A 279268-nucleotide genomic window follows, 5' to 3' on the forward strand; every position below is an offset into this window, starting at 1 on the left:
GACCCAACTAGGAAACTTCTTCACTGCAAGGAGGAGGAGGAGGAGGAGGAGGAGGAGGAGGAGGAGGAGACCATCCTTCATGCTCTGTGAGCTTGGTTCATGACCCAATTAGGGAACATCATCAGTGGTAGAATGGAATGGGGTCGAATCTTGTTTATATAAAGTTGCGTGGCTGTGGTTTCCCCTTCATCATTTCATGATGAGGATTGTTTGTCTGGTGTTAATCCCTGCTTCTCTGGTTGTGGGCAGGAAAGGATGTGTTCTGGTCTTTTTTGTTTCCTTCGTATGGTTGCTTTGAATGGTGTGTAAATGTGATTTATGAGACCATCCGTTAGCCCTGATGAGGTTCTCTAGTTGGGTCATGAAAGGTCTGCAAGAAAACCGCCCAGCTCAGAGAGCAACAAGGACCCCCCCCAGTCCTTCCTTCCTTCCTTCCTTCCTTCCTTCCTTCCTTCCTTCCTTCCTTCCTTCCTTCCTTCCTTCCTTCCTTCCTTCCTTCCTTCTTTCCTTCCTTCCTTCCTTCATTCCTTCCTTCCTTCCTCCCTTCCTTCCTTCCTCCTTCCTTCCTTCCTTCCTTCCTTCCTTCCTTCCTTCCCAGCCCTGATGATATTCCCTAGTTGGGTCATGAAACATCTGCAAGAAAACCACCCAGCTCAGAGCACCAAGGACTCCCACAGTCCCTCCCTCCTTCCTTCCTTCCTTCCTTCCTTCCTTCCTTCCTTCCTTCCTTCCTTCCTTCCTTCCTTCCTTCCTTCCTTCCTTCCAGCCCTGATGATATTCCCTAGTTGGGTCATGAAACATCTGCAAGAAATCCACCCAGCTCAGAGCACCAAGGACTCCCACAGTCCCTCCCTCCCTCCCTCCCTCCCTCCCTCCCTTCCTTCCTTCCTTCCTTCCTTCCTTCCCTGATGATGTTCCCTAGTTGGGTCATGAAAGGTCTGCAAGAAAACCGCCCAGCTCAGAGCACCAAGGACCCCACAGTCCGTCCTTCCTTCCTTCCTTCCTTCCTTCCTTCCTTCCTTCCTTCCTTCCTTCCTTCCTTCCAGCCCTGATGAGGTTCCCTAGTTGGGTCATGAAAGGTCTGCAAGAAAACCGCCCAGCTCAGAGAGCAACAAGGACCCCCCCAGTCCTTCCTTCCTCCTTCCTTCCTTCCTTCCTTCCTTCCTTCCTTCCTTCCTTCCTTCCTTCCTTCCTTCCTTCCAGCCCTGATGAGGTTCCCTAGTTGGGTCATGAAACATCTGCAAGAAAACCACCCAGCTCGGAGAGCCCCCGGGACCCCTCATTTCAACCCTGAGCTACAAAGATTCTCTTCTATTGCTCCAGTTTGGCCTCTGTAGGAAAAGGAACCCACGTCAAGCACGGGAAAATCAGGAAGTCCGGGCAGTTCAAATGAATATAAAGTTTTCTTGCAAGCAGAGGCTCTCTGCAAGAATCTCCGCTATTAACGGTCCAAATGAATTGGCGGGAGATGAGAGTCAGCAGAATTCAAAGTGGGCTGGACGTAGGTCTCTTGTGGGCAGGAAGGGACTTGAGTCTGATGACGTGTTTGACCCCTCCTCCCTCCGACTCAGCCTGGTCGCCTCCTCCAAGTCATGCCTGGGCCTTTGAGCAAGGAAGCCCTTTGCCCCCCCTGACCTCCTCCTACCCCCCCAACCTCCCCCTCCCCCTCTTCCCCCTTCCTGACTCTGTTTCCCCTCCTCCAGACACCCCCTCTTCTCCCTCGAGGTGCAGCTGTGACTTGTTTCCGTTCATCACAGGACTTGTTTGTTTTGAAACTTTGTACAATGGCATTGGGGTTTTTTTTTTTCCTCCCCAGCGGTTTGGCAAGGTCTTTCACGCAACATGGCTGGCAGGGCAATAGGCAAGGACGTGTCAATCATTAATATTTTTCCAGGTGTCTTTTGGGGGTCACCTTAGTGGAGATGTACAGGCTTGGTGATTTGGGGGGATGTCACAGGAGAAAGCCAGGGGTGTCCAAAATCTTGGCAAAACTTTGAGACCTCTGGACGTCCACTCCCAGCCGGCTGAGGAATTCTGGGAGTTGAAGTCCACAGGTCTCAAAGTTGCCCCCGTTGGACAGCCCTGCCTTTAAAAGGAAGCACAGGAGCAGCAGCCGGGCAGGGGGCGTCCCTGCAGATAGGAGTGGGGGGATTGGGGGGGGGGCTCTGGCCAGGGAGGCTGGCTCTGTCCTGCAGCCTTGGGGGGGGGGGTCCCCTGGCCAGAGATTCACTCAGAGCAGGAGGGGGGCCACCAGCTTCCATCTTCTGAGTCTCTGTTCTCTCCTGTAGGCGGCCCTTTCACTAGGCAGACCCACCAGCCACCCTCCCCCCCAGCATGCTTTCCACTGATTCCCAAAGTCATCAGGGGACAGGCTCTCCCGTCACTGAAACCTTTTGAGAATTTCAGGATCTATTTCTCAAATAAATCCCTTTGCAGCAGGAAACTCCTGGCTAGACTTTTTTCTGCCCAACCCAGAAGGTCAGTTTAAGCCAGTGGTTCTCCACCTGTGGGTCGGGACCCCATTTGGGGTCGAACGACCATTTCACAGGGGTCGCCAAACAACGCAGTCCGCCATTTTCCCCCCCTTTTCCTTAGCTGTGCTACTCCCTTTTATTCTATTGGCTTTTGAAAGCCAATAGAATAGACTCTCTTGAATAGAGTCTAATTCTATTGGCTTTCAAACGCCAATAGGAATTGTCCAGGCTGTCTCTGCCCTGCTGAGCCTGCCAAAAGTCCCAGTCTGCAAACGGTGCTGCACCCGTTGAGTAGTCCTCGACTTACGACCGGTTGAGTAGTCCTCAACTTACGACCGGTTGTGGGTCACGGCATTAAAAAGGTTGAGAACCACTGGTTTAAGCGATTCCAGCTGCCCGGGACCAGGCGCCGTGTCTAGGTGCTTGGGGAGACATAGGGAGGCCCTCTAAGAACCAGGACCAGACCCTCTATGCAGGTGTCAGGCTGACAAGGGTGCTGAGAGCTTCCTTAGATAAGGCGGAGGCGCTTGGCCAGCCTCCCTCCGCCCTTATCCTGGTTTGGCTTCCCTTCGCCAAGCGCCAGGATCTCCTGGAGGGCAGCCTGTTATGGGGGGGGGCATCTCCTGCTTGCAGCCAGCTGCTCCCGGCCCCTCCCGCCAGCAGGCTCCAAAAAACAGGCTGAGACCCTGGGAAGAGGGCAGAGAAGGGCAGCAGAGGAGAGTAGGGGGCTGGAGGCTGAAACACAAGAGGGAGGGCTGTGGGAATTGGGTAGGTCTAGTGAAAAGAAGGATCAGGGCCGACATGACAGCAACATTCCAATATCTGAGCGGTTTTAATTGTAATATAGATTTGGAATTGTAAGTCACCCGTTGACTGCGATGGGCAGCTGTAGAAATGATAGATAGATAGATAGATAGATAGATAGATAGATAGATAGATAGATAGATAGATAGATAGATAGATAGATAGATAGATACAGGGAGAGGGGGGGAGGGGGGAGGGATAGATAGGTAGGTAGGTAGGTAGGTAGATAGATAGATAAAGACAGGGAGAGGGGGGGAGGGGGGAGGGATAGATAGATAGATAGATAGATAGATAGATAGATAGATAGATAGATAGATAGATAGATAGATAGATAGATAGATAGAGACAGGGAGAGGGGGGAGGGAGGGATAGATAGATAGATAGATAGATAGATAGATAGATAGATAGATAGATAGATAGATAGATAGATAGGGAGGGAGGGATAGATAGATAGATAGATAGATAGATAGATAGATAGATAGATAGATAGATAGATAGATAGATAGATAGATAGATAGAGACAGGGAGAGGGGGGAGGGGGGAGGGATAGATAGATAGATAGATAGATAGATAGATAGATAGGGAGGGAGGGATAGATAGATAGATAGATAGATAGATAGATAGATAGATAGATAGATAGATAGATAGATAGATAGATAGATAGATGGATAGAGGGAGGGAGAGAGAGAGATAGATAGATAGATAGATAGATAGATAGATAGATAGATAGATAGATAGATAGATAGATAGATAGATATGTAGATGGTGGGTAGATGGACAGACAGACAGAGAGACAGACAGACAGACAAGAGGGTAGGTAAGTAGATAAACAAACTGATAAATAAATAGATGACAGACAGACAGACCTATTTTGTGGCCCCAGAAGCCCTGCCCCATGTGGTGGCTGGAGCTTCTGCTAGGTGATACAGACTTTGGTCCTGATCCAGCTGAGCAAATCCTTCCCTTTCCTTCCTGAAGCGGAATTCCATGTGTTTGTGTGGAAGGGGAAATTTCTCTGCTTCCCTGAGCCTGGAGAGCAAGGCCACGGGGGCTTTCCTCGGGAGCTCTGCCCAGGGGAAGGCCAGGCCCTCCAGCCTCCAGCGAGACTTTCCACCCTGAGCTGATCAGAAAGGCCAGCTGACAATCGGTGCAGCTTCTCCTAGTTGGATGAAACGCTGTGCGAGGAAGGTCGAGGGGGCGGGTCTCACAGTCAGTCCATCAGGACCCTCCCCAAGGCCGCCCCATCTTGCAAGCTGCGCTCTCCCATCCTCACTACTATTGTGAGAGGGATCTCTGAGTCCTAGTGGACAATCTCTTAAATATGAGCCAGCCGTGTGCTGCAGCTGCCAAAAAAGCCAACATAGGGCTGGGCTGCATTAAGAGAGGGAGAGAATCAGGATCATGTGAAGTGTTAATACCATTTGACAAGGCCTTGGTAAGGCCACACTTGGAATCCTGCACCCAGTTTTGGTCACCACGATGTAAAAAAGATGCTGAGACTCTAGAAAGAGTGCAGAGAAGAGCAACAAAGATGATCAGGGAACTGGAGGCTAAAGCATATAAGGAAAGGTTGCTGGAATTGGGGATGTCCAGTTTAACGAAGAGAAGGACGAGGGGGGGCAGGATAGCAGCGTTCCAATATCTCAGGGGCTGCCCCAAAGAAGAGGGAGTCAAGCTATTCTCCAAAGCGCCTGAAGGCAGGAGAAGAAGCAACGGATGGAAACTGATCAAGGAGAGAAGCAACCTAGAACCAAGGAGAAACTTCCCGACAGTCAGAACAATTAACCAGTGGAACTACCTGCCTCCAGAAGCTGTGAATGCTCCAACACTGGAGGTTTTTAAGAAGAGACTGGACAGCCATTTGTCCGAAATGGGATAGGGTCTCCTGCCTGAGCGGGGGGTTGGACTAGATGACCTCCAAGGTCCCTTCCAACTGTTTATTATTATTATTATATTATTATTATTTTATTATTATTATATATATATTATAAATAATAATAATAATAATAATAATAATAATAATAATAATAATAATAATAATAATAATAGTGCCTGGAGACAGCAGAATAGAAGAGAAAGAACTGGAGAAGATAACAAAATACAAAGACCTACAAATAGAAATAGAAAGACTGTGGCAAAAGCAAGCAAGGGTAGTACCAATAGTCATAGGCTCCTTGGGTGCAATCCCAAAACAACTGGAGCACCACTTGAACACCATTGGCATTGACAAATTCGCTATTAGTCAATTGCAAAAGGCGGCCTTATTAGGAACTGCTTCCATCCTGCGACGATATCTGTAATACCATCAAACATCCACATCTGCCTATCCCAGGTCCTGGGTAAGGACTCGATAGGTAGACAAAATGCCAAATCCAGTCTGAACATCTGGCTGACTGTGCGATGATCCATAATAATAATAATAATAATAGGATTGCCCAAAAAAGTTGGGCAATGAAATATCTGCAAGAAAACCCCACAGCTCAACGCTGAGCTCCGGATACGCTTTTCCCAGAGGAAGGTCAGTTGTCCAAGCAGAGGCCAGTGGAGGTCTCCCTGGGCCCTTCGGCCTTCCTGGCTCCCTCCTCCTGCTGACGCCCCAGAGCAGCCCAGCCCTGGCGGGAGGGCCACAATCCCTGCTGACGGGGCTCCCTGAGGACCCCTCGGCCAATCAGCCCCTGGGCCCAGGCCCTTTGCTGCTCAAGCTCCGGAACTCCTGGGGCCTCTTGGCTCCATCCTCCTTCAAAGGCAGCCGGGCCTTTGCTCAGACGCCCCCCTGGCCTCCCTCCAGCTGTGCCGGGGGGGGGGGCAGAACAGCTGGGGTGGCCCTCCTTCCTTCCTCCCAGACCTTCATCCTTCCGGCCTCCCTCGCAGGAAGGTTGGCAAAGAGACAGAGCAAGCCCTCTCTTCTCTCTCAAATCGGGCACTGTGTGTGTGTGTGTGTGTGTGTGTTTGTGTGTGTTGAGGATTACTAGTCCAAACGAGGACGAGCAGCCCTTGGAGCCAGGGACTTTTCCTTTCCAAATGAGCTGCACAATTAAAAAAGGTAAACAAAGGCCGTTGTGGCCCTTGAAATGGGCTGCTCCGTTTATTCTTAGGCTTGTTTCCATCCCCAAATTAACCACAAATGTTTGTTTATTTTATGACCAAGGTCAAAACGTAGCATTCGAGCTAGTTGGCCGGCCAGGATCTCCTGCTGTGCAGAAAAACATGCAAGGAGTCCTCGACTCACGGCCACAGTTGAGCCCCAAAATTCCTGTTGCTAAGCAAGGCAGTCGTTAAGTGAGTTTGGCCCCATTTAACGACCTTTCTTGCCTCGGTTGAATCCTGCCATTGTTAAGTTAGTCGCATGGTTGTTAAATGAATCTGGATTCCTCACTGACTTTTCTGTTGGAAGGTCGTAAAAGGGGATCACAGACCCTCCTGGTACACTGCGACCGTCATAAGTATGAGTCAGCTGCCAAGGTCTGAATTTTGATCACATGACCCTGGGGATACTGCAGGGGGTGAAAAACGGTTGCGTCCCTCTTTTCAGTGCTGTTGTGACTTTGAACACTAAATAATAGAATAGATCTGGAAGGGACCTTGGAGGTCTTCTAGTCCAGCCCCCCACTCAAGCAGGAGAACCTATATACCATCTCAGACAAGGGACTGTCCAGTCTCTTCTTAAAAGCCTCCAGTGATGGAGCACCCACGACTTCTGGTGGCAAGCTGTTCCACTGGTTGATTGTCCTCACTGTCAGGAAGTTTCTCCTTAATTCCAGGTTGCTTCTCTCCTTGATCAGTTTCCATCCATTGTTTCTCGTCCTGCCTTCTGGTGCTTTGGAGAATAACGTGACCCCCTTCTCTTTGGGGCAGCCCCTCAGATACTGGAAGACTGCTATCATGTCTCCCCTGTTTCTTCTTTTCTTTAGACTAGCCAAACCCAAGTCCTGCCGCCGTTCTTCGTATGTTTTAGTCTCCGGACCTTCAATCATCTTAGTTGCTCTTCTCTGAATTTTTTCTAAACCCCCAACACCTTTTTTTGTGATATGGTGACCAAAATTGGCTGCAGTATTCCAGGGGTGGCCTCATTAGGTTTTTATAAAGCACTACTAATACCTGGTGTGATCTTGATTCTATGCCTCTCTTTATACCACCAGGATTGTGTTAGCTTTTTTGGCTGCTGCTGCACACGGCTGGCTCACGGTCAAGCGGTCGTCCACTAGGACTCCAAGGTCCCTCTCATAGTGGCTGTTTTTGAGCCAGGTCTCACCTAATCTGTACTTGCGCCTTTGGGTTTTTCCTACCTAAATGTAAAACTTTGCTTTTCTCCACGTTGAAACTCATTTTGTTGGACAGGGCCCTTTGTTCGAGTTTGTCAAGACCTTTTTGGATCCTGAGTTCGTCTTCTGGGGTGTTGGCTATTCCTGCCAGTTTATGATGAACGGTTGCAGATTGAGGCCTATCTGTAGTTGAAAGGAGTCAGCTGGTGCTTCAGATCCCAGCTGGGGAGGGGTCCAGAAAGGGCAGCTCAGGTGGGCGAAGGGGTCGTATGGGCCGAAGAAAGTTCTTCTTTCCTGGTGCCAGAATCCGGCAGCAAGAAACACCCGGGTGTCGATTGGCTGGGCCCTTTCCCCATTCCTCTCCTTAGGATGAGGCGGCCCTGATTCGTGGGGTGCAACCTGCTTTTCCAGAATGTGGAATAATAGAGTTGGAAGGGGCCTTGGGGGTCTTCTAGTCCAGCCCCCTGCTCAAGCAGGAGAGCCTATGCCAGGGGTAGGCAACCTTGGCTCTTTTATGACTCGTGGACTTCAACTCCCAGAATTCCTGAGCCAGCATGGGGGAACTATGGCCCCTTCATGACTCGTGGACTTCAACTCCCAGAATTCCTCAGCCAGCATGGGGAAAACTTTGGCCCCTTCATGACTGGGGGACTTCAACTCCCAGAATTCCTCAGACAGCCTGGCTCAACTTGGAAACCTCTCTTTCCCCTCAGCATGGCTGGCTCAGGAATTCTGGGAGTTGAAGTCCACAAGTCGTAAAAGAGCCAAGCTGGCCTACCCCTGGTCTATGCCATTTCAGGCAAGTGACCGTCCAGTCTTTTCTTAAAAGCCTCCAGTGAAACAGCACCTACAATCTCTGGAGGCGGGCAGTTCCACTGGTTAATTGTTCTCAGTGTCAGGAATTTCCTCCTTAGTTCCAGGTTGCTTCTCTCCTTGATGAGTTTCCATCCGTTGCTTCTTGTCCTGCCTTCTTCAGGGGCTTTGGGGAATGGGGTGACCCCCTCAACCTGGGATCAGCCCAGCGCTCCAGCGCCCTTGTGCTTCCTCCGCTGGTAGGGAAAGCGACCAGACTGGGAGGGTCTCCGCCACCTCCAGTCTTCTCCCCCCCCCAGACCTTTCTTCCTCCTCCCTGTTTATTGTAACCACAGCTGAATGAATAAACAATAATACGTATGTATTATGACGTACTTTCACAGCCAGCCCTTACGGAGCAGAGCTGAGCAAGGGAGTGATCCAAATGAATGCTAACTGGAATGGGAGACCCCCCCCCCCACAAGCCCCTCCCCAGACTCTTGAAAAAAGATTTCCAAAGGTGGGAGTGGCATTCCGCACCTTCCCTCCTTCCTTCCTTTCTCCCCCTTCTCTTTCCTCCTTCTTTCCTTCCTTCCCTCCCTCTCCTCCTTCCTTTCTCCCTCCCTCTCCTTCCTCCCTGCATTCCTCCTTCCTTCCTCCCTTTCCTCCTTCCTCCCTCCTTCCTCTTCCTCTCTTCTTCCCTTCCCTCTCTCCCTTCCCCCCTTCCCTCTCCTTCCTTTCTCCCTCCCTCCCTTCCCTCCCTTCCTTCCTTCCTTCCTTCCTTCCTTCCTTCCCTCTCCTCCTTCCTTCCTTCCCTCTCCTCCTTCCTTCCTTCCCTCTCCTCCTTCCTTTCTCCCTTCCTTCCTTCCTTCCTTCCTTCCTTCCTTCCTTCCTTCCTTCCTTCCTTCCCTCTCCTCCTTCCTTTCTCCCTCCCTCCCTTCCCCCCTTTCCTTCCTTCCTCCCCTTCCTTCCTTCCTTGGCTAGGGTGATGATGTTACCCAGTTTGTTAATGCAACATCTGCGAGAAAGCAACCAAGCTCGGAGAGCACCAAGGACCCATCATTAAAATTAAATATTGCCATCAGAGTTCACAAAGACAAGCAGGAGCCAGTGTACAGCAGGGTGAAGACGGAACGTTCTCTTAAACCACCAGCCGCCCTCAGCAAGACACACACACAGACACACACACCCTGTTGAGACCCCAGGCCAGTGGGTGGAAGCAGCTTTGCAGGCCCTTCCGGGGGGGGGCAAGCAGGGGGGGCTCTCTCTCCTGGTGGGGGGGCACAACGATCTTCTGGTAAGGCTCCCTCCTCCCTCCCTACTACATGGTGAATGTGCACAGACCTGAGAGGGCCCTGTGGGAATTGGGGGTTCGGAAGGGGTTCGGCAGGGGGGAAAAAAACCCGCCTGTCCCTGCTGCTTCTCCCCCTTCTGCAGTCTACAACTGGACGGTCGAGGAGGTGGTGCAGTGGCTGATCACCTACGTGGAGCTCCCCCAGTACGAAGAGACCTTCCGGAAGCTTCAGCTCACCGGCCACGCCATGCCCAGGTCAGCCTGCCGGTCCGTGGCCCGAGAGCCAGGCCATTGAGACCTGGGGAGGGGGTGACGGGGCGGGTGGCAGTGGCTTGGGGGGAGACGGTAGTCTTGGGAGGCCGCTGGTGCCCCTGAGAAGCCCCCCCCCCCCGTGTGCTTTGCTAAGAGATTTGCTTTCTCTTTTCAAACCGGTGCTGTTTTTATTTCATTTATTTTTTATCCCACCTTTATTATTTTACAATTGGCTCAAGGCGGCAAACATATCCAACATATCCTTCCTCCTCCTATTTTTCCACAATGACAACCCTGTGAGGTGGGCTGCACTGAGAGAGAGTGGACTGGCCCAAAATCCACGAGCTGGCTTTCCTGCCTAAGGCGGGACTAGAACTCCCCGTCTCCTGGTGATTGGCCCAAAGTCACCCAAATGGCTTTCATGGCTAAGGCGGGACTAGAACTCCCCGTCTCCTGGTGATTGGCTCAAAGTCACCCAGATGGCTTTCATGCCTGAGGCGGGACTAGAACTCCCTGTCTCGTGGTGATTGGTCCAAAAACACCCAGATGGCTTTCATGCCTGAGGCGGGACTAGAACTCCCTGTCTCCTGGTGATTGGTCCAAAGTCACCCAAATGGCTTTCATGGCTGAGGCGGGACTAGAACTCACTGCCTCCTGGTGATTGGCCCAAAGTCACCCAGCTGGTTTTTCTGCCCAAGACGGGACTAGAACTCCTAGACCAGCACCTTAACCATTAGACCCACTGGCTTTTCTTCTGCTGTTTTTTTGTCCGTGGTTGCCCATGTGCAGAGTTTGAACCCTTGGCCTTTCCTGTGTCTGGCCCAGGAGTTTCCCTTTCCCAAGAAATCTGCAGTTCCTTTTCCAAAGGAGGGCAGTTCCTTTAGTGTAGCAGTACTAAGTATATATAAATACCGAAAGCAAATATTAAATGAACATAAAAGTAAACAAGATTTTTTTTTCTGTCTGGCGTCACCCCCATAAAAGAAATCTTGATCCTTGGATGGATGCATTAGAAAAGAAAAATCTAAAACTTTTCAACACCCCAGAAGTTGTGCGATCTTTTCCTGTGTGATGTAGAATTCCTTTCCTTCTGCCACTCTCGGAGCCTCTCCTGAAATTCTACTTTTCCTTGACCTGAAAGAAGAAAATGCGGCTGGGGGGGGGGGGTTAAAGAAGCTTTTGGAGCACAGTGATCCCCAGTGAGATCAATTAAGCTTAAACCAGTGGTTCTCAACCTTTTTAATGCCGCGACCTCCAACCGGTCCTAAGTCGAGGACCACTCAACCGGTCGTAAGTCGAGGACTACTCAACTGGTCGTAAGTCGAGGACTACTCAACGGGTGCAGCACCGTTTGCAGACTGGGGCTTTTGGCGGGCTCAGCAGGGCAGAGACAGCCTGGACAATTCCTATTGGCTTTCAAAAGCCAATAGAATTAGACTCTATTCAAGAGAGTCTATTCTATTGGCTTTCGAAAGCCAATAGAATAAAAGGGAGTAGCACAGCTAAGGAAAAGGGGGAAAAAACGGCGGACTGCGTTGTTTGGCGACCCCCGTGAAATGGTCCTTCGACCCCAAATGGGGTCCCGACCCACAGGTTGAGAACCACTGGCTTAAAGGAACGTGAAATGCGCAAAATTTACTAGAGCGTCTCCCCTGGGATCTCTAGTTTTCAGGCTTCCTGGGGGAATTTGCACAAGCGGAGAAGGGAACAACTGAAAAAGTCGGGTGGGCAACTTTAAGACCTGTGGACTTCAGCTCCCAGAATTCCCCAGCCGGCCTTAAATGAGAGAGTTGGAAGGGACAAGAAGGGTCCCTTAGTCCAGGGGTCCCCAACCTTGGCCCCTTTAAGACCTGTGGACTTCAACTCCCAGCTGGCTGGGGAATTCTGGGAATTGAAGTCCACAGGTCTTAAAGGGGCCAAGATTGGGGACCCCTGCCCTAGTCCAGATTTTCTCAATCTGGGCAATTTTAAGCTGTGTGGACTTCAACTCCAAAATTGCCCCGCCAGCCATACTAGCTGAGGAATTCTGGGAGTTGAAGTCTACACGTCTTAAAGTTGCCAAGGTTTGACGCGCTGGTAGTACAGGAGAAGGGGCAGGCTGGCGTTTCTCCTGCTCTCGGTTCCCAAAAGTGTCACCCATTGGGAATGTGCCTTCAAGACCGGTTGAGGCAGGTACGGGCACCTGCAGGGGATCTGGCAGGATTGGGGTGCAGTCTGGAGACCCAAGTCCTCCTGGAAAATAATTGCCCTGCCTCGCATGGACCTTTCCTAGTGAGGGAGGTTATGCAGCGGGAAGTCACACCTACTTGGCTGGATCTGCTTCTTCTCCACCCTTGTGGAAGCTGGACAGGTGTTCCCACCTGTGTTCTCTCTTCCATGCAGTTGAGGTGCTAAGAGGGCTGGATCTGGGATTTGGCAACTCTGCTGAGATCCTCCAGCAGGGATCGTTCCTCTTTTAGGAAGTCCCGTTCAGACGTTGCCTTCAAAACTTTGAGAAAGACCAGGAAACGGCCTCTGATCTTGTTCCTGTGGCCAGCAGCGCACCTGAGTGGATCCTGTGGGGTCCTTGGTGCTCTCTGAGAGTAGCGGTTTTCTTGGTGATGTTTCATGACCGAACTAGGGAACAGCATCAGTGCTAGAAGGTTGCGTAGGACGTTCATCATTCAAGTGGTTCTATGGAACTTTCTGGCACTCATGCTGTTCCCTAGTTGGGTTATGAAACATCTGCAAGAAAACCAGATTCAGAGAGCACCAAGGAAGCCATCCTCCTCCTCCTCCTCCTCCCTTCTAGCACTGATGATGTCACCTACTTGGGTCATGAAACGTCTGCAAGAAAACCACCCAGCTCAGAGAGCACCAAGGACCCCATAGTCTTTCTTTCTTTTCTTTTCTTTCTTTCTTTCTTTCTTTCTTTCTTTCTTTCTTTCTTTCTTTCTTTCTTTCTTTCTTTCTTTCTTTCTTTCTTTCCTTCCTTCCTTCCTTCCTTCCTTCCTTCCTTCCTTCCTTCCTTCCTTCCTTCCTTCCTTCCTTCCTTCCTTCCTCCTCCTCTTCCCTTGTAGCACTGATGATGTTCCCTAGTTGGGTCATGAAACGTCTGCAAGAAAACCACCCAGCTCAGAGAGCACCAAGGACCCCATAGTCTGGGTTGGACTAGATGACCTCCAAGGTCCCTTCCAACTTTACTACTATTATTATTCTTTCTTTCTTTCCTTCCTTCCTTCCTTCCTTCCTTCCTTCCTTCCTTCCTTCCTTCCTTCCTTCCTTCCTTCCTTCTTTCCTTCCTTCCTTCCTTCCTCCCTCCCTCCCTCCCTCCCTCCTCCTCCTCCACCCTTCTAGCACTGACGATGTCACCTAGTTGGGTCATGAAACGTCTGCAAGAAAACCGCCCAGCTCAGAGAGCCTGTCGGACCCCAGAGTTGAAGCCTGAGCTGCAGAGATCCTTTTGAGCAGATTCTGTTGAGGGAAGTGGAGCTCTGACCTCTCTCTCAGCTGGCCACTCTGTGCTTCTTCCTTGCAGGCTGGCCATCACCAACGCCACCATGACCGGGACGCTCCTGAAGATGACCGACAGGAGCCACCGGCAGAAGCTGCAGCTGAAAGCCCTGGACACCGTGCTCTTCGGCCCGCCTCTCCGTGAGTGACCCTCCCGCGTGCCAGGATGCTGGAAGCCAGGTTTCGGGAGGTGGGGGGGGGCTCGGACTTCCACTCCCGTCGCCCTGAGCTAAGCTAAAGCCAAGGAATTGTGGGAATGTGAGTTCAAGCCCCTCGAAGGACCGAAGGCTGGGACGGATTTCCCAGCAGCCCTGAAGCGCTGTGACCTCCTCCCTTCTGGCTTGGCCCTCGCGTTTCTGAGGTTGTGAGCGTGATCACAACTCTTTGAGGTTTGCAGTGACGCCGTGAAGGCCAGCTGCGACTCTCCGGCGAGGGGGAAGTGGGGGAGAAAACGCTGGAAGGCTGCCCCTCCGTGGTGGGACCCCCGTGTCCTGGGGAGGGGCCCAGTTTTAAACGCAGCTGGAGGGCAAACGTGGTTTCTGTGGGGCCCCTCCTGCCTTCTGTGAAAAAAAGGTTGCAAGACGGCTTGCGACAGTGATGGGCAGGCTTCATTACAGTCGTATGTCGAGGAGCACCTGTGGCTCAGAGTTCTTATTTATTTATTTTGTTTATTAAATTTATACACTGCTTATCTTGCAGTTACACTATAATAATAATAATAATAATAATAATAATAATAATAATAATAATAATAATAATATAAAGTTGGAAGGGACCTTGGAGGTCATCTAGTCCAACCCTCTGCTCAGGCAGGAAACTCTATACCATTTCATTCCAGTCTCTTCTTAAAAACCTCCAGTGTTGGAGCATTCACAGCTTCTGGAGGCAGGTGGTTCCGCTGGTTAATTGTTCTAACTGTCAGGTTGCATGATCAAAATCCAGACGCCTGGCGACCGGTTCATATTTATGACGGTCGCAGAGTCCCGGGATATCTGTGTGTCACGTGATCCCCTTTTGCGACTTCCCGATAAGCAAAGTCAACGGGGGGAACCGGGTTCACTTAACAACTCTGTAGCTACGTAAACAACTGCAGTGATTCACTTAACAATGGCGCTAAGAAAGGTTGTAAAACGAGGCAAAACTCAATTGTCTTTCTTAGCAATGGGCATTTTGGACTCAGCTGTGATCGTAAGTCGAGGATTGCCTGTAAATGCAATGAGGGTTTTGCTTTGTTTTGTTTCCTAGTTGCATTACCTGGGTGTGTCTTTGTGTTTGTGTTGGAACTCACACGCTTTTACTGGGAGTGTTCCTATTTTATCACCAGGAAGCTCTCGGTACACTGAAGAAGTAAATAGGCCTGGCTGGGGTGGAGTCTCTTTATGGCCTTTGAGGAGAGGACGGGCAGTCTGATCCGTTCGAACTCATTTGCTGCATATTGGAGGCTTTCAAACTTAATTTGATGAATTCTGTGGCGGTTTTGTGTGTGTGTGTGTGTGTCTGTGTGTAGTTTAAAGGAATAGTTTAGAGAAAGGACAGAGAGAGACCTCAAGGGATTATGACTGCATCTGTATATTCTTCTAATGCTGAGAGATTTCCGAGTTGTGTATATAACGGCTTATGAGTCCTTAACCACTTTACGATTTGTTTAAAATTCGAGTGGATATATTGGCCCTATTTTTTTGTGTGTTTATTTGCTGTTGGACCTGGAGCACTTCATTTCAGCTCTTCACACCAGTGTTTCTCCACACAGGCCCCGTGAAGACCTGCGGACTTCAACTCCCAGAATTCCCCAGCCAACATGGGCTACCTGGGAGTCAAAGTTCACGCATCTTAAGGGGGCCTGTGTGGAGAAACACTGCTCCCTACATCAGGGGTAGGCAACCTTGGCTCTTTTATGACTCATGGACTTCAACTCCCAGAATTCCTGAGCCAGCCATGCTGAGGGGAAAGGGAGAGGTTTCCAATCTGAGTCAAGCTGGCTCAGGAATTCTGGGAGTTGAAGTCCACCAGTCATGAAGGGGCCATAGTTCCCTCATGCTGGCTCAGGAATTCTGGGAGTTAAAGTCCACGAGTTATGAAGGGGCCATAGTTCCCCCATGCTGGCTGAGGAATTCTGGGAGTTGAAGTCCACCAGTCATGAAGGGGCCATAGTTCCCCCATGCTGGCTGAGGAATTCTGGGAGTTGAAGTCCACAGGTCATGAAGGGGCCATAGTGTCCTCCAGGCTGGCTGAGGAATTCTGGGAGTTGAAGTCCACAAGTCATGAAGGGGCTAAACTTTCCCCCATGCTGGCTCAGGAATTCTGGGAGTTGAAGTCCACGAGTCATAAAAGAGCCAAGGTTGCCTACCCCTGCCCTACATCAACAATTTCTTGGGGAAAAAAAGAAACAAATAAAAAACTCAATAAAGGCTTTGTTGAGGGAAAAGGGTCTTTTCTCCTTCTTCAAAGTCTTGCGCTGTTACCTGGGCTTATTTATATCCCGGCATTTTCTCAAAAAGCACCAGGAAGCATCTTTGACTTAGTTTGTATCATCGTAACAATCCTGTGAGAAGGATGAGCTGGTAGGAAATGACTGCAAGAGCTTTACTTTCATAAGGTAGATAGAAAATATTTATTTCAGTGACCAGATAAAGCAGAACACACGTAAACTAAATGCAAAGGGGCAGAGGGGAATCCATCCACATAACTATGGAAAATGGGAGAGATGACTGTTTGAATGAATGAACAGTACTACCAAAGAATTCCATCACTGCAACGTCAAAAAGCATCCCTGAAGATGACAGTGCTAACACTATTACCAAAGAAAATGAAGCAGTCCTCAAGACTTAAGCTCTCCAGTGCTCTAAAGCAGCTGGGACATCAACTCCCAGAATTCCTCAGCCAGCATGGGGAAACTATGGCCCCTTCATGACTCGTGGACTTTAACTCCCGGAATTCCTCAGCCAGCATGAGGGAAACTTTGGCCCCTTCACGACTCGTGGACTTCAACTCCCAGAATTCCTCAGCCAGCATGGGGGAATTATGGCCCCCTCATGACTCATGTACTTCAACTCCCAGAATTCCTCAGCCAGCATGGGGGAACTATGTCCCTCTCATGACTCGTGGACTTCAACTCCCAGAATTCCTGAGCCAGCATGGGGGAAACTTTGGCCCCTTCATGACTCGTGGACTTCAACTCCCAGAATTCCTGAGCCAGCATGGGGGAATTATGGCTCCTTCATGACTCGCGGACTTCAACTCCCAGAATTCCTGAGCCAGGCTGGCTCAGCTGGGAAGCCTCTCCCTTTCCCCTCAGCATGGCTGGCTCAGGAATTCTGGGAGTTGAAGTCCACGAGTCATAAAAGAGCCAAGGTTGCCTACCCCTGCCCTACATCAACAATTTCTTGGGGAAAAAAGATCAAACTGGTGACGTGATCAGAATTTGGTTGCCTGGCAACTGGCATGCATTGACCATGATGGCAGCAACCCAGAGTCACGCCAGCATTGCCTTTTGCCACCATCTGACCAGCCGGGGAAACCAGATTCACTTAACAACTTCAGTGATTTGCTTAAACTCCGTGGCGAAACAGGCCGTAAAGTGAGGCAAAACTCACTTGCCAACAGTCTGTCTTAGCCAGGGAACCTTTGGGCTCACTTGAGGTCATGAGGACTGCCCGTCTAAAGCCGTGCTATGTTGGCACCCTGGTGAAAAGCAAGTTTACCTCAGCGAAGGCTCCCCTGCCACTCCGGCAGGGCAGAGCCAACGCTGTGAGCCTTGTCGGATGGAAGCTCAGCCCAGGGCAGCCCGGCTGCTCCAGGTGCTCCTTCCAGGAAGGCCAGCCTGGGCTGGTTGCTGCAGAGCAGAGCGGCCCTTCGTGGGGCTTCTTCTGCCAAGCCACAAGCCCAGGTGGAAGGTGTCCATCCCCACCCGCTGATCCTGCATGGGCCGCCGGTGACAGCTCCGTTGTAGGTTGCTCCATTGTGAGCAGGAGTTGGAACTGCTCCGAGCGAGCTGGCAGCCAGAGGGCTGCCGTGCTGCTCCTGGAGAACCTCTCCTCGTGTTGCGTGTTTCACAATACGTGAACAAGCAGCAACAGGTGGAAGACCGTCAGGAGGAGATCCTCCCTGGAACGGAGGAGAAATTTCCTGGCGGGGAGAAGGATTAATGAATAGAACAGCTTCCCTGCAGAGGTTGTGGGTGCCCCTCCATCATTAGAAAAGATTGGACAGCCATTTGCCTGGGATGCAGTAAAGTCTCCTGCCTTGGGCAAGGGTTGGACTAGAACAGTGTTTCCCAAACTTGACAATTTTAAGGCATGTGGACTTCAACTCCCAGAATTCCACAGCCAGCATTGCTGGCTGTGGAATTCTGGGAGTTGAAGTCCACATGCCTTAAAATTGTCAAGTTTGGGAAACACTGGACTAGAAGACCTCTCAAGGTCCCTTCCGGCTCTCTGGTTCCATGTTCTAGAAAAGCAGGTTGCACCCCAAAAATCAGGGCTTTCCAGCCCTGTGACGGGTGGGAACCGGATCTAGAAGGTCCCTGTCCCTCTGCTGATAGCCCACCCCCACGAGGGACCCTTCCCCTGCATGGTGGAAGAACCTGCACGATGGCCTGTCTTGGCTTCTGATCGGAAGGGAAGATGATGCCACTTGGTGGATTCCTGGCCCAGCCCTGAGCAAGCTTTGGAAACGGTCCTGGAGATGCAGGAGATCCTGAAGACATGCTCCAGCAGGTCCGCCCTCCTTCCTCAGCACTTGCTCCAACAACATTCCTGTCGTGCGTCGCTTGGTCTCCATATTCGGCCTAGCCTCTGTTTACCTCGTCAGAGTGCTGCAGATTTGGCCTGTGTTTGCACAGAGGTTGCTGTCTGAGAATCCCATTGTGGGTCACCAGCAGTGGATCCCCACCACTGGATCCTTTTTAAGGCCTGAAGACTCCCCGGGGGCTTTTGCTCCCCCTCCGTGAAAAAAAAAAATCCTGCTTATCCTTCTGCTGTTTTACTCAAGGAAGCTGCCAGCTCATGCCAGCGATAAGGCAATTATCCTGCTTGATTAAGAACAATAAGGCTGAATGAAGAACAAATAACTCCTTAATACTTGGTGCAAAGATTGAGTATTGCTACCTATTGCCAAAAAAGAACAGTCTTGGGGCCAGGGGTAGGCCACCTGGGCTCTTTTATGACTCGTGGACTTCAACTCCCAGAATTCCTGAGCCAGCTTGGCTGGCTCAGGAATTCTGGGAGTTGAAGTCCACGAGTCATAAAAGAGCCAAGATGGCGTACCCCTGGGACTCTTGGCTATGCTTTTTTCTTTTTTTTCATTTTGAGAAGACCAGCTCCTTCCTTTCTTTATGCATAGATTTTTATCTTGCTGCAAACTGAAAACATTCCTAATCTCTTTCTAAACCGCATTTTGGGCTACTTCCAGACCGATGGCTGTAAGTTTGTTTATTAAATTTATTTGCCACCCGTCTCTCTGCAAGAAGTCCAGGGAGATATTCCTTACTGGTTGACATCGGTGCGGCTTTCTAACTTCTTGAGAGCCTTGGCCAAAATTCATGGACAGTACGGCCTCTTGAGTTGCTGTTGCTGGTTTTAACTAAAAGCCAAAAGGACACCCTAAAAATCCGCTCTTGGAGCTGCATGTCTGAAGAGGGCTTGGAAATCACGGCCAGGACTCAGGGTGACGTCTCTGCCGGAGACACTTGGAACAATCAACCAGTGGAACCACCTGCCTCCAGAAGCGGTGAATGCTCCAACACTGGAAGTCTTTAAGAAGAGACTGGACAGCCATTTGTCCGAAATGGTATAGGGTTTCCTGCCTGAGCAGGGGGTTGGACTAGATGACCTCCAAGGTCCCTTCCAACTTTATTATTATTATTATTGTGGATCATCGCACAGTCAGCCAGATGTTCAGACTGGATTTGGCATTTTGTCTACCTATCGAGTCCTTACCCAGGACCTGGGATAGGCAGATGTGGATGTTTGATAGTATTACAGGTATCGTCGCAGGATGGAAGCAGTTCCTAGTAAGGCCGCCTTTTGCAATTGACTAAAGGCGAATTTGTCAATGCCAATGGTGTTCAAGTGGTGCTCCAGTTGTTTTGGGATTGCACCCAAGGCACCTATTACTATTGGTACTACCCTTGCTTGCTTTTGCCACAGTCTTTCTATTTCTCTTTGTAGGTCTTTGTATTTTGTTATCTTCTCCAGTTCTTTCTCTTCTATTTTGCTATCTCCAGGCACTGCCACATCCACTATCCAGACTTTTTTGTCTTCTTATCGACAATTGTTAAGTCTGGGGTGTTATGTTGCAGGTGCTTGTCTGTTTGAATTCTGAAGTCCCAGAGCAGTTTAATTTTATCACTTTCTATGACTTTCTCTATTTTATGATCCCACCAGTTTTTGCTTACAGGCAAATGATATTTTTTGCAGATCTTCCAATGCACCATTGTTCTATTTTGTCATGCCGCTGCTTGTAGTCAGTCTGTGCAATCTTCTTTCAACAGCATACCAAGTGGTCCACTGTTTCTTCAGCTTCTTTGCATAGGCGGCACTTACTGTCTGTTGCTGTCTTCTCAATTTTGACTTTATATGCATTTGTCCTTAAGGCTTGGTCTTGTGCAGCTAGAATTAGTCCCTCGGTCTCTTTCTTCAATTTTCCTGCTCTTAGCCATTGCCAGGTCTTGTTATTATCTGCTTTCCCAGCTATTTTTTTAATGTATTGGCCATGTAGTGCTTTGTCTTCCCATGCCTCTATTCTGTTCTTCATTTGGTCTTTCTTGTAGGCCAGTTTGGTCTCTCCAGTAGTCAGTAAGCCTTCCTGATATACTAATTTCAGTGCATCTTCATCATTGTTCTTCAGATATTCTTCCAAAGCCATTTTTTCTTCTTCAACCATCTGATGTACTTGTAGCATTCCACGCCCACCTATTTGCCTTGGTAGATAAAGTCTATCAATGTCACTGCGTGGATGAAGGGCATGATTCATTGTCATTATTTTTCTGGTCTTCCTATCCATTGCTTTTAGTTCTGCTTGAGTCCAGTCCACTATTCCAGCTGTGTACCTAATGACTGGATTGCCCAGGTGTTGATTGCCTTTATGGTATTTCCTCCATTGAGTTTGGACTTTAAGATCTTCTTCACTCTCTTGATGTATTCACCTCTAATCTTTTTCTTGACTTCAGTGTGCTTGATGTTGTCAGCTTGAATTATTATTATTATTATTATTATTATTATTATTATTATTATTATTGATCATCGCACAGTCAGCCAGATGTTCAGACTGGATTTGGCATTTCGTCTACCTATCAAGTCCTTACCCAGGACCTGGGATAGGCAGATGTGGATGTTTGATGGTATTACAGATATCGTCGCAGGATGGAAGCAGTTCCTAGTAAGGCCGCCTTTTGCAATTGACTAATAGCGAACTTGTCAATGCCAATTGTGTTCAAGTGGTGCTCCAGTTGTTTTGGGATTGCAACCAAGGCGCCTATGACTATTGGTACTACCCTTGCTTGCTTTTGCCACAGTCTTTCTATTTCTATTTGTAGGTCTTTGTATTTTGTTATCTTCTCCAGTTCTTTCTCTTCTATTATTATTATTATTATTATTATTATTATTATTATTATTATTATTATTATTATTATTATTGAGCAGGAGGGGGTTTGGCCACTTCCAAAAACTATGAAGGATTTTGACAGAAGGGTTTGGGGTAAAAGATACTTATTTATTTACACTTCATATTTCTCAACCGCCCATCTCCCTCGGAGAGAGACCCTGGGCAGCGTACAACACAATCAATAAATTAAACTTTAAAATCAGAATAATTTAGGGATTACAAAAAAATTAAAGCGTAAAATCACATTATGAAAGTTACAAAAGGTGAAAGAGTTCCTACACGGTGGATCATCAGTTGTTAATACAGGCAGTGTGGGGGGGAGCGGAGGGGGAGTCACGAGGCAAGCCAACCCCATGGCTGTGTGGGCCCATGTGCCCCGCCACGCAAGGCTACACAGCCAAGTGCTCCAACAATGGAAGTTGTCAAGAAGAGACTGGACAGACGTCGGTCTGAAATGGAATAGGGTTTCCTGCCTGAGTGGGGGGTTGGACTAGAAGACCTCCAAGGTCCCTTCCAGCTCTTGTAATGCAGTTAAGTTGGTTAGATCTTTGGTGCTGCAGAGAAAGGAGGGTGGTCTTCACCCCTACCAGGGTAGATGCTGATTCTGCCCACCCGTCCTGAGCCATTCGGACGTCTGCCTTGAGAGCGAGGGGGCTTCTGGGTGGGGGAGAACCCCTCCCCTTCCCTGGGGTCTGGAAGCCAGCAGGAGGTGGGCCTCCAGATCAGATCAAAGCGGGCCGAGCAGAGGCAGGAGAGAGCGGGGCCGGCCTCCTTGTTGAAGCTCTTCCACCTCTGCTTCCCCAGTGACCCGTCACAACCACTTGAAAGACTTCATGCTGGTGGTCTCCATCGTGATCGGAGTAGGAGGCTGCTGGTTTGCTTACATCCAGAACCGCTACTCCAAGGAGCACATGAAGAAGATGATGAAGGACCTGGAAGGTCTGCACAGGGCCGAGCAGAGTCTCCACGACCTCCAGGAAAGGTGGGTTGGCCGGCTCCTCCTTCCAGCTGGAACCTGGGTGAGGACAACGGCTGCCCAATCTGCTCCTTCCTTCCTTCCTTCCTTCCTTCCTTCCTTCCTTCCTTCCTTCCTCGCTCGGTGCGCTTGGGTGAAGCCTGCATGCGCTTCAGCTCCCTTGAGAAATGCTGGATGAATTCCCCGCAGGGTGAGTGTGGTGGGCCTCCACGGGGCTCCTCCTTGTATGTCAGGGAGTTGGTTGCCCCCGGCCCAGTTCTTGTTTCAGTTGGACGTGCTCTGGCATGTCCGGAGAGACAGGAGGATCTGGACAGACTTGAACACTGGGCGCTATCTAACAAAATGAAATTCAATGGTGAAAAAAGGAAGGTTCTACATTTAGGCAAGAAAAACCAAATGTACAGGTAGAGTATAGGGGGTACCTTGCTCAATAGTATCAACTGTGAGAGGGACCTCGGAGTCCTAGTGGACAATCCCTTAAATAGGAGCCAGCTGTGGGCTGCAGCTGCCAAAAAGGCCAACACAGTGCTGGGCTGCATTAACAGAGTGATAGAATCAAGATCACGTGAAGGGTTAATACCACTTTACAAGGCCTTGGTGAGGCCACACCTGGAATGCTGCATCCAGTTTTGGTCACCTCGATGTAAAAAAGATGTTGAGACTCTAGAAAAAGAGTACAGAGAAGAGCAACAAAGATGATTAGGGGACTGGAGGCTAAAACATATAAGGAAAAGCTGCTGGAATTGGGTATGTCTAGTTCAATGAAGAGAAGGACGAGGGGGGACAGGATAGCAGCCTTCCAGTATCTCAGGAGCTGCCCCAAAGAAGAGGGAGTCAAGCTGTTCTCCAAAGCCCCTGAAGGCAGGACAAGAAGCAACGGATGGAAACTCATCAAGGAGAGAAGCAATCTGGAACTAAGGAGAAACTTCCTGACAGTTAGAACAATTAACCAGGGGAACAGCTTGCCTCCAGAAGCAGTAAATGCTCCAACCCTGGAAGTTTTTAAGAAGAGACTGGACAGCCATTTGTCCGAAATGGTGTAGGGTTACCTGCCTGAGCAGGGGGTTGCACTAGATGACCTTCAAGGTCCCTTCCAACTTTACTACTATTATTATTATGTCCCCAAGAGGTGCTGCCGAAGGAGACGTGATCCAGTAACAGGAGAGAAAGCCTCTTTGGCAGAAAGGGAGGTGGCTGAAACGAGCTCCTTGCTCTCTTCTCCCTGTCATCCCCGCCTGCCCCAGATCCCCCCCCCCGTGAGGTTCTCCCCCCAGACCCTCCTGCGAGAGGAGGTGGGCCCTGAACCCAAACGAAGGAGGTTCCGGAAGATCTCCAGAGGAATCCCGGGACGCTCCCGCCCTGCCCTCCTTCCTGCTTTGCCCTTGCTCTCCTCTGGGTCTCCTCTCCAGCTCCTCTGCTGCGTTTCGGCCGCGGCTGCTGCTCCTCCGCAAGGCCTCCTGGGCTCCGTCCCTCCCGGCCGCGCTCGGCCCTGCTCTTGCTCGGCTGGGCCCTCCCCGCCCCAGGGCCCATCGTCCCCCGCCTCTTTCCCAGGCTGCAGAAGGCGCAGGAGGAGCACCGCACGGTGGAGGTGGAGAAGGTCTCCCTGGAGAAGAGGCTGCAGGACGAGATCAGCATCGCCAAGCAAGAGGCGCATCGGCTGCGGGAGCTGCGCGAAGGGACGGAGAACGAGCTCAGCCGGCAGAAATACGCCGAGCAGGAGCTGGAGCAGGTACGTCTGGTGGAGGGGGGCAGCCCCTACTAGGGACCTGGGGTCCTTGGCGCCTTCCGAGCTGGGTGCTTTTCTTGCAGAGGTTTCATGACCCCACGAGGGAATGTCATCAATGCTGCTGCTGCTAATCATAGCACTGATGATGTTCCCTAGTCGGGTCATGAAACGTCTGCAAGCAGCCAGGCTCAAAGGGCACCCAGGACCCCCCAGGTCAGCCCTCAGCACAGGAGACTCTCTTTTTAGGAGAAGGTCTGTCCAGTCGGATGGACTGACATCCTGATTGCACTCCTGTTCACTCCTCCTCCTTGCTAACCCTCCTCCCTTCCAGCACTGATGATGTTACGTAGTCAGGTCATGAAATGTCTGCAAGAAAACTGCCAAGCTCAGAGAGCATCAAAAGTTCTCCTTCTCTCCCAACCCCTCCTCTTTTTTTCCCTCCTCCTCCCCTTCCCCCCACCCCACTAACCCTCCTGCCTTCTAGCACTGATGTTGTTCCCTAGTTGGGTCATGAAACGTCTGCAGGAAAACCACCCAGCTCAGAGAGCGCCCAGGACTTCATAGTCTTTCCTTCCTTCCTTCCTTCCTTCCTTCCTTCCTTCCTTCCTTCCTTCCTTCCTTCCTTCCTTCCTTCCTTCCTTCCTTCCTTCCTTCCTCTTTCCTTCCTTCCTTCCTTCCTTCCTTCCTTCCAGCACTGATGATGTTTCCTAGTTGGGTCATGAAACGTCTGCAAGAAAACCACCAAGCTCAGAGAGCACCAAGGACCCCACAATCAATCTATCTATCTATCTATCTATCTATCTATCTATCTATCTATCTATCTATCTATCTATCTTCCCTCCCTCCCTCCCTCCCTCCCTTCCTTCCTTCCTTCCTTCCTTCCTTCCTTCCTTCCTTCCTTCCTTCCTTCCTTCCTTCCTTCCTTCCTTCCAGCACTGATAATGTTTCCTAGTTGGGTAATGAAACGTCTGCAGGAAAAGTGCCCAGCTCAGAGAGCACTAAGGACAGTTCAGACATTCTCTTCTCTTGGCACCTGACCTTCCTGCTTCTAGAAGGTTCTCCCTCTCTTGCCACCTGTAAGACTGGCCCCGGCCCTCAGCTTTCTTTAGGTCTGCGTGGCTCCTTTGACTCCCCCCCCATTGCAAGGGGGAAAGCCAGTATGATCTCCTGAGTGCTGCTATTGCCACCTCCCGGGGTTTTGCCCAGAGGAGACCCCCCCTCCACCCTCTGATGCCCCCCGGGGGCCCTTGTGCTGATCCTACCCTCTCCCCCCCCCCAGGTCCGCATGGCCCTCCGGAACGCCGAGAAGGAGCTGGAGTCGCACAGCAGCTGGGCGGCCCCCGGGGCCCTCCAGAAGTGGCTGCAGCTGACCCACGAGGTGGAGGTGCAGTACTACAACGTCAAGAAGCAGAACGCGGAGAGGCAGCTGCTCCTGGCCAAAGAGGGGGTGAGTGCCGGGGGGCGCTCTTGAGACTCCCCCCCCTCCACATCCCACCCCAAGCAGCCGTACCCAGCGGGGGTCCCCAGCCTCCGTGACGACTCGTGGATTTCAACTCCCAGGATTCCTCGGCCAGCCGTGCTAGTCGTCCACGGCTAGCCGAGAAATTCTGGGAGTTGAAGTCCACGAGTCATCAAGTGGCCACGGAGGCTGGGGACCCCCGATATATAGGCGGTCCTCAACGTACAACCACAACTGAGACGAGAATTACTGTGGTTCACTGAGGCAGTTGTTCAGCAACTGATTTTATACCTTTTCTGCTGTGGTGGTTAATTGAATCTGATCAGCTCAGGGGGTCGTTCAGGTTCCTGGCGCCTGAAATTTGTCTGGAATGGTCTAGTGTTTCTCAACCGTGACCATTTTAAGGCATGTGGACTTCAACTCCCAGCCAGCATCGCTGGCAGTGGAATTCTGGGAGTTGAAGTCCACATACCTTAAAATGGTCAAGGTTGAGAAACACTGGTCTAGGGTTTTCCTGCCTTAACGGGGTTGGACTAGATGACCCCCAAGGTCCGTTCCAACTTTATTATTGTTGTTGTTATTAAATGGACTCAGAACTGGGTGACCGGAGGCCGTGGGGCGCAGGGGTGCTGCCTCTTGGGTTATTACCATCAGCCTCCGGAAGTCGTGGGCCTCCATCCCTGGAGGCGTTTTCAGAAGAGATCAGACCGGCCCCCGTTTGGGGTGGTGGAGGGTCTTCTGCCCGAGCAAGGGGTTGGACTAGAGGACCTCCCGGGCCCCTTCCAGCTCCATTCTGACGGATTGACGGAAGGCAGACTTCCCAGCAGATCCCTCTGCAGCCGGTCATGGGGAGGGGGGCGGGGATGGGGGACGTTTGGCCCCACTGTTTGAGTTGTGACGTTGCCCGATGCGCTCTCCATCCTCTCCTCCAGGCTGAGAAGATCAAAAAGAAGCGCAACACACTCTTTGGCACCTTCCACGTGGCCCACAGCTCCTCCCTGGACGACGTGGATCACAAGATCTTGACGGCCAAGTGAGTTTGTGCTGCGGATCATTCCCCCCCCCCCAGGGAGCCATGGCGGTGGGGGCGTGGCCTGCTCGGTGGGGGAGCCCAGGGAGGGACCCCCACTCACCTGTCAGGCTGTGACCCCCAAGGCAGCGGCAGCGACGCTTGGAGGGGGGAAGGGGAGACGGGCTTTATGAAGTTTGCCATGTTACTAAGCGAATCATTGCGACTGTTAAGTGAATCATGTGGTTGTTAAGCGAATCATCGACTTTGCTTGTGGGGAGCAGCCGGCAAAGTTGCCAGGAGCGGCCACGGGACTCTGGGAGGCTGCCACCGTCTTAAATATCGGTAGTCCTCGGCTTACGACCACAATTGGGCCCCAAATTTTTTGTTGCTAAGTTGTTCCATGAGTTTTGCCCAATTTTATGACATCGGTACATGTCAGTTGCCAGTTGTGATCAATGTCCATGGGATGCTGCAACGGTCGTAAGTGTGGGGACTGGTCCTGAGTCACTTTTTTCAGTGCCCTAGTAACTTCAAACAGTCACTGAACAGATGCTTGTAAGTCGAGGACGACCTGTAGTGTTGCCTGGGGGGGGTGCAGGACCCCACGGCGGTTGTGCTGGCAGGCCTGGACTCTTCCCCCCCCCCCAGTCCAGCCCTTGTCTTGATCCCACTGAGCCCCCCCCCCAATACAAGATACCTGAGATGCAGATAACTTGGTTGTTAACATCTCACGATTGATGTTGATGGCTTTTATTTAGTATCCTGTGACGATCCCTGAATGCTGAATCTTTTGGTTTAGGATGATTCTGTTTTATGACGATTATGATCACGATTTATCACTTGCCCTTTATACGTACACTGAGAGCTTCTGCACCAGAGGGAAATTCCTTGTGTGTCCAACAAAGAAATTAATTTCTATATTCCATATTCTATTTCTACTTCTATTGTATATTCCATATTCTATATTATTCCACATTCCATAGTCTATATTCTATATTATTCTATATTTTATGTTCTATATTATTCTATAGTCTCTGAAATTTCATTTTAATGTATGCTGATAAGTGTATATTCACAGTAACAATAAAGTTATTATTCTAGTCTATTCTGTATTTCTATTCTATTCTATTCTATTCTATTCTATTCTATTTTATATTTCTTTTCTACGCTATTCTGTATTTCTGTTCTATTCTGTATTTTTATTCTATTCTGTTCTATATTCTATTCTATTCTATTCTATATTCTCTTCTATATTCTATTTTGTTCTATTCTATTTTCTGTTCTATTCTGTTCTGTATTTCTATTCTGTTCTATATTTCTGTTCTGTTCTTTTCTATATTTCTATTCTATTCTATTCTATTCTATTCTGTAATGTATTCTATTGTATTCTATTCTATTTTATTCTATTCTGTATTTCTATTCTATTCTCTATATTCTATTCTATTCTGTATTATGTATTCTATTCTTTTTTATTCTATTCTTAATTCTATTCTATTCTTATTTCTATTCTATTCTATTCTTATTTTAATTCTATTCCATATTTTCTATTCCTATTCTATTCTATTCTATTCTATTCTATTCTATTCTTATTTTAATTCTATTCCATATATTCTATTCTATCCTATCCTATCCTATCCTATCCTATCCTATCCTATTCTCTATTCCATATTGTCTATTCTATTCTATTCTATTCTATTCTTATTTTAATTCTATTCCATATTTTCTATTCTATTCTATTCTTATTTTAATTCTATTCCATATTTTCTATTCTATTCTATTCTATTCTATTCTATTCTTATTTTAATTCTATTCCATATATTCTATTCTATTCTATCCTATCCTATCCTATCCTATCCTATCCTATTCTCTATTCCATATTGTCTGTTCTATTCTATTCTATTCTATTCTTATTTTAATTCTATTCCATATTTTCTATTCTATTCTATTCTTATTTTAATTCTATTCCATATTTTCTATTCTATTCTATTCTATTCTATTCTATTCTATTCTATTCTATTCTATTCTGTATTTCTATTCTATTCTACTTTCTAGTCCCCTTACTCTCCTCTCCTCCCTTTCTCTCCAGGCAGGCGCTGAGCGAGGTGACGGCCGCCTTGAGGGAGCGGCTGCACCGCTGGCAGCAGATTGAGCTGCTCTGCGGCTTCCAGATCGTCAACAACCCCGGCATTCCCACGCTGCTGACAGCCCTCAACATCGACCCCAGCTGGATGGGGGGCCCACCCAGGGCCAACACCTCCCACTTCATCATGACTGACGACGTGGATGACCTGGACGAAGAGATGGTCTCCCCCATGTCCATGCAGTGTAGGTGGAGGCAGGGAGGGCCCAGCTGGGGACAGGCGGGCCTCGGTTTCCCCTTGGCAGGGATGCCCCCCCCCTTTGGGTCACTCTCCTGGACCCCCCCCCAGGAGCCAGTCACACACACACACACAGAGTCCATCCCCATCTTCAGTGGAGGAGGCTTCAGAAGGTTTATGGGTAGTCCTCAACTTACGACCACAGTTGAGCCCAACATTTCTGTGGCTATACGAGACAATTGCTCAGTGAATTTTGCCCCATTTCATGACCTTTCTTGCCCCGGTCGTTAAGCGAATCACTGTAATTGTGAAGTTAGTGACACAGTTGTTAAGTGAATCTTGGCTTCTCTGTTGACTTTGCCGGTCAGAAAGTCACAAAAGGGGATCGATCCTGTCAGCCTGCGACCGTCATAAGTATGAACCAGTGGCCAAGCTCCTGAATTTGGATCACGTGACCACGGAGGGCTGCCACGGTTGCTAAGTGTAAAAAAAAAGGCCATAAGTCAGTGATGTTGTAGCTTTGAACAATCACTGAGTGAACTGTTGCAAGCTGAGGACTGCCTGTCCTCTGTCTCAACTCTGAGAAAATCAGCGGATGAGCAGGCCTTCGCTCTCTTGTGCTTAACCCCAGCAGTGCCTCTGAGCATCCACAGAGTGCTTTTCTCAGTTCAGTTGGGCACCTGCGAGAGGACGCAGAGGGGAGGGAGCGGCAAGTTGGGAGGTCTCGGGGTACAGGCGAGGCTGGGTGCCCTAAGCCGAGCCCCCCCCCCGGCCCTTTGCGTCTGTCCTGGGGGGGGGTGGGAAGGCCCCCCCGGAAAGAAGCCAAGGGGGGGGGCGGAGGGGGAAGCCCTGACTGAGATCCTGAGCTGGGAAGGGCCCACATTCCCTCGAGGGTCTGGGCTTGGGGGGGGGCAGGAAGGACCAGGCAGAGACCCCCACGGAGGGGGATCTGGTCGCTGAGCGTCCTGGGGAGCCCCCACGGAGCCCCGAACGGCCGATGCCAATGACGCTTTCTCTCTCCCGGCCTGCCCTCCTCGCTAACGCCAGACGTCGCCTCGCTTCTGGGGCACCAGTACGGAGACCGCTCATCTCTCTGCCTGGAGGACCCGGCCTTCTGGAAGTGCCCCGGTTTGAGCCGCCTTCGTCTCTCGGATTCGCTTTCACCCGCCGAACTAAACTCTGCCGGCCGAGCCCCTCGGCCTGCCTGCCCCCCCCAGGGGCTCCCCCTGTCTCGCACAGCCGCTAATCCTCACACACACACGCCCCCCCTCTGCCCTCACCGCTTTTCTCTCTCTCTCTCTCTCTGCTAACCCCTTCCGGATCGGAAGGAAGGAAGAACCGCTGGCTGGCGGGCAGAAGCCCTGAGAGCGAGCCGGAGGGCCGGGCTGGGGCAGGACGGTGGGCGGGCAGGGGTCTTCCCAAGACAGGCGGCCCTATTCACTTGATTTCTTTTGCCAGGAGAAGGCAGGCAGAGAACGTGGACACACACACACACACACACACACACACACACACACACACACACACACACACATCCTCCCTTCCTGGCAGGAGAAGGCAGGCAGAGAACGTGGACACACACACACACACACACACACACACACACACACACATCCTCCCTTCCTGGTTTCCTTGCCTTTAGAGCAGGGGTCTCCATCCTTGGCAACTTGAAGACTTCTGGACTTCAACTCCCAGAATTCCCTAGTTCCAACCCGCTCCGGGGTGCCCAGGCCAATCCTATCTCTGCAGGGAGGATGTTTTAATAGAAAGGGAGCCCCCACAGGGAAGGCCCCTCTTGTTCCCATCGGGTGGACCTCCTTAAAGAGGAGGGGCCCCTAACATCTGCCTGCCTGCCTGCCCAGGTGGGTCAGGTGGAGGCAACTGGGAAAAGACGCTCCTTCAAGCGACAGGGAGGGAGCCACCACGGAGAAGGCCCTTCTTCCTGGTCCCGCCAGGTGGACCTCCTCCGTTCGTTGCCAGCACATTTTTCCACTCCAGAATATCCCCCTTTCCGGGAAAGAGGTGCAGGAGGGCCCCGAGACTTTGTCCACCCCAGAGACCAGCATTGGGGGAGGGGCGCTCCGAAGGGAAGAGGGCTGGGGTGGGTGGGGGGAGACGGGGCCGAAGGGCTCTCCCAGCCGGCTGCTTCCTGGTTCTTCGCTTCCCAGCAGGGCCCTGATTCTTCCTCGTCTCTTTGGTAACCCCTTTGCACCCCCCTTTGGGCACCACCCTGGGCACTTCCCTGGGCACCGTGGGGCTGGGGCCAGTCGTTGACGGGCAGCTGGGTGGCAGATTCACTGTCTTGCGTGCTTCGGCCAGGATTTGGGAACGCTCACCTCGCCCTCCTTTGGCTGCACCACAGGGACAAGAAACAGGGAGGGCTGGGGGGAGAGGAAAGCCAGACAGCCACTGCTCCCCCCTTCACCCCCATCCTCCCTCCTTCCCTCTACCCCCTCCCTCCCTCCCTCCCTCCGTAGCGCCCTCCCTCCCTCCCTAACTGGGCCTTCTTTCCTTCCAGCTCCCGCCTTGCCAAGCAGCGTCGTTCGCCAGCGCCTGGTGGACCCCCAGCATTCCTTGGGATCGCAGAGGTTGGTAGAGGGTCACCCGCAGGCCCCCAGCCAGGGGGAACCGGGACCGCTGGTGCATTACCTGCCTGGCAGGGTCACTCTGCGCCGAATGCCCAGCCTCTCCAGCGGCAGCAGCGTCGACGTCCCGGGAGCTCCTCCTCCGTACTCCTCCTCTTCCTCCTCCTCCTCAGCCGGCCACGGAGCGCCCCCCGCTCCCACCTGCCACGGGCTGCCCATCCTGTACCACCACACCACCTCCTCCTACATCCTGCAGATGGACACCCTGCCCGACCTGCCCCCTCCCGACGTCACCTCGGGCACGCACGGCCAGGCGGAGAGCTTGGGGTACCGTCCTGCCCGCTCGGCCTGGGCACCTGCCCCCTCCTCTAACCTCTGGCTTGCTGCTGGCAGCAGCTGCACGGGGTGTGGTGCCTGCTGTGACTTCCCGTGAAGCCCACTAACTGCATTGTGAGATCTCTCGGCCCTGGGTTGGAGTGTGGCTGCGTTTGCTGTGTGCTCGAAGCGCTGGGTGGCTGCCGTCCACCGGTCTGTGTGGCCCGGCTTCCGCTGAGGCAGCTCAGCCGTTCGCCTGGGCCGGCTGCCCGGGAGGACAGCAGCAGCTCTTAGACTTATATGCCTCCCCGCAGGCCTTGAGCGTACTCTTCTGTACGACGGCGTTATTTGCATACAGGTAGTCCTCGACTTACAACGGTTCATTTAGTAACTGTTCAAAGTTGCAGCAGTACTGAAAAAAAGGACTCGTGACCGTTTTTCATTTTACAACCGTTGCAGCATCCCTGTGGTCACGGGGTCAGAATTCAGACGCTCAGCAACCGACCCGTAATTCATGATGGTCACAGTGCCCCGCCTGGGGGGTCACGTTATCCCTTTTTGCGACAAGCAAACTTAATGGGGGAGCCAGATTCGATTAACGACCGTGTTACCAACTTAACAGCTGCAGTGATTCGCTTAACAACGGTGGCAAGAAAGGGGCATAACCCACTTAGCAACTGTCTTGCTTAGAAACAGGAATTTTAGGCTCAACTGTAGTCGTAAGTCGAGGACTACCTGCATTGCCCCCAACAACCTGGGTCTTCATTTTACTGACCTGGAAAGGACAGAAGGCTGAGTCAGTCTTGATCCCCATCAGGCTCGAATTCCTGGCTATGGGCAGAGCCAGCCTGCAATGCTGCACTCTAACCACTAGGAGGAGACCCTCTGGCCCCTGGAGGGCAGGACGAGGCCAGGAGCACTTCGATGTGCCCAGGGAGGACAAGGCCTGTTTCCGGGCACAACCCCCAGCCCGAGCCTTGGCTCCCCTCTGCTGGGGAGGTGCAAGAGGCCCTTCCGGAGCATCTCCAGTAGCGCCCCATCACGTTGGACCCCGAGGGGCCTGCAAATGGCTGCCGCGTTCCCTGCCCTCGATCTGCAGGCAGATGCACTGCAGCCTGGGCTGCACCCCACCCCCTCTGGAAGGGGGAAACACCCCTCCCGTCCAGAGACTCTTTTCCCCCCCAGGACTTTCATGGTGGGACTCGGAGTGGGATTTAAAGCCCTTCATGGCATAGGGCCAGGTTACTTACAGGACCGTATATTGCCGCACAGTTCCCAGAGACCGGTGAGGTCCCACAGATTGGGCCTCCTTCAGGTCCCGTTGGCCAGACAATGTCGGCTGGCGGGCCCCCGGGGAAGGGCCTTTTCTGTGGTGGCTCCGACGTGGTGGAATCCACTTCCCCCCCCGAGGTTCGAACTACTCCCACCCTGCCGGCCTTTAAGAAGGCCGTTAAAACTCTCCTGTTCCGGCAGGCCTGGGGCTGATGTCCCCGGGGGGGGGGGGGCGGGATACGATTGGACATGCTGTATGAATGTACTTATTTTACTGTTTTATTGTTATATTTATTGTTTTAATTTTGTGCACCGCCCTGAGTCCCTTGGGATTGGGCGGCATATAAATGTTAGAAATAAATAAATAAATTTTGCAGGGTCTGGAAGAATTGTGGGACCCCCCCCCGATGCCACCTGGGTGGAGGAAAGGGAGCCAGCCCTCCCCCTCCCCACCCACCTGCCTCTATGCATCTGCCTACGGGGGGGGTCTTTGAGGGTGGCATGGGGGAAGCTGCTTGCAGACCCAGAGGCACTAGGGTCTGCAAGGAAGGAACTGGGGATGTTGGGAGGCAGCCGCTTCCTGCATGCGAGGGCCTGGGTTGGGGGTCCTTCCAGGCCCACAGACTCACCTCTTCTCATCTGCCCCCCTCTCCAGGGACCTGGTCCACTCGGATTCGGACTCCTCCATCCCGTACCTGAGTGACCATCCGCGGGCGGCCATTTCCATGCCCAAGTTGCGGCCTGGCCTGCTGAACAAGCCAGCTGAGGAACAGCAGCACCAAACGGAGCCCGGCGAGTCGGAGAGCCCGCTGACGATGAAGAAGGTGCCGGTGCTGAACCACCACGGGGGGCTGGAGAAGGCGGCCAGCCTGGGGGAGCTGGGCCCGGTGGGAGCCCGTTCGAGGGACTCCTCTCGGTCACACAGCCCCACCTCCACCGAGCCCGACACCCCCTCGCCGCCCGCCAACGGCCGCACCGCGCTCTCCCTCCTGTCCGGCAAGGCGAACAGCCGCATCCCACACCTGGCGGCCAAGAAGACGGGCACGGCAGGCGAGGAGGACAGTGGCTCCACCGGCGAGGAGACCGACTCAGGCCCCGGGAAGAAGAAGTTCCCGCTGAAGATTTTCAAGAAGCCCCGGAAGTAGCTGGCGGACGGGGAAGGACCGGGCAAGGCGCCCTGTGCTGTCCTCCACCGGAGCAGATTCGCCCCCTGCTGACACAGAGACGCTCTTGGCTGGGGGGGCCTCCTGGGGCCAGAGTGCCCTGCTTGACTGCGCATGGCTTGCACCCGCTGCCCCCCTTCTGCTCGCCGCTCTCCTCCGGGCGGCTGGAGCAGGGTAACCTCGACAGGCGCCCCTGGACCGCAGCCGCCCCTCTGGAGCAGAACCAAAGCTTTGCGGCTCTCGTGGCTGGTCGGTGCAGCCGGGTAGAGGATGGCGGCGCATCGGGCTCCTGGCTGCCTCGTGGACCAGCCAGAGTGGCCGTGCGGAAGCCCCTCTCGCTGGGTCTCAGGGCAAGGAGGAAGGCGGCCGTCTGGCCAGCAAGGCGGCTGCAGGGGGGGGCAGCTCTTTGGGCCAGCCAGCTGCTTTTTGTAAAACTGTTTTGAATCTAATAAAGCATGTAGACTATTTTAATAAGTTCGACCGTGTGGTGTCCTTCTGGGATGGCTGCGGGGGCGGCCAGAAGCGCTGTTGGCCCAACCAGGCGATGGCCTTTCTTTCCTCTTAAGGGCCTGGGGGTGTTTTCCTAGGCAACAATCCTGCCTTCTTGGCCGGCGGAGCTCTCTGCCACTGGCCAGAAGGTCCCAGGCCAAAGAGCCCAGATTCCCCGGCAGGGAGGCCAGCCTGGGGACACGACATGCAGCACACGCAACGGCTCCTTGTCCTTTCCATGTAGGCACAACAGGTTTATTTGTCTGGTTTCCAGAAGGGTTTCTAAAAATGGTCTGACTTGGCTCGAGTTTGCGGTTCTCCCCACCACCCTTTACAGAGGGCCATTCTTTGGAAAGTCCCCTATGTGTGGGGAGGAGGGAGGACACACTTGGCAAGATTGTGTAGTATCTTTCTGTGCAGCCTGGGTGGGCGCCGGGAGCACCTGTAAGAAGACCCTCTAAATCAGCGGTTCTCAACCTGTGGGTGGGGACCCCATTTGGGGTCGAACGACCATTTCACGGGGGTCACCAAACAACGCAGTCCGCCATTTTTTTCCCCCTTTTCCTTAGCTGGGCTACTCCCTTTTATTCTATTGGCTTTTGAAAGCCAATAGAATAGACTCTCTTGAATAGAGTCTCATTCTATTGGCTTTCAAAAGCCAATAGGAATTGTCCAGGCTGTCTCTGCCCTGCTGAGCCCGCCAAAAGTCCCATTCTGCAAACGGTGCTGCACCAGTTGAGTAGTCCTCAACTTACGACTGGTTGGGGGTTGCGGCATTAAAAAGGTTGAGAACCACTGCTCTAGAAAAACGGTGTGTGTGTGTGTGTGTCTTTGTCCATCCAGGGGTTTCTGCCCAAAGGGTCTGTTGCCCACGTCCATTCCTGTCCCCGGTCTTTCTGTCACCCGGCTGGGGCCAGCAGGCAGATGTTGCCGCTTTGTCTGGGGCTGCGCCACAAGAGGCAGTGCGGGAGGCTGAGCCAGCCCAGGGCGGTGCTGGGAACCTCCTGCCGGGGTGGAAAGAAGGCTACCGTGAGCTGATTCCAAGGTAAGGCACCAAGCAGAGGGCGTACAGGGAGTCCTCAACTTACGATCATTTGTAAATAACCGAGCAGCACTGAAAAAAGTGACTCACGGCCGTTTTTCACACTTAGGACAGTTGCTGTGTCCCTATGGTCACGTGATGAAAATTCAGATACTTGGCAACTGGCATGTACTTAGGACGGTTGCCGTGTGATCCCCTTTTGCGACCTTCCGACCAGCAAAGTCCATGGGGGGAAGCCAGATCCACTTGTCAACCGTGTTCCTAACTTAACAACTGCAGTGATTCACTTAGCAACTGTGGCAAGAAAGGTTGTAAAATGGGGCAGGTCTCACTTTAACAACTGTCTTGCTTAGCAGCTGGCATTTTGGGCTCGATCGTGATCGTAAGTTGAGGACTTCCCATACTCTGGGCTGGGGAGGAGGACTGCCACAGGGCACAAAGCACCAGGGGCCTCTTTGGTTTCGGAGACGGGGCTAGCCCACCCTGGGAGGCTACCGCAGCCGGGAACAGCGCAGCAACCGCCCTGGCCCAGCCCCCAGGTTTCTCTTGTGGGGGGCGGACGTGGGAGCCCCAGCATCCTCAAGGCCAGCCCTCCCAGCCAGCAGCGGCAGCATCACTTCCGCAGCGTTGATCTGACTGCAGGCCCCTCCAAGGGATAGCAAAGGTGGCTGGTCAGGTCCAGGTCGTAAGTGGACGGGCACAGATGCCTCCTCCTGCGTTGGCCCCTGCAGAATCAGGCCTCGCTCCGATCTGGCAGTTGCCAACTGCCCGTGAAGTCGCTGTCTGTCAAGTTCACGGTGTAGGGAACGTCGATGACCTGGTGGGGCAGCTCACGGCCGCTTGCAGAACGCCAGGAGTTCAGAGGTCGGATGGCTTTCCTGAACCGCTGCAACGACAGGACAGGAGACTTGCTCGCTGGGCCAGATGCCCAACTGCCCACCTCCGCTATCAAGGGGATCGCCAGGAAAAGTCCCACGTGGATGTACACCAGGGGATTTCGGGAGAGGCGAGAGGGCGTGGGCTCTCCATACAGCCCGGACAGTGTGTCCGCTTCCCGGAAGCTGGCCCCATCCTGCGACCCACTGGGTGCTCTCCCCAACTCACAGCAACCAGTGTCCCGGATTCCTTGCAGAGGGCAATGCCAGCCCAAAGCGGAATCTGAATGCAGCTCAGCACCCCCATGCAGACACCCAGCGCCTGGCCCCAGCGCGGGAACCGGTATGCTCCGTAGTGCAGTGTGGTGCCTGACAGGTCCATGAAGATGTAGAGGAGAATGAACTGTGAAGGGAGCAGAGAGGACAAGGATGGCAAAGGGATGGGAGGACACCCCGTTGCTGCCCAGACTCTCCCCCTAAGAGCTGTGGGGGCAGGAAGACCGCAAAGCCCATGCCTGGCCTACCAGCAGCATGCCCGGCGTGAAGATCACCCAGCAGGCCTTGAAGTACGGCACCACCTGCCTACACCAGGGTGGGCACAGCCGGATCATGTCGACAATGTCTTGGCAAAACTGGTTCACGCCTGCCGGAAAGGAAATGGGGAGCACACAACTGTGGGGAAGCACCCTTGCCGGTCCGCCCCCCCCCCCTTTGCTTCGGGTTTCTCTTCCACGCATCCCACACCGCCCCTCGGCCGGACGACAGCATGTTGTGCACAGCCACTGCCTCTGATCCAGGGTGAAAGAAGAAGCAATTGCCAACTTTAGTTTTTTCCTGAACCCAAGCTGTCCCAGTCCAGATTAATTTAGGAAACAGCCCAGCACTTTAAGGCGCGTGGACTTCCACTCCCAGAATTCCCCAGCCAGCATGGGTGGCTGAGGAAGCATGGCTGGCTGAGGAATTTGATGATGTTCCCTAGTTGAGTCCTCTCACAGAGGGCAATAGACCCCATGATCCTCCTCCTCTTGCTTCTCCTCCTCCTCCTTCTCTCTGCAAACCTACCTCCCTTCTAGCATTGATGATGTTCCCTAGTCGGGTTGTGAAACGTCTGCAAGAGATTCACCCAGCTCAGAGAGCACCAAGGACCCCACATTTCAGCAGTGCTTGGTGGGGTGAATTCCAGTCTATTCACTACTTACTTCCACCTTTTACACTGAGGGAAGCCTGACCTGATAGAGACTGTTCTGGACTTAGCATAGACCTACATAACTCTAACTAGGGAGCATGTGTTAGTATGTTAGAATATCTGGCAGTTATTGGGTTAAATGCTGGGTATGTTGATGGGTCAGTGGGAGGAGTCAAAAAGGGTCATTGGGAGACTCCCTGGACACAAGCCAGATGGAAGCCTTTGTTCATCCAGGCAGGTGTGTTTTGCCAACATGTGACTCTCAGCAGAAGAAGAGGGGAAAATTCAATATTAAATTACCTATAGGAATGAACAAATATGGAAAACCAGATGCATCCACAGCATAGTAAGTCTCTGCTTAGAATTCCTGGACAATAAATGTTTGTTTTAATCATTTCTATCGAGTTATCTGACTGTTTAGATTGGATTCAGAGCCACGAGTTCCGTCTGGGCAGAACAGAGACCAAAGGCCTTGGCACATGAACAAACCACTTATGCTGGTTAGTGGTGAAGAGTGACGCAGTGCCCCACTCCCAGAGAGTCCCACAGGAGGAGACCCTCCCTGGGAAGCCATTGGCTGCCTGGCACACCTTGCTCACCCCACGCGGACTCACCGTAGAAGAAGGCCACTCCGAGGCACATGAAGAGCGCCACAATGATGAGGCCGAAGCTGGTGCTGTAGGCATCGATGAGGGTGAACCAGTAAATGCCGCCCTGAAGGAGGAAAGCCACAAACGCCTGGCACAACCTAGGCAGAATCCTGGAAAAGTGGGCAGAACGGACCTGGACCTCCCCAATCAGTCTGCTGCTCTCCTTCCGGGGGCTGCAGGGGGAGCTTCCCCCCAATTCAGAGTCTGGACTTCATCGGGGTGGGTTTGCAAGGATCCCCAACACCACCCCTGGGATCCCCGCAGTGGTTGCCCACAGAGCACAGGAGATGGCAATGCAAACGGTTCACCAAGGACCCTTTAGCGCAACGGTTCTCAGCCTGTGGGTCGGGACCCCATTTGGGGCCGAACGACCATTTCACGGGGGTCGCCAAACAACGCAGTCCGCCATTTTTTTTCCCTTTTTCCTTAGCTGTGCTCCTCCCTTTTATTCTATTGGCTTTTGAAAGCCAATAGAATAGACTCTCTTGAATAGAGTCTCATTCTATTGGCTTTCAAAAGCCAATAGGAATTGTCCAGGGTGTCTCTGCCCTGCTGAGCCCGCCAAAAGTCCCATTCTGCAAACGGGGCTGCACCAGCTGAGTAGTCCTCGACTTACGACCGGTAGAGTAGTCCTCGACTTACGACCGGTTGGGGGTCACGGCGTTAAAAAGGTTGAGAACCACTTCTTTAGCTGCTTTAAAAAAAGGGGGGGGTGAGGCCTGGCCAGAACTACATAATCCCTAATGCTGTGCTTGATCAGCACAACAAAGGTTACAACACGCAGAGGATCCCAATCTAGTATAATCATTCCTGCTGTGTTCATGTAACAAACCAGGTCCATTCAGACAGCTCCCGCGAATGGTGGCTTAACGTGCTTGCCCGGTTTAGACCACCCACTAAGGCAGAAAACTGGATTCCCACAACAGAGGCAACCCCCAACCCTGGTTCAAGGCCTCTTTTACGGCAGGTCCCACCAAGAGACAAGACGCTTTGGATTACGGTACAGGTAGTTCTCGGCTTAACGACCATAATCGAGTCCAAAATACTTGTTGCTGAGAAATTTGTGAAGTGAGCTTTGCCCCATTTTATGACCTCTCTTGCCAGTCATTAAGTGAATCACTGCAGTTGTTAATAACCCGGTTGTTAAGTGAATCCGGCTTCCCCCCCCCATTGACTTTGCTTGTCAGAAGGTCCCAAAAGGGGATCACGTGACCCCTGGGACACACTGCGACCGTCGTAAGTAGGAGTCGGCTACCAAGTGGCTGAATTTTGATCCTAAGACCCTGACGATGCTGCAACGGTCGTAAGTGTGAAAAGGGGTCCTAAGCCACTTTTTTCAATGCCGTCGTAACTTCGAATATTCGCTGAACACTGTACATCGAGGACTCCTGTAATAAGTCAGTGGATCTTGCCAACGCAAAATGAGAAGTATATTGTGATGAGGAGGATGGGGGAAAGATGGGGTGCTTAAACACACACACACACACACACACACACACACACACACACACACGTTCTTACCTCTGTAATCAAGAGCAGGCCCAGCAGGTAGAAGGCCAAGCAAAGCCCTCCCAGGAATAGGACTTTGCGCCTCCAACGGCGCAGCGACGGGAACTCGTCCATCACTGCCGTTGTGATGCCCTCCATGTTTCCGAACTGACGGACAGGCAGGTGAGCATTAGTGGCTTTGCCAAGGAAAATGGAGCACCCCCCCCTCCCTAAGGATCCTGAGCCGCCCTCTCCGAAGCTCAGCACCATCCGACAATGGACGGACCCGAAGACGGACCAAGAATGGAGCAGAAGGTGGAGCCAGGATGTCCCACAAGACTCGTCTTTCGTTCTCGGGGGCTGTGCGGGGGACAGAACAAGGCCGTGCGCATGCTTCAAAAGTGATGCAGAAAAGATGCTTCAGAGCAGTCGAGATGCAAGCGTTGCCCCTCTTTAGAGCATCTGCAACTTTAATGGGACTCATGAAAGCGGCAGAGTCTCTTCTCAAGGCCCTTTGGAAGCTGGGAAGAAGATGCAGCTGCCTTAAAGAGCACCACTCGGATAGCGAAAAAGCTTTCATTTGCCCGAGAATCGTTTTTTCAGGCCCATTGGAAGGCAAGAGAACAAGGAAGCAGCATTTTAGCGTTCAAACCGAAGTGGCGATCCCTTCGTGATTTAAGTTATGCTTTTTTTTTTTTTTACAGTCAGCAATTTTACTACTGCCAACACTGCAGAGAGTTCTTGATTTGAAGGAAGGAATGAAATATTAGAATAGGGGAAAGAAGGAAGGAAGGAAGGAAGGAAGGAAGGGAGGGAGGGAGGGAGGGAGGGAGGGAGGAGGAAAGGAGGAAGGAGGGGAGAAAGGAAGGAGGAAGAAGGGAGGGAGGGAAGGAGGAGGGAGGAGGGGAGGGGAAGGAAGAAAGAGAGAAAGAAAGAAGAAAGGGAGGAAGGAGGAAGGAAGGAAGGAAGAAAGAAGAAAGGGAGGGAGGAAGGAAGAAGGAAGGGAGGGAGGAAGGAAGGAAGGAAGGAAGGAAGAAAGGGAGGGGAGAAGGGAAGGAGGAAGAAAGAGGGAGGGAGGAAGAAAGAAAGAAAGGGAGGGAGGGAGGAAGGAGGAAGGAAGGAAGGGAGGGAAGGAGGGAGGGAGGGAGGAAGGAAGGAAGGAAGGAAGGAAGGAAGGAAGGAAGGAAGGAAGGAAGGCAACCAAGAAGCTTCCTTGCCTTAAAAGTCACCTCAGTGGCCCAGATGTTTGCTTCAGGACCCCTGGCAATCCTGTGGGAGACCCTCACCCAGATGTGCTCAGGGGGAATTGCAATAGACCTGAAGGGGCCAGGTGAGTCAGGTGGCCGCAGAAGCCGCTGCTGCTCTTGGTGGGGCTCTTACTCCACACACCCACCCACCCACTTTACACAGCTCCAGTTCTCGCCCCAGCCTGGCCGGCTGCCACTTACCAGCGTGTCCACCCCCAGGGTGAAGAGCATCAGGAAGAACAGGATGGACCAGAAGAAGGAGCCGGGCAGCAGAGCCAGGGCCTCGGGGTAGGCCACAAAGGCCAGTCCGGGTCCTGGGGAAAGAGCCAGGGGTCACTCAGAGCCCACCGCCTGCTTGCCTGCTTTGGTCAAATCTGGGCCCACCAGCAGGCAAGGCGGGGTTTGGAGATGGAGAGGAGCGGTGGGGCGGTGGGTGGGGCTCCTCTTCACCCAACCCTACGCTGCTCAGCCCCTCCTCTGCAAATGGCCTGCCCCTCCCCCCCAGGAAAACAGGGGTGCCAAAACGACCTTTGCCCTCAGGGCCCCCCTGGAGCCAGGCTGGAGGAGCACGGAAGGGTTCCAGGTCAGCCCTGGAGATCTCAAAGCCTCCGAGAGACGACCGGGGGCCCACCCAAGGGGGGCTCCCCAGCACCCTCCCTACCTGAATCGGCCACCCTTCCGACCGACACCTTCTTCCGCCAGGCCATGTGCCCCAGGATGGAGAAAATGGCGAAGCCGGCGAAGAGGCTGGTGCAGCAGTTGCCAACGCCGATCACCAGCGTGTCTCTGTGGGCGGACAGAGAGAAACGCGCGCGGCTGAACCAGGGGGTGGCCGGCTGTCCGCTGGGCTGTGGGCTCCTGCGCTGACACCCCCCCATTGCTGGATCCCGGGGCTTTGTCTTCCTTGCCCCCCAAAAGTTTCCCATAGCAAGAACAGGTTGTGACGCTAGGCCTGCTTGATGCCAGAGACCCCCCAAAGTTTTTTCCCAGCGTGGCAGATCTGCACACAGCTGGGATTGGGGCCAGGGCGCCCGTGGGCCTCTCCCGAGGTCTCACCTGATCACGTTATTGTCAAACTTGTTGTAGGAAGCCATGGAGAGCAGCCCCCCGAAGCCTATGCCCAGCGAGTAGAAGATCTGCGAGGCCGCGTCATTCCAGACCTTCTCCAGGGGAGGGAAAGAGACAGTGTGGGTTCCTCTCTCTGTTGACCCCGCCACTTGCATCCTCCCTTACTAACATGGGCTGAGCAGCCTGGTTACTAGAAGCATCAACACAGCATGTAAGCCACAGTTGGTGCCTGCAGAAACACGGAAGGCTGAATTCTGGCTCGCAGAACGCGTGAACTCAGTCATGGGTTACTCAGAAAACATTGTTAAGTCCTTAGTGCTCTCTGAGCTGGGTGGTTTTCTTGCAGACGTTTCATGACCCAACTAGGGAACACCATCAGTGCTAGAAGGGAGGAAGGAAGGAAGGAAGGAAGGAAGGAAGGAAGGAAGGAAGGAAGGAAGGAAGGAAGGAAGGAAGGAAGGAAGGAAGGAAGGAAGGAAGGACAGACAAACTGGGGTCCTGGGTGCTCCCTGAGCTGGGTGGTTTTCTTGCAGACGTTTCATGACCCAACTAGGGAACATCATCAGGGCTAATGGTGATGCTCCCTCTGTTGACGTTCCCTAGCTGGGTCAGGAAACATCTGCAAGAAAACCAGCAGACTCAAAGAGCGTCAAGGACTCCAATGCTGAGCTACAAATATTCTCTTCCAAACCATTCTTTGTCAAACCATGGCTTAATGTCACCTGCAAAGCAGGCCAGAGAGTGCAGTCACACCCTTAGGAGGCTCTGATTTGTAAGCACACATTGGTGGCTTGCTCTTGGATCGTGTGCGTTTGTCCCATCGGACGCGGCTAAGACACCATGGCTTAGCTGAGGTTGAAATCCAGCCAGTATAAAACGCCCCGGGTGGGGCTGGCTGTCAGGGGTTGGGCTTCCTTCTCATCTGGCCCACCTTCCCCATAAGCCCCCCCACGAGAGGGCAGGACAAGAAGTCCCATGCACACCTGACCCCCTCCCTCTGTTCCTGCCAAGCTGCCCCCATCCCGCCTCAGAGACCCCAGTCCATCCAGGACCGGCATCCTGATCGCCCACCCACCCCCCATTGGAGAAGGCCATTCTGCCCGTGGGCGCACCTGGGCGCTCTGCAGCCGGCTCCAGTCTGCGGAGAGGTAGAAGCGGATGCCCTCAACGGAGCCCTCCAGCGTGGCTCCCCGGATGATCAGCACCACGAGCACCACGTAGGGGAAGGTGGCAGTGAAGTACACCATCTGGGCAGGGAGGCAGCAGGGCGGCTGAGAGGGAGAAGCACCCCGGCCCCAGCCGGAGACCGGCAGCCCCCCCCCAGTGCATGACCAGGGAGGGGCTCCCCTTGTTTCCCCCTTGGCCGGGGCATGGTGGCCCCGAGCCCCCCACTCACTCGCTCACCTTGCCCGAGCTGCGGATGCCCTTCAGGCTGCAGAGGAAGACGACCGCCCAGGCCAGCAGCAGGCACAGTGCCAGGGACCCCCTCACGGGGCCCGGGTCGCCCAGGCCGGCGCTGTGCACCACGCCCAGCACCCGCTGGCTGGAAGCAGAAGAGGGGGACGGAGAAGGAGAGCGGGTGGCCAGGAGGGACCCCCCCTCCGCTCCCCGGGACCCTCCCCACCAGGTGGCCCATGAAAGGGCGAACAATACGGGAAGTCCTCGACTTAATGATTCGCTTAGGGACCGTTTGGTTACAGTGAAAAAAGTGACCTGCACATCCTCAGGGTCACGTGATCACAATTCAGGCGCTTGGCCACTGACTCGTACTTATGACGGTTGCAGTGTCCGGGGGGGGTCACGTGACTCCCCCCTTTGAGCCAAGGGGGGAAGCCAGATTAACTGAACACTTAACGTGTTAACAACGGCACTTAACTGTAAAACGGGACAAATTTCACTTTAACAACAGAGGTTTTGGACTCGGTGATGGTCGTGGGTCGAGGGCTGCCTGTAGTTCTCCAAGGCCAAACAAAATGAGCGCACACACACACACACACACACACACACACACTGCCACCTCCCCCTGGCAGCAGCGAGACAAGTGGGGGGAAGTGGAGAGTTGCCCCTCCCTCCATCCCTGGCTGGGTTCCTTTGCTGACAAAGCAGCAGCCAGCGGGCAACTTTGATTGTGATCAACCTCTTCTTTTTGCCGTTTTGGCCTGTGTGTGTGTGATTGTGTTGTGTGCCATGAGCTGTGCTTGGAGAAGCAGGGACTCCCAACAGAAGATTAGCAGAATGACAGAGCTGGGAGGGAGCTTGGAGGTCATCTAGTCTGGGGGTCCCCAACCGTGGCCACTTGAAGACCGGTGGACTTCAATTCCCAGAATTCCCCAGCCAGCATAGCTGGCTGGGGAATTCTGGGAGTTGAAGTCCACCGGTCTTCAAGTGGCCACGGTTGGGGACCCCTGCTCTAGTCCAGCCCCCTCTTCAAGCAGACCAATGGCTGTCCAGACTCTTTTCCAAAACTTCCACCTTCCGGAAATTTCTCCGGAAATTCTGGGCTGGGTCTCTCCTTGACGCTGGATCAGAAGAGGCTGGGCTAAGGCCAGGCCCTCCTTCCCAGTCTCAGGCTGAGCCCACCCCCCAAAGAGATGGAGGCGTGTCCCGGTCCCTCCCCGAAGTGCCCCCAACTCCCCCCCCCAGGAGACTCACTTCCAGAAGACCTCGCTGGGGCTGGCCGGGGGGCTGCTCGCCAAAGACCTGTTCTGAAAGGAAAGAGACTCTCCTGGTGGGGCAGGCAATGCGGGGGCGGGCTCCTTTCCTCGGCCAAAGAGGGGCTCCGGCCTGTAGAACCCCAAGAGTTGCCCCTGCTGCTCTTCTTCCCCACACAGGACCCCCCCAGTACCTGAGACCGGCAGAGGGGCCGGTTGTGTGGGGCGTCGCAGGACCAGGGCAGGGGGCTCTGGAAGGACTGGCTCAGGTAGTAGAAGGTCCAGGCAATGATCACGTTGTAGTAGAGGGAGACCAGCGAGGCGACCACCAGCATGCCGACCCCGATCCCTGCAGAGGGTGTGGGGCACGTCGACCAGCCGGGCCCCATGGCTTCCCTTCCCCAGTGAGGGAAGACCCCCCCAGCAGAGCGGAGGGCATTTCTTTGAGCCCCAGCAGCAGAGCACGGGTTGCTGATGGGCAGCGCCCGGGCCCCCCTCCCCAGAAGCCGCCCAGGGCCCCCGAAGCTCCCCCACAAGCAGGAAAGAGTACCTGGGGGCTGGTGAGCTGAGTCACAGCAAGAGGGTGTCCTCCACAGGGCAAAAGGAGGCCCTTGGGGTCCCTCTCCTTTCCAGCCCCCATCTGGGCCCCTCCCACTCCCTGGAAGCCCCACGTGGACGGCCATGTGGGTGGCCTCCTGGCCCGGCTGCTCCTCCGGGAGGCCAAAGGAGGCCGGGGAGCTCACCTTTCAAGAGGGGGCAGCACTTCCAGACGCTGAGGGGTCCGGTGGCCCCGTATTGGCCAAGGCTGAGCTCCATCAGGAAGAGAGGCAGACCCGTGAAGACCAGCATGATGGTGTAGGGAATCAGAAACACCCCTGAGGAGGGAAGGCAGCGCAGGTGTGGCTCTTCATATACACCACCAGCAATCCTCCTCCTCCTCCCTCTTCCAGCATGGATGATGCTACCTAGCTGGGTCATGAAATGTCTGCAAGAAAGCCACCAAGCTCAGAGAGCATCAAGGATCCCACAATTCAAGCTCAGAAAGAACCAAGGACTCTACAGTTCTCCTCCTCCTCCTCCTCCTCCTCCTTCCCCTCCTCTTCCAGCACGGATGATGCTACCTAGCTGGGTCATGAAATGTCTGCAAGAAAGCCACCAAGCTCAGAAAGAACCAAGGATCCTACAGTTCTCCTCCTCCTCCTCCTCCTCCTCCTCCTCCTCCTCCTCCTCCTCCTCCTCCTCCTTGCACAAATCCACTGGCGCTGGACTAACTCAACTCGGCACCCCCATGAGAATGGATTCCCACTCATGTGAGAAGGAGCCTGGGGGGAAATGGCTGAAACTTTGGTGCTTGTGGCAACGAGGCCTTGAGGAAAGCCGCCTGGAACCAGAGATCAAAAGGGAAGGGCCGGCCGGCCGGGAGCGAAGACCTCCTGACCCATCAGGACCAACATGGATCCTCTAGGCTAGGGTGGGTTCACCGTGACCCTCACCGCTTAATCTCGACAAGGATGGAATCGCTTCCGTGGTTTGCCATCATTTCATGAGCGGTTCCCACGATTCGGCTTAAGAGCCCCTCTCTAGGAGCAGAATAATGATAGACACCAAGGTGTGAAATGGCTGAGTGGGGAATTCTGGGAGCTGACGCCCACAAGTCTTCAAGTTGCCAACTTTGGAGGTCCCCGGTCTAAAAGGCTTTTGGCACGTTGGTCCCTGCCTGGAGCTTCTGCTTCTTCAAAGGGGATTTGGCTCCTGGCTGATTGCTCAGTGCCACAGCGCCCCCTGTTGGGATGTATAGGGAAAGCCCTGTTCTTGACCCCACGCTCAGGGCAAATGTGTAAACCAGGGATAGGCAACCTGGACTCTTTTATGACTGGTGGACTTCAACTCCCAGAATTCCTGAGCCAGCACGGGGGAAACTGTGGCCCCTTCATGACTGGTGGACTTCAACTCCCAGAATTCTTCAGCCAGCATGGGGGAAACTGTGGCCCCTTCATGACTCGTGGACTTTAATTCCCAGAATTCCTGAGCCAGCATGGGGGAAACTGTGGCCCCTTCATGACTCGTGGACTTCAACTCCCAGAATTCCTCAGCCAGCATGGGGGAAACTGTGGCTCCTTCATGACTCGTGGACTTTAACTCCCAGAATTCCTGAGCCAGCCTGGCTCAGCTTGGAAACCTCTCCCTTTCCCCTCAGCATGGCTGGCTCAGGAATTCTGGGAGTTGGAGTCTACGAGTCATAAAAGAGCCAAGGTTGCCTACCCCTGGTGTAAACGATAAAGGGGGGGTTGGGTGGGTGTCCCTAGAAAGGGAAGGATGGGTGTGTAGGCCTACGCAGAAAAAGGGAGATGCTACGGAATGGGCAAATCGTTGAACCATTGCTCTAATTGCTCACACACACAATTTCGACTTTGTTGTTGTTGTTAATTGCGAAGTCGTGTCCAACCCATCGCGACCCCATGGACAACGTTCCTCCAGGTCTTCCTGTCCTCTACCATCTTCTAGAGTCCATTTACGTTCACGCCTACTGCTTCAGTGACTCCATCCAGCCCCCTCCTTCTCCGTCATCCCCTCCTTTTCTTCCCCTCCATCTTTCCCAGCATCAGACTCTTCTCCAGTGAGTCCTTCCTTCTCATTAGGTGGCCAAAGTATTTGAGTTTCCACTTCAGGATCTGGCCTTCTCAAGAGCAGTTGGGGTTGATCTCCTCCAGGACTGACCGGTTGGATCGCCTTGCAGTCCAAGGGATTCGCAGGAGTCTTCTCCAGCACCATAGTTCAAAGGCCTCCATTCTTTGGCGCTTGGCCTTTCTTACGGTCCAACTTTCACATCCATACATTGCAACTGGGAAAACCATGGCCTGGACTGTATGTACTTTTGTTGGCAGGGTGATGGGGTCGCGGCATTAAAAAGGTTGAGAACCACTGATTTAAGCTCACTCCCACTGCTTCAGGGACTCCATCCAGCCATCTCATTCTCTGTCGTCCCCTTCTTCTCTTGCCCTCCATCTTTCCCACCATTAGCCCTTAATTTCGACTTAACAACCCACAAAGAACAATAGAGCCGCTCACAGGGAGAAAGGAGAGAAAGCAAGGAAAGGGCAGGAGATGGGATGATTAGGGTCAGGTAGCTCAAGGGGAGGGAGGGAGGGAGGGAGGGCATGCAAGGAGCAGTTTTACTCCAGCTTTACAACGCCAGCCATGCTTTGACCATGTGGATCTTGCCCCAATGTCAAATGCATTAAGGAGAAAGGTGCCCAAACATCCAATCTTCTGAAGAACAAGAAGCTTCTCTTACTGATGGTGCTTTCTGAGTTGGGTGGTTTTCTTGCAGACGTTTCATTACCCAAACGAGGTAACATCAACAGCACTAGTCGTAGAACTGATGACATTCCCTAGTTGGGTCATGAAACGTCTGCAAGGAAACCACCCAGCTCAGAGAGCATCAAGGACCCCACAGTTCTTCTCCTTCTCTCTCTCTCTCTCCTTCCTTCCTTCCTTCCTTCCTTCCTTCCTTCCTTCCTTCCTTCCTTCCTTCCTTCCTTCCTTCCTTCCTTCCTTCCTTCCTTCCTCTTCTCCTTTCCACTCCCTTCTAGCACTGATGCTGTTCCCTAGTTGGGTCGTGAAACGTCTGCAAGGAAACCACCCAGCTCAGAGAGCACCAAGGACCCCTCATTCCAAGCCCAAGCTACAAAACTAATGAATGAAACTAAATAATGAAACTCATCAAGGAGAGAAGCAGCCTAGAACTAAGGAGAAACTTCCTGACAGTGAGAACAATTAACCCATGGAACCACCTGCCTCCAGAAGCGGTGAATGCTCCAACACTGGAAGTTTTTAAGGAGAGACTGGACAGCTATTTGTCTGAAATGGTATTATAGGGTTTCTTGCCTGAGCAGGGGGTTGGACTAGATGACCTCCAAGATCGAGCGCTTAAGTTTGCAATAAACCTTTATGCTCATTTGAACTGCCTGACTCTTCCGATTTCTCCGGCACTTGACAGAATATATGTTGTTTAATGAAGAGGAGGACGAGGGATGACATGATAGCGTGTTCCAGTATCTCAGGGGCTGCCCCAAAGAAGAGGGAGTCAAGTTGTTCTCCAAAACCCCGAAAGGCAGGAGAAGAAGCAACGGATGGAAACTCATCAAGGAGAGAAACAATCTGGAACTAAGGAGGAATTTTCTGACAGTGAGGACAATTAACCAGTGGAACAGCCTGCCCCCAGAAGTGGTGAATGCTCCAACACTGGAGGTTTTTGAGAAGAGACTGGACAGCCATTTGTCTGAAATGGTACAATAGGGTTACCTGCCTGAGCAGTGGGTTGGACTAGATGACCTCCAAGGTCCCTTCCAACATTATTATTATTATTACTACTACTACTACTACTATTATTAATATTCTCCTTTATTAGCTTCCCTTCAGAACAGTTTGGAGAAACGCAGTTGTTGTGAAGAGGCACAATGAGACAAGGATGCTGGTGGCACCCACACCTGCCCAGGGCCTACAGGGATGATGAGAAAGGCAGGAGCAGAGCAATAAGCAGCACCATCAAAGTTCAAAGCAAAATACTAATAATTTGAGATGGAGTATGTCTCGCTGTAATGGAAAGCAAGAGAGGCTTTAAGCTCTGTGTGACCACAGGAAGGAAATGAAACAATCCACATTAATATTCACTAAGAAAGAAGAGTTAAGGTCAACGTGCTTGCAGGGCAAATTCAGAGCCGGTGGAAAAGAAATGAAAGTTTTGGATGTTTTTGTTTCCTTGCACCAGGTTGCCCACTGGGCCCCTACTAGGAGCACCAAGGCTGGAAGAAGATGGGACGTCTACTCACCGCCTCCATTGCGATAGCAGAGATACGGGAACCGCCAGACGTTCCCCAGCCCCACACAGTATCCCAGGCAGGAGAGCAGGAATTCGTACTTCCCTCCCCACGTCTCCCGGGGCTGGGGGGGCTCAGGGGCCAGGGTCGCACCCTGTGCCAGGAGAGATGGCTGCGTCTGGGGTAGGACGGTGGCTGTCAGGTGGAACCCCTCCAGGCCAGCCCCATTCAGCTGGGTGACTCCGACCTGCGACCAAAGGAGACAGGAGGAGAAAGCTGGTCAGGAACGCAACCGCCATTTGCCGGCTGTGGGTAATTCTGGGAGTCGAAAGCCACACATCTCTGCAAGGGGCTGAAGTTGGCCAACCCTGGTTTAGTGGGTCTTTGAGTTAGCGCTGAGCCCTGGAAATTGAGTAGACGAGTCCCTGCGGTTTTTGTCAATGGCGGTTGAGAAGGGGCTCGCCCTTGCCTTCTTCCCAGGGCTGAGAGGGAGGGGCCGGCCCAAGGTCACCTTGCTGGCTTGGGGCCCAAGGAGGAACTGGAACCAGGCTGGGAACCATTACGAGAAGCAATCCTGGTTTTCCGGCCAGGGCGCCTTCACCCCTGCACCAAGCTGGCTGAGGGCTTGGTGCCTCCAGAATCGGCAGGAGCCCGCCCGTTCCCAAAGTCAGCCAGCCACCAGCTCCTCTGGAGCACCTCAGGGCGAAGCTTCCTTCAGGGTCCGACTGCCCTGCGCGGCCCAGGTTGGCCCGCTCGTTTTTCTCCCCGCCTGGAGGGCTCAGAGGACCCCGCCTGACCGGCTGGGCCTGTCCATCTAGCAGGACACGCCTGGACGACGACCTTGGAAAGGTCATTGCCCAGAGCCCTCCCAAGCGGGAGACGCTGTCCTGGCCACCTCGCTGAAAAAGAGCACTTTCCGTCTTTTAAAAACTCCAGAATTACAGAGCAAGAGTCGGAAGGGACCCCCGGAGGTCTTCTAGTCCAACCCCGGCTTAAAAAAGGAGCCGATTTCTCCGGCCGGGCAGTCCAGAGATCGAGTCCTGTAGTTGGACACCCCAGTTTGAATTTGGGGGGCAATCCAGGTTGGGGGAGGAGGAGGGAAGCGGCGAACGTTCCCCCCTCCCTTCTCGCAGCGGGGCCCTTCGGAGCAACCGGCTCAGCCGCGGCTGCCTTCGCACAACCAGGCCGGGCGTCTCCTTGCAGCGCGGGATCCACCTGCCCGCCAACGCCGCGGCTCCCTTCCCTGCAGCGCCGCGCCCAGCCCGGCTCTCCTCGGCCAGCCGGCCGGCCCGGAATAGCCGCCCCGAGGGCCGCTGGGCGCCGGGCAGGGGGCTCCGGGCTCCCCGGGGACCGAGGTCGCAGGAGGAAGGACCGAGCCGCCGCCGGGCTGCCCCCACAACCTCCCTGCTGGGTAGGCCCAGGGCGGAACCCCCCCGCTCCTGCCCCCCCCCCAGCCTTCTCAGGCTTCCCTGACGGGCGGGCGGGACTCACCGGGCGGGCGGCCGGAGCAGCCGCAGGAGGAGGAGGAGGCGGCGGAGGCTCCATCGGGCACCGGCGCCTCGCTGGAGTTCCGGCCGCTCAGCCAGGCGGGCGAGGCGAGGCCAGGTAGGCCGGCCGGCAACGCACCTGGCCGCGCCCGCCGCTCACCTGGTCCGCCCCGCCCGGCTCTGCCCGCCCCGCGGGAGGCGCCCCCGAAGCCGCCCGCGCCCCTCGCCCCCCCCGCGGGAGGTTGCCAGGCACGAGCCGGATCTTCCAGACCGGGTTCCCACGTTGGGGCGGAGATGCGTGGACGGGCCAAGAGCGGGCGGGATCGGGCCCGAGGAGCGGCTCCTCCGGGGCCAGCAGGGGCCGAGCCCCGGCGGGGGACGAGGGGGAGATTCACCCCGGGGGGCTTTGGAGGGATCGCCGCCCGGCCTGAAGCGCCGCTCGGGCAGGAGAGCCGCTTCTGGGGTGCGTGGAAGGGGCTTCTGCAGCCCCCAGACCCAGGGAGGAGGGGGTTTTTGCTGCAGAAGACGGGACAGGAGCTTCAGACATGATTTACGTAACGTGTCCCCTCCTAACCCCAGAGCCTCATCCAGGAAGCACCAACGAGAAAACAAGCCTGACACCGACCGGGCAAGTCACTGGTGCATGAACAGAGAGCAGACCCTCCTCCCTTGTAGCCCTGATGATGCTACCCAGTTACCTAATGAAACGTCTGGGAGAAATGATGCTCAGAGAACACCAGGGACTCCCACAGTCTTCCTCCAGCCACTCCTCCCCCCCCACTCCTCCTCCTCCTCCCCCCCCACTCCTCCTCCTCTCCGCAAGCCCCCCTCCCTTCCAGCCCCGATAATGTAGAGCAGGGGTCCTCAACCTTGGAGGTCTTCTAGTCCGGGGGTCCCCCAACCGTGGTCACTTTAAGACCGGTGGACTTCAACTCCCAGAATTCCCCAGCCAGCAAAGCTGGCTGAGGAATTCTGGGAATTGAAGTCCACAAGTCTTCAAGTGGCCAAGGTTGAGGACCCCTGATGTAGAGAAACAGCCAAGCTCAGAGAGCATCAGGGACCCTTCGCGCCCCCCCCCCACGTCAGGCGTGATCCTCAACTTATGCCAGCCTCTGGTGAGTGTCCCCTTGGGGTCTCGTCACTCTCTTGGCCCAGCACCTTCAGAGGCCCCCCCCAAACGGTAGGGAAGGGCTGAAGCAGCCCCCCCTGGGCTTCTCTTGTTTGGGCTGGGGTGGGGCAGAGATGAGGGCAAGAAAAGGGTCCAGAGAACATGCAAGGCGAGAGAACAAAGCTTTATTCCCTCTCAGGCAGTGGGAAAGTTGGGGTGACCCCTTGAAAGGGCATGGCCCCTACTCAGATTTGGGGAGCAGTCTGGGGGCTCCCAGCGCCTGCAGAAGGAGCAGGGGCAGCTTGGCTCAGCTGCGTCTTGGGCATCAGTGCCCCCTCTTTCTGGCCAGGTGGGACTCTGCCCGGGGCGGCTCTGGCCTGCCTCTCAGCGGGTCCATGACCCTGCCCTGCCTGGGGGGCTGCCCCCGAGAGCCACGCAGAATGCAGCCACCCGGGCCGGGGTGGTGGGCACGGCTCAGTGGGGGCTGGACTAGGAGACCTCCGGGGCCCCTCGCTGCTCTAGCCTGATTGAGGCTGGAGCCCTTTCTCTGGAGGGACCCCCCACCCGACCACAGCCCCCCACTCTGTCTCAGCTGACGATAGCTTGTTCTGGGGGGGGGGGCTTCCTCCGTGGCTGCATTGCTGGCTGTTGCGCCGGAGACCTTGCACGGAACGCGTCGAGAGGTTAGGATGGTGGGCAGGGCAGGGACCGTAAAGAGCAGGGGTTCTCAACCTTGGCCACTTTAAGACTTGTGGACTTCAACTCCCAGAATTCCTCAGCCAGCTTTGCTGGCTGAGGAATTCTGGGAATTGAAGTCCACAAGTCTTAAAGTGGCCAAGGTTGAGAACCCCTGGTAAAGAGGCTCTGCCAGCAGCCCTTCGCATCCTGAAGGGGGGGGAGCCGCGTTCAGGCCTGCTCGAACCGCAACTGGGGTGCACCCTCCGCTCCCCCCGCGGGAGCCCAGCTGGGTTTTGGGGCTCCCCCCTCCGGCAGCGACTGGAGAAAGCAGCTCGGCGGAACTGGTCGGGGCATTGCCGAAGGCGGTCTGCAGGTGGCGCTGTCGCGGACTGTGCGCCGCGCTCTAGGAGCAGCGGCAGGGCGGGGGCGCCTCTTTCCCGCCTTCCCCGCCGGGCTTCGCAGCCCGGCTCTGCGCACGCGCGAGTCCGGAGGGTGGACCCTCTCTCCCGGCTGGCCGCCATCTTTGTGCGGGGCAAGCGCGGCTGTTGGGCGGCCGGGCCCGCGGCCAAGATGGCGGCGTCGGCGTCGCTCGGGGCGGGGCCGCGGCGCTGGCGGGAAAGCGGCTGGCGGGCGATCGGCAAAGGCGGCGGCAGCAGCGGCGGCGGAGCTCCTCGGCTAGCCGGGCACCATGCACGTCGTTAAGCGAGGTGGGCAGCCTCCCCCCCCCTTCCCCCGCGGACGCCGCCCCTCATTCGACGGTCCCGGGCATGGGGGGGGGCGGCCGCCTTCCTCCCTCACTGGTTGGAGGGCGATGGGCTTTGTAGTCCCCGAGCGGATCCCCTGAGTTGGGGGTCCCGGCCTCCCAATCCCAGACTTCGGGGGGGGGGGTAGCGGGGCTCCCTTATTGGTTCTCTTAAGGCGGGGGGAGGAAGGGGGCGCCCCCCATGCCTGGCAATATCTGGGGGGGGTCTTTCTTTCTCCCCCTCCCCCCAGCCTTCTCTCCCCCCCTTCCGCCCCCAAAGTCAGGCCTGCACCCCCACCACAGACCCTCTGCCCCTCCCCCCAGGCCTTGAACCCTCCCCTGAATTGGGGGGGCTGCCCCTCCCTCCCTCGTGCAACTCTCCCCCCCCCGAAGCTCCTGGGGGAGGGGAGGGCTGGCCCAGACGGACTTCGGCCTGCCCAGCAGGGTCGAGGTTCTTCAGGTGGAGGGGAGGGCTGGAGATGGGAGGGGGCCCATCCAGGCCTGCTGGTCTTGAGGGGGGGGGGCAGCAGCCTATCTCCAAAGAGCAGGAGGGGGGGTAGGAGTGTGCCCCCCCCCTCCCAGCCATTCTGAACCAGGGGCCGGAGTCGGGGGAGGGTCCTGTGCCCCCCCCCCGCTGCTTTTCTGCCTAACCTCTCTTTCTCATCTGTCTCCTTGCCCCCCCCTCCCCTCTCCCATCCTCCCCCCCCCAGATGGCCGCCACGAGCGGGTCATGTTCGACAAGATCACCTCCCGCATCCAGAAACTCTGCTACGGCCTCAACGTGGATTTTGTGGACCCCGTAAGTCTCCTTCGGCCTCCCCGTCCGAGAACTGCCCCCCCTTTTGGCCCTGGCCCTGCGAGGAAGAGGCTGGTGCCCAACGGGGGGGGGGCTGCTCGGCTGGGTAGGGAAGCAGCCCTGGACCTCTTTGACAGGGGCGTGGGTGGCATAAGAAATAGGAAAAGGATCCCCCCAAAAGATTTCCCTATTCTAGGTTTATCCTAGATAGATTCCTAAGGGGGTTAGTTTGCCACCAGGGTCTGTCTGATTATTTCTTATTTAGAGGGAAATCTGCTCTTGGGGATGGCTTCGATCTGTGTGTGTGTGTGTGTCTGTGAGAGAGAGAGAGAGAGAGAGGAGGGGGGGGAGGAAGGGTACACTTATGGGTATGAAATCATCCCATTCACACAGGATACACCTCATTAGCTCATGCCCTTAATCACTACTCAACCTTTTAAAAATTTTATTTTATATGGTTGCCCAGCTCAGATACAGGTAGTCTGGGCGGCTCACAACATTAAAATTCCACAACATAAAAACCTATATTTGGATGGATGGATAGATAGATAGATAGATAGATAGATAGATAGATAGATAGATAGATAGATAGGCAAATAAAGAAATAGAAATAGGTGGATAGAGAAATAGACAAACAATAGAAATATAGATAGAGAAATGGATGATAGAGAAGTAAGTAGGTAGATAGGAAGGTAGATAGATGAATATTGATCATGTGACTCTGGGGCTGTGGCAATGGTGGTAAATTCAATAGTCGGTCGTAAGTCACTTTTTAAAGTACATTTAGAACGGTCACTATATGAATAATTGTAAGTCGATCACTGGACCATGTTTCAGGATGGCCACAAGAGGAAGACTTTGTAGGCCCTAAAAAGGCCAAATGTTAAGAAATCAGTTTGCCACGATTCAGAGGTCTTTTCTTTCGGCCAGGCTCAAATCACCATGAAGGTGATCCAGGGCCTCTACAGCGGGGTGACCACGGTCGAACTGGACACGCTGGCGGCCGAGACAGCGGCCACTCTCACCACCAAGTACCCTGACTACGCCATCCTGGCTGCACGGATTGCTGTCTCCAATCTGCACAAAGAAACGAAGAAAGTCTTCAGCGGTGAGTGTCTGCAGGGACAGGGGGGGGACACACGGGAGAGGCAGAGGGCGGCCTGAATGTTAATATCACTCCTCTGTGTGCCTGGCTGAGGACGTCCACAAGTCCTAAAACAGGGGTTCTCAACCTGTGGGTCGAGACCCCATTTGGGGTCGAACGACCATTTCACAGGGGTCGCCAAACAACACAGCCCGCCATTTTTTTCCCCCTTTTCCTTAGCTGTGCTACTCCCTTTTATTCTCTTGGCTTTTGAAAGCCAATAGAATAGACTCTCTTGAATAGAGTCTAATTCTGTTGGCTTTCCAAAGTCAATAGGAATTGTCCAGGCTGTCTCTGCCCTGCTGAGCCCGCCAAAAGTCCCATTCTGCAAACGGGGCTGCACCAGTTGAGTAGTCCTCGACTTACGACTGGTGGAGTAGTCCTCAACTTACGACCGGTTGGGGGTCGCGGCATTAAAAAGGTTGAGAACCCCTGTCCTAAAAGGTCCAAGTTTGAAGACCCCTGGCTAAAAGTATAAGCGTACAATAAAATAATAACTGATGCAAAGATTAATAGGTCGTTTAAGACAGGGGTCTCCAACCTTGGTCATTTTAAGACGTGTGGGCTTCTGGGAGTTGAAGTCCGCAAGTCTTAAAGGGGCCAAGGTTGGAGAGCCCTGGTTGGTTTAAGATGTTCTTAAGAGGCATCAAGCTAATAAGAGGCAGGCTGCAATGAAACAGCCTGACCACTTGCCAGAACCTGGGATCAGGTGGGCTGTTGTAGCCTGATCGGTGCCACCACTTCCTTGTTGGATAAGGAAGCTGGCGGAAAATTCTCCTAGCTCCTTGATATGATTTTGAATGGTTGCTAAGGCACCAATCGTAACTTGAGGACTACCTGTATTCGGGAAGAAGTGAATTCGTCTGAACGCTGATTGGCTCTGAGCAGAAGGATGACTAAGTAGCCTCTGGAGTGCCCCGTTGCTGTGCATTACTTCTGCCATGTTGTGATCCATTGTGCCTTTGTTGCTTTCCAGATGTGATGGAAGACCTCTACAACTACGTGAACCCACACAACGGCAAGCATTCTCCCATGATCTCCAAAGAAACCCTGGACATTGTACAAGCCAACAAAGATGTATGTACTGATTGAATAGAGCATATTTTGGGCAGATGGAGAAAAAGGAGGGTCGTTGGTGGTCTTTGAGCTGGGTGGTTTTCCTGCAGACATTTCATGACCCAACAAGATAACGTCATCAGTGCTAAAATGGAGGAGGTTGTGGAGAGGAGGAGGAGGAAGACTGTGGAGTCCTTGCTGCTCTCTGAGCTGGGTGGTTTTCTTGCAGACGTTTCATGACCCATCTAGGGAACAGCATCAGTACTAGAAGGGAATGGAAAGGAGAAGAAGGAAGGAAGGAAGGAAGGAAGGAAGGAAGGAAGGAAGGAAGGAAGGAAGGAAGGAAGGAAGGAAGGAAGGAAGGAGAACAACTGTGGGGTCCTTGGTGCTCTCTGAGCTGGGTGGTTTTCTTGCAGATGTTTCATGACCCAACTAGGGAACAGCATCAGTGCTAGAAGGGAGTGGAAAGGAGAAAAGGAAGGAAGGAAGGGAAGGAAGGAAGGAGAGAAGGAGAAGAACTGTGGGGTCCTTGATGCTCTCTGAGCTGGGTGGTTTTCTTGCAGACGTTTCATGACTCAACTAGGGAACAGCATCAGTGCTAGAAGGGAGTGGAAAGGAGAGGTAGGAAGGAAGGAAGGAAGGAAGGAAGGAAGGAAGGAAGGAAGGAAGGAAGGAAGGAAGGAAGGAAGGAAGGAAGGAAGGAAGGAAGGAAGAACTGTGGGGTCCTTGACGCTCTCTGAGCTGGGTGGTTTTCTTGCAGACATTTCATGACCCAACTAGGGAACATCATCAGTGCCAGAAAGGAGGGGGCTTTGCCCTGTCTGTGGGTGGGAATGTTCTTGGTGGTTCCTTGATTAGGCTGTTGAGAGACCAACCTCCCCTCCTTCTAGCACTGATGATGTTCCCTAGTTGGGTCCTGAAAATATCTGTAAGAAAACAGCCAAGCTCAGAGAGCACCAAAGCCTGCCTTTGCGGAGAGGTGTGCACGAGTGCCAGTTGGAAGTGTGGCCATTACAAGCTGCCTCTGTTTTGTGATTCCCACATTATCCCCAGGGTCGGGAGCACAGCGTGGTGCTCTTCTCACCAGGACGTGTCCAGGCCTGACAGTGGACAGGCTCTGGGTTCCTTAAGGCAGTGGGTCTTCTTATTGGCTGGCATAACTCCTGCCTGGTGCTCAGTAACTCCTGCCTGGTGCTCAGAGCCAGGAGGCCTTCTGTCACTCAGAAATGATCAAAAGCTCTTGGCCACTCAGAACTCTCCCCGAAATCAGACTAGAGTCCCCCGACACGGCTGCTTGAATTTTAGCATTTTTATGAATAAGATGGCTGCATATTTGAGCTCAGGCTGGTTGAGGGACAAACAGCCTGGAGGCTGAATCTGATTCCTGGTTTTTTTTTCCTCCCCCCCCCCTCCGCAGCGACTGAACTCGGCAATAATCTACGATCGGGATTTTTCCTACAACTACTTTGGCTTTAAGGTAAAGCGGAGATTTATCTGTTTACTTATTTGTATCCTGCCTTCTGTTATGTTCGCAAATAACTCAAGGAGGCGAACAGTGCTGGGCTGCATTAACAGAGGGAGAGAATCAGGATCACGTGAAGGGTTAATACCACTTTACAAGGCCTTGGTAAGGCCACACTTGGAATCCTGCATCCAGTTTTGGTCACCAGGATGTAAAAAAGATGCTGAGACTCTAGAAAGAGTGCAGAGAAGAGCAGCAAAGATGATTAGGGGACTGGAGGCTGAAACATATAAGGAACGGCTGCTGGAATTGGGTATGTCCAGTTTAATGAAGAGAAGGACGAGGGGGGACATGATAGCAGAGTTCCAATATCTCAGGGGCTGCCCCAAAGAAGAAGGAGTCAAGCTATTCTCCAAAGCGCGCGAAGGCAGGACAAGAAGCAACGGATGGAAACTCATCAAGGAGAGAAGCAACCTGGAACTAAGGAGAAACTTCCTGACAGTGAGAACAATTAACCAGTGGAACTCCCTGCCTCCAGAAGCGGTGAATGCTCCAACACTGGAAGTTTTTAAGAAGAGACTGGACAGCCATTTGTCTGAAATGGTACAGGGTTTCTTGCCTGAGCAGGGGGTTGGACCAGATGACCTCCAAGGTCCCTTCCAACATTATTATTATTATTAACACACACAATACTCCTTCCTCCTCCACGTCTCACCCCCCAAACAGCAACCCTGTGAGGTAGATTTGCCTGAGAGAGAAGGACTAGCCTAAATTGAAGTAAAACCTGGTTTTACTTCTAGGATGGCTTTTTGGGGACAGTTGAGGAAATGCACCTGGAAAGGGCTTTTTCTAGGCTGAGGCCGGGAGCTGCAGGTGCCCAAGCAAAGCTTTGGAGCCGCGTCCTGTTGCGCCCTTCTGGTTCCAGACCACGTGGGGGGGGGGCTGGGGGGAAGGAGGATGTGGGGCAGTTATTGCAAGCACCTTTGGGGACTGATAATAGATTTAAAGTAAGTTGTTGGTGATCAAAGATGGTATTATTTTATTGTCCCTTGGCACTGATTTTTTTTTTTTTAAATCTTCCAGACTCTGGAGCGCTCCTATCTTCTGAAAATCAATTCTAAAGGTTTGTGCTGTGGGCTGAATTCTTTGTACAATGGTTCATTTTTTTTTGAATTGTTGATAAAACTTGGCCCAAAAAAACAGGAGGGGGGGGGCGCACCTTTGGAACTGCCTGAGATCAAAGTGGCTCTTCCAGAAAACCATCAGGCGAGGAATGGTTGATCTGGCATTCCTCAAAAGGTTTCTGGCTGTTCCAGGAGGTCTCAACAAACAGGATGGGCTTTCAACATACCAGGAATTGTTGTTTGATTAGGTCCTGGGGAGTGACCTCCAGTGGGACCCTCGTGGGCGACCCGCCTTCTTCCCTACTTACTGCCCCCAGTTTAAATCCTACACGAGTTAACCGCTTGACGCATCTGAACCGCAATTCACGAAACTTTCTGCCTTTTAATGACATTTGAAAGAGGGGCTCTCGAGTGCCTGAAATTTTCTGAAAAGGGGGAGTAACCCAGCTCTCTCCCCCCCCAACCTGGGGGAGGAATCCCTCATGAAGGTAGTCCTTGACTTAGGACAACTGGGGCCAGGATTTCTGTCGCTAAGCAAGGCCTTGTTAAGTGAGCCCCACACGAGTTCAGGACTTTTTTTTTTGCCCACAGTCGTTAGAATCAATCCGGCTGTTAAGTGAGTCACGTAGTTGTTAAGTGGATCTGGCTTCCCCCGTTGACTTTGCGTGTCAGAGGCCGGCTGGGAAGGTCACACATGGGGACCACGTGACACCCCTCCTCCCCCCCTGGGATGCTGCAATTGTTGGCCAAGCTCCCAAATTTCAATCACATAATGGGATGCTACAATGGTCGTAAGGGTGAGGACCGGTAGTAAGTCAGTTTTGTCAGTGCTGTTGTAAATTTGAGCTGTCAGTAAACAAATCAAGGACTACAAATATGGCTAATGCCAAAGGCAGGGGCCATTTAAGCCCCCTCCCCCACAAGCAGAGTTTTGTCCTTATTCCCTGGGGGAGTCTCAATGTCTTCCAAGGGGGCAGCCTCCCTGCACCTCCTGGGAGCCCAGCCTCTTCTGCAACTCCTCTGAGCAGCTCAAAAGTGCCCTTGAACTCCCGGCTGCACCAGAGGTTCAGGTGACCCCCCCAGCCCCTCCATCTTCCGGCCTGGTCTTTTCTGATTGGGTGGGGGGCAGTGTTGTGTCCTTGCAGCAGTTTCGCCATCGGTTTTTGTCTCTGGCTTCAAGGACACCCAAATCAGGAGAAATGCAGCTAGTCCTCACCTTCCTGCCATAACGGGGCCTGCCCATTTGGGTTGTAAAGCGGGTCGGCACATGACCAACCCAATTTCATGATCTTTTTGTGCGCAGCGGTTGTTGCACAAATCACCGCGGTCATTAAGCAAACGCCATGGTCATTAAGCGAACACTATCGTTCCCTACAGGCTATTTCTGCCCCAATCCAGAAGGGCGCTGAATGGCTGGCAACAAAAAGATCATAAATAGTGGTCGGGGGATTCTGCAAAGAGCTGCAAATCGGGTGTCGTTGCACAAGAGCCCCAAAGGTGGCCATGATTTGGGGGGGAGGGTTCTTCGGAATCAGATCCTAAGTACCTTTTGGGTGCTCCCCTGTAACTTTGGACAGTCACTAAGCAAGCAGTTGTAAGTCAAGGACTACCTGTAGGTGTGGGGAGGGTCTCTCTCCCACCTAGCCCAGTGCGCAACCGTCACCCAGCCGCAGCGACTCTCTGCTCCCCCCGCTAAGTGGCACCTTCCCCTGCCTTCTCTGCCTGCAGTGGCCGAGCGCCCCCAGCACATGCTGATGAGGGTCGCGGTGGGCATCCACAAGGGCGACATCGAGGCCGCCATAGAGACCTACAACCTCCTGTCCGAGAAGTGGTTCACCCACGCCTCCCCCACCCTCTTCAACGCCGGCACCAACCGCCCTCAGCTCTCCAGGTAAAAGGGTTAGGGGGCCTGGCTGGCCGGCCAGTTGGCTGAGCATTGGGGGAGGAACTGCTAGAGAAGCCGAGCAACTTGGAAGGTCTGAGACGGAGGCCCCCAGCCTTTGGGGCACCAGGGAACGGTTCCGTGGGGAGAGGTTATTACGTGGACCGGAGGGGGTGTGGTTGTGTGTGCTGCCTGCATCCCACGGATGGGGCTTTGCTTGTTGGTGCGGACTGGCTGCTCGCATGCTGCCACCCGACACTGGTCCACAGGCCGGGGTTGGGGACCCCTGGTATAAGAAAGTGGGGGCTGCTTCCGGGATAGAGTCTAACCCCAGTTGCTCTTCAGGTGGGTGCAGCAGTAATAATAATAGTAATAATAATAACAATAAATAATAATAATAAAAATAATCTGCAAAAAATATCATTTGCCTGTAAGCAAAAACTGGTGGGATCATAAAATAGAGAAAGTCATAGAAAATGATAAAATTAAACTGCTCTGGGACTTCAGAATTCAAACAGACAAGCACCTGCAACATAACACCCCAGACTTAACAATTGTCGATAAGAAAGACAAAAAAGTCTGGATAGTGGACGTGGCAGTGCCTGGAGACAGCAGAATAGACGAGAAAGAACTGGAGAAGATAACAAAATACAAAGACCTACAAATAGAAATAGAAAGACTGTGGCAAAAGCAAGCAAGGGTAGTACCAATAGTATAGGCTCCTTGGGTGCAATCCCAAAACAACTGGAGCACCACTTGAACACCATTGGCATTGACAAATTCGCTATTAGTCAATTGCAAAAGGCGGCCTTATTAGGAACTGCTTCCATCCTGCGACGATACCTGTAATACCATCAAACATCCACATCTGCCTATCCCAGGTCCTGGGTAAGGACTCGATAGGTAGACAAAATGCCAAATCCAGTCTGAACATCTGGCTGACTGTGCGATGATCCATAATAATAATAATAATAATAATAATAATAATAATAATAATAATAATAATAATATAAAGTTGGAAGGGACTTTGGAGGTCATCTAGTAGCGCCCTTCATTCTGCAGCTTGGGGCCGTAGCTGGGTTTGGGGATCCGTGTCCAATTCCGGCATCTTGAGGGCAGCAGCAAAAAAAGACTGAAGGACTTTTTCAGTGGTTGGGCCCTGCTGCAATCGCCCTTAGACTTATATCCCTCTTCACAGTGCTTTACAGCCCTCTAGGCGGTTTAAAGGGTCGGCCTCTTGCCCCCCCCAACAATCTGGGTCCTCGTTTTACTGACGGATGGAAGGCTGAGTCAACCTTGAGCCGGTCAGGATCGAACTGCTGGCCATGAGAACGCAGAGTTAAGCTTGCAATTCTGTATTTTAACCCGTGCGCCAGACCAGGGCTCTTGTAGTCTGCAATCCCTTGTAAAGGGCAAGATAACTTGTAATGGGGGCCTTGGGAAATTTATCCAAGTTAGTTTGACTAGGAAAGGCCTTAATTGCGAAAACAGACTTAGTGCTTTATTGGGCCAACTGTGGTTAGACATGCAAGGAATTTGTCTCTGGTAGAGAAGCTCTGGGTATACTTGAAAACAGCAGAATACGATGATAATAATAGTAAAGTGTACAGCCAATAAAGGGGGGAAGCAAAAAAATAATACAAGGGATAAAGATGCTGTCGCCATGCTCAATGGGTTAATGTACATACATATTAAAGCAAAAGCAGAAGTGCCTGTATTTTATCAGCTGGGAGATAAGGGGGTTCGGCAGAGTGATAGCCCGAGGGAAGACACTGTCCCTGTGCCTGCTGTATAAACAAGCCAAGATGACCTAAGCCAGGGGTAGGCAACCTTGGCTCTTTTATGACTCGTGGACTTCAACTCCCAGAATTCCTGAGCCAGCATGGGGGAAACTTTGGCCCCTTCATGACTCGGGGACTTCAACTCCCAGAATTCTTCAGCCAGCATGGGGGAACTCTGGCCCCTTCATGACTGGTGGACTTCAACTCCCAGAATTCCTTAGCCAGCATTGGGGGGGGGGGAAAACTTTGGCCCCTTCATGACTGGTGGACTTCAACTCCCAGAATTCCTGAGCCAGCCTGGCTCAGCTTGGAAACCTCCCCCTTTTCCCTCAGCATGGCTGGCTCAGGAATTCTGGGAGTTGAAGTCCACGAGTCATAAAAGAGCCAAGGTGGCCTACCCCTGACCTAAGCAGTTAGATTTGGGTTTGGCAGTCTAGCCATCTTGCTGGAAGGGGGAAAAAAAGAATTCCAGGCTTGGGGCTGACCTCCACAGGGGTCTGGAGGGGACCTCGCTGTACTGGAGGCTGCCATTCTCGTTTTTCTTCCCCTCCAGCTGCTTTCTCCTCTGCATGAAGGATGACAGCATTGAGGGCATCTACGACACGCTGAAGCACTGCGCCCTCATCTCCAAGTCTGCGGGGGGAATCGGGGTGGCCGTGAGCTGCATCCGGGCCACCGGCAGCTACATCGCCGGGGTGCGTCTGCGGCGGGCAGCCCACATGAATCCCTGCAGGCCCCACCAGTGGATTCTTGGAACTGCCGCTGGCCCTGCCCCCCTCGCTAAGCAGCAGCGAAGGTCTCTGCCTCCGTGGGTCCAGCTCACCGTCTCCAATCTTTTGATTTTTCAGACCAACGGCAACTCCAATGGGCTGGTCCCCATGTTGAGGGTCTACAACAACACGGCTCGCTACGTGGACCAAGGGGGGAATAAGGTAGGCGGTCGTCTCCCAAGGTTGCTGGTGGAGACTTGGGTGGTCAAGGACAAACCCAGGATTGATTCACCATCGCAGGCATAGTTTGTGTTTTTAATTTTTTTTATTAAGTAAACATTTAAAAACAGGTTGAACACAGTGTAACTTTTCTGGCTGTTATTTTGCCATACATACTATACCATATCCCAGTGGTTCTCAACTTTTTTAATGCCGCGACCCCCCCCCCCCAACCAGTCGTAAGTCGAGGACTACTCAACTGGTGCAGCACCGTTTGCAGAATGGGACTTTTGGCGGGCTCAGCAGGGCAGAGACAGCCTGGACAATTCCTGTTGGCTTTGGAAAGCCAATAGAATTAGATTCTATTCAAGAGAGTCTATTCTATTGGCTTTCAAAAGCCAACAGAATAAAAGGGAGTAGCACAGCTAAGGAAAAGGGGGGGGGGGAAATGGCAGAGTGCATTGTTTGGCGACCCCCATGAAATGGTCGTTCGACCCCAAATGGGGTCCCGACCCACAGGTTGAGAACCACTGCTATATACCATATATCTTCCTAGTCATTGATCTTTTATACCATTTACATATTGCATTTTATACTATTTACATACTTATATATTTACATACATATTTACATCTATTTATAACATAATTTACATTTCCATTCTTATTTCATATTCTTTCTGATCCCTATCTTATGCTCACTTTGAGGTTGGAAATCTATACTTTCTCTCTTCTAGACGAGCTTTTTTTCTGTTCCGACTTTTTTCTCCTTGAGTCTAACCAAGAGTATATCTTATCCCAAACTTCGTAATACTCTGTTTCATCTCAGGCATCGTTTAAAGCAGGACTCTCCAGTAAGACGGGTGGACTTCAACTCCCAGAATTCCTCAGCCGGCCATGCTCGTTATCCATGACGAGCTGAGGAATGCTGGGAGTTGAAGTCCACAGGTCTTGAAGTGGCCAAGGTTGGAGGCCCCTGCTGTAAAGGAAGGTGCTGTCTCTGGCCAGGTTGAAGGTATCTCCCAGCAAAGTGGAGAGAAGAGCAACTAAGATGATTAAAGGTCTGGAGGCTAAAACACATGAAGAACGGTTGCAAGATTTGGGTATGTCTAGTTAGAGAAAAGAAGGACTGGGGGGGACAGGATAGCAGTCTTCCAGCATTTGAGGGGCTGCCCCAAAGAGGAGGGGGCCAACTTATTCTCCAAAGCCCCCGAAGGCAGGACAAGAAGCAACGGATGGAAACTCATCAAGGAGAGAAGCAGTAAGGAGAAAGTTCCTGACAGGGAGGACAGTCAATCAGTGGAAGGGCTTACCTTTAGAAGTCGGTGCTCCATCCCTGGAGGTTTTTATAATGATAATAATAATAATAATAACAACAACAACAGCAGCAACAACAACAACAACAACAATAATAATAATAATAATAAAAAATTGGAAGGGACCTTGGAGGTCATCTAGTCCAACCCCCCACTCAGGCAGGAAACCCTACACCATTTCAGAAAAAGGGCTGTCCAGTCTCTTCTTAAAAACCTCCAGTGTTGGAGCTTTCACCGCTTCTGGAGGCAGGTGATTCCACTGGTTGATTGTTCTGACTGTCAGGAAGTTTCTCCTTAGTTCTAGGTTGCTTCTCTCCTTGATTAGTTTCCACCATTAGTTTCTTGTCCTGCCTTCAGGTGATTTGGAGAATAGCTTGACTCCCTCTTCTTTGGGGCAACCCCTGAGATACTGGAAGACTGCTATCTTGTCCCCCCTTGTCCTTCTTTTTATTAAACTGGACATACCCAATTCCAGCAGCCGTTCCTTATATGCTTTAGCCTCCAGTCTCCTAATCATCTTTGTTGCTCTTCTCTGCACTCTTTTTTTAAGAGGAGACTGGACAGCCATTTGTCTCGAAGGGTAGAGGGTCTCCTGCTTGAGCAGGGGGTTGGACTAGAAGACCTCCAAGGTCCCTTCCAGCTCTATGCTGAACTGAGGAGGGTCGGAAGGCTGCTGGACTGGAGGGTCTGGAAAGGGCCCCCAGAAGCGCAGCCAGGGCGGAGACGGGCTGAAGGGGGTTTTGGGGCTGGTCTCCACTGCGACGTTGTCTTTTCTTTCCGGCAGAGACCCGGGGCCTTTGCCATCTACCTGGAGCCCTGGCACTTGGACATCTTTGAGTTCCTCGACCTGAAGAAGAACACCGGGAAGGAAGAGCAGAGGGCCCGGGACCTCTTCTACGCGCTCTGGATCCCGGACCTCTTCATGAAGCGGGTGGAGAGCAACCAGGTACAGGGGTGGCGGCTGGGTCCTCCCATCCTTGGTGGGACCAGCTGGGGGGACGGGGTGGGTGGGCGAAGGGGAGCCCCTCCGTGGCCACAGAGCAAAACTGAATCGTGGTATTTGAGGCCTGGAACGGCTCACGCTTGTTCTTCTGGGCTCCTCTTGAATTGTTCAGACACTCTGCCCTTCCTGAACTTCTGTTTAAGGTTGTTATTAACACAGGAAAGTTAATTTGCAGAAGGAAAGCGTACGGGCAGTCCTTGACATACGACTGGTCAATTAGCAACCGTCCGAAGTCACTCCTGCCCCAAAGTGCTCCCAGTCCAGTTCTGAGGGGCTCCTCCCTCGTGGCCACATGACTGCGTGTCAGGTGCTGGGCAACTGCCCACATTTGCAGTGCCCTGCGGTTGCCAGGCTTCGTTTTTGCACCCTTACAGCAAAAACATCCCATAGTGAACAGTGGGTTCGCTTTATGACCTTGGTGCTAACAACTGCAGGAGAAAAGGTGGTCAGATCGGGTGAATGCAGTCCTGCTTGGGGCATGAAAGACAGCTGGGTGACCCTGGGCTGGTCTTTCGCTCTCAGCTCAAGCACAAGCACACACACACACAAACACACACACACACACACCAGGCAGGACCAGTGGGTGGAAGCTGGCCCAACCTGGAAATGAGGGATTTCCCAACAGGGAGACCAGTCAGTCAGTGGAACGGAAGTTGCCTCCTGGAGTTGTGACTCCTCCATCCTTGGAGATTTTCAAGAAGAGACTGGACAGCCATTGGTCTCAAATTGTAGAGGCTCTGCTGCTTGTGCAGGGGGATGGACTAGAAGACCTCCAAGGTCCCTTCCAGCTCTGTGATTCTGTACCTTTTACGGGGGGGGGAGGCAGGCCGAAGGCTCTGGCTGCTCCTCTGAGCTTTCCCTCCGGCGATGCTCCTGATGTGGGAGCCTCGGGGCTGCAGCGGGAAGCCCTCCCAGAGCGAGCCTCTTTCTCCTGGATGGGGGTCTCCTGACCCCCTCCCCTGGAGCCGACCTTTCCCCCCCCCTCCTTCAACAGGACTGGTCCCTGATGTGTCCGAACGAATGTCCGGGTCTCGATGAGGTCTGGGGAGAAGAGTTTGAGCGCCTCTACGAAAGGTAGGAATGACCGGCTGGGCCGGGAGGGGCAAAATGGAACCGGCAGAATTTCTGCAGGATGTTTCGGGATGCGTCTACCTCAGAAAAGGGACAGGTTCGTCAAGCACAGCACCGGATTTCCCGAGGGAGACGTGAGGGTGTTTTGGTGAAACTAAATGTAATGATAGAAGCTGCCCAGGGGCAGTTCAGCATTGCAACGAACACAGCAATAAAATGCTAAGCCAGGGGTTCTCAACCTTGGCCACTTTAAGACTTGTGGACTTCAATTCCCAGAATTCCTCAGCCAGCTTTGCTGGCTGAGGAATTCTGGGAGTTGAAGTCCACAAGTCTTAAAGTGGCCAAGGTTGAGAACCCCTGCTCTTTACGGTCCCTGCCTTGCCCTGCCCACCATCCTAACCTCTCGACGCGTTCCGTGCAAGGTCTCTGGCATAACACCCAGCAATGCAGCCACGGAGGAAGCCCCCCCCCCCAGAACAAGGACAAGCTATCGTCAGCCGAGACAGAGTGGGGGGCTGTGGTCGGCTGGGGGGTCCCTCCAGAGAAAGGGCTCCAGCCTCAATCAGGCTAGAGCAGCGAGGGGCTCTGGAGGTCTCCTAGTCCAGCCCCCACTGAGCCGTACCCACCACCCCGGCCCAGGTGGCTGCAATCTGCGTGGCTCTCGGGGGCAGCCCCCCAGGCAGGGCAGGGTCATGGACCCGCTGAGAGGCAGGCCGGAGCTTTGCTGGCTGAGGAATTCTGGGAGTTGAAGTCCACAAGTCTTAAAGTGGCCAAGGTTGAGAACCCCTGTAAGCTTAGTCACTTCACTCAAACTGGGAAGGAGAGGGCCAGAGGTCTGAAGAAGCCCGCCAGTTCTGGAGGACCCAACTAGTGCTTCCTCCCTTGGGCCTGGTGGATGAGGCCCTCTCTCCCAGGGGGTCTCCCAGGGGCTCCATCCAGCAGGTTGGGAGGGGGCACAGAGGGGACCTTGGGCTGCAGGACCACCAGTAGGGAGAAGGGCTGTTTCCTCTCTGTTGAGTTGGGAGGCCTGTCCCCATGCCCAAGGGGCTCGGGGGGGGCAGGTGGCTGCTCTGTGTTGGGAGCTGCTGCCCCCCCCCGGCTGGAGGAGGCTGGGGCAGGTGTAGCCCCAGTTTCGCTATCCTGTGTTGTGAATGAGCAGGTGAGAGTTGTGATGGATCAGAAGTTGGATAATAAGAACATAAATTAAAGCCAACTAAGTCCATCTGCAGCCAGAGCCCGGATCGGGCTGTCCCTGCTTGAGCAGGGGGTTGGACTAGAAGACCTCCAAGGTCCCTTCCAGCTGTGTTGTCCTGCATTTCTGCTTGGATTGAGCAGTGGAGGTGACTCCCCCGACTCACCCCGTCTGGCCTGGAGGGGGTCAGTGTGTTTTCTGGGCAGGGACACTCCCCCCCCACCGGTGACCCGTCGTGCGCCCGGTCTGTGGGCTGAGGGGGGGGGGAAGGTGGTCTGGAAGCCCCCTGCTTTCCCCCTCCAGCTACGAGAAGCAGGGCCGGGTGCGCAAAGTGGTGAAGGCCCAGCAGCTGTGGTACGCCGTGATTGAGTCTCAGACGGAGACGGGGACGCCCTACATGCTCTACAAGGACTCCTGCAACCGGAAGAGCAACCAGCAGAACCTGGGCACCATCAAGTGCAGCAACCTCTGCACCGAGATCGTGGAGTACTCCAGCCAGGACGAGGTGGGCCTCCTCCCTCCTCCTCCTCCTCCTCCTCCCACCTTCCCTCTCCTTCTCTCCTTCCCTGCTCTTCCTTCCCCTCACCTCCAATTCCATGCCCGTCTTCCTTTCCTTTCTTTTCCTTCTTTCCCTCCTTCCTTTTTTCTTTCCTTCCTTCCTTCCTTCCTTCCTTCCTTCCTTCCTTCCTTCCTTTCTTTCTTTCTTTCTTTTTCCTCCTCCTGCTCCTCTTCCTTCCCTCTTTCCTTCCCTCCTTCATTCCTTCCTTCTTTCTTTTCCTTTCCTTCCTTCTTTCTTTTCCACCTTCCTTCCTTCCTTTTTTCTTTCTTTCTTTCCAACCTCCCTTTCTCCTTCCTTCCTTTCTTCCTTCCTTTCTTTCTTTCTTTCTTTCTTTCTTTCTTTCTTTCTTTCTTTCTTTCTTTCTTTCTTTCTTTCTTTCTTTCTTTCTTTCTTTCTTTCTTCTTCCTCCTCCTCCTGCTCTTCCTCCCTTCCCTCCTTCCTTCCCTCCTTCCATCCTCCCTTCTTCATTCCTTCTTTCTTTCCTTCCTTTCTTTTCCTCCTTCCTTCTTTCTTTTCCTTTCTTTCCTCCCTCCCTTTCTTCTTCCTTCCTTCCTTCCTTCCTTCCTTCCTTCCTTCCTTCTCCTCCCTCCCTCCCTCCCTCCCTCCCTCCCTCCCTCCCTCCCTCCTTTCTTTCTTTCTTTCTTTCTTTCTTTCTTTCTTTCTTTCTTTCTTTCTTTCTTCCCGTCCCCTGTCCCTTTCAGCCAAACCCAGAAGGGTGTCCGAAAGGGATCTGAGGGCCCTCCAGCCCTTCCCTACTTCCTTACCTGATCCAGAACTTTCCTTTGGGGCCAGGGCCTGGGCAAGTCTGGCCATGATGGGGAGACAAGGTGGAGCCCCCCCTCCCTTCTCTCCCCACAGCCCTTTAAATTCCTGGCATTGCTGGGCGTTGACCAAGAGAGTTTGAAGGGAATTAGGGGTGGGAAAGGAACGGCGGGACCCCCTCGCCCGGGCCAGAGTTCGGAATCGGGACACCGGGCGGTCCAAGGGCTCAGCTTCCGTTGGGGCAGGGGTCTCCAGGGGAGGAGGAGGGGTGCCCTGGAGAGGAGGCCCACGGGAGCATCTCCCTCCGCTTGCACCCTCCAGGTGGCCGTCTGCAACCTGGCCTCCATAGCCCTGAACATGTACGTGACGCCGGAGCACACCTACGACTTCCAGAAGCTGGCCGAGGTCACCAAGGTCATCGTCCGGAACCTGAACAAGATCATCGACATCAACCATTACCCGGTGGTGGAGGTACCCGGGGGGGCGAGGAGGCGGGAGGGAAGGTGGCAGGGGGGCAGCTGGGGGGGAGGGCACGGAGGGAGGCTTGCACAGCAGCCCCCCCCCAGGGATGCCGCTCACGAGGTTACGACTGAGCAGGCGAAAAAGCTTTGAGACGTTCCTTTCTCTTCCTCCAAACTTCGTTGAGGACGTCACTTCAGTCTGGAGTAGCCCCCCCTCCCCTGATCCTCTCCCAGCGCTTAGGCCAGTGGTTCTCAACCTTTTTAATGCCGCGACCCCCAACCGGTCGTAAGTCGAGGACTACTCAACCGGCGCAGCCCCGTTTGCAGAATGGGACTTTTGGCGGGCTCAGCAGGGCAGAGACAGCCTGGACAATTCCTATTGGCTTTGGAAAGCCAATAGAATGAGACTCTGTTCAAGAGAGTCTATTCTATTGGCTTTCCAAAGCCAATAGAATAAAAGGGAGTAGCACAGCTAAGGAAAAGGGGGAAAAATGGCGGACAGCCTTGTTTGGCGACCCCTGTGAAATGGTCGTTCGACCCCAAATGGGGTCCCCACCCACAGGTGGAGAACTGCTGGCTTAGGGGACAACTGGCTTCAAGGCCTTACGGAAGGCCCCAGGATGGCCAGGCATCCGGGAGGGGCAGAGGGGGTCCCTGGGGTGGGGGCAGCCAGGAAGAGCACCGGCTTCCTAGCTCCCATCAGATGGCCCTATTTAGGGGAAGGGGCTGGGGGGGGGGCAGATCCACCCCAGTTCTCGGAGGCGAGGCCAGCTGAGCCCCCTTCCCTCCCTCCCCCTGTCTCCCCAGGCCGAGACCTCCAACCGGCGCCATCGCCCCATCGGCATCGGGGTGCAGGGCCTGGCCGACGCCTTCATCCTCATGCGCTTCCCTTTCGAGAGCCCCCAGGCCCAGCGGCTCAACCAGCAGATCTTCGAGACCATCTACTACTGGGCGCTGGAGGCCAGCTGCGAGCTGGCCAGGGAGCAGGGGCCCTACCAGACCTACCAGGGCAGCCCTGTCAGCAGAGGGGTGAGTGTGGGGGGGGGGGCTCGGGCTGGGGGGAGGGGGCCTGGGAGGGGGGAGGTCCGGATTGGCCCCGGGAGGCTGCTTGGGGCTGGCACGCTTCGCCCTGGAAAGAGCCGGTCTCTTGAGCCGTGAGCTTTGGACGCAGAATCCGAGCGGGGTTCTCGGTGCCGAGTTCAGGGGTTTCCTTGCAGACGTTTCGGGAACATTCTCAGGGCTGCTGCGGTTCCCGAAAATAAGCCCTAGCTTGATATTTACTTGTCCCACCTTCTGTGGCCGCTCACGGCTAGATGCCACGTGCTACATTGCTCCGGTGCTGCCGCTCGTGGCTGGATGCTGTGTGGCATCCTGTGCCATGGTGCACGCGAGCGGCGGCACGGGTGTGATGTGCCACGTGGCCCGTCGCAAGGGGCAGCACCAGAGCAACAACCTGTGTGGCTTGTCGCGAGGGGCAGTCCGGGTGCAATGTGCCATGCGGCTGCAAGCGGCCACGGAACAAGTCGGCCAGTGGCGTGACGGGCATCAGGGCATGGGAGGTCTGGCTGCAGCAGTCCTAAGGTGAGTGGGTAGGACATAGGACATCCCTCCAGAATAAAACCCGGTGCCAAAATATATTTAAGATGGGGTCTTGTTTTCTGGGAAACGCAGTATCGGCAGCGGCAGCACTGATGGTGTTCCCTAGCTGGGTCGTGAGATGTCTGCGTGGTGCCTGCCTGCCTTTTCAAACCCCAAGAATCTCTGCAGGGTCCAGCTGGACAGGCAGCCCCCTCCTCCCCCCTTGCCCCCCCTTGGCGAGAGCATTTCGCAGGCCCTGCTCTGTGGGGATGTTGGGGGGCCTCCCTTGTGGGGCGGATGGGTGAACTGCCTCCCCTCCCTCCCTCCCGCAGGTCCTGCAGTACGACATGTGGAACGTGACCCCCACCGACCTCTGGGACTGGGGCGCCCTGAAGGCAAAAATCGCTCAGTGAGTAGGAGACCCTACTCGCCCCCCTACTCCTTCACCCCCTGCTGTGGGGGGGGAACATGCCCCTGCCCTTTTCCCGGAGTGCTACTGGAGCCTCCTGGGCCCCTGCCAGCCCCCCCCCCCTTTTCTCCTTCCCACGTGTGTGTTGTGGTTCCGGCTAATGAAACATTCCAGAGAACTTCCAGGCATTTATTTTCCTAAAAAGTCTTTTATTGTTACAAAATGTCGGCACAGGCACAAGGGAGGGATGCTAGGATCTAAGTTCTCTTCCTCTGAGCAGTTCAATTATCAGCATGTTCCCTCCCTAACTTAGCCGTCATATCTCACATTATCCAATTAGTATGAAGGTCAAAGGTTTTCTTCCTCTTTCTTTCCCGGGCTTTACCCCCAACCCCCCTTCTGCTCTGTATTAACCCCATCATTACCAGACAATTCTCCATATTGTCAAAAGCAAGAATATACAATATTTGCAGTGTTGACAGTGTGTGTGTGTGTGTGTGTGTGTGTGTGTGTGTGTTCCAGGCACGGGGTCAGGAACAGCCTCCTGGTGGCCCCCATGCCCACGGCCTCCACGGCACAGATTCTGGGGAACAACGAATCGGTGGAGCCCTACACCAGCAACATCTACACCCGCCGGGTGCTCTCGGGGGAGTTCCAGGTGAGGGGGGCCATCCCTGGGGGCCCTGGGAGGAGGGGGCAGTGGGGGGGGGACGAAGGGCAGGGCCGCCCCCCCCCATGGTTTGTGCAGCAGGGGCCGTGAGCCTCAGGGCTCCAGGCTCCTTTCCATTGCTAAGCGGGGGAGGGTTTGATAAGTGGGCCGCACCTGATTTCCCAACCTTTTTTGCTGCGGTCGTTAAACGAGTCACTGCAGTCATTAAGTGAGTCAGATGGCTGTTAAGCAAATCCGGCTTCCCCGACTCTGACTTTCTTTGCCTGTCGGAAGCCGGTTCGGAAGGCGGCAAAGGGGGATCGCGTGACCCTGGCTACCGTCATGAATACAGCCAGTCCTCGGCCTATGACCACAGTTGAGCCCAACATTTCCGTTACTAAGCGAGACAGCGGTTGAGCAAGCACCGTCCCATTTTACGACTTTTCTTGCCACAGTTGCTAAGTGAATCACTACAAATATTAAGTTACGTACTCGTTAAGTGAATCCCTCTTTCCCCCCATTGACTTGGCTTGCCCAGAAGGTCAAAAAAGGGGGTCACGTGACCCCCCCGGGACGCTGCAACTGTCGTAAATATGAAACCAGTTGCCGACTGACTGAATTTTGATCACGTGACTCGGGGGGAATGCCGCAATAGTCGTGCAATAAGTGGGGGGGGGGGGAACCAGTCCTAAGTCAGTTTGGCATTGTTGTAACTTTGAATGGTGGCTAAACGAATGGCTGTATCTTGAGGACTAGTCTGTGGGGGAAGCTCACTGTCTCCACCGGAGGAGGGCTCGCGGTTGGAGATGGGCCACAGATGGGCTGAAAGGGGGGTGATTTTGGGGGGGGTGAAGGCCTGGTGCCTGACGTGGCTGTTGGTGTTTTGGGGTGGCAGATAGTGAACCCCCACTTGCTGAAGGACCTGACTGAGCGGGGCCTGTGGAACGAGGAGATGAAGAACCAGATCATTGCCTTCAGCGGCTCCATCCAGGTACGTCCGGCCCATGGTGCTGGGCCCGGCCAGAGGGCCCCCCTCCCCCAGTTCTCAGCCCTGCCCCAGAGGCTGTGTGTGGGGGCGCCGCTCAGCTCGGCCCGGCTTGCGCCACGGAAAACCTACACGGCTGTGCAAGGCAAGGGACCCTTTGTACCCCAGACCTAATCTAGCACTCCTTCGTTGTGGAACCGCCTTTCTCTTATCCAGGGCTGTTGTGTAGGTCACACAACGCAGGCTGTTGTGCAATAGACAAAAATGCAGACTGCCCAAGGAGTTTGTTTTCATTGCCTAGGCCAGTGGTTCTCAACCTTTTTAATGCCGTGACCCCCAACCAGTCGTAAGTCGAGGACTACTCAACCGGTCGTAAGTCGAGGACTACTCAACTGGTGCAGCACCGTTTGCAGAATGGGACTTTTGGCGGGCTCAGCAGGGCAAAGACAGCCTGGACAATTCCTATGGGCTTTTGAAAGCCAATAGAATTAGACTCTATTCAAGAGAGTCTATTCTATTGGCTTTCAAAAGCCAATAGAATAAAAGGGAGGAGCACAGCTAAGGAAAAGGGGGGGGGGAAATGGCGGACTGCGTTGTTTGGCGACCCCCGTGAAATGGTCGTTCGGCCCCAAATGGGGTCCCGACCCACAGGTTGAGAACTGCTGGCCTAGGAGAAGAATGCTGCTTCCTGTTTTTGGGAAAACCGCCCGGAAGGGTAGGAGGCTTTGAGGAAAGCAGGGGGGACAGGAGACGGAACGGCAGCCGTAGACCGGTCGCCGGGTAGACAAGCCAGCAAAAGTGATCTTTAGTTGGCCGCTTCCGCTCGGAAAGAGGCAGGAGAAGCGGGGAGAGTAGAGAAGGGAACGCTATGAAAACATGCAGGATAGGATTTGTTCTGTGAGATTTCGAAGAGAACTCGGCCTCATCCCTTGAAATAATGCAGATTCAGGAGCTACACAAGGCAGCGTGCACACACCCCAGCGTTAACAGGAGAATCCCCCACCGGTGGTCCTGAGGATGGCCGATGGGGAGGTCTTACAGGGATGGTGGTGTCTGGAGGGGTTCTTGGGGGGGGGGGGTCTGCCAATGTTTAGGGCTGCTTTCCAGCTCCTGAATCCCAGCAGTAGATAAGATAAGATAAGATAAGATAAGATAACCTTTATTGTCATTTTTTTTTACTGTGGGCCCAACGGCACACATCAAAAATGAAATTGAGTTGCCCGCTCTCAGAGTGAAATGCGTACATGACAGATACCTAACACAGTGGTTCTCAACCTTTTTAATGCCGCGACCCCCAACCGGTTGTAATTCGAGGACTAAACCGGTTGTAAGTCGAGGACTATACCGGTCGTAAGTCGAGGACTTCCCTGCCCGGGAGCACCGTGCATGCATGGTGCTGCCCCCTGCGCCAGCCGAGGCGTAGCTGGCAAGCGGCAGAGACGGAGCAGGCCGACCACCGGCTGGGCCACCAGCTGGCCCAGCCCAAGGGAGGTAAGGCACCCGCCGGAAAAGGGGGAAAAAATGGCGGACAAATGGGGTCGCGACTCATAAGTTGAGAACCGCTGACCTAAAACATACTATGTACAACATACGTATAGACCCACACCCCTACATATATGTAACAAATAAATATTAAATACCGTCCATCTTGAATATATAACGGAAGGAGGAAGCTTGAGAGTTCACAAGGTTAATGCCGTATGGAATGAAATATGGCAGCCCTCCATCATGGTTGCTCCTATCTAGGTTTGTGGGTTTCCTAAACAGCTGAGTAAAGTCTGGTGTAAGTGTGCTAAAGACCTGCTCTGGCACCAGGGCTCATCTGAGCTTTTTTGCAGTGACCCTTTAATGCAGGCCTTATATTTTTAATTTATTTCTACGTAGGCTTGTAGGTTTTGGCCTGTTCCGTTTTTAAACTGTATTTTATTCACGTACTTACAGAGTGTTATTATAGGATATCGTAAACTGCCCAGAGTCACCTAGCCGAGATGGGCGGTGTAGAACTTTAATCAATAAATAATGTTTTAAAAAGAAGATAGTTCTTCCTTGCAAAGGCCTTTTGCGCCTGGATCCCTGCAGAGAGGCTGCTGGGATTTCTCGCGCTCTTTCGGCTTTGAGCCGAGCTTCCCGCCAGCTCTTAACCGCCCAGAGATCCACCTGGCTGCTCTTTTGCCCCCCCAGAACATCCCGGAGATTCCCGAGGACCTGAAGCAGCTCTACAAGACGGTGTGGGAGATCTCCCAGAAGACCGTCCTGAAGATGGCCGCTGACCGGGGGGCCTTCATCGACCAGAGCCAGTCTCTGAACATCCATATTGCGGAGCCCAACTACGGGAAGCTGACCAGCATGCACTTCTACGGCTGGAAGCAGGTGAGTGGGGAGGGTGGGCGGCTGGGAGTGGGAGCAGAGGAAGCAGGCAGCCTTTTAGGGCACCCCCTGTAGTAGTGGGCTGGGGAGGCCCAGGAAGCTGATTGGCTCACCCTGAACAGACCAACTGTAAAAAAAAAACCTGATGATGTTGCCTAGTTGGGTTATGAAACATCTGGAAGAAAACAACCAAGTTCAGAGAGCACTCTCCTGGCGATTGGCCAGTCACCCAGCCAGCTTCCATGACTAAGGCGGGACTAGAGCTCACCATCTTCTGGTGATTGGCCAGTCACCCAGCCAGCTTCCATGACTAAGGCGGGACTAGAACTCCCTGTCTCCTGGCGATTGGCCTAGTCATCCAGCCAACTTTTGTGCCTAAGGCAGGACTAGAACTCACCGTCTCCTGGCAATTGGCCAGAGTCACCTGGCCAGCTTGCATGACTAAGGCGGGACTAGAGCTCACCGTCTCCTGGTGATTGGCCAGAGTCACCCAGCCAACTTTTGTGCCTAAGGCGGGACTAGAACTCATGGTCTCCTAGCGATTGGTCCAAAATCACCCAGTTAGCTTTCAGGCCCTTGGCGGGACTTGAACTCAGGGTCTCCTGCTTTCTAGCCTCGATGCCTCCCCCACTGGACCGAACCGGCAGTGGTTGCCTTTGGGGCCTCTGGGCTGATGTGACCTCGCCTCCTGCAGGGCCTGAAGACGGGGATGTACTACCTGCGGACGAAGCCGGCGGCCAACCCCATCCAGTTCACGCTCAACAAGGAGAAGCTGAAGGAGAAGAGCTCCAGGGAGGAGGAGGAGAAGGAGAGGAACACGGCGGCCATGGTGTGCTCCCTGGAAAACCGGGACGAGTGCCTGATGTGCGGCTCCTAAGGAGCCCCCGGCCCCCTCGGCGTCCTTCCGCCTCCCCCAGCTAGGCTAGGTAGCTCTCGGTCCCTGTGCAGCGCAGCCAGGCCCTGGGGCTGCGCTTGCAGGTCACTGGGCGACCGTCCTGCGCTTACTTGTCTTCCCTTGAATGCAGCCAAGCCAGGATTCGGGGATTAGGGGGTGGGGAAAGCAGACAGAAACGGGGGTCCGGCGGCTGTAGCCAGAATCTGTAAGTGCCCTTGAACAGCCGTGGGAGAGTCTTCTCCTGAGTGACCCCCAGGGAGACGGCCTGAGCTTTGACGGACACCTCTTGTGCCTGACCTTCCTTTCCGGAGCCCCTTCCGATGTTCTGCTGCCCCTTCAGTCTGCCCTTTCCCGTGTCTCTCTGGTCCCTCTTTGGGAAGAGGATTCGTAGAACAACTTCCCCCTCTCTCACTCGTCACAAACCCTCGAAAAACTTTGTTAAGACCCCGACGGTTGCCCAGGACTGCCCGGCCGGGTTGTTTGGGCTGAACCCAAGGATGTTCCTTGACTCCACTGGGTAGTTTTCGAACAAAGTTTCAACTATTTATTGTCTTCGGCTACTCCTGCCTGTAGACCTGAACCCTTGAGGCCTGTCTAACACGTCAATAAAGACGGAGGATACAGTTGGACGATTAAAGGACCTTTGCGTACTTTTGTTAGTAGATCACTTTGAGTTCACTTTTGGGGGAAGTCCTAAGCGAACTAGCTGCCTTTCAGTGTTTGAGGGGCTGCCACAGAGAAGAGGGGGTCAACCTGTTCTCCCAAGTAGGCAGGACAAGAAGCAACGGATGGAAACTTAACCAAGGAGAGAAACAACCTAGAGTTAAGGAGGAATTTCCTGACAATTAATTGATGGAATGACTTGCCTTGTCCAGGGTGGTATAGGACACGGGCATCCAATCTTGGCCATTTTAAAACTTGTGGATTTCAACTCCCAGAATTCCCCAGCCAGCCATGCTGAAATCCACGAGTCTTAAACGTTCCCAAGGATGAACAGTCTAGGGGCTCCTACTTGGACATGGGGTTGGACTAGATCAGGGGTTGGCAACCATAAACACTCAAAGAGCCACTTGGATCCATTTTCCACAGAAAAGAAAACACTGGGAGCCGCAAAACTCTAGCGCATCTGCACCATGCGCAGGAGGGGGGGGGCTAGATTGAAGAGTTTAATTAAAAAGAAATAGAGGGTGCTGTGCATGAGTTCTCTCTCGTCTCTCTTTTTCTCTCCCCCTCTCTCTTCCTCTCTTCTCTTTCCTCTCCTCTTTCCCTCCCTCTCTCTCCCCTTCTTTCTCTCCCCTTCTTTCTCTCCCTCCCTCCCCCTCTCTTTCTCTCTCCCCCTCCGATCTGCTCACCTAACAAGCTGGCTTCAAGCTGTTTCCAACAAGCTGACACATTCTTATTGGGCTGGCTCTCTCCTGCCCTTCCTGCTTCCTGCAGAGACGCAGCCAAGGCAGGAGCCCCACCCAGTAAGCTTGTCAGCTTGTCGGAGAGCAGGGTGAGGCCACTCTTTTATATATACACACACACACACAGAGGGGGAAAGTGCAAGTGCCTCTCTGTCTCTCTGCAAAAGGCAGAGGAGACTGGGGGACGCAGATTGCTGATCCATGGACTAGGTCCCTCCCAATTCTGGTATTCTGTACTTCTGTAACCGGTGCATGGGTTTGCTTTCAGCTTGTTTAGGAGTCAAGGGGCTCAAATTATCCGTAGGACAAGCAGCCAGGGTTTTAGGGCTGGATGGTAAGTAACCCCAGTGGGTGGAAGATTCACCCTGGAAAGCAAAGAACAGACCGTCCCTTGGACTGGCTTGCCCTGGGGGAAGAGCAAAACTTCTGGGGAAGGACCTGCCATCTTACACATCCCTGGAATCTTGTTTATCAGATATGAGAAATATTCCTGAAAGAATATTCTTGAGCAGAAGAACAGAAAACAAAAAGCAAGACACTACAGAATGGAAAAGGGCATTTGGCCAGCAGCGCAAAACGCAGGCAAAGATGTGTCTGCGATGGGTTCTAACCACCTTCCAAAGCCTGGCTGTCAAACTGATCCACCTTTTCACCTAGATTTTCTCTTTTGCTCATATCTTGACAATGGAGTGCAGTTGTCATGGTTCTGACAGATGAAACTCTTCGAAAGAACTTTGAGGCATTGTTTACCTTAAAGAACTTATTTGAGTAGCATAATTCGGCACTGCATCAGCGAAGCAAAAAGCTGAGTTCCCCTCCCCTGAGCACCTAGTATCAAAGCACAATTCCCTCCTCCAATTAACAGTCATAAATCACATTCCCCAATTAGCTTGAAGCCGGGGCTTCCTCTCCAGTTCTCCAGCCCGCCAATCCTTTATCAGCTCTGGGCTCAATAACCTTGATTCTCACTGCTGGGTTTAGTGTTGTTATGTCTAGTCAGACTCTTGTTCACATCCCCCCTCCCAGCATCGTCTAACTCTAAAAGCAAAAGGAAAAAGATGGCTACATTTCCATCTGTTGTCAATGCAAAAGCATCCGATGTTAGCAGGGTTGACAGCCAAGTGTGTGTGTGTGTGTGTGTGTGTGTGTGTGTGTGTGTGTGTGTGGAGGGGAGTGATGTCTAGGCAACCAAGAGCCAAGGCCACGGATGAAGGAGAAGTAGACTGTTTCCATAACAAGAAGAAATATTACTATTGGGCAATGTCAACACCAGGTGGGGGGGTGAGGGAGTCTGTCGTTCAACTAAGCAAGCCTCCGAGCAGCGAAACCAGAGCTGGCTTCACTTTCTTTTGTGCCAATGTCAATTTTCAGTGAAGTATTAAATCATGTCCTAGGACAGGGGTAGGCAACCTTGGCTCTTTTATAACTCGTAGACTTCAACTCCCAGAATTCCTGAGGCAGCATGGGGGAACTATGGCCCCCTCATGACTTGTGGACTTCAACTCCCAGATTCCTCAGCCAGCATGGGGAAACTATGGCCCCTTCATGACTGGTGGACTTCAACTCCCAGAATTCCTCAGCCAGCATGGGGGAACTATGGCCCCTTCATGACTTGTGGACTTCAACTCCCAGAATTCCTGAGGCAGCATGGGGGAACTATGGCCCCCTCATGACTGGTGGACTTCAACTCCCAGAATTCCTCAGCCAGCATGGGGGAACTTTGGCCCCTTCATGACTTGTGGACTTCAACTCCCAGAATTCCTGAGGCAGCATGGGGGAACTATGGCCCCCTCATGACTTGTGGACTTCAGCTCCCAGGATTCCTGAGCCAGCTATGCTGACAGGGCAGGGGTAGGCAACCTGGGCTCTTTTATGACTCATGGACTTCAACTCCCAGAGTTCCTGAGCCAGCATGGCTCAGCATGGAAACATCTCCCTTTCCCCTCAGTGTGGCTGGCTCAGGAATTCTGGGAGTTGAAGTCCACAAGTCCAAGAGCCCAGGTTGCCTACCCCTGCCCTAGACCATCTAAAACTGGCGTGGGAGGAAAATGGTGCCTTCTTTGCGTGACCCCTGAGCCACGGCTGATGCCATCAGAAGCCTCAGAGATGGACAGAAGACGTAATCAGCTTTATGTTGAGGCTTTAATCACATCATTGTGGGCTTCCTTTTTGTTTGGAAAATAAAATGGATGAGATTGATTGATTTCATTGATTGATGATGGGCTATCAAGCTGTTCTCAACGCTCATCAATCACACAGATTGTCTCCGGCAGTATCGCCAGCTTTCAGCTCCTGGGACCCTTCCCGAAGGCAGTAGGAAGGAACGTGCTCAAAGTTTGGACTTCTACCTGAATACCTCCATTTCCATTCCTATAGAGGAGTGGACTTGCTCATGACCTGTTTGTGTAGACTTCTTCCAATAGAGGACAATATTTGTACCTCTGGGTTGAAGTGAGGGGTCCTTGGTGCACTCTGAGCTGGGTGGTTTTCTTGCAGATGTTGCATGACCCAGCTAGTGTGGTGATGAAACATCTGCAAGAAAGCAACAATAACCCCATAGTTCTCCTCCTCCTCCTCCTCCTCCTCCTAGCATTGGCATTGAATGACCTTTATTATGCTTTAAGGAGCTCAGAGTCCTTTGAAATAAGAGGGACGGCAAATAAATTTAATAAATAAATGTCATTTCAGCAAATTACCATTGTTGACTATTGATTTTCATCTTAATAGAAATACTTTTGAGATATTTCTGGAGATACTTTAGACATGGATCCAAGTCCATTGTCCCTCTTGGGAAAGGTCATGGGTTGTTTGTCACTACACCCCCCCCCCAAAAAAAATAACTTCTAGGCAATTTTGGATAACTTACCCAGATTTGGGAAGCCCGTCGAGTTTCTTTTTCTGGAAAAGTTTCAGAAGGCTCCCTCTGATCTCTTTGGTTCTCACGCCGTAGATCAAAGGGTGGACAGTCCAGGGGAAGAGCAAGTAGGTTGCGCTGATGAGGTTGTGGATGTCTTGGGAGGATGATTTGACGAGTCGGAAGACGACAGACGAAGAAAGGCGAGAGGAGTAGCTGATGACAATCACAATCCAGTGGGTGCCACAAGTGTGGAAGACTTTCTGACGGACGTTGCCAGAGCGGATCTTCAGAGCAGTGTGGACAATCCGGCCGTAGGAAGCCAGGAGAAGGCTGAGGTCAAAGAGAACGTCAAAGCATCGTATGGTGATCCCTGCCCTCTTGTTCACGGAGATATCGCTGCAGGACAACCTCATGAGGGCCATGTGTTCACAGGCAAAATGGCTGATGACGTTTGAACGGCAGAACTGCACCCGGGAGGCCAAAGCCACCACTGGTCCAACAGTCCCAAGACTTCTCAGCAAGGAGAGGAGCACCAGGAAGCCCAGGAGCTTGGTGGTCATGAGCTTTGCGTAGCGCAGTGGGTGGCAAATGGCCAGGAAGCGGTCTAGAGCCATCATCAGCAGGACATTGCAGTCTAAGACTGTCGTGAAGTAAAGAAAGAACATTTGCACCAGACATTCGGTCAGGGAGATGTGGCTGGCGGGGAGCAGCAAGCTGAGGAGCATTCTGGGAAGGATGGCAAAGGTCCCAAAGAGGTTGACCGTCAAGAGCAGGGCGATGAGCAGGCACATGGGGGAATGGAGGCTCTCCTCGGTCTTCACCGTGTAGATCAGGACGGAGTTGGTGGTCACAATGAGGAGAAACAGGCAGAAGAAAGGAACGGCAAGGAAGGACCTGAACTGCTGGAGACCCGGGAATGGAATGAGGATGAATTCCACATAGGACACGTTGGCCGTGATGTTCTGGATCTCTGCTCCCATAGCCGGCAGGCTGATGGACTTCAGACCGCTGATGTGTCTTGACTCTGAAAAGAAGAGTTGCCTTTTGGTCAATCCCAAAGCCTTGCAGAACAAAGAGCTGAGGTGATACAGAACCAGTTTTAGGCTTCAACAACCTGTGTGCAATTTCCAGATCTCCAGAATCAGGCAACCCTCCCTATCTGCCTGGGCCAGTCTCAGAAACTGGACTGCTGTGTCCAGTCCTGGGCACCAGATCCGCTTCTTCAAGGATGAAGCTGAGAGGGTCTGTTGGGAGACGGGCGGGGAGGAGACCCAAGGACTGGAAAGTGACTCCTACGAGGAGTGCTTGGATGAATTGGAGAAGCTTTGGGAAGCCTCAAGAGGACTTGGGAAGTGTTCTTCCATGGGGGCAAAAATGAGGTGGAGCCCTCTTCCCTTCATTTCAAAGGGAAACGGTGGAGTTAACTTACAGGAGGAGACATTCCTCTGGACTGCTTGGAAAAACTTCCTAACAAGGATTCGAAAGAAGAGAATAGTTGTGGAACAGGGTGGTTTCCTTGCAAATGTTTCATGACCCAACTAGGGAACATCGTCAGTGCTAGAAGGGAGAAGGAAAAGGAGGAGAAGGAGGAGGAAGATGATTGTGGGGTCCTGGGTGCTCTCTGAGCTTGGTGGTTTCCTTGCAGATGTTTCATGATCCAGCTAGGGAACTGTCAGTGCTAGAAGAGAGGGGAAGTTGGTTTTTCCCTTCTAGCACTGATGATGTTCCCTAGTTGGGTCATGAAACGTCTGCAAGGAAACCATCCAGCTCAGAGACCACAAAGAATCCCACAGTCCTTCCTTCCTTCCTTCCTTCCTTCCTTCCTTCCTTCCTTCCTTCCTTCCTTCCTTCCTTCCTTCCTTCCTTCCTTCCTTCCTTCCTTCCTTCCTTCCTTCCTTCCTCCTTCTCCTCCTCCTCCTCCCTTCTAGCACTGATGATGTTCCCTAGTTGGGTCATGACACGTCTGCAAGGAAACCATCCAGCTCAGAGAGCACAAAGAACCCCAAGAATATATCTTGGGAAATATTTCTTTGACTATGAGGGCAGGCTGCCACTTTTCTTTTTTTAAAAAAAGATTTTATTGAATTTTATAGGGTTAGGGGTGAAATAGGATCGGGGTAGGGGTTGGGGTTTAGGGTGGGGTTGGTATCAGGATTAGGATTAAACATATTTAGCAAGCAGACTATTGTCCGGGTACGTATGTTTAGCTAACAATAGTTAATATAATAATAGATAATTGTAGTAAGTATAATAACCAGTAATCACAAACAGTATTAATTACTCAAAGCATAACATTCTTCTTACTAGTATGTATTCAAAATAACATATCACATTCATTTCTCACTACTTTGTTTTCCTAACCATTGGTGGAAGTTATCCCATGTTGTAAAGTAAACTGAATCTTCTTTCTCTTTAATCTCTAAAGTCAATCGATCCATTTCTGCACATTCTAAGATTTTCTTAATTAAAACCTCTTCGGCTGATAAGTTTTCATTTTTCCAATATTGGGCAAATACAATTCTTGCTGCTGTCAATACACGTAATATTAAATATTCATTCTCTTTCTCATGATTAGGTCCTAATATTCCTAACAAAAACAGTTCTGGTTTGAATTCTATCTGTTTTTTTATCATCTTTTCCAACCATGCATGTATCTTAACCCAAACCTTTTTTTGATTTAGGGCATGTCCACTAGATATGATAGTAAGTACCTGGTCTTTGTTTACATTTCCAACAATTATTTGAAGTGTTTTTAAAGACTGCCACTTTTCTTGAATGATTCTATATGGATTCCAATTCTGAGCAGAGATTTGGACTTGGTCTACATGATTTCAACAAACTCTAAGATCCAAACTCTAATGTCTAGATTGTTAACTGAGAAAGTCATTACCTCCTAAGACATCAAGGGATAGCTGAGAAAGTGTAATGGAAGTGAAAGCAGAATAATATATGAATAAATGCATCAGTCCCACTAGGTCAGTGTGTACTTCAACTCCCAGAAATCCTGTCTGGGGAATCCTGGGAGTTGAAGCCCACATGTCTTAAAGTTGCAAGATTGAGAAATGTTACCTAAGCTTGATTCCTCTAGGGTGGCTTTCCCAAAACCAATAAGCTCCATAAGCTCCGTACCTCCATGCAAGCTGGGAATTCTGGAATCTGGAGTCCCCGCACATCAGCAGGTGGGTACTTGGTGGAGAGAAGACACTCTTGAAAGGTCCATCTTAGCAGCCTTTTCTCCTTCCTATTCTCCGTTCTCGGCTGCTGGTGGCAGCTCCGATAGAGAGAGGGGGCTGGGAAAATTGCACATGATGTATTAATTCATGGTGAGATGGGCGCCTATATCAACCTAATTATTGATAAATAATTCTGCAAAGGGGGGGGTTGTGCCCAGTATCTGAAGGGCTTCAGGTCATCCGGGTCTTCTCCCAGAATTAAGCAGTTCTCCCAGAGCCTGTGGCACCTGGCTGGCTGAAGGATCTTGGCCAAGGGGGGGGGGTGTAATGCCAGGGGCATCCCTGAGTGAAGGAGAACAGCCTGAGAAAAGAGACTCCCCCATCTGAGCTACTTGGGGACCTGATCTGAATGTTCTGGACCAAGGAAGACATGACGTTGTTATTCATCTCATAAACCATTGCATCCCAGATTTCTTAAAAACAAAAGTCTTGGTCTGTGTGGGAAGAGGTTTATTTTATTTTATTTTATTTTTCTAATTTAATTTTTATTTTATTTTAGACCAGCAAAACAAAACAAAGCACAACAAACATTACACACATACACACGTAATATATCCTTTTTTGCTAACAGCAGTTTGTAACAGTATTCTTCTATTCTTTGCATTTCCCCCTCTTTCTTCTTTGAAATATTTGTCCTTATTGCCCCATTGTTTCTTATTTACATTTTCCTTCTTTCATATTCTACTACTTACTAGGAATCCAACATTATTCATTGTAGTGACACTCATATTTTTTATAAGACTCAACCGGAATTCCATCTAAGCATGGTGATCATACAAATATTCTCATATTATTTAGTGCATATACTGTTTTTACTCTAATACTATTTCCAACATTAAAATTCACCCCTTTTCATCCAAGTATATTTATTTAATTTTATTTTTCTTTGACATACATAATAATTCCTCCTTTCTTGTTTTATGCTAATATTGTGTATACTGTTTCTAAATTTTACTTTCTCTAGTAATTTTCTATAATCCTATTTTATGTAAACTTCCTAAAGATACATCACATCTACATCGAAATTCCTTAAATTGTTAAACGTCTAAACTCTTTTTCTTGATATATATAATCCTTTAATATTTATAGAAAAGAGCTTAATTACATCTCCCATTTTTAATTTTATCTATTTTTTTGTTTTTATTTTGTTTTATACTTCTTGTCTCTATAAGTCTTCCTTTTGCTTCTCTTTCTAACCTTTCTCTTTCTTGTAATTTCTGTATTTCTCGCTCTCGATCAACTTCCTAGGAAGAGGTTCATTTTAGTCTCCTGGAACTGCAGATATTCAGCATTTGCTTGTGGCGGTGCCAGTTCAAGATTCTGACTCCGTGGCTGTCCAGTCTCTTCTTGAAAGCTCCAGTGATGGAGCACCCACAAGGTCTGGAGGGAAGCCATTCCACTAGTTATCTGTTCCCACTGTCAGGATCTGGATCCAGCTAGATCGAGAGGAACTGCTCCTCAAAGAATCTTAGAGAACCGGATGCCTACCAGAACGATTCTTCAGCAGCCTCACGCCCCCCCCCCCCAGTTTCCCCCATTACAAGTCCTGGAATCTCCCAGTGAACACTCGGCGTCTACTCACCCAGCTCCGAGGAAGGGCAGCCCCACCAGCTGCCCACCGTCTGCCTGAGCCCCAATGGCTGAAATCTTCTCTGAGGGATCCTTTTGGAGGACCAGCCCAAAGGCTTCCTCTGTGGGTTGCAGCTCAGACCTCCCCCCCCCAGGATCAAGGCAGCCCCGGGGGGGGGAGGTGTCTTCCTCCTTCAGAGAGTGGCTGGGCAGAAGCAGAGATGGGCCCAGGTGGCGGACCTGGCTCAGCGTGCGCAGGTTGTGCAGTGTGCCAGCAGGGAGTTGCCCCCTGGTGCTGGGGGGTGCTGGGCCAGGGGAGGCCCCCGTTCCAGCCCACCCGTTGCTCCTAGCCCAGGTTCTCTCTCCCCCCCCCCCGTTCAGCTCTGCACTTTCCTCTGTGGCCATCTATAAGCTGGATAGAAGAAACATAAAACATAAAATTATAGGGTTGGAAGGGGCCTTGGAGGTCATCTAGTCCAACCCCCTGTACCATTTCAGACAAGTGGCTGTCCAATCTCTTCTTGAAAACCTTCTTTGATGGAGCACCCACCACCTGCGGAGGCGAGCTGTTCCACCAGTTAGTTGGAGTAACAAAGAGTCAGCCCCACTGCCACCCCACGGAGGGATCGGAAGGCTGCCCTGTCAGTTCCCCTTTGCAGATCAAGCCCCTTTTCTAGCTATGCTTCCTGTGAAATTTTGCCTTGTTCCACCACCGGCCCCTTTGTGAGCCATGAAGAGTCTCAAAGCCTCCCAGGGCTTTTCTCCTCAGCAAGGGCTGGACAAGGAACCACGGGTGGAGGCTGATCAGAAGGAGATCCACCCTGGAACTAAGGAGGGATTTCCAGAGAGTAACAACTATCCATCAGTGGAACAGCCGGCGTCCTGGGCTTGTGGGTGCTCCATCCCTGGAGGCCTTCAAGAAATAGAGAGCCATTTGACTGGGATGGTATAAGGTCCCCAGTCTCAGGCAGGAGGATCTACTAGAAGACCTCCAAGGTCCTTTCCAGCCCTAAGATTCTATAAGATAGATAGGATAGGTAAGATTGATGATAGATAGTATATATATATATGGTAGACAGATAGCTCAGACCCACAAACAACTAGATATGATAGTAGATAGATAGATAGATAGATAGATAGATAGATAGATAGATAGATAGATAGGTAGATTAGATGATAGATAAATGATAGATAGATGAATGGATGGATGAATAGATAGATATGGATAGATAGATAGATAGATAGATAGATAGATAGATAGATAGATAGATGATAGATGAATGGATAGATGGATGGATGGATGGATAGATAGATAGATAGATATAGATAGATAAATGATAGATAAGAGAGAGATGATGATGGATAAAGATGATAGACAGACAGATAGATAGATAGATAGATAGATAGATAGATAGATAGATAGATAGATAGATAGACAGATAGATGATAGATAGATATAGATAGATAGGTAGAGATTTAGATGATAGATATAGATAGATAGACAGACAGACAGACAGACAGACAGACAGACAGACAGATACGGATGATAGAGAGATAGCTAGAGCATCTTGTCTCCCAGAGTTCTGGGTTCTCCATCGCTGGATGTTTTTAAGAAAAATGGGGTCAGCCCCTTGTACAGGAGGGCAGAAGGTCTCCTGCTTGAGGTGGGTTTGGACCAGAAGGCCTTTGGAGGATCAGCCCCAAGGTTTCCTCCATGGGTTGCAGGTCAGACCTCCTCCCTCTCCTCCAGCCACCCCCTGGGGGGCTCCCTCCAACAGAGAGTGGCAGGGAGGGAGGGGCAGGCTGGCTGGCTGGCTGGGGAATTCTGGGAGTGGAAGTCCACAAGTCGCAAAACTGCCAAGGTTGGACACCCTGGTGCAACATCAGCCAGTCAATGTCAGCCGGATTGCCCGAAGGACTTTTGCAGGATGCGGACACAGAATGACCCAAGTTCAGTTGTGGGTCTGGCTGAAGAGCCACTCAGCCCTCTGGATTCCCAGATGCTCCTTAGATGTGTCCACTGCTTGGGTTTCCAAGCCCTCTTTCTTCGTGGACCAAAATCACTTACCAGAAAACCATGTCAAATTTCGAGGACTGATCGTAAGTCCCTCCCTTCAGCACCATTGCAGCTTTGAACAGCTACTGAATGGATGGTCATAAGTCAAGGACTGAAAGAAATTTTTAAATTTATTTTTCCCTCTTATTTTTTGGGGGGATGGGGATGGAGGGAAAACGGACATGTTATTATAGTTTTAAACTAAGAGTTGAAAGTAAGGATTCATTATATCCTTGGAAAAAGTAGAAAGTTATTTTTTTGTACATTTTTGTGTTTTTCCTTTCTTTTAGTCTTTAACACTTCTTCTCTTTTTATTCTTTATTCCTTTCTCTTGTTTATGTGGTTGTTTTCTGTGTATGCTCTGCAAAATGTAAAATTATTTGAGAAGGGTAAGTTGAAGATTACATATGCTATGAAAACAATGTCATTCAATGATCTTTATATCATTTCAGAAAATTACCATTCATAACTTTGTTGATTTTTATTTTAATACAAATACTTTGGGAGATTTTTGAATATATTTTATATTTTACATATGAGTCAATCATAAAGTCTATTGTCCTTCTTGTGATGGGTCATCACAGATAGATTTATTTTTATTTTTTAAACTATTTTTTATTTTATTCAAAAAAAGTTAAAATACAAAACTCCAAATTTAAAAAACAAAGAAAAAACACAAAGCAAACAAGACATTGAAAAAAGTGCATTAAAGATACCAACACATATACCACATTTTCCCCTCTAGTTGAATACTGATCAATACATTACTCCAATATTAGTTTCCCATCCCTTGTGAAAGAGGCCCAATTTGTTTTAATTACTAAATCTATTTTCCAAATTATTGACCTCTCATCTATACACTATATAAATGACAAAACAATTACAGGAAGAACAATAAGAAGAAGAAAGGCAAGGCTAAAGTTTCAAAACTCTCTGTTCACAAACTATTACTGAAATCAATTCATAGAATAGAATTAGAATATATTCTATTCTACTCTGCTCTGCTCTACTCTATTCTACTCTACTCTACTCTACTCTACTCTACTCTACTCTACTCTACTCTACTCTACTCTACTCTACCCTACTCTACTCTACTCTATTCTATTCCATTCCACTCCACTCCACTCCACTCCATATTTTCTATTCTATTCTATTCTATTCTATTCTATTCTATTCTATTCTATTCTATTCTATTCTATTCTATTCTATTCTATTCTATTCTATTCTATTCTATTCTATTCTATTCTATTCTATTCAAAATGGTTTCCAATTAAGTGTGATGAATCCATTCCCCAATTTCCTTCAATCCTCCTAGAGCAGGGATGGAGGAAGGAAACTATCGAGCAAGGATTAACAATAAAGGAGGATCTTGGCTTAAGGATCTGATGTTCCTTATACTACTTGGAGGACTGAAGAGTTGAGAGTTGGAGTGGCTACTATAAAACCAATATGCTCAAGCGGAGGCCTCTAGCAGATAATAACAAGCTGTGTGAATGTGGAGAAACACAGAGTCTGGCCTATCTGCTGGTGTGTTGGCCACTACGAGAAACACGTATCAATCTGAATTAATCAAAGATTGTATGATTAAATGGGCACAAAATATTGGTGAACCAATCCCACTGGATACTTGGAACTTATTTGGGTGAGGAATGTTAAATTTACACAAGCGCAGAACTTAAGAGAGAATTTTTATAAAATGTTTTATAGATGGCACCTTGATCCACAAAAAATGTCTATTATGTACCCCGATCTACAGCCTAAATGCTGGAGATGTGGTTGTTTGGACGCTACTTATTATCATATTTGGTGGTCGTGTAAAAATATAAAAGCTTTTTGGATTAAGATATGGTGGAATATTCAAAGAATTTTTAGAAGGAGGGTAAAATTTACCCCGCAATTATTTTTATTAGGTATTGTTATTGCTTGTGATGCTAAGGAAGTTATATTGATGTTAAATTTGATTACAGCCGCAAGGCTGTTAGTAGGACAATATTGGAAGAAGGAATCTCTGCCTACTTTACAAGAGTGGTTTTATAAAGTTTCTTACTTGGCGGAAATGGCAAAGATTTCGGCTTTCTAAAGGAGCAATCTCAAGAGAAATTTTTTGTTGTATGGGAAAAATGGATAAATTTTATACAATATAATTTGGATATGGAAAAATATCATTTAGCTTTTTCATAACTTGTATAGATTGTTTTTTCTTTTCTTTTCCCGTCTTTTGTTTTCTCTCTTTTCTCTTTTTTTCTTTTTCTTTCTCTCTCTCTTTCCTCTCTTTTTTAAGTATTTTTTTTAATGCTTATGTTATATATATCTTATTATTAATTATTTTATAAGTTGTAAAAATTTGTTTAGGTATTTTAAAATTTTAAATAAGCCTATATTCAGTTCTGGGAAGTTCGGGGAGGGGGGAGGGAGGAGTGGGTTTGGGAGGGATTGGGTGAGGGTTGATTTGTTTTTGGTTGTTTATTTGTAAAACTTTTAAAAAAATTTCAATTAAAAAAAAATCATGACTTATGTTTGGCTAACGATAAAGCCAAGAAGGTGGCTTCTAGACACAGAAGAAGGAGGAAGATCAGAAGGTCTTTTTTTCTGCAAAGAGTTTCAGAAGGCTCCCTCTGATCTCTTTGGTTCTCATGCCGTAGATCAAAGGGTGGACAGTCCAGGGGAAGAGCAAGTAGGTTGCGCTGATGAGGTTGTGGATGTCTTGGGAGGATGATTTGACGAGTCGGAAGACGACAGACGAAGAAAGGCGAGAGGAGTAGCTGATGACAATCACAATCCAGTGGGTGCCACAAGTGCGGAAGACTTTCTGACGGACGTTGCCAGAGCGGATCTTCAGAGCAGTGTGGACAATCCGGCCGTAGGAAGCCAGGAGGAGGCTGAGGTCAAGTATGAATTCAAAGGACCGCAAGGCAATACCTGCCCTCTTGTTCACGGAGATATCGCTGCAGGACAACATCATGAGGGCCATGTGTTCACAAGCAAAATGGCTGATGATGTTCGAACGGCAGAACCGCACCTGGGAGGCCAAGGCCACCACCGGTCCAACCATGCAAAGACCTCTCAGCAAGGAGAGGAGCACCAGGAAGCCCAGGAGCTTGATGGTCATGAGCTCTGCATAGCGCAGTGGGTGGCAAATGGCCAGGAAGCGGTCTAGAGCCATCATCAGCAGAACGTTGCAGTCCAGGAATATCGTGAAGTAAAGGAAGAACATTTGCACCAGACATTCGGTCAGGGAGATGTGGCTGGCGGGGAGCAGCAGGCTGAGGAGCATTCTGGGAAGGATGGCAAAGGTCCCAAAGAGGTTGACCATCAAGAGCAGGGCGATGAGCAGGCACATGGGGGAATGGAGGCTCTCCTCGGTCTTCACTGTGTAGATCAGGACGGAGTTGGTGGTCACAATGAGGAGAAACAGGCAGAAGAAAGGAACGGCGAGGAAGGACCTGAACTGCTGGAGACCCGGGAATGGAATGAGGATGAATTCCACGTAGGACACGTTGGCCGTGATGTTCTGGATCTCTGCTCCCATAGCCGGCAGGCTGATGGACTTCAGACCACTGATGTGTCTTGACTCTGAAAAGAAGAGTTGCCTTTTGGTTTATCCCAAGTTGGGTAAAGCCTTGCAGAAGAAGTTGAGGTGATCCCACACTTCTTCTTCTCCTCCTCCCCCCCCTCCTCCTCCTCTCCACAACCTAACTTTCTTCTAACACTGATGTTGTTTCCTAGTTGGGTCTTGACCAATGACCCTAATCAGGATTTGATTAGTATTCCAAGATTGAATATATCTTGGAAAATATCTCCTTGATTGTGAGGGCTGACCACCACTTTTCTTAAAGCTTCTAAATGGAAATTTGGACTTGGCCTGAATGACCTCATCTAACACTTTAATATCTGGATTGGTAAGTGAGGAAGTCCATGATCTGCTAAGAAAAGAAAGGAGAGCTGAAAAAAGTACCATGGAAATGGAAGCAGACGAATATACGAACAAATGCATGATGGAAACTGCATTGAGTCAAACTAGGTTAGGACTTCAGATGAAGAAAAAGCTGCTGAGATCCCAGAAAGAGTGGAGAGACGAGCCACAAAGACGATCAGGGAGCTGGAGACTAAACCGTACAATAAACCATTGAGGAAACGGGGAATGTCTGTTCTGATGAAGAGAAGGACATGACAGCAGCCTTTTAGTACTTGAGGGGCTGTCGCAGAGAAGGGGGGGCAACATATCCCCCAGAGCCCCTGAAGGCAACGGGTGGAAGCTTGTCAAGGAGAGATCCAGCCTGGAGCTAAGGAGAAGTTTCCTGACATTGATAAAAATCAACCAGTGGAAGGGTTTTCCTCCAGAGGTCGTGGGTGCTCCGTTCCTGGAGATTCTTAAGAAGAGACGGGGCAGCCATTTGTCCGCAGTGGCCGAGGGTCTCCTGCTTAAACAGGGGCTTGGACTAGGAGACTTCAGAGGTCCCTTCCAACTCTGCTATTCTGTTATCTCTTTAGTCTCTGCCTTCCAGATTTTTTTTAAAATAAACAGCTTGGTCTGCGTGGGGAGAGGTTCCTATTAGTCTCCTGGAATTGCAGCGTTCAGCATTTGCTCAGGTTCAAGAAATGGACCCAGGGAAGGAAGCCAGATGGAGAGGAACTGCTCCTCAAAGAATAAGTCTTAGAGAACCGGATGCCTACCAGAACGATTCTTCAGCAGCCAGCCTCCCGCCCCCCCCCCACCAGTTTCCCCCATTAAAAGTCCTGGAATCTCCCAGTGAACACTCGGTGTCTACTCACCCAGCTCCGAGGAAGGGCAGCCCCGCCAGCTGCCCACCATCTGCCTGAGCCCCAATGGCTGAAATCTTCTCTGAGGGATCCTTTTGGAGGACCAGCCCAAAGGCTTCCTCTGTGGGTTGCAGCTCAGACCTCCCCTCCCCAGGATCAAGGCAGCCCCGGGGTGGGGGTCTTCCTCCAGCAGAGAGTGGCTGGGCAGAAGCCGAGATGGGCCCAGGTGGCGGACCTGGCTCAGCGTGCGCAGGTTGTGCAGTGTGCCAGCAGGGAGTTGCCCCCTGGTGCTGGGAGGTGCTGGGCCAGGGGAGGCCCCCGTTCCAGCCCACCCGTTGCTCCTAGCCCATGAACTAAGGAGGAATTGCCTGAGAGCGTGAAGCATAATCAATGGAACAGCTTGCTTCCAGAGATTGTGGGTGCTGCATCACTGGCACCTTTCAAAAATGGAGTGAACATCCATTTTACTGGGATTGTATAGAGACTTCTGCCTTGAGCGGGTGGTGGTGGTTAATAATAATAATAATAATAATAATAATAATAAAGTTGTAAGGGACCTTGGAGGTCATCGAGTCCAACCCCCTGCTCAGGGAAGAACCCTATACCATTTCAGACAAATGGCTGTCAGTCTCTTCTTGAAAACTTCCAGTGTTGGAGCATTCATCACTTCTGGAGGCAGGTTGTTCCACTGGTTAATTGTTCTCACTGTCAGGAAGTTTCTCCTTAGTTCTAGGTTGCTTCTCTCCTTGATGAGTTTCCACCCGTTGCTTCTCGTCCTGCCTTCAGGCGCCTTGGAAAATAGCTTGACTCCCTCTTCTTTGGGGCAGCCCCTGAGATATTGGAACACTGCTAGACTAGAAGACCTCCAAGGTCCCTTCCAGTTTTAGGATTTTATGAAATAGATAAAGATACATATGACAGAGAGATAAGATAGATGATGGATAATATAGATATGGTAGACAGATAAGATAGAAATAGATAAATGATAGAGATAGATGATAGATGATAGATAAGAGAAAGAGATGATGATGGATAAAGATGATAGATAGATAGATAGATAGATAGATAGATAGATAGATAGATAGATAGATAGATACATAGATGATCGATATATATATATATATATATATATATAGATAGATAGATAGATAGATAGATAGATAGATAGATAGATAGATAGATAAATAGATAGATAGATAGAATAGCTTGCCTGAAAAAATTATGGGTGCTCCATTACTGGAGGTTTTCAAGAAGAGACTGGACAATCATTTGTTCAGAATTGTATAAGGACTCCTGCTTTGAGCAGGGGGTTGGTCTAGAAGACCTCCAAAGTCCCTTCCAGTTCTATGATTCTATAAATGCACAGAAAATATTGGTCTCCAGCAATGATCTTCCAAATGTTTCCAAAGGCATGAAAGCCAGTACTTTCAACACATCCTCATTTTTGTAAGAAAATACATCAGTTGTATCAAAGGTTAGGTCCTGTAGGCCAGTCACAGCATGTTTTATTAATGAACATTTTTTCAGAGAAAATGTGACTGGATAGAGGAACATTCAAAGCACCCACAACTCCAGGAGAGGCAAGTTGTTCTATCTGTCTGTCTATCATCCATATCTGTCTGCCTGCCTGCCTGCCTGCCTGCCTGCCTGCCTGCCTGCCTGCCTGCCTGCCTGCCTGCCTACCTACCTACCTACCTACCTACCTACCTACCTACCTACCTACCTACCTACCTATCTATCTATCTATCTATCTATCTATCTATCTATCTATCTATCTATCTATCTATCTATCTATCATCTCTCCAATTTATTGGCTGCCCATCTTCCCATAGGGTAACTCTAGGTGGCTTACAAAATTAAAATAATAAAACTATATAAATAAAATACTACAAAAGTATAAAAATAGTTTTTTATAATATTAGAAGGAGTTCTACAAAAAATACTTGTAGAAATCCTTCTTACACGGTGGGATTCCAATTCCCAGAAGTTTTCCACTCCTGCCCTTGTGTCATGATAGTCAAGGAATCCACACAAACGTTGTTAGGTCCACTCCTGGGGCTGGTCCAAAATGTCCTCTAGCTGGACAATTCCCCACAATAGGGCAACCTTGGTTCTTAGTGGGCTTCCAGGCCCTCTTTGAAGGGCTGATTATCACCTACAAAGCCCAAAGTGGCCCCAGGATAGATCAGGAACGGCCTTGTCAAGCGTGAGGGCCTGTCCAGTCTGAACTTCCAGACCTTTGGAGGCTTCCCCCTTGATGATAGGCCCATGGGATGGGATGGCCAGGAGGAAGATGGTAGCCCCCATGTTTCAGAGCACCCTTCCCCTAAGTATACATCTGGATCTGACCCCTCTTTGCCTCTTACAATGGTCAAAAGACCACCCTCTTCAAAGAGGCCTTTCATCTGAGGTAACTGAGGTAGTAATAGTAGTAACTGTGAGAGGGACTTCGGAGTCCTAGTGGACAATCACCTAAATATGAGCCAGCCATGTGCTGCAGCTGCCAAAAAGGCCAACACAGTGCTGGGTTGCATGAACAGAGGGACAGAATCAAGATCATGTGAAATATTAATACCACTTTACAAGGCCTTGGTAAGGCCACACTTGGAATACGGCATCTAGTTTTGGTCACCACGATGTAAAAAAGATGTTGAGACTCTAGAAAGAGTGCAGAGAAGAGCAACAAAGAGGATCAGGGGACTGGAGGCTAACACATATAAGGAACGGCTGCTGGAATTGGGTATGTCTAGTTTAATGAAGAGAAGGACGAGGGGGGACAGGATAGCAGTCTTCCAATATCTCAGGGGCTGCCCCAAAGAAGAGGGAGTCAAGCTATTCTCCAAGGCGCCTGAAGGCAGGACAAGAAGCAACGGATGGAAGCTAATCAAGGAGAGAAGCAACCTGAAACTAAGGAGAAACTCCTGGACAGTTAGAACAATTAACCAGGGGAACAACCTGCCTCCAGAAGCAGTGAATGCTCCAACACTGGAAGTTTTTACAAAGCAACTGGACAGACATTTGTCTGAAATGGTGTAGGGTTTCCTGCCTGAGCACGGGGTTGGGCTTGATGACCTCCAAGGTCCCTTCCAACATTATTATTATTATTATTATTATTATTATTATTATTATTAAAAACTGTGTGTGAATAACATGAGTTGCACATAGAGCCATTCAAAGGAATTGTAGCCCTGTGGGTTTCCCTCTTGCTGTGGACAGAACTTCCTTGCCGAAGAGAGCAGCTCTGGGTACAAGCAGAGTTTCCTTAAGGGTCAAAGGATGCCCTCTCTGCCTGGTCAGTCCCTGGCACACAGGATCTGGAGCGCCTTCCTTGGACCTCTCTCCCTCCTGCAGGCAAAGTTTCTGGACAGGCAACTAACTTTGTTTCCCCCCCTGTGGCTTTCCTTCTTTGAACTCCGATCACTGGGCAAAGGAAACAGTCTCCCTCCTCCAGGGCTGCCTTCCCAGGAGAGCCGCGCGGAGTCCAGAGGCCAATTAGCTGTAATGAGCTGGACAATCCCGCAGAGTCGCCCAGGACTGGCTGGCACCAGGATACCAGGGCTGGCGCAACAGTTGCCACCATCACCCCTGCGGCCGGCAGGTCCAGCCTCTCCGTTGGGCCCTAATTTGGCGGAGAAAACTTTTATGGATGTTTTTCAGACAACTTGACTGTCTCCCTGGTGCCGGCCCCGTTTTCCCCCTTCGGACTTTTGCCCGGAGTCTGCGGTAATGAGGGCTCCCTTGGCAGAACCAGTGTGGAAAACAGGCCTTTGGAGCAGGGAGGCCTCTCTTTTCTGAGGGGATGTGTGGAAAACAGAGTAACTGAGAGCTGGAAGGGACCTTGGAGGTCGTCTAGTCTGACCCCCTGCTCAAGCAGGAGTCCCTACTACACCATTTCTGACAGATGGCAATCCAGTCTCTTCTTAAAAAACCTCCGGGGATGGAGCAGCCACAACTTCTGAAGGAAACTTCTGTTCCACTGGTTTAATTGTTCTCCCTGTCAGGAAATTTTTCCTTAGTTCCAGGTTGCTTCTCTCCTTGATTGATTTCCCTCCGTTGCTTCTTCTCCTGCCTCCTTCAGGTGCTTTGGAGAATAGGTTGACCCCCCTCTCCACTCTTCTCTGGGGTGGCCCCTTAAAAAAGCAAATACAAAAGCAATAATTTTGTATTAAGCAGAAATTTCCCAGCAGTGAGAGAATTCATCCGTGGAACGGAAGCTGCTCTCAAATGTTGTGGTGCTCCATCGCTGGGAGTTAACAACTGCAGGAAAAATATGTTGTATGGTCAGGTTTGGTTACACGGGGACCTGCTTAATGACCACAATGACTTGGAGCTGTAATTCTGGGCTCAGTCAGGTCATAGGATCCTTGGCAAATCTTGTCTGCTAACAACCCCTGATGTGGTCGGCTTTCCTGCACTTAATCCAGTTACTCATTCATTTTCTGGGTTTCCACATAAAATGAATCTAGGTTAAGAGTAAGACAAGTGCAACCCATTGTATTGGAGGGACACAGCCAATGCATCTGTTTGAAAATGCTCATGTATAAATATTCTACAGGTAGTTCTCAACGTACGACCACAATTGAGCTCAAAATGGATGTTGCTAAGTAAAACGTTTGTTAAGTGAGTTTTGCCCCGTTTAGCGACCTTTCTTGCTGCAGTTGTTAACCGAATCACTGCAGTTGTTAAGTTAGTAACACAATTGTTAAGGGAATATGGCTTCCCCCATGGACTTTGCTTGCCGGAAGATTGTAAAAGGAGACTGCGTGATGTTGCAACCGTCATAAAATGTGAACCAGTTGCAGGATCTATGATGAGACAACCAGAATGACTGGATAGAAAAGGAATATTATACTGATGTGATTCTTATCTGTAGAAATATTAGAAAACTTTTATATTCAATCATCATTCATTAAAACAAGAATTGTATTAACAAGGTTGGTAAAAGAGAACATTATGGGAAAAAGAGAAAATCAAGCAAAGCTATTATGTGGATTATAGATCATAGAAATCAACTGTTAGTGAATGTTTCTTAAATGTAAACCCAGGCAACACACTGTTGACCGAATATTAAGATGATTATGTTAAAAAATAAATAAAACATATTTTTTTTAAAAAGTGAACCAGTTGCCAAGCGGCAGAATGTAAGTCACGTGACCGTGGGGTTGCTGCAACAGTTGTGTGAAAAATGGTCACAAGTCCCTTTTTTTCAGCGCCGTTGTAACTTTGAATGGTCACTAGGTGAACTGTTGTAAGTCGAGGACTACCTGTACAGGCAGGTAAATCACACAGGTATAAAATGAAAGCCTCGTCTGGCAAGATTTTATCCGTGGTTAAGAAACGATTTAAACAAAATCCACTAGGGGGCAGCCTGGCTTCATTTATTGAGCTTCCAGGGCAAAATGCAGACGCTGCGAAGCCTTTTCCCGATTTTAAACAATTGCAGGTTGCGCTGCTTAATGTGCGCGGCTTTCAGGCCGCCGTTTCCCACCAAATATTTACTCCCTCCCGCATTTTTTCACTGCTAAGTCTTCATAATACATCTTAGGGCTAATATCTTCATTTAATAGTTTGTTCAAAAGGAAATCTGAAACATTCTGATTGTTATCCTTGCCTTTAAATTCCCTCCCTCCCACCCCCACAGGTGTGAGTATGTGTGTGTGAGTGTGTAAATGTACATCTTATTCCTGGCTGAATCTATGACAATCTTGGTCAAGTCAGGATTAAAATAAATGTCTCTCTTTCTGGAGTTAAAGATGGGTAGGAAATCACTCAAAGCCCAGCAGGTATATTATTATTATTATTATTATTATTATTATTATTATTATTATTATTATTATTATTATTATTATTATTATTATTATTATTATTATTATTATTATTATCATCATCATCATCATCATCATCATCATCATCATCATCATCATCATCATCATCATCATCATCATCACCATCACCAGAACATTTTCTCTGGCTTTTCAACAATACAAAATGCTGGATCTTTCCCACAAGACCTGTGACACGTGTCCCACAACTGAAGGGTAGGGTGGGATTGGAGGATGTGGGGTGCTCCTTCCCTGAGGCAACTTCCCGACCTCTTGGCTGCACCTGTGCCCTCACCTGGCCCCCTGCCCCCTCCTCTGGCATCACTCAGCCAGCAAGAATGGCGCCAGCTGGGCCCGGCGCATGATGGATGCCTTCCTGGCAGGCTGGCAAGGGAGTCACAGACCTGGAGTTACCCCCAGGTTGAAGCTGGGCAGCCCTGAGGGTGGAGGAATAGATGGGGTGCTCATTGAACGGAATAATACAGAGTTGGAAGGGACTTTGGAGGTCTTCTAGTCCAGCCCCCTGCAATAATAATAGAAGTAGTAGTAATAGTAGTAGTAGTAGTAATAATAATAGTAATAATAATAATATAATAGTAGTAGTAATAGTAATAATAATAGTAATAGAGTTGGAAGGGACCTTGGAGGTCATCTAGTCCAACCCCCTGCTCAGGCAGGAGACCCTAGACCAGGGGTAGGCCACCTTGGCTCTTTTATGACTCATGGACTTCAACTCCCAGAATTCCTGAGCCAGCCATGCTGAGGGGAAAGGGAGGGGTTTCCAAGCTGAGCCGTGCTGGCTCAGGAATTCTGGGAGTTGAAGTTCACCAGTAATGAAGGGCCCATATAGTTCCCCCATGCTGGCTGAGGAATTCTGGGAGTTGAAGTCCACCAGTCATAAAAGAGCCAAGGTGGCCTACCCCTGATTTAGGGTAATCCCCGTTTTTTCTCGGGGTGCCTGGCCTTCCGTGCTGGCACAAACCCGGTTCCGAGCAATCCTGCTCTTCATCAAGCTATCATTCTCCCCTCCTAATTTCCCATCATGTACAAATGATTGCCCGTTTGTTCCCCACATGTCCTGCCCCCTCCCCCCTCTGATAGCAGGATGCCAGCAAGGCGCCAAGCCGAAGATGGCAGACCTGACACATTGATCCAGTGGGCTTGGGGGACCCATAAGGCTGAACCAGAAGATGGGCTGAGGGTCTGACCCAGCCTCATGGCTCTCCTAGAAGTAAACTGGTAAGGAGCGTGGTTCTTCCTTCCAGGAAAATGTTGCCTTTATTTATTCACAAGTCACAAATTGATTCACAAATCCGGCATCCTGTCTTTGGATGGACTCTGGTTAAGCTCAGACAAGGCCAGGGGGAGCCTTTGGGGATGTGGAAAGAGGAACGCCAGCAAAGTCCGGGTGATGTGTTGGCATTTGCAGTTGACTCCGTGTCCCTCCGTTTCAAAGTGGCCGAAGGAGGTGGGGGAGGGAAGGACCCCTTCGGGGGCCAATTACTCGTGTCTCTTTTGGACTTGGAGAAGTTCTTCCATCATCAGGCTAAGCCACGCTGGCTGTTTTCGCACTCGGAGCCCAGGAGACCCATTAAAAGTGTCCAAAGCTTCTTTGATGTCTAATGAGAGGAACTGTCCGGGGCTTAATTACTGGGCTCTCTTGCACGGCTGACTGGCGGTGGCCCCATCGGTCCAGCAGGCGTTCAGGAGGGACGAGGGATTAACTGTTGCAGGGAAGCAATAAGCCCACCGCCTCTCCCGGGGGGGTGTGTCCCACTTCGGGGGGGGAGCAGGAGAAATGGCTGGCCTCAAGGGGGTCCCACTGCTGCCAAGACAGGTCCCTGGACATGGCCGTCCAGAAGACCAGAAGGAGAACAGAGGAAATGACCTCGTTTTCTGCACCCGTCCAAATGAGACGAACAACAACGCAATTAAACCAGGCTCTCGCTTAGGGAAAGGGGCTTCTGTCTCCCACTCCCCACCTCAGCGCTTTGCAGCCCTTTGAAGGCTCTGGACAGGTTCATCCAGGTCCCCTCCCCCCACCCCCGGGACAGGGCCGCCCTCCCGGCTCTGCCAGGACGACGACAACGGCAACTCTTCTGGGCAGCTGCCAGCTGGGGGGTGCCAATCAGGGTCCCCGCCTGAGGGAGCCGTTTCCATTGCCAAGCTGGCTCAGCTCTCCTTCCCTGTTGCTGCCAGGCTGAAAGCAGGGACTCTTCCAAGGCCCCCCGTGGCTGCGCCTGGCTCCAAGGCGGTCAGTCAAGGGAGAATGTGCAAAGACACAGCAATAGATTGTGTTACGGATTTAGAGAAAAGCAGATTTAGAGAAAAGCATTTGGATAGGCGTGTATGTGTGTGTTTTTGTGAGCAGTGCAGAGCATTTGTATACTCTGCCACACCCTATTTTATCTATAGTCCATCTATCTCTCCATCTCCTTCCTTCCTTCCTTCCTTCCTTCCTTCCTTCCTTCCTTCCTTCCTTCCTTCCTTCCTTCCTTCCTTCCTCCCCTTCCTTCCCTTCCCTTCCCTCCTTCCTTCCTTCCTTCCTTCCTTCCTCCCTCCCTCCTTCTCTTCCTCCCTCTCTCCTTCCTTCCTTCCTCCCTTCCCTTCCCTTCCCTTCCCTCTCTCCCTCCCTCCCTCCATCCTTCCTTCCTTCCTTCCTCCCTCCCTCCTTCCCTTCCCTTCCCTCCCTCCCTCCTTCCTTCCTCCCCTCCCCTCCCCTTCTCTCCTCCCTCCCTCCCTCCCTCCCTCCTTCCTTCCTTCCTTCCTTCCTTCCCTCTCTCCCTCCCTCCCTCCCTCCCTTCTTCCTTCCTTCCTTCCTTCCTTCCTTCCTTCCTTCCTTCCTTCCTTCCTTCCTTCCTTCCTTCCTTCCCTCCCTCCCTCCCTCCCTCCCTATGTGGTTATCAGCACATTGGGTGCCATACCAAAAGCACTTAGAAAACTGTCAAAAGTTTCCACCTGTCACCTGCAAAAGAATCTCCTTGCTTGGATCTGCAGGTAGATTATGCCGCTGCATTATAACATCCCAGATTTTTGGAAAAAAACTCCGTGAGAATGAAGGCCAACACAAGCTGAAGAACAGATAGCTGTGATTTATTTAAATAACACCGCCAACAATAAAAATAACAACCCAGGAAAAGAAAAATATATCAAAAACTACAAAAAATATACAGCTATTTATATCTTAACAAGAAACAAAACATAAGAGCAGAAAAATGGAAAAATGGAAAACATGTCACAAATGACTCAAAAGTCAGGCAAATTTATAGAAATAAAAGAACCAGACATTAGTAATAGTAATAGTAATAGTAGTAAAGTTGGAAGGGACCTTGGAGGTCATCTAGTCCAACCCCCTGCTCGGGCAGGAAACCCTACACCATTTCGGACAAATGGCTGTCCAGTCTCTTCTTAAAAACTTCCAGTGTTGGAGCATTCACCACTTCTGGAGGCAGGTTGTCTATCTTTCTGTAGCATCACAATGTATAAAAACTCTACGACATAGAAACAGTGCTGGACTTAGATATAAACTAAACAAGCTAGAGGTTCAGGCTTTACAGAATTTCAGATTTTCTTTTTTCACTTTTTAAAATTTTACATGGCTTTTTAGGCGCAATCTGGGAGAGATCCAGAAGCAAAAGGATAAATATGCAATCAGGAAAGCATTTGAAAATAATGTGTAATTCCACTTTGAATACCTTGTTCTTAAATTATTAAAATATGTGCATGAATGTACATTTTTTTGGGGGGGGGCAACCCCACGTCCTGTTTTCCGAAATGCCTCTGTGGGAACTTCTGGGGTAACTTTTGAACAAGGGACCGGCTGTGGCTGCCCAGGCTTTGCCTGCCTCACTCCCTGCTCTGGGTTCCTGGCCCGGAAGGAGGCTGTTTTTTTGGGGGGGGGGGCTGGGGAGGACAAGCTCAGGGGTCTCAGGGGTCTCAGGGGGAGAAGGTGGTCAGTCTGGCTCTCCTCAGCAGAAGCTGCAGCCCTGGAGCCTGAGAGCCGGTGTGCTGAAGGGGGCATCCAGGCTCCTCAAACTTTCAAAACCAGGGAATTGTACCAAGACCTCGTTCACAAGGTCTTCCGGTTGCGGGTTAGGGCTACGAGTGCATGCACTGAAAAGCAGGATCTCCGTTGTGGTACGAAGGCATCTGAGTTTCTTATCCAACATTGCCCCTAGCACAGGGGTCAGCAACCTTGGCTCTTTTATGACTCGTGGACTTCAACTCCCAGAATTCCTCAGCCAGTATGGGGGAACTATGGCCTCTTCATGACCGGTGGACTTCAACTCCCAGAATTCCTGAGCCAGCCACGCTGAGGGGAAGGGAGAGGTTTCCAAGCTGAGCCAGGCTGGCTGAGGAATTCTGGGAGTTGAAGTCCACCAGTCATGAAGGGGCCATAGTTCCCCCAAGCTGGCACAGGAATTCTGGGAGTTGAAGTCCACGAGTCATGAAGGGGCCAAAGTTTCCCCCATGCTGACTCAGGAATTCTGGGAATTGAAGTCCACAAGTCATAAAAGAGCCAAGGTGGCCTACCCCTGCCCTAGGAAATCCAGGTTTTAGTATGAACGGTCCTTCCTGAAGAAGACGTGGCTTGAAGTTGGCCCCTCCATGGCTTCCAGGATTGGCCACCCAGAAGTTTCCCCCTCCCAGAAAACCGTGGACTGAACTCAGCCTTCTTTCCAAAGGGTCAGGAGAAACCCCCCATTCTTTATCTACAGTAATTGGGGAGGGGTCTGGGGCCTTCTGTGCAGATTATTTAGCCTCATGCTCCTTGGGGACCTTTCTGCCACCCCTCATTTGGGTCTCCGTGTCTATCTGGCAGCCGGAAAATGTGGCGTAAGAGGACATAACTTGTCCTAAGACTCTCTCTGTGGGGAGCCTGGTGGACGGCCGGGGGCACAAGGGCTCCTCATGCCAGGCTCTGCCCTGTGGCGGTGATGGATGCAAAGGGACGGGCAGCTCAACAGAAAATCAGCCCAGGAGCTAGAAGTGGAGGCTGGACAGAGAGTGGATGAGTTGAGGCCGACTCCCTTCCCGTTGATGCCTGGGAATATCTGGGAGCCTCCCTGCCTTTGGGACGCCTGGAAGACTCTGCTGAACACTCTCGTCTGAGGGGCCCCCAAAGAGATCCAGACCCCCTGGCTCTCTTCGTCTGCCCTCAGCTTTAGGGCAGGACCTGGGTGGGTGCAGGGCCGAGAGGAGCCCCCTGACTCAGCACGCACCTTACCACAGGGGAGGGGAGGCCTGGTGCTGGGAAGCCATCTTCCTCCGCCTCCCCTTTCCTCCCGAAAGACAGGTGGAGCAGGCGGTGGGCAGGTGAGAGTCCCAGACGGGAGAGGATTGAGGATGGAGGGGAGAGAGGGGGATGTCGGGGAGGAGGAGGGCTGGTTACCTGGTGTGCCAGGTGAGTCAGCTGAACCCCACTTCTTTGTTGGTGAGACCGGAGGCTGAGATAGAAGCCCCGCAGCCCCAGAGCCTTAGGGACAAAGAGCGCTGAGTGAGGCTGAGGAGCAGAGCAGCCCCAGGGCTCCGAGCCGAGGCCCAGGGTGGTGGCAACGACCGCAAGGGTGGCGAGGCTGGTGGCGGTGAGACCGGAGGCTGCGCTCAAAGCTTCGGAGTGCCAGGGTGAGGCCGAGGGGCAGCGGCGATGAGGCGGAGGGCCTGGCCCTGGTGAGGGTAGAGAGTCCGGCTGGAACAGGAATCAAGAGCCGGAACTGGGCAGCTGAAGGAGCCGAGCATCCTGCGGGAGAGGAGAAGAGAGGAGAGCAGGTTGAAGTGAAAGGGGGAGCTGAACGGAGCCCAGCAGGGGCCTCGGGGCAGCGGAGACCCCCGGAGACAGCGAGGCTGGTGGAGGTGGAGGGCAGGGCTGGAGGGCAGGGCTGTGCCGAGGGTCTCGGAGGCTGGCCGGAGCTCCTGCTCCTCCAGAGCCTGGTGGGGGCAGCAACTGGAGGGTGAGGCTGGGGCCTGGAGAGCTCCACTGATGCTGCAGACTGGAGTTGGGCCCAGGACTTGCTCCACAGAAGGCACGATGGTCTTAGGTTACCTAAAAGGATGATGGGGATGATGGGGATGAAGATGATAGTATCCGTTTAGTCTGACTCATGGAGATTATCCAGGTCTCTCCACCCCTCCTGTATCTTGCGCTATCTCTTTGAGTTGCTCTGTTGAGGAAGACTCAGAGCATCCATCAGAGCTGAGAAGGGATTTTCTCCAGGAATTAAACAAGACCTAATGTATCCCTGTCCTTGTCTAAAAGAGCAACAAAGATGATCGGGGGACTGGAGGCTAAAACATACGAAGAACGTTGCAGGAATTGGGTATGCCTAAGAAAACCAAAATCACGGCATCTGGCCCTCTCAATTCCTAGCAAATAGATGGGGAAGAAATGGAGGTAGTGACAGATTTTATCTTCCTGGGCTCCAAGATCACTGCAGATGGGGACTGCAGCCAAGACATTAAAAGACGCTTGCTCCTGGGGAGGAAAGCTATGACAAATCTAGACAGCATACTAAAAAGCAGAGACATCACCCTGCCAACAAAAGTGCGTACAGTCCAGGCCATGGTTTTCCCAGTTGCAATGTATGGATGTGAAAGTTGGACCATAAGAAAGGCCCAGAGCCAAAGAATGGAGGCCTTTGAACTCTGGTGCTGGAGAAGACTCCTGCGAGTCCCCTGGATCGCAAGGCGATCCAAACGGTCAGTCCTGGAAGAGATCAGCCCTGACTGCTCCTTAGAAGGCCAGATCCTGAAGTGGAAACTCAAATACTTTGGCTGCCTAATGAGGAGGAAGGACTCACTGGAGAAGAGCCTGATGCTGGGAAAGATGGAGGGCAAGAGAAGAAGGGGACGACAGAGAAGGAGGGGGCTGAAGGAGTCACTGAAGCAGTAGGCGTGAGCTTCAATGGGCTCCAGAAGATGGTAGAGGACAGGAAGGCCTGGAGGAACATTGTCCATGGGGTTGCGATGGGTCGGACACGACTTTGCAATTAACAACAACAACAATTTAACAAAAAGAAGGATGAGGGGTAATATGATAGCAGTCTTCCAGTATCTCAGGGGCTGCCCCAAAGACAAGGGAGTCAAGCTATTCTCCAAAGCACCTGAAGGCAGGACAAGAAGCAATGGATGGAAACTCACCAAGGAGAGAAGCAACCTAGAAATAAGGAGGAATTTTCTGACAGTTAGAACAATTAATCAGTGGAATGGAAGTTGCCTCCAGAAGTTGTGGGTGCACCAACTTCTGGAGGTGTCAGTCTGCAGCACCAGTGGGGTTCTCCGGGCCCCAGCCTCACCCTCCAGTTGCTGCCCCCACCAGACTCTGGAGGAGCAGGAGCTTTGGCCAGCCTTTGAGGCCCTCGGCCCAGCCCTGCCTTCCAGCCCTGGCCTCCACCTCCACCAGCCTCACTGCTCTCTGGGGTCTCCGCTGCCCCGAGGCCCCTGCTAGGCTCCATTCAGCTCCCCCTTTGGCTTCGAGCTGCTCTCCTCTCTCGTTCTCTCCTTTGGCTGCTCGGCTCCTTTGGCTGCCCAGTTCCGGCTCTCGGCTCCTGTTCTGGCCAGACTCTCTGCTCTCACGAGGGCCGGGCCCTCCGCCTCATCACCGCTGCCCCTCAGCCTCACCTTGGCACTCCGAAGCTTTGAGCGCAGCCTCCGGTCTCACCGCCACCAGCCTTGCCACCCTTGCGATTGTTGCCGCCACCCTGGGCCTCGGCTCGGAGCCCTGGGGCTTTTCTGCTCCTCAGTGCTCTGGGGCCATTAGACCCTCAACTCAGCCTCCAGTCTTATCACCGATGGTCCTGTGGTGGTCCCTCAAATGGGGGCAAGGCTGGTGGTTCACCTGGTGAGGGTAGGGTTCACCTGTCACCCGGCATACTAGGTAGTTGGTCAAAGAGAGGGAGGGAGGGAGGGATGAATTTTGTTTCTCAAAAGGGTAGGAGGCCATCACTTCTGAACTCCAGATACAGGGAGAAGGTGCAGGTAAGTTCCTCTAGGTGCTGGTGGCTGAGGAATGCCAGGAGCATTTCGGCAATGAAGTATGGATTGCAGAAACTGGTGTAGGCCAAGACCAGTCCAAGGAAGAGAAAGCAGCCAAAGAGCAGCATGAAGAGGATTTTGGCTGCCACCCACCAGCAGTCCAGAACCCTCCTGGTCTTTGAGCTGTTCCTGGCCACCCCCCTCAGCTTGGTCTCCGCTACTTCCGGGAGCAGCCAGCCCTTCGGCATCTGGTCTTCCTGGGCCACCTTCAAGAATACGGCCTGCTGCAGACAGAGCTCTTGCTCCTTCTGCAGATCTTTGACCCGGTTCCTCCTGGTTTCTCTGAGCCTCTGAAGAGCCATGACTTTTCCCTTCAGTTGGCTGGAGTGGCTTTCCTCCAGGAGGAAGTCGTGCTCCGTCTCAGCCAGGTCATCCTCCATACTCTGGATGACCTTTTCAGCTGCTGATACCAGGCCGTGCATCTCTTCAAGGTCCTTCTCGGAGGCGGCCTCGTTGTCCTTGAAGGAGGCCACTTGGCTGGTGACCTCGTGCATCTCCTCACCGAGTTCTTCACTGTGTTTCATCAGATACCTCTTCTGCAGTTCTGACTGATGGATTTCCGTGTTGGTGTGGTCCAACACTTCTGTTGATGTCCTCCAGAGATCTGTGCAGGCATTCCATGGTGTTTTTGTGGTGATCCGCTGTCTCCTGGAGAACTTTCTGCTGCTCTTTCATGAGTTGCTTCGCTTTGAGCAACTCCTGGTTCTGAGATTCAGAGCTGGCTAAGGTCTCTCGCAGTTCCTCCACCTGCAGGCGGAGAGCCTTGTTGGTGGCTGAGACTTCATCCAGGGACATCACCCGCATTTCTCCCACCATGCTGTCCTGTTTGAAAAATGGAGAGACACAGTCACATCCTCTGCTCAGTTCGGGGGGGGGGGCGATTTTGCTGCCCTTCGCCAGTGTGGCTCTTCCCTAAATTTTGGAATCCACCATCTTCGGCAAGTGTGAGAGAACGTGGGAGTTAGGAACCCACTGACACATCTGCAGAGTGGTCTCCTGCAGGAGGTCTACATGACCACTTGATGCCCCAAAGATTATTTTTCAAAAAGGCAGTTGGACTTTCTTGTTTTTTTTTAATTTGAAAACATCTTGCTTCCCATCCCAGAAGCTTCTTCAGTTCTGGCTGAATGGTGACGAAAGGAAGTCAGTTAGAACTGAAGAAGCTTCTGGGATGAGAAGTGAAATGAAAAGAAAAACACCAAGAAAGTCCAGTTGCCTTTTGGAAAAGGACCTTTAGGACAACCGTGACCTGGATGATTGAGCAAATGGTTGTAAGTCAACGATTACCTATAACAGTGGTGGCGAACCTATGGCACGGGTGCCAGAGGCGGCACTCAGAGCCCTCTCTGTGGGCACACGCGCCGTCACCCCAGTCCTCGGCCTTCAGCTGGATTTTATAAAACCTTTTCACTTTAGGCCTCCACTGCCGTGTGAAAAAAAAAAAGTTTCAATCAATCAATCAATTTCAACTTCTCGCGGGAAAAAAAGGTCTTGCAAAGTTGGAATGGATTGATTGAACTTTTTAGTCCCACCCAGTCTGCCATTACCACTGCAGCCACGCCCACCCAATGGGCCACACCCACCCAATTGGCCACACCCAGCCAATGGGTCACACCCACCTGGCACCCGACGATGCGTAAGTGGGTTTTGGTTGCAGTTTGGGCACTCGGTCTCTAAAAGGTTCACCATCACTGACCTATAAGTAGTTAGTGTTCCAATATCTCAGGGGCTGCCCCAAAGAAGAGGGAGTCAAGCTATTCTCCAAAGCGCATGCAGGCAGGACAAGAAGCGATGGGTGGAAACTCACCAAGGAGAGAAGCAACCTGGAACTAAGGAGAAACTTCCTGACAGGGAGAACAATTAACCAGTGGAACTACTTGCCTTCAGAAGTTATAACTCTGGAAATTTTAAAGAAGAGACTGGACAGCCACTTATCTGAAGTGGTCCAGGGTCTCCTGCTTGAATAGAGGTTGGACTAGAAGACCTCCAGCGTCCCTTCCAACTCTTTTATTCTGTTATTCTTTCTTTAGCCTGCATCCCCACCAGCCGGAGACAGGTACCTTTGACCTGGAGGATGGGGAGATTTGGTCACAGGTGTGGAGGCTGTGATCAGAACAGGTAGGAGCACTTCTCTGCTCTGGTGCTGGCCCCACTTTTCCAATCTCACCCCCTCATTCTGCCTCCAGGGGAACTGTCTGTTCCTCTTGAGAAGCACCTCTTTGCTCCCAATCTTTGGGTTGCTGGCCCTGCGGACGCAGCTGTAACCCAGATGCCCAAATGAGGGAGATCCTTGCTCCGCCCTCAGTGCCAGCCGTCCAATCTGGTCGCTCTCCAGGGGTTTTTGAGCAGAACTTCCCAGCGCTGCGGTCCAGACAAGCAACTGATGCTGGAATGTTTGACGTTTGCCGTGGCAACCTCCAGCCAATGAGGTTAGGAGGAGCCTGTGACATCACAAACCATGGCTTTGATTCTGTTTGGAGTTGAGATTTGAAAAACAACCATCAACCGGCCACCTTCACACCTGGCGGCCTGGTCTGCGAGCGGATTGGTCAGCTTTTAAGGGGCTTTTGCAAGTGAGCCCTGCAGGAGCCTCAACCAGGGCTGGCCCGTCTGGATCACCCAGTTGATGCTCTGGCTTGATGGAGCCATGGTTAGGATGGCTTGATGGAGCCATGGTTAGGATGGCTTGATGGAGCCATGGTTAGGATGGCTTGATGGAGCCATGGTTAGGATGGCTTGATGGAGCCATGGTTAGGATGGCTTGATGGAGCCATGGTTAGGATGGCTTGATGGAGCCATGGTTGTGGCCAAGGCCCACCTGGACACTGAAAGAGGCGGGATGCAAACACTTTGCTCATAGGGAGTGTGAGTCCGGCTGGCCGGTTGTGGCTCTGCGACTCTGCTGAAGGACTGTGTCTGTGGGGCCATTCCTGGAAGAAGGCAAGGTGGCCTTTTGCTTAAGCCCTGGTCAAGAATGTCCAGGCAAAGGTCCGCAGACACAGAGCCCAACACGAGCAGGTTAAAAAAGTGCCCCCAGAGGTGGAGAGGTTAGCTCATTATAGGCAGTTCTCAACTTACAACAGTTCATTTAGTTACAACGGTAAGGGAAAAACTTACTTATAACTGCTTTTCATACTTATGACTGTTACTGCAGCCCCTTAATCACGTGATCAAAATTCAGACACTCGGCAGCTGACTCCTACTTACGACGGTCGCAGCGTCCCTGGGGTGTCACGTGATCCTCTTTTGCGACCTTCTGACGAGTGGGGGAAGCCGGATTCAATTAACCATGTTGCTAACTTAATAAATGTGATTCACTTAACATCTGTGCGAGAAAGGTCGTAAAGTGGGGCAAAACTCACTTAACAAGCGTTTTGCTTAGCAACGGAAATTTTGGACTCAGTTGTGGTCCTAAGCTGAGGATCCCCTGCAGCTGTAGCTTCTGGGTGGTCTTCAAGGGCGGTCCTATGCTCAGCACGATACAGCAGTGTGGGATCCTCTGAGCTTGGCTGTTTTTTCTTGCAGGCGTTTCATTACCCAACTAGGGGAAACATCTGCAAGAAAGCCACCCAGCTCAGAGATCACCAAAGACCCCACATTTCACTCCAGAGTACAGAGACTCCTTTCCATCCGATACATCAGAGGTCCCCCACCTCTTGGGCACCAGGGACCACTGGTGCCGTGGAGAGAGGTTTTTTTCGCAGACCGGACGGTGTGTGGTTTTGTGTGCTGCCTGCATCTCACGGATGGGGCTTTGCTTGTTTGTGTGGACCGGTTGCTGGCGGGTACCGGTCCACGGACCTGGGGTTGGGGACCCCTGCGATACATTACAATAATCCAGTCATGGAAAATAAGTTTTGTTCCATACAGTATTAACCTTGTGAACTCTAAAGCTTCCTCCCTCCGTTCTGTATTCAAGATGGACAGTGATTAATATTTATATGTTACTTATATGTAAGGGTGTAGGTCTATACATATGTTGCATATAGTGTGTTTAAATGTGTGTTATGCATGGGTACACTTTGAGAGCAAGCAACTAAACTTCATTTTTAATGTGTGCCATTGTGCCCACAAGGAAAAAATGACAATAAAGGTAATCTATCTATCTATCTGTCTGTCTATCTGTCTATCTATCTATCTATCTATCTATCTATCTATCTATCTATCTATCTATCTATCTATCTATCTATCTATCTATCTATCTATCTATCTATCATCTATCTGTCTGTCTATCTATCATCTCTCTCTCTCTCTCTTTCTCTCTCTCTACCTACCTACCTACTTATCAATGGTGGGAAGTATATTTTCTCAAGGAACTGGCATAAGACGTTCATAATTCTCTTTCCCCGTAAACACTGCAGGAGCCCCTGTAGTTTTCCTATCTTTACAGCATGGAGATACTGGGCTTTGATGCTACGAAGTCTGTCCATGACCAGGGACAAAATTAGAAGCTTGGGGAGGCTTTTTTCAGTCTGGGAACATTACACAACCCTCAGATAGGGGCCCATTTTGCAGCATCTCCTGATCAATGCCGCATGCCCCTGTTGGGCAGATGTCATTTCCTCTGGAGGAGCCGGGGGGGGGGGAGAGGAAGGGACAGGAGACCCCCGGGAGACCAGCTGGCAATCCTGGGTTCCCTTGGGAGCTCCAGGGGAGCAAATGGAGTCCCACTATGGCAGGAGACAGTGTGTCTCCCGGCTCTGCTGGAGTCTGGTTGAGCTCCATGGGGGAAAAGGCTTTTGTCTAAACAGACTCCTTCAGTTCCTGACCGGCCTCAGCCAAGCCCTCTGCCTGAGCGGTGAGGCTGCGAGTGGCACTTTCCTTCCAGATTTAGTTTGGGTTCAGTTAAGGAGAGCAGTTGAGCATCATCTGCAGGTACGTGATCTGGGAAGGCTGCATTTCGTAAATATATTTCATGCTTCATAGTCTTGTGGAAAAATAAAGCCTTAAAAATAAAAGGACTTTTACGAAATTCCATGGGTGAAAGAGAGATCTTTATTTTTGCGCAAAAAGGTTCAGAAGTGATTTAACAATCAACAAATTTCTGAACAAGGGGGAGGGTCTAAACTAAAGCTTTATAGGTTTCTTTCTCTCAGGAACCAAGGAAGCATAGATGGAATCTTACATTGTATATGGAATCTACTTTGTGTAACATTCAGATAGTTTCTCACACGTTAGGTCCATTTCTCATGGGAATACAATGAAGGCAGTTTTTACTTTTATACAATGTTTCTAAATATGCATTAGGTCATTCACGTACTGTTAATACAGCTTTTGGCTAACACAGCTTTCTTTCAGAGATTATGCAGACACATGATTTTTGCTTTTAGTGATTTTTCATTATTATTATTATTATTATTATTTTACTTTATTCTTCTTTATTTTATGTTATTCTATTTCTTTCCCACTTTACTAGGGAGGATTTTTTTTGACACAGTAAAAGGGGCAGTTTTAAAATTTGCTTTATAACCTATCTGTCACCTCTACCTTAAGGCAGGCAGGCTCTCCTTGCTTTCCCCACAGCAAGCCCCTTGTGAAGGAGGTCGGGGTGGGAGCCATTGACTGGCCCCACATCATCCTGGGAGCTCCCCTCACTGGGGAGGTGGGAAAAACCAACCCCAGTCTCCTACCTTGACCATGAAACCAGACCAGCTCTTACTCGGTTCTTGTTGTTTTAAAGAAAAATCAATAATTAAAAAGGGGACAGAAGATTGTCTAGAAATGGGACAGTTTAAGCATCCAGGTACAGTAGCCTTAGGAAAGGAGGTCCAAAATGGCATAAGACACCGAGGCCTTGGTTGAAGTTGCTCCACACATTTTCCAGGTGTTTTGAGTCGGTGGACAGCCTGAATTTTATGAGTCAAGCTGAGCCAAATTGTCAGGGGAAGCCCAGAGACAACGCAGTGAAATGCAATCGTCCAATCTTTTATTTGCTTACGCCTAGTAGACAGAGCACTGGAGAAAGCAATCATGTTGGGAAGAGTTTGTGGTAAAAGGAAACCAGCCCGCCAAAGAACAGATTGGCTGGACGCCCTCAAAGCTGACCCCAGCAGAATATAGGAAAACCCTTCGTTTGTTGGAGACACACTTTCCTTTTTGGATTACAACAGTGTTTCCCAAACTTGACAATTTTAAGGCATGTGGACTTCAACTCCCAGAATTCCACAGCCAGCAATGCTGGCTGTGGAATTCTGGGAGTTGAAGTCCTCATGCCTTAAAATTGTCAAGTTTGGGAAACACTGGATTACAATATTAGAATGACAACCAACAAAACGTTGAGAACTTAGAGGAGGAAAAAATGACCAGAGGCAACGCAATTGCACCGGATTTACTTCAGAAAATGTTTGAGGAAACGGCTAATAAATTAGGAGAACCACTTGATACTCAACTGATCCAATCACCTGAAACCAAAGTGACAGCTTTTGAAAAGAGAAGAAGAAGGAGGAGGAGTGAAGCATGTATGCCCTGCCAATCATCCGATGCCCCGGCGGTAGAGGGCTAGAGGTGGACCTGGAGGCTGCAGATGTGAAGACCTGGAAGCTCTTCACAATCCAGGGAAGTTTCCACCTCAGGTCCAAGATCTAGAGACTGTACCCCAGCTGGAAAGAGGGGAGGTCAGGGCCTGGTGAGTGTCCAAGCCACAGTCACGGGCAAAACCTGGGGTGTCCAGGAGTGCATCAGCAGGATTAGCACCCAAAGATGAGCTGTTGAGGCAGCAGCAGAAGACACGTGAGGAAGATCAAAGAGGGGAGGGCGCACGGCAAGCCAAGACCTGCCTGGGGTCTCCCATCAACAGATAGCTGAGGTGGCAGACATTGGGAAATCTTACTTGGAATTTTAATGATATAATATATTATTAAAATATATTTGTCGCTTGTGGAATGTTATCTAGAATCCATGTTTTCTATTGTTCAGATCCCACATAAAATCAATGCCTTTTATTGTTTGATCCCTTGCTTTCTGATACATCACATATGCCGAGGATAGGCATCATTTGTTTCTGCGCCCTATAAAAAGACACGACACCCCATCCCCCTCCTTAATAAATGCATTTTGCTTTGCCTGAATTACTGGTTGGTTCATATTTTCAAACGGACAGAGAAGCTGCTTTGTAAAGGTAAAAGTCTTTCAAATTTGGCGATCTCTTATCAGTTCCACAAACCAATGGGCCAAATGGCTGGGTCAGAAAAGAATAAGAGACCCAGAACTGAAGAAAGTTGCAGGAAAGTTTTGTTTGTTTGTTTGAGATTTTTTTGGGATTTGTATGTGTGTGTGTGTGTGTGTTAACCTTCTGCGTGGAGAATATTTTGCTACCTGACTGGATGGAAGAACAGGATGCTTGAATCCCAAATTCTTCTAATTTCTGCTTGGTGGATCAAACTTACAAACAAATTCACGAAGGATGCTGGTGAGAATGTCAGAGAAGATGAATGTTGGGCTAACTTTCTGTTTTGCTGGCAGCGTTTCTGCTTCCGAGGCCAGGAGGGAAGGAGGAACCGGTTCCATCCTCAGCTATGTGGTGTTTGCGCAAGAAAAGCCCACCGGGAAAGATCGCGGAATGAGGCAACTCTCCAATGGATCTTACGATAGATTGGCACACAACCACACCCGCCTGGAGCCCCTTGTTTTCTTCCTGTCTGGGATTCCTGGGCTGGAACACGCTCACTGCTGGATCTCCATCCCCTTCTGCTCCGTGTTTGTCATCTCCCTTCTGGGCAACTGCTCTCTCCTCTATGTGATCAAGACGGACCCGAGTCTTCACAAGCCCATGTTCTTCTTTCTCTCCATGCTGTCCTCCATCGACCTGGTGTTGTCCCTCACCACCATGCCCAAAACCCTGGGCATCTTCTGGTTCAAGGCCAGGGAGATCGGGTTGGTCGGCTGCCTGGTGCAGATGTTTTTCCTACACTCGTTTTCCATCATGGAGTCTGCGGTGCTCTTGGCCATGGCCTTCGACCGATACGTAGCCATTTGCCACCCTCTGAGGTACCACAGCATCCTGACCCATTCCCTGGTGGCCAAAGCTGGGCTGGTGGCCTTGATGAGAGCAGTCGTCCTGATGCTGCCCCTCCCTTTCCTGCTCAGGAGACTGTCTTACTGCCACTCCTTCACTATTGCCCACTGCTACTGCGAGCACATGGCCCTGGTGAGGCTGGCTTGCTCCAACACCCGCTTCAATAACCTCTACGGGATCTTCGTGGCTCTCCTGATTGTTGGCCTTGACTTGGGCTCCATCCTACTGTCCTACGCCAAGATCCTCAGAACCATCTTGAGCTTGGCCACCAAGGAGGAACAGCACAAAGCCTTCAGCACCTGCCTCTCCCACGTGTGCGCCATCTTGGTGGTCTACGTCCCTGTGGTTCTCTCCTCCATCATACACAGGTTTGGCCACCGTGTTCCCGCCTACATCCACATCCTCTTGGCTAACTTCTACCTGCTCTTCCCACCAATGATGAACCCCATTATTTATGGGGTGCAGACAAAGCAGATCCAAGAGAGGGCTCTCCATCTCTTCCATCGCCAGCAGCTCTTACGAAAGGCAACCTTGTAAAGGAACTGCCTATTCCAGTGGTGGCGAACCTAGGGCACGGGTGCCAGAGGCGGCACTCAGAGCCCTCTCTGTGGGCACGCGTGCCGTCGCCCCAGTCCTAGGCCTTCAGCTGGGGTTTATAAAACCTTTTTGCTTTAGGCCTCTGCCACCGTGTGCAAAAAAAAAAAGTTCAATCAATCAGTCAATTTCAACTTCTCGCGGGAAAAAAAAGATCTTGCAAAGTTGGAATGGATTGATTGAACTTTTTAGTCCCACCCAGTCTGCTGTTACCACCGCAGCCACGCCCACCCAATGGGCCACGCCCACCCAATGGGCCACACCCACCCAATGAGCCACGCCCACCCAATGAGCCACGCCCACCCAATGGATGACACCCACCCGGCACCCGATGATACATAAGTGGGTTTTGGGTTGCAGTTTGGGCACTCGGTCTCTAAAAGGTCCGCCATCACTGCCCTATTCCCAAGCTGCATGTATACGCAACATATAAATTAGGATACTTTCTTCTCCACATCTTCATATTTGTGAGGAAAAGCCCCTGGCAGGCAGCCTCCATCTTCCCTCCCTGGCAGGAGCTATGGGAACCTCAGTCCTCGTTCTGGCCACCATCACAACTGGCCAGAGTAAGAAAGAAGTCTCCTCTACTGAGGCATTTTTGTTCGTCTCCTCTGAGCTTGACCGCAGGGCCAATAGGAGGCAGAAAGAAAGTGAAGGGGAGGGGGAAAGGGGACTTCACACAGTCCCTGGATCTGTTGCACCGGACCTAGGATTATTAGATGGGTCTTGTTAAGCAGGAGTCCCTGGCCCCACTCGAACAGAGAGGCAGTGTCCAATTCTCCCCTGTTTATTCACATCTGGTCAAAGGTGAGTCCTCTCGGCAAAGTGGGAAGAATAAAACTCCCAAGGATTTATTCAGCCTCCTTGATATGTATTTGGTTACATAAGCAGGAAATACAGCCGTTTTTACAGCCGAAAGTAGATAAGAAGCAGGAGTTGCTACAATGTCGTTGCAAATCAAGTACATTTAGAAGCCTATTTAGCAAACCCATGGAGACCTGTCTCTGGTTTCCTGTGACGCCTCTCCTGAGCTGTGGACAGTGGCATTACAACTTGTTCTCTTTCATTCAGCCATTTCAGTGCAGGAATCTTGACCAGGGGTCTTCCAACTTGGCCCTTTGATGGCTTGTGGACTTCAACTCCCAGAATTCCTCAGCCAGGCACACGTGCCTGGCTGAGGAATTCTGGGAGTTGAAGTCCACAAGTCATCAAAGGGCCAAGTTGGAAGACCCCTGGACTTCAACTCCCAGAATTCCTCCTCTAGGCACGCTGGCTGAGGAATTCTGGGAGTTGAAGTCCACAAGTCATCAAAGGGCCAAGTTGGAAGACCCTGGACTTCAACTCCCAGAATTCCTCAGCTAGGCATGCTGGCTGAGGAATTCTGGAGTGAAGTCTACAAGTCATCAAAGGGCCAAGTTGGAAGACCCCTGGACTTCAACTCCCAGAATTCCTCAGCTAGGCATGCTGGCTGAGGAATTCTGGGAGTTGAAGTCTACAAGTCATCAAAGGGCCAAGTTGGAAGACCCCTGGACTTCAACTCCCAGAATTCCTCCTCTAGGCACGCTGGCTGAGGAATTCTGGGAGTTGAAGTCCACAAGTCATCAAAGGGCCAAGTTGGAAGACCCCTGGACTTCAACTCCCAGAATTCCTCAGCTAGGCATGCTGGCTGAGGAATTCTGGGAGTTGAAGTCTACAAGTCATCAAAGGGCCAAGTTGGAAGACCCCTGGACTTCAACTCCCAGAATTCCTCCTCTAGGCACGCTGGCTGAGGAATTCTGGGAGTTGAAGTCCACAAGTCATCAAAGGGCCAAGTTGGAAGACCCCTGATCTTGGCCATCCTAATCCTGATCAACAGTCTCTGTGTCCTGTGTAAATGGAAGGGAAGCTTTTCTATCTCTGTGTAATTCCAAAATAAATTTGATTTTCACTTCCAATAATGTCTGCTAACATTCCTTGATCGCTATTCAATTCTTTTTAGTGGGATGAATGGATACTTAACTAAGAGCTCGAAGGCTGTGACCTCTCTGGGCATGGAAGGGATTTGATTTTGGGTTAGCTTGATCCATATTCCCCATTCTGGATGGAGGGTAAAATCTCTTTCCCTTTTTACTGGATTGCTTTTAATCTGTTTTAAAGTTTAACAAGATGCCTGGAGGATGATTCAATGCGAGTCTGACTGGGCATAAATAAGACCTTGTGGCGTCTTATTGTGATGAAACACGAATGCTTCTCTGCCCTTATTGTGTCCACTGATAGCTGTCAAGTGCAACTGCAGCCACTTCTTCACAGCACAACTCAGCAACTTTGATGCCTGTATTACAACTATCGACACAGACTGCTTGCCTTCCGCTGGGAATGACCAGATCCATAATTCATGGATCTTGGGGGAAGTCAAGCTTCTGCCTCTTATGGGTGTGTAAGGACTCCAGGCTAGGCCCTCACTTGACCCCTCCTTCCAGCCTAGCTGGTGGTTTCCTGACGTCCTGTTTAGGGTGATCTGTCCCTTATTGTGTTCTTGTTGTCTGACCCATCGCGACCCCATGGACAACGTTCCTCCAGGCCTTCCTGTCCTCTACTATCTTCTGGAGTCCATTTAAGCTCACTCCCACTGCTTCAGGGACTCGATCCAGCCACCTCGTTCTCTGTCATCCCCTTCTTCTCTTGCCCTCCATCTTCCCCAGTATCAGGCTCTTCTCCAGGGAGTCCTTCCTTCTCATTAGGTGGCCAAAGTATTTGAGTTTCAACTTCAGGATCTGGCCTTCTCAAGAGCAGCCGGGGTTGATCTCCTCTAGGATTGACCAGTTGGATTGCCTTGCAGTCCAAGGGACTCGCAGGAGTCTTCTCCAGCACCAGAGTTCAAAGGCCTCCATTCTTTGGTGCTCAGCCTTTCTTGTGGTCCAACTTTCACAGCCATACATTGCAACAATTATTGTAGAGGTCCCTAACCTTTTGGGCACCAGGGACTGGTTCTGTGGAGAGAGGTTTTTCCACGGACCACAGAGTGTGTGGTTGTGTGTGCTGCCTGCATCCCACAGTTGGGGCTTTGCTTGTTTGTGTGGACCGGTTGCTGGCATGCCGCGGCCCAGTACTGGTCCACAGACCGGGGGTTGGGGACCCCTGCCTTATTGGGTAGGAAGGTCTCCTGGAATATCTGCTAGGGTATTGTGAAGAGTATCTGGTGGATAACTTTGCTCGGATCCACTCTACCTTGGAGTCCAATAGAACAGAACAGGCTGAGGTTCTTGGAGCTACAGTCTGGTGGAGTGATCTGGGATGAGTTGTCCAGTCTTGTTAGGTAGCATCTGAGGTGCGGCTTGGTAAAGAAATGCAAGAAAATCAAAGTTGCCTTTTAGCTTTACGTGTTTATTCAGCTGAACAAAAACGAGCCCCTCTAAAACAGAGGGATCCCCAAATGACAAGAAATCCTTGTATTTATACTTTTTGATTACATAAGCCATCCACCCAGCAAAGCTCCCACAGATAAGATGAAGAATTCACCCAGAAAGGCTGGCACATTATAGATAAGACAAGAGAAAACAGAACTAGCCAAAGACGTTCTTTTTGGGTGTTCCCCTAAGGACACTGGGTGTTCCGGGTGTCTTGGGAGATTGGGTATGTCCTTGGGTGACCTTCCATGACTCTGCAAGTACCCAGAGATAGTGGGGTCATCCACATGTATTCGCAATCTATGCTTTCTCCTGATTCCTGGTCAAAATCTCCAGTGATGGAGCATAACTCCTGGAGGCAACCTGTTCCACTGATTAATTGTCCTACCCTGTCAGCTCTGCCTTGGCCTACAATTTGTTATTTCTCAAGCCCATAGCCATCAGCGCCATCAGCACCATGGATCTCTCAGGCTTTGGCACCATAAAGCATGGGTGGGACCAGCAAGTAAACGTTGGCTAGGAAGATATGGACACACAAACGGGAAGGGGCAGCCCACTTCTCTTCTGCTTGAGTGCAGCAGGACAGGCTGAGTTGGACCAAGATGAGAGGGGATGGAGGCCTGGCCCGGAAGGGGAGAATGGAGCAAATGAGAGGGAGGGTCTTCCCAGCCTACAGGAGAAATGGTGACCCCTTGTTTACCCCCTTGTCAAGCTATCACTGCTGCCAGGGAAGGAGCTCTTTGGTGGCTTCAGAGGGAAAAAGAGAGACCTGTCAACAAGGAGACTTCTTGAGGGAGGTCAAGGAGAACATCCAAGCAAACTCTACATCACAACATTTGGTTTCACATGGAAATGGTTCCTGTGGTGAAGGGGATCTGGTGAAACTTCAAGGCATTTCTGGACTCCAGGAAGTGCTGCTGACAGAACAGGAAGTGAAGTAGCTATTTTGCTACCTGGTAAAGTGTTTGTGTGAGGAAGGCTCCAGGGATGAGTTCGTGACTGTCTGGCACAAGAAATCAGGAACCAGGGTTGTTCAAATGAGGACAAGTGGGGTTTTTTTGTATAGATTTTATTAGTTTTTATAGGGTTAGAGATAAGGTGGGGTCGGGATTAGGATTGGGATTTGGGTTAGGGTTGTGGTTGGGGTTAGGATTAAGGTTGGGGTTGGGATTAGGGTTGGGGTTGGTGTTAAGGTTAGGGTTGGGATTGGGGTTAGGGTTGGGGTTAGGGTTAGGGTTAGGGTTAGGGTTGGGATTGGGATTGGGATTGGGGTTGGGATTTGGGTTAGGGTTAGGGTTAGGGTTAGGGTTGGGGTTGGGGTTAGGGTTAGGGTTAGGGTTAGGGTTAGGGTTAGGGTTAGGGTTAGGGTTAGGGTTAGGGTTAGGGTTGGGGTTAGGGTTAGGGTTAGGGTTGGGGTTGGGGTTAGGGTTAGGGTTAGGGTTAGGGTTAGGGTTAGGGTTAGGGTTGGGGTTAGGGTTAGGGTTGGGGTTGGGGTTAGGGTTAGGGTTAGGGTTGGGTTGGGTTAGGATTAGGATTAGAATTAGGATTAGGATTAGGATTAGGATTAGGATTAGGATTAGGGTTAGGGTTGGGGTTGGGGTTAGGGTTAGGGTTAGGGTTAGGCTTGGGGTTCGGGTTAGGCTTGGGGTTGGGGTTAGGCTTGGGGTTGGGGTTGGGGTTGGGGTTGGGGTTGGGGTTAGGGTTAGGGTTAGGGTTAGGGTTAGGGTTAGGGTTGGGGTTGGGGTTGGGGTTGGGGTTGGGGTTGGGGTTGTGGTTGGGTTTTTTCCAAATAACATTTTCAATATTTAGCAAAGAGCATAATGTCTGGGTATATGTATTTAACTAACAATAATAGATATAGTTAATTATCATAAACAATATGTTAATTCATCACTCAATAGCCTTCTTCTTACTAATATATATTCAAAATTACGTATCACATTCCTTTCTCTCTGACTCATTTTTCTAGCCATTGATAAAAATTATCCCATCTTCTAAAATACACCTAGTCTTCTAAATGAGGACAGGTTTAATCCATGCTGTCTCACTACAGGCAACTACTGCTGGTCAAAGCAAATAGGCAGTAGACAAGAATCAACAGAATTCAAGGTGGGCTGTAGTTGGATTTCTTGCAGGGGCGAAGGGATTCATGACCCCTCCGTCCCTCAGGCTCATCCTGGTCACCTCCTATAATAGCCTAATTAAACTACTATCCATTAAAGGATGTTCTGAATATAGAACAATAGAACATTCCATCCACAACAATTTCTTCAAAACATTTTGGGAGAAAAGAATTTATTTGCATCCACATTGAACAGAAAGATCAAAATACACAATATTTGTTAATTTCACACAGCACTATGATGAGTTGGCCAGTCTGCTTTGGACCTACAATTTCCTGCTTCGCATGCCCATAGCCATCAGCACCCGCACACGGATCTCCTTGGTCTTGGCCCCATAAACCATGGGGTTGAGCATGGAAGGGACCAGCAAGTAGAAATTGGCCAGGAAGATGTGGACACTGTGGGGGATGCTGTGCCCAAAACGATGAGAAAGGAAGGAGAAAAGTCCAGGGGTGTACTGAATGAAGATGACTCCCACATGGGCACCACAAGTGCCCAGGGCTTTGTGACGAGCTTCAAGTGAGGGCAGGCGGAACACTGTCCGCAGGATCCGTCCATAGGAGGCGAAGATGAAGGTCAGGTCTCCACCAACAACAAGGAGGGACGCAACCAACCCATAGAGGTTGTTGGGAGTGGTGTTCCCACAAGCTAGTTTTATTAGAGCCATATGCTCACAATAAGTATGAGAGATATTTCGTGAGTGACAGAATCTCAGCCTCAGTAAAAGTAAAGGAATGGGTAAGATGATTACAAAAGCCCGGATAGCAATGGCTGCTCCGAATTTGACCACTGTCCTTGGGCTCAACAGGGTTGTGTAGCTGAGTGGGTAGCAGATGGCCACATATCGGTCATAGGCCATGGCGGTGAGCGTCCCAGATTCCACAGCAGTGATGGCATGGACCACGAACATCTGCACCAGGCAGGCAGCGAAGGTGATCTCCTGGGCCTTGGTCCAGAAGATGGCCAGCATCTTGGGCAGGATACAGGTGGGCATGGCCATGTCGGTGAGGGCCAGGATGGAGAGGAAGAGGTACATGGGCTGGTGCAGGCTGGACTCTGTCCAGGGTGGCGTTGCCCAAGAGGGACAAGACGTAGATGAAGCAGAAGGGGATGGAGAGCCAGGCCTGGACACTCTCCAGTCCCGGAAGTCCCAGGAGGAGGAAGGAGGTGGGAGGAGTGTGGCCACTGAGGTTGGTAGCTCCTGGCATAGCAGTAAATGAACCAGATGCCTCTCTCTCCAAGCCGCCTGGTCTTCTTACTTCTTACAATCTTACTTTTTACAATCTGCTGAATCTAAAAGTGGGCTTACTTCTCCCCCTTCAACTGATCTGCAATTTCTTTGGATAAGGCCTTCTCCTAAGCCACGGGACCTTCTGGTGCTGCTGCCAGCTGGAGAGTCAGTTTCCTGCCTCTGGATGATGAAGTGGGGTGTTCCTCTCAGAGAAATGAAGAACGTGAGAAACCCCACTCCAGGCTTTGTGTGCAGAAACTAAGAATAGCCCCCAACACAATTTCCATAGCTCAGTTCCTACTCAGGAACAATGAGGGGATTTCCTTGCTGCGTGCAGCTGAGGCTCCATTTTTAGAACGGGGGCTTTCCCTCGCTCCCAGGCCTTGCTATTCCCTTCTCACAACAGAGAGTTCAAGAGGAGGGAAAGAGTCACCCAGGCCTTGCCGCGTTCTCGGGGTGAGAGAGAAGATCTGCGGAGAGAAGGAAACAGGAACGGAGCAGAGCTCAGCTGCTGTAGTTGGAGTCAAGTATCACAAGCTATCGGTGGTCCCAACAGCCCTCGCCCCACGGGATGCTCCTGTCTGGGGTCCCAGTCATCCAGTTTACAATTTCTATTCCAGAGCCTTTTTAAGGTTTTTAGGACGAGATTGGACAGCCATGTCTCTGAAATTGTATTTGGTCTCTTCCTTGGGGGGGGGGTGTTGGACTTGAGAACCCCCGAGGTCCCTTCTGCAGTGTTATTCAGTTATTTCTTTCTATGATCACGTGTATCCATCCCATCAAGCCCAAAGAAAGTCTGGAATGATATAGGATCTCCTGTCACCGGCAGGGGGTTGGACTAGAACAGTGGTTCTCAACCTTTCTAATGCCGTGACCCCATAATACAGTTCCCCATGTTGTGGTGACCCCCAAGTGGGTGTGGCCACCAATAAGAGGGAGTAGGACAGCTAGGGAAAAGGGGGAAAAAATGGCGGACAGCGTGGTTTGGCGACCCCCGTGAAATGGTCATTCGATCCCAAATGGGGTCCGACCCACAGGTTGAGAACCACTGGACTAGAAGATCTCCAAGGTCCCTTCCAAATCTGTTATTCTGTGTTGTATATTAGCTCTCTCCCCTCGTTTCATCCCTTCTCATCCTGTGGGTTTGTAAAAATCAGAAGTCTGCACATTATGGAGTTACTTCAAGGTTAACTATGAGGGGTCCTTTGTGCCCTCTGAGCTTGGTAGTTTTCTTGCAGACATTTAATCACCCAAACTAGTCAAGCTATAGTTAACTATGGTTTCCCAGTCAGGTGTGCACTCACTGGATTCATCTGGCATCCTTTGCAAAAGAGTTACACACCAGGCATTTCAAGGTTGTGATTTACACACCTTCACTAAGCAAGCAGTTTGGCTTATAATCTTAGACAAACAGGGTCTCAAACTTAAAGGTACTTACCCCCCACCCTGTGTATGCATTGGTTCCTTTTATCCATTTCAATATTGATTTTAATCTTAATTTTTAATGTTTGATGCTTTAATGTTCTAATCCTGCCATTGTTCTGTTCTGTTATGTATAGTGTTGCAAGACAGCCAGAGACACTGAGTAGAGAGATGGGCGGTGTGCAAATTTAAAAAATAAACAAACTAAAATCCATTAACATACTTTTAGTTTTGGTCACCACGATGTAAAAAAGATGTTGAGACTCTAGAAAGAGTACAGAGAAGAGCAACAAAAATGATTAGGGGACTGGAGGCTAAAACGTATAAGGAACGGTTGCTGGAATTGGGTATGTTTAATGAAGAGAAGGACGAGGGGGGACATGATAGCAGTCTTCCAGTATCTCAAGGGCTGCCCCAAAGAAGAGGGAGTCAAGCTATTCTCCAAAGCCCCTGAAGGCAGGACAAGAAGCAACGGATGGAAACTAATCAAGGAGAGAAGCAACCTGGAACTAAGGAGGAATTTTGTGACAGTGAGAACAATTAAACAGTGGAACTGCTTGCCTCCAGAAGTTGTAGGTCCTCCAACACTGAAGGTTTTTAAGAAGAGACTATACAGCCACTTGTTTGAAATGGTATAGGGTTTCCTGCCTGAGCAGGGGGCTGGACTAGATGACCTCCAAGGTCCCTTCCAACTTTATTATTATTATTATTATTATTAAAGAGGCAACACTGAGACTTCACATTCATGTACACACACACACACACACACACACACACACACACTCACACTGAACCATTCCAAGCCACAACACGGACCCACCTGCGAGGCTGCTAAAGTCCAGGTGAGACTGGACCAGCAATGGGCCCCTCCACCTCCACCTCCAAAGAAGCAGCACACCTGGCGCAGAGTCTCCCAGGGATATATAGCTCAGGTGCTGCCAGGTAGCAAAGGGACTGAATGAAGATGCTGTCCAGGCAAGGGCCCTCCAGGGGATTCTGGCTCACATGATGCCCAGGGGTACAACGGCGTCACTGAAGCCCCACTGCTACTTGTGCCCCCCCGGAACGTCTGCCCCCCCGGAGTGAGGTCAGCTCTCATCCTCCTTTCCCTCTGAAAGAGGTGGAAGACCTGGGGGCTTGGGGGGTCTCAACAGAGGGCTTTCCCGTTGGGGGTGGCTGATAGATTAACGACAGATCCCATCTCCCCCCTTCTCACCATACTCCCCCCTCCCCATCTTTTTAGCCAGCTTGATATTTTTATAGTATTCTGTTTATATTACTAGGTTTGGGGCAATTTTATCTTTGATATTGTAAGTTGCCTAGAGTTACCGTGTGGTAAGGCGGGTGGCTAATACATTTTACAAATAAATAAAATAAATAAAACAGGGGTGGTGGAAGAACTGCTCCAGGGTTTGGTGCCTCTGAGACAGACTCTGTCTTTAGGACTACTGTTTCCTTTGTTTTGCTGCTGTTGTTGCAAAAGGCAGGATCAGCAAACAGAGAAACAAACCAAGATGGCAGCCTGGATACTTTTTTGCACCCATCGGAGCGTTATTCTCAGGCCTGGTGTGCAATAAGAGCCGAGGTGGCGCGGCAGTTAGAGTACAATACTGCAGGCCACTTTAGCTGACTGTGTTCAGCAGGTCAGCGGTTCAAATCTCACCGGCTCAAGGTTGACTCAGCCTTCCATCCTTCCGGGGTAGGTAAAATGGGGACCTAGATTGTTGGGGGCAATGTAAATAGATATATACATTGCTTACTGGTGTACACCGCTTAGAGAGTGCTTGCACTTAAAGCGGTATATAAGTCTCATAAATAAATAAATAAATAAATTCCTGTGTGGAGGTAAAGGGAGCTGAAGCATTTTTTGACCCCAAAGAGACAACGTCTGGAAGTAGTTCAGACCGACACCTCCCTGATTCACGTAGGAGGAGAGCAGCAGAACTGGCCTCACAAGGTCCCGCTCCTGCAACCCGTCGCAATAAAAGCACTTTTAGCCTCGCTGTGCAGCTGATTCCCTAAGGGGACCGGAGAGGGAAGGGGGTGTCCCAGCCCAAAGTGTCCAATAAGAGCTGGAAGACCCCAGGCCCTTCCATGGCTTGGCTGCTGCCAGCTGAAGTTGGGCAACTAGTAAGGTTCATGTGGAGGAAAGACGGATGACACCAGTTTCCTGCTGGAGCAGATGAACCTGCAGGCAATTACTTTCCCCTCCGAGCAACAGGTGAGGACTCTGGCCTGGGCTGAGAGGAAGGTTGATCCTTCAAGGACAGTTGGCAATCAAGGCTTGATCTGAAGGTAGGAGACCCATGTGTGCTTGAGACTTCTTCATGGGAATCACGTGCTCATGGGCCCCCTCATTCTTCCCCTCAAAAGAGCCAAGAGCCATGGTGGCGCAGGGGTTAGAAGGCAGCATTGCAGGCTGACTATGCCCACTGCCAGCAGTTCGGTCCTGACCAGCTCAAGGTGGATGTAGCCTTCCATCCTACCCAGGTTGATAAAATGAAGACCCAGATAGTTGGGAGTCAATAGGCTGACTGTAAACCACTTAGAGAAGGCTGAAGTGGTATATAAGTCTAAGTGCTATTGCTATTGCTTGCATTTCCTGCTTATGACCATGATTCTCTCAGATCAGGGCTGGAAGGGACCTCTTCTGGTCCAGTCCCTGCCCAAGGCAGCAGACCTTATACCAGGGGTCTTCAAACGTGGCCACTTTAAGACTTGTGGACTTCAACTCCCAGAATTTCTCAGCCAGCCAGGCCTGGCTGAGGAATTCTGGTAATTGGAGTCCACAAGTCTTAAAGTGGCCAAGTTTGAAGACCCCTGCCTTATCCCATCCCAGCCAAAGGGCTCTGCAATCTCTTCTCAAAAGCCTCCAGTGATGGAGCATCCACAACTCCAGGAGCCAAAGGGCTCCATTGATTAATTGGAGTCCTCTTTGCTGAAGAGCTAATCGGCAGAAGGCAGGTTCACCTTCCAGGTGGGCTTTTAGAAAGAGGAAGGAAGGGTGTTTTCGCTAAGAAAAAAGATGGCCTATCTCTGGCATAATGGAAGTAGCCTCGGGGTTGGGGTTAGCCCTAGGACATCCTTCCCCAAACCATCAAGTTTACTTTTGAGAGCAGATCTAGCTCCCATTCTTACATCGGGGGGGGGGCTTTTTAAAGATGCAAAAGTCCACTGCAGCCGGTCACGGATCTCCTTGGCCTTGGCCCCATAAACCATGGGGTTGAGCATGGAAGGGACCAGCAAGTAGATGTTGGCCAGCAAGATGGAAGAATTTATTTACATTCACATTGAACAGAAAGATCAAAATACACAATATTTGTTAATTTCACACAGCACTATGATGAGTTGGCCAGTCTGCTTTGGACCTACAGTTTCCTGCTTCGCATGCCCATAGCCATCAGCACCCGCACACGGATCTCCTTGGTCTTGGCCCCATAAACCATGGGGTTGAGCATGGAAGGGACCAGCAAGTAGAAGTTGGCCAGGAAGATGTGGACATTGTGGGGGATGCTGTGCCCAAAGCGGTGAGAAAGGAAGGAGAAAAGTGCAGGAGTGTACTGAATGAAGATGACTCCCACGTGGGCCCCACAAGTGCCCAGGGCTTTGTGACGAGCTTCGAGTGAGGGCAGGCAGAACACTGTCCGCAGGATCCGTCCATAGGAGACAAAGATGAAGGTCAAGTCTCCACCAACAACGAGGAGGGACACAACCAACCCATAGAGGTTGTTGGGAGTGGTGTTCCCACAAGCTAGTTTTACTAGAGCCATATGCTCACAATAAGTATGGGAGATATTTCGTGAGTGACAGAATCTCAGCCTCAGTAAAAGGAAAGGAAAGGGTAAGATGATTACAAAAGCCCGGATAGCAATGGCTGCTCCGAATTTGACCACTGTCCTTGGGCTCAACAGGGTTGTGTAGCTGAGTGGGTAGCAGATGGCCACATATCGGTCATAGGCCATGGCGGTGAGCGTCCCAGATTCCACAGCAGTGATGGCATGGACCGTGAACATCTGCACCAGGCAGGCAGCGAAGGTGATCTCTTGGGCCTTGGTCCAGAAGATGGCCAGCATCTTGGGCAGGACACAGGTGGGCATGGCCATGTCGGTGAGGGCCAGGATGGAGAGGAAGAGGTACATGGGCTGGTGCAGGCTGGATTCTGTCCAGATGACCCAGAGCAGGGTGGCATTGCCCAAGAGGGACAAGACGTAGATGGAGCAGCAGGGGATGGAGAGCCAGGCCTGGACACTCTCCAGTCCCGGAAGACCCAGGAGGAGGACGGAGGTGGGAGGAGCGTGGCCACTGAGGTTGGAAGGAGCTAATAAGAGAGGAAGAAAAAGCAATTCTCAGAGAAAGTTTTGCTCACAGCCTTTGTCTCTCTTTCACTTGTGTAAGAAACAGGGTCCTAAAGTGAACAACTGTCACATGTCACTTTTTATCAAAGGACCCCCACTTTTGGCCCCTTCGCCAAATCTGTGTTCTGCTTATTTAATTGTAAAATTTATTGGCTGCCCGTCTTACCACAAGGTAACTGTGGTACTCTGTGGTTACGACTCACCCTGCATTTTTTTCAACGCTCCTGGACTAGTCTGTGAATAAGAAATGGGAGAAGCTCCACTAACGGCCTGCAGGGAGAGAAAAGAGGGAGAAAGCAGAAGCTGGGTTCAGGCGGAACCTTCAGGGACCCTCAACTCGGAAACGGGGCTTTCCAAGAGGGTAACCGCTTTCGAATCATGGACTGAAAAATCTGAGCTTCTTGCCAATTCGTAGGAGGATGTTCCCAGTAGAAGAAAAGTTATATGGCTCCGGGATGAACGGTGGAGTTCTTGCTGCTCTCTCAGCTTTGCTTTTGTGCTTATTATGGGGAGAATCAGGAATTGGATCGATACTGTGTGTGTCCATTGATAATAAACATGGTTTCTGCTTGATTGTTTGTTTGGTGTTTCATTCGGTCACCATGATGTAAAAAAGATGTTGAAGCTCTGGAAAGAGGGCAGAGTAGAGCAACAAAGATGATCAGGGGACTGGAGGGTAAAAGTTACAAGGAACGTTTGCTGGAATTGGATATGTCTGGTTTAATGAAAAAAGAAGGACGAGGGGAGACAGGATAGCAGCGTTCCAATATCTGAGGGGCTGCCCCAAAGAAGAGGGAGTCAAGCTATTCTCCAAAGCCCCTGAAGGCAGGACAAGATGGAAACTAATCAAGGAGAGAAGCAACCTGGAACTAAGGAGAAACTTCCTGACAGAACAATTAACCAGTGGAACAACCTGCCTCCAGAAGCGGTGAATGCTCCAACACTGGAAGTTTTTAAGAAGAGACTGGGCAACCATTTGTCTGAAATGGTACAGGGTTCCTTGCCTGAGCAATAATTGGGGTATTGATTCCTGCTTGGTTGTTTGTCTAGTGTTAATCCCTGCTTCTCTGACTGTTTTACGCTTTTATTTTTTGTTGTTGGCTTTTGCTTTGTCTCTTTTCATTGGTGAGCAAATGTGGTTTATGTGTCTATTTATGGTTTTGTTTGAATGCCAACCTCATACCCATGAACACAAAACAGCAGTCAGAAGACACAATAAAAACTTCCTAATATCAGAGTATATGGAGACACTCAAGAATCATTTCAGCAGGAAAACTGTAAGCATTGTAGACCCAGCTAAATGCAAAAACGCCAGAGAATTCCTGGAAGGTGGGCATTCAGACAAATCAGCCATCAACGGACACATAGAGATAAACCCACATTTACACACCATTGAAGAGAGAATAAAAAGCTAAAAAGGAAACCAAGACTAGAACACAATTTCTCCAGTCAGCAATACTCAGAGAAGCAGGGATTAACACCAGACAATCATACCAAAGCCATATTTGACATCGATAGATGTCAACAATATTAATTCCTAATTCTTCTACTAAGAGGGAGAAAACCACAACCCCACTATCATACCCACACAGTGTATGTTGTGACATATAAACAGGGAGAAAACTCTCTAACACCGATGATGCTACCTAGTTGAGTTCTCAAGAAGAAGCTGAAAGTTTGTGGTTTGAAAAAGCTTATCCTCTAACCTCTACGCCAGGTGTTTCCAGGTGAAACACACCCACCCTGCTAGCTTTTCTCACAGACCTTTGCCTCCATGTCCATCACTGCTTCTGTGGCCCTCTAGATATCGCCTAGTTTCCCAATATCCTTCTGAAATTGGCTCCTGTGCAAATCAACCCATCCCCGGTGACATTCTGGTCGACAAGGGGAGAAATAAAAGCTACCCAGTTCCTTCCACAATATGTGGCTTTCTCCTCTTCATCCCTCCTCTAGATCTTCTATCCTGCCTTTGGGGGCCTCTTACCTGCCTTATCTCTTGTCCACCCCCTTCCCACCCCCCCAATGGTTTGGATAAGGCTCGTTTTGCTAGTTGAACATAAACCTGGTGAAAAACATGCTCACCTTTTGTCCTGGGAAGTCCCAAAGTGGATCTGTTTTCAGCATCTGCAAACAAGGAGAATTGAAGGTGAAGAGAATTTAAGCCCCATGGTGGCTTGGCTGGCTGCAAAAGCCCTTCCCTTCCCTTCCCCTCCCTTCGCTTCTCTCTTCCTTCCCTTCCCTTCCGCTCCCTTTCCTTTCCTTTCCTTTCCTTTCCTTTCCTTTCCTTTCCTTTCCTTTCCTTTCCTTTCCTTTCCTTTCCTTTCCTTCCCTTCCCTTTCCTTTCCTTTCCTTTCCTTTCCTTTCCTTCCCTTCCCTTCTCTCTTCCTTCCCTTCTCTCTTCCTTCCCTTCCTTTCCCTTCCCTTCCCTTCCCCTCCCTTTCTTTTCCTTCCCTTCCCTTCTCTCTTCCTTCTCTTCTCTCTTCCTTCCCTTCCTTTCCCTTCCCTTCCCCTCCCTTCCCTTCTCTCTTCCTTCTCTTCTCTCTTCCTTCCCTTCCCTTCCCTTCTCTCTTCCTTCTCTTCTCTCTTCCTTCCCTTCCCTTCCCTTCTCTCTTCCTTCTCTTCTCTCTTCCTTCCCTTCCCTTCCCTTCTCTCTTCCTTCCCTTCTCTCTTCCTTCCCTTCCCTTCCCTTCCCTTCCGCTCCCTTTCCTTTCCTGTCCTGTCCTGTCCTGTCCTGTCCTGTCCTGTCCTGTCCTTTCCTTTCCTTTCCTTTCCTTTCTTTTCCTTCCCTTCCCTTCCCTTCCCCTTCTAAGGCAGGGCAGAAGGGGGGGGAGCAGCATGGGGGGGGGGCAGGCCAGACTCACAGACCTGCCTCCCTCTATCCCTGGCCAGGCCTGCATCAGCTGGAGGATGCTGCCGTTAGTGGGGAGCCAAGTGGGGAGGAGAGGATCCCCTCCTCTGCTTTCATAGGCTCCTCTGAGGGGGGGGGTTCCCACCAGGGCAAGGCCAAGGGAGAGGTGGGCTCCCCAGAGGCCTCCAGGTGCCACCTTGCCCGCAGGTGCAGGACGGCGGCAGAGGCAGGGCTGCCCAGCCCTTCTCCTCAAGCAGACTCAGCCTCCAGCCCCAGCTGGTTCAGCGGAGAGGAGCAGTTTTAATTGGGGAAATAAAATATATCTAGATGACACCAATATTCTGAGTTTGCGTCGCTTGGGAGAGTCGCCCTGGGTGGTGTTTTCTTCCTATTCTGTGGGGACCCAGCCGAAGATGAATTTGGAGGGGCCTTCGGGGGGGGGGGTAGTGGGAGATGGGGACCCCCGCTTGGCTCTCAGGGTTGGGGGTCAACTTGCTCTGGATGGCCACAGCTGGTCTCTCTCAGCAAAGGTGGGAAAAGAGGGCAACACATTTATGAATAAAGAATTTCTCTCCACCTTGTGGCCTTTGCCAGGTTGGTCCAGAAAGTAGGCTATGAAATGGGCAGCATATAAATTTAATAGAAAGAAAGAAAGAAAGAAAGAAGGAAAGAAAGAAAGAGAGAGAGAGAGAGAGAGAGAGAGAGAGAGAGAGAGAGAAAAGAAAGAAAGACAAATAAGTGGGGGTGTCTGAGAGCCCCCCCAAAGAAGGCTCCTCTGTTCCAAAGACCAGCCCACTTCTGGCTTTCTAGAGCCGGGGCACCATCAGGTGGCAGAGCGACCCCCCCCCGGACCCCTCCCCTGGAGGGTCAGGGTTAGAGCCGGGCTCTCTTCCGGCCTTGTCACAACCTCCTCTGGGCCCTTGCAAGGTGGGCTGATTTGTGTAGCTGGCACTGAGGTGTTCCGGGCAGGGTCATCCGGGCGCCTTGATAGGGTCGCGACTGACCACGAGGGGCTGCTTTCTGATTTTAACCCTCTGGAGGCAGGACCCTCCCAGCCTGGGGGGCGGAAACTTTGCAACGGGGCTGGGGGGCTTTTTTGCAAGCCAGGCTGGGATGTGAGAAGCTCCTGTGGGCCTGACAGGGCATAACCCAGGGGTAGTCAACCTTGGTTCTTTTATGACTCGTGGACTTCAACCCCCAGAATTCCTCAGCCAGCGTGGGGAAAACTTTGGCCCCTTCATGACTTGTGGACTTCAACTCCCAGGATTCCTCGCCAACATAGGGGAACCATGGCCTCCTTGATGACTTCTGGACCAACTCCCAGAATTCCTCAGCCAGCATGGGGGAACTATGACCCATTCATGACTCGTGGACTTCAACTCCCAGAATTCCTCAGCCAGCATGGGGGAACTATGGCCCCTTCATGACTCGTGGACTTCAACTCCCAGAATTCCTCAGCCAGCATGGGGGAACTATGACCCATTCATGACTCATGGACTTCAACTCCCAGAATTCCTGAGCCAGCATGGAGGAACTATGGCTTCCTTGATGACTCGTGGACTTCAACTCCCAGAATTCCTCAGCCAGCATGGGGGAACTATGGCCCATTCATGACTCATGGACTTCAACTCCCAGAATTCCTGAGCCAGCATGGGGGAACTATGGCCCCTTCATGACTCGTGGACTTCAACCCCCAGAATTCCTGAGCCAGCATGGGGGAAACTTTGGCCCCTTCATGATTCATAGATTTCAACTCCCAGCATTCCTGAGCCAGCATGGCTCAGCTTGGAAACCTCTCCCTTTCCCCTCAGCATGGCTGGCTCAGGAATTTGGGAGTTGGAGTCCACGAGTCATAAAAGAGCCAAGTTTGAAGACCCCTAGTTTAAATATTTAAATATTTTTTTCCTCACAGTCACATGATCAAAATTCAGGCATTTGAGCAGGGGTAGGCAACCTTGACTCTTTTATGACTCGTGGACTTCAACTCCCAGAATTCCTCAGCCAGCCTGGCTCAGCTTGGAAACCTCTCCCTTTCCCCTCAGCATGGCTGGCTCAGGAATTCTGGGAGTTGAAGTCCACCAGTCATAAAAGAGCCAAGGTGGCCTACCCCTGGTATAGCCGGTGGCTGTAGTTATGGCCGACTGGAGTGTGCATTGTCCAGATGAGGGTCTGGCGGAAAACAAGCCCCCTCCCCTTTATCCCCTTTTCCGGCAGGCCTGGGGTTTATAAAATCTGACCCCTGGATGACTGTTATCGTACTGTTTGTTTTGTCATGTTTTATGTTGTTTTTATTGTTAGCCGCCCAGAGTCCTGCGGGAGTGGGGCGGTTTATAAATTTTAAAAATAAATAAATAAAATCTTTGCAGAGAGCCCCCAGTATCTAGCATCCTCTCCAAGTGTGGGAGGGGGGAGGCCAGGGGCGGATGAGAACAGGGATGCCTTGGGAAGGGTGGAGGGGTGATGGGGGGGGGAAGAGATGATGACCTCTTTGAGTAATTATTCTCAGTAGCAAGGAGCGTCTTTGATCAATGCTTTTTATTTATTTTCACTGATTTTCTAGGCTATAATGTTATTTACGCATAAATAAAGACGAATCATTCTACCATTTCCAGCTCAGATCCCAGTTTGACTGAAGGCAGACTAGTCTAAGAACCCTGTATGGAAGTTTAGGCTCCATTATTTTTTTTAAAAAATGTGATATATGAACTAACCTGGCCATCTCGGCCTCTTTTCTAACTTCAGGAGAATGTGTTATTTTTCTCCTTCTCGGCCAAGGCAAATTTCTTTTGGGGTGTGACAGCTTGTCTCTGCCTCCTGAATAAATGGTTTTTGCGTCGCCTGAATTACTTGGTGATTCATATTTTCGCATGGGGAGAGAATCCCCTTCGCAAAGGTAAAATTCTCTGTCTCAAATTCAGGTGCCAGGGTCCTATCCACGCCAAAGACGGGGTGCCTGAGTGGGGGGGCCAAAGGCTTTCTCTGGCGTGAAGATGCATCCTTATTTTGTTTTAAGATTGCAGAGATTGCTATACATTAAACCAGGGGTAGTCAACCTTGGCTCTTTTATGACTCGTGGACTTCAACTCCCAGAATTCCTGAGCCAGCTTAGCTGGCTCAGGAATTCTGGGAATTGAAGTCCACAAGTCATAAAAGAGCCAAGGTTGACTACCCCTGCATTAAAAAAATATTCAAGGAGCCCTTATGCGAGAGGGTCAGACTACTTTGCAAACTACCACAAGGCAAGGCAGGAAACAACGGGTGGAAACGAATGAAGGACAGAAGCAACCTAGAACGAAGGAGAAATTAACCAGGGGAACTACTTGCCTCCAGAAGTTGTGGGTGCTCCAACGCCAGGGGCTTTTAAGAAGAAACTGGACAGCCTCTTTGTCTGAGATGGTCCAGGGTCTCCTGGTTGAGAAGGGGGTTGGACTAGAAGACCTCCAAGATCCCTCCCAGCTCTATTATTCTATGTTCTATGCTTTGTTGGATGCAAGCCGCCCAGAGCTGGTTTTAAAATAGCCAGTTATACTCTTGCTATAAACTAGAGGTCTCCAAGCTTGGCAACTTTTAAAACTTGTGGACTTCAGCTTCTAGTGTTCTCCAGTCCAGGGCTTTTCAACCTTTTCACCCATTGTACCACTTTTAGGATATGGCAACATCCAAGTACCACCAGTCACCTAGCAAGGGGACAAAAACTGGATGACCAAAAAAGATTAAAAAAAGGAAAAAAGTGATGAAGTACAGGTAGTCCTCGACTTACAGTGACCGTTCAAAGTTACAATGGCACTGAAAAAAGTGCCCCCCAAGCCACAGCCGAGCAAGACACCTGCCTGCCCACTTGGCGGCGCTCTTCCTCCTGTCCGAGGTTTCCATTGTTGTGAGCATTTCTGTTGAGGATTGGCAGCGGGGGTGGGGTGGGGGGTGTTTGGTTTTTATTCCCCCCCCCATCTGCTGGGTGGTTGCAGCAGGTTTTGGTCACTTCACATGACCCTGGGACGCTGTGACCGTCATAAATATGAATCCGTTGCCAAGCCTCTGAATGTAAAGCACAAGACCTTGGAGAGGCTGCAACATTCCAGCTGATCGGCGCTTCTTCGGGGCTCAGCAGAAGCGCCAGGATCGGTGCTGCTTTCCAGCTGATTGGTGCTTCTTCTGGGCTCAGCAGAAGTGCCAGGATCAGCGCCAAGCTCCAGCTGGATCCTGGTGCTGATCCTGGTGCTTCCACTGAGCCCTGACAGCCCTGCAACTCCAGCCGTCTCTCGCTCAGGCTTGTGCGGTGCTGCCACTGGTTCAGCTCATTCCCTGCTACCACTTTTCTAGGATGGTCACGTACCACCTGCCAGGTGCCAATGTACCACAGGTGGTACCCGTACCACTGGTTGAAAAGTCCACAGGATCCCCTTTAAGGGGACCCCTTGAAGTCCACAAGCATTAAAAGCTGCCAAGGTTGGAGAGCCCTGCTCTACGCAGGCAGGTAGGCGGACAAGTCCGTAAGGAAAACGTGGAGACTTTTCCTCTGGAGGTCTCCCCAGTCCTTTCCTCCATAGGGGTCCTATGGGTCTTATATGGCTTATGGGTCTCTCTCTCTCTGGGTTGCAGAGCTCCAGAGAAGCTGCCCCTGCCTGACTCAGCGTTGCATGGATGGGGAGGGGGGCTCAGGACAGACCATGGAGCTGCTGCCAGTTGCCTCCCCCCTGTGCCTGGGCAATGCCTGGGGGGGAGGAGAAAGGAAGTCTTTACCTTGGTGGCCCCCAGCCGACTAGCGGCCAGTTCTTTCTTTAGCCAGCATCTCCTGCCACAATCAGTGGAACCACCTGCCTCCAGAAGCAGTAAATGCTCCAACACTGGAAGTTTTTAAAAAGAGACTGGACAGCCATTTGTCCGAAATGGTGTAGGGTTTCCTGCCCGAGCAGGGGGTTGGACTAGATGACCTCCAAGGTCCCTTCCAACTTTACTACTATTATTATTAAAATTGGCCCTGTTGTGCTCAGGTTACCCTAATGGACAGATGGAAAGACGGATGGGTCATCTTCATATTATTCACTTCTCAATATTCAGAAATGGGAAGTGGAAAGAAGAAAAACACCCCATTTGAGGAATTGGATTGCACGGAGGCCACCGATATGGTGACACCACTCCTGGGAACCCCACTCTGAAAGGATTGGGACAGAACACCAGAGTTGGAAGGGACCTTGGAGGTCTTCTAGTCCAGCCCCCTGCTGAAGCAGGACCCTATGCCATTTCAGACAAATGCGTTGTCAAATCTCTTCTTAAAAGCCTCCAGTGATGGAGCACCCACAACTTCTGGTGGCAAGCTGTTCCACTGGTTAATTGTTCTAACCACAGACACAGGTGTGTGATCTTCCTGGGAGCTGTGAGGTACCTCCGTCCTCAACTGTGCTAGACAGGATAGACACACTTCTAAGCAGAGCCAAACAGAGGCCAACTGGAAGGAGGTTTATTCTTAGGTGGACATAAAACATTTCTGGATGGCCTTCACTTTGTTCAATGTCATCCCAGAAAAGGAGCCCTCAGTTTAGGAAGTTCTGCAATTAAGTTCTGGAGTTCCTGCAGCCTTCGAGGTCGTGTCCAGTCCAGGAGGAAGTGGTCCTTAGAAAAGAGGCAGAGGACCACTCTTCCAAGCTGCTCCCTGCCAGCCCCTCAAGGAGGTCCCTTTTCAACCAACATCTTTCCCTGACCACCATATCTCAATCCTTCATAGTGCGTGGACCTCAAGCAAGAGACAGAAGCTTCAGTAGAGGCCAATGGATCTCTCTGATTTCACAGGTTCTGAAGCCCTCCTCCTCCTCCTCCTTTTTATCATCATCATCATCATCATCATTTAATGATTAATTTTACAGAGAAGCTGGAGGATTATCAGTTGATCCCCTGGAGATCTTCTTCTGGGGTGATGAGGCCTCCTCTGATAATGGGGGACAGGGACATGCAGGCATCTTAGAAGAAGCTGTGGGTCCAGCTGTGGTGAGCAAAGGTGCAGAAGAAGGGCTAGTAAGGTCCATCCTAGGGTCAGTTTGCGCAATCCAGGGATTGGGGAAGCAGTTTCAGCCTCCACAAGGAGGTCAAAAATTAGGATTTTGGCCACCGCAACAGGAAGGCTGCAGGGACCTGTGGAAGGTGGCAGCTGACTTGGGACCCAATGGACTCCAGATGTGGTCAGTGTCCATCTGCCCCCCCCGGGAATAAGAAAGCCCAAACCCACTTAGTTCTCTACACACAACTGGCTTCAGTGAGGCTCCCTGTCCCTGCTGAGTCTCATGTACTTTAAGACCCGTTTTCGGATGTCTTTAGTCCTGGCCCCATAGACGATGGGGTTGAGCACAGGTGGAACCAGGAGGTAGATGTTGCCCATGAGGGCCTGGAGCAGGAGAGGCGCGTCCTTCCTGTACCGGTGAATGACAGAGAGGCCGATCAGGGGCACGTAGAAGGCCAGCACCATGCAGAGGTGGGCCACGCAGGTGCCAGAAGCCCGGAGGCGCTGCTCCCAGGAGCTCAGCCCCAGGACGGCCTTCAGGATCAGCAGGTAGGAGACCAGGATGAGCAGGAAGTCCAGGCCCATCACCAGGCTAATGGCCACCAGGCCGTAGACGCTGTTCAGGGTGTTTTCGTCACACGCCAGGTTCATCATGTCTTGGTGGAGGCAGTAGGAATGCCGAAGACCCCGGTTGTTGCAGATGGTCAGCCGGTTGATGAGGAAGGGTAGAGGGAGGAAGAAGGCCACCCCTCTCACCAGAGCCACGATGCCCACTTTGACCGTCACAGAGTTGGTGAGGATGGTGGAGTACTGGAGCGGGCGGCAGATGGCCACGTACCGATCCACGGCCATGGCCAGCAGGATGGTGGACTCCATGCCCGAGAGGGAGTGGATGAAGAACATCTGGAGCAGGCAGGTCCGGTAGGCGATCTCCTTGGCATCAAGCCAGAAGAGAGAAAGGAGCCTGGGCATCGTGCAGGAGGCCAGCGCCAAGTCCACCCCTGCCAGCATGCCCAGGAAGAAGTACATGGGCGTGTGGAGGGTAGGCTCCGTTTTTATCACCAGCACCACGACGGAGTTGCCCACCAGGGCCACCACGTACATGGCACACAGGGGGAACGCCAGCCAGAAGTGGGCAGCTTCCAGGCCGGGCAAGCCCCTCAGGGTGAAGGGGGAGGGGCTGCCAAGGCTTCCATTCCTGAAGGGCATCGCCAGGGTGGCATCCGGGGCTCCGGGGCTCAAGTCTGCGGAAAGGAAAGAAGGCAGAGTTGGAACTGCAAGGAGACAGGCTGATACGGGAAGCTACCTGCTCTTTGCTCACCCCCCAGAAAAGAGTGCCAGCCCTTGCAGGGGGGCCCAGCAGGGAGCCCCGGGCCCCCTGGCTCGCGGGGTGACGGACAGCAGCCAGGAGGGGGTCAGGAAGAGGGAGGGCGGTCCCTGGGGCCCATAGAGACCTCTGTGCAACCGATTGACCGGCTAAGCTATGGCTTGAATTGCTAAGCCACCATGGGCTGGAGCCACATCTTACAGGTAGCCCTTGACTTACAACCACAGGTTAGCCCAAAATCTCCGTTGCTAAGCCAGACATCGTTGTTAAGTGAGTTTTGTCCCATTTTACGGCCTTTCTTGCCACAGTTTTTAAGTGAATCACTGCAGTTGTTAAGTTAGCAACACGGTTGTTAAGTGAATCTGGCTCCCCCCCCTTGACTTTGCTTTTCGGGTGGTCACAAAAGGGGATCACGCGGCCCTGGGACGCTGCAACGGTCATAAATACGAGTCGGTTGCCGAGCGCCTGAATTCTGATCACGAGACTGGGGGGGGGAGGGTGTAGCGGCCATCAATGTGAAAAACAATCTTAAGTCCCCTTTGTAACTTTGAACGGTCACTAAATGAAGCATTGTAAGTCAAGGCAGTGTGTGGTGGTGGTGGGGGGCGGGGGGGGGACGATTCAAGAGACCCACGTTCAGTTCCAACCGCGGGCCTGGAAACTCTCTGGGCCACACTCACACACCCCACAGGACTGTTGTTGAAGGAAAAAGTGGGGCAGGAAGAGGTAGGCGTGAGAGGAGCCACACTAAGCCACAATCACACCACAACAGCCCTCCCCCTCCCCCACCCGGCACTGAGAGTTGTGCAGTTCTAGCCACCGTTTCCTTTCTGATATCAATCAGCAGATGACAAGTTGCAAGTAAACATGAATGGCTGCAAAAATGTAACCCCCCCCCAAATATATGCAACTGTAGAATGCTAGCTGTGTTCCAATGTCTGAGGGGCTGCCCCAACGAAGAGGGGGGGGGTCCACCTCTTCTCCAAAGTGCCCGAAGGCAGGACAAGAAGCAACGGGTGGAAACTCATCCAGGAGAGAAGCAACCTGGAACTAAGGAGAAACTTCCTGACAGTGAGAACAATTAACCAGTGGAACCACCTGCCTCCAGAAGCGGTGAATGCTCCAACCCTGGAAGTTTTTAAGAAGAGACTGGACAGCCATTTGTCTGAAATGGTATAGGGTTTCCTGCCTGAGCAGGGGGTTGGACTAGATGACCTCCAAGGTCCCTTCCCTTATTCTGTTGTTCTGTTCTTCTGTCTCTCTTTCTCTCTCTCTCTGTCTCTCTCTCAGACACACCTGCAGACACAAACCCAGAAAACTTGCAGAACTGAAATTGTTATTAAAGCATCTTACCTTGCAAGATCATTTCCCCCCCCCCGTCTCTCCCCGTGCGCGGCTGGCAATTTGAATTCCCCCAGTAAATTCTTCCTTCCTTCCTTCCTTCCCGGGTGCCTTTAGCATGCATCCTCCATGAAGGCCCTCGGAGTCTCCAAGTCCAGCTTCACAAGCTCCTCAGCTCCACTGCTAAGACCCCCGTCCTGGCCCCACCCAGATCTTCTCCCTGAGGAGGACCCTCCCCGCTCCCCCGCAGGAGGCCCGTGGTGTGGCTGGAGAAGGCGAGGGCTCTCTGGCGGTTGTGGAGGATGCCTCGGTGGAGCCTTCTCAAGGTCAGCCCCCCTCCCCCCCCAGGGGACCAATTTGTCACTGCTGGGAAGGTCCCACCCAAGAAGGGCAGGGCCCAGGGAGGGAGTAGCCCATCCCGAGCTACTTTAGGCATCTGGAACTCAAGAGGAACCACCTCAAGCCGAACAAACCTCTCAGAGACACAGGCTGCCATTTCCCACGCAGCCCCGAAGAGAATTTAGAATAGAATAGAATAGAATAGAATACAAAATATGGAATAGAGAATAGAATAGAATAGAATAGAATAGAATAGAATAGAATAGAATAGAATAAAATGGAATGGAATAGAATAGAATAGAATAGAATAGAATAGAATTACAGAATGGAATGGAATAGAATAGAACAGAACAGAACGGAACGGAACAGAACAGAACAGAATAGAATAGAATAGAATTACAGAATGGAATGGAATAGAATAGAATAGAATAGAATAGAATGGAATGGAATGGAATAGAATGGAATGGAATGGAATGGAATGGAATGGAATAGAATAGAATAGAATAGAATAGAATAGAATAGAATTACAGAATGGAATGGAATGGAATAGAATAGAATAGAATAGAATAGAATAGAATAGAATAGAACAGAACAGAATAGAATAGAATTACAGAATGGAATGGAATAGAATAGAATAGAATAGAACAGAATAGAATAGAATAGAACAGAATAGAACAGAACAGAATAGAATAGAATTACAGAATGGAATGGAATAGAATGGAATGGAATGGAATAGAATAGAATAGAATTACAGAGTAGAATAGAACAGAACAGAACAGAACAGAATAGAATAGAATAGAATAGAACAGAATAGAACAGAATAGAGCTGGAAGGGACCTTGGAGGTCTTCTAGTCCAGCCTTCTGCTCAGGCAGGAGAACCTATATCATCTCAAGACAAGTGAGAATTCTTGAGCCAGCATGGGGGAACTTTGGCCCCTTCATGACTTGCGGACTTCAACTCCCAGAATTCCTGGCTCAGCTTGGCAACCTCTCCCTTCCCCCTCAGCATGGCTGGCTCAGGAATTCTGGGAGTTGAAGTCCACGAGTCATAAAAGAGCCAAGGTGGCCTACCCCTGGCATAGGGTCTCCTGGCTTGAGCAGGGGGTTGGGCTAGATGACCTCAAGGTCCCTTCCAGCTCTGTTACTCTGTTTTGTTTTCCTCCCCTCTCCCCGAGGACTGAGTAGGCTCTTCTCTGCTGAGCCTCCCAGCTGGAAGGGAGCATGGGACCCTCTGGGTGGCTGAGCACACAGATCCCCCCAGTTGCCATTCCCTACTTGTGGGGCTGATCAACGTGGAAGGGACCCCCAATATGTCCCTTCCAGCCCTTGGATTCTGCTTTAGACTCATTTGATGCAGGGCTCCCCCCCACCCTTAATTTTACTTCCCTGGTTTTTCTATACAGAGATAGAAAACCCCCAAAGCTGCTCCTGAGACGTGCTGGGGGCTGGAAAAGCTGTGAGCGGAGGATTAGTCACCAAGGAGGGATGACGGCCAATGCTTGAACTCTCCTGCTGTGGGAATTCTGAGGACGTTTCTGGGTGTCCTAGAAGAAAAGCCGGGTCAGCCGCTGGCGTGCCGAGCCCTCTTCCCAGAAGTGACTAAAGTTCCTCCCTAGAGGCCAGAATGCGCTCTACGGGTCTTCCCCTGGCTTCCCCTTGGGACAGGGAGAGGAATCTGGGGTGGGGTGGGGAATAGGGGCTGGGGGACATCCCCAGCTCGGCCATGCAGCCCCGAGGGGACCTCTGGGTGGGCAATTCCCATTCCTGGGAACGTAAAACGGATCTTGTAGCTTCCTGATCCAGCCAATCCTCCACTGTTTATTTAGCTTTGACATTTGAGTTGGATTTATTGGAAGATGAACCTCCGGGATTTTCTTGGATGAAATGCTCGGAAATGGCCTGGGATCTGGCCATTGTCACCCAGCTGCCGACCTCCTCAGCCCCCTGATTGGCAAACGCAGGAGATGACCAGCTCTGTCCCTTGGCCAGCAGCCCCGCCTAGGATGATGACCTCTCGGCAGCCGGATGTAGGAGAACAACAGGCAGAGCTGAGGGGTGGCGGAGTTAAACAGGTCACCAGCTTAGAGTCCTTAAGTGGCCACAAAGGATCCAAGTCCACCCCCCTCTTGAACTCCGTTGACTCTCACCTGCCGCCAATTCAGTATTGAACATTAATTGCCCAGATTTTTGTGTATCGGCTTGAATACAGGTAGTCCTTGACTTACAACTGAGCCTGAAATTATGTTGTTAAGTGAGACATTTGCTTTGCCCTATTTAATGACATTCTTGCCACAGTTTTTAAATGAACCACTGCAGTTGTTAAGTTAGTAACAACTGGTTGTTAAGTGAATCTGGCTCCCCTTGTCAGAAGTTCGCAAAAGGAGGATCACACGAGCCCAGGACACTGCAACGGTCATAAGTATGAACCAGTTGCCGAGGGTCCGAATTCTGATCACGTGACCATGGGGATGCAGCAACGGTCGTAAGTGTGGAAAACGCACATAAGTCACTTTTTTCAGTGCTGTCGTAATTTTGAGTGGTCACTAAATGAACCTTTGTACGTTGAGAACTATGGATCAATTTTCTGTACTGCAACTTAACTAGTGGTCCTTTGCGCCTGACATAGGATCGTCCCCTGCCCATGAGTTCTCGGAGGTCGGGATCCCCGTCTTCTTCTGCCTTGGTCACCTGGAGCCCCTTTCTCCTGCCATGAGCAAGTCCCTGCAAGGGCCTGGGGGTCACGCCCCCCGTCTCCCATAATCCCATGGAGGGGGGGGGAAGCTGACCGGACGTTCCTTGAGGAGGAGAGGCTCCAGGAAGGAAAGGCCAGCTGGCCAGCCTGACCTTTCCCTTCAGTTTTGATCAATCCCACAGGTGAAGGGCAGCTGGAAGAGGGGAGGGGTCTGTGTGCTCAGCCACCTAGAGCAGTGTTTCTCAACCTTGACAATTTTAAGGCATGTGGATTTCAATTCCCAGAATTCCACAGCCAGCGTTGCTGGCTGTGGAATTCTGGGAATTGAAGTCCACATGCCTTAAAATTGTCAAGGTTGAGAAACACTGACCTAGAGGGTCCCAACTGGGAGGCTCGGCAGAGAAGAGCTTAGTCAGTCCTGGGGGTGGCGGAACCAGAACAGAACAGAATAACAGAGTTGGAGGGGACCTTGGAGGTCTTCTAGTCCAACCCCCTGCTCACGCAGGAGACTTTGTACCATTCTGAAGAAGTAGCTGTCCAATCTCTTCTTAAAAACCTCCAGTGATGGAGCACCTACAACTTCTGGAGGCAAGCTGTTCCACTGGCTAATTATTCTCCCTATCAGGAAGTTTCTCCTTGGTTCCAGGTTGGAACACAACTCCCCAACTGTCTATGGCAGGGGTAGGTCACCTTGGCTCTTTTATGACTTGTGGACTTCAACTCCCAGAATTCCTCAGCCAGCATGGGGGAACTATGGCCCCTTCATGACTCGTGGACTTCAACTCCCAGAATTCCTCAGCCAGCATGGGGGAACTATGGCCCCTTCATGACTCGTGGACTTCAACTCCCACAATTCCTAGGCCAGCATGGGGGAACCTTGGCCCCTTCATGACTGGTAGACTTCAACTCCCAGAATTCCTGAGCCAGCATGGGGGAACTATGGCCCCTTCATGACTTGCGGACTTCAACTCCCAGAATTCCTCATCCAGCATGAGGGAACTATGGCCCCTTCATGACTCGTGGACTTCAACTCCCAGAATTCCTCAGCCAGCATGGGGGAACTATGGCCCCTTCATGACTCGTGGACTTCAACTCCCAGAATTCCTAGGCCAGCATGGGGGAACCTTGGCCCCTTCATGACTGGTAGACTTCAACTCCCAGAATTCCTGAGCCAGCATGGGGGAACTATGGCCCCTTCATGACTTGCGGACTTCAACTCCCAGAATTCCTGAGCCAGCATGGGGGAACTATGGCCCCTTCATGACTCGTGGACTTCAACTCCCAGAATTCCTCATCCAGCATGAGGGAACTTTGGCCCCCTCATGACTCGTGGACCTCAACTCCCAGAATTCCTCAGCCAGCATGGCTCAGCTTGGAAACCTCTCCCTTTCCCCTCAGCAAGGCTGGCTCAGGAATTCTGGGAATTGAAGTCCACGAGTCATAAAGAAGCCATAGTTTCCCCATGCTAGCTCAGGAATTCTGGGAGTTGAAGTGCACGAGTCATAAAAGAGCCAAGATTACCTACCCCTGGTTTATGGAGATTCTTAGCCATCCAAATCATGGTTGCCCCAAAGGTGCCTTTCCGAAAAGCAACTGGAAATGTTTCTCGTCTCTTCCAAGAACTTCTTGGAGGAGAAGACGCTTTTCAAGGAAAAAACCCCAGCAAAGCCTTTTGAAAAGCACCTTTGGGGCACCAGGTAGGAAGGCTGTGGGGGCCCCTCCCCACCAGGCACCCAGAGGCGCTGGGCTTCCCCTGTGCGAGAGGAGCGTGGAAGACGGGTGTGAAAAAAGTGTGTGTAGGTGGCACAGAGGGTGGCCAAACCACAACCTCATCAGCACCACTGAAGGCTCAGACATTTCTGTGGCTTCTTCTTCTTCCTGCCCAGCTGTCCTGCTGCGATGGCCGTTTTCTCCCGTCGCTTGGAGGGGTTCCAGGCTGGCTGACGAGGAGGAGGAGCGTTCCCAGGGGAAACACGCAACGGAGTAGTTTTGTTTGTGACACTAGAAAAGCCTGAACTTCCTTGGAAATAGGAGGCTAGAGACACGAGGGAGAGGAGGGAGGGGGGGGGTCCCCTTTGACCTCTCAGCCCTGCCGGTGAATGCAGAGCTAGCATTTCTCCCCAAAGTAGGGGTACTCCAGACAGACCCCCATCGTGGGCTGTCCTTCCCTGCCCACTGCCACTGCCGGGTGTCTGTGGAAGTGGGACCATTTGTGGCTGCTATCTTGACTTTGCCCCCCCTACACTTCTGGGACACCCCCCCTACCAGCTGCCCTTGCCCCCCCCCAGGCAGGCTGCTAATGTCCAGTGTGAGGCCATCCCTTCCTGCCCCTGGACGGAGAGAGCCTGTCCTGCAGTCCACAAAGGCCGAACTGCTGCTGCTGCTGCTATTTTTAAAGCGGAGGGTGGATTGCCCGAAGTCCTTGTAAGGGAGAAAGGAAGAGCAGGGATTTTTCTATAAATAAATGAAAATAATGTGAACCGGAAGGGTGTCTGGGCTCCAGTTGGTAAAGCTCTGCTCCACTTGGGACTGTCTGGGGAGCTCAAAAGCTGGGTCAGGGAAAGAGCCTGGGGGTGGGCTGCCAGCTCCCTCCAGCACCTGAGCCCCCCTGGATGGGGGAGTCTTGGAGAAGAGAGGGGCAGAGGGGAACTGGGGAGAGAACGTGCAGAGGTAGCAGGGAGATCCTGAGGGTCCCACTGAGGAGGGGCAGCAGCTCTCTGGAGCGATGGAGTGTAAGACCTCCTGCACCCCCAAGTAGGGAGGGCTCCCCTGCCTGGAGGTTTTAATTTGCCCCCCTCCCCCCAGCAGGGAGAGGGCCCCATGGCTGCCCTTTCAAGTCTAGGGTTCAGGGCCTCTGCAGCTAAGGAAGTCTAACTGTTCTTCATCACGTTATAATAAACTGAATAAACAGAACAACAAAGTTGGAAGGAACCTTGGAGGTCTTCTATTCCACCCCCCAGCTCAGGCAGGAAACCCTATACCATTTCAGACAGATGGCTGTATAGTCTCTTCTTAAAAACCTCCAGTGTTGGAGGACCTACAACTTCTGGAGGCAGGTTGTTCCACTGGTTAATTGTCCTCACTGTCAGGAAGTTTCTCCTTAGTTCTAGGTTGCTTCTCTCCTTGATGAGTTTCCATCCGTTGCTTCTCGTCCTGCCTTCAGGCGCTTTGGAGAATAGCTTGACTCCCTCTTCTTTGGGGCTGCCCCTGAGACACTGGAACACTGCTATCATGTCCCCCCTCGTCCTTCTCTTCTAAACCAGACATCCTCAATTCCAGCAACTGTTCCTCATATGCTTTAGCCTCCAGTCCCCTAATCCTCTTTGTTGCTCTTCTCTGCACTCTTTCTAGAGTCTCAACACCTTTTTTTATAGTGTGGAGACCAAAACATTAAGTCAACCTCAAATGGGCTACAAGAATCGAATCCCACAGCAAATCAGAGGAATAGATCCAAGGCTAGTCTGGCTCCCCAAAAGCTGGGATGGGGAACACTGAGCTTCAGGAGGGTCTTCTCAAATGTTGTGGGGTAAGTTCTCCATCAGTCTGTCACATAGGAAAGTTACGACAGACGAGTTTCTATAGTCTTTTCTAGAAACCCTTTATCTGGTATTCTGTTCTTCCTTAAGGTTTCAGTTTCAGTGCAATCCAGGACTTTTTTTTTCTTACTCTCAGAATTTCCTACCGTAAAATCCTGCTTTTCTTCCTTGCAAAAATGTTGTACATTCTCTTCCGAATCTGCTGGGTCTTTAGGCTGTAGACGATGGGATTAAGGAGAGGTGGGACCACAATGTAGATGTTGGCCATCAGCAGGTGGACCAGGGGGTGCTGGTGCTTCCCGTACCGATGGAGCAGACTGACGCAGATCATGGGGATGTAAAAAATGAGGATGGCACAAACGTGGGAGACACAAGTGTTCAGAGCCTTCAGACGTCCTTGGTGGGATGCCATGCCTAGAACCGTCTTCAAAATCACAACGTACGAGGCGAGGATGATGACCACATCCAACCCCAATGTAAAAATGATGATGACCACCCCATACAAGATATTGACCTTAATGTCTGTACAGGCCAGATTCATTACGTCGGGATGGAGACAGTAGGTGTGAGAAAGTCTCCTGGATTTGCAGAAACGTAGACGCTTAATCAGAAAGGGAACCGGGAAGGAGACAGAGATACATCTAACTGCAGTGGCTACTCCCATTTTTGCCACAACGGTGTTTGGGAAGAGAGTTCGGTATCTCAGTGGCTCACAGATTGCAACCAGGCGGTCGAAGGCCATGGCCACCAGAATGCCAGACTCCAGCCAGTGAAAGGCGTGGATGAAGAACATTTGGGTGATGCAAGCATTAAATAGGATGTCCTTGGAGTCCAACCAGTAAACGCTCAGCATGGTTGGGAAGGTGGACAGGGAGACTCCCAAATCTGAGCAGGCCAGGATGGAAAGAAAGATGTACATGGGTTCCTGAAGGCGTCGGTCGCTCTTGATGACAAAGAGAATGAGGCTGTTTCCAAGCAGCGTGGAGACAGAGAGCACAAAGAGGAGGAAGGCCATCCAAGCGTTCTTCGCCTCCATCCCAGGAATTCCAGTCAGGACGAAGGTTGGCAGGTTCAGGCTGCTGTTGTTGAACACTGTGACAGCTGACACACTTCCTACAGGAACATCTGATACAGCCATGTTAGGAAGCCACAGAGGTGAATAAGGACTGTTATGTACTTTGGAAAATATCTGCAGTCGCTTGAAGTAGGAGAATGTTTGAGTTTACTCAGACAGGTTACAACATGAGAGCTTACAGACTAATTTAAAGAATGGAGCTCAGCCTGATCATTGGTTCAGTTTTGTCCTCCCAGGTCATCAATGTCCTCTTCTTATTGTAAAATGTACTCCTGTTCCTTTTCTTAGTTCTTGGCATCATGAGGAACCTCAAGACCTCAATGGTTTGGGACTCCTGGTGGCTTTGAGTATGGACTCAGAGTTTAAAGACTTCCTCTTTTAGCTAGGAATCAATCGGGAATCTGTAGACATGTCTCCTCAGCTCTCCTCTGTAGACAAAACATACCAGATCCATTAGCTGCTCCTCATAGGACTTGGTTTCCAAACCCTCATTTAGCTCAGAACATAGAATAACCAGGTTGGAAGGGACCTTGGGGGGGTCTTCTAGTCCAACCCCCTGCTCAGCAGGAGACCCTATCAGTTGTCCAATCTTTTATTGAAAGCCTCCAGTGATGGAGCACCCACAACTTCTGCAGGCAAGCTGTTCCCCTGGTTAATTGTTCTCTTCTTGCTGGCTGGCCTGGCTCTAAACTTGATCTGTCCTGGACACCACCGTTCAAAAAGGGCAGCCAGGCAGGACCGCAACTGCGGCCTGACCCACACAGAGTAGAGAACGACAATTACTTCCTATGGTCTGAACTTTATGTCCTATTAATGTACCCAAAGACAGCATTAGACTTTTTAGCAGCTGCGTCATGCTGATGGGTTATGTTTAACTTTGGCTAAACAAGGACGCACCGAGATCTCTTTCACTTGGACCGGTGCCCAGAGAGGGACTTTCCCCCCAGCCCAGATTTGGGCTTCCATTTGTCCTATCCAAATGCAAAACCCCAGGCTCTACACGAGGCTGCCCAATAGGAGGATTTGGAAGTTCCAAAGGTGGGACTTTCTTCATTTTTTCCCCTTGAAGACGTTTCGCTTCTCATCCCAGGAATCTTCTTGGATGAGAAGCAATTATGTCTTCAAGGAAAAAAATAAAGTCCAGTTGCCTTTTGGAAAAAACTCCTTTGGGACAACCACAACCTGGATGATTGTGGGGAGAATCTCTGTAGACATACAGCATTGAGAAGCTTCACCTGGTCCACAACACAGCCTCCTGTACCGTTTTGGGCACACTATGGTATCCTTACGTTAACTCACTGCTCCGTGACTGCGCTGGCTCCCAGTGGGCTTCCGGATGCAGTTCAAGGTGCTGGTTGTCACTTTTACAGCCCCACAAGGCCCGGGGCCAGGCGGCTTCTGGTCTCTGCCCACCCCACCAGATCTGTAGGTAGGGTGGGCAACCTCTGGGTTCCCTCGGTGAAGCTAAAGCTTCTAGCAGGACCTTCTTTTGTGGCACCTCCTGATAGAACAACTTCCCTCTGAACTGCGGACAGCCCTGACCCTTTTGGCCTCTCAGATGCCTTGAAGAGCTCGTCCCCTCTGTCCAGGTGTTGGGGCCGGGATGTTAGTGGATCCCGAATGCTTTATTTTGCTAAAGAAAGGTTTAAGGGGTTTTTAGAATTGGTTCTGTTGTGTTTTTATCATGTTGGTTCCCTCCAGAATTAAATTCATTATGAGGGGCGTATTCTCCCTCCCCTCTTTCTTTCTTTCTTTCTTTCTTTTTAGTCTCTCCCCCCCTCTCTCTTTTTCTTTCTTTCTCTCCCCCTCTCTTTTTGTCTTTCTTTCTTTCTTTCTTTCTTTCTTTCTTTCTTTCTTTCTTTCTTTCTTTCTCTCTCTCTTTCTCTCTTTCTTTCTCTCTCTCTCTTTCTTTCTTTTTAATCTTTCTTTCTTTCTTTCTTTTTAGTCTCCTCTCTCTCTTTTTCTTTCTTTCTCTCCCCCTCTCTCTTTGTCTTTCTTTCTCTCTCTCTCTCTTTCTTTCTTTCTCTCTCTCTTTCTCTCTTTCTCTCTCTCTCTCTCTTTCTTTCTTTCTTTCTTTCTTTTTAATCTCTCTCTCTTTCTTTCTTTCTCTCTCTCTTTCTCTCTTTCTCTCTCTCTTTCTTTCTTTCTTTCTTTCTTTTTAATCTCTCTCTCTCTCTTTCTTTCTTTCTTTCTTTCTTTCTTTCTTTCTTTCTTTTTTTCTTTCTTTCTTTTTTCTCTCCCCCCTCTCTCTTTCTCTCTCCCTCTCTCTCTCTCTCCCTATCTACCTATCTATCATCTACCTATCATAAATGAATTCCACTGTACACATTTCAGCCCACAGCTCGAGCTGGTCTAGACATTTTCAGTTTTTCCCTTCTCATTCTGTCTCAGACTCTAATGTTCAGAGGCCTCTCTGGGTCACCTGCAAATTGGTGTTTGTTCATTGGCTGCATTGAAAGCAGCCTCCGTCGGCAAGATTGAGATAATACATGCCAATAACTCCCACTCCTGGGGGGGGGGAAAACAGACATTAATACCTTAAAAAACTGCTCAAATGTTACCCTCAAACTTTAAGATGTGTGGACCAGTTCCCAGATCTCCCCAATCAGCCAGTGGGGTGAGGAGGGCAGGGTGACCATTTAAATTAAGTTGATATCAAGAAATAATCCATGATTGAGGATATGAATTCGACTGATGCTTTGCAGAGATATTCTTATCCAGGGGTCTTCAAACCTGGCTCTTTGATGACTTGTGGACTTCAACTCCCAGAATTCCTCAGCCAGGCACGTGTGCCTGGCTGAGGAATTCTGGGAGTTGAAGTCCACAAGTCATCAAAGGGCCAAGTTTGAAGACCCCTGTTCTAATCTATCTTGGCCAGCCTTCTCCTCCTCCCCCCCTCAGAAAAGGCCAAGTCCTAGACCTGCCTTAGGCACCAAGCCGGCTGGATGACCTTGGGCCAGTCCTCCTCTCTCAGCCCCAGGAAAGAGGCAATGGCAAAAACCTTGCCAAGAAAACAGCAGGGACCTATTCAGTAACAGACACAACTCAGTGGAAGGAAATCAAAATACCTCTCTTATTTCTCCAAAAGTTCTCAGGAGTTCCTGACATCTATTCAGCCAGTTCCTTCAATATACTGCAGGAAGGAGGGTCCTCTGGAGAACCTGGGGACTTGAAGGCACTCAAATTGGCTAGAAGATCCTTTATCCCACTTTTTTTTTCTGATTTGCACGCTTTCCTTTTTTCAGTATCACCGCAATGCATCCGTTCACATAACCCAGACCACATGCAGCTACTACCTTGATAAAGATGGATGCAGGGGGACTCTTCACACAGGAAATACGGCCGATTTAAAGAGTGTTTGGTTACTGTTCTTGGAAGAGGCCGAGTCAGGCTAAAGCCCTGGGAATAATCCCTTACAACTTAGCTAAGAAGCTCTGAAGGAGAAAGCCCTTCTCCCTGTTCCAGGAAGAGACCCTGCAATTTCCACCAGACAAGACATTTATATGATGTAGAGAAGCACTGGCTGCTTACACCAGAGGGAACTCCTTTGAGAGTTGGTCAAGGCAAAGTTCTTGGTCCGTGTAGTCGCTAAGGAATTCTGGGGACTGTGGAAAGTCAGCCCCCCAGAGAAGGAACTATTAAAAGGGCAGAAAAATATATTTCCTCAAAGGATCTTAAAGAGGCAGAAAAGCATGCCCATTTTTTTTTCTTAATAGCCCCAAGTCTCCCTTCCCCCAAGCAGAAACCAGCTCTGTAGAAATGCAGATGTGATAATCCATTCAGGAAGGTTGGAGGCCTCCAGCTAGAAAGCTTAGAAAGACAAAGAGACTTAAAATCTACATACTCCACCCAAACTCTAAGACAGGACCTAATAGGATTAACCCAGAGATGCCAAAGGGGCACACTCAGACTCAGGTCAAAATGCATGACACAGGAAATACAAAGCCTCAAACAGGAACAGGAAACAATCTCCAGAGCCCCAGAGGGTATAAAAACCCACTCCCTACATGTGCTCTCTCTCTCTCTTTTCTTCCAGAGCCATCTTCCTGTCTGGCTCTCCTCTTCAATAAACTGCAACCTTCTTTCTAAAGCAGTTGCCATGTTGTTTATTCCCGGCTTGGACTGAACCAGGATGAAGTCTTTTCCTTCAACAGGACTAACAGTGGAAAATATTTGTAGTTCAGGGCTGGAGTGTGGGGTTCTTGGTGGTCTCTGAGTTTGGTTGTTTTCTTGCAGATGTTTTGTGATTCAGCAAGGTAGCATCCTAGAGCCCTGGTAGAATGCAGCACTGCAGGCTGCTTCTGGTGACTCCCAGTGCCAGCAGTTTGGCAGTTTGATTCTCACCAGCTCAAGGTTGGCTCAGCCTTATGTCCTTCTGAGGTCGGTAAAATGACGACGCAGATGGTTGGGAGTAACAGGCTGACTATGTAAACCATTTAGAGAGGGCTGGAAAGCACTGTGAAGTGGTATATAAGTCTAAGTGCTATTGCTTGCTAAGTGCTATCCTCAGTGTTAGAAGGGAGAGGGTTTTGTGGAGTGGAGAAATATAGAAGATAGACCATCAGAGTTGGAAGGGACCTTGGAGGTCTTCTAGTCCAACCCCTACTCAAGCAGGAGACTCTATACCATTTCAGATAGGTGGCTGTCCAGTCTCTTCTTAAAAGCCTCCAGTGATGAAGCACCCACAACCTCTGGAGGCAACTTCCATTCCACCGATTAATCGTCCTCACTTTCAGGAAGTTCCTACTTAGTTCTAGGTTGCTTCTCTCCTTGATGAGTTTCCATCCGTTGCTTCTTGTCCTGCCTTCAGGCGCTTTGGAAAACAGGTTGACCCCCTCTTCTCTGTGGCAACCCCTGAGATATTGGAAGGCTGCTATCATGTCACCCGTCGTCCTTCTCTTCATTAAGCTAGACATATGCAATTCCAGTAAACGTTCTTTGTATGATTTAGCCTCCAGTCCCCCAATCATCTTTGTTGCTCTTCTCTGCCCTCTTTCTAAGATCTCAATGTCTTTTTTATATTGTGGCAATCAAAGCCGGATTCAGTATTCCAAGTGTGGCCTTACTAAGGCCTTATAAAGCAGTATTAACACTTCATGTGATCTTGACTCTATGTCTCTGTTTATTCAACCAAGGATTGTGTTGGCTTTTTTGGTGTCTGCAGCACACTGTGGTGTTCTCTGAGCTTGGTGGTTTTCTTGCAGATAGGAGAGATGGATGAGAAGGTGCTCTGGGGTGAATCCCAGCTCTTTATCCAACCTCCTGGCTGGGTTCACACAACACAGTGGACTCGGATTAAGAAAACGCACTTGCTAGGTTCCGCCAGTCTGCCCTGCCCAAAGAATTCAACCTTCTCCTGGCTTTGCCTGATGACCCAGCTCTGACAGCAGGAACAGAGCTGAGTTTTCCCCAACCCACCCACTGCCCACTTGCGCCATGGTCCTTCCAAGGATACTACTGTTGAAAAGCATCCTCAAAATGGCACCAGCACCCCTCTGATCCTGCCCCAGTGGTGGGATTCAGCCGGTTCGCACCAGTTCGGCAGAACTGGTAGCTAATTTTTGTTGCCCAGGTCCAGAATGGACTTCCAGAAGAAGTGGCACCCACATAGAGAACTGGTTGTTCCCATATTTGAAGCCCCCCACCCTCCTGCCCCCAAGGCTTCAAGGGGCATCAGACTCCCAGGCTGTGGGGAGAGGCACCCCAACTGTTCCCACTTCTTGGTTTGATCCTGGCTCCTCAATCTGGCTCTGGCACCAGTCTTCCTGCGAGGAAAAGGGATCCAGGAAGAGGAAGACCGTCACGACGTTTTTCTCCCTGAAGTTGCCACCTGCCTAGTGAACAGTGGGTGGGTTGGGGGGTCCCTCCCTCCACTAGAGAAGGTGAACTGACTGGGAATGATATGCAGGGGGTCTACAAGATTTGGGCTTTTTCAGAGTCATCTCTAGACGGGATGGGCAGGAAACCAATTAAACAAACAAACAAACAAACAAATGTTTGTTATGTCCTGGGCCGCAGACATAACACGTTCTTCTCAAATAATGAGGGGGTTATTTTATTTTGAGGCCGAGCTGTGACTGGATGAGAACCAAAGCAGAACCAAAGATCCTGGGCGAGGGAGACCACATGATCTGGCATGCACAACAGTGCAGTCCTACACATGGGTGTTTCTTTTGTGGAACTTCCTTTGATTCTACTTGGCAGGCAGGAGAGCAGCAGCCACAACCAGAGGGCCTCTGGTGCCCCCTGCTGGCAGCGGAAGGGACTCACTTTCAGGAAGGACTTCTCAATGATGATGGGAGGCATCCTAGACTTGCCCTGGCAACAAAGATGGAGGATTTGGGGGGGGGGGAGAGACCAGAGGATCCTGACCAGGCCTCCAGACTGGCCAGCAGGGCTTCTTCTTCTTGGCACACCTCCTCCTCCCCCTCCTCCTCCTCTTCCTCCTCCTCCTCCTCCCTCCTCCCTTTGCCCCCAAAGCAGAGCGAGAACTTACCCATAGCTGGCTCAGGAATTCTGGGAGTTGAAGTCCACAAGTCATAAAAGAGTCAAGGGTGCCTACCCCTGCCCAAGGGGGTGGGGGCAAGAGATGGAGCCTTAAGAGACCCGGAGCACAGATGAGTCGGGTCCCTCAGGGGACTGACAGGGAGCAATTCCAGGTTTGCTCACCCATCCCATGAAATGTAGGCCGGGAGGGAGCAGCAGAGGCCACCATCAGAGGGCTATTTGCATGTCAACAAAAACAGAAGATCCAGGAAAAAAATAGTTTACAGGAGTCTCCAGAAGCGTCGAGCCCAAGGAGTCAAGAACGACAGAAGGAGCTACTTCTGAGCAATGTCTTTATTGTTGCTCTCCTAGAGACAGAATCTTGCCAGGCTAAAGCACTTATCCACATAACTACTAACTAGGCATACCCTGTGAACTGCTAGGGAGGATCCCTCTGTGCTTCCTTTCTGCACACCAAAGACCCCATGCTTCTAGCTCTTCTGCTCGCCGGGAAAGAACCCCTCCCTCTTGCAACTCTGGCCCACTGCCCACCCCATCAGGGCAGTTTGGGTGGGAAGTCGCGATTCCTGGATCCGATTTTGGAAAGAGAGATTGTGGCCTCTGCCTAAAGGTGCCCTGTGCTTGGCTCTGGGAAGTCGGGGAGGAGGGGGTGGGGGGAGGAGGGTGAGGGAAGGGTGGGTTGGAGGTTAAATAGGTCAGATAAGTAGAAATAGTTTTATTGTATATAATATTGATGTTGTAATTTGGAGAGAGGAATGGGTCGGGCATTTTCCCTGGACCGCATCCGGAGTGGGATGAGAAGGTAGGAGTGTTATGTCCCGAGCCTTGCAAACGGCTCGGGCGTTTGCAGGCAGTCCCGGGCAGGTGCAAAGCTGCCCGGGACCAGACAGGCTGTCGCCAGCGCCGTGTGCATGCGCAGGTGCTGGCGCGGGAAAAGTATCGCATTGACCCGGGAAATGCCTATATAAGAAGCTGGGAGGTTTTGGGAGCTGCTGAAGCCATCTACTTGTAAGCTGAACGCAGAATAAAGAAAACTGAGAACTACAACTGCTTCTCGTGTCTTGCATTTCCGCGAAGGACTCAACACTGGCGACGAGGATGGGATGCCTTACATCGCCTGGAAAGGAAGAAGTGTAAGCTTACCCAAGTGAGTCCTGAGCGGCGGAACGGTGTCGACTCGGCAGCTACTCACCAATCCAGTGCGCATTCGGGGGTAGGCTGGCTGATAGACCCGTCTCCTGAAGATGGCAAAAGTTGGAAGGCTTTCGGAGTTCGACGTCTCACATCCAGAGCGGTGGGAGTCCTACGTAGCCAGGGTGGAGAACTACTTCAAGGCAAACCAAGTGAGGGAAGAGAGCTTGAAGGCTGCCACCCTGCTTTGTGTTTGCGGTCAAGACGCCTTCGAAATCGCAGAAAACCTTGCAGCACCTGTTCCAGTAGAGTCTGTCAGCTACGCAGATCTGAAGAAGCTACTGAAGGAGCACTTCCAGCCCAAGATGTCCGTCATCGCATGGCGCCACACCTTCGAGCAGAGGGATCAACGATCCGGTGAGTCGGCCAAAGAATACATCGCCGCATTAAGGAAGGCCGCCAAGCACTGCGAGTTCAAGGACCTCGAAGAACGACTGAGGGACCGATTCGTGTGCGGGTTAAGGCATCGAGATCTACAACAGAGACTTTTCGCTAAAGAAGAATTGTCCTTCTAAGATGCCTTAAGAGAAGTCACCGCAGAAGAAGCAGCAGGCGGCGCCGTCAAGAACATGCGGCCGATCAGAAACAGTCCAGAGGTTGCATCCGTGCACCAGGAAGACGTCCAGGGAAACTCCGAGGAGGATCTGGACTAGGAAGTCGATCGTCTCCACCCCACGACGGAAGGAAATCAGAAGGGAAGCTCTTCAGCTCCACTCAAGTGCATCGGCTGTGGAGGTCGCCACAGGAGAACCGACTGCAAGTTCCGCTCTGCTACCTGCCGGGCATGCGGCAAACAAGGACACATTGCAGCTGTGTGTCTGGGCCGACGAAAGGTACAACCTCAGGAAGAACTGCGCCTGAAAGGTACCAGATTCCCCAGCCAGAATAGGGTAGGTTTTTGCGCTTCGCGAAGAAGCATCCTTAGGACAGGCACACACAAGCCCATTAAGAAAAAGCTGTCACTCAAGGTGAAGCTACAAGGGGTTCCATTATCTATGGAACTAGACACAGGGTCTGCCCTTTCAATCATCTCCTTGCATACATTTAGGAAGATTTGTTCCGGTAGTGGAACTCAGGCCAAGTTAAGGCCTTCTGACATTGTGTTAACAGATTTTCAAAATTCAAGAGTGTGTGTTAAGGGGGAGGCCACCCTTAACGTGCAATACAAGAGTTTTGAAGGTCCACTAGACTTATTAGTAGTAGGGGGTGAACGAACGAGTCTCATAGGACTCGATTGGTTTGAGCCCTGGGGATACACGTCACAGGACTCAACAGTTTACAAACACTCGACCTACAGGAAGTCTGCAAAGAATTTGCAGATGTTTTCAGCCCCCAGCTGGGCACATTCAAAGGACCCCCTGTGTCCTTAAAGCTAGACCCCACTGTCACTCCCATTAGAATTAAAGCAAGAAGGGTCCCTTTTGCTTTAAAGAGTAAAATTGACACTGAGTTAGACAAACTGATCCAACAGGGAATTCTAGAACCTGTTGAGTCCAGTCCTTGGGAGACCCCCATTGTCACGCCTCTAAAGGCAAATGGGGACATTCGCATTTGTGCTGATTACAAATGCACTCTTAATAAGGCATTGCAGCAACATGCCTATCCTGTTCCTGTGGTCAGTCACATCCTGGCCTCCCTCAAGGGGGGGCGTGTTTTTGCAAAGCTTGACCTAGTTCAAGCATATCAACAGCTGCCTGTTGATGATGATGCTCCTATAGCTCAGACTATTGTGACCCACAGAGGGGCCTTCAAGGTAAAAAGGCTACAGTTTGGAGTGAATGTCGCTCCTGGGATTTTCCAAAGCGTAATGGAAAACACACTACGAGATATACCAGGGGTTTGCCCCTACTTTGATGATGTCTTGATTGCAGGAGACTCCACACACATTCTAGCTGAAAGGCTCAGGGCTGTTCTGTTAAGATTCAGGAAATCAGGCCTCAAGCTCAAAAAAGACAAATGCAAGATTGGGGTGCCTTCTACTGAATTTCTGGGGTTCAAAATTGATGCTGCTGGGATTCACCCTGCTGACTCCAAACTAACTGCTATTTTAGAAGCACCTAGGCCAAAGTCCAAGGCCGAACTTCAGGCCTTCCTAGGCCTCCTGAATTTCTACAATTCCTTCCTTCCACATAAAGCTAGTGTAGCTGAGCCTCTTCACAGGCTACTCGACAAACAAGCAGTGTGGCAGTGGTCACAAACGCATGAGGGTTGTTTTAACAAAGTCAAGGCTTTGCTCACTTCTAACAGTGTACTTGCACATTTCAACGAGTCCCTTCCTGTGTGCATCGCTTGTGATGCGTCCCCTTACGGGGTTGGAGCTGTCCTGAGCCACCTCAGGTCTGATGGAACTCAGGTTCCTGTCGCATATTACTCCAGAACATTGTCTTCTGCTGAGCGCAACTACGCTCAGATAGACAGGGAGGCTCTGGCTGTTGTTGCTGGAATTAAAAAATTCCATGACTTTCTATATGGCAGGCACTTCACAGTCTTCACTGACCATAAGCCTCTGCTGGGACTGTTTACCACATGTAAGCAGACTCCCCAAATCATTTCCCCTAGAATGCTTAGGTGGTCTATTTTTCTGTCTGCATATGACTTTTCTTTACTCCACAAGCCTGGGAAAGAATTGGGCCATGCTGATGGCCTCAGTAGATTGCCTCTGCCAGTAGTAGAAGCTGACCCTGCGCCAGCTGTCAACATTCTATCAATCCAAGCCTTGCCCGAGCTCCCTCTTAGTGACAGGGATGTTGCCGCTGAATCAGGTACAGATCACACACTTTCACGTGTCCGTTCCTGGGTTTTGTCTGGTTGGCCTGAGCACTGCCCTAGTCCTGAGTTTCAGAGTTTCTGGTCCAAAAAGAACGAGCTGTCCCTTTCTCAGGGTTGTCTGCTTTGGGGAAACAGAGTTGTCATTCCCACCTCAATGAGGACTAGGGTCTTAGATTCCCTCCACGAGGGTCATCCTGGCATTGTTCGTATGAAGGCTCTTGCGCGCAGCCACTTGTGGTGGCCTGGTTTAGATAAAGATATTGAGGCTAAGGTGCATGCATGCCACCTGTGCCAACGATCTCGCCCAGAGATGCCCCAAGCTCCTGTGCATAGATGGGAGGAAACGCAGTCCCCTTGGTCTAGGGTGCACATTGACTACGCTGGGCCCTTTCAGGGCCAGTTCTTCTTGGTCCTTGTTGACAGCCATTCAAAATGGCTTGAGGTTGTACCTGTCTCATCCACCACCACTGCAAAGACTATTCCGGTACTGAGGGGGATTTTTGCTGCACACGGGCTTCCAGATGTCATTGTGTCTGACAACGGCCCTCAATTCACTTCCTCCGAATTCCAAGCTTTCTTACAGGCTAACATGATTCGTCATGCCACGTCTGCACCCTTCCACCCGTCCACCAACGGTATGGCTGAACGTATGGTGCGCATCACAAAGGATGCCTTGAAAAGACTTACCTACGGGGACTGGCATCACAGGTTGGCTGACTTTCTCCTTTCTTATCGCACCACACCGTCCACTTCTACAGGGAGAAGCCCAGCTGAACTTCGTTGGGGGCGTCAACTTACTCCTAAACTTGACCGGTTGCATCCGGACAGATTGCCTTCATCTACCTCACATCCTAGGGCACCTAGACAACTACTTGAGGGTGCCCCGGTCTGGACTCGCAATTACGGGCCTGGTCATACATGGGTCCCTGCTTCTGTCTCCAGGGTCACGGGTCCTCTATCCTACGAGGTAGCTCTGGACAATGGTCGTGTCCTGCGCAGGCACATCGACCAACTCCGCCCTAGGCGGCATCTTCCAGCTGAGACTCCTGGGTCTTTTCCAGGGGGGGAGGGGGACCCTTTGGAGCAAAGGGAAGGGCACGAGCTGCTGCCCATCTCCACTGAAGGAGCCACTGACGGCCCATTTCAAGCTTCCGCAAGTGCTCCGAAAAGGAATTCATGGAGCTTACCCACACAACAGGCCCTCACGCCTACTCCAGCCAGGGAGTCACCCCGGGGGCATACTCACTTTCCACACACATCACACAGCACTCCAGTCACGGAGGATACCCGGGAGCATCCCAACAAATCATTCCCCGCAAGAGAGCTGGCACACAATCCCCAGAGTTGGCCTGACCTTACCCCAAAGCCTACAGGGGGTCAAACATACAGGGAGGTGGTCGAGGAGCCAAATCCCGACTACAACACCTCTAGCCCAAATCAGGAAGTAACTGAATTTTGGGAAGGTACAGAATCCCACAGAAGCCCGGATACAGAATGGGACTTAAGGGATGGACAACCCTCTGACAGGTCTTGGTTGGACTTAGGAGGGTCTGCAGAAACGCCCAGCAGTGGCTATCACTTCAAGGGGCCTGAGGGCCTACAGCTAGGTGGGTCAACCAGGTCACAAAGTGACAGGAGCCCTGGCCTGACGAGCTCGGTGGGCAAGCAAGCAGGCCAGGCATTGGGGCAAAGTCCTTGGAAGGCACCAAGGCTTGATAAGGGGAACAGGCTGTTGTCACCCCTCAGTCAGGGAACACCTGTCAGAAACCCAGAACTGAGAAGGTCACAGAGAGCAAGGAAATCTCCTAAATACTTAGAAGATTACATAACATTGTTGGCTAAACAAAAGCCAGGTAACGATAGGAGCACTGGGAAGCAGAACACTGCATAAAATAAATGATTATATGTTGGTAGTAGTTTTAGCCCGGGGGAAAGGGGTGTTATGTCCCGAGCCTTGCAAACGGCTCGGGCGTTTGCAGGCAGTCCCGGGCAGGTGCAAAGCTGCCCGGGACCAGACAGGCTGTCGCCAGCGCCGTGCGCATGCGCGGGTGCTGGCGCAGGAAAAGTATCGCATTGACCCGGGAAATGCCTATATAAGAAGCTGGGAGGTTTTGGGAGCTGCTGAAGCCATCTACTTGTAAGCTGAACGCAGAATAAAGAAAACTGAGAACTACAACTGCTTCTCGTGTCTTGCATTTCCGCGAAGGACTCAACAAGGAGGAAGGGGGGAAGCAAGTAGGAAGGTTGAGGAGAGGAGGAGAGTGGTGAGGAAGAAGAGGGAGGAAGAGGGAAGTAAGGGAGGAAGTTAGAGGGAGGATGCGGTTTGGGGGGAAATGGGTGAGCAATACCAAAAGTTGTGTGTATAAATTTATTTTATTTTTTATCTGAAGTATTTTGTAAGAGTGTAATGAAAAATGGAAAATAAAAACTTTTTACCCAAAAAAAAAAGGTGCCATGAATCCCAAACTGAACGGGAAGCGGAGGACAGCAAATCCTTATCCACAGAGACCTTTGCTCCTCCCTCCCTCCTGTCAATCAGTAACTTCGTGGAGACCTGGGTTAGTTAACACAGGGCTCCTCAACCTTGGCAACTTTAAGACTTGTGGACTTCAACTCCCAGAATTCCTCAGCCAGCAAAGCCAGTTGAAGTCCACAAGTCTTAAAGTTGCCAAGGTTGAGGACCCCCGAGTTAACATATGATTCCTATATAATATTATTCACGGTTATATACATTTATAAATTCTTCCCACAACAGATGAGTGAGTGGGTGCAGTTGCAGTGTCCCTGAGGTCAGTTGCAAGGACGGGTAGATTGCCAAGCCAATCTGAACTGTGACCTCATGACCCTGTGTGTGTGTGTGTGGGGGTGCTGCTACAGCAGTAGTTCTCAACCTGTGGGTCAGGACCCTATTTGGGTTGAACGACCATTTCACGGGGGTCGCCAAACAACACAGTCTGCCATTTCCCCCCCTTTTCCTTAGCTGTGCTACTCCCTTTTATTCTATTGGCTTTCGAAAGCCAATAGAATAGACTCCCTTGAATAGAGTCTAATTCTATTGGCTTTCCAAAGCCAATAGGAATTGTCCAGGCTGTCTCTGCCCTGCTGAGCCCGCCAAAAGTCCCATTCTGCAAACGGTGGTGCATCAGTTGAGTAGTCCTCGACTTACGACCGGTTGAGTAGTCCTTGACTTACGACCGGTTGAGGGTTGCGGCATTAAAAAGGTTGAGAACCACTGTGCTACAAGGATCCTAATCTTGAATACAGGTTGTATGTTCTTTCGTTCGGCACTGCTGTAATTTCTGCACTCTTTATTTGCAGCCCACTGAAGTCTTCAGTCGACGCTATGAACAGGAATCAACAGGAAGAGGGTCCAGGTAACCAAGCAGGAGCTGCTGGGATACCTTCTCTGCCTGTCTGAAGAGGGAGGGGGCTGGCAAGGTTGCCAACGCTAGTGCTTTTCTCCGGCTCGCTTTGGGGCGCCCCCAGTACCACCACCACCTCATCCTGGCAGCCTGCTTCTCCTGCCTCTGCTAACCCATTGGAAGCAAGGCCAGCCAGCCAGCCCAGGCTTGTGTTCAGTTGGCGCAGTCTCCCAATGGATGGTAGCTCAGTCAATTTGCTCAGGGGGGAACTCTCTGCTTGAAGATACCTTGCCAGGTTCTCAGAGCTCACTCTAAGTGGCCATGACAGACTTTTTCCTTCCCAGGAGACCCTTAAAGATCTTCGTGCGGATCGGTTTGGTTTTTATACTGTAGACAATGGGGTTCATAAGGGGCGGCACTAAAAGGTAGACGTTGGCCATGAGGATGTGAACCACCGGAGAAGCATTTTTCCCATAACGATGGATCATGGAGAGCCCAATCATTGGCGTATAGAAGGTCAGGACAGCACAGATATGGGATATGCAGGTATTCAAAGCTCGGAGACGTTCTGCCTTAGAGGCTTTGCTTAACACGGTTTTGAGGATCATAATGTATGACAACACAAGCAACGTAGAGTCCAGAACCATAGAAGACACCACCACCATCAAGCCGTAGACACTGCTGATCCTTCGGTCTGAGAGCACCACCTTCAGAATGTCCTGGTGCAAACAGAAGGAATAGGAGAGGACATTGATCCTTCCGTACTCCAGACGCTTCAGGAGGAAGGAGGCTGGGAAGACAAGGAAGGCAGCTCGAAGGGCTACCCCCGCCCCAATCTTGATAACAGCCTCATAGGTCAAGACACTGGTGTATCTCAGAGGGTTCCAGATGGCCACCAAGCGATCGAAGGCCATAGAGATTAGAATACCCGACTCAAGAATGGAGAAAGTGTGGATGAAATACATCTGGACCAAGCAGGCATCAAAGTGGATCTCAGGGTGGTTGAACCACAGGACACTCAGCATGGTGGGCAAAGTGGCCAAGGACAAGCCCAGGTCCGAGAGGGCCAGCATGGACAGGAAATAGTACATGGGGGAGTGGAGAGTTGGGTCCGTCCTGATGACGAAGAGGATGGTGCAGTTCCCTGTGAGGGCCACCAAGTACATGGAGCAGATGGGGAGGGAAATCCAGAAATGGTGTATCTCTAGGCCAGGAAAACCTGTCAGGAGGAAAATTGGGGGGCTGGCAGTCTTATTAGAAGATGTCATAATGCTGTCCCAAGACATGTCGCCTGCAGTCTTTGATGGGTGCTGTCAAGGAAACATATATATTAAAAAAGGTATGATAGGTAGTGACTCTACAGCAGTGGTTCTCAACCTTTTTAATGCCGCGACCCCCAACCGGTTGTAAGTCGAGGACTACCCAACCGGTCGTAAGTCAAGGACTTTCCCTGCCTGGGAGTGCCACGCATGCGTGGTGCCGCCCCCTGCGCCGGCCATGGCGTAGCTGGCAAGCGGCAGAGACAGCGCAGGCCGACCACCGGCTGGGCCACCAGCTGGCCCAGCCCAAGTGAGGTAAGGCAACCGCCAGGCCCCACACGTGCCAGCAACCCTCCCTGTGCCCACCGGCCTCCCACCTCCCACCCCTGGCCCTCTTTTCCTTACATTTTTAGTAGTTGCTCAGTAGGGAGGGATGGAAGCTTCCAGACAGCTCGCCTTCGCTGTAGACAACTTGCAGCACCGTTTGCAGACTGGGACTTTTGGCGGGCTCAGCAGGGCAGAGACAGCCTGGACAATTCCTATTGGCTTTTGAAAGCCAATAGAATTAGACTCTATTCAAGAGAGTCTATTCTATTGGCTTTCAAAAGCCAATAGAATAAAAGGGAGTAGCACAGCTAAGGAAAAGGGGGAAAAAATGGCGGACTGCATTGTTTGGTGACCCCCGTGAAATGGTCGTTTGACCCCAAATGGGGTCCCGACCCACAGGTTGAGAACCACTGCTCTACAGTATCAATCTACAGAGGTCACTACTATGTGGACACCGCCACAAAATCACTTGATTTATTACACTGATGTACCCCCTAATGATTCTGAGAGGATTCTAAAGCAGGGAGAGCTAAACCCAAGACTCATTTTCTCAAACCCCTCAAATCCATTTTATTAATGGATGTGTTGCCCATCGCAACTATCCCATAGCAATTTAGAATGCAAAAAGGAAAAATTAAAAAGTGCCTTGAGCTTTCCATAATATGTAGAAAGTGAATGGCTTTTGTTAGCTGCATCTTAAGACCAAAAGATATTATTATATCAAGGGTGGCATTACCCGTTTTTCCTCACCCTGAGAGGCAGTTTGGGGTTGTGGTTGAGGAATCAGGCTGGGTAGCGGGAGACCAGCTGGGTGACCTTGGTCAGTCCTTCTCTCTCTGCCCCAGGCAAAAGCCGAACCTCTTTCTCCTTGTCAAGCAAACTTCCATGGACTTGTCAAGATTGCACATAATTCAATAGAAGAAGAGAAAAGTACCTCCTTAATTCTCCAAATTTCTCAGATGTTCCCAACATCTATTCAGGCAGTTCCTTCAATATTCTGCAGGAAGGAGCATCCTCTGGAGAACCTGGTGACTTCAAGGCACTCAAACTAGCAAGAAGGTTCTTTTATCACATCTTTTCTGGTGTAACCTCTTGTTTCTACCTTGTCAGCCTCACCACAGCTGATGGAAAACACCCTGCAATTTCCACCATACAAGAGATTTATATGTCTTAGGGCGGCACTGGTTGCTTTCACCAGAGAAAACTCCTCTGAGAGCTGTCCAAGGCAACTTTCTTTGTCCATGTGCTCTCTAAGGATCCCTGAGGATCAAGTGTGGGGAATCTCCGCAGCTCAAGGTTGATCTGTGGGGTCCTTGGTGTTCTCTGAACTTGGTTGTTTTTCTGAAGACATTTCATGTCCCAAACAGCCAACTACTTCAGTGCTAACTAGAATTCTGGAGAGCCCAACTAGTTATCAGGCTATCAGTTGACTGGAAACACTTAAAGCAGCAGACAGAATCCAACAGATTTTGATAAGTGAGTCTATTGCAGAAAAGCTAAGAAGCTGCTACTAGGGAAGGAGTCCGTAACTGCTGTGTGTCAAATGCAGGCGCCCTTTAGAATGAGAGGCCTGGTACTCTGTGACTTAATGGAGCTGGAGACAATCTTTGCTCCGGCTGTTTGAGTCCTACATCACATGATGGAGTGAGCTCCCACCACTTGCCTCCGCTTCTGCCCACCTGGCTGTTTGAAGCATGATATACGCTAGTAGATAAATAGGTATCACTTTGGTGGGAAGACGAGCCAGTTGCCTTCGTGCAGATGGCCAGAACCTTGCTGGCTGGCACTGGACGTTCCCGGATGAAATGCCCACTTACAAGGCGACTCCAGTGGAGGGAGAAGGCCCCAGAGGACAGTCTTTTTTTCTGGTATGGAGCTAGCTTGCCCCCTGTGGTGCACCTTGGGAAACGCACACGCTTGAACTGAACGAGTTAGCAGGCAGTCGAACTGTTACTCTGCATTAGCATTGTAGTCTTCTGGCGAATGTAACGTCACCGTATGCTAAATAAATAATAAATGACTTAAAATGGGGTTGATCTTCAAGGTCTTACTACTTTAATGTTCACAAGATTCACAGATTCAGTGGTATTAAACAAGCTCTGAGTACAATCCAAAGCAAAACTCAGAGAATCGTTTTTTCAAAGAATGTTTATCAGAGAGAAGACATCCGGAGGACAATAGGTTAGAGAAGAGCCCCCTTGACCCTCCAGAACAACCACGTGTCACTTGGGATCAATAACCCATGAGGTGCTACAAAACGTATGGCGGGCTGGGAGAAAGTGGGAGGGGCTGAGGGGCAAGGAAGGGAGGGACAAGGAAGGGTCAGGAGGGAGGTCTCCCCAGAAGTTCTGCTTCAGGAGGAAGAAAGCGGAGACTCCTTGAGGGAGGACAAGGAGAGATGTGGGAGTCCAGCAGGGCACCCACAAGCCCAGAAAGTCTTCTGGAGAGTCCCAGCCACAGGAGAGAGATGGGCCTTGGCCCAGCATCTGGAGACCTGTTGATGCCTCCACCACTTCTGAATCCATCGAAGGCTTTGAGCAAGAGGGACTCCAAGAGCCCCAGATATACTCAGATCAGGAGGGAGACATTAATTCCCTCCTCACCCCTCAGGTGGGACCCCCCACCTTCCTCCCTCTGACCTTTTTTATGGGAATGGTGATTAAACCTAAGACAGTACATTGTGATAGCTACTCAGGGGATACCATGGTGATGCCTCTTGGAACCCACATTATTTAATATTTTTATTAATGACCTGGATAATGGGGTTGAGGGGCTTCTTGTCAGATTTGTGGATGATGTAAAATAGTGATGTTTGAGAAAAGGTTGAGGATGACTGAATTTAACCTGGACGGTTGAAACTGACGGTTGACCAAGAGGAACCAGATGTCTTTCAACAGCAAGGAAAATAAAATATTAAATTTGGGGAAGAAAGACATTGCAGGGATAATAAAAAAGGAGGTGTTATAGCTTGGTAACCTTGTATTAAAGAATGACATAGATACTGTGGTTGACAACAAACTGAACTTGAGCTGGCACTGCAGTTCTGAGATCTGTCAGAAGAAGCATCTCATCAAAGACACCCAAACCCCCTTTTCTGTATGGGAGAGACCACCAGGGAAGTACCCTGCGTAGCTATGGGCGTCCTGTTTCCAGAGGGATATTGAGTGATTAGAAGACATTCAGAGAAGAGCAGCAAATTTAATAAAAGGATCTTGCAGATATGCCCTGTGGGAACAAAACGAAGGAATAGAGACAATGCTGAGTCTTAAGAAATGACGATCGCAGGCAGATATGACCTAGCCACGTTTTGGAACCTCCTTGAGAAGAGGTTGAACGGACACCTCTCATGGAAGTTAAATTGGTTTTCTAACACACAACATAGTAGATGATTCTCATGATCCCTTCCAACTCCATAGTTCTCTATGAACCCTTATGGGGTCCTTGGTTCTCTCTGAGCTTGGTTGCTTTCTGGCAGATATTTCATTACCAAATTAGGTAACATCATCAGTGCTACATGTCAGTGTTCCTAGCAGGGATGATGTTACCTAGTCAGGTGATGAGGTGCAAGATGAGGTGAACCTCTGCAAGAAACCAACCAAGTTCAGAGAGCACCAGGGACCTCACAGTTCAGTCGTGAAACCTATGTTCCCTACCTGTGTGAATGTGACCTGATCCACAGAGAAAGGCTCTCTGAATCTTTTGGAAGACTTGACCTGCCTTTCATGGAATTTTAGACAGTCATATTTAGTACTAAGAACGGAAGCTTCTCGTTTTCGTGTTCCACTTGAGGAAAATTTGGATGATCTTGTCTCGAATTTGCTTGGTTTTTACACTGTACACAATGGGGTTCATGAGGGGTGGCACCAGCAGGTACACGTAGCCCATAAAAACACGGACCAAGAGTGGGGAATCCTTCCCAAACCTGTGTATCACAGTTAAGCCAATCATTGGTGTGTAGAAGAGCAACACTGCAGAGATATGTGAGCCACAAGTGCCGAGGGTTTTGTGGCGGGCTGCCTGTGATGCGATGCCCAACACAGTCTTGAGGATCACCATGTAAGAGAAGAGGATGAGGAGTGAGTCCAGCCCCACTGTGGAGAAAATGACAAACATGCCATAAATGGTGTTGACGGTGATGTCCGAGCAGGCCAGGTTCATCACCTCCTGATGCAGGCAGTAGGAGTGGAAGAGGAGATTGATGCAACAGTAGCGATGTCTTCTGAGAAGGAGGGGAAATGGCAAGACCAAGGCCACCGCTCTGGCCACAAATGCCAGGCCCATCTTCCTGATTCTGGGCATGGTCAAGATGGCGGCGTATCTGAGGGGGTTGCGGATGGCCACAACGCGATCGAAGGCCATGGCCAAGAGCACAGAGGACTCCATCAATGAGAAGGAGTGGATGAAGAAGAGTTGGGTGAAACAAGCAGTGAAGCTGATCCTTCTGGCGTTGAACCAAAAGACGCCTAGTATGGTTGGCATGGTGGAGATGGATAAACCAAGATCTGTGATAGCCAGCATGGAGAGGAAGATGTACATGGGGTTGTGGAGGCATCGGTTTGTTTTGATCACCAAAAGAATAATGGCGTTCCCCAAAAGGGAAATGAGATATATGGCGCAGAACGGGATGGAGACCCAGGCGAGGTTGGATTCCAGACCAGGAATCCCCGTCAGCCAGACCACCGATGGAGTCCGTCTGGAACTGTTGAGGAGTGCCAAGGAGTTGAGGGAGGTCTCAGGAGCACCTGGCATCTTCCTTCAGATGACGGATGGCGCCTTTTTGACTCTGAGCATGGAGAGTTGAGGTTGGGAAGGACCCAAAGAAACATTTGGGTTCCTCCTGACGTGCTGCCTTTCACTTCTTGTTGGATTTTGATCCTGAGAACAACCAGAAAGATGGATATTAGTTGGGATGCATCCCTGGAAATAATATGAACATATAGGCATACATCCACGGAAGGTGTTAGCTAGATCTCGTTTGCATGCCAAGATTTCCTCCAGCCAATTTCTCTTTCCACTTCCCTATCTATGTTCTCAGCTGATGTCATGCTACGTGGGGAAGACCGTGGGAGATGGGCAGAACAGGTGCTGCCCAGGACATGGTCAGGTGAAACCGTCTCGGTTCCTTGGGCTGTTCTTTCAGACTTGCAAGGTTCTGTTACTGTAGTTTTGAGGCCAACTAGTCGTAATCTGGCCATGTTTCTTGTCTGGTCTTATCAGGCTAAACTCAAGAATAAGGTAGAAAAATTCCTCCAGCGTTCAGTTCTTTATTTGCTTACACACAAGGGACACAACCTTGCCAGACTAAATCCTTACTACTCTCACCCTAATGGGTTTCCGCTTGGAAATTCTAAGGAGGTGAATAATAATAATAATAATAATAATAATAATAATAATAATAATAATAATAATAATAACCCCCAGTGAGGCACTACCTTGACGTGGTTGTGGGGCTTGTGTACTCTGAGGAAGATGAGAGCTATGCCAGAGGTTCAACCATACTGGACAAGTCTCATCAGAGGAGTCAGACAAAGAGTGTCTCTCCCATACAAAATATGGTGAGACGTAAATTGCAGAATGCCATACCGGCTCGGATGTCGCCCGGGTTAACAAGGTCCGCACTAGATATTGGAGTTCCTGGATATCTGGTGAAAAATGGGTTACAGGACTCAGGACTGTTGGCTGAGCAACCAGGGCCAGCAGCTGCAGAACTACTGGAAGAAAAGGTGTCTACCCGTCGCAGATACACAGTGATGGAAAACAAAGAAATAATGATCTGTTACTACAGATCAAGTCCAACAAGACGAGGATATCTAAAACGAATGCACCAGTTCTGTAAAGAACAACATCCAGAATCAGAAATAACAGAACAGAGACTAGCAGATCAACGCCGATTTATAACACGAAATAAAGTATTCACAGAAACAGAATTGGACGAACTGCAAAGGTTTACCCAGGGCAAAGAAATCAAAGCCTTACCAGAAGTAATTCAGAATGTAGAGGCAAACCAGGGGGAGTTGGCAGTGAAGGAATCCAGCAGAGATATACAACTGTTCTCATTTGGAAACCAGGCACCTCTACCTCAGGAAGAACAAAACCCTCTAACTAAAGAAATAAAAGAATTAAAACAAAGAATAACTGAGCATCTAGAACAGCACAAAAACAACAGAATAAGGCTACCTGCATTGAAGCTTGTTCCAAAGAAACAGCTAGCACAAGCATTAAAAGATGCAAATACTGCAATATCAAGTATAAGCACCAATTCACTGCAAGAAACAAACCAACTAATGTACAGCACAGCTGCAGTTATAACAGAATACTTGGGATGCAAAATCAACAAAGAAGAAAAACAAACAAACAGTGCACCAGAAAAATGGAAGGTTAGACTAGAAAATAAGATCAGCAAGTTAAGATCACATGCAAGCAAGCTAGAACAGATGAAAGAAAAGAAGCTGAAGAACAAGAAGACCAAAGAATACCTAATCAAGAAATACCACTTAGAAACAAGGAAGATCAAGGAAGCACTGGAAATAATAAAGCAACAAATAACAGCTATAGCCAGGAAAATCAGTAGATATGAAGCTCGAATTGCAAACTATAGGCAGAACCTCCAATTTCAATCCAATCAGAAACGTTTCTACCAATCCATCAATGGAGAAACTGCAAGGAATCAGTCAGTACCTGACAAGGAAGAAACAGTGCAGTTCTGGAAGCAGATATGGGATAACCCAAAGAAATACAACAAGGATGCGGCTTGGTTAAAAGAGGTGGATGCAAATAAAACAGAAGTTGAAATGAAAGAACTAGTAATAACAACAAAAATGGTAGAAAAAAGAGCAAAGAAAATCAAAAATTGGTCAGCACCAGGTGAAGATGAACTGCATGGGTTTTGGTTGAAACATCTAACTGTTATACACCCACTCATTGCCAAGCAGTTCAACAATATACTACAAGGAGGAGAAATTGAAAAGTGGCTAACAACTGGGAAAACCTACCTAATAATGAAAAATCCAGCAAAAGGGGCAACACCAGGTAACTACAGGCCAATTACCTGCTTACCAACAACTTTCAAATTACTAACTGGTGTAGTAGCTGATGCAGTGCAACAGCATCTAGTTGAAAACAATCTCTTTCCACCTGAGCAGAAAGGAAACCGCCCCAATAGCAGAGGAACAAAAGATCAACTCCTAATAGACAAAATGATCTTGGAAAACTGCAAGAGAAGGAAGACCAACCTGAATGTGGCATGGATTGACTACAAAAAGGCATTTGACTCTCTGCCACATGATTGGATAATAAAGTGCCTAGAAATAACAGGAGTCAGTAGAAACATCAGAAAATTTGTGCAAAGATCGATGGCACAATGGAAGACACAGTTGCAGATCAATGGTGAGAGGCTGGGAGAGGTTAATATCAAGAGAGGAATATTTCAAGGAGATTCATTATCACCATTACTATTTGTTATTGCATTGTTTCCTCTGTCAACAATACTGAATAACTCAGGACATGGCTATCAAACATCAAAAACATCTGCCAGACTATCCCACCTCCTTTACATGGATGATCTGAAGCTGTATGGAAAAACATCATCTGAAATAGAATCGCTGCTCAACACTGTCCGTATATATAGCCAAGATATTGTAATGGAGTTTGGCTTGGACAAATGTGCCACACTTACTATCAAACAAGGAAAAATAATGAAAACTGAAGGAATCAAGATGCCCCACGAAAATAACATTAAGAGTCTGGATGAGGAAGAGTACTACAAATACTTGGGTATCCTTCAAGCTGACAACATCAAGCACACTGAAGTCAAGAAAAAGATTAGAGGTGAATACATCAAGAGAGTGAAGAAGATCTTAAAATCCAAACTCAATGGAGGAAATACCATAAAGGCAATCAACACCTGGGCAATCCCAGTCATTAGGTACACAGCTGGAATAGTGGACTGGACTCAAGCAGAACTAAAAGCAATGGATAGGCAGACCAGAAAAATAATGACAATGAATCACGCCCTTCATCCACTCAGTGACATTGATAGACTTTATCTACCAAGGCAAATAGGTGGGCGTGGAATGCTACAAGTACATCAGATGGTTGAAGAAGAAAAAATGGCTTTGGAAAAATATCTGAAGAACAATGATGAAGATGCACTGAAATTAGTATATCAGGAAGGCTTACTTACTACTGGAGAGACCAAACTGGCCTACAAGAAAGACCAAATGAAGAACAGAATAGAGGCATGGGAAGACAAAGCACTACATGGCCAATACATGAAAAAAATAGCTGGGAAAGCAGATAATAATAAAACCTGGCAATGGCTAAGAGCAGGAAAATTGAAGAAAGAGACCGAGGGACTAATTCTGGCTGCACAAGACCAAGCCTTAAGGACAAATGCATACAAAGTCAAAATTGAGAAGACAGCAACAGACAGTAAGTGCCGCCTATGCAAAGAAGCTGAAGAAACAGTGGACCACTTGGTAAGCTGTTGCAAGAAGATTGCACAGACTGACTACAAGCAGCGGCATGACAAAGTAGCAACAATGGTGCATTGGAAGATCTGCAAAAAATATCATTTGCCTGTAAGCAAAAACTGGTGGGATCATAAAATAGAGAAAGTCATAGAAAATGATAAAATTAAACTGCTCTGGGACTTCAGAATTCAAACAGACAAGCACCTGCAACATAACACCCCAGACTTAACAATTGTCGATAAGAAAGACAAAAAAGTCTGGATAGTGGACGTGGCAGTGCCTGGAGATAGCAGAATAGAAGAGAAAGAACTGGAGAAGATAACAAAATACAAAGACCTACAAATAGAAATAGAAAGACTGTGGCAAAAGCAAGCAAGGGTAGTACCAATAGTCATAGGCTCCTTGGGTGCAATCCCCAAAAAACTGGAGCACCACTTGAACACCATTGGCATTGACAAATTCGCTATTAGTCAATTGCAAAAGGCAGCCTTATTAGGAACTGCTTCCATCCTGCGACGATATCTGTAATACCATCAAACATCCACATCTGCCTATCCCAGGTCCTGGGTAAGGACTCGATAGGTAGACAAAATGCCAAATCCAGTCTGAACATCTGGCTGACTGTGCGATGATCGATAATAATAATAATAATAATAATAATAATAATAATAATAATAATAATATAGTTGGAAGGGACCTTGGAGGTCAGCTAGTCCAACCCCCTGCTCAGGCAGGAAACCCTATTCCATTTCAGACAAATGGCTGTCCAGTCTCTTAGAATAGAATAGAGTTGGAAGAGACATTAGAGGTCATCTAGTCCAACCCCCTGCCCCCCTATTCCATTTCGGGCCAATGGCTGTCCAGTCTCTTCTTAAAAACTTCCAGTGTTGGAGCATTCACCGCTTCTGGAGGCAGGTTGTTCCACTGGTTAATTGTTCTGTCAGGAAGTTTATCCTTAGTTCTAGGTTGCTTCTCTCCTTGATCAGTTTCCACCCGTTGCTTCTTGTCCTGCCTTCAGGCGCTTTGGAGAAGAGCTTGACTCCCTCTTCTTTGGGCAGCCCCTGAGATACTGGAACACTGCTATCTTGTCCCCCCTTGTCCTTCTCTTCGTTAAACTAGACATACCCAATTCCAGCAACCTTTCCTTATATGCTTTATCCTCCAGTTCCCTGATCATCTTTGTTGCTCTTCTCTGCTCTCTTTCCAGAGTCTCAACATCTTTTTTACATCGTGGTGACCAAAACTGGATGCAGGATTCCAAGTGTGGCCTTACCAAGGCCTTGTAAAGTGGTATTAATACTTTACGTGAACTTTATTCTATCCCTCTGTTAATGCAGCCTAGCACTGTGTTGGCTTTTTTTTGCCATCTGCAGCACATGGCTGGCTCTTGTTTAAGTGATTGTCCACTAGGACTCTGAGATCCCTCTTACAGTTACTACTATTGAGCAAGGTACCCCCTATACTATACCTGTACCTTTGGCTTTTCTTGCCTAAATGTAGAACCTGTAAATGTATTCTCTGTCTCCTTTCTCTCCCTGGGCTGCGCTGCCTCTTGTCCCCCCTGTTACCCTCCGGAAGGTGTTCCCTCTTTCCTGGGAACCCCTGCTTCACTGCAGCCCATCACGGCAGCTGCCCCTTTGGGGGCCATCACCCACCAGGCTACGTGGTGACCCTGAGAGTTGGAAATGCGAGACACCCATGGAAGATCCGTTCTGGGTCAGATCAAGGGTCCATCTTCCACAGCAGCCAGGTCCCACCGTAACTGAAGAGGACAAGATCGCAAAGGGGTCACCTTCCTCTGGCACAGATTTTGGCAATTGTGCTGCCTGGGGCTGGAGATAAGCTCTAGTTAGCCTTTTCTTGCCTGAATTCATCCAGAGCTGTTTTTCTACCTTGACACTTTAAGATCTGAGGATTTCAGCTCCCAGAATTCCCCAGCCAACAGGCAGATCTAGACTTTTAAAACACCAACAGCAGCAGCAGCCATAGCTACCTTTGCTGGCGTTAGCTGGCATGGTGGGTTTTCCTAATCTCTCTCCCTGGTGACCCTGGAGTCAGGCCTCACGGGAGATGCACAAAAGGATCCTTTCTCCACCCCCGTTATAGAACTCCAAGATGCTTGCTTTTTCTCCAAGAAGAACAGGACAGAAGAGAATAGCAGAGTGGAAGGGACCTTGGAGGTCTTCTAGTCCAGCCCTCTGCTCAAATGGCGGTCCAGCCTCTTTTTAAAGGCCTCCAGTGATGGGGCACCCACAACTTCTGAAGCGATGGTTTATTGCCCTCACTGTCAGGAGATTTGTCCTCAAATCCAGAAACGTTCACCATTTAACGTACTGGGTCCCAGTTGCAAGAAGGCGGATGCTGGCTAAATGCTGGGACAGCATCCTGGAACTGAGAGCAGCTGGATGATGGGAGCCCTAGAAGAGAAGGCGGATTCTTCCCTGTGTTGGAGGCACACAGGCTGGGGATGAATCTGCGTGTCTGCAGGGTGTGGGAGTTTGGGCTCAGCCACCCCCCCCTTCCAGCTTGAAAAGGCTAGAATCTGCAAGAAGGGGGTCCCCCTCTGACTCTATGGCTGCCCTCCTTCTCTCCCTCACAGACCCCCCCCCTCTGGTTTCAGTCGGGGCCCTGAAAGCCCCATCCATCTAACCTGAATACGCGGATTCGTTGCACCAACTTTATCCAGAAGTTCAAAATCAGCTGCTGGGGAAAGCCCAGCCCTCCCTGTAGGATCTGCTGATAGGTTCATGGTTCCTTTTTTAATTTCCCCCCAGCTGAAGTTAAACAGCAGATCAAACCGATCGGTCAGTTGCTGGCTGAGCTCCAGAGACAGAATCCTCAGCCGGTCCAAAGGGCTCCGTGCACAGAACATGCAGAGTCAGAAAAGGGCTGACCCGGGTTGACCCTGACCGGGCTGGGCGTGTCGCGTGGATGCTGTGGCTGACCTGCACACAGACCTTGGTTTATAAAGGGCGGCTTTTCTTACCTGGTGCTGCCTGAGGGTGCTCAGGGGTGCTTCCTCAGAAGCATTTCAGAAGCTGAGATAAACCGGTCCCCCCACGGTTGGCTCAGCTGTAAGCAAAGGGATCTGCACATCTCCCTAAGCCATCCACAGGGGGGCTGCTTGTATTGCTGAGCCTCCCCCCCCCAGACCCAGTGCTGTCTGGACTCCCCCACAGCTCCTGGCCCCACAGAGGGGCCCTTCCTTATATGCAGCTTCCCTTCGGTGAAATGAACGCACTGGCACAGCGGTGATTCTCCGTCAGCCTCCTCTGATTGCCCCTTGGCATTTTCCCTACCAGAGACCCCCACCAGGCCAGCTGGGGGAGTCACCCGAGCCTCCTTCTTCTCACCAGGCTGATGCTTGGCGTGTCCCGGACAGCTTCCCCGGTTCCTTGGTGGTCTAGCTGGGAGAGAAGACTGGAGAGATGCTGGGTGGATGGATTCGGCTGCCTTTATGAGCCTCTCCTGGTCACTGGGGCTTCCTTGCCCTCCAGGATCTCACCGCCCAGACACAACATGCAGGTCTCCTGGCAAGGACAGCTGGGCACCACAGGGAACACGGGTCACTTTGCCCTCCCCCGTCAGGATGGGTGAGGTCAGAGAATAGCAGCCGTGGAGAACCGTCTCCTCCCTTGGGTCCTCCAGGGCTTCCTGTGGTTCCCCCACCAGCCTCAGGAGAAGGGAACCCCAAGGCAGCCTCAGTACCAATTGAGTCAGCCTGTCTTCCTCCTGAACACGGAGGGACCTTTTGCCCCTCGCCCCCTCCCTTAGCAGGCTCTGGAGCAGGTTGTCATTCCTAGACAATAGCGTGAACAGATAGAGCAGTGGTTCTCAACCTTTTTAATGCCGCGACCCCCCCAACCGGTCGTAAGTCGAGGACTACTCAATTGGTGCAGCACCGTTTGCAGAGTGGGACTTTTGGCGGGCTCAGCAGGGCAGAGACAGCCTGGACAATTCCTATGGGCTTTTGAAAGCCAATAGAATTAGACTCTATTCAAGAGAGTCTATTCTATTGGCTTTCGAAAGCCAATAGAATAAAAGGGAGTAACACAGCTAAGGAAAGGGGGGGGGGAAATGGCGGACTGCGTTGTTTGGCGACCCCCGTGAAATGGTCGTTCGACCCCAAACGGGGTCCCGACCCACAGGTTGAGAACCGCTGAGATAGAACAACTGGCCCGTGACAATCTCTGTCTTCTGCAAGACACGTAGGTCCTGCAGGGAGCCCCTGGCTGCTTACCCCAGAGAAGTCTGGCCCCCAGGAGTTGCTGAAGGCAACGTCCTTTGTCCATGTGGTTGGTCACCAGTGGAACCACCTGCCTCCAGGAGCGGCAAATGCTCCAACACTGGAAGTTTTTAAGAAGAGACTGGACAGCCATTTGTCCGAAATGGTCTAGGGCAGTGATGGTGAACCTTTTAGAGACCGAGTGCCCAAACTGCAACCCAAAATCCACTTATGCATCATTGAGTGCCTGGTGAGTGTGGCCATTGGGTGGGTGTGGCCCACTGGGTGGGCGTGGCTGCAGTGGTAACAGCAAACTGGGTGGGAATTAAAAAGTTCAATCAATCAATTCCAACTTTATGAGATTTTTTTTTCCCCGCGAGTTGAAACTGATTGAATGATTGAACCGGGGGTTTTTTTGCACATGGTGGCAGAGGCCTAAAGCAAAAAGGTTTTATAAAACCCAGCTGAAGGCCTAGGACTGGAGCGACGGCGCGCGTGCCCACAGACAGGGCTCTGCATGCCACCTGTGTCACCCGTGCTGTAGGTTCGCCACCACCGGTATAGGGTTTCCTGCCTGAGCAGGGGTTTGGACTAGATGACCTATAGTAATAATAATAATAATAATAATAATAATAATAATAATAATAATAATAATAATAATAATAATAATAATCCCCCAGTGAGGCACTACCTTGACGTGGTTGTGGGGCTTGTGTACTCTGAGGAAGATGAGAGCTATGCCAGAGGTTCAACCATACTGGACAGGTCTCATCAGAGGAGTCAGACAAAGAGTGTCTCTCCCATAAAAAATATGGTGAGACGTAAATTGCAGAATGCCATACCGGCTCGGACGTCGCCCGGGTTAACAAGGTCCGCACTAGATATTGGAGTTCCTGGATATCTGGTGAAAAATGGGTTACAGGACTCAGGACTGTTGGCTGAGCAACCAGGGCCAGCAGCTGCAGAACTACTGGAAGAAAAGGTGTTTACCCGTCGCAGATACACAGTGATGGAAAACAAAGAAATAATGATCTGTTACTACAGATCAAGTCCAACAAGAAGAGGATATCTAAAACGAATGCACCAGTTCTGGAAAGAACAACATCCAGAATCAGAAATAACAGAACAGAGACTAGCAGATCAACGCCGATTTATAACACGAAATAAAGTATTTACAGAAACAGAATTGGACGAACTGCAAAGGTTTACCCAGGGCAAAGAAATCAAAGCCTTACAGAAGTAATTCAGAATGTAGAGGCAAACCAGGGGGAGTTGGCAGTGAAGGAATCCAGCAGAGATATACAACTGTTCTCATTTGGAAACCAGGCACCTCTTCCTCAGGAAGAACAAAACCCTCTAACTAAAGAAATAAAAGAATTGAAACAAAGAATAACTGAGCATCTAGAACAGCACAAAAACAACAGAATAAGGCTGCCTGCATTGAAGCTTGTTCCAAAGAAACAGCTAGCACAAGCATTAAAAGATGCAAATACTGCAATAGCAAGTATAAGCACCAATTCACTGCAAGAAACAAACCAACTAATGTACAGCACAGCTGCAGTTATAACAGAATACCTGGGATGTAAAATCAACAAAAAAAGAAAAACAAACAAACAGTGCACCAGAAAAATGGAAGGTTAGACTAGAAAATAAGATCAGCAAGTTAAGATCACATGCAAGCAAGCTAGAACAGATGAAAGAAAAGAAGCTGAAGAACAAGAAGACCAAAGAATACCTAATCAAGAAATACCACTTAGAAACAAGGAAGATCAAGGAAGCACTGGAAATAATAAAGCAACAAATAACAGCTATAGCCAGGAAAATCAGTAGATATGAAGCTCGAATTGCAAACTATAGGCAGAACCTCCAATTTCAATCCAATCAGAAACGTTTCTACCAATCCATCAATGGAGAAACTGCAAGGAATCAGTCAGTACCTGACAAGGAAGAAACAGTGCAGTTCTGGAAGCAGATATGGGATAACCCAAAGAAATACAACAAGGATGCGGCTTGGTTAAAAGAGGTGGATGCAAATAAAACAGAAGTTGAAATGAAAGAACTAGTAATAACAACAAAAATGGTAGAAAAAAGAGCAAAGAAAATCAAAAATTGGTCAGCACCAGGTGAAGATGAACTGCATGGGTTTTGGTTGAAACATCTAACTGTTATACACCCACTCATTGCCAAGCAGTTCAACAATATACTACAAGGAGGAGAAATTGAAAAGTGGCTAACAACTGGGAAAACCTACCTAATAATGAAAAATCCAGCAAAAGGGGCAACACCAGGCAACTACAGGCCAATTACCTGCTTACCAACAACTTTCAAATTACTAACTGGTGTGATAGCTGATGCAGTACAACAGCATCTAGTTGAAAACAATCTCTTTCCACCTGAGCAGAAAGGAAACCGCCCCAATAGCAGAGGAACAAAAGATCAACTCCTAATAGACAAAATGATCTTGGAAAACTGCAAGAGAAGGAAGACCAACCTGAATGTGGCATGGATTGACTACAAAAAGGCATTTGACTCTCTGCCACATGATTGGATAATCAAGTGCCTAGAAATAACAGGAGTCAGTAGAAACATCAGAAAATTTGTACAAAAATCGATGGCACAATGGAAGACACAGTTGCAGATCAATGGTGAAAAGCTGGGAGAGGTTAATATCAAGAGAGGAATATTTCAAGGAGATTCATTATCACCATTACTATTTGTTATTGCACTGTTTCCTCTGTCAACAATACTGAATAACTCAGGACATGGTTATCAAACATCAAAAACATCTGCTAGACTATCCCACCTCCTTTACATGGATGATCTGAAGCTGTATGGAAAAACACCATCTGAAATAGAATCGCTGCTCAACACTGTCCGTATATATAGCCAAGATATTGCAATGGAGTTTGGCTTGGACAAATGTGCCACACTTACTATCAAACAAGGAAAAATAGTGAAAACTGAAGGAATCAAGATGCCCCACGAAAATAACATTAAGAGTCTGGATGAGGAAGAGTACTACAAATACTTGGGTATCCTTCAAGCTGACAACATCAAGCACACTGAAGTCAAGAAAAAGATTAGAGGTGAATACATCAAGAGAGTGAAGAAGATCTTAAAATCCAAACTCAATGGAGGAAATACCATAAAGGCAATCAACACCTGGGCAATCCAAGTCATTAGGTACACAGCTGGAATAGTGGACTGGACTCAAGCAGAACTAAAAGCAATGGATAGGCAGACCAGAAAAATAATGACAATGAATCATGCCCTTCATCCACGCAGTGACATTGATAGACTTTATCTACCAAGGCAAATAGGTGGGCGTGGAATGCTACAAGTACATCAGATGGTTGAAGAAGAAAAAATGGCTTTGGAAGAATATCTGAAGAACAATGATGAAGATGCACTGAAATTAGTATATCAGGAAGGCTTACTAACTACTGGAGAGACCAAACTGGCCTACAAGAAAGACCAAATGAAGAACAGAATAGAGGCATGGGAAGACAAAGCACTACATGGCCAATACATGAAAAAAATAGCTGGGAAAGCAGATAATAATAAAACCTGGCAATGGCTAAGAGCAGGAAAATTGAAGAAAGAGACAGAGGGACTAATTCTGGCTGCACAAGACCAAGCCTTAAGGACAAATGCATACAAAGTCAAAATTGAGAAGACAGCAACAGACAATAAGTGCCGCCTATGCAAAGAAGCTGAAGAAACAGTGGACCACTTGGTAAGCTGTTGCAAGAAGATTGCACAGACTGATTACAAGCAGCGGCATGACAAAGTAGCAACAATGGTGCATTGGAAGATCTGCAAAAAATATCATTTGCCTGTAAGCAAAAACTGGTGGGATCATAAAATAGAGAAAGTCATAGAAAATGATAAAATTAAACTGCTCTGGGACTTCAGAATTCAAACAGACAAGCACCTGCAACATAACACCCCAGACTTAACAATTGTCGATAAGAAAGACAAAAAAGTCTGGATAGTGGACGTGGCAGTGCCTGGAGATAGCAGAATAGAAGAGAAAGAACTGGAGAAGATAACAAAATACAAAGACCTACAAATAGAAATAGAAAGACTGGGGCAAAAGCAAGCAAGGGTAGTACCAATAGTCATAGGCTCCTTGGGTGCAATCCCAAAACAACTGGAGCACCACTTGAACACCATTGGCATTGACAAATTCGCTATTAGTCAATTGCAAAAGGCGGCCTTATTAGGAACTGCTTCCATCCTGCGACGATATCTGTAATACCATCAAACATCCACATCTGCCTATCCCAGGTCCTGGGTAAGGACTCGATAGGGAGACAAAATGCCAAATCCAGTCTGAACATCTGGCTGACTGTGCGATGATCCATAATAATAATAATAATAATATAGTTGGAAGGGACCTTGGAGGTCAGCTAGTCCAACCCCCTGCTCAGGCAGGAAACCCTATTCCATTTCAGACAAATGGCTGTCCAGTCTCTTAGAATAGAATAGAGTTGGAAGAGAAATTAGAGGTCATCTAGTCCAACCCCCTGCCCCCCTATACCATTTCGGGCAAATGGCTGTCCAGTCTCTTCTTAAAAACTTCTAGTGTTGGAGCATTCACCGCTTCTGGAGGCAGGTTGTTCCACTGGTTAATTGTTCTAACTGTCAGGAAGTTTCTCCTTAGTTCTAGGTTGCTTCTCTCCTTGATTATTTTCCATCCGTTGCTTCTTGTCCTGCCTTCAGGCGCTTTGGAGAATAGCTTGACTCCCTCTTCTTTGGGGCAGCCCCTGAGATACTGGAAGACTGCTATCCTGTCCCCCCTCGTCCTTCTCTTCGTTAAACTAGACATACCCAATTCCAGAAACCTTTTCTTATATGCTTTAGCCTCCAGTTCCCTTATCATCTTTGTTGCTCTTCTCTGCACTCTTTCTAGAGTCTCAACATCTTTTTTACATTGCGCTGATCAAAACTGGATGCAGGATTCCAAGTGTGGCCTTACCAAGGCCTTGTAAAGTGGTATTAATACTTCACGTGAACTTTATTCTATCCCTCTGTTAATGCAGCCTAGGACTGTGTTGGCTTTTTTGGCAGCTGCAGCACACGGCTGGCTCCTGTTTAAGGGATTGTCCACTAGGACTCCAAAATTCCTCCCACAGTTACTACTATTGAGCAAGGTACCCCCTATACTATACCTGTACCTTTGGTTTTTCTTGCCTAAATGTAGAACCTCTCCCTGGGCTGCGCTGCCTCTTATCCCCCCTGCTACCCTCCGGAAGGTGTTCCCTCTTTCCTGGGAACCTCTGCTTCACTGCAGCCCATCACGGCAGCTGCCCCTTTGGGGGCCATCACCCACCAGGCTACGTGGTGACCCTGAGAGTTGGAAATGCGAGACTCCCATAGAAGAGCCGTCTTGGGTCAGATCAAGGGTCCATCTCCCACAGCAGCCAGGTCCCACCGTAACTGAAGAGGACAAGACCGCAAAGGGGTCACCTTCCTTTGGCACAGATTTGGCAATTGTGTTGCCTGGGACTGGAGATAAGCTCTAGTTAGCCTTTTCTTGCCTGAATTCATCCAGAGCTGTTTTTCTACCTTGACACTTTAAGATCTGAGGATTTCAGCTCCCAGAATTCCCCAGCCAACAGGCAGATCTAGACTTTTAAAACACCAACAGCAGCAGCAGCCATAGCTACCTTTGCTGGCGTTAGCTGGCATGGTGGGTTTTCCTAATCTCTCTCCCTGGTGACCCTGGAGTCAGGCCTCATGGGAGATGCACAAAAGGATCCTTTCTCCACCCCCGTTATAGAACTCCAAGATGCTTGCTTTTTCTCCAAGAAGAACAGGACAGAAGAGAATAGCAGAGTGGAAGGGACCTTGGAGGTCTTCTAGTCCAGCCCTCTGCTCAAATGGCGGTCCAGCCTCTTTTTAAAGGCCTCCAGTGATGGGGCACCCACAACTTCTGAAGTGATGGTTTATTGCCCTCACTGTCAGGAGATTTGTCCTCAAATCCAGAAACGTTCACCATTTAACGTACTGGGTTCCAGTTGCAAGAAGGCGGATGCTGGCTAAATGCTGGGACAGCATCCTGGAACTGAGAGCAGCTGGATGACGGGAGCCCTAGAAGAGAAGGCGGATTCTTCCCTGTGTTGGAGGCACACAGGCTGGGGATGAATCTGCGTATCTGCAGGGTGTGGGAGTTTGGGCTCAGCCACCCCCCCCTTCCAGCTTGAAAAGGCTAGAATCTGCAAGAAGGGGGTCCCCCTCTGACTCTATGGCTGCCCTCCTTCTCTCCCTCACAGACCCCCCCCCCTCTGGTTTCAGTCGGGGCCCTCAAAGCCCCATCCATCTAACCTGAATATGCAGATTTGTTGCACCAACTTTATCCAGAAGTTCAAAATCAGCTGCTGGGGAAAGCCCAGCCCTCCCTGTAGGATCTGCTGATAGGTTCATGGTTCCTTTTTTAATTCCCCCCACAGCTGAAGTTAAACAGCAGATCAAACCGATCGGTCAGTTGCTGCCTGAGCTCCAGAGACAGAATCCTCAGCCGGTCCAAAGGGCTCCGTGCACAGAACATGCAGAGTCAGAAAAGGGCTGACCCGGGTTGACCCTGACCGGGCTGGGCGTGCCGCGTGGATGCTGTGGCTGACCTGCACACAGACCTTGGTTTATAAAGGGTGGCTTTTCTTACCTGGTGCTGGCGGAGGGTGCTCAGGGGTGCTTCCTCAGAAGCATTTCAGAAGCTGAGATAAACCAGTCCCCCCAGGGTTGGCTCAGCTGTAAGAAAAGGGATCTGCGCATCTCCCTAAGCCATCCACAGGGGGGCTGATTGCATTGCTGAGCCTCCCCCCCAGACCCAGCGCTGCCTGGACTCCCCCACAGCTCCTGGCCCCACAGAGGGGCCCTTCCTTATATGCAGCTTCCCTTCGGTGAAACGAACTCACTGGCACAGCGGTGATTCTCCGTCAGCCTCCTCTGATTGCCCCTTGGCATTTTCCCTACCAGAGACCCCCACCAGGCCAGCTGGGGGAGTCAGCTGAGCCTCCTTCTTCTCACCAGGCTGATGCTTGGCGTGTCCCGGACAGCTTTCCCGGTTCCTTGGTGGTCTAGCTGGGAGAGAAGACTGGAGAGATGCTGGGTGGATGGATTCAGCTGCCTTTATGAGCCTCTCCTGGTCACTGGGGCTTCCTTGACCTCCAGGATCGCACCGCCCAGACACAACATGCAGGTCTCCTGGCAAGGGCAGCTGGGCACCCCAGGGAACACAGGTCACTTTGCCCTCCCCCGTCAGGATGGGTGAGGTCAGAGAATAGCAGCCGTGGAGAGCCGTCTCCTCCCTTGAGTCCTCCAGGGCTTCCTGTGGTTCCCCCACCAGCCTCAGGAGAAGGGAACCCCAAGGCAGCCTCAGTACCGGCTGAGTCAGCCTCTCTTCCTCCTGAACGTGGAAGGACAGAAAGGCTCTCTGGCTGGGACCTTTTGCCCCTCGCCCCCTACCTTAGCAGGCTCTGGAGCAGGTTGTCATTCCTAGACAATAGCGCGAACAGATACAGCAGTGGTTCTCAACCTTTTTAATGCCGCGACCCCCCAACCGGTCATAAGTCGAGGACTACTCAACCGGTTGTAAGTCAAGGACTATTCAACTGGTGCAGCACCGTTTGCAGAATGGGACTTTTGGCGGGCTCAGCAGAGCAGAGACAGCCTGGACAATTCCTATTGGCTTTGGAAAGCCAATAGAATTAGACTCTACTCTAGAGAGTCTATTCTATTGGCTTTCAAAAGCCAATAGAATAAAAGGGAGTAGCACAACTAAGGAAAGGGGGGGGGGGGAAATGGCGGACTGCGTTGTTTGGCAACCCCCGTGAAATGGTCGTTCAACCCCAAACGGGGTCCTGACCCACAGGGTGAGAACTGCTGAGATAGAACAACTGGCCTGTGACAATCTCTGTCTTCTGCAAGACACGTAGGTCCTGCAGGGAGCCCCTGGCTGCTTACCCCAGAGAAGTCTGGCCCCCGGGAGCTGCTGAAGGCAACGTCCTTTGTCCATGTGGTTGGTCACCAGTGGAACCACCTGCCTCCAGGAGCGGCAAATGCTCCAACACTGGAAGTTTTTAAGAAGAGACTGGACAGCCATTTGTCCGAAATGGTCTAGGGCAGTGATGGCGAACCTTTTAGAGACCGAGTGCCCAAACTGCAACCCAAAACCCACTTATGCATCGTTGAGTGCCTGGTGAGTGTGGCCATTGGGTGGGTGTGGCCCATTGGGTGGGCGTGGCTGCAGTGGTAACGGCAAACTGGGTGGGAATTAAAAAGTTCAATCAATCAATTCCAACTTTGCAAGATCTTTTTTTTCCCCGCGAGTTGAAACTGATTGAATGTTTGAACCGGGGTTTTTTTTGCACACGGTGGCGGAGGCCTAAAGCAAAAAGGTTTTATAAAACCCAGCTGAGGGCCTAGGACTGGGACGACAGCGTGCGTGCCCACAGACAGGGCTCTGCATGCCACCTGTGGCACCCGTGCCATAGGTTCGCAACCATGGGTATAGGGTTTCCTGCCTGAGCAGGGGTTTGGACTAGATGACTAATAATAATAATAATAATAATAATAATAATAATAATAATAATAATAATAACAACAACAACAACAACAACAACAACAACAACAACAACAAAATACAAAGACCTACAAATAGAAATAGAAAGTGTGGCAAAAGCAAGCAAGGGTAGTACCAATAGTCATAGGCGCCTGGAGCACCACTTGAACACCTGGAGCACCACTTGAACACCATTGGCATTGACAAATTCGCTATTAGTCAATTGCAAAAGGCGGCCTTATTAGGAACTGCTTCCATCCTGCGACGATATCTGTAATACCATCAAACATCCACATCTGCCTATCCCAGGTCCTGGGTAAGGACTCGATAGGGAGACAAAATGCCAAATCCAATCTGAACATCTGGCTGACTGTGTGACGATCCATAATAGTGGCTCCGGGTTGAACTACGAGGGGTCCTCGGTACCCTGTAACTTTCCTGAAGATGTTTCACGCATGTCAGCTGCCACCTCACGCTGCTGTGCTTCACTCCTCTCCAGTGACAGACGCCATGAACTGGGGGGAGGGGGGGAAGGCAAGTGTGTGGGGGGAGAGAAAGTAAGTGCTGTATCTCTGCCAGACGCTGCTTCAGGGTCACCCGGCACACCAGCTGCGTGCCATCCTGTGCTTGAACTGAGTATTACGGAAACATCCCGCCTGAACCCGACTGCTTGCACGGGGTGGGTGGTCAGTGGAAGGCAGCCTAAGGGAAGGAAGAGTTGAATTTGGGGATTTGGGCCTGTGATTCTCCGTTCTGGCTACGCAATGCACTGCGACTTCTAATAAAACTATGCCTTTCCCAAGAAAGGGAGCCAAGAGTCGTTTCTGTGGGGAGGTTTATGTGGCCGCAGGTCTCACAATGAACTAGCCGGGTAATCTCCTTAGTGCTAGCTATAATTCTGGCGAGCCTGGCTGTTTTCGGGCTTCTGCCCAGCAGACTGAATAGGAAGCACTGGAACCAGCGGGCAGAATCCAACAGTTTCTGATCAATATATTCATTGCAGAGAAGTGGGGGGTTGGACTAGATGACCTCCAAGGTCCCTTCCAACTTTATTATTATTATTATTAAGTTACTAGCAGAGGATTCTGTAACTGCTGTGTGTCACAGGCAGGCACTGTTTATAACGGGGTAATTCCTACAATGTTCACGAGACCAGATTCAATGATTTTAAATAAGAACACCAGCGAGTCTGATGACAACTCAAAGCAAAACTCAGAGAATCAATTTTTTTTCAAAGAACTTTAAAAAAATAAATAAATTTATTTTTCATTTTTCCAATTTACATTTTTTTTCAAAGAACTTTTATGGGAGAGGAGAAAAGACATCTGGAGGGTGCTAGATGAGGATGACCCTGCACTCACCACTGGGGATCAATGCTGTATGAGGTGCTACAGAAAGTACTGGGAGAAAGCGGGAGGGGCTGAGGAGAGTCTGAGGAGGGGCAAGGGAGGGCTGGGAGGGGGCTTCTCCCCACATGTTCTGCTTCAGGAGGAAGGCAGAGGAGACTCCTCAAGGGAGGACTTTTCCAAATCTCACAGATGCACTTTCACCTTCATTTTCGAGGGACATAAAGCAGGCTATCTTACAAATTTACAAATTTACAACAGATTCTTGGTCTGCAGTGAAAAGCTGGATTCGCCATTTCTGTGCACCTGAAGACCTGCTTGCAGAACAGAGAAGGAAAGAGGAGGGCCCACACTCAGAGGCCCATGGAAGGAGAGCCCTATGGCCAATTCCCACTAGACCTTTGACTGCGATAGATCAACATTCCCCACTTCCGGGTTTGGGTGCTTTCAGCCACGTCTGTTGCAATTTTAGTTAGTGACCGTCGTGCAGAGATAGCTTTGGGCCATCTCAGAGCAAAATTATCTGCCTGGTACTAACTAGAAGCTCTGACGGTGTCAGTGAGAGGGGAAGCACATACATTTAATAAATAATAACGACTATGGAGATTCTCAGTCATCCAGGTCATGATTGTCCCAAAATGCCTTTTCAAGAGGCAATTGGACTTCATCCTTGAAGACGTTTCACTTCTCATCGAAGAATCTTTTTCAGAGCTGAAGAAGCTCCTTAGGTGAGAAACAAAATGTCTTCAAAGGAAAACAAAGAAAGTCCATTTGCCAGTTTGAAAAATCACCTTTGGACAATAAATAATAAAAATAAAAAATAGTAATCAATTCCATCTCCCCACCCTCCTTTTCCCAAGTTATCTCACCTTCCAGGACTTTTTTGTGGATTTGTGAGGTTAAAAACAGCAAATGAACGCCAAGATTTGATCAGCCCCTTAGTTCACGGTGTGGGAAGTCAGGCCCCCCCCCCAGAGAAGGAAATATTAAAAGGGCAGAAAAATATATTTCTCAAAGGATCTTAAAGAGGCAGAAAAGCATGCCCAGTTTTTTTTCTTAATAGCCTCAAGTCTCCCTCCCCCAAGCAGAAACCAGCTCTGTAGAAATGCAGATGTAAATAATCCAGGAAGGTTGGAGCCCTCCAGCTAGAAAACTTAGGAAGACAAAGACACCTAAAATCTACATACCTCACCCAAACTCTAAGACAGGACCTAATAGGATTAACCCAGAGATGCCAAAGGGCCACACTCAGACTCAGGGTCAAAGTACATGACACAGGAAATACAAAGCTTCAAACAGGAACAGGAGACAACCTCAAGAGCCCCAGAGGATATAAAACCCCACTCCCTACATGTGCTCTCTCTCTTTTCTTCCACAGCCATCTTCCTATCTGGCTTTCCTCTTCAATAAACTGCAACCTTCTTTCTAAAGCAGTTGCCATGTTGTTTATTCCCGGCTTGGACTGAACCCTGATGAAGACTTTTCCTTCCACAATGAGTTCCAGCCTTCTGTGACCCCTGCTGAGCAGTGGGCACAATGGGCAGATCCCAATAGCCAATATTGAGGCCACTCTACCTTAACTAAGTTTTCTCTGTTTTTGAGTATTAAGGAGGAGAAATTCCCTGGATATGGTTGAAAAGTGTTCTTCAAGAAAGCATCAGCAACCAGAAGCTCAGTTTGTCTTTCTCATCTATAAATTCCATCCATCCCCCCTCTTCCATTCCTCTGCAGGGGAAAGGCTGCAAAAATGCATCTCAGAGAAGGGAGTGGAATTGTCAGTGATGGGGAGGATTTTCTTGGGAACATGCCTCCCCCGAGAAAAGATTGGTACTCTTGGTTGCCTATTCCTTGAACCAAATCTTGCTAATCAGTTTATAGTAATCCTAGGATAGTAACAGTAGTCCTCGGATTATTTTTTTAGGATTCCAGGAATCCTAAAGAGGGAGGGAACCTTTCCTTTTCCTTGGTCTTCTGAAAAGGGGATCCAGAAGGTCTGAAAGAGAACTTCCCGGATCTTCTTTGTTCTTGCTCCATAGATGATGGGGTTCATCATGGGTGGAACCAGGATATAGATGTTGGCAACCATGATGTGGACACCTGGAGGGATCCTGTGGCCAAAGCGATGAGTGAAAAAGGAGAAAAATGCCGGAATGTAGGTTATCAAGATCACAATGAAGTGTGATCCACAAGTGCTAAGAGATTTGATTCGGGCCTGTTTGGTGGGAAGCCTGAACACTGTCCTGAGGATCAGGACGTAGGACATCACAATGAAGAGGAAGTCCAGGCCACCCGTTAGGAAGGCCACCGTCAAGCTGAAAAGGTTGACTGTCCAAGTGTTGGAACATGCCAGCTTCACCAGGGACATGAACTCACAGTAAGTGTGGGCAATGGTGTTGCCCTTGCAAAATGGGAGCCACTTGAGGAGAAAGGGGTGGGGGCAGAGGAGGATGGTCCCTCGGAGCAAAACCGCCAAGCCCATATTAGCGATGACCCGGTGGGTCAAGATGGCAGAGTGCCTCAGCGGGTCGCATATCGCCACGTAGCGGTCAAAGGCCATGGTGGCAAAAAATCCAGACTCCATGGTGGAAACAGAATGGACCAGGAACATCTGAGCTAAACAAGCATCAACCTGGATGCTCCTGTCCTGAAACCAGAAAATGCTGAGCATTTTGGGAATGGTGGAAGTGGAAATTACGAGATCTGCAACTGCCAGCATGCAGAGGAATACGTACATGGGCTCATGGAGGCTCTGCTCGCTCTTGATGACCCCCAAAAGAAGGGTGTTCCCCAAAAGGGACATTATGTAGATGGAGCAGAAGGGGATGGAGATCCAGATGTGAAAGTCTTGTAGGCCTGGAATCCCGAGAAGGATAAAGTGGGAAGGGTGGCGAGTGGTCCAGTTTGTGGCTGACATGCTGTGATGAGTGGGGGTCCGATTCAGTGTTACAGCTCTTGTGCCCTGAAAGGAAGCAGAGGGATTTCTACACGTTGTTAATCTATCGAGAAGAGACCAAGCATGAACTTCACGTTGGGGCCACCTGGTCTTTCAACACCAAGAAAAGAACAGGAGGACCTGCTGTGGACACTCTGGGATGGGGTGGGAGGGCGTTCAGATATATATTCTCTGAGCAAAATGTAAATTCACCTAAGATCCCAAAAGTGAACGGTCGAGGCCCCACATCAAGCCCAGCAAGACTACCTTGTTGATTTTGTCCCCGATGTTCCTGCTGCGCATGCCTTGTTTTGGAATCCTGGGCTACTTGAACTAAATCAACTGAGATGATCCTAAAGAGTCAGGATCCCAGAGCATTTATTGAGCTAGTTTAGGTAGATTGGTATCCACACCTAAGGGTTCCTCCTCAAGTCAGGGATCTGGTTTATTTGTGTGTAACTATCTTTAATCTTTCTTTTGGTACATGTCTACGTAGAATTAGAGCAGTGTTTCCCAAACTTGACAATTTTAAGGCATGTGGACTTCAACTCCCAGAATTCCACAGCCAGCGTTGCTGGCTGTGGAATTCTGGGAGTTGAAGTCCTCATGCCTTAAAATTGTCAAGTTTGGGAAACACTGAATTAGAGGAATGGTTTCCCATCATCTTTGGGCACCTAAATGACTCCTGATCTCCGAGATTCCTCCTTTCCAGGATCGGGGCCCTCCTCAAGACTGGACTTGCCTGATGCACCTCACAAGAAGGCTGGGAAACGAAGGGAAGGTCCCCCCTCTTCTCTTTCAAGCTCCTGAAGGACCAGGGGTCCCGTGCGCTATGAGGACCACCATCTTCCTTTGCTGTCTTTGTCTACCCACCTTACAGCTGGGGGTAGGTGGGGAAGGGGAGAATCCTCTGTCAGAGGGAGCAGAGGAGGAGGAAGAGGAATGGCAAATGTGTGGGGACCAAAGCTCCTTCATCAGAGGTACCTGGAGCTTTATCCTCAGAGAGACTCCTTGCTCACGGTTGGGATGGTCTCGTTTCACCTCTGCTCCTTCCCACTCACTCACAAAGGGAAGACTTCAAGGACAACCCCATGCAGCTGCTGGGGAAACTGAGGCCAGAGAGGGTTTTGTGAGAAGAGCCCCCTTCCTCAGGAACTCACCCCAAAATGTTCTTGCTTGACAAGGACCCTCCCAACCACCAAGTCTCACCTCCCAGTACTGACACGACAAAGACCCTGCAGTGGTGCCCTCCCCTCCCCCTCCCCTACCTGCTTCTGTGCCGGGGAGAAACCTGCTTGTGGTCCTAGCCCAACCAGCTGCAAAGGGAGAAGAGGACAAGGCGGCTTCTAGGTCCACCAGGTTTATAAGTCCTGTCCAGGGAGAAGACCAGATCCCAGTGGAGTTGCATCATCTGGTTGTCCACGCTGCGCAACCACGCAGGGAGAAAGAGTCCTTCTACAACTGCTTTACATTGCCAGGATCTTGGCCAAGGTGGGGGACCTCTCTGAGCCATTTTCTCGGGGGGGGGGGAGGGAAGAGGAGGAGGAGAGGAGAAGATTGGCCAAGAGAACCTTTGCAGAACAGAAGAACGGAGCATCGTGAAGCCGACTCCCTCTCTCAGGAACTGCCTCATGGATTTGGGGTGTGTGTGTGTGTGTGTGTTTGTGTGTTTGTGTGTGTGTGTGTGTGTGCATTGGGGGGGGTATCCAATTCCATCCTTACGTCAGTCCCCTCTGCGGACAGCGCCTTGAAGGAAAACCTTGATGGACAAAGCCCTTTGGTGGTGGTGGTGGTGGTGGTGGTGTGTGTGTGTGTGGTGTGTGTGTGTGCGCGCGTGCGTGCGTGAGGGGGGGTAGAGAGCCTCCAATTCCATCCTTGCATCAGTCCCCTCTGCGGACAGGGCCTTAAAGGAAAACCCTGATGGACAAAGCCCTTTGGAGGTGTGTGTGTGTGTGTGTGTGTGTGTGTGTGTGTGTGTGTGTGTGTGTGTGTGCTGCAGCAGGAGGAGGAGGAGTTGGGCATAGCAGGATTTTGGGGTGCTCTTGAATGGCTGCCTCTTTCCAGTTGAAAAGTGCCATTTCTAAGATGGCCTGATAACGATATCAATGTATTAGAAATACAGTAGGTGTGTGTGTGTGTGCGTGTGTGTGTGCTTGTGTGTGTGTTTGCATAAATATGTCTTCCTTTCTCTCTCATGTACAGTATATATTTATATGTATGTATTGTATTAGTACTAATTGCATAAGAGAACTATACATAGAATTGTAACTATTAACATGTATTGTGTATAACGACTTTTTGTTTTGTTGTTTTTTACTTTTTTTCCCCAAAAAACATTTTCTATGTGTTTTTTCCTCTTCTTTGACAATGCACATATTTTTATCTAAGGGTTTTTTTTCTGTTTCTCTGCCATTATTTTAAAAGCAGTAAAAGAATAAATAAATAAAACCCAGCATTTGTTTGATTTCTCTGCTCAGGGAGCAGCTCTCAACATCTTTCTTTCTTTCTTTCTTTCTTTCTTTCTTTCTTTCTTTCTTTCTTTCTTTCTTTCTTTCTTTCTTTCTTTCTTTCTTTCTTTCTTTCTTTCTTTCTTTCTTTCTTCTTTCTTTCTTTCTCTTTCCTCCCTCTCTCTCTCTCCCTCCCTCCCTCCCCCTCTCTCTCTCTCTCTCCCTCCCTCCCGCTCTCCCTCTCTCTCTCTCTCTCTCTCTCTCTCTCTCTCTCTCTCTCCCCCCCCCCCGAATGTTTTAACATCCATCCATGATTAATCCAACATCTCCTGAGGGAAGACCAGAAAGATCCCAGGAAACATCTTCTAAACCTTCTTTCTTCTTCACAGAATAGAAGAAATATGTCTTCATACTTTCTCTCTTGGACTTCTGCTCTAGAAAGTTCTACCATGCCACCTCAGACTTTAGGATGAATCGGAAGGAGCTGATACCAGTCCAGTTTTGACCCCATCCCACTTCTGGGCCCCAAACCCCTAAGTTGCAAGAAAACCCCAAGGACGGGGTGGGATACAAAGTTCCTCAGCTGCAGGAGACTCCCTAGTTTAGAAGGATCCAGGTTTAGCCACTGGACCTTCCCAATCCAAGATACCTGGAGTGGCCTGGTCACCTGGAGAGACGTGGCTTCTAGTTTCAGGAAAAGGACGAGTGGCCTGCAAGGGAAGAAGCGGCCATTGGCTCCTTGGGTGCACCTTGTTCCTTGGAGTAGACTAGATTCCTTGGCCTCCAGTTCTCCTTTGACTTGGAAAAAGTTGCTTCTGAAATAGAGTGGTGGAGCTAGGTGGACCCCTCCTGAATTCTAGGATCTGTTCCTACCACATCCACTTCTTCAGTCATTTCTTCCCTCCTAGTACGTACAAAGAGAGGCATTTGGTGGGCAAGGGTGAAGATCCCAGCCCAGAGACCATGTGTTCTACTCCTAGTTGCTCCTCAGGCATCAAGCCAAGGGGGTGACTTTGGGTCAGTCCTTCCCTCTCAGCCCAGGAAGGAGGAAAGGGCCAACCACTCCTGAAAGAGTTGCTAGGAAAACTGCTCCTCTAGGTCAGGGGTAGGAAACCTTGGCTCTTTTATGACTCGTAGACTTCAACTCCCAGAATTCCTGAGCCAGCCATGCTGAGGGGAAGGGAGAGGTTTCCAAGCTGAGCCATTCTGGCTCAGGAATTCTGGGAGTTGAAGTCCACCAGTCATGAAGGGGCCATAGTTCTCCCATGCTGGCTTAGGAATTCTGGGAGTTGAAGTCCGCGAGTCATGAGGGGGCCAAAGTTTCCCCCATGCTGGCTCAGGAATTCTGGGAGTTGAAGTCCACCAGTCATAAAAGAGCCAAGATTGCCTACCCCTGCTCTAGGTGGTCTCCAGGAATCAAGAATGATGCAAAGGCACACAAAGACACACACACACACACACACACACACACACACACACACACACACACTGGCTGGGTCTTGGTACTTTTATCCATCAGGTCTTTGCACATGGTTGTGTTTGTCCATGCTCTCCTGCCATTCTAACCCCATGCCCCGGTGGGTTCAGATGGACACCACACACTGGGGATGAACCTTCAAGGTATGGTTCATTAAACTCACTCTCCAGAAGACCAGAAAGGTGGTTTGCTGGCCAAGACATAAGGAAGTTCCCTTCCATTCAGACACAGATTCTCTTTTCTGACTCATTCAGTGTTCTTGGCGGGAGATATTAGAGGCCGTGTAGCCGGAAGGATACCATGATTGAGTAAGAGTTGGAATCAGAATAGACTGGAAGGGACCTCAGGCAGGAGATCCTATGCCCTTTCAGGCAGGTCCTGGTGCAATCCCAGATGTTGGTGCCTTCACAAGCACAAAGGCGAGATAAGCCATGACAGGTCATGAGGGCTGTCGAAGGAGCAACTTCAGAGGCCACTTCCTGAGACGTGGGAAAGAACCAAAGTTATTTTATTGGACTAAATAGATGGGATAGATGCCAAGAGAAGAAGAAAAACATACTTCCAGCAAAGCTCAGAGAGCTACAGGTAGTCCTCGACTTACAACTGGTTCAAAGTTATGACGGACCTCCCTGGGGGGGGTACTTACGACTTGGTTCCAAACTTCCGAGGACTGGAGTGTAGGAAGTTTGTTATGTTTTAAGCCAAGGGGAGAGGTTACTAAAACAGCTTATATTGCTCATACATATTAAAATTGCAATGAAGGAGGAAATCATTATTTTTTTTAAAGAAATGGTATCCTTTCTTCCCTATTTTTATTTCTTTTCTGCACTTTCTATTCTTGGCTTTTCTTTTTAGTTTGTATTTTTTTTAATGGTGATGTTTAAAAAATTTCAAAATAAAAATAAGAACGGCAGACGTGCCCCAGGTTTTTTTTTTGTAAAATTTTTTATTTTCAACTTTACAATACATAACAATCTTACAAATAGTTCAGATAAAAAATAAAACAAATTGATACACACCACATTCGGTCTTGCCCGCCCATCTCCCCCCAAACCGCATCCCACCTCAAACCAACTTACTTCGTTCCCTCTTTTTCTTCACTCACCCTCTCTCCTCCTTCACCTCCTGCCCCGGTTTTAAGCAAGTCGGCCTAAGTGCCGCAGAGGCCGTGCAGTGAGCTGAGATCAGGGCAGGGGTTGGGGGGCTGTTCGTGACTGGCAGCTTGGCCATTTCCGACTTCTTCCTACTTCCTACTTCCTACATGACAGCAGTATTCCAATATCTCAGGGGCTGCCATAAAGAAGAGGGAAATAAGCTATTCTCCAAAGCACCTGAAGGCAGGACAAGAAGCAACGGGTGGAAACTAATCAAGGAGAGAAGCAACCTAGAACTAAGGAGAAACTTCCTGACAGTGAGAACAATTAATCAGTGGAACAGCTTGCCTCCAGAAGCAGTAAATGCTCCAACACTGGAAGTTTTTAAGAAGAGACTGGACAGCCATTTGTCCGAAATGGTGTAGGGTTTCCTGCCCGAGCAGGGGGTTGGACTAGATGACCTCCAAGGCCCCTTCCAACTTTACTATTATTATTATTATTATTATTATTATTATTATTATTATTATTATTATTATTATTATTATTATTATTATTATTATTATTCTCAACGGCCCAGAGCCCAGCTCTGTGGGTCAGAGGGAGAGCCAGAGTCCTACCACGGAGCCCCCAGGACCCGAAAGGCCCTGGGCTGCAGGTTGCCCATCTCAGACTAGGGAGGGAGGGGGCAGACAGCGGCACAGGGAGCCCGTGCCCGTCCCTCCTCCCTGCCCAGTCCGGTGCCCGAGGGAAGGAGAGAGGAAACGGTGGCTCAGCCATTGTTCCAGAGAGGAGCCTCCTAGGAGATGCCCAGATGCCGGGTCCTCTCAGCAGGCCAGAGAAGGGGCAGCACGGAGGAATAAAAGCCTTGAGGGGAGTCCAAAGGTGCCACTTCCAGACAGAGCAGCGTACCCTTCCGTTCACTGCTTGGGGCAGGCTGCCAGGACTGGCTGCTCAGGATCTGGGGTGAGTGAGGCGGAGGGTCTAGTGACACGTCCCTGAGGGCCAGTCTAGCTGGTGCCTCCCTCTTGCGACCACCACAGTGCTGGGGGCAGAGCAACAGACTGACCAGGCTCCAGTGAGGTGGTTGGTTAGTTCAAAGAAACAGAGAAGACGGTGGGCATTTTAGTCGCTTTCCTCCCCCTGAAGCTGGTTCCAAGGCTGGTTGTTCAGACTTTAATAATAATAATAATAATAATAATAATAATAATAATAATAATAATGATGATGATGATGATGATGTTGTTGTTGGAAGGGACCTTGGAGGTCATCTAGTCCAACCCCCCTGCTCAGGCAGGAAACCCTATAGTACCATTTCAGACAAGTGGCTGTCCAGTCTCTTCTTAAAAACTTCCAGTGTTGGAGCACCTGCAACTTCTGGAGGCAGGTGTTTCCACTGATTAATTGTTCTGACTGTCAGGAAATTCCTCCTTAGTTCCAGGTTGCTTTTCTCTTTCTTTCTCTCTTACTTTCTCCCCTTGAAGTGACACCTCTAAATGCTACCAAGCTACAAGCTTTAAAGCAGCCCCAGGAAAACTCAGCATTCGCTATTGCGAACCACCTTTTTGATTTATTTTATCCTGTGGCTATTTCATGGGCGTTAAATAAGGAAGACTGGAGTTGCTGCTTGCGTATTACAGCTATTTACAAAGCAGGGCAGTGGGCAAGCATCAGACAGAGGTTCAGCCTCCGCCTATCAATTCTCCTTGACTTTCTGTCACTCCCCGACACATGCCATGGGGGAGGGGAGCTGTGCATTGCCAGTGGGCTAAAAAGACCCTTCCCACTTTGTGCAGAGCCTCCTGAATCCCAGGGGTGGTGTTTCTCCCCTGGAACCCCAAAAGCACATTCCACCCCTTGCATTTGGGATCACCTGATGAGAAAGACAACTTAAAATATTGGGTGGGGAAACCCTTAGCAAGAGGGTGAACCTCTGATTCTGTAGTCAAAGAGGCAGTCTCTTGAGACTGTGGTTTGTTTTGGGGGGGTAGGGGAGCCTCACAATTTTTTCTGAAACTTCCTCCACCCATTATAAGGCATTATAATCCATGAAAAGGCGTGCTGAGTTTGCTGTGAAGTCCATCTGAAAAGGAATCGTGTGGAGACGTGTAAACTATGAAAGGCACACCTGAGGGACAAACAGCAGAGGGGAGCAACAATGATGATTAGGAGGTGTTGTTGTTAGTTGTGAAGTCGTGTCCGACCCATGGCGACCCATGGACAACGTTCCTCCAGGCCTTCCTGTCCTCTACCATTTTCTGGAGTCCATTTAAACTCATGCCTCCTGCTTCAGGGACTCATCCAGCCACCTCCTTCTCTGTCGTCCCCTTCTTCTCTTGCCCTCCATCTTTCCCAGCATCAGGCTCTTCTCCAGGGAGTCCAGTGAGATGATTAGGAGACTGGAGGCTAAAATATTTGATGGACGGTTGCAGGAACTGGGTATAGCCAGTCTCACCAAGGATTGGGGTGACAGGATAGCGGTCTTCCAATATTTGAGGGGCTGCCACAGAGAAGAGGGAAGGAGGTCAGGCTATTCCTCAAAGCACCTGAAGGCAGGATAAGAAGTAACGGATGGACATTTATTAAAGAGAGAACCAACTTAGAATTAAGGATTTTCTCTCAGTGAGAACAATTAATTTATATAAATTATGATACATACATACATACATACATAATCAGTCAGTGGAATGGCTTGATGTCTAGGGAGATTCACAGTCATGGTTGTCCCAAACGTGCTTGTTCCAAAAGACAACTGGACTTTCTTGATTTTTTTTTTCTTTGAAAACGTTTCGCTTCTCATCTAAGAGGGACTTGAATGAGAACCAGAACTGAAGAAGCCCAGTTGCCTTTTGGAAAAAGCATCTTTAGGACAAACGGGGGGGCTTCCCTCCTCAAATTGTGGCTGCTCCATCACTGGAGGAGATGGAGACTGGACAGCCACCTGGACAGTGCAGAATGAGATAGGGCAGGAGTCTTCCAACTTGGCCCTTTGATGACTTGTGGACTTCGACTCCCAGAATTCCTCAGCCAGGCACATGTGCCTGGCTGAGGAATTCTGGGAGTCGAAGTCCACAAGTCATCAAAGGGCCAAGTTGGAAGAGCCCTGGACTTCAACTCCCAGAATTCCTCAGCTAGGCACACTGGCTGAGGAATTCTGGGAGTTGAAGTCCACAAGTCATCAAAGGGCCAAGTTTGAAGACCCCTGACATAGGGTCTCCTGCTTTGGCAAGGGGTTGGATTAGAAGACCCCCAAAGTCCCTTCCGACTCTGTTGTCCTCTATTCTGTATTCTGATGTGGTGGGAGAGCAAAATTCACCCCCTCCTTCTCTTTTCCCGCAGCAGAGGGCAGAGGTACCTGTGGATCCAGCGTGCACCATGCCCCCAAGGAGCAATGTTTGCACTTAATGGGAGCCATGGCACTTCTTCCTCCTTCATCCTGTTAGGTATTCCTGGCCTTGAAGCCTTTTACTATTGGATCTCCATCCCGCTCTCATCTATGTATGTTGTGACACTGCTGGGGAACAGCACCATGTTGTACATGATCGCCACAGAGCAGAGGCTCCACAAGCCCATGTACCTCTTCCTCTGCATGCTGGCCACCATAGACCTGGTCCTGTCCACCTCCACCCTACCCAAGATGCTTTGCATCGTCTGGTTCCGAGCTGGAGAAATCAGTTCCAAGGCCTGCCTGGCCCAGATGTTCTTCATCCATGCCTTCTCGGTCATGGAGTCCAGCGTGCTGGTAGCCATGGCCTTTGACCGTTACGTGGCCATTTGCAACCCCCTGAGATATGACACCATCCTAACCAGCCCTCTGCTGACCAAGATTGGCATCGTGGTGGTCCTGAGAGGCACCGTCTTCATTGTCCCCATCATCATCTTAGCGGCACGTCTTTCCTACTGCAAAACCAACATCATTGCTCACACCTATTGTGAGCATATGGCGGTGGTGAAACTGGCTTGCTCAAGCATCCTGGCCAACGTGGTCTATGGGCTTCTGGTGGCACTGCTGGTGGTCGGGGCTGATCTGCTGTTTATCACCTTTTCCTACTGCATGATTACCAGGGCAGTCCTGGCCCTGCCCTCACGAGATGCTCGCTACAAAGTCTTCAGCACCTGTGCAGCTCACGTGGTGGTCATCCTGGTGTCCTACACCCCGGCTCTCTTCACCATCCTGACGCACAGATTTGGCCATCACGTGTTGCCTCACGTGCACATTCTCCTGGCCAACTTCTACCTCCTCTTTCCTCCCATGCTGAACCCCATTGTCTACGGAGTGAAGACCAAGGAGATCCGAGACCAAGTGGTCACCATTGTCCTGAGGAGGAAGGGCCTTTCATGAAGGACTTCACAAGGACGTTCTACATGACTCTTTACACGAGTCACTTGTTGAGATGGGCAGTTATAGAAATCAAATCAAGAAATAGGGATGTCGTCTTCTGAGGAGATCTGGGGAGTTGGGTATGAGAATTGATGGAAGGGGGAGGATAATTGTGCTCTTCCAATATGAGAAAGAGGTCACACAGGAGGACCTCTACTCTTATCATTCCAGATTTAAATTAAAGGAAGACAGATTGAGGGGGCAAGAAAGAGAATATCCACTTGATTAAGGTCTAGAATTCAAGGCGCTGGCCTGAACTTCAGCAGATAAAAATAAAAACTGGGGCTAACAGAACTTTTGAGTTGTTTATGGAATGTGCTACTTCATGTCTGGTTAGCATTGTCCACACTTAGACCATTCCTGGATCAAAGAGGCCACCTTGTACTTAAAGCTGTTAGGATTTGTAGCATGAGAGAAATAAATATTCGTGCTTGTCTGTGGACATATTGCTCTTGAAGAATGTCTATGGGGAAGGGCAGATCGATGCCCAGAACCATCAGGGATCCTGAGGTTCAAGCACGATGGGATCCAGTGCTATGCTAGGATACAGAAGTTCAAAACATACAGGAATAGAAATGTCCTACAAAACAATTCTGAGATTTTGTTTTCTGGGCAAATGTTGTAGCAGAAAAAAAAAGATAATAGTCAGGGTTTGGAAAGAACATAAACTTCTCATTTATCATATCAAATTAGAGTTACCAATTATATTTTCAGGGAAATGACATGGCTTTATCTGCAGGGGGTGTATGAACTTGAACCATTCCATATTGTAAGGTTAGGATTCCATAAATCACCAAAACATATATTTATACATCAATTTTAGAGACCACCCATCTCCCTCCTACAGCAACTCTGCATGGTGTGCAAATAGACATTAAAAGCAAATATGTGTGTGAATATTATAAAAAACAATTAAAGACAAGAATACATTTTGTTTGCTTAGCATGGACTTAACCAACACAGCAAGTGCAGCTGATGCATTATTGCTTTTGAAATGAGAAATATCAGAAAAACAACCACTTTGAAGATGGTCAGTAGCTTAGCAAACGATCTCGCCTCTGCCCAGTTTATGCATCAGTCCCTTCTTACGTACTTCTTGGGCAGTTTCAACATTTCAAGATCAAATGCTTTTAGATTATCATTTTAGATTATGTATTAAGGTGACCAATCCTCCTCCTTTAGGGAGGACAGTCCTTTTGTACTCATTTAAATAATAATTAATAGGCATGTAAGCATAATTACAATATAAAATGTTGTTACAAATGTTTTTTATTATGCATTTATCATATTATAGTGTATTCTGTATTGTTGCAATGAATAAAACGTTTTATTTACGATATTTTTTCTTCAATTTATTTGTGTCCTCCTTCTCATTGTAAAAAAGTTGTTCACCTTAATTGTTGAGGGCCGCTCAAAGTTGCTGGAGAGCGAGAAGGGCAGCATATAAATTTAACAAATAAATAAAACGGCACTCTTAAGGGAGGGCAGTCCAACCCGGTCAGCTTTTTTGGAAGACCCACGGACTTAAACTCCCAGAATTCCCCAGGAAGAATGGGTCGCCTGGGGAATTCTGGGAGTTGAAGTCCACAAGTCTTAAACTCGCACACAACAACGTGTGTCTTGGAGAGGACACGCGTGAGCAAAAACATGTTGGGGACAACCTCCTCCTCCCTCTGGGAAATGTATTGTGGTTGTGAAGGCAGGCGGGGCGGGGGCTGCACTGGAAAAAGCCCCCTCCTCCGGGGGGGCTCTGGGCCCAAAGAGGAGCCGGGGAGCCCCGCAAGGGGTCCCAGGCGCAGGAGGGGGAGACCCCCAGCCCGCCTCTTCATCCTCCCCTCTGAGCTTGAGGAGACGCAGCCATGTTGGCCCCTTTCCGACCAATGGGAGGGCCTCCTGCTCAGATGAAGGCCCGTCTCTTCCTCCTCCTCACTTGGGCTTTTATATTGGCTGGACTACGGCTGCCCCTTCGGGGGGCGCAGGCCCAGGACCCCGGGACTTGCGTCTCCCACCCCGGCGGGACAACCCCGGCCCGTCCCCTCCCTCTTCCTCACCCGATACTCTCTCCCCACCCACCCGCGCCTCCTCCGGGCCCGCCATTCTGGGCCCCTCTCCCCGCAAAGCTGGCGGAGGAATTCTGGGAGTTGAAGTCCGCAGGCCCTTCCCGGAGAAGGCGGTTCTCCTTCCCTCCCCAGGCACGCCTCCCAGGCCTTGGGGAAACGCCCCCTCCCGTCTCCAGGCCAATGGAGGGCCGAGCGGCCGGCGGAAGAGGTGGGTCGTACGCGTCACTTCCCCCAGCGAGGATAAACCTCCCGGCGTGCCGCGCGCGGGGTCTCTTTTCGCTCCGCGCGGCCAAGATGGCGGACACGCAGGTGGGTCCCGCTCGGGCCGGGGCTCGGGCGGCGGGTGGGCGGTGATGGCGCCCGGCTGAGCGCGCTGTGCTTCCCCCGCAGACGGAGCGGGCCTACCAGAAGCAGCCCACCATCTTCCAGAACAAGAAGCGGGTCCTGCTGGGCGACGCCGGCAAGGAGAAGCTGCCCCGCTACTACAAGAACATCGGCCTGGGCTTCAAGACCCCCAAGGAGGTGCCCGCGGGCGCCGGGAGGCGGGAGGGGGGGGCGCTGGGCCCCGGGTCCCTGGGGGTGACGCCCGTCTCTCTCTCCGTTTCTTTCCCCCCCCCAGGCCATCGAGGGCACCTACATCGACAAGAAGTGCCCCTTCACCGGCAACGTCTCCATCCGGGGCCGCATCCTCTCCGGTAGGCGGGAAGGGGGGGAGGGCGGGCGGACCCCCACCCCCACCCTACATCCCTTTTTTCCCTTCTCTCGGTGTGTGGGGGGGGGATGGGCTAAATGTCTATGGAACTTCTCATGGTTTCCCCAAAGGGGCTTTTCCAACTGGACTTCCCCCCCCCCTTTGAAAACGTTTCGCTTCTCATCCAAGGAGCTTCTTCCATTCTGGTTGAATGGGGGGAATGGCTATGAAAAAGCCCCTCTGGGACAACCATGAGAATTTCCATAGATATTTACACACACCCCCCACGAGGAAAAAGGGAGAGGGATATATCCTTCTTTTTTCCCTTGTGTGTGTGTGTGTGTGTGTGTGTGGAGGGAGATAGATAGATAGATATGCTGAAAAATTTGCATAAAAATACGACTCCTGGGCATGTCTATGGTACAAATAAAATACGAACACCAGGAGAGTATAAATATAAAAATATACTTTACTAAAAGCTGCCAAGCTTTCGTTTGGAAACTCCAAACATCATCAGGGCTAAGGAGCCAGTAAACAATGATGACTTAAATGGGTTTTGCTGGCATCCATGAGCCGGCTGCAGATGCCAGCAAAACCCATTTAAGTCATCATTGTTTACTGGCTCCTTAGCCCTGATGATGTTTGGAGTTTCCAAACGAAAGCTTGGCAGCTTTTAATAAAGTATATTTTTATATTTATACTCTCCTGGTGTTCGTATTTTATTTGTACCATAGATAGATATAGATACATCTCGGCCCAAATATGGGAGGAAGAAATCTTTTGGGCTGACAGCGTGCATCAAAAAACAACAACACTCAAAACATATCGTGCAAGCAGCCCAGGTTTGAATCTCAGAAGGGTATGGCTGGCTGATGAGAGCTAATTAGCTGGAAATAGCTATTCCAGTCTCTCTTTAACTTTTTGTTAGCAATCCCCCCCAAAATAGCGCACATATATTTTATATATATATAACATACATACATGCATGCATTACTTCATATATGTGCATTACTTCATATATGCGTATGTGCATTACTTCAGAGTTATCCTGACGGTCAGCTGTTAGCTCTCTGAGAGTCCTTGAAGCCACTTTGAGGCTTGTCTGTAACTTTAGAGTCCCCTGAATTGGGGTGCAGATGAGGGGAAACCCACCAGGACAGGACTGGGCAGCCCATCTGCACCTGAAAGACAAAGACCACCCTTTGGAATGTCCACATTCTGGACAGAGAGGACTCCTGGTTTGAAGGAGGGGGGGGGGTCAAAGAGGTCATCTGGGTCAAAATTGAACAGCCCTCTCTCAAGGGGGGGCGGGAATGTGTACACCAGCCATCTCCTGTTTACAACGCAGACATTTCAGCAGTTCCTCACCCATTTGCACTTTCGTTCAGGTGACCCTGAGATTACAGGTGACCCCCAGGTGGCCTCAACAGCTCAGAGTGCTGACGACCAGGTGACTGCAAGGAATATAAATCCTTCCATTGGCCGCCAGTCCTTTAGAACCGAAGAAGCTTCTTGGATGAGAAGTGAAACTTTTTTTTTTTTAGCTAAGAAAGTCCAGTTGTCTTTTGGAGAAAGTGCCTGTGGGCTATCCTGGTGGGCCACTGGCCTGTGCTTCTACCTCCCCCCCCCATGAGGTTGCTGTGGCAAGGGATGTTTTTCTCACGATGGTCTGCGGAGCCCCTGAAAGTGGGTGCTGTCGACGCTGCCCTTTGGCACGACTGATGCCCAGCCTGGCCTCGGGCCCTTCCTTTCTCGCCCTGAAGCCCAGGATGGGCCCCCTGAGGGGCTCCTGGCCTTCATCAGGGTTCCCTCCCTCTCCCCAGGGGTGGTCACCAAGATGAAGATGCAGCGCACCATCGTCATCCGCAGGGACTACCTGCACTACATCCGCAAGTACAACCGCTTTGAGAAGCGGCACAAGAACATGTCTGTGCACCTCTCTCCCTGCTTCAGGTGAGGAAACGCCCGGAGAGGCTCCCTGGAGGCTGGCAGTGGGGGGGGGCTGCTGAGCAGGGGGGGATCCTTGCAAACCTCCCCTCTTTACATTGCACAAGGGCCATGGGGAAGTCCTCCCGTGTTGGGCGGTATAATTAACATGCTCCTTTTGTCCTGCGTGCAGAAAGACAGAACTGGTTACACTTTTGTATGTGTTAATTTTATTTATTTATGAGACTTATATACCGCTTTAAGTGCAAGCACTCTCTAAGCGGTGTACACCAGTAAGCAATGTATATATATATTTGCATTGCCCCCAACAATCTGGGTCCTCATTTTACCTACCTCGGGAGGATGGAAGGCTGAGTCAACCTTGAGCCGGTGAGATTTGAACCGCTGACCTGCTGAACACAGTCAGCTAAAGTGGCCTGCAGTACTGCACTCTCACTGCTGCGCCACCTCGGCTCATTATAAAACAAAATAGACCATTAATCTCTCTGGGCAGTATACCCCCCCTCTTCCCCCCCCCCCGCTTCTTGCCATGAAAGGTGGGGCAATGGCAGCCTGTATTTTTATGGCCTAAGGCAGGAGTGTCCAACCGTATAACTTGAAGACTTGTGGACTTCAACTCCCAGAATTCCCTAGCCATCTGCTGGTTGGGGAATTCTGGAAGTCTTCAGGTTGCCAAGGATGGACTCCTGGCCTACAGCAAGCCCTTTGGTGATGATGTATGATCTCACGATGGTCTGCAGAGCCCTACTATGAACGGGGCGTTGCTGAAGCTGCCACTCTGGCACTCGCTGAACCAAAGAGCTTGCTTTGCTTTGGCTTGTCATGGCCCCCAAATGACTGGCAACTTGGCAAGCCTTGGGTGAGGCACCATTGGGTTGGCCCTGCCTCTCCGCTATGTGGTCCTGGAGTTGCACCTCCGCCTTTCAGCTCATTTTTTGTGCTGCTGGTGGGGCTATTGATGCTGTCAAGGATGTTCAGGAGATCCTCTCGTATCAGCAGCTCCTTTTCTTCCATGTGTTGGCCTGCAGAGAAGAGGAAGGTGGCTCATGTTGCGTGATTCCTTACCAGATTCCCTTCTCGCTTCCCAAGCACAAATAACGAGGAGCATTTGGTTGAATTCAAACCACAGAAGAGTTTTATTATTGCTACCTCTAATTACAAGAATCTAATCAACTAAGGATTAGTTGAGTTAAATTGGTGGTAGATAGCAGTTATGTTGGGAAGAGTTAGCGGTAAGAGGAAATCTGGCCACCAAAGAACACAGTGGCCGGCACCATCAAAGCTGACCCTGGCCAGAGCACAGAAGGACTCCAGTAGTGCAAGATTGGAAATCATGGAGAGACCCCCCTGGCCCGGAGAATCACCAAGAGTCAGTCACCGCTGAAGGGATAACATCAAGGATGAACAGAATTCAAGAGAGGCTGGACTTAGTTCTTTTGTGACAATGCAATGAGTCTAAACTGATGACACCTTTAACCCCACCTTCCAGCCCAGCCTCTTCCACACCATGGTCTGCATTTGACTTGCAGGCAGCTACTTTCAGATTGGGCAGCTTCAGGCCTGCAAGCCTGGTTCCATTTCTTGTTGGCCAGTCTAAAGCTCTTTCCTCCTCTTTCCTCCCCCCCCCCCTTACAGGGATGTGCAGATTGGGGATATCGTGACAGTGGGAGAGTGCCGCCCCCTCAGCAAGACTGTCCGGTTCAACGTCCTCAAGGTGACGAAGGCTGCTGGCACCAAAAAACAGTTCCAGAAGTTTTAAAGGCTATTTGTACTTTTCTTTGTATCAATAAACAAGCTGGTGTGATTTGGGCACTGTCTTTTCGTTCATGGCAGGTGCATTTCTCAACATTGGGAACGGCTGAGAAATGGGTGCAAAAACACCCCTTGGCAAGCCCCGGGAGGGAGAAGCAGCAGTGGTGCTGCGCATCTCTTTGCGTTTTCTGCGCAAGAGAGATGGAGAGGGCCTTGGGAAGAAGGACTGGAAAACCTAAGAATAACCGTGTGGGAAGGGACCTTGGAGAGGTCTTCTAGTCCAACCCCCTGCACAAAAAGGACATCTTGTATTATTCCAGATAAATGGCTGTCCAACCTCTTAAAAACCTCCAGCGATGGAGCACCCACAACTTCTGAAGGCAACTTCCGTTCCACTGATGAATTATTCCCACTGTCAGGCATTTTCTCCTTAATTCCAGTTTTCTTCTCTCCATTGTTTTTTGTCTTGCCTACTGGTGCTTTGAAAAATAGATTGACCTCCCTTTTTGTGGCAGCCCCTCAAATACTGGAATACTGCTGTCATGTCCTCCCCTGGTCCTTCTCTAGACTAGCCATACCCAATTCACTCTCATCTATTATTGTAGGAGACTCTTCCTGGGTACAGAGAAGAGCAACAAAGATGATCAGGGGACTGGAGGCTAAAGCATATAAGGAAAGGTTGCTGGAATTGGGGATGTCCAGTTTAATGAAAAGAAGGACGAGGGGGGACAGGATAGCAGGGTTCCAATATCTCAGGGGCTGCCCCAAAGAAGAGGCAGTCAAGCTATTCTCCAAAGCGCCTGAAGGCAGGACAAGAAGGAACGGGTGGAAACCAATCAAGGAGAGAAGCAACCTAGAACTAAGGAGAAACTTCCTGATAGTGAGAACAATTAACCAGTGGAATAACCTGCCTCCAGAAGCGGTGAATGCTCCAACACTGGAAGTTTTTAAGAAGAAACTGGACAGCCATTTGTCAGAAATGGCATAGGGTTTCCTGCCTGAGCAGGGGGTTGAACTAGATGACCTCCAAGGTCTCTTCCAACATTATTATTATTAAACCAGAGACCCGGGTACATTATCCTGAAGCACAAGTCAGAATTAGGGACACCCTGGAGGGAAAAGTGAGCTAAAGAGTGGTGAATTCGAATAGGCAGGTGATAAGGATATAGCAGCCAGGTACTTATGGACATAATGCCTCATGCACCTGGTGAGCTCAGGGAAGCCATTGGGATGTAACTGCAGAAATGGAGCACGACTACAAAGACAGTACAGGAAGTCCCCAGGCACAGGGAAATCAGTGGTTAAGTGATGCAGACATTTAAGTGGGGTAAATGGCTCCCAATTTACAACATCTCATAAAATGATACAAATTTATGAGAATACAAATTAATGAGAGCCTCAACCGTGCTGGCTGGGGAATCCTGGGAATTGAAGTCCACAAATCTTAGGAAATTGCCAAGATTGGCCATCCCTGATCCGCAGTATCTCGCACCCCTCTCAAGGGAAATGCCATAGAACGAGTGTCAAACTTGCAACGTCGTGTGACGTGTCGTGACATTTCGTGACTTTTTTGCCATTGGGTGGGCGCAGTTTTGCTATGAGGCATCCGGCCTGGGGGCTGGTGGTTTGACACCCCTGCCATAAAATGTTTCTCGTGATCGGCTCCTGGTGTTTGTGCTATGCAGTTCAATGTGGGCAGCTTTTGAGGCAGACGTGGCTCTGGATATCTCCCTGAATTTTTAAGGCCTTTGCCAGCCAAGGCTGCAAAGGCGTTCAAAGCTCTGCCAGGGTGGAAGACGTTGAGGAAACAGGTAATCTGCTACAAATTCCTCCATTTAGAATCGCATCCTTTCAGTGGAGATGAAAAATTTCGGGATCTGAAGCAATGATGAGGTGTCCAGGGAACACACAGCGAGTCTCTGTTAACCTACACAAGCGTTATTATTTACAATGGCTTCAGTACCATGTGAGCAAAGGTGCATAAAGAGGCATCCCAGTCCACGCACATACACAAACACACAAGGTTTCATGTGTTTATTCCATTTCCCAGAGCCCCTTTTTTCATTCCCCAGGGTTCAACTGCAAGGGCAGCTTTTCAGGGATCTGTTCCCAACAAAGTCAATAGAAGCCAAGCCCAACAAAGTCAATAACTAGTTCAAGTCAAGGGGAAGTCAACACGGCACAACAATGTCCATACAAGTCCAAAGCACGAGGAGGTCCGCACGGAGTCCAAAGGGGCACAACAGAGCAAAGTCCATACAAGTCCATAGGTCAAAAGTGCAAAGAAGTCAGCACGAAGTCCAAGAAGCCAAAGCATGAAGAAGTCAATGTCTTCAAGGAAATCCAGAGCACGCATAGCAATGGAATTGTGAACAGTTGTCTCTGAAACCCCTCAGACTACAGAGGCCGAGCTAAATAGCTACCAAATGATGCGCTTCATTAGGAGGGGCGAGGCTGCCTCCTTGCGAGTAGCCTCGTCAACCTCTGTTATGCCTTCCTCTGCTTGGTTGTGCACATCCTAGTATCCAGCAGGGGGAGCAACTCCTGCTCTTTGCCACTGACCAGCTGCAGCTGCCTCTCTTCTCTGGTCAGCCCGCTGCACAGGTGTTTTCATCCAGGTCCTCGCTCATGGATTCCCCAGATATTCCTGGCATAGCCTCGCCTTGACTGCCCAGGTCCCCCTGATGCTCCTCAACCTCATTCTCAGATGTCCCTGGAGCCAGCTCTTCCTTACTGTCTGAGCCGGCATCCAAGGGAGCATCCCAGATATTCACTTGCCCTGCTACACCAGGCCCAGGGATTTCAAGGATTGGGGAAGAGAAGACCACTCTGTACGTGACAGTTGCGTCCCTAGATTGAAGTCTTCCATGGCTTGTCCTCTCATTCTTTGCCAAAAGCCTCCCGCATATATTTCTTTGCACATCCTGTCTGCCTTTCATTGATCTATTTGGTTGTTGGGTCAACAGTGACCCAACAACCAATAGATCTGCATGGCAATTAACGGTTAACCTTATATCTGGCAGTTCTCTGATCCTGGTCTGATCTTTTACAGAGACTTTTTCTCTGTAACCTCTGTGGCAGTTCTGAGCTCTGGGCCCTAGCGCCCTTACCTGGTCCAAAGGTAAACAAAATAATGCTTTGAATCATCCAATGCAAATTAGAGCCTGGCATGAGAAGAGAGATGTTCAGGATGGTTTTAGAAAAGGCTAAAAAAATGAAACGTGTCTGCAGAGGCAGGTAGGCTAACTAAGAAAGGAAAAATTATCAAAAAGAAATTAATATGCTACCTTCAGAATAACAGAGTTGGAAGGGACCATGGAGATCTCCTAGTCCAGGGGTAGGCAACCCAAAACACTCAAAGAGCCACTTGGACCCGTTTCCCACCAAAAACAAAACACCGGGAGCCGCAAAACCCTTTTGATATCTAAAATGAAGATAATACTGCATATATCCTTTTTTACCTTTATTATAGGTGTGTGTATGTGTGTGTGTGTGTGTGTGTATGTGTATGTGTATATGTGTATATATATATATACACACACACGCACACACAGACACACACACACATACACATACACACACCTATAATAAAAGTAAAAATAATACACATTAAAAATAAAAGTAAAATATGACTCTTGGGAATATCCATACTATTAAAACAATGATCACCAAGAGAATGCTTTAAGAGAATAAAATTACATACACACACAGGTAAAAAAAGGATATATGCAGTGTTATCTTCATTTTAGATGTCAAAAGGGTCTCTCTCTCCCTCCCTCTCTATCTGCCCTTGATCTGCCACTCCTCTTCCCCCACTCTCTCTCTCTCCCTCTCTCTCTCTTTCTCCCTCTCCTCCTCCTATCTGCTGCTCACCTGGCAAGCTTCAAGCTGTTGTCCAACAACCTCCGGGGTAGGCAACCTCGTCTCTTTTATGACTCATGGACTTCAACTCCCAGAATTCCTGAGTCAGCCTAGCTGGGCTAGCTAGCTCTCTCCTGCCCTTCCTGCTTCCTGCAGAGACGCAGCAAAGGGAGGAGCTCCGCCCAGAAAGCTTTTCAGCTCCTCGGAGAACACTGTGAGTGCACTCTCTTTTACACACACACACACACACACGCACACACAAAACACACACACACACACAACACACACACACAAAACACACACAGAGAGAGAGAGAGAGAGAAGCAGGGAAGCGCAATTCCTCTCTCTGTCTCTGTCTCTCTCTCTGCAAAGGCAGAGGAGGCTGGGAGCCACAGGGGAAGGCTCAAAGAGCCGCATGCGGCTCCGGAGCCGCAGGTTGCCGACCTGTGTCCTAGTCCAACCTATATCATTTCAGACAAATGATTATTCAACTTAAAAACCTCCAGTGATGGAGCACCCACAACTTCTGAAGACAAGTCATTCCACTGATTAATTGTCCTCACTGTCAGGAAATTCCCCCTTAGTTCCAGGTTGCTTCTCTCCTTGATTGGTTTCCATCCGTTGATTCTTGTCTTGCCTTCAGGGGCTTTGGTGAATACGTTGACCCCCTCTTCTCTGTGGCAGCCCCTCAAATATTAGAACACTGCTATCATGTCTCCCATGGCAGTATTCCAATATTTGAAGGGATGCCACAAAGAGGGGGTAAAAAGGCCCCTGATTTTGTTGAACATCTCAAGCTGTGGAAAATACTTAAAAATGGGGGTCCCAGAATATGTCACTGTCCTTGTGCAAAACCTATTCAAAGATCAGAAGTGTCAAGGTGGTGGCACTAACCTCCCTGGAAGGTTGGTGAGACAAGGTCCTTCTAGTTCAGTGGTTCTCAACCTGTGGGTCGGGACCCCATTTGGGGTCGAATGACCATTTCACGGGGGTCGCCAAACAATTAGACTCTCTTGAATAGAGTCTAATTCTATTGGCTTTCCAAAGCCAATCGGAATTGTCCAGGCTGTCTCTGCCCTGCTGAGCCCGCCAAAAGTCCCATTCTGCAAACGGTGCTGCATCAGTTGAGTAGTCCTTGAATTACGACTGGTTGAGTAGTCCTCGACTTACGGCCAGTTGGGGGGTCGCAGCATTAAAAAGGTTGAGAACCACTGTTCTAGTTAATTGCCTGGCTGTCTAACATTGAAAGGATTTCCTTGCAGGAGACCAACAAAAGGAGTGTGACATTGTCTTTCTGTGCAGAGATTAAGTTCTCCCACCTTCCCTTTGGCTACATCTTCCAGAGGTTCCTGAGCATCTGGAGGAGACGGCCAGAGATCTCCTTGGTTTTCATGCTATAAATTATGGGATTCATAAATGGTGGGAACAAGATGTAGACGTTGCCCATGAGGGCATAGACAAAGGGAGGCGCATGCTGGCCAAAGCGGTGTATAATGGACAGTCCAAGCGCAGGAATACAGAAGGCCAGGACAGCACAGAGGTGGGAGACACAGGTACTCAGGGCCTTGAGAGGGCTGCGGCCGCTGGAGGCCATGCCCAGGGCTGCCTTCAGGATTAGGCTGTAGGAAAGGAGAATGAAGAGGAGGTCAGAGCCCATGCTGAGGAAGATCAGGATCAGGACATAGAAGTTGTTGAAAGTGGTGTCACTGCAAGCCCGGCGAATCAGGTCCTGGTGCAGACAGTAGGAGTGGGACAATGTAGGATCTGGGCAGTAGGGGAACTTTGCCAGGAAATAAAAGGCGGGCAGTAAGGCAAGGGTGCTCCTCAGAAAGAGGGCAAGTCCAATTTGTATGACTCTGGTGGTGGTCAGCAGCTCGGAGTATCTCAGAGGGTACCTGATAGCCACGAAGCGGTCCATCGCCATGGCAAAGAGCACAGCTGACTCCATGAGGGAAAAGGAGTGGAGGAAGTAGGCTTGAGCGATGCAGGCTTGACCGCCAATCTGCCGTAGGCGGAACCAGAGGACACCTAGCACGGTGGGCATCGTGACGACACAGAGGCCCAAGTCGGTGGCAGCCAGCATGGCCAGGAACTGATACATGGGCTGATGCAAGCTCGGCTCAACCCAAATGATGTAGAGGATGGAGCAGTTGCCCAGCACGGCAACCAAGTAGACACAGAAGATGGTGATGCCGATCCAGCCGTAAGCCGTCTCCAGTCCAGGAAAGCCTCCCAGGGCAAACGCTGCCATGCTGCCATTGGTGAGGGTAACGGACGCCATGGTGAGTTAGAGCGAGCGTCTGCCAGTGCCCTTCACTGATCTCCTAATGCCCTCATCTATGCCCCCGGAGGTGCAGGCTTTGCCTTCCCTCACTCACCTGCCTCACATCTGCAGGAAATGCTCCATGACCACCCTTCAGGATGGAATGACCTCGGCCTCTCTGTAAAAGGCTGAATGATTACACAACCTTCTCAAGATTGTCCTCTACAGAAGAACCGAGCGAGCTCTTCAGCCTGGCGCTCTTGAATATCATGCTGATGATCTCCCCCGACTCCTCCTTGGGCCAGGAGATGGACCCAGAAGCATTTTCCTGGTTTTTAATGGGTGGGAAGTTGTCTATTTCAGCGCATCAAGGCTAAGGCTTCTTCAAGAGAGCCTTGTCTCTGCTCCAAGCCAGGCAATCAAGAGATGCTTTGCGAGAGACAAATTCAGCTTTTCCCCTCTTCTTCTTTGGATGGGATTCGTTCCTAGCTATGATCGTAGCCTGGGTTGCTAAAAGTCCTTATAAAGGGAGAGGGTGGTTGAGGTGAGGCACCTGGGATTCTTCAGCCAAGAGTAGGGGGGAATCCATGGAGACGGATGTTGCTGTGTCTTGGCGCTCTGCCTTACAACAACTCCCAGCCCTGAGCCTCAGCTGAGGTGGTCTCCCAGGTGAAGGAGTCACCAGGAAACAGGGCTGCAGTCCCATAATGGGAGTCTTCTAAGCATACAGTAGATGGGGGTTGTTATGTCTTCGGTTCTTTAGGCATTGAATGAGGCAGAATGTTGAAACAGCAAATAAGTTTATTAACTCAGAACAGAAGCAGCCCTAAAGGCTGCTGCGCAGCTATTTATACAGTTAGCCTCTAGGTGGCAACCAATAGGTTTAAAGTAAAAGTTTCCCATCCCTAACCTCATGATCGGCTTGGAGACAGCCAGTCTGGCTTTCAGTAACAGCAACTGTTAAACATTACAGCAATGTAGGTCAGACATTAAGCAAGTGATTTAAAACAGTTGTGGCCAATATATTACAGGGGTATCCACCAGGCCAGTGGTGGTGAACCTATGGCACGGGTGCCAGAGGTGGCACTCAGAGCCCTCTCTGTGGGCACGTGCGCCGTCGCCCCAATCTTGGGCCTTCAGCTGGGTTTTATAAAACCTTTCCGCTTTAGCCTCCGCCGCCGTGTGCAAAAAAAAAAAAAAAAAAAGGTCCAATCAGTCAATTTCAACTTCTCATGAAAAAAAAAAAGATCTTGCAAAGTTGGGATTGATTGAACTTTTCAGTCCCACCCAGTCTGCCATTATAACCGCAGCCACGCCCATCTAATGGGCCACACCCAGCCAATGGGCCACACCCACCCAGCACCCGACGATGCATAAATGGGTTTTGGGTTGCAGTTTGGGCACTGGGTCTCTAAAAGGTTCGCCATCACTGATCCAGACTATCTACTTGTATGTGCACACTTTGAGAGCAAGAGCTAATTTCATTTTTAATGTGTGCCGTTGTGCCCACAGTAAAAAATGACAATAAAAGTTATCTAATAATATCTACTGTTGGCCTCACTCACTAAGCTGGAGCATCTCCCTCCCTCAATCCCGCCCTTCCTTGGTCATATATACTTTTGGGGTGCCTGTTATAACTTTGAACAATTGTTAGGTGGCTTTAAAGGCGGGAGAAGCCCCGCCATTTTCCTGTGCATTCCCTGCCCTTCTGGGATGACTTTTCCCCAGGGGGGGTCACTCCATGCCCATCTTATGGACTGTCCATAAACAAGTAAAATGTTGTCCTTGCCTTGGCATAGGAAGGGTGGGGTGGAGTTGTGTCCCTGTGCTTTAGTGTGTTTGTGTGTGGAGCAGGAATGCAATATGAAGTTGGTCTTCTGGTCCTCTGCATTATTCTTTTATTTATAATGTTTTCTTTCCTGGTAAGCCCCCCAATTGAGCAGTTCTGAAATTGCCATTCATAAATTAGAGGCAGCACATTGATTATGGGTGTGTGTGTGTGTGTGTGTGTGTGTGTGTGAAACATGGGAAATTAATCCCTTCTCTTTCAGAGGGGGGAGATAGACTCATCTCACATATGATAAAAACAATAAAACCTTTTTTAAAAAAAACAAGGGAAGATATAAGCATTCCTTTTTAATTTTAAATAGTTACATGTGTGGAATAAGAATAGAATAGAATAGAATAGAATAGAATAGAATAGAATAGAATAGAATAGAATAGAATAGAATAGAATAGAAAATATGGAATAGAGAATACAATAGAATAGAATAGAATAGAATAGAATAGAATAGAATAGAATAGAATAGAATAGAATAGAATAGCTGGAAGGGACCTTGGAGGTCTTCTAGTCCAGCCTCCTTCTCAAGCAGGAGAACATATACCAGCTCAGACAGGTGATTGTCCAGTCTCTTCTTAAAAATCTCCAGTGATGGAGTGCCCATGATTTCTGGTGGCAAGCTGTTCCACTGGTTAATTGTCCTCACTGTTAGAAAGTTTCTCCTTAATTCCAGATTGCTTCTCTCTTTGATAAGTTTCTAACCATAGTTTCTTGTCCTGCCTTCTGGTGCCTTGGAGAATAATGTGATCCCATAATAATAATAATAATAATAATAATAATAATAATAATAATAATAATAATAATAAAGTTGGAAGGGACTTTGGAGATCATCCAGCCCACGGGTCAGCAACCTGTGGCTCTGGAGCTGCATGTGGCTCTTTCAGTCGTCTCCTGTGGCTCCTTGTCCTCAGCCACCGTGTGCAGTCTGAAAAAAAAAGTGGCCTAAAAAAGTTCAACCAATCAATTCAAACGTCTCATGAAGTTTGAACTGATTGGTTGAACTTCTTTGGTTTGTGGGACTGCCCACAAACCTCTTTCCTTCTTCGTACTACACGTGGTGGCCCGGAGGATTGCTGGAAAAGTGTCCATGGTAAGGAGCCGCGGGTGACCAGTCTTGGGTTGCCTCTTCCCTGCCAGATGGGTCTCCCCTCGCCCTGCTCCACCGCTGCCTCTGTTAGTTGGGCGGGTCGCCAGGGGTCTTCCGGAACTTTCCCTCTCCGCCTGCACCTTTCGGCCGTCTCACGGGCAGCGGATTCCCCCTGGAGCCTGCCCAGCCCTTTCCCCACCTGCTGCATGGTCCTCTTGGCTGTCCTCCTGCTGCCACTGCTGCCGGTCAAGCTGAGCGAGGCAGCAGCGAGCAGGCAGCCGCACCAGTTTGCCATCTTCCTGCTGCCGCCACTGGCAGCAGCAGTGCTGCAGGAGGAGACCTTGGGCTGTGAAGTTGGCGGGGCCACCAACAGGCCGGGACGTCCCCAAGGCAGCATTCCCCATTGCCGGCGTGGCCGCCCATGGTGCACCTGGCCTTGGCACCCTCTTCTTACGATGGCAAAGTGGCTGAGGATGCGGCGGGGGTGGTAGCCAAGCTGCGCTGCCGCCACCAGAGCCGCTGCCTCCTGTCCTGCTTGCCCTCCCCACCTGTTTGGCTGAGGACGCTGTGGCCATGCCGTGCCACCGCCACCGGAGCTGCTGCCTCCCATCCTGCTCCCCCTCCCTGTCCGTTTGGCTTAGAACGCAGCGGCCGGGCCACGCCACCACCAACCGGAGCTGCTGCCTCCCATCCTGCTCCCCCTCCCTGTCCGTTTGGCTTAGAACGCAGCGGCCGGGCCACGCTACCACCAACCGGAGCCGCTGCCTCCTGTCCTGCTCCGCCTCCCCGCCCGTTGGGCTGAGGACTTGGCGGGGAGGCGGCTTGGCCACACCACCTCCACTGGAGCCGCTGCCTCCCATCCTGCTCCCCCTCCCCACCCGTTCAGCTGAGGACATGGCGGCCCTGCTGTGCCACTACTGCAGGAGCCGCTGCCTCTCATCCTGTTCCCCCTCCCCGCCCATACGTTGTATAAATTGGAGTTTTGTGCCCCAGGCACTTTGCTAAATTCATTGTTAGCTATAATCTTTGGCAATTCCCAGTTATCCAGGGTAATTTCATTGCCATTAAGACACTGTGCGCCTGCACAAAAGATTAATGGCATAAGGGAGCTTTATTGGTGTTCTTCCTCATGTCTTCTCTAAACATCCTATATATCTGGGAAGGAAATCTTTGATCCTCCAGATAGGATTGAACTACAACTCCCAGAGTCCTATCAGCAGGTGTTATAGTTCAGCAACACCTAAGTCAGTTCCTCAGCTCACTTTTCAGTGCAGGATTATATTGCTTACAAACATCACACCGTCCTCTAAGATTACCAGAAGATGCATCTAGTTTGTGCCCCTTCTTTTCATCTTACTGTGTCATCCATATAAGACAACATCATACAGATCAGGATTACAGACAGAGAGAGAGAGAGAGAGAGAGAGAGAGAGAGAGAGAGAGAGAGAGAAGAGAGAGAGAGGAAAGAGAGAAAAAGAGGAAAGAGAGAAGGAGAGGAAGGAAAAAGAGAAAGAGGAAAGAGAAAGAGAGAAAGAGGAAAGAGAGAGAAAGAGAGGGAGAGGAAAGAGAGAAAGGGGGAGAGGAAAGAGAGGAAAGAGAGAAAGAGAGAAAGAAAGGGGGAGAAGAAAAAGAAAAAGGAAAGAAAAAAGAGAGGAGAGAGAAAGAGAGACAGAGAAAGAGGAAAGAGAGAGAAAGAGTGGAAAGAGGAGGAAAGAGAAACAGGAGAGAGAAAAAGAGAGGAGAGAAAGAGAGAAGAGAGAGGAAAGAGGGAAAGAGAAAGGAAAGAGAGAGAGAAAGAGAGGAAAAAGAGAGGGGGAGAGGAAAGAAAAAGAGAGGAAAGAGAGAGAGAAAGAGGGAGAGGAAAGAAAGAAGGGGAGAGGAAAGAGAGAAAGGGGGAGAAGAAAGAGAAAAAGAGAGGAAAGGGAAAGGAAAGAGAGAGAAAGAGGGAGAGGAAAGAGAAAGAGAGGGGGAAAGGAAAAAGAGGAAAGAAAAAAGGAGAGAGAGAGGAAAGGGAGGGAGGGAGGAAAGAGAAAGGAAAGAGAGACAGAGAGACCGTTTTGACATCTAAAATGAAGATAACACTGCATATATCCTTTTTTACCTTTATTTTATATATACACACACAAACACACACACACACACACACACACACACACACATATAAAAGGTAAAAAAGGATACTCTATATGCAGTGTTATCTTCATTTTAGATATCTAAAGAGTTTTGTGGCTCCCAGTGTTTTGTTTTCGGTGGGAAACAGTGGCTCTTTGAGTGTTTTGGGTTGCTTGCCCCTGGGTTAGGGTGAGGTTACCATGAACTCGGAGAGGAAAATGAACATCGCCAACAGATTTGGAGTGCTTGGGTATGGTTAGGAGGGCACTGACCTTTCTAGGCTGCCCTATCTATGTTTCCTGGTAAAATACATGGGAAAATCCCATTGGAGGAAAATTCCACTTATAGTTAGGGTTACTTCACCATGACCTCAGAGAGCAAAATGGACATCGCCAACAAACTCGGAGTGCTTGGGTATAGTTAGGACAGGGGTAGGCAACCCAAAACACTCAAAGAGCCACTTGGACCCGTTTCCCACCAAAAACAAAACACCGGGAGCCGCAAAACCCTTTTGATATCTAAAATGAAGATAATACTGCATATATCCTTTTTTACCTTTATTATAGGGGTGTGTGTGTGTGTGTATGTGTATGTGTATATGTGTATATATATATATATACACACACACACGCACACACCTATAATAAAGGTAAAAATAATACACATTAAAAATAAAAGTAAAATATGACTCTTGGGAATATCCATACTATTAAAACAATGATCACCAAGAGAATGCTTTAAGAGAATAAAATTACATACACACACAGGTAAAAAAAAGGATATATGCAGTGTTATCTTCATTTTAGATGTCAAAAGGGTCTCTCTCTCCCTCCCTCTCTCTCTGCCCTTGATCTGCCACTCCTCTTCCCCCACTCTCTCTCTCTCCCTCTCTCTCTCTTTCTCCCCCCCCCTCCTATCTGCTGCTCACCTGGCAAGCTTCAAGCTGTTGTCCAACAACCTCCGGGGTAGGCAACCTCGTCTCTTTTATGACTCATGGACTTCAACTCCCAGAATTCCTGAGTCAGCCTAGCTGGGCTAGCTAGCTCTCTCCTGCCCTTCCTGCTTCCTGCAGAGATGCAGCAAAGGGAGGGGCTCTGCCCAGTAAGCTTTTCAGCTCCTCGGAGAACACTGTGAGTGCACTCTCTTTTACACATACACACATACACACACACACATACAGAGAGAGAGAGAGAGAGAGAGAGAGAGAGAGAGAGAGAGAGAGAGAGAGAGAGAGAGAGAAGCAGGGAAGCGCAATTCCTCTCTCTGTCTCTGTCTCTCTCTGCAAAGGCAGAGGAGGCAGGGAGCCACAGGGGAAGGCTCAAAGAGCCGCATGCGGCTCCGGAGCCGCAGGTTGCCGACCTGTGAGTTAGGAGGTCACTGACTTTTCTAGGCTGCCCTATCTATGTTTCCTGGTAAAATACATGGGAAAATCCCATTGGAGGAAAATTCCACTTAGGGTTACGGATAGGTCACAATGAACTCAGAGAGAAAAATGGACATTGCCAACAAATTCAGAGAGCTTGGGTATGGTTAGGAGGGCACTGACCTTTCTAGGCTGCCCTATCTATGTTTCATGGTAAAATATATGGGAAAATCCCATTGGAGGAAAATTCCACTTAGGGTTACGGATAGGTCACAATGAACTCATAGAGCAAAATGGACATCGCCAACCAAATTCAGAGAGCTGGGTATGGTTAGGAGGGCACTGACTTTTCTAGGCTGCCCTATCTATGTTTCCTGGTAAAACATGGGAAATCATTGGAGGAAAATTCGCACATAATAGAGCAAAATGGACATCGCCAACAAATTCAGAGAGCTTGGGTATGGTTAGGAGGGCACTTACTTTTCTAGGCAGCCCTATCTATATTTCCTGGGAAAATACATGGGGAAATCCCATTGGAGGAAAATTCCACTTAGGGTTAGGGTTAGGTCACTATGAACTCATAGAGCAAAATGGACATCGCCAACAAACTCGGAGTGCTTGGGTATGGTTAGGAGGGCACTGCCCTTTCTTGGCTATCCCTATACATATGGAGGAAAATTCCACTTAGGGTTAGGTTAGGTCACTATGAACTCATAGAGCAAAATGGACATCGCCAACAAACTCGGAGTGCTTGGGTATGGTTAGGAGGGCACTGCCCTTTCTTGGCTATCCTATCTATCTTCCTGGTAAAATACATGAAAATCCCATTGGAGGAAAATTCCACTTAGGGTTAGGATTAGGTCACCATGAACTCATAGAGCAAAATGGACATCGCCAACAAACTCGGAGTGCTTGGGTATGGTTAGGAGGGCACTGACCTTTCTAGGCAGCCCTATCTATATTTCCTGGGAAAATACATGGGGAAATCCCATTGGAGGAAAATTCCACTTAGGGTTAGGGTTAGGTCACCATGAACTCATAGAGCAAAATGGACATCACAAACATATTTGGAGTGCTTGGGTATGGTTAGGAGGGCACTGACCTTTCTAGGCAGCCCTATCTATGTTTCCTGGTAAAATTCATGGGAAAACCCCATTGGAGGAAAATTCCAGTTAGGGTTAGGGTTAGGTCACCATGAACTCAGAGAGGAAAATGGACATCACGAACATATTCAGAGTGCTTGGATATGGTTAGGAGGCACTGACTCTTCTAGGCTGCCCTATCTATGTTTCCTGGTAAAGTACATGGGAAAATCCCAATAGAGGAAAATTCCACTTAGGGTTAGGGTTAGGTCACCATGAACTTGGAGAGGAAAATGGACATCGCCAACAAATTCGGAGCGCTTGGGTATGGTTAGGAGGGCACTGACTTTTCTAGGCTGCCCTATTTATGTTTCCTGGTAAAATACATGGGAAAATCCCATTGGAGGAAAATTCCACTTAGGGTCAGGGTTAGGTCACCATGAACTTGGAGAGGAAAATGGACATCGCCAACAAATTCGGAGCGCTTGGGTATGGTTAGGAGGGCACTGACTTTTCTAGGCTGCCCTATTTATGTTTCCTGGTAAAATACATGGGAAAATCCCATTGGAGGAAAATTCCACTTAGGGTCAGGGTTAGGTCACCATGAACTCGGAGAGGAAAATGGACATCACTAATATATTCAGAGTGCTTGGGTATGGTTAGGAGGGCACTGACGTTTCTAGGCTGCCCTATCTATGTTTCTTGGTAAAATACATTGGACAATCCCATTGAAGAAAAATTCCAGTAGTGTGCTTCTAATGAGTACTAGGCAGCCTTTTCTCCTTTCTCTTTCCCAAGTGTCTACTTTGGGGTAGACCTGACACCAACACCTGCGCAGCAGTTGCCCTACTGCTTTAAACTCTCTCTGCAGCCAGCACTGCCACATTGGTTGCAAAAGATGTGTTGAGAGACAGCTGGGGTGTTGGTCATTTGTGAGAGAGAAGTTCTGCATCACTCTGTGATAATAAAGCAGCCAGAAAATGATACTGTCCTCCACTGGTAGGACTCACAAGGGGTAGTAGTTTGTGGTGCAGTAGCAGTGGGGAACGATGTCAAGAGTGGTGAGTAGTAGCCTGTAAATGCTTGTGTTGCCTACAGACCTGTGTTGTTGTTTTGGCTCGACTCTCTTGTGTGTTGGAGCCCACTGACTTAAAAATCTTATGACCACATGGTTGCAACAATGGGATATCCACAAAAGAGGTGGTCTATCCAACACAAAGTGGCAATCACATAAGTTACATGAATCACTCAATGAAAAGGAAACAAGCATTTGGTGAACAACATGCTGTAATAGGGAATCTTGGCCATCGGGCTACCACAGACTTCATACCAGTACCTACATCAGGGGTGGGAAATTAATTTCCTAAGGGGCTACATGAGAAACTGGGACTGTTGTGGGGACCACTGCCCCTCTTCTCTAGCATGGGCTGGACAGGACTACCTGAAGGGCTGGGCTATGACCTGTGGGCTGGACAAAGACAGCTAAAGGGCCAGGTATGACCCATGGGCAGCAGGTCTGTCCCACATTGAACAAACATGGAAACGGTGGAGGGGCAGATTCTGCCTTAGAAGAGACTATTTTAATAGGAATCAGGAATCTGATTTTGGTTTATTTGACAATGTGACTAATTAACAATCCCATGAAGCCAGTTCCATATACTAGTAATACAGAGATGTTAAAGCAACAAGTCAGAGCATGCACAGTCTTATTGCACTGAGGTAACCCAGAAGTAAATACAGTAAACAGTGGTTTGTAATTAAATGGTGGTTTATATTACAATAGCTACAATTATACACTAGAAACAAAATACATACATGTGGTGATTCAGTTTACTCCAATACGCAGCAGTTACAGCAGTCAAACGGACGAGAGAGAAAGACTCCAGCAAGGCCTTCCCTTTTATACTCAAGCTCTTAAAGGGATACAGACTCCCAGTGAGTCATTCTTAACATTGCATTGTTCATTTCACATTGTACAAGCCGGTTAGCTTCTAAATCATTACCTTGACACAACAGCAAGAAGAAAGGCTTCAATTAATTAAGAGTAAGAGCAGCAAACTTGGAGGGGGACAGAAAGGAACTTCCAGAAGATCCTCTTAGGGGTCTAATACCTCGCACAGAACTATAAATCTCTAGGAGCGATCTGAAAAGGTTAACAACGTAAATGCCAGTGGCCAGGGTAGAGGTCTCCTTCCACCAATCAAGGTTTGTCCTATACTGTGACTCAGTAATTGCCGAGATTTGTTTTGTTCCCTGCCACGGTTAGATGAAAATGAGGAAGCATCTATTGTCCTCGAAGGGAGAACTAGAAAGAAACCAAAACAGAACCTTTGGCTAAGGACACAGGACACTAAGCAGACAAGTCTTCATGAATGACCAGCATCCACCAAAGACCGCAATCAACTGGGTACCACTTGATGGTCAAAGAAAAAGGAAGGCCACCGAAAACCTGGTGCCAAACATTTCAGGATCCCCAACCGATCACACTGTCTAGCGGCAGCTGAGAAGAGGGAGAAGGAGATTTGGGGAGCAGATTCAAACAGATCTGGGTTTGACAATGACCTTGTTTGGGAGGAACACTCTAATGACCTGTTCCCGAATCTCCTTGGTTCTCACTCCATATACAATGGGATTCAACATAGGAGGAACGAGGAGGTAAAGGTTAGCCAGCAGGATATGAACACGGGGAGCCACATTGTGGCCAAAGCGGTAGGTGAAAAACGAGAAGAGTGCTGGGGTGTAAGATATTGTGAGGACACAGAGGTGGGAACCACAAGTGCCAAAGGCCTTGAACCTGGCCTCACTGGAGGAAAGCCGTAGCACTGCACGGACAATGAAGAAGTAGGAGAGGCCAATGCACAGAAGGTCCCCTCCAATGACAATCAAGGCCACACTTAGCCCATAAGCACTGTTGATCCTGGTGTCTCCACAGGCCAACCTCACCACAGCCATGTGCTCACAGTAAGTATGATGGATAACATTTGTCCAACAGAAGGAGAGTCTTTTGATGAGGAAAGGACAGGGGCACATCAGCAGGGTTCCCCTGACAACAGCTGCTATCTCCATCTTAGCAACTAGGGAGCCAGTGAAGAAAGAATTGTATCTGAGAGGGAAGCAGATGGCCACGTAACGATCTACAGCCATGGACAGCAGCACTGCTGACTCCATCATACACAAAGCATGGATGAAGAACATCTGGGCCAAACAGGTATTAAACCGGATCTCCCTAGCCTGGAACCAGAAGATGGAAAGCATCTTGGGCAACGTAGAGGTGGTGGCTGCTAAGTCGATAGTAGATAGCATGCAGAGGAAGTAGTACATGGGCCTGTGGAGGGCCGGCTCGGATACTATGACTAGTAAAATGATAGAGTTTCCAGCAACGATGATCACATAGCTAGTGCAAACTGCCACTGAGAACCACATGTGGTACGCCTCCAGCCCCGGGATGCCTTGCAACACAAAGGTAAAGGACCAGGAGTAGGTCAAATTGCCCATTATTTAGGTCATCCAAGATGCACTGATCACTTTGGCCACCAGCTTCACTGAAGATCATAGCAACTGTCAATCAAAGCAGAGAAAGCGATAGGTCAGGGGTAGGCAACCTTGGCTCTTTTATGACGTGGACTTCAACTCCCAGAATTCCTGAGCCAGCATGGGGGAACTTTGGCCCCTTCATGACTCGGGGACTTCAACTCCCAGAATTCCTGAGCCAGCATGGAGGAAACTTTGGCCCCTTCATGACTCGTGGACTTCAACTCCCAGAATTCCTGAGCCAGCATGGCTCAGTTTGGAAACCTCTCCCTTTGCCCTAAGCATGGCTGGCTCAGGGATTCTGGGAGTTGAAGTCCACGAGTCATAAAAGAGCTAAGTTTGCCTGCCTCTGAGATAGGTGATGAAGTTGGACATTGGGACCAGAGGCTTAATCTTCCAAGCTTTCAGACTTGCATTGGAGCCCATTCTCAGGGAACTTCTCTCTCTCCAGGATGTCTGCACTGGGCTATGCGTAGTATTTATGCGGTGCCTGGTTGTGTGTGGCTTTTAGTCGAGAAAGTGAGCTTTTAGATGAGGAAGTGCTCAGAGCTGCAGGAAACCAAGTGTAGCTCAGGGTTAAAGTGAATTCCCTCTCTGAACTTGGCTGTTTTCTTGCAGATGTTTCATTATCAAACTAGGTAACATCAGTGTGAGAAAGGAGTGGGATTTGCAGAGTGGAGGAGAAGGGGAGGAGAACCAAAAAGAGAAGAAGGAGGACCGTGAGGTCCTGCATGTTCTCTGAGCTTAGTTGTTTTCTTGAAGGCGTCTCATTACCCAGAACAGGTAACATCACCCCTTGTCATCTGTCGCTGGGAACAAGCAGTGCCTGCAAGAAAGCAACCAAGCTCAGAGAGCGCCAAGGACTCTTCTGCAGGAAGCCTCCTCGTTCTCAGCCTCCTGTGATACTATGCAGGCCTTGCTCTCAGCTGAATTATGGACTTGCAAGAAAAATAATAATAATAAATCCTCTCTGGCAGAAACTTGGAAGAACTTCAAAAGAGGTGGGCATCCCTGGACTCCCAGTGGTGGGGGTGGGGATTAAAGGGGCAACTTTACAAATGAATTATAGAATAACAGAATAACAGAGTCAGAAGGACCTTGGAGGTTAATAATAATAATAATAATAATAACAACCACCACCACAACAACCACAACAACAACAACCAAAACAACAATGTTGGAAGGGACCTTGGAGGTCCTCTAGTCCAACCCCCTGCTCAGGCAGGACACCCTACACCATTTCGGACAAATGGCTGTCCGGTCTCTTCTTAAAAACTTCATTCACCGCTTCTGGAGGCAGGTGGTTCCACTGGTTAATTGTTCTGTCAGGAAATTTCTCCTTAGTTCTAGGTTGCTTCTCTCCTTGGTGAGTTTCCATCTGTTGCTTCTTGTCCTAGTCCAGTGTTTCCCAAACTTGACAATTTTAAGGCATGAGGACTTCAACTCCCAGAATTCCACAGCCAGCAATGCTGGCTGTGGAATTCTGGGAGTTGAAGTCCACGTGCCTTAAAATTGTCAAGTTTGGGAAACACTGTCCTAGTCCAATCCCCTGCTCAGGCAGGAAACCCTACCCCATTCCAGACAAATGGCTGTCCAGTCTCTCCTTAAAAACCTCCAGTGATGGACCACCCACAACTTGTGGAGGGAAACCGTTCCACTATTTGATTGCTCTCACTGTCAGGAAATTCCTCCTTAGTTCCAGGTTGCTTCTCTCCGTGATTAGTTTCCATCTGTTTCTTCTTGTCCTGCCTTCAGGTGTTTTGGAGAACAGGTGGACCCCCTCTTCTTGCGGCAGCCCCTCAAATGTTGGATCAGTGCTATCATGTCTCCCCTAGTCCTTCCTTTCATTAAACCAGACATACCCAATTCCTGCAACCGTTCTCATATTTTTTGCCTTCGCTCCCCTGAAAAAGCAGAGAAATGTTGGCTACCAAATTAGGAACTGAACTAGGAAGCCATCTATGCTAGCAAACAGGATGCATCTCTTGGGCTTGAACACTCACCAGGCAGAGCCAGCTTTGTGGGGTCCTTTAGAGTGGGGTGTTGTGCATCCTCCGGGGCCCCTCTTGTGCAGCACCAGTGTTGCACCTTCCACGAGAAAGGAATCTTTATAGTCTTGAACAGACCAAGCGAAATCCTTGCCTGGAATTCAAGCTCAGCCCTTCTCTGGCTCCTTGTTGCTTTTTTATGCCTTCCCCTCTGGGAGGAATTGAAGAGGTCTCCCTGCAGGACTGCTGGCCCTGAAGACGGCCTAGGGAGGGCAGGAGCCTCCGCAGACCGGCCCGGCCCATCAGCAGGAGGAGCACTTGGGCACACGGAGGGACTGGAAGCCATCTCATCAGGCGCCAGGTGGGTCCAGCTTTTTCTGCTAGTCCCTGGAAGTGTTGCTGCAAAACATTGGCAAACAAGGGCTCCTTTTTTGGCTCCATGGAATTTTAAAGGAAAGGAAATAGTGGAAGAGATGAAGTATAATTCCCCCTCTCTGTGTTATCTTCTCAGGTCTTGGAAACCCAATAGAATGGAATAGGAAATGGAAATGGAAATGGAATAGAATAGAGTAGAGTAGAGTAGGATAGGATAGGATAGGATAGGATAGGATAGGATAGGATAGGATAGGATAGGATAGGATAGAATAGAATAGAATAACAGAATAACATAGAATAACAGATTAGAATAACAGAATAGAACAGAACAGAATAGAAATATAGAATAGAATAGAATAGAATAGAAATATAGAATAGGATTGGATAGGATAGGATAGGATAACAGAATAACATAGAATAACATAGAATAACAGATTAGAATAACAGAATAGAACAGAACAGAATAGAAATATAGAATAGGATAGGATAGGATAGGATAGAATAACAGAATAACAGAATAACATAGAATAACATAGAATAACAGATTAGAATAACAGAATAGAACAGAACAGAATAGAAATATAGAATAGAATAGAATAGAACAGAACAGAATAGAAATATAGAATAGATTAGAATAGAACAGAACAGAATAGAAATATAGAATATAATAGAAAAAATAGAACAGAACAGAACAGAACAGAATAGAATAGAATAGAATAGAATAGAATAGAATAGAATAGAATAATAATGGAATGGAATGGATTACTTTGTTGGCCAAGTGTGGCTGGACACACAAGGAATTTCCCTCCGTTACAGAAGCGCTCAGTGTATATATAAACAGCAAGTGATAAATCATGATCATAATCATCATCAAATACAATCCTCATAAACCATAAGATACAGCACTCAGTGATCGTCATAGGATACTAAATAATCAATCAACATCAATTGTAACAGGATACTAAATAAAGGCAATCAGCATAATTCATGAGATACAAACAGCAAAATTATAGTCATAAGAAGCTAAGGAAATAACTTAGTAGACCAATGTCTTCTTGGTGATCCCAAAGGCGCTTTTCCAAAAGGCAACTGGACTTTCTTGGTTTTTTCCTTGAAAATTCTTCTCATCTTGAGGAATGGTGACGAAGAATCTCCCTAGACATCCTTTTGGTGATTTCCGGCCAAGCGTTCGAGGCTGCCTTTGTCACTTTCTGGTCAAGAGGGGTGGGTGGGTGCCGTCCCTTCCCAGCATCCAAGCAAGGCTCATCTCCCACCTGGTTGGGTTTTGTAGTCAAGCATTCATGTCTTCAACCATGGCTTAAAAGAGAGGGATTACAGAAAAGGTAAAATGATTGCACGGAAGAAGGTGCTTCGCTGGCTATCCATTGGACTGGTATATTCAAGTGCTAAGGCAGAGAAAACCCTGGATAGCTTCTGGGTTATGGCTGGATAGGAATGTATTTCATGAAGGAACTTGAGCAACTGATAGTCGGATGACAAGTTCACCTCTATAATGCAGAGATAAATTAAAAAGATAAGAACATAAGCTGTGGTGTCCTGGTTGGAACCCCTGGCCCAACATGTCCATCAGCCCATGGGTCTCTCTGCAGATGCCCTTCAGAGGCCTCCCCCCCCGGCCACCAAGGTTCAAAACCACCCATCCTCTCCTCCTCTTCCTCTTCCTTTTCCTCTTCCTCCTCCTCCTCCTCCTCCTCCCCCTCCCTCCCTCCCTCCCTCCCTCCCTCCCTCCCTCCCTCCCTTCCTTCCTTCCTTCCTTCCTTCCTTCCTTCCTTCCACAGGTGCAGAGTCAACTTCTTTTGGGATTAACCAAGTATTGATCCATTGGTTGTGACATGATGGTCTTTTAAACTCTCTGTCACTATAAGAGTGCCACTAACCAATGTAGCTTAAGATATATCACATCTTTAGCATTTCCAACACTATTAAAGAAGTAGACCAATTAAAAGGAGAAAATGAGTGTATCCAGACTGTTGTTTGCAATCAGCACATTCAAAAAATGCGATGAAGAAGCTTACAGATAGATCGTTTTATGATTTGCTTTAGGACCATCATAAGTGGTGCTGTCAGACTGATTAATCAGAAGTTCCCTGAGTCCCGTTTTCTTCCTTCCCAGCATCAGCCAGTGTCCTGCTGTCCATCATGACCACATTCGGACATTCAGCATCTCCTGATGAATAGAAGGGTTTCGTAATGATAGAAACAGCTTGGAATATTATGAGACACAAAGCAAAAGGTTGATGTTGTATTATTTTTGTAATTATTGCACCCAAGAAAGTCAAAAGTCATTGTCTTTTCTCTCTCTCTCTCTCTCTTTAGATTTTTTTTTCTTTTTTCTATATTTCTAACTTTTGTTTCTTCTATATTTTGATCTTATAATGAAATGTAATTAAATAAAATTAAAACAGAGAAGAGACTGGACAGTCACTTGTCTGAAACAATATATTTTCTGCTGCTTGAGTAGGGGGGTTGGACTGGAAGACCTCCAAGGTCCCTTCCAATTCTGCTGTTCTATGATTGTAACATTTCTAAGAATATTTACTTTTTATTTGATTTCTGTGTGCAAAACCACCGGATGGCTATTGAAGATTCAAATTCTTTAGTCCAGCTTTGATAGAGTCTGCATCCGTTTCAAAAATGTTTTTCAGCTTTTGACACAGGTATGCTGTGGGTTTATTATTATTGGTTTGTTGCACAGTCAGCCTGATGTTCAGACTGGATTCGGCCTTTTTTTTTTTTTCTTTAACCACCTATTGACTCCTTTCCAAGGATCTGGGATAAGCAGATGTGTTGTTTGATGTGTTGAAGGTATACTTGCAGGATGAAAAGTGTTCTGAGTAAAGCTGCCTTTTGCAATTGTCTGATGGTAATTCAGATTTTTCAGGATTGCACCCACGGTGCCTATCACGGCTGCTTCAGTATTTTTATTAATTTATCAAAATATAAAGTACAGAAATAAAAAATTAAAGTAATGGGAAAATAAGGGAGAAAAGGGGAAGAGAGAAAAGTGTAAAGGGGAAAAAGAAAGTAGGGACTTAGGAGTCCTTTTGGTGCAGTAGAATAAGGCAGTAACATAAAACATAAAATATAAATGGTACAGGGGGGGTGGACTGAATAGGGGGGTGGACTAGAAGACCTCCAAGGTCCCTTCCAACTCTATTATTCTATGACCTTCTGAACCTCAACTCTTTACTTTTATAGGATAATATATACTTTCTATAACAACGAACCCATCTAATTAGCAAAACCCAAAATCAAAGTTTCATTTTTTTCCCCACCTCAAGCCCAATGTTCAAAAGTGCCTTCCAAGTAGAAATAAAATGTCTTCTTTTCTTTACTCAAAGCAGTTTGATTATCTCTGCTAACTCCATCAACTTTTGTAGCTGTTTGTCCATTGTGGGAATCAAAGTGTCCTTCCATGTTTTGTGCAGAATATTCCTGCTGCTGTCAACATACAGTATACAACATCAAAGTTCCAGATTTTTTACCCAGGTTCTTTATTCATTAAACCCAAAAGAAAAGTCTTTTTTTTTTCAGAGACTTTTCCAAGGTGGCTATCACATTTGGGGCTACCCTTGCTTTCTTTTGCCCCAGTCATTCTATTTCTGGTTTTTATATTTTGTTATCTTCTCCAGTTCTTCTGTTCTGCTGTCTCCAGGCACTGCCACGTCCATTATCCAGACTTTTTTTTCTCTTATCGACAATTGCTGGGGTGTTATGTGGCAGATGCCCATATTATTATTATCAGATTTATTTGCCATTCATCTTGCGGTTTGAGCGATTCTGAGTTTAACTTCTGACATGAATTCCATCGAATAAGAAAAACACCTCAGGTGCTTTTGAAGTGGCCAAAGCTTTTTTTTTTTTTCCCGTTTTGTAGCTGAACCAGCTACATCTTCCTCCTCACCCTCCTTCTTATCCTCAGCATCCTCTTTGATGTCTCCATCTTTGCCTACAAATTTGGCGCAGACAGCATCCTTCGCTTTATAGAAGTGACTATTTGCAGCCCAGGGCTGAAGTGAGGGGTCCTTGGTGCTCTGTGAGTTTGGTGATTTTCTTGCAGAGGTTTCATGACCCAGCTAGGTGACATCATCAGTGCTGATGGTAATTTAGTAATAAAACATCTGCACGAAAACCACCAAGCACAGAGAGCACCAAGGACCCCCCTGTCTTGTGGTTTATTGGCTGGGATATCCCATGTTAGGTGAACAGTTTGTTTGTTTATTTATAGATATGCCACCCCATCTCACTGTCAAGTGATACTATAGGTCAGTGTTTCCCAAACTTGACCATTTTAAGGCATGTGGACTTCAACTCCCAGAATTCCACAGCCAGCGTTGCTGGCTGTGGAATTCTGGGAGTTGAAGTCCTCATGCCTTAAAATGGTCGAGTTTGGGAAACACTGCTATAGGTGAGCAGTTTGATTGATTGATTGATTGATTGATTGACTACCCATGTCACTGTCAAGCGACACTGTTGAGTTAGGTAATGTTAACTTGGGCTTAGAGTTTAGTGAGCCCAGTTTCTTAATCTTTTCCAGGTGTAGCACAGGTAAAACTCAACAGAATAGGTTGTGATCTGGGGGGGGGGGGTTGTTTCCTTGTCCCAGCTTTGGACCCCCTGTGCCCATTTATGACGCTCTTTGCCCCAAGGGCCTCGAAGCTCCCCCTCCGCCCCCTCCCCCGTTTCCGGTCCTCTGGGCTAGAAGCGCTTCGTTCTCCCGGGCTGGCTTTTCTTCTCCCTGGCTTTTAGCCGCGGGGAGCGGAGCTCAAGACTGGAGCATCCAACAACGCTCCGCAAGGCAGCCGGGAAGCAGCGCAGCAGCCCAGTTAATGGTTAACGGTCCCTGCGGCTCCTCGGCGGATGCGGGCTGGATTCCCAGGCGGGGCGGCGGCGGGCATAATAGCGGCGCCCCTCCAGAGCCGGCCGGAGCCTTCCCGAGCAGCTGCCCCGAGCGCCCACGAGGCCCGGAGGCGCCCCGCAGCCACCGGTGAGCCCGCAGCGCCCGGGACCCCGCCTCCCCTGGCCGACGGGACGGCCGAGGCGGCGCCCCGGGAGCGGGCCCGCCGGGGGCTCCCTCGGCCCGGGTGGGGGTGGGAGCCCCGCCGCGTCCGGCGCGTCGCAGCTGGAAGCCGGGAAGAGCCCGGGCGGCTCCGGGCGGCGGAGCTTTGCGCAGACGGGGCGGGCCCGGGAGTCGGGTCCAGAGCCTGGCCGGAGGGTCGGGGGAGGCGACCCTTCCGCCGGGCAGAGACCCTCGCCGGCTGCGCGGTCACCGGACGGCTGGCCTGCCGCCTTGGGCGGGAATCTGTGCGAGAAGAGGGGGGGGGGAGTCGGGGGTCTTGGCGGGAAGGGAAAGGCGCTTTTGGCGAAGGACCCCTTACCCGCTAGCCGGGATCCAGAGCCGGCTGACATCCCGGGGGGGGGGGGTCTCCAGCCGCTGGGCGACGTTGCAGGCGTCGGGTTTCCGCCCCCCCCCCGGCTCCCTTTCCCGCTTCCCCGGGTCAGGGAAGCAGCTGAGGCTGCGTCCCCACAATCTGCTAAACCTAGCCAAGCACGCGTCTTAAAGCGGGAGTCACGGGGAAGATGGAGTGGGTTTACTTTGGCAGGGCCTCTTAAGCCTGGCCGGGGGGGGGGGGGAGAGGCGGGGGGACTGTCCCCGGACGAGTTTCCCAAACGCGTCTGGAACAGCCCGGGGCGCCCCGCTAACGACCCGGTTAATCATTTCTGAAGCTGAGTGGAATTCCTCCTCGCTCAGCCTTTCTGCCTCCCAGCCCGCAGGACGGGCTTCCCTCCCTTGGCACCTAGCCTGATGCCGCCCACCTCCGCTTCTTAGCAGGCTGGGGTGGGTTCTGGGCTAGCTACCTTGCAAGGTGCGCAGGAGGGTCTGAATGTCCATTTTTAGAGACGTGTCCTGACCACAGGGGGACTTTGGCGCGAGAAAGCAATAGCAAAACCTCAGCCGGACATCCAGTTGCTGCCGTGAAGGAGAAAGAAGGAAGGCGGCATCCAGGCGCTCGGGAAAGACAGCGCCGGCAGCCCAGCGGGAGCCCAGGCCGGCAAGCGGAGTCCTCCGGTGTGCGCTGGAGGTGGTGGAGCCGGCCAGGAAGGGTGGAGCAAGAGTCGTGCACAGGTAGGAGAGAGCAGTGCAATATGGGTCCTGAGGTTGGTTGGGCTGGGAGGCAAAGAGGTGGGTGCAGCCCAGGTGCTGGGCCAGACATCTCGTTGGTGAGTCCACCAGGCCTCTGAGGCTCGGCTGTGGTCCTGAGCCAAAGGGGGGGTTGAAACTCCCACCAGTGGGGGTCCAGGATGGGACCTGGACTGGGCCCTTCCAGGAGGGGAGCTCCGTTCCAGAGCCCTGAGAAAGAGAAGCAGCTGAAAGGAGAACCCAAACTCAAAACTGAAGAGGTGGAGAACTTGGAGGCACTTCTTCCTTCTGCTCTAAATCATGTGAGGAGGGCATCCCTCCTCCTCCTCCTCCTCCTCCTCGTTCTTCTCACCAGCCCTGGCCTGGGTCCTCTTGTTCAGAACCTCCTGAGATGGCTTGCAAAGAGGGCTGATGCTCGGATTCTCGCTTTGTCTTCTCTGTCCAGGAACCAGGACCCCACTGGACAAAGTGCTCCCCCATGGCCGCCCTTAACGACAGCCGCTTTGACCCCATAACCTTCGTCCTGACGGGAATCCCCGGCATGGAGGCATCTCACATCTGGATCTCTGTCCCCTTCTGCCTGATGTATGTGGTGGCCCTCATGGGAAACGTGTTTCTCCTCTTTCTCATCGCCACAGAGCGCAGCCTCCACCAGCCCATGTACCTCTTCCTGGCCATGCTGGCAGTCGCTGACCTCATGCTGTCCACCTCCACAGTGCCGGAGATGCTGGCGATCTTCTGGTTCGGGTCCAGGAAGATCTCCTTTGACGCGTGCATCGCCCAGATGTTCTTCACCCACTTCAGCTTCATTGCAGAGTCCACCATCCTGCTGGCCATGGCCTTTGACCGTTACGTGGCGGTTTGTGACCCACTGCGCTACATGACCATCCTCACACCTTCCGCGATAGGGAAGGTGGCCATTGCCGCCGTCGTCAGGGGGCTTGCAATCATGTTCCCCCCCATCTTCCTCCTGAAGAGGCTGCCCTACTGTGGCCACAGCACAATGCCACACACCTATTGCGAGCACATGGGCATTGCTCGCCTGGCTTGCGGGGACATCACCGCCAACATCTGGTACGGCTTCACCACGACCCTCCTGTCCTCTGGCGTTGACGTGGTGCTCATTGCTGCCTCGTACGCCTTGATCCTCCGGGCCGTCTTCCAGCTGGCCTGCAAGGAAGCCCGGCGCAAAGCTCTGCGCACCTGCGGCTCCCACATCTCGGTCATCCTCTTGTTCTACACCCCGGCCTTCTTCTCCTTCCTCACCCATCGCTTCGGCCACAACATCCCTAGCTGGATCCACATCTTGTTGGCTGACCTCTACGTGATTGTGCCGCCCATGCTCAACCCCATTGTCTACGGAGTCCGAACGAAGCAGATCCGGGAGCGGGTCATCCGTATGCTCTCCCACAGGGGGGGGACCTGCTTCTGAACCCTGGACCGCCTCGGCCGAACGGTGAGGGAGGACCTGGGCTGAAGGTGGCTACAGGGCGAGAGCTGCCTCCTTCTCAGGGGAAGGAGATGGACTCCCAGGTCAGGAGCAGCAAGAACTCTTGTGGTGCAGTTGCTCTTCCGGGCCGTCTTCTCCCTGGGGGAAACGCCTCGTTGCAGCGGTCAGTGTGGCTGCAGATCCATTAAAGCTGCCCACTCCTTGCCCATCCGTGCCTGGTTGCCTGGTGTGGTGCTTCTTCCCTGGAGTCAGAAGGGGAGCTGCAGGCAGCTGCCTGGGTGGGCGGGAGAGCGGTCAGCTGCCCTTCTCTTGTCCTGCTTGTGGGCTCTCCGGATCTCTCTGGCTGGCCTCTCTGAGACCGAGAGCACTTGACAAGGCCCACCCCTCTCCACCCCCCCCCCCCGTTCAGTCCAGCCTCTTCTGTCTCAACCACTGGTGCCTCTTTGGCTGCGAGGGGGTGAGGGTACCTCCTCTGGCCTCCTCCTGGAAGTTGTCCCCAGAAAGGGTTTGGATGGGCTGGGCCTTTTGCCCCCCCTTCCCCATTGGGTGGTCTTTTCTGTGGATTGCTTGAAAGCATTGGGGGAGGGGGCTGCGCACATCCCAAACCCCCATGATGGGCCCCTGCCCTTTTGCCTTGCAATGCTGTGCATGAAGGTGGGGGCCGCTGGACAGATGTGAGCACAAAAACCCGAGGGGACCCCCCCCCACACACACTGCAGAACCACAAGGGGGAACTAGGCGAATTGGGGCCCAGCAGAAGAACGCCAGGGACTCCCCCCTTCCCTTCCTTGTTTTGCCCCAGGCCAACTGCTGGGCCTCACTGGCTCTCTCTCTGGGAATTGAAGTCCACAAGTCATAAAAGAGCCAAGGTTGCCCACCCCTGCCCTAGGCCATTTCAGACATGTGGCTGTCCAGTCTCTTCTTAAAAACCTCCAATGATGGAGCACCCACAACTTCTGGAGGCAGGTTGTCCCACTGGTTAATTGTTGTAACTGTCAGGAAGTTTCTCCTTAGTTCCAGGTTGCTTCTCTCCTTGATCAGTTTCCATCCGTTGCTTCTCGTCCTGCCTTCAGGGGCTTTGGAGAATAGCTTGACTCCCTCTTCTTTGGGGCAACCACTAAGATATATTGGAAGACTGCTATCATGTCCCCCTTAGTCCTTCTTTTCATGTTAAAATGGTATTGATGGATTTGAGGTTAAAATTTGTATTTAGAGGGTATTTGTTGTTGTTAATTGCAAAGTCGTGTCCGACCCATCGCGACCCCATGGACAACATTCCTCCAGGTCTTCCTGTCCTCTACCATCTTCTGGAGTCCATTTAAGTTCACACCTACTGCTTCAGTGACTCCATCCAGCCATCTCATTCTCTGTCGTCCCCTTCTTCTATTGCCCTCCATCTTTCCCAGCATCAGGCCCTTCTCCAGGGAGTCCTTCCTTCTCATTAGGTGGCCAAAGTCCTTGAGTTTCAACTTCAGGATCTGGCCTTCTAAAGAGCAGTCAGGGCTGATCTCCTCTAGGACTGACCGGTTTGAACGCCTTGCAGTCCAAGGGACTCGCAGGAGTCTTCTCCAGCACCATAGTTCAAAGGCCTCCATTCTTTGGCGCTCAGCCTTTCTCATGGTCCAACTTTCACAGCCATACATTGCAACTGGGAAAACCATGGCTTGACGATACGCACTTTTGTTGGCAGGGTGATGTCTCTGCTTTTGAGTATGCTGTCTAGATTTGCCATAGCTTTCCTCCCCAGGAGCAAGCGTCTTTTAATTTCTTGGCTGCAGTCCCCATCTGAGGTGATCTTGGAGCCCAGAAAAATAAAATCTGTCACTACCTCCATTTCTTCCCCATCTATTTGCCAGGAATTGAGAGGGCCGGATGCCATGATTTTGGTTTTCTTAATGTTGAGTTTCAAGCCAACGTTTGCACTCTCCTTCTTCACCCGCATCAAGAGGCTCTTTAGTTCCTCTTCACTTTCTGCCATTAGAGTGGTATCATTAGAGAGTATTAGACTACTACAAAAATATGTTGTACTCAAAATATACTGGAAGACTGCTACCATGTCACCCCGGTCCTTCTTTTCTCTAGGCTGGCCATACCCAAGTCCTGCAGTCGTTCTTTGTATGTTTTTGTCTAAGATGCCTTTAATCATCTGAGTTGCTCTTCTCTGCACTTTTTCCAAAGTCTCAACATCTTTTTTGTAGTGTGGTGACCAAAACTGGATGCTGCATTCCAGGTATGGCCTGATTGAGGTTTTGTAAAGCTTAGATGGCACCATGCTGGAGAGAGCTGAGGGGTTTGGCTGCAGTGCCATCAGCTGTAATTCCAACTTCCATGAGGCTCTTGCTTGAAGACCCTGTTAATGGGGGTGAACTGTGGGACTCTACCTGAAGGAGGGGAGCGAACTGCTGACGGTTGAGGGGAAGCTTCCACCTTGTGCCCTGCGTTGAGCCTGTGACCGTTCCACTCAATTTCCTGCCCAGCACCAGTTGTGGGAAGGAGGTGCAGGACATGCAACTGTTGTGTTGGCTTCTGAGGACACAAGGAGCGTTTCGCTGGGATGCCACAGGAGGGCTGAGGGGGCTTGAGCCCATCAAGGATGACCTGTGGCTTGTAGAGGTTGGCCCTGGGGAGGGGTCCCGGCCCACAGAACTCCCCCTGGGCAGCCTCCTGTAGAAGGCCGGGCAGAGGTCCAGCCAGTGGCCTCCACAGTGACATCACAGACCGTGGATTCCGCCTCAGAAGGTTGGCGTGGTATCTCTGTGGGCGGGGGAGAGATGCAGGTAGAAGAGGAGACCCATAGCTTGCACGTGGGCAGAGTGAGGAAGTTGGGCAGGGGCACTTTGGGCTGGGATGAGCAGCGCGCTCTGACTCTGACCGGCCACAGCCAAGGGAGAGCTTTCATCTCTGCTTGCTACCCACTTGGCCTTCGTTCTTTTCCCAGAAGAGAGAGGAAAAACTTTGCGGCATTATGGTTGAAAGCCAGATCATTCCAGGAGTTGACTTCAGATCCACCAAAGAGCCACAGGTTGTCCGGATAATTGTGAAGGCACCCTGGCAGAAGGAAGAGTTTCTAGTCCACAAGGACATGCTGGTGAGGGAATTCAAGGAGCACGTAGCCCGGCACTTGTCCTCTCCTCCTTCCCAAATTGTGCTGGTCTACACTGGAAGGATCTTAAAAGACCACAAGTCCCTAGCCCAGCACGGGATCCATCTGGACAGCAACGCTGCTGTTTATGTCGTCATCCGGTCCCAACAAGCAGGTCCACCCCGGCAGGTGCCCACCCTTCCAACTGACCTGGGCCCAGACCCCAAAGCCCCCAGGAACGGCATTTTTGCAAGTGACAGTTTGCGGGATCTGGCGGCCAGCCTGGGCCTGAACCCCGCCAGTTTCACGGAATTCCAGATCCAGCTGATATCCAATCCTGACCTGATGCTGCAGTTTTTGGAGAGCCCCTTCATCCAGAGCAAAGTCTCAAGTCCCGATCTGATGAAGGAGCTGGCCACCAAGAGCCTCCAGGTGCGGCGAGTAATAGAGAGGGCTCCCGAGATCATCCAGGTCTTCAGCTCTCCTGAAGGCAGGAGGTTGGTGTCGGAGCTGGTCAAGAACCCAGCTGCTCTGAGGGAAATCATCAAGTCCCCACCCCAGGCTCACCCTTGTCCCGGGAGCGTCCCCAGTGGAGACAGCAACACGGCCTTGCAGGACCTGCTGATGGAGCTGCAGGGCCTGGTGCGGAAGGCCCTCCTCAAAGGATCTGCCCCCACCGTATTGCCAGGAGTCCTCGGGGGCCACCAGCCCTCCTTTGAGCAGGGCGGGAAGTCTGGGCGGGCCAGGCAGCAGCTGCCTTCCTCCAAACTGTGGCCCCCAAGGTCCGGTGGCCAGAACATTGGCACGGCTGTCGGCCATGACCACAGCAAAGGAGAAAGTGGCAACGTGCGAGGGGAAACGGGCCAGCTGGCCTCAGCAGCGGTGAAGAACCTGCTCCATCAGATCATCAAGCACCTCGTGCAGAGCATGGCCAGCAGCCCCTCCAGGAACCCCACCGGTCAGAGTCTCGGCTCAGAGGGGGCGGGCAAGGCTGCCCAGAAGTACATGGCTGGATCCAGAAACTCCCGGGAGCAGATCCCCGCTCTCTTGCAACAGATCCAAAACACAGATGTCCTTCTGGCAAGCTGGAGCCCTAAAGAGATCCAGGGGCTGCTGGAAATTCAGCAGAGGTTGCAGGCCCTGGCGACCGATGAGCCGGCGCTGGAGAGGCACAGCCGATCAGAGCGCCCCGCCCGGAGGTCGTCTTCCATCACATCCCTCTGTGACATGATGCCCCTGTCTGGGGCAGGGGAGGAGAAGGGCTTCTCTGCCCCTGAGATCTGGCAGAGTTTGGCGGCCGATGACTTCTTCTGCAGCCCCCCCCTCCGTGTCCACCTGCGGGGCTGCTCGGGGCAAGCCTCTTCGAAGCAGCAGACATACAAGCTCTGAAGCCGCAGGGCTGAGCCTTCGGCGGAGTGGATGGGGCCCTTCTGGGGTAGCTTCTGTGCAGATGCGAGAGCTTCATAAAGGAATGGATTTCATGGTTTCTGATTAAAAGCTTTAAATCTTTCAGCACGTCTCCTGTTGCTTCTGGCTGGGCCCTGCACCGGGCTTCTGGCCCTTAAGGTCGAGTCCGCTTCTCGGCAAAGGGGCCAAAACCTCTAACCACATTCGGGGAGTTTGGCCCTTTTTTCCAAGAAGAGAAATCTGGGCTGGTCTTGCAACCTTTCACCAAGGGGGTGTGTGCAACCACCTCATTTTTTTCCCACGCTCCCATCTCTTGCAACGAATCACTGGAAATATTCCGGAACCATGAACTGAGTTGCTTTATAGTTCTGGTCCAGACAACATAAACTCAATGAGAACGATTTTAAAACAATATTTATTGTCCAGGAATTCTAAGCAGAGACTTACTATGCAGAAGATACGTCTGGTCATTAGGATATTGTTCATTCTCATAGGTAAAGGAATAATGGACTCCTCCATTCTGCGTAAAGGTTACATGCTGGCACGGATCACTGGGAATCCATGCAGAGAGATCATACAATGGCACAAAGACAGGAAGTCCTGCAATAAACTTTTAAACTCCTCCCATTAGATAAGCTATACGCAGGGGTTCTCAACCTTGGCAACTTTAAGACTTGTGGACTTCAACTCCCAGAATTCCTCAGCCAGCTTTGCTGGCTGAGGAATTCTGGGAATTGAAGTCCACAAGTCTTAAAGTTGCCAAGGTTGAGAACCCCTGAGCTATAGGATTAACTAACAACTGAAACTACATTACCCATAAGCCATCGCTTAAGGAAACGGTGTTTAACCTTTCAAATGCTATATGTTCTTACATATATGATACAACATTAACCCTGTAAATGTCAAATATTCTAACACAGTCCTAGCTGGCTACAATCCAGTCCAGCACAGGAAATCAGTGCAATAATTATCCCAAAGGTGGTTTTCCAAAAGGTAACTGGACTTCCTTGATTTTTTTTCCTTGAAAATATTCCTCTTCTCATCCAAGAAGTTTCTTCACTTCTAAAGAAACTTCTTGGATGAGAAGCAAAAAGTTTTCAAGGGGAAAAAAAAACAAACCACAAGTAAGTCCAGGTGGAAAAAAAGCACCTTTGGGACAGTCGTGAGCCAGATGGCTGAGAGTCTCCAGAGACGCCGCAATAGTCCATAGTGGTGGCCACTGGTCTGGTGATGGACATCCAGAGCGCCCTTTCACCTGTCCAAAGGCCTTTGATTTCCTCCCGCTGGGGGACAGCCTTGGCAGAGAAGAGCAGCCGAGGTGATCAGGGGACTGGAGGCTGAAACAGGAAGAACGGCTACAGCAGGGGTGTCAAACTCAATTTCATTGAGGGCCGCATCAGCATTGCGGTTGCCCTCAGGGGGCCAGGTGGGTGTGGCCAGGGTGGGTGCGGCCTACTGAGTGGGCGTGGATGGAGTAGGTGTGGCCTACTGGGTGGGCATGGCCAGCTCTACATCGTTCGTGTCAATGGTGCCTGTGGGGGCCTGGGCAGGAGTGGGACAGATCTGGGGGTCTCTGGCAGAAGGGGGTGGGACCGGGATAAGCGCCAAGGCATGGTCCATTTCTTCATTCCTCACAAAGGGTGACACCTCTCCAGCGTGCACCCAGGGGGCGGGGCCAACGCAGCAGGGGCTGGTTCCTCGCTGTTTCCAGACAGCCTTTTGGAGCTAAGACTGAATGCATTTCAGCATAGATGGCCAACGCAAAATTGTACATTGGTTCCCTCCCGGCCAGTCTGGGCCAGGACCAAGGCAGCGGGGGCCGTTCCCTCACTATTTCCAGGATGGCTTCGTGGGCCACATGACACCACTTCGCGGGCTGCATCTGGCCCCCGGCCCTTGTGTTTGACATGTCTGGGCTACAGGAACTGGGCTTGACTGGTCTAGTGAGGAGAAGGACCAGGGGAGACAGGATAGCAGCCTTCCAATATTTAAGGGGGCTGTCACGGAGAGGAGGGGGGGGTCAGCCTGTTTTCCAAAGCACCTGAGAGCCAGACAAGGAATAACGGATGGAAACTGATCAAGGAGAGATTCAACCTAGAAATAAGGAGACATTTCCTGACGGAACAATTAACCAATGGAACCGTTTGCCTTCAGAGGTTGTGGGAGCTTCAGCAGTGGAAGCTTTCAAGGAGAGGCTGGACTGCCATCTGTCAGAAATGGGGTAGGGTCTTCTGCTTGGACAATGGGTTGGGCTAAATGCCCACAAGGTCCCTTCCAAGTCTGTTATTCTAAAAACATAGATGTGGTGGAGGACGATAACTGCACCAACCCACGGGAGACCACTGTCATGGCAGACATCTTGCCGAGGGCCCACATACCTACCTGGCCCCAGGGGGGGGGGGGGCTTGGCTCGACTAGCTCATAGTTGGGAGACCCCGGAGGAGGAAGAGCCAGAGGACGTCTGCCTGAGGCTGGCAACAGGACCTTGCAGTCCCCAAAGGGTTCCCGCTGGTCAATGTGAGTTCCACATGCGTGCACACACAGAGCTGCAGAAGCAGGCGCCCATAACTCCAAGCCAAAACCCACAAGGGCACAAGTGGAGTTGGACCCCTGCCAACAGAGCTGAGGGGAGGGCAAGAAGGTTTTTTTCTTTGCTGCCTTATTTCATCCTGTCTCTCATCCTGTTTGGCTGTGGAGGGATGACAGGGAAGGATTTGTGCAGACCCCATTTTGCAAAGCCTCCGAGGGCCCCTGGCCGGGCCCAGTCCTGCTCTCCACAGCTGAGCAAGTCCATCCGAAGCAGCTCGTCTTCTCTTCCTTTCAGATAGTTGAACCCAGCAATCTTGAGGTTGTGTAAAGCTGGTGGCTAAGCTCACACAACAACACTCTAGATTTAAGATTTAATGTCCAGCGTGTTGTGTGGGACCCAGCCTTTCTCTTTGTGTGCTGTGTGAGTCATAATATGGTTGACCTAGTTTGTTCAGCAAAGTGCTGTATGTATCAAAGAGCACTATTTGTTCCTTCCTTCCTTCCTTCCTTCCTTCCTTCCTTCCTTCCTTCCTTCCTTCCTTCCTTCCTTCCTTCCTTCCTTCCTTCCTTCCTTCCTTCCTTTTCTATAGCTGCCCAACTCAACCAAGTGACTCTGGGAGGCGATAGAATGATATGGATTCAGATTACTTGCAAGAAGTACTTAGGAATGAAAACTAAGCCGCCAATATTGTGATATGCCAATCTCTGGTGCCTCTGGAAGATTGCACATAATGCTGGTTGCATGCTTTAGGAGAGTTTGCAAGAAGGCGGGACGTCCCAAATAACAGTAGCAATAGCACTTAGACTTATATGCCACGTTACTGTGCTTTACAGCCCTCTTTAAGCAGTGTACAGAGTCAGCCTGTTGCCCCCAACAATCTGGGTCCTCATTTTACCCACCTCTGAAGGACGGAAGGCTGAGTCCACCTTGAGCCGGTCAGGATGGAACTCCTGGAGTGAGCTGTGAGTTAGCCAGCAAGGGAAGTCCACTCAAAAGATCTTGACAAACTGGAACAAGATGAGTTTCAATGTGGAGAAAAGCAAAGTTTTACATTTAGGCAGGAAAAATCAAAGATATAAGTACAGATTAGGTGAGACCTGGCTCAAAAACAGCAACTGTGAGAGGGACCTTGGAGTCCTAGTGGACGATCGCTTGACCGTGAGCCAGCTGTGTGCAGCTTCAGCCAAAAAAGCTAATACAATCCTGGGTGGTAAAACAGAGGCATAGAGTCAAGATCACATGAAGTATTAGTACCACTTTATAAAACCCTAGTGAGGCCACACCTGGAATACTATAGCCAGTTTTGGTCACCATATCACAAAAAAGATGTCGAGGGTTTAGAAAAAATTCAGAGAAGAGCAACTAAGATGATTGAAGGCCTGGAGACTAAAACATACGAAGAATGGCTGCAGGACTTGGCTAGTTAGAGAAAAGAAGAAATGGCTGACATGATAGCAGTATTCCAGTATTTGAAGGGCTGCCACAAAGAGGAGGGGGACAACCCATTCTTCAAAGCACAAGAAACAATCGTTGGAAACTGATCAAAAAGAGAAGCAACCTGGAATTAAGGAGAAACTTTCTAACAGTAAGAACAATTAACCAGTGGAACACCTTGCCACCAGAAATCGTGGGCGCTCCATCACTGGAGATATTTAAGGCTAGACAGTCACTTGTCTGAGATGGTATAAGTTATCCTGCTTGAATGGGGGCTGGACTAGAAGACCTCCAAGGTCCCTTCCAGCTTCTATTCTATTCTATTCTATTCTATTCTATTCTATTCTATTCTATTCTATTCTATTCCATTCCATTCCATTCCATTCCATTCCATTATTATTCTATTCTATTCTATTCTATTCTATTCTATTCTATTCTATTCTATTCTATTCTATTCTATTCTATTCTATTCTATTCTATTCTATTCTATTCTATTCTGTTCTGTTCTGTTCTATTCTATTATGTATTCTATTCTGTTCTGTTCTGTTCTGTTCTGTTCTATTCTGTTCTATTCTATTCTATTCTATTCCATTCCATTCCACTCCACTCCACTACACTACACTCCACTCCACTCCATGTCAAGGGCCCTTCCTGCATATCTATGCCAGCTGTTTGGTGGCAACGTGTCTGAGCACCCTTCCCTGGATCACGGACTCCACTGCCAAACTCTCAGATGGGGCTTCATGTTCAATCTGAATATCACAGTAAACTGAATTATTCATCCTTCCCCCAAAAGGCATATTTTGGGGGGATTCATAGGGGCTCAATCAGCAGAGAAGCATCTTTCTCAGATGTTTCTCCCTCTGGGAAGCCTATCACCCAGTCTATTATGGGATGGCAGATCTGGGCAACCAGTTTCCATCCCTTCCAGCCAACTTGTGCTAGAGTGATGAAGTTATATTCTGGCTTCTGGAGAGATAAACCTCCTCAATCTCGAGAATAACCCCCCCCCCAGTTTCCTGAGCCCTCCAATCCGGAGAAGAGGCGGGCAAGAGCCCAGCCGGCCTTGGCAGTCGGCTCAGGACCCCAGACTGGCTCCTGGGAGCCCTTTTGACCAGCTTGGCCATGGAGTGACATCCCCGGCGATGTCACAGTGATGCCCCCCACCTGGCCGGGATAGTGAAGAGACAGCAGCTCCCTGGCCCAGCAAGAAGGAAGGAAGGAAGGTAAGAGGAGGGGGAGAAAAGGAGGCCTGGGAGGGGGGCTCCGACACCCACCCTGGCTTTGCTCTCAGGGTGCCAGTTTGCCTTCCAACACAGACCGCTCTTCCATCTCGGAGACTTGACACCCACCCATTCCTTTTGTCCATCCGGCAAGAGACCCCTGTCGTGTTTCTCCTAGGCAGGCCCCTTCTCCTCCTCTTCCTCCTCCGGCTGCTCCATGAACCATGGAGACCTTGAACATGCGCCAAGAGGGCGCCGCTCACGGCTGCCCTGTCCTGGCCCCCAGCCCCAATTTCATCTGCATCACCGCAAAGTCTCCCAAGGGCAGTGCCCAGTTCGTGCTGCCTCGGGAAACCACCGTACGGCAGTTCAAGGAGAAACTTTCCGAACAGTTCACCTGTGAGCCGTGCCAGCTGGTGCTGGTGTTCTTCGGGAGGATCTTGAAGGACCAGCGCACCCTCCAGCAATGTGGGGTCGGTGATGGGACGACTGTCCACCTGGTCATCCGGTCCCTGAAGAGAGATCCAGAAGGCTCTGCTCAGTCGTCCTACGTGCCCAGGCCCTCAAGCTGTGCCCTGGCACGAACGGGCAGCAGCCTGAGCCTGTCCGCCTTGAACCCGGTCTCTCGGGGTTCGTGGGGCCCCCCGGAGACAAATCCCACCAGCCTTGAGTGGCATCAGACGCCAACCTCCGAGATGATTGTTCAGAAGGTCCGGCAGCTGATCTTGGCCAACCCAGAGATCCAGCAGCTGGCTCAGCAGTTCCCTGCCATCTGCCACATCCTGAACAACATGGGCATCATGCGGGTGATCTTGGACAAGATGAGAGAAATTATGGACCTGGCAAGGAGCCCTGAGGTGGAACAGGACCTGAAGAATCCAGAGCCACTCCTGATTAACGTTCAGAACAACACTCCCGGTGGGGACAACCCCCTGAGGCAACTCAACAGTGAGGTTCAGGAGCCAGGGCCGAATGCAGGCCAGGACCTCCTTGCCCCCTCCAGGAACCCTTGTCCAGAGCACAAGGTCAGGGGTGGCGAGGGATTTCATCCGGGAGGCCCTCCGGGCTCTTTCCCCGTCTCCAACAGCTACGGGAGGTTTTGCACCAACAACTCAAGCAACGATGAAGGTGGCACCTTCAACAGCCTTCAGGATCCTCTCGGGTCGTCCCTGCCCAGCCTTGTGCCCAGCCCTGGGGCAGGACCGTGCAACGTAGGGGGTATCCAGGCCCTAATTGTAAACCTCTGCAACGCCTACACCCAGCGCGTGATGCTCTCCCTCATGCAGAACGCGCTGCTCGCCTCCCAAGAGACGCAGGGCGCCCGGCAGGAGCACGTCCAGCAGCAGCTGCAGCATTTTTATCAGCAGATGCAGAGGCCAGAAATGGTGGCCGCCCTGTCCAGCCCCAAGGCCATCCAGGCCTGGGTGCAGATGGAGCAGGGCTTGCAGACCCTGATGGAGGAAGCCCCGGTGCTGCTACCCTGGTTCGTGCTGCGCTTGAAGGGGTTGGGGCACACGCCTGCGATGGGGGCCGTGGCCACTGGCTCTCCCTCTGGAGAAGAATCAGCTGCTTTGGAATAGGGACACCACCTCTCCTCTCTTCTCCCAGGAAGGAAGGAAGGAAGGGGCTGCGCCCTTAGAAGCTCCAAGGTCAGATGGGCAGCCCAGGGCGCAAGCTGGAGAATCGCTCTTCCTGCACAGCTGCCCTGCTGGGAATGAGAAGAAGCCGTTCCAGGAAATCAGAAGGAAACCAGGAGATCTCCTTTGTCTTGGGGGTGACGTTCCTGTAACATGTTCTTCAACATCCGCTCCACCTTATAAACCAAAAGTGAAAGACCAGCAGCCTTCCTGCCTGCTCATTCCCACCAGATCAGAGCCTTGCACTAAAAGGGCCTGGGGCTCCTCAACTCAGTAGCCCTGGCCTGAATGACGGATTGGCCACTGCTGGACACTTTGGGAAGGGGTTGCCCCACGCCTGTTCACAGCTGAGGGGGTGGTGGCAGAGAGCTTTGCATTCCAGTCTCAGGGTCAGAATTGGCTGCCACAGGAGAATGTGGTGGGGACACCCAGGCTGGGTTTGGGGGCTGAATTCTACACTGTACTCTGGAAGGCTCAGCCCAAGCAGCAGCTGGACCTCAGGAATTGGGGGTGGATTGCCAGCCCTGGATTGCCAGAACCTGGCTGATATCTCCTCCTCCTCCTCCTCCTCCTCCTCCTCCTCCTCCTCCTCCTCCTCCTCCTCCTCCTCCTCCTCCTCCTCCTCCTCCTCCCTTCTAGCACTGATGATGTTCCCTAGTTGGGTCATGAAACGTCTCCAAGAAAACCACCCAGCTCAGAGAGCACCCAGGACCCCACGGTCATTCTCCTCCTCCTCCTCCTCCTCCTCCTCCAGAGCAGAGAGGGAGGAAGAGAAGCAGACAGGTTCCTCCCTTGAGGCAGGCTGCAGAGGGACTCCAGAGCAGAAAGTGGGGAGGACTTTGCAATGATAGTTTTCTGGGAGGCCCCAAATGATTCCCTTCTGGAAGGAAAACTGCAGGAGCAACACAGGTTGGTTGGCATCCCCCGGCATCCCAACAGAATGAGCAAATCAGTCCATCAATCGCTCTTGAAGAGGGCCTATTCTCCCAGCTCTCTTGGAGAGTTTGGCCAGGATCCCTTGCTTTGCCCCTTCGGTGAAGCCCCAGGCCATTATCCCCACCTCCCCCAAGTCAGTTCCAGGCGGCTGGAAGAGCCCTAGAAGGTCTGGAGATGTTCAGCCTGCAGGACAGACCCAGTGGAGGCACAGGAGCAGCCTTCAAACCTCACAGCGGGGAGGGAGTGGACGTCTTCTCTATTGCCCCAAAGGACAGGGTGAAAATGCCAAGGAAGGCGGTCCAGGCTGGGCATCATCAATCAAATTTATCATCCGTAAAATAAATGTGTCATTAGAAGGGAATATTTGCAGGTCAGGGTTGAACTGTGGGGTCCTTGGTGCTCTCTGAGCTTGCTGGTTTCCTTGCAGACGTTTCGTGACCCAACTAAGGAACATCCTTAGTGGTAGATAGAGGCGAGGTTTGCTCTCTATTTATATACAACATAACCCCTCTCTCTTCTCGCACTGAAGATGTTCCCTAGTTGGGTCATGAAATGTCTGCAAGGAAACCAGCAAGCTCAGAGAACACCCAGGACCCCACAGTTGTTCTCCTCCTCCTCCTCCTCCTCCTCCTCCTCCTCCTCCTCCTCCTCCTCCTCCTCCTCCTCCCTTCTAGCACTGATGATGTTCCCTAGTTGGGTCATGAAACGTCTGCAAGAAAACCACCAAAGAGCACCAAGGACCCCAAAATCCCCCTCTTCCTGCTCCTCCCTCTCTGCAAACCCTCCTTCCATCTAGCACTGATGATGTTCCCTAGTTGGGTCATGAAACGTCTGCAAGAAAACCACCCAGCTCAGAGGGCACCCAGGACCACAAATGTGTCCTTTTCTTTTTGACAATCCTCCTTCCCATCCGGTCCACTCTCTCACACATAAGTATTTCTGGTGCTGTAGCACTTAAAAAAAAAAGTTTAGCATCTTTTTATGAATCCCTGTTAGAAGAATAATTTTGTTTTTCCAGTTGTGTGAGGAAAACACACTTTCACTCCAAGAAGTAAGCTTTGCTTTTAAGGAAAGACTTATTAGTCCCCCCTCTCTCCTTTGCTTTTGGCTTGTGGGTTTCCTCCATCCCATATTTCAATATACAGCCCATGTCCTACATTGTATAGCTACATGAAACTGAAGAGTGTGGGAAAAAGAGCTTAGCTACATGAAACTGAAGAGTGTGGGAAAAAGAGCTTATTGTTTTTACAGAACTGTGAGAGGAACTGCTAGCCTGTGGAGCAAATACATTGTGTGTATTTTATTCTCGTGAGCCTAATTTGAAGCTTGAGAAGTATCTAGGAAGGTTTCTGCTACGCTGAAAACCCGTCCTAACCAGAATCTACTGATATAATAATAATAATAATAATAATAATAATAATAATAATAATAATAATAATAATAGTAGTAGTAGTAGTAGTAGTAGTAGTAGTAGTAGTAGTAGTGTTGGAAGGGACCTTGGAGGTCATCTAGTCTATAATAGCAATTTTAGATAGAACCCCTAGGCACTAAAAACCATAAAAGGAAATTCATAAATAAGGACCGGGGGCGATAAAATTAGAGTAATGGGAGAAGTAATCAGGGGTGGAGATAATATATTTACTTTAGAACAAACTTGGCCCTTTGATGACTTGTGGACTTCAACTCCCAGAATTCCTCAGTCAGGATGCTTTAAGACAGGGGTCTTCAAACTTGGCCCTTTGATGACTTGTGGACTTCAACTCCCAGAATTCCTCAGCCAGGTAAGCCTGGCTGAGGAATTCTGGGAGTTGAAGTCCACGTGTCATCAAAGGGCCAAGTTGGAAGACCCCTGATTTAGAAGTTTTGGATAGGTTGTGACGACATGATTATAGTACGATTGCTAAGCCAATGAAGAAGAGGAGGGAGGTAAATTTGTAACGGCAATGGAGAATACAAAGAATGAATATTGAAGATTTAAAGTGTGTCCACTGTGTGCTTGCGTGCACAAGGAGCGTCCCCTTTGCAAAGGAGTGCAAATAAATTACCATGGTTTTCTCTTGGAAGTTTTGGCCTGGGATTGTTTATTTCAGCTAGACAACGAATCCCACAAGAGGAATCGTCTGCCATGTCTGGCTCTTTTGCTCTGCCTTTTGTTTCTCAGAGAAGGCGCTCGCTCTGGAACCAAAGGGCCACCTATGGTTTGAAAGAGGCCTCAGAAGCTGCAAAGTGCCCTTAGATGTTTTCTGCTCCGTCAGTTTGGATTTTCAAGAGCAGAAACATTTTCCTCCAGGTGATTCTTTTGACACCTGCAGCATTGTAACTGACTGAGGGGTCCTCGGTGCTCCCTGAACTTGGCTGTTTTCTTGCAGGCATTTCATGACCTAACTAGGTAACATCATCAGTGCTACAAAATAGGGGGCTTGTATTGTATATAAACAGAGAACAAACCCAACTCCCTTCTAGCACTGAAGAGGCTACCTAGTTTGGGCCATGAAACGTCAGCAAGAAAACAATCAAACTCCGAGAGCACCAAGGACCCTTCATTTCAACCGTGAGCTACAAATATTCCACTTTATAACTGACTGGGGAGACAGGCAAGGTCCTTTCCACGAGTCATCCATGGATCTGTGATATCAGGAGGTTGTGTGGTGCAGGACCGGACTAGCAATGCTCCAGAAGCAGGGACCGAACGGCCCTGAGTGGGTGGAGGGCGATGGCCAAACTTCCCGAGGACAAAACCCCTGGAGATGTGGCCCACCAGCTGTGTCACAGATCTCTGTGATGTCAGCAGTGAGATCACAGTCCAGCCAAGTTCAGGGAGAAGACATGTCCAAGGCAAGACAAGAGGGGAGAAAAGGAAAATGAAGGAACCCGCCAGGTTGTGAGCCAGCGGACGAGAAAGGCAACATCTCGCTGGTATGTGTGATCTGGCCTTGGCTGGTGCTGAGACGCAAGGGGGCAGGAGACCACTGGCCCCTTCCCACCTCCTCACAAGCACCACCGCCCCACTGGAAAGAGACTTCCTGCTTCCCTCCTCCTCGTTCTCCCTGAACCTCTGCTCTCTTCACAAGGTCCTTCATCACCCTCCGACCGCAGCCACAGCCTCTGAGCGGCCATGTCTGAGAGCAAAAGAGCCCCCGGGGCTGCAAACCACAGAAGCCGGGTCGTCAGAGTGACTGTCAAGACCCTCAAGCGCAAGGAGCAATTTGAGGTGGCCGACAGCACCCGCGTCCAAGAGTTCAAGAAGCTGATTGCTGACCGCTTCAAGACGCCCCCTGAGCAGCTGTCCCTCATCTTTGCCGGTGAGATTCTCAACGACCAGGATAGCCTCGTGCAGCACAAGATTGGCGACGGCTCCAAAGTCCATCTCTTCATCAAGTCTCAGAGGAAGCTCTCAGGCAACCTAGGGGACAATCCCACTACGCCCACCGCCTTCCCACCAATGCCGGCAGCTCGAGAGATCTCCTCGGAACACAGCCTGGACCTCTCGGATTGGAGCAGCCAGCCTGAAGACCTGATGGCCTCCTGCCACGAAATTGTTGCCCAGACCACAGAGAACCTTTTGCTCCAGATGGTCACGCTGAACCTGGACGCCTCTGCCTTGAACAGCAACCCGCTTCTCCTGGGCTTCCTCCTCGGGGTCACCGGCATGAACGTTCTGGACCTGAATGCCCAGGAGGTTTCTGACTTTGTCAGCGAGGCCCAGGAGCAGGATGCGACCCGGCAGGAGCTCATCATTGAAATGATGCAGCACCCCTTTGTGCAGAACCTCTTTGGGGACCCCGAACAGGTCAGGCAGATGATTCTGTCTGTGCCTCAGATGCAGCAGCTGGCTGAGCAGAACCCAGAGATCAACCACATCCTTAACAACTCCGAATTCCTGCGAGAAATGATCGACGTGGCCACCAGCCCGGCTGTGATGGATGAGATCATCAGGAACCACGACCGAGCCCTGAGCAACCTGGAGAGCACCCCAGGCGGTTACAGCGCCTTGCAACAGCTCTACAACGACATTGAGGTCCCAATGCTGAATGCGGTGCAGGCCCAGTTCCAGGGCAGTTCGTTTCCCCCCTCAGACACGAAACCTTCCCCCGAGGGGAACAGCCCCCTCTCCCGGACAGAGAACAGGGAGCCTCTGCCCAACCCGTGGGCGCCCCAGTCGAACAGCAGTGGTGGTGACAATATATGTAACGGTGACATCAGCAGTGCCGCCGGTAACAGCGCTGAGCAAGGTTACATCCTGCTAGCGTTGGGCCCCGGAGTCCGGCCAGGACCTAGCAAGACTGAAAGCATCCAAAACATGGTCCATCAGCTCACGGACAACCTGGAATTCATGCAGAACATCTCCAATGCCCTGGCGAAGCCTAATGGCCCCACTCAGATGTTCCTCAGTCACTGCAACTCCCCGGTGAGAAATGAGGCACCTCCACCTCAAGGGTGGACCCAGCAGCTCCCGTCCAAACTGGCCAAGTCAGCCTCTGCCCTGCTGCTGACCAACCCCCGAGCGGTCCAGGCTCTTCTCCAGTTGCAAATGAGTCTGCTGGTTCTCACCAGGGAAGTCCCTGATTTCCTGCAAGCCTTGACAGACCCAGATGTTGACCCAGAAAGCATGGAAGACTCTGACGAGGGGGAAAGCCCGTCTTCGGAAGCAGAGAGCTTCATCTCCATTGAAGAAAGCTTGGAGCTGGACAGCAACGCATCCAAAGCAGATGATGGCGAAAAGGAGGAGGAGGAGGAAGAGGAGGAGGAGGACATGGAACAGCAAGGTCCAGAGGGCCTTTACCAGATCCAGTTGGAGCAGCTCAGAGCGATGGGCTTCCCCAACCAGGAACTGAACCTGCAGGCTCTTGTGGACACAGAAGGAGATATCGGTTTGGCAATTGAAAAGCTAACAAACTCTCGTGCATCCTAGCTACAGATTTACCTTTGCCTCTTGTAGGGTCATCTGACACACTAAAGTCAGCATGGTGGATATAAACTATGCCTTGGTGCTCCTTTCCTCTGGTTGAGACCCTGGGGGGTGAGCACGCTTTCTTGCAGAGGCCACTGCCACCCCCTCGCCTCTCCGGGTCTTGAATTTTTGAAAAGCAGCATTTTAAGGTGGGAGTCTGCTTGTTGCAAGGCCAAGAGATGTCCTCCAGCCGCCATGGTTGCCTCCCTTCCAGGGCTGCCATGTAGCTGCATCCCCTGGCTTTCTTCAGTAGCATCTCCAGCCACTGAGACAAAAGATGCAGGAAAGTAATCAGTGGTGCAGCAACAAATGTGGGTCTCTCTCTCTCTCTCTTTCTCCGTCTCCCTCCCTCCCTCCCTCCCTCCCTCCCTCTCTCTCTCTCTCTCTCTCTCTCTCTCTCTCTCTCTCTCCATCCTGATTACTGTGGTTTATATTTTGCTTGAGTTTTTTGTAGAATTTTGTATTATGTCTTTGTGTTGATGAGCTGTGCACTGGCCTAGAGGTGTTGCTCTCACCTCACAATCAGGAGGCTATGAGTTTGATCCAAAACAGCGGCAGATATTTTTCTTTCTGGGTGCAATGAGCAATTGTCTGTTGTGAAGTTTGTATAGGCATCAGGAAGGGTAAAATGTTTAGTAAAATAAGAAATGGATGGTGGAAATTTTGGCTGCATTGCCAACTGGTATCTTGCTCCTACGTATACAGGTAACCCCATTTATTTAGCGAGATTTCACAAAAACGAGATTATTCAGAAAGGGCATTTATAGTAGAAATTCAAAACTGCGATCAAAAACAGGCCTCAGTAGCCATGTGACTTGGATTCAGTCTCGGCTGCTGTGGTGGCCATTTTAACACTGTGACTTGCCTGGGCCGGTTCGGGCCTACGAAAAGCCGGAAGTGGGGTTTGTTTTGGGGGGGGCTGGTCACATGGCCAAGCACGATCAGGCCTTTGTTTTTGTTTCCCTGGAGCTGCCTGTGGAACATCTGCTGCTTGCTGAGCTTGAGGACTGGGCTTATAGAGAGCTAGAATTACTTCTGTATTTTAGAATTACTTTTGTATTTTAAAATATTTTTTTGGTTACTCTATAGTACTATGCTGTATAATAATAATATTTTTTATTTTGCGGTCACAGACCCAAATACAAGTGCAACAAAAGAAAACACAAGAAAAATACAATCACAAACAATTAACACCAGAAGCCTTGGCTAAGGGGAATTACAACGTTCTCCTCTAATAGTTACAGCTCTTAAAAGAAATTTAGAAACCTAAGAAGTAATATAGGAGAAGCCATCCCCTAGACCAGGGGTAGGCAACCTTGGCTCTTTTATGACTCGTGGACTTCAACTCCCAGAATTCCTGAGCCAGCCATGCTGAGGGGAAAGGGAGAGGTTTCCAAGCTGAGCCAGGCTGACTAAGGAATTCTGGGAGTTGAAGTCCACGAGTCATGAGGGGGCCATAGTTCCCCTGTGCTGGCTCAGGAATTCTGGGAGTTGAAGTCCACGAGTCATAAAAGAGCCAAGGTTGCCTACCCCTGCCCTAGACAATAGAGGGATCAATTCCAAGGAGAGGCAATAATTTAACTCTGGCTGTATTATACATAGGGCAGTATAATAAGACATGCTCCACAGTTTCAACTTCAGCCCTATCACAGGGGCATAGTCGCTCACTAAACGGGAGCCTCTTGAATCGCCCGTCGAGTAGCGCTGAGGGCAAGACATTGAAACGGGCCAGGGAAAAGACTCTTCCATACTTGGGGATTGTTGAGTCCTTGGCGAAAAGCAGACACGAGAAGCAGTTGTAGTTCTCAAGTTTTCGTTTATTCTGTGTTCAGCTTACAGGTGAAGGCTTCAGCAACGCCCAACAGCTCCCAGCCTCTTATATAGGAAATTCCCAGGTCAATGTGTTACTTTTCCCGTGCCAGCACCCGCACGTGCGCACGGGCGCTGGCGACAGCCTGTCTGGTCCCGGGCAGCTTGCACCTGCCCGGGACTGCCTGCAAACGCCCCGAGCCCGTTTGCAAGGCTCGGGACATAACACCCCTTTCCCCCGGGCTAAAACTACTACCAACATACAATCATTTCTTAATGCAATGTTCTACTCCCCAGTGCTCCTACTGTTTACTGGCTTTTGTTCAGCCAGCAATGTTATGTAATCCTCTAAGTACTTAGGAGATTTCCTTGCTCTCTGTGACCTTTTTAGCTCTGGGTTTCTGACAGGTGTTCCCTGACTGAAGGGAGACGTGAGCCTGTTCTCCTTATCTTGCCTTGGTGCCTTCCAAGGACTGTGCCCCAATGCCTGGCCTGCTTGCTCGCCCACCGGGCTCGCCAGGCCAGGGCTTCTGTCACCTTGTGACCTGGTTGACCTGCCTAGCTGTAGGCCCTCAGGCCCCTTGAAGTGATAGCCACTGCTAGGCGTCTCTGTAGAACCTCCTAGGTCCGTCCAAGACCTGTCAGGAGGCTGTCCATTCCCTAAGCCCCTTTCTGTGTCCAGGCTTGTGTGGGTTTCTGTACCTTCCCAAAACTCAGTTACTCCCTGATTTGGGCTAGAGGTGTTGCGGTCGGGACTTGGTTCCTCGACCACCTCCCTGTATGTTTGACCCCCTGTAGGACTTGGGGTAAGGTCAGGCCAACTCTGGGGATTATGTGCCAGCTCTCTTGCGGGGTATGATTTATTGGGATGCTCCCGGGTATCCTCCCTGACTGGAGTACTGCGTTGTGCAGGTGAATAGTGATTGTACTCCCGGGGTGACTCCCTGGCTGGAGTAGGCGTGAATGCCTGGTAGTTGGATAGGCTCTTAGAATTCCTGTTTGGGGCACTCGTGGAATCATGGAATGGGCCGTTTGTGGCTCCCTCATTGGAGGTAGGCAGCAGCTCGTGCCCCTCCCTTTGCTCTAAAGGGTCCCCCTCCCCCCCTGGAAAAGGCCCCGGAGTCTCATCTGGAAGATCCCGCCTAGGGCGGAGTTGGTCGATGTGCCGACGCAGGACACGACCGTTGTCCAGGGCTACCTCGTAGGATAGAGGACCTGTGACCCTGGAAATAGAAGCGGGGACCCATGTATGACCAGGCCCATAATTACGAGTCCAAACTGGGGCACCCTCAAGTAGTTGTCTAGGTGCCCTAGGATGTGAGGTAGATGAAGGCAGTCTGTCCGGATGCAACCGGTCAAGTTTCGTAGTAAGTTTGCGCCCCCAGCGAAGTTCAGCTGGGCTTCTCCCTGTAGAAGTGGACGGTGTGGTGCGATAAGAAAGGAGAAAGTCAGCCAACCTGTGATGCCAGTCCCCATAGGTGAGTCTCTTCAAGGCGTCCTTTGTGATGCGGACCATGTGTTCAGCCATACCGTTGGTGGACGGGTGGAAGGGTGCAGACGTGGCATGACGAATCATGTTAGCCTGTAAGAAAGCTTGGAATTCGGAGGAAGTAAATTGAGGGCCGTTGTCAGACACGATGACATCTGGGAGCCCGTGTGCAGCAAAAATCTCCCTCAGTACCTGAATAGTCTTTGCAGCGGTGGTGGATGAGACAGGTACAACCTCAAGCCATTTTGAATGACTGTCAACGAGGACCAAGAAGAACTGGCCCTGAAAGGGCCCAGCGTAGTCAATGTGCACCCTAGACCATGGGGACTGTGTATCCTCCCATCTATGCACAGGAGCTTGGGGCATCTCTGGGCGAGAGCGCTGGCACAGGTGGCATGCATGCACCTTAGCCTCAATGTCCTTATCTAAACCAGGCCACCACAAGTGGCTGCGCGCAAGGGCCTTCATGCGAACAATGCCAGGATGACCCTCGTGGAGGGACTCTAAGATCCTAGTCCTCATTGAGGTGGGAATGACAACTCTGTTTCCCCAAAGCAGACAACCCTGAGAAGTGGACAACTCGTTCCTTTTGGACCAGAAACTCTGAAACTCAGGACTAGGGCAGTGCTCAGGCCTCACTTGGGTAAGCTTACACCTCTTCCTTTCCAGACGATGTAAGGCATCCCATCCTCGTCGCCAGTGTTGAGTCCTTGGCGAAAAGCAGACACGAGAAGCAGTTGTAGTTCTCAAGTTTTCGTTTATTCTGGGTTCAGCTTACAGGTGAAGGCTTCAGCAACGCCCAACAGCTCCCAGCCTCTTATATAGGCAATTCCCGGGTCAATGTGTTACTTTTCCCACGCCAGCACCCGCGCGTGCGCACAGGCGCTGTCGACAGCCTGTCTGGTCCCGGGTAGCTTGCACCTGCCCGGGACTGCCTGCAAACGCCCCGAGCCCGTTTGCAAGGCTTGGGACATAACAGGGATGGTTAGAGTATAGAAATTTGAGGCCATCCTCAATTCTTAATTATTTTGTTGTTGTTGTTGTTAATTGCGAAGTTGTGTCCGACCCATCGCGACCCCATGGACAACGTTCCTCCAAGTCTTCCTGTCCTCTACCATCTTCTGCAGTCCATTTAAATTCACACCTACTGCTTCAGTGACTCTATCCAGCCATCTCATTCTCTGTCGTCCCCTTCTTCTATTGCCCTCAATCTTTCCCAGCATTAGGCCCTTCTCCAGTGAGTCCTTCCTTCTCATTAGGTGGCCAAAGTATTTGAGTTTCAACTTCAGGATCTGGCCTTCTAAAGAGCAGTCGGGGTTGATCTCTTCTAGGACTGACCGGTTTGAACGCCTTGCAGTCCAAGGGACTCGCAGGAGTCTTCTCCAGCACCATAGTTCAAAGGCCTCAATTCTTTTGCGCTCAGCCTTTCTTATGGTCCAACTTTCACAGCCATACATTGCAACTGGGAAAACCATGGCCTGGACTATACGCACTTTTGTTGGCAGGGTGATGTCTCTGCTTTTTAGAATGCTGTCTAGATTTGCCATAGCTTTCCTCCCCAGGAGCAAGCGTCTTTTAATTTCTTGGCTGCAGTCCCCATCTGAGGTGATCTTTGAGCCCAGAAAAATAAAATCTGTCACTACCTCCATTTCTTCCCCATCTATTTGCCAGGAATTGAGAGGGCCGGATGCCATGATTTTGGTTTTCTTAATGTTGAGTTTCAAGCCAACTTTTGCACTCTCCTTCTTCACCCGCATCAAGAGGCTCTTTAGTTCCTCTTCACTTTCTGCCATTAGAGTGGTATCATCTGCATATCTTAGGTTGTTGATATTTCTCCCGGCAATCTTAATTCCAACTTTTGATTCATCTAGCCCTGCCTTTCTCATGATGTGCTCTGCATATAAGTTAAATAGGCAGGGCGACAGTATACAGCCTTGCCGGACTCCTTTTCCAATTTTGAATCAATCAGTGGTTCCGTGTTCGGTTCTCACTGTTGCTTCTTGACCCGCATATAGGTTTCTCAAGAGACAAATGAGATGGTCTGGTACTCCCATCTCTTTAAGAACTTGCCACAATTTGTTGTGATCCACACAATCAAAGGCTTTATCATAGTCAATGAAGCAGAAGTAGATGTTTTTCTGGAACTCCCTAGCTTTCTCCATGATCTAGCGTATGTTGGCAATTTGATCTCTAGTTCCTCTGCCTCTTCGAAATCCTGCCTGTACTTCTGGTAGTTCTCGATCCACATACTGCTGGAGTCTAGCTTGTAGGATTTTAAGCATAACTTTACTAGCATGTGAAATGAGTGCAATGGTGCGATAGTTTGAACATTCTTTGGCATTGCCTTTCTTTGGAATTGGAATGTAAACTGACCTTTTCCAATCCTGTGGCCACTGTTGAGTTTTCCAAATTTGCTGGCAAATTGAGTGTAGCACTTTTACTGCATCGTCTTTTAAGATTTTGAATAGCTCAGCTGGAATACTGTCACCTCCACTAGTTTTGTTGTTGCTCAGATTTTCTAAGGCCCATTTCACTTCACATTCTAGGATGTCTGGTTTGAGGCCAATGACCATCTCATTGTGGTTATCTGGGATGTTAAGCTCATTCTTGTATAGTTCTTCTGTGTAGTTTTGCCATCTCTTCTTAATCTCTTCTGCCTCTGTTAGGTCTCTGCCATTTTGGTCCTTTATCATGCCCATCTTTGCATGAAACGTTCCCTTCATATCTCCAATTTTCTTGAAGAGATCTCTGGTCCTCCCTATTCTGTTGTTTTCTTCTATTTCTTTGCACTGTTCATTTAAGAAGGCATTCTTATCTCTTCTAGCTACTCTCTGGAATTCTGCATTCAATTGGGTGTATCTTTCTCTTTCTCCTTTGCCTTTCGCTTCCCTTCTTTCCTCAGCTATTTGCAAAGCTTCCTCAGACAGCCATTTTGCTTTCTTGCATTTCTTTTTCTTTGGGATGGTTTTAGTTGCTACCTCTTGTACAATGTTGCGAACTTCCATCCATAGTTCTTCAGGCACTCTGTCTATCAGATCTAATTCCTTAAATCTATTTGTCACCTCTACTGTATATTCATCAGGAATATGATTTAGTTCATACCTGAGTGGCCTAGTGCTTTTCCCTACTTTTTTCAATTTAAGCCTAAATTTTGCAACGAGAAGCTCATGATCTGAGCCACAGTCAGCTCCTGGTCTTGTTTTTACTGACTGTATAGAGCTTCTCCATCTTTGGCTGCAGAGCACATAGTCAATCTGATTTCTATGTTGACCGTCTGGTGATGTCCATGTGTAGAGCCGTCTCTTGGGTTGTTGGAAAAGAGTGTTTGTTATGACCATCGTATTCTCTTGACAAAATTCTATTAGCCTGTGCCCTGCTTCATTTTGTACTCCAAGGCCAAACTTGCCTGTTATTCCGGTTATCTTTTGGCTTCCTACCTTAGCATTCCAATCCCCCATGATGATAAGGACATCATTTTTGGGTGTTAATTCTATAAGGTGCTGTAGGGCTTCATAGAACCGGTCAATTTCATCCTCTTCAGCACCAGTGGTTGGGGCATAGATTTGGACTACTGTGATATTGAATGGTTTGCCTTGGATTCGAATTGAGATCATTCTGTCATTTTGGGGATTGTATCCCAGTATTGCTTTTCCTATTCTTTTATTGACTATGAAGGCTACTCCATTTCTTCTGAGGGATTCTTGCCCACAGTAGTATACCTGATGGTCATCTGAGTTAAATTCACCCATTCCTGTCCATTTTAGTTCGCTGATTCCTAAGATGTCGATGTTCAGTCTTGTCATCTCTTTTTTGACTACGTCTAGCTTGCCTTGATTCATGGATCTTACATTCCAGGTTCCTATGGAGAAAAAATCTTTACAGCATCGGACTTTCCTTTCACCACCAGATATATCCACAGCTGAGCGTCCTTTCGGCTTTGGCCCAGTCGCTTCATTCTTTCTGGCGCTACTAGTACTAGCCCTCTGCTCTTCCCCAGTAGCATATTGGACACCTTCCGACCTGAGGGGCTCATCTTCCAGCGTCATATCTTTTTTCCTTTTAGTACTGTCCATGGGGTTTTCATGGCAAAGATACTGGAGTGGTTTGCCATTTCCTTCTCCAGTGGATCACATTTTGTCAGAACTCTCTGCTATAACCTGTCCATCTTGGGTGGCCCTGCACGGCATAGCTTATAGCTTCATTGAGTTACGCAAGCCCCTTCGCTACGACAAGGCAGTAATCCATAAAGGGGTCTTAATTATTAGAATGGCTAAAGATCAAAGGGGAGCAGTTTTTTTTGGCTCTGGCTTACTGTGCTGTATTTTTTGCAATTACTTTGGGAACTGCTATGCTTTTTATTGTTTTGTAAGTATGGCAGGGGTCTCCCAACTTGGCCCTTTTATGACTTGTGGACTTCAACTCCCAGAATTCTTCAGCCAGTGTGCCTGGCTGAGGAATTCTGGGAGTTGAAGTCCACAAGTCATAAAAGAGCCAAGTTTGAAGACCCCTGAATTAATGAATTTGATTTTAAAATGTTGTAATATTGAGTCTGATTCATTTGATAATTACGAGCCTAATGGGCAGGCTCTATTAGGCTTGTACCTCAGGGACTACCTGTACTTAATCTGGATGTGTTTAGTCTTTTTATTGTTTCAAAATATTTTTAGTATTTTTGAGTATTTGTGCGTCTATGTCTCTCTCTCTGTGTGTGTGTGGTATGTGTGTGTGTGAATTGTAAGCTACCCAAAGTCATTGACTGGGGCATCTATAGAAATTGAACAGACAAACAAATAAATCAAACTTTAAGATGGGAAAATAGTGGCAAGAAGCCAGGGGCAAATAAAAGCCGGGCATCAGAGCATCTTCCTGCTTCCTTCATCACATGGAAGTGAGAGTTGGGTATGTTGTTGAAGGAAAAGTCTTCATCAGGGTCCAGTCCAAGCTGGGAATAAAGAACATGGCGACTGCTTTAGAAAGAAGGTTGCAGTTTATTGAAGAGGAGAGCCAGACAGGAAGATGGCTGTGGAAGAAAAGAGAGTGAGCACATGTAGGGAGTGGGTTTTTATACCCTCTGGAGCTCTTGAGGTTGTTTCCTGTTCCTGTTTGAGGCTTTGTATTTCCTGTGTCATGCATTTTGACCTGAGTCTGAGTGTGCCCCTTTGGCATCTCTGGATTAATCCTATTATGTCCTGTTTTAGAGTTTGGGTGGAGTATGTAGATTTTAGGTGTCTTTGTCTTCTATGGTGAACAAAAGCCAGTAAACAGTAGGAGCACTGGGGAGTAGAACATTGCATTAAGAAATGATTGTATGTTGGTAATAGTTTTAGCCCGGGGGAAAGGGGTGTTATGTCCCGAGCCTTGCAAACGGGCTCCGGGTGTTTGCAGGCAGTCCCGGGCAGGTGCAAGCTGCCCGGGACCAGACAGGCTGTCGCCAGCACCTGTGCGCACGCGCGGGTGCTGGCGCGGGAAAAGTAACACATTGACCCGGGAATTTCCTATATAAGAGGCTGGGAGCTGTTGGGCATTGCTGAAGCCTTCACCTGTAAGCTGAACACAGAATAAACGAAAACTTGAGAACTACAACTGCTTCTCGTGTCTGCTTTTCGCCAAGGACTCAACAATCCCCAAGTATGGAAGAGTCTTTTCCCTGGCCCGTTTCAATGTCTTGCCCTCAGCGCTACTCGACGGGCGATTCAAGAGGCTCCCGTTTAGTGAGCGACTATGCCCCTGTGATAGGGCTGAAGTTGAAACTGTGGAGCATGTCTTATTATACTGCCCTATGTATAATACAGCCAGAGTTAAATTATTGCCTCTCCTTGGAATTGATCCCTCTGGTTCTAATGTTAGTAATTTGGTTTTATATTGTCTAGGGCAGGGGTAGGCAACCTTGGCTCTTTTATGACTCGTGGACTTCAACTCCCAGAATTCCTGAGCCTGTCCCCCGCACAGGGGACAAAAGAAGCAATAGAAAGACACGTTGAAAGCCTCTCTCAAGTCCCTGGATATTAACACCCTCTCTTGGGAACTTCTGGCGCATGATCGACCGACGTGGCACACCTTGGTGTACCAAGGTTGCCAGACATATGAACACAGAAGGACAATCTTGGCACAAGAAAAGCGAGCACTCCACAAAGCCAGAGCTGCAAATGCTGAAGTAACAGTGTCTACATTTCTTTGCTCAGTATGTGGCAGAACATTCTGTGCTAACATCGGTCTTATTAGCCACCTACAGACACATCGTTGATGGCCCAAAACCCACAAGATGTCAAGGTCTTAATCTAAATCGATGGACGAACAACAAAAAACACTTTGACCTGAGTCTGTGTGTGCCCCTTTGGCATCTGTGGGTTAATCCTATTAGGTCCTGTCCTAGAGTTTGGGTGGCGTATGTAGATTTTAGGTGTCTTTGTCTTCCTAAGCTTTCTAGCTGGAGACCTCAAACCTTCCTGAATGGATTATCACATCTGCATTTCTACAGAGCTGGTTTCTGCTTGGGGGAGGGAGACTTGAGGCTATTAAGAAAAACTGGGCATGCTTTTCTGCCTCTTTAAGATCCTTTGAGGAAATATAATATACTTCCCTTTTGATATTTCCTTCTCGGGGGCTGGGGTGACTTCCCACAATGTTAAGAGAACTATGAAAGTAGCAATAGAAGAGAATTATTTGGTACCTTCCAACTCTATTAGTTGGTACCTTCCAACTCTATTGTTCTTATTATTGTTGAAATGAGGCATCCTTGGTGCTCTCTGAAGTTGACTGTTTTCTTGCAGATGTTTCAACATCATCATCAATGCTAGGAGAGAATGGGGGGAGGAGGAGGAGGAGGAGGAGGAGGGAGGGGGTGGAGTCCAGCTTGGTGGTTTTCTTGCAGACATTTCATGACCCAACTAGGGAACTCATCAGCACTAACATTATCACTAGCATTGATGATGTTACCTAGTCGGGTCATGAAACGTCTGCAAGGAAGCCACCAAGCTCAGAGGGCACCAAGACCCCTCAACTATGAAAGCAGGTTGGTGGATTTCAGGAGCAACAAGGAGACCCCCAAATCTCTGGTGCAGAAGGATAATGGAAAGAACACAGAGAGGATGGCTAGTATGAGAGGAGGAACTTGCGTTGCTTTGATCCTTGTGAGAATAAATGAAGAAATAGCCAAAGAAACAGAACAGCAGCAACATCCTTTGTGAACACACAGCATATCTCCGTGAGGAAAGTACCCAAACTGGGGCTGCCTTCTCTCTCCAGAGTCCTCTTCTCCATCACTTCCCCAGAGGAACCTCAGGGGCGGCTGGGGCTCCCGTCCTTCAAAGCCCTGGACTCAGAGAGCGCTTCGAGAGGCCCCCTGAGTGAGGCAATGCCAGCTGGGAGACCCCCAAGCACTGCTGTCATTTCAGGACTGTGATGTCACGGCCATGATGCACCAGTGGATTTGGGGGAGCAGGGTGAACATTCCCGGTGGGGGGGCCAGGAAAGAAAGCGCGGGCCCCTGGGTTGGGAGCGAGGCCCGGGCAAGGCCTGCCTGCTGAGGGGGCTCGGGGCTCTCGTAAAGCAGAGCGAACCACCCGGGAGCCTCCCCAGGACCACCCGTGCCCCCCTGGCCTCGCCTGCCCTTTGGCTAGGAATGGACGGGTGGGGTTACCCCAGCCATGAGCAATGACCCCAGCGCCAGCCCTGTGGAGAGCAGCAGGGAACCCAGAACCATAAGGGTGACTTTGAAAAGCTCCGGGAAGACCCAGTACTGTCAGCTAGCCGAGAAGAGCACCATTGGGGAGCTCAGGAAGGCGGCCTCTCACCATTTCTCGGTCAACAAGGAGCAGATGCTTTTGATATTTGCGGGGAAAATATTGAAAGACCAAGAAACTCTTCTTCAGCACGACATCCAAAATGGAGGCGTAGTGCACGTGGTGGTGAAAAGGCCAGAGCTCAGACACAACCATGCCCCACAAACACACCCGGCAGCACCAGGCTGTAGTGCTCCTGGCCCGGCTGCCGGGGTCTCTGAGTCTCCCGGAGAGGTTAACATGCAACCGTTGCTGAGTAGCATCAGGAGAGACCTGATGACCCTGCTAGACCTTTTTAGTGAGTTGCCTCAGCACTTCCAGCATCATCCAGAACTCATGTTTCAGGTGGTGAGGAGTTCCACCGTTCAGAGTTTGCTCTCCGACGAGCGCAACCCTCTAACTGTCGCCTTCATCCTGGGAGTCTCCAGCCTGGTCAGCCTGAGAGTAATGCAGTCAAGAGACGAGAAGGAGGTGTTTGGTGACGGGGAGGTTGCCGAGGTTCTGGAGAAAGCTTTTGTGCAGAACCTCCTCGCCAACACAAAGGAGATGGCCCAGTTCGTGTCAGAGAACCCAGAGCTGAAAGCATTTGCCCAGGAGACGCCACAGTTTGGCAGGCTGTTGAGCCTCAGTGGCTTAACTAAGATGATGGTCATCTATAAGAAGCTCCCGCAACTGGCGGGCACTGTCACGCCAGGCATGAGCCTTGAAGCGGACCTGCTGGATGATCTAGAGTCCTTCCGCCAGTTGTTTGTTGACATCCGCCAGGTCGTCTCCAGTCCAGAGGTTCAGGATGAGCTTGAGGAAAGGATGCTGAGGCACACCCTTGAAACCAGCCCTTCCTTAATCCGACTTGCTAAAGAAAATCCAAGCGTTGGCCACATGCTGAGCAATCCGAAGATTGTGGGAGAAATAATCAGGTACATCCGGAAGCCAGAAGTCAGGCGGGAAATGGACAGACACTGTGATCGGATCCTGAGCAACCTTGAAAGTTTCCCAGGAGGCCATAACATCTTGCAACGCATGTATAAGGACATTGAGGAGCCCATCTGGAGTGCAATGGAAGAGCAGCATGAAAATCCTTTTGCCACACAGGGTGTGAGTCCAGCTTCAAATCAGGCCACTCTGTCCCCTGGACTAGAGAACAGAGCCCCTCTGCCGGACCCCTGGGTCTCTCAGCAGCCGCCTACCGGGCCTCAGGGGATGGGCCAGGCCAACCGCCAGAGAGGTGCTGCCGAAGTGGGAAGCCTCTGTCCAGAGAAAGTGTCAAAGGGGGCCCAAGTGGATTTTAGTTTAGAAAGCGGTCAAGCGGAGGGCTTTCTCCTACCCGAAGTGTCAAATGCCAGCCCAGAGACTCCCGCCTCTTGCTTGCAGGGTGGGAAACCCCCAGCAACAGAGCCTCCATCCTCGCAGGCTCCGGCAGTCCAATCTCAGGATCTGCAGGAATTACCTGGCCAGACTAATGCAAGCCCAAGAGAAGGGCTGAGTTCTCAAGAGCTGGTGGAGACAGAAGGCAACCTTGAAACATCGACGGAGACTCCACCTGGCTCCAGTCTTCCCTAGTTCCTCTCTATGAGATTCCCACTCAGCTCAGGGGTCTTTGGTAATGGCAGAAGCCTATCAGGCAACCAAGTCATTGCCCATGCCTTTCCAAGACTGGGGACAATAAAGAACATTCTTTGTGGACCAGCGAAATGCTGTGGACATAGTATACTTGGATTTCAGTAAGGCATTTGACAAAGTAGACCACAACCTATTTCTTGGTAAGCTAGAAAAATGCAGGATAGACAGCGTCACCACCAGATGGATTTGTAACTGGCTAACAAACCATACTCAATGAGTAGTCCTCAATGGCACTACATCCACATGGAGAGAGGTAAGCAGTGGAATATCACAAAGTTTCATCTTAGGCCCAGTACTCTTCAACATCAATGACTTAGATGAGGGAATAGAAGGGGAACTTATCAAATTTGCAGATGATACTAAGCTGCAGGAATAGCCAACACCCTAGATGATAGGCTCAAGGTCCAAAAAGATCTTGTCAGACTTGAACAATGGGCCCTATCCAACAAAATGAGTTTTAATGTGGAGAAAAGCAAGGTTTTACACTTAGGCAGAAAAAAAACCAGGGTACAAGTACAGATTCGCTGAAACCTGGCTCAAAAACAGTCACTGTGAGAGGGACCTTGGAGTCCTAGTGGATGACCATTTAAACATGAGCCAACCGTGTGCGGCGGCAGCCAAAAAAGCTAGTACAATCCTGGGTTGTATAAACAGAAGCATAGAATCAAAATCACATCAAGTCTTGGTACCGCTTTATAAATTCTTAGTAAGACCACACCTGGAATATCGCATCCAGTTTGGGTCACCATATTATAAAAAAGATGTTGAAATTCAGTGCAGAGAAGAGCAACAAAGAGGATTAGGGGACGAGGCTAAACATATGAAGAACGGTTGCAGGAATTGGGTTTGTCTAGTGAAAAAAAGGACTAAGGGTGGCATGATAGCAGTCTTCCAGTATTTGTGCTATCATAGAGGAGAGGGAGTCAAGCTATTCTCTAAACCGCCCGAAGGCAGGACAAGAAGCAATGGATGGAAACTAATCCAGGAGAGAAGCAACCTAGAACTAAGGAGAAATTTCCTGACGGTGAGAACAATTAATCAATGAAACAGAAGTTGCCTTCAGAAGTTATGGGTGCTCCAACACTGGAGGGTTTTAAGAAGAGACTTGTCTGAAATGGTACAGGGTTTCCTGCTTGAACAAGGGGGTGGACTAGAGGACCTCCAAGTTCCTTCCAACTCTGTTATTCTGATTTCCCCCACATATTTTACAAACAGAATAATTGTTGGAGAAGGGCTGGCAGAATCAAAAGAGGCATCAGCCCAGAATCCCTACGTAGACACACGCAAACTAAGGCCAACCTCCCTTGAATTCCATTGACCCCTCTCTAACTCCAAGCAGGTCTCTCACCTGAGTTGAGAAGTTTAGCAATAAATCAGTTTAATTGGACCTTCACGTGTGGACCTGGTCTTTTACACCTGACAGTAATATAAGATCACAACTATTTATTTTGCAAAAGATGCTGATTATTGCAATCAACCCAGGAAGATTGTCACATGAGCTGTTTTATGTCCCAATTGTTTCTTTCACATCCTCTTTTCTCCCTTGTCCATCTCTTTGTTGTCTTCTTTTTTCCAATTCTCTTCCCCAGTCCGCCCATAAGCCCCCAGTTCTTCATGGCTTCATTGCCCAATTCTGACCCAGCCTCTTTTGCCAGGAAGTTGTGGGCACTCCATCACTGGAGGTTTTTAAGGAGAGACTGGATAGCCGCTTGTCTGAAATGGTATAAGACCTCCTGCTTGAGCAGGGGGCTGGACTAGAAGACCTCCAAGGTCCCTTCCAGCTCTGTTCTTAATTGAATTGAAGTGTCCACTTTATTTACATTCCACAAGTCTCTCTCATCCCTTCTGCCTCTGAGTTGCAGAGTTCAGGAGGCCAACACAATAGATTGTCCCTTCTGAACGTCTGCAGCATCTCTTCTGGCATTCCAGGAGAGAGAGGCTCCACCTCAAGAGCCAAACGATGTTCGGTCTCCCTCCCTCTTAGATGGTCTTTGGTGAAAAGAGTTTGCACAACGCCTTGAGTATTTCTTTCGTTTTGATGCTGTAGATGATGGGGTTCAGTAGCGGGGGAACCAGGAGGTAGATGTGGGCCAAGAGGGAGGGCACCAGAGGGGACGCACGCCTGCCGAATCTTACACCATGGAGAGGCCGATCATCGGGGTGTAGTAAACCACCACTGCAGAGATGTGGGAGACGCAGGTGTTGAGGGCCTTCAGGCGACCAGCTCTCGAGGTGATGCTCAGGACGGTCTTGAGGATCATGGTGTAGGACAAGATGATAAAGAGGGCATCCAGGCCAAAAGTGCGGAGCAGGACGAAGAGGCCGTAAAGGCAGTTGAGGGTGGTGTCTGCACACGGGAGCCGGATCAGGTTGGGGTGCAGGCAGTAGGGGTGGGCCAGCACATTGGCCCTGCAGAAGGGCAGCCTCCTCATGAGGCAGTGGGAGCAGCAAAAGGATGCTTTTCACAGCAATCCCCGAGCCTATCAGGGCGATGTGGTGGCCGGTCAGGATGGAGGCATACTGCAGCGGGTTGTAGATGGCGACGAAGCGGTCCAGGGCCATGGCCCAGAGCACCCCGGAGTCCATGATGGAGAAGCAGTGGATGAAGAACATCTGGCTGAGGCAAGCGTCAAGGCCAATCTCCTGCACACCGAAGAGGACGACGCCCAGCACGGTGGGGAGAGTGGAGAGGGACACCTCCAGCTCGCTCACCGCCAGCATGGAGAGGAAGAGGTACATGGGTTTGTGTAACTTGCGGTCCTTCACAATCACGAGCAGAACGCCGCTGTTTCCCAAGAGGGCAATGGCGTAGAGGAGGCAGAAAGGGAGGGAGGCAAACGGGCTTCTTGCCTCCAGTCCTCGGATGCCGACCAGGAAGAAGGTGGGAGAGGGGGCACTCCGGTTTCTGAGGGGGGGCATGAGTGTCTTTCTGCCCCCCCCTCCAGCACCTGCAGGTACATGAAAGATAACAATTAACACGGAGTCTATGTTATTGAGGGTTTGGTCTGCCTAGGACAGTGATGGCGAACCTTTTAGAGACCGAGGGCCCAAACTGCAACCCAAAACCCACTTATGCATCATCGGGTGCCGGGTGGGCGTGGCCCATTGGGTGGGTGTGGCTACAGTGGACTGGGTGAAACTAAAAAGTTCAATCAATCAATTCCAACTTTGCAAGATCTTTTTTTTCCCACGAGAAGTTGAAATTGACTGATTGATTGAACCTTTTTTTTTTTTTGCACACGGCAGTGGTGGCCTAAAGTGAAAAGGTTTTATAAAACCCAGCTGAAGGCCTAGGACTGGGGCGATGGCGGTGGCGTGCGTGCCCACAGAGAGGGCTCTGAGTGCCGCCTCTAGCACCTGTGCCATAGGTTCGCCACCACTGGGCTAGGAGGCAACACAAGGGGGGAGAACATGCTGTGATTTTCAGTGGCAGAGCATCACTTCAGCAACAAATGTTGGATGAAATCAGGAAATCGGAAGGTCAGACAACTAGAAAAACAAATGTCCTGTGTGATTACTTGTTGGCTGCTAGAGCTTGTGGTCTCTTCCCTCACAAGTCACAATGCCGTGCAGGGGGACGTTCCCTTCCTCTTCTCTTGCCGGGGGTCCCTTGGCCTGACCCAGTGTGGGCCAGAGAAAGCAAAGGCCGTGGTGTGTTCTAGAAGAGGAGGCACCCTGAGGGCATCTGGACTTCTCCCTGGGCTTACAGGAGGAGACGGGCTTCCTGAGTCTTCCTTCCTTCATTTCTCCCCTGGCCTTCTTGGAGCCAGAAAAGCCTGTTCAAGCCTGGTTAAAAGCAGAGGACCCTCAAGAGCCAGCCCTGTCCGTGGTCCTGAACAGAAACCCTCCCTTGCTGGATGGGATCCCGTCCCCCTCTGGACTCCTATATAGGTTTTATGCAGCACTTTTATGAAATGCCTGTCTTTTGCACAATAAGTCTCCCAATTCCTTGTGGATTACCATTATTCTTGTTGGAAAATGGCATAAATCGTACCTCCCCCAGCTGAATAAAAGCAGATGATTTAATAATAATAATAATAATAATAATAATAATAATAATAGTAAATAATGACAATGAATCATGCCCTTCATCCTCACAGTGACATTGACAGACTTTATCTAGCAAGGCAAATAGGTGGGTGTGGAATGCTACAAGTACATCAGATGGTTGAAGAAGAAAAAATGGCTTTGGAAGAATATCTGAAGAACAATGATGAAGATGCACTGAAATTAGTATATCAGGAAGGCTTACTAACTACTGGAGAGACCAAACTGGCCTACAAGAAAGACCAAATGAAGAACAGAATAGAGGCATGGAAGACAAAGCACTACATGGCCAATACATGAAAAAAATAGCTGGGAAAGCAGATAATAATAAAACATGGCAATGGCTAAGAGCAGGAAAATTGAAGAAAGAGAACGAGGGACTAATTCTGGCTGCACAAGACCAAGCCTTAAGGACAAATGCATACAAAGTCAAAATTGAGAAGATAGCAACAGACAGTAAGTGCCGCCTATGCAAAGAAGCTGAAGAAACAGTGGACCACTTGGTAAGCTGTTGCAAGAAGATTGCACAAACTGATTACAAGCAGCGGCATGACAAAGTAGCAACAATGGCGCATTGGAAGATCTGCAAAAAATATCATTTGCCTGTAAGCAAAAACTGGTGGATCATAAAATAGAGAAAGTCATAGAAAATGATAAAATTAAACTGCTCTGGGACTTCAGAATTCAAACAGACAAGCACCTGCAACATAACACCCCAGACTTAACAATTGTTGATAATAAAGACAAAAAAGTCTGGATAGTGGACGTGGCAGTGCCTGGAGACAGCAGAATAGACGAGAAAGAACTGGAGAAGATAACAAAATACAAAGACCTACAAATAGAAATAGAAAGACTGTGGAAAAAGCAAGCAAGGGTAGTACCAATAGTAATAGGCTCCTTGGGTGCAGTCCCAAAACAACTGGAGCACCACTTGAACACCACTGGCATTGACAAATTCGCTATTAGTCAATTGCAAAAGGCGGCCTTACTAGGAACTGCTTCCATCCTGCGACGATATCTGTAATACCAACAAACATCCACATCTGCCTATCCCAGGTCCTGGGTAAGGACTCGATAGGTAGACAAAATGCCAAATCCAGTCTGAACATCTGGCTGACTGTGCGATGATTGATAATAATAATAATTGGAAGGGACCTTGGAGGGCATCTAGTCCAACCCCCTGCTCAGGCAGGAAACCCTATACCATTTCAGACAAATGGTTGTCCAGTCTCTTCTTAAAAGCTTCCAGTGTTAGAGCATTCACAGCTTCTGGAGGCAGGTAGTTCCACTGGTTAATTGTTCTAACTGTCAGGAAGTTTCTTCTTAGTTCCAGGTTGCTTCTCTCCTTGATTAGTTTCCATCCGTTGCTTCTTGTCCTTCTCTTTGGAGAAGAGCTTGACTCCATCTTCTTTGGGGCAGCCCCTGAGATACTGGAACGCTGCTATCATGTCCCCCCCCTCGTCCTTCTCTTCATTAAACTAGACATACCCAATTCCAGCAGCCTTTCCTTGTATGTTTTAGCCTCCAGTCCCCTGATCCTCTTTGTTGCTCTTCTCTGCACTCTTTCTAGAGTCTCAACATCTTTTTTACATCGTGGTGACCAAAACTGGATGCCGTATTCCAAGTGTGGTCTTACCAAGGCCTTGTAAAGTGGTATTAACCCTTCACGTGATCTTGATTCTCTCCCTCTGTTCATGCAGCCCAGCACTGGGTTGGCCTTTTTGGCAGCTGCAGCCCACGGCTGGCTCCTGTTTGTAGAAGAGCAATGAGTGAAAGCTGCTTTTCTAGATGGACCCTAATATCTGACGGTGCAGTTCAGAAGCTCCCGGGGTGCAGAAAGGGGTGCCCCAGGGACAGATCTACAGCTGAGGGGCACAGAGGACCTACTGGGGCCGATGCCAGGATAGGGGTGGGCAATGCTCTTGGTGACCCCAAGAATGGTTGTGGGAATGTGGTCCTTGTTGAGGGTCCTCTGCGTGGTCCGTGAACCCGGAGAGGCCTCCAAGCCCTCTCGATCCAGCAGCCTCAGTAGAAGTTCTGGTTCTTTGCCTCCTCCTGAGGTTTTCTAGGCACAGCAACCTTGTGGGGAAAGAGGGAGGAAAAAGAGGAGGGGGCTGTGGGGCAGGAGCAAACCTTTGGCATTCTGCTGCAGCAAGGAAGGGGTTAAAGTCGCTTTCCGCAGGAGGAAGGAGGCAGACAAAGGAAGGGGGCGACATTTAGAAGTTGACACTGGACATTTTTAGAGGAGAGGCAGCCAGTATTACACAATAAAAAGAATGGCATCCTGCGTCTCCTCTCAGGAGCAGCTTTGCATGGTTTATTTGACAATAAAGTTGCTGAACAGCCAAACACAGGAAGACGTTTAGATCAGTGTTTCTCAACCTTGACAATTTTAAGGCATGTGGACTGCAACTCCCAGAATTCCACAGCCAGCAATGCTGGCTGTGGAATTCTGGGAGTTGCAGTCCACATGCCTTAAAATTGTCAAGGTTGAGAAACACTGGTTTAGATGATCCTACGCAAAAGGTGTGAGTCTCCGAACTAGCTTGCCAGTGGTCTTGGATAGGATTCGCACCTCACACGGCGTCTGCCGGGACTCACTCTACAAATGGGGTACAGCGTCCTCCTTTTCAGTGTGACTGTGGGGGGCTGCACACCAAACTGCTGATCACATTGTGAACGGCTGTGAGCTGAGGGCATCTACCTGTCCAGGATCTGATTCCTTTTCACATAAATGAGGTTGCACTTCAATGGGTAGATGGCATAGAGTAGAGGTAGGCCACCTTGGCTCTTTTATGACTCGTGGACTTCAACTCCCAGAATTCCTGAGCCAGCTGTGCTGGCTCAGGAATTCTGGGAGTTGAAGTCCACGAGTCATAAAAGAGCCAAGGTGGCCTACCCCTGGCATAGAGACATTGATATTTGAATATAGATCTTTTTCGCATACGTATTTTACTCTATTTTTTTTAATCTAGGGGAAATGTTTATATTGCAAGTCTATGTATGGTGTGCCCTACGCTAAATAAAATAAATATACAGCTGAGTGTTAAATGCACAGTTTGTGAACAGCTGCTTCTCTGGCTCAATGGGGCAGAAGGTGGTTGCAATGTACAGGACAAGACAGCCTGTGCTGCTAGCAGAAGCAGCCTTGAAAGAGGCAGGATAAGCACCCCAGTTCTATCGTGGCTGTGGAGGGGGGGGGGAAGCAAAGCTACACTGGCTTCTCCCCAAAAGATACATGGAAGAAACGTCACTTCTGGCCAGCTTTACCACACAGAGAGATCACCAGAATCTTTCCAAAGTTAAAATAAATGAAGGGTTTTAGGGAGAAACACCCCACCATCACCCCCTTTTCTTTTCTTTTTTTAAATTTTTTTTTATTTTTCCAAACTCTCCCCCATACATATACCATGGTATTTATCAGATGTTAACATGCATTCTTTTTACATTCATATATAAGATACTTTTAATAAAATGAAATAAATACATACACATGACTTTTGGTGTTGCTTGCCCATTTCCCCTTTCACCGTATCCACGGTCCTTCTTTTCTACCTTCTTTCTCCCTTTTTTCTCTTCCCTACTTCCCTCTTCTTCCTCTTGTCTCCTTCACCACTCTCCTCCCCTTTCTCACCATTTCTCCTCTTCTCCTCCAACCTTCCTACTTCCTTCTCCCCTCCTTTACTCTTTTCTCTCTCCACTCCTTTCTTCCCTCTCATCCCTCTTCAGATGCAATTCAGGGGTAATGTCCGAGCAACTCCTCTCTCCAAATTTCTCTATCTGTATTATATACAATAAGATTAATTTTCTCTTACATTAATACTTCTATTTATCTAACCTTCTCGGTATATACTTCTATAAATATTTATACAACCTCCAGTTATTCAATACTGACCATCACCCCCTTTTCAATCCTAAGGGTAACTCAAGTGGTTTCATACTTCTTGGAAAAACTGGAGAAGCAGGTGAAAGACCCTCACCCCGTGCTTCCCCCCCCCCATGGAGTTTTGAAGCTGTTTCTTCAGTTGATGGAGTCATCCCTATGGAGAGGTTTAGGGGACGCCCCAATCTCCTCTTTCGCTCCCCTGTCCCAAGTATCTGAAAGGGGCAGAGACGGACCAGCCATGAATCTAGAGCCAGCCGAAAGAAAAGGCAGGAAGAGCTCACCGGGTCATGTGAAGAGAGTGACTCTCTGTCTGGTCCTGGCACTAGCTGCGTCTTGCCCGTCTCCCATCTTCCCTGCAGCCAGGCCCTTCTTCTTACTTCTCACATGTATCACACCTTGTCCCCAGAAGACCCCTCCCTCTAGCAGCGCTGCTCAGAGGCACAGCAGCCTGGCTTCCTCTAGAGTCTCCTGGGGGGGGGCTCCCCCCAGGCCGGGACCTGCCTGTGAATTGCCCAGGGCCAACAGCTGGGACCGCTCTGCGCCTCTGAGCTTTGGGAGCTGAGGGCAGGAGATCTTAAGCAAAGCTCACCTGGGACTGAGCATCCGGCAGGCCTCAGGGGGTCCTTACCTGGAAGATGCTCCTATGCTGGAGAGAGGAGTCTTCCTTTGAACAACAGGTAAAGTGAAGAAGCTCTTTGGATGAGAAACAAAATGTTTTCAAGGGGAAAAACCAAGACGGTCCAGTTGCCATCATGTCACCCCTAGTCCTTCTTTTCTCTGGAATAGCCAGACCCAAACCCTGCAGCCCTTCTTCCTATGTTTTAGTCTCCGGGCCTTTAATTATCCTAGTTGTTCTTCTCTGCGTTTTTCCCAAAGTCTCAACATCTTTTTTGTAATATGGTGACCAAAACGGAATGCAGCATTCCAGGTCTGGTTTTACCTAGATTTTATAAAGTGGTACTAATATGTGATTATGATTCTATGCCTCTGTTTATGCAACCCAGGATTGTATTAGCTTTTTTGGTTGCTGCTGCACACGGCTGGCTCATGGTCAAGGGATCACCGTCTAGGACTCCAAGGTCCCTCTCACAGTTGCTGTTTCTGAGCCTGGTCTTGCCTAATCTGTTCTTATATCTTTGATTTTTCCTGCCTAAGTGTTTTAAAACTTTGCTTTTCTCCACACTGAAACTCATTTTGTTGGTTAGGGCCCTTTGTTCCAGTTTGTCAGGATCTTTTTGAATCCTGAGCTTGTCTTCTGGGGTGTTGGCTACTCCTGCCAGTTTGGTGTCATCTGCAGATTTGATGAGTTCCCCTTCAATTCCCTCATCTAAGTCATTGATGAAGGTGTTCAGGAGGGCTGGACCTAAGATGGAGCCTTGTGGTACACACTGCTTGCTTCTCTCCAGGTGGATGTGGTGCCCCTGAGGACTACTCGTTGAGTATGGTTTGCCAGCCAGCTACAGCTCCATCTGGTAGTGATGTTGTCTATTCCAACATTTTCTCCAGTACTTTCCCAGGTTCAATGGGAAGCCTCAACACCTACTTCAAATTCAACAGGAAAATCTATAAGCAAGTACAAGGCACCCCGGTGGGATTCCCCATATCAGGCCCAATAGCAGAAGCAGCCATGCAGTGACTCGAATCCATAGCCCTACCCACCACCCAACCAAGATTCTGGACACGCTTATGTCAATGACTCCTGTGTCATCATGAAACGTTCCCAAATTGAGGAAACACCCCCCCCCCTCCATAACCCTCAGTAACACATTCCCTGGGATAAGTTCACACACAAAGAGGAAATAGACAATGGACTCCCATCCCTCAACATCGACCTGTAAGGAAACGGGACAACAGAGAGCTGGAAACCCACGTCTGCCGCCATCCTACGCACACAGACCAGATCCTCAGCTTCGCAATTAACCCCCCACCACCACACACAAAGGAGCTGCCTCCAGGCCCTCTTCAGAGGGGGGGCAGGACCTCCTGCAGCACCACAATGCAGAGAAAAGTGGAGGAGAAATGGCTGCCTGGCGCCTTTCTCCACAACGGCTCTCTGAGAAACTTTGTATTCCGACAGCACCCAAACCACAACGCACCACACAGCCGACCACTGAGTAAACACTAATCGTACCAGATACAAACGGGGGTGACGGAAACGACAGCCAGAGTTCTACAACCCTTAGGAATAGCAACAGCCCACAGACCCACAGCCACACTCTGCCAGGAATTATCCAGAACCAAAGACAAGCGAAGACCCGACCGGCCTGGAGTCCAAACGAAAGCCAGCCAGGTGCTCCCAATAGGGGTTGAGGCTCAAGGCAAAAGGAAGCTGGCCGGGAAGGCTGATTCTCCAGGGGGCACCCTCAAGAACCCCCCCCCCAATCTTGCCATTACGGGGCCCTCGGCCTGGGCAGCAAGGCTTCCCTGCAGGATGGGTGCGGGCACACAGTCCCAGGGCTTCCCAGCACGGGGACAGGAGCAGCCAGGCAACCCGTTCCCACCACAGACCTTGAGCAGCCCCCAGGGGGAAAGGATCCCAGCAGGTGGGCCCTCCGGGGAACAAGGGGGGGGGCTGGCAGAGGAGCCCTGCTGGTGCCCAGCCCCCCTGGGTCTGAGTATGGTGGAGGGAAGGAGGGAGGGATGAGTCTCTGGCCCAGGAAGAGTAAGTGCTGGGAGGGACCTTGGAGGTCTTCTAGTCCAGCCCCCTGCTCTAACAGGAGAGCCTAGACCAGGGGTAGGCAACCTTGGCTCTTTTATGACTCGTGGACTTCAACTCCCAGCATAGCTGGCTCAGGAATTCTGGGAGTTGAAGTCCACGAGTCATAAAAGAGCCAAGGTTGCCTACCCCTGGCCTAGACCATCCCAGACAGGTGGCTGTCCAGTCTTTCCTTGGAAACCTCCAGCGACAACTCTTGCAGGAAACGTCTTTCCACTGATTGTTCTCCCTGTCAGGAAGTTTCTTCTTATTTGATATTTCTAAGTTTGGTTCTCTCCTTGGTGAGTTTCCCTCCGTTGCTTCTTGTCCCGGCTTCTTCAGGGTCTCTGGAGAAGAGCTTGACTCCCTCTTCTTTGGGGCAGCCCCTCAGATATTGGAAGACTGCTATCCTGTCCTTCTCTTCCTTAAAAGTGACATTCCCGGTTCCTGCAATCATTCTTTGCAGGTTTTAGCCTGGGGCGAGGAGGAAGGAGGGTCCCTCTAGCGTCCTCTCTGCCCCCTTGGGCAAAAGGCAGGTGGGGAGGGTCCTAGGAAGGGCGGCCACTGAAGCAGGGGGGTCTCTGCCCCACTCCCACCCCCCTGCCTCCCTTCCCTCTCTTTGGATGCCCCCCCTGCCGACCTGTGTCAAGTTCCCTCCCCTTCCCTCAAAGGCTGCCCCCTGGTGGAGCCAGGCAGCATGGCGGCTTCCTTGCAACTCTCCTCCTGCCCTTAGGATGCAACAGCCCCCCCCCCTCCACCCCCATGAAGACAGGGCTCTTCCCACATGCCTTGGGGCAGGCTGGGAGGCCCCAAAGGTGGAGTTTTCTGTGTGCTGTTTATGGGATTGTTGTTAAGGGCCGTTATTGTTGCTATTGCTGCATTGTTGTGTGGGGGCTCCCGGGGTTGAGTCGCATCTAATAAATACATCAATGCTTCTGGAAGGCAAGGCTATTGCGCCTGGGTTCAGCCGTGGGGAAACCGAAGGGGGTCGTTTCCTTGGGGGAGGGGCTCCCCAACCTGCTTCCCTGCCCTCCTGCCTCTGAGCCTCACAAGAGGGCTTGAGAAGGGTGGGCTTTGAGCAGGGCCTCTGTCTGTGTGGCACCCTGCTCAGTTCCCCACTGGACACGGGGCAGGTTAGGCCAGCTGATCTCCCCCTCCCCCGCCTCTCCCAGCCTCCCCATTAGCTCTGTTGCCGGCATCTTCTGCCCTTTCCCCAAAGCCCCCCTCCCCCCAGGCCTGCATGAGCTAAATTTGGTGAATATTGGGGGGGGGCAGTGAGATCTTAGCAAGTTGTGTCAATTTATTGTGCTCTCTCCCCCCCCATGTAAGAAATTATTAAGGTTCCCCTCCCCAGTGTCTGGGTTGAAGTCCTATTTCTTTCTTAACCTCCAAAGCTTGGGGTGGAGGAGGATGGGGGCTCTAGAAACGGACCCCTCCCCCAGCAAAGGAAGAACACCCCCCCCCCAGAAACTGCAGAGTTCAGTGAGTTCAGCAAATGGCAGGACTGTTGCTTCTCCAGCCCCGACTTTGCCCCAAAGAAATCCTGTTCCTTTCCCTCAGCCCCCAACTGTGCTTCCCTGGGGTCAGGCGGGGGGGGGGCTTCGGGTGACCCAGCAAGACTGCTCTCCTCCCCCCAGTCTCCCTCCCAGGACCACAAAAGCACAACATTCTGCTTGTTCTGGGGAAACTTTTATTGCGTCATCCGTGGGCTAGGAGGGGCTCCAGGCATGGCGAGGGGGGGCAGGCGGCTGCCATGCCTACTGGGAGGTCTAGTGGTAGCGGTAGGCCAAGGCGTGGGCCACCACATTGGTCAGCTTCTGAAAGGCGGCGTGGGTGCTGGGGGTAAACTATTCCCCATGGTCACCGGCCAGGATAATGATGAGGACGTTGCCCAGAAGCTGGAAGAGAGGAGGGGGGGGGACTGACACCTGCTGCAAGAGGAGCCTTGGCTGGCATCTCTGCCCTTTGCCCCCCCCGCCCCACCCCTGCCCCCGCCCTGACACGGAACCCAGAAGGAGCAGTGGACATGTTCAGACGCTCCACCTTTCCCTCCTGGACTGCGCCAATCAATTGTCCCTCTGATCCAGGTCAGCCCTGTGACCGGACACGGGTCCCTCTCCTGGGAGACTTTTGGCTCCTTCCTGGCCCTGAACGGGCCCACTGCCGCCATTTCAGGGCAGGACCCAGCCGGAAAAGGCTGCCCTGGTGCCAAGGAGAGGAGGGGCCCAGCCCGGGAGGGAGGCGGGGGGGGGGTTCCACCTCACCCTGAAGTTCTCGGGGTCCACGTCCAGGGGGTTGGCGGAGATGGCGCTGGGGCCGGAGAGGTTCCCGAAGTCGGCGAAGTAGCGCTGGGTCCAGGGGTACACCACCAGCAGTCTGCCAGGGGAGGGAGGGAGAGAGAAAGGGGGGAGGAGGAAGAGGAGACGGTGGGGGGGGGTCCCTGCGGGGCCTGCCCTGCCCTCCCCCGGCCCGGCCGCAGCTCTTACCTCCCGAGGCTGGCAACGTCCACTGCGAGCACGTCCACCTCGCTCCAGAGGGCGGTGATCAGCTGCTTCTGTACGGGCGTCCAGTGCACCATGCTGGCTGCTGGAGGACGGAGCGCTGGAGAGACGGTCGGCGACGAGGAGGAGGAGGGAGCGAGCTGAGCCCGGACCTCGGGGCCGACTTTTATACCCTGCGCCCCGCAGCCCCGCCTACCCGGAGCGGGCCTCGCCCGGACCCGCCGCCTCCCATCCCCTCCCTCCCTCCCTCCCTCTCTGTCGGGGGGGGGGCGCAGAAGGCCGCTCTCCCCCGTCCTGCTCCAGCTTCCTCGGCGCAGAAGCGCCCCGGCCGGCCCCAGGCCCCGGCGAGGCTCCTCGGCGCACTTCAGCGCTGGGCTCGTGTCCGGGACGCGACTGGATCTGCTGCGCCTTTCCTGGACCGGCAACGCCAGGTCCGCGTCTGAGCCCAGTTGCAGCCGACCCGACCCGTTAACCTGGCCGAGGAGCGAGTCTGCCCTTCCGCTCCTCGGAGACCGTCCGGGGAGGCTGCTGGCCTTGAGGGGGAGGCGGGGGGGGGACACCTCCTGGCAACGGAGCCCTCCCCGGCCGGGGCCGCAGCCCGGGACAAGCTCGCCTCGCCCCAGGGGGGGGGCAGGAGGGGACCCGGGGCTCGGCGGGGGGCGACGCCTTTCCCTCAGCCAGGGGAGGGGGCTGCAAAGGGCGACTGTCGGCGAGGGGACTCCGCAGCTGTCGGAGTTGCCAAGTTTGAGAAACAGGGATGTAGACCTTGGAGAGGGGAGCGTGTCAATCGCCAGCTTCCTTTCTGCCCCATCATAATTCCCCCTCCCATGGGGGATTAATAATGATGAGAGAGAATTAATCATAATAATAAACTTGGAAGGGACCTTGGAGGGCATCTAGTCCAACCCCCTGCTCAGGCAGGGAACCCTGTACCATTTCAGACAAATGGCTGTCCAGTCTCTTCTTAAAAACTTCCAGTGTTGGAGCATTTACTGCTTCTGGAGGCAGGTGTTCCACTGGTTAATTGTTCTGACTGTCAGGAAGTTTCTCCTTAGTTCCAGGTTGCTTCTCTCCTTGTTAGTTTCCACCCGTGGCTTCTTGTCCTGCCTTCAGGGGCTTTGGAGAATAGCTTAATTCCCTCTTCTTTGTGGGCAGCCGCTGAGATACTGGAAGACTGCTATCCTGTCCCCCCCTCATCCTTCTCTTCATTAAACTAGACATAGCCAATTCCAGCAACCGTTCCTTACATGCTTTAGCCTCCAGTCCCCTAATCATCTTTGTGGCTCTTCTCTGTACTCTTTCTAGAGTCTCAGCATCTTTTTTACATCGTGGTGACCAAAACTGGATGCAGGATTCCAAGTGTGGCCTTACCAAGACATTGTAAAGTGGTAATAACGCTTCACATCATCTTGATTCTCTCCCTCTGTTAATGCAGCCTAGCACTGAGTTGGCTTTTTTGGCAGCTGCAGCACACTGCTGGCTCATATTTAAGGGATTATCCACTAGGATTCAATAGTTACTACTATTGAACAAGGTACCTGTTATGTCCCGAGCCTTGCAAACGGGCTTGGGGCGTTTGCAGGCAGTCCCGGGCAGGTGCAAAGCTGCCCGGGACCAGACAGGCTGTCGCCAGTGCCTGTGCGCATGCGTGGGTGCTGGCGCGGGAAAAGTAACACATTGACCTGGGAAATGCCTATATAAGAGGCTGGGAGCTTTTGGGCGCTGCTGAAGCCTTCTATCTGTAAGCTGAACACAGAATAAAGAAAACCTGAGAACTACAACTGCTTCTCGTGTCTTGCCTTCCACGAAGGACTCAACACTGGCGACGAGGATGGGATGCCTTACATCGCCTGGAAAGGAAAAGGTGTAAGCTTACCCAAGTGAGTCCTGAGCGGCGGAACGGCATTGACTCGGCAGCTACCCGCCAATCCAGTGCGCATTCGGGGATAGGCTGGCTGATAAACCCGTCTCCTGAAAATGGCAAAGGTTGGAAGGCTTTCGGAGTTCGACGTCTCACATCCAGAGCGGTGGGAGTCCTACGTAGCCAGGGTGGAGAACTACTTCAAGGTGAACCAAGTGAGGGAAGATAGCTTGAAGGCTGCCACCCTGCTTTGTGTCTGCGGTCAAGACGCCTTCGAAATCGCAGAGAACCTTGCAGCACCAGTTCCATTAGAGTCTGTCAGCTACGCAGATCTAAAGAAGCTACTGAAGGAGCACTTCCAGCCCAAGATGTCCGTCATCGCATGGCGCCACACCTTCGAGCAGAGGGATCAACGATCCGGAGAGTCGGCCAAAGAGTACATCGCCGCATTGAGGAAGGCCGCCAAGCACTGCGAGTTCAAGGACCTCGAAGAACGACTAAGGGACCGATTCATGTGCGGGTTAAGGCATCGAGATCTACAACAGAGGCTTTTCGCCAAAGAAGTCCTTCCAAGATGCCTTAAGAGAGGTCACCGCAGAAGAAGCAGCAGGCGGCGCCGTCAAGAACATGCGGCCGATCAGGAACAGTCCAGATGTCGCATCCGTGCACCAAGAAGACGTCCAAGGGAACTCCGAGGAGGATCCGGACGAGGAAGTCGACCGTCTCCACCCCACGAAGGAAGGGAATCAGAAGGGAAGCTCTTCAGCTCCGCTCAAGTGCATCGGCTGTGGAGGTCGCCACAGGAGAACCGACTGCAAGTTCCGCTCCGCTACCTGCCGGGCATGCGGAAAACAAGGACACATTGCAGCTATGTGTCTGGGCCGACGAAAGGTACAACCTCAGGAAGAACTGCGCCTGAAAGGGTCCCCAGCCAGAATAGGGTAGGTTTTTGCGCTTCGCGAAGAAGCATCTTCAGGACAGGCACACACAAGCCCATTAAGAAAAAGCTGTCACTCAAGGTGAAGCTACAAGGGGTTCCATTAACTATGGAACTAGACACGGGGTCTGCTCTTTCAATCATCTCCATGCATACATTTAGGAAGATTTGTTCCGGCAGTGGAACTCAGGCCAAGTTAAGGCCTTCTGACATTGTGTTAACAGATTTTCAAAATTCAAGAGTGTGTGTTAAGGGGGAGGCCACCCTTAACGTGCAGTACAAGAATTTTGAAGGTCCACTAGACCTATTAGTAGTAGGGGGTGAACGAACGAGTCTCATAGGACTCGATTGGTTTGAGGCCTTGGGGATACACGTCACAGGGCTCAACAGCTTACAAACACTCGACCTACAGGAAGTCTGCAAAGAATTTGCAGATGTTTTCAGCCCCCAGCTGGGCACATTCAAAGGACCCCCTGTGTCCTTAAAACTAGACCCCACTGTCACTCCCATTAGAATTAAAGCAAGAAGGGTCCCTTTTGCTTTAAAGAGTAAAATTGACACTGAGTTAGACAAACTGATCCAACAGGGAATTCTAGAACCTGTTGATTCCAGTCCTTGGGAGACCCCCATTGTCACGCCTCTAAAGGCAAATGGGGACATTCGCATTTGTGCTGATTACAAATGCACTCTTAATAAGGCATTGCAGCAACATGCCTATCCTGTTCCTGTGGTCAGTCATATCCTGGCCTCCCTCCAGGGGGGGCGTGTTTTTGCAAAGCTTGACCTACTTCAAGCATATCAACAGCTGCCTGTTGATGATGATGCTGCCATAGCTCAGACTATTGTGACCCACAGAGGGGCATTTAAGGTAAAAAGGCTACAGTTTGGAGTGAATGTCGCTCCTGGGATTTTCCAAAGCGTAATGGAAGACACACTACGGGGTATACCAGGGGTTTGCCCCTACTTTGATGATGTTTTAATTGCAGGAGACTCCACACACCTTCTAGCTGAAAGGCTAAGGGCTGTTCTGTTAAGATTCAGGAAAACAGGCCTCAAGCTCAAAAAAGACAAATGCAAAATTGGGGTGCCTTCTACTGAATTTCTGGGGTTCAAAATTGATGCTGCTGGGATTCACCCTGCTGAATCCAAACTAACTGCTATTTTAGAAGTCTAAGGCCGAACCTCAGGCCTTTCTGGGCCTCCTGAATTTCTACAATTCCTTTCTTCCACATAAAGCTAGTGTAGCTGAGCCTCTTCACAGGCTATTAGATAAACAAACAGTGTGGCAGTGGTCACAAACACATGAGGCTAGCTTCAACGAGGTCAAGGCCTTGCTCACTTCTAACAGTGTACTTGCACACTTCAATGAGTCCCTTCCTGTGTGCATCGCTTGTGATGCATCCCCTTAAGGGGTAGGAGCTGTCCTGAGCCACCTCAGGTCTGATGGAACTCAGGTTCCTGTTGCATATTACTCCAGAACATTGTCTTCTGCTGAGCGCAACTACGCTCAGATAGACAGGGAGGCTCTGGCTGTTGTTGCTGGAATTAAAAAATTCCATGATTTTCTATATGGCAGGCATTTCATGGTCTTCACTGACCATAAGCCTCTGCTGGGACTGTTTACCACACGTAAGCAGACTCCCCAAATCATTTCCCCTGGAATGCTTAGGTGGTCTATTTTTTTGTCTGCATATGATTTTTCCTTCACAATCCTGGGAAAGAAATGGGCCATGCTGATGGCCTCAGTAGATTGCCCCTGCCAGTAGTAGAAGCTGACCCTGTGCCAGCTGTCAACATTCTATCCATCCAGGCCTTGCCCGAGCTCCCTCTTAATGCCAGGGATGTTGCCGCTGAAGCAGGCACAGATCACACACTTTCACGTGTCCTTTCCTGGGTTTTGTCTGGATGGCCTGAGCACTGCCCTATCCTGAGTTTCAGAGTTTCTGGTCCAAAAGGAACGAGTTGTCCACTTCTCAGGGTTGTCTGCTTTGGGGAAACAGAGTTGTCATTCCCACCTCAATGAGGACTAGGGTCTTAGAGTCCCTCCACGAAGGTCATCCTGGCATTGTTCGTATGAAGGCTCTTGCGCGCGGCCACTTGTGGTGGCCTGGTTTAGATAAGGACATTGAGGCTAAGGTGCATGCATGCCACCTGTGCCAGCGATCTCGGCCAGAGATGCCCCAAGCTCCTGTGCCTAGATGGGAGGAAACGCAGTCCCCTTGGTCTAGGGTGCACATTGACAGGTTGGCTGACTTTCTCCTTTCTTATCGCACCACACCGTCCACTTCTACAGGGAGAAGCCCAGCTGAACTTCACTGGGGGCGTCAACTTACTACTAAGCTTGACCGGTTGCATCTGGACAGACTGCCTTCATCTACCACATCCTAGGGCACCTAGACAACTGCTTGTGGGTGCCCCGGTCTGGACCCGCAATTACGGGCCTGGTCATACATGGGTCCCCGCTTCTGTTTCCAGGTTCACAGGTCCTCTATCCTACAAAGTAGCCCTGGACAACGGTCGTGTCCTGCGCAGGCACATCGACCAACTCCGCCCTAGGCGGGATCTTCCATCTGAGACTCCTGGGTCTTTTCCAGGGGGGGAGGGGGACCCTTTGGAGCAAAGGGAAGGGCACGAGCTGCTGCCAATAGAGCCAATGACGGCCCATTTCAAGCTTCCGCAAGTGCTCCGAAAAGGAATTCATGGAGCTTACCCAATCAACAGGCACTCACGCCTACTCCAGCCAGGGAGTCACCCCGGGGGCATAAT

General features: G+C 50.2%; 19 protein-coding genes, 2 non-coding genes and 3 pseudogenes across 25 annotated transcripts in view; 10 read left to right on the forward strand and 14 right to left on the reverse strand.

The window, feature by feature from the left end:
* The window catches only part of STIM1 (stromal interaction molecule 1), a 93781-nt gene extending 59508 nt beyond the window's left edge, over positions 1-34273 (forward strand). Inside the window, exons 4-13 of one of the 4 annotated variants that reach the window (XM_039358734.1) lie at positions 9770-9881; positions 13396-13511; positions 21777-21954; positions 23500-23677; positions 24954-25121; positions 26066-26166; positions 28232-28470; positions 29511-29591; positions 30982-31051; positions 33291-34273. In XM_039358734.1, coding sequence (XP_039214668.1) covers positions 9770-9881; positions 13396-13511; positions 21777-21954; positions 23500-23677; positions 24954-25121; positions 26066-26166; positions 28232-28470; positions 29511-29591; positions 30982-31051; positions 33291-33780 — 1733 coding nt within the window. In that variant the 3' untranslated portion in view covers positions 33781-34273. Of the gene's footprint in view, positions 1-9769; positions 9882-13395; positions 13512-21776; positions 21955-23499; positions 23678-24953; positions 25122-26065; positions 26167-28231; positions 28471-29510; positions 29592-30981; positions 31376-33290 lie in introns of all 4 variants that reach the window. The other 3 variants (XM_039358733.1, XM_039358735.1, XM_039358736.1) reach the window with 3 other exon arrangements.
* A 1286-nt stretch (positions 34274-35559) lies between these two features.
* LOC120315051 (sodium-dependent proline transporter-like) lies at positions 35560-50954 on the reverse strand. 2 transcript variants are annotated; one of them, XM_039358722.1, is made up of 15 exons: positions 50806-50954; positions 49327-49561; positions 45238-45369; positions 44689-44843; positions 44496-44548; positions 43248-43386; positions 42956-43090; positions 41832-41935; positions 41437-41561; positions 40977-41089; positions 39562-39696; positions 38005-38104; positions 36729-36847; positions 36434-36607; positions 35560-36215 (listed from the first exon to the last, which is right to left on the reverse strand). In XM_039358722.1, exons 1-15 carry the CDS (start codon positions 50857-50859, stop codon positions 36063-36065), a joined length of 1926 nt encoding a protein of 641 aa, XP_039214656.1. In that variant the 5' UTR covers positions 50860-50954; the 3' UTR covers positions 35560-36062. The 2 variants fall into 2 exon arrangements, with proteins under 2 accessions (XP_039214656.1, XP_039214655.1); XM_039358721.1 differs by having other exon boundaries at positions 39562-39888.
* Positions 50955-53121: 2167 nt separating this feature from the next.
* RRM1 (ribonucleotide reductase catalytic subunit M1) lies at positions 53122-77386 on the forward strand. Its single transcript, XM_039358719.1, has 19 exons — positions 53122-53294; positions 54040-54128; positions 55056-55233; positions 56246-56346; positions 57743-57802; positions 58871-58910; positions 60640-60802; positions 63128-63269; positions 63423-63506; positions 65603-65764; positions 66816-66895; positions 68388-68589; positions 69727-69876; positions 70674-70895; positions 71777-71853; positions 72376-72511; positions 73398-73493; positions 75669-75857; positions 76549-77386. The coding sequence occupies exons 1-19, from the start codon at positions 53276-53278 to the stop codon at positions 76729-76731; spliced, it is 2373 nt and encodes a 790-aa protein (XP_039214653.1). The 5' UTR covers positions 53122-53275; the 3' UTR covers positions 76732-77386.
* A 3631-nt stretch (positions 77387-81017) lies between these two features.
* LOC120315033 (olfactory receptor 52K1-like) lies at positions 81018-84174 on the reverse strand. The gene is made up of 2 exons (XM_039358706.1): positions 84142-84174; positions 81018-82036 (listed from the first exon to the last, which is right to left on the reverse strand). The coding sequence occupies exon 2, from the start codon at positions 81990-81992 to the stop codon at positions 81018-81020; it is 975 nt and encodes a 324-aa protein (XP_039214640.1). The 5' UTR covers positions 81993-82036; positions 84142-84174.
* A 6268-nt stretch (positions 84175-90442) lies between these two features.
* Positions 90443-91399, reverse strand: LOC120315034 (olfactory receptor 52K1-like). The gene has a single exon (XM_039358707.1). The coding sequence runs from the start codon at positions 91397-91399 to the stop codon at positions 90443-90445; it is 957 nt and encodes a 318-aa protein (XP_039214641.1).
* A 22487-nt stretch (positions 91400-113886) lies between these two features.
* LOC120315035 (olfactory receptor 52K1-like) lies at positions 113887-115059 on the forward strand. The gene has a single exon (XM_039358708.1). The coding sequence runs from the start codon at positions 113887-113889 to the stop codon at positions 115033-115035; it is 1149 nt and encodes a 382-aa protein (XP_039214642.1). The 3' UTR covers positions 115036-115059.
* Positions 115060-120866: 5807 nt separating this feature from the next.
* LOC120315037 lies at positions 120867-121952 on the reverse strand (annotated as a pseudogene).
* A 4670-nt stretch (positions 121953-126622) lies between these two features.
* On the reverse strand, positions 126623-127962 carry LOC120315038 (olfactory receptor 52D1-like). Its single transcript, XM_039358709.1, has 2 exons — positions 127813-127962; positions 126623-127572 (listed from the first exon to the last, which is right to left on the reverse strand). The coding sequence occupies exons 1-2, from the start codon at positions 127817-127819 to the stop codon at positions 126623-126625; spliced, it is 957 nt and encodes a 318-aa protein (XP_039214643.1). The 5' UTR covers positions 127820-127962.
* A 7797-nt stretch (positions 127963-135759) lies between these two features.
* LOC120315053 (olfactory receptor 51E2-like) lies at positions 135760-139437 on the reverse strand. The gene is made up of 2 exons (XM_039358725.1): positions 139130-139437; positions 135760-137693 (listed from the first exon to the last, which is right to left on the reverse strand). The coding sequence occupies exons 1-2, from the start codon at positions 139239-139241 to the stop codon at positions 136702-136704; spliced, it is 1104 nt and encodes a 367-aa protein (XP_039214659.1). The 5' UTR covers positions 139242-139437; the 3' UTR covers positions 135760-136701.
* Positions 139438-145827: 6390 nt separating this feature from the next.
* On the reverse strand, positions 145828-146823 carry LOC120315039 (olfactory receptor 51H1-like). Its single transcript, XM_039358710.1, has one exon. The coding sequence runs from the start codon at positions 146821-146823 to the stop codon at positions 145828-145830; it is 996 nt and encodes a 331-aa protein (XP_039214644.1).
* A 14077-nt stretch (positions 146824-160900) lies between these two features.
* On the reverse strand, positions 160901-163056 carry LOC120315040 (olfactory receptor 51A4-like). Its single transcript, XM_039358712.1, has 2 exons — positions 162926-163056; positions 160901-161899 (listed from the first exon to the last, which is right to left on the reverse strand). Exon 2 carries the CDS (start codon positions 161873-161875, stop codon positions 160901-160903), a length of 975 nt encoding a protein of 324 aa, XP_039214646.1. The 5' UTR covers positions 161876-161899; positions 162926-163056.
* Positions 163057-165647: 2591 nt separating this feature from the next.
* Positions 165648-166924, reverse strand: LOC120315041 (olfactory receptor 51G2-like). Its single transcript, XM_039358713.1, has one exon. It carries the CDS (start codon positions 166922-166924, stop codon positions 165926-165928), a length of 999 nt encoding a protein of 332 aa, XP_039214647.1. The 3' UTR covers positions 165648-165925.
* A 19768-nt stretch (positions 166925-186692) lies between these two features.
* LOC120315042 (olfactory receptor 52M1-like) lies at positions 186693-187697 on the reverse strand. The gene has a single exon (XM_039358714.1). The coding sequence runs from the start codon at positions 187695-187697 to the stop codon at positions 186693-186695; it is 1005 nt and encodes a 334-aa protein (XP_039214648.1).
* Positions 187698-195985: 8288 nt separating this feature from the next.
* LOC120315048 (putative olfactory receptor 52P1) lies at positions 195986-197210 on the forward strand. The gene has a single exon (XM_039358718.1). It carries the CDS (start codon positions 196023-196025, stop codon positions 197070-197072), a length of 1050 nt encoding a protein of 349 aa, XP_039214652.1. The 5' UTR covers positions 195986-196022; the 3' UTR covers positions 197073-197210.
* Positions 197211-199385: 2175 nt separating this feature from the next.
* On the forward strand, positions 199386-203618 carry RPS11 (ribosomal protein S11). Its single transcript, XM_039358720.1, has 5 exons — positions 199386-199480; positions 199562-199693; positions 199791-199866; positions 201686-201815; positions 203445-203618. Exons 1-5 carry the CDS (start codon positions 199466-199468, stop codon positions 203566-203568), a joined length of 477 nt encoding a protein of 158 aa, XP_039214654.1. The 5' UTR covers positions 199386-199465; the 3' UTR covers positions 203569-203618.
* Positions 201505-201593, forward strand: LOC120315060. Its single transcript, XR_005558586.1, has one exon. It is a non-coding gene; the product is annotated as a small nucleolar RNA SNORD35 (small nucleolar RNA).
* LOC120315061 lies at positions 202516-202610 on the forward strand. The gene has a single exon (XR_005558587.1). It is a non-coding gene; the product is annotated as a small nucleolar RNA SNORD35 (small nucleolar RNA).
* Positions 203619-208752: 5134 nt separating the features above from the next.
* Positions 208753-209881, reverse strand: LOC120315043 (olfactory receptor 51V1-like). Its single transcript, XM_039358715.1, has one exon. It carries the CDS (start codon positions 209701-209703, stop codon positions 208753-208755), a length of 951 nt encoding a protein of 316 aa, XP_039214649.1. The 5' UTR covers positions 209704-209881.
* On the reverse strand, positions 209882-222831 carry LOC120315044 (putative olfactory receptor 52P1). Its single transcript, XM_039358716.1, has 4 exons — positions 222704-222831; positions 219759-220727; positions 215225-215242; positions 209882-210013 (listed from the first exon to the last, which is right to left on the reverse strand). The coding sequence occupies exons 2-4, from the start codon at positions 220662-220664 to the stop codon at positions 209882-209884; spliced, it is 1056 nt and encodes a 351-aa protein (XP_039214650.1). The 5' UTR covers positions 220665-220727; positions 222704-222831.
* A 6198-nt stretch (positions 222832-229029) lies between these two features.
* On the forward strand, positions 229030-235248 carry LOC120315052 (ubiquilin-1-like). Its single transcript, XM_039358723.1, has 3 exons — positions 229030-229211; positions 229672-230616; positions 233699-235248. The coding sequence occupies exons 2-3, from the start codon at positions 229705-229707 to the stop codon at positions 235145-235147; spliced, it is 2361 nt and encodes a 786-aa protein (XP_039214657.1). The 5' UTR covers positions 229030-229211; positions 229672-229704; the 3' UTR covers positions 235148-235248.
* A 5101-nt stretch (positions 235249-240349) lies between these two features.
* On the forward strand, positions 240350-242153 carry LOC120315055 (ubiquilin-1-like). Its single transcript, XM_039358727.1, has one exon. The coding sequence runs from the start codon at positions 240577-240579 to the stop codon at positions 241930-241932; it is 1356 nt and encodes a 451-aa protein (XP_039214661.1). The 5' UTR covers positions 240350-240576; the 3' UTR covers positions 241933-242153.
* A 3590-nt stretch (positions 242154-245743) lies between these two features.
* On the forward strand, positions 245744-248191 carry LOC120315054 (ubiquilin-1-like). The gene is made up of 2 exons (XM_039358726.1): positions 245744-245841; positions 245997-248191. The coding sequence occupies exon 2, from the start codon at positions 246041-246043 to the stop codon at positions 247835-247837; it is 1797 nt and encodes a 598-aa protein (XP_039214660.1). The 5' UTR covers positions 245744-245841; positions 245997-246040; the 3' UTR covers positions 247838-248191.
* A 13812-nt stretch (positions 248192-262003) lies between these two features.
* On the reverse strand, positions 262004-263494 carry LOC120315045 (annotated as a pseudogene).
* Positions 263495-272876: 9382 nt separating this feature from the next.
* On the reverse strand, positions 272877-273909 carry LOC120315046 (annotated as a pseudogene).
* Between the last annotated feature and the right edge of the window lie 5359 nt (positions 273910-279268).

Source organism: Crotalus tigris, unplaced genomic scaffold (assembly GCF_016545835.1).
Source record: "Crotalus tigris isolate CLP2741 ecotype Arizona unplaced genomic scaffold, ASM1654583v1 scf7180000019065.834497, whole genome shotgun sequence".
Classification (NCBI taxonomy): domain Eukaryota; kingdom Metazoa; phylum Chordata; class Lepidosauria; order Squamata; family Viperidae; genus Crotalus; species Crotalus tigris.

Bases quoted from the DNA above. Each gene is read 5' to 3' on its own strand.
- LOC120315051 (XM_039358721.1), bottom strand. From the start codon at position 50,859: ATGGAGCCTCCGCCGCCTCCTCCTCCTCCTGCGGCTGCTCCGGCCGCC. The intron at 49,562-50,805 runs GTGAGTCCCGCC...CTTTGGTCGCAG, and splicing joins CTGCTCCGGCCGCCCGCCCG to GTCGGAGTCACCCAGCTGAA. The intron at 41,090-41,436 runs GTAGGGAGGGTG...CTCTTTCCCCAG, and splicing joins CGGAAGGGTGGCCGATTCAG to GACCCGGACTGGCCTTTGTG.
- RRM1 (XM_039358719.1), top strand. The intron at 54,129-55,055 runs GTAAGTCTCCTT...TCTTTCGGCCAG, and splicing joins ACGTGGATTTTGTGGACCCC to GCTCAAATCACCATGAAGGT. The intron at 55,234-56,245 runs GTGAGTGTCTGC...GTTGCTTTCCAG, and splicing joins AACGAAGAAAGTCTTCAGCG to ATGTGATGGAAGACCTCTAC.
- LOC120315033 (XM_039358706.1), bottom strand. From the start codon at position 81,992: ATGGGAGCAGAGATCCAGAACATCACGGCCAACGTGTCCTATGTGGAA.
- LOC120315034 (XM_039358707.1), bottom strand. From the start codon at position 91,399: ATGGGAGCAGAGATCCAGAACATCACGGCCAACGTGTCCTACGTGGAA.
- LOC120315035 (XM_039358708.1), top strand. From the start codon at position 113,887: ATGCTGGTGAGAATGTCAGAGAAGATGAATGTTGGGCTAACTTTCTGT.
- LOC120315053 (XM_039358725.1), bottom strand. From the start codon at position 139,241: ATGCATGCTAAAGGCACCCGGGAAGGAAGGAAGGAAGGAAGAATTTAC. The intron at 137,694-139,129 runs GTAAGATGCTTT...TCCTTTCCGCAG, and splicing joins GGGGGAAATGATCTTGCAAG to ACTTGAGCCCCGGAGCCCCG.
- LOC120315039 (XM_039358710.1), bottom strand. From the start codon at position 146,823: ATGGCTGTATCAGATGTTCCTGTAGGAAGTGTGTCAGCTGTCACAGTG.
- LOC120315040 (XM_039358712.1), bottom strand. From the start codon at position 161,875: ATGTCTTGGGACAGCATTATGACATCTTCTAATAAGACTGCCAGCCCC.
- LOC120315041 (XM_039358713.1), bottom strand. From the start codon at position 166,924: ATGCCAGGTGCTCCTGAGACCTCCCTCAACTCCTTGGCACTCCTCAAC.
- LOC120315042 (XM_039358714.1), bottom strand. From the start codon at position 187,697: ATGTCAGCCACAAACTGGACCACTCGCCACCCTTCCCACTTTATCCTT.
- LOC120315048 (XM_039358718.1), top strand. From the start codon at position 196,023: ATGTGGTGGGAGAGCAAAATTCACCCCCTCCTTCTCTTTTCCCGCAGC.
- RPS11 (XM_039358720.1), top strand. The intron at 199,694-199,790 runs GTGCCCGCGGGC...TCCCCCCCCCAG, and splicing joins GCTTCAAGACCCCCAAGGAG to GCCATCGAGGGCACCTACAT. The intron at 199,867-201,685 runs GTAGGCGGGAAG...CCCTCTCCCCAG, and splicing joins CCGGGGCCGCATCCTCTCCG to GGGTGGTCACCAAGATGAAG.
- LOC120315043 (XM_039358715.1), bottom strand. From the start codon at position 209,703: ATGGCGTCCGTTACCCTCACCAATGGCAGCATGGCAGCGTTTGCCCTG.
- LOC120315044 (XM_039358716.1), bottom strand. From the start codon at position 220,664: ATGGGCAATTTGACCTACTCCTGGTCCTTTACCTTTGTGTTGCAAGGC.
- LOC120315052 (XM_039358723.1), top strand. From the start codon at position 229,705: ATGGCCGCCCTTAACGACAGCCGCTTTGACCCCATAACCTTCGTCCTG. The intron at 230,617-233,698 runs GTCATCCGTATG...AAAGAGCCACAG, and splicing joins CGAAGCAGATCCGGGAGCGG to GTTGTCCGGATAATTGTGAA.
- LOC120315055 (XM_039358727.1), top strand. From the start codon at position 240,577: ATGGAGACCTTGAACATGCGCCAAGAGGGCGCCGCTCACGGCTGCCCT.
- LOC120315054 (XM_039358726.1), top strand. From the start codon at position 246,041: ATGTCTGAGAGCAAAAGAGCCCCCGGGGCTGCAAACCACAGAAGCCGG.